The sequence below is a fragment of the Arvicola amphibius genome, chromosome 1 (genome assembly GCF_903992535.2).
Source record: "Arvicola amphibius chromosome 1, mArvAmp1.2, whole genome shotgun sequence".
Lineage (NCBI taxonomy): Eukaryota > Metazoa > Chordata > Mammalia > Rodentia > Cricetidae > Arvicola > Arvicola amphibius.
In genome coordinates this window covers 16,720,392-17,008,749 of record NC_052047.1, presented here as the reverse complement: position 1 = coordinate 17,008,749, position 288,358 = coordinate 16,720,392, and the positions used below count along the sequence as shown (strand labels likewise).

The 288,358-nt window shown below is 40.5% G+C and overlaps 7 protein-coding genes across 20 annotated transcripts; 5 read left to right on the top strand and 2 right to left on the bottom strand.

Annotated features, from left to right (window-relative positions):
- The first annotated feature begins 19,023 nt into the window (after positions 1-19,023).
- On the top strand, positions 19,024-29,914 carry Amtn (amelotin). Its single transcript, XM_038316069.2, has 7 exons — positions 19,024-19,077; positions 20,601-20,684; positions 22,018-22,083; positions 22,861-22,950; positions 25,322-25,357; positions 27,119-27,145; positions 29,603-29,914. Exons 1-7 carry the CDS (start codon positions 19,024-19,026, stop codon positions 29,912-29,914), a joined length of 669 nt encoding a protein of 222 aa, XP_038171997.2.
- Positions 29,915-78,889: 48,975 nt separating this feature from the next.
- Positions 78,890-91,450, top strand: Ambn (ameloblastin). 2 transcript variants are annotated; one of them, XM_038349848.1, is made up of 11 exons: positions 78,890-78,904; positions 79,688-79,756; positions 82,153-82,218; positions 83,559-83,606; positions 84,318-84,428; positions 85,786-85,983; positions 87,009-87,047; positions 87,296-87,355; positions 87,458-87,502; positions 87,894-87,938; positions 90,932-91,450. In XM_038349848.1, exons 1-11 carry the CDS (start codon positions 78,890-78,892, stop codon positions 91,448-91,450), a joined length of 1,215 nt encoding a protein of 404 aa, XP_038205776.1. The 2 variants fall into 2 exon arrangements, with proteins under 2 accessions (XP_038205776.1, XP_038205768.1); XM_038349840.1 differs by having other exon boundaries at positions 85,741-85,983.
- Positions 91,451-109,949: 18,499 nt separating this feature from the next.
- On the top strand, positions 109,950-124,059 carry Enam (enamelin). Of its 2 annotated transcripts, XM_038311726.1 has the most exons (9): positions 109,950-110,003; positions 111,148-111,216; positions 111,328-111,372; positions 112,809-112,850; positions 114,453-114,722; positions 115,774-115,836; positions 117,800-117,850; positions 120,757-121,396; positions 121,859-124,059. In XM_038311726.1, exons 1-9 carry the CDS (start codon positions 109,950-109,952, stop codon positions 124,057-124,059), a joined length of 3,435 nt encoding a protein of 1,144 aa, XP_038167654.1. The 2 variants fall into 2 exon arrangements, with proteins under 2 accessions (XP_038167654.1, XP_038167646.1); XM_038311718.1 differs by having other exon boundaries at positions 111,322-111,372; positions 120,757-124,059.
- Positions 124,060-139,444: 15,385 nt separating this feature from the next.
- On the bottom strand, positions 139,445-170,823 carry Jchain (joining chain of multimeric IgA and IgM). 6 transcript variants are annotated; one of them, XM_038314381.1, is made up of 6 exons: positions 170,625-170,823; positions 166,143-166,301; positions 149,656-149,888; positions 146,166-146,286; positions 142,511-142,591; positions 139,445-141,163 (listed from the first exon to the last, which is right to left on the bottom strand). In XM_038314381.1, the coding sequence occupies exons 3-6, from the start codon at positions 149,720-149,722 to the stop codon at positions 140,950-140,952; spliced, it is 483 nt and encodes a 160-aa protein (XP_038170309.1). In that variant the 5' UTR covers positions 149,723-149,888; positions 166,143-166,301; positions 170,625-170,823; the 3' UTR covers positions 139,445-140,949. The 6 variants fall into 6 exon arrangements, with proteins under 6 accessions (XP_038170309.1, XP_038170293.1, XP_038170300.1 ...); XM_038314365.1 differs by having other exon boundaries at positions 149,656-149,842; XM_038314372.1 differs by having other exon boundaries at positions 149,656-149,842; positions 170,682-170,823.
- Utp3 (UTP3 small subunit processome component) lies at positions 170,613-172,695 on the top strand. Its single transcript, XM_038314364.1, has one exon. It carries the CDS (start codon positions 171,210-171,212, stop codon positions 172,632-172,634), a length of 1,425 nt encoding a protein of 474 aa, XP_038170292.1. The 5' UTR covers positions 170,613-171,209; the 3' UTR covers positions 172,635-172,695.
- A 10,663-nt stretch (positions 172,696-183,358) lies between these two features.
- Positions 183,359-266,575, top strand: Rufy3 (RUN and FYVE domain containing 3). Of its 6 annotated transcripts, none has more exons than XM_038321483.1 (18): positions 183,362-183,784; positions 228,776-228,949; positions 230,307-230,424; positions 231,172-231,273; positions 237,590-237,713; positions 240,305-240,366; positions 241,451-241,516; positions 244,106-244,175; positions 246,009-246,101; positions 248,672-248,755; positions 249,967-250,134; positions 252,637-252,734; positions 256,820-256,939; positions 257,988-258,084; positions 260,596-260,660; positions 262,067-262,094; positions 264,287-264,355; positions 266,180-266,575. In XM_038321483.1, exons 1-18 carry the CDS (start codon positions 183,463-183,465, stop codon positions 266,321-266,323), a joined length of 2,004 nt encoding a protein of 667 aa, XP_038177411.1. In that variant the 5' UTR covers positions 183,362-183,462; the 3' UTR covers positions 266,324-266,575. The 6 variants fall into 6 exon arrangements, 5 of the variants coding, with proteins under 5 accessions (XP_038177441.1, XP_038177411.1, XP_038177419.1 ...); XM_038321491.1 differs by lacking the exon at positions 183,362-183,784 and adding an exon at positions 210,057-210,115; XM_038321499.1 differs by lacking the exon at positions 183,362-183,784 and adding an exon at positions 216,382-216,418.
- Positions 266,576-270,165: 3,590 nt separating this feature from the next.
- On the bottom strand, positions 270,166-285,724 carry Grsf1 (G-rich RNA sequence binding factor 1). Of its 2 annotated transcripts, none has more exons than XM_038345014.1 (10): positions 285,353-285,724; positions 283,290-283,446; positions 282,098-282,253; positions 281,178-281,321; positions 280,314-280,449; positions 275,530-275,717; positions 274,104-274,225; positions 273,403-273,538; positions 272,795-272,871; positions 270,166-271,276 (listed from the first exon to the last, which is right to left on the bottom strand). In XM_038345014.1, exons 1-9 carry the CDS (start codon positions 285,704-285,706, stop codon positions 272,822-272,824), a joined length of 1,443 nt encoding a protein of 480 aa, XP_038200942.1. In that variant the 5' UTR covers positions 285,707-285,724; the 3' UTR covers positions 270,166-271,276; positions 272,795-272,821. The 2 variants fall into 2 exon arrangements, with proteins under 2 accessions (XP_038200942.1, XP_038200951.1); XM_038345023.1 differs by lacking the exon at positions 285,353-285,724 and adding an exon at positions 285,102-285,223.
- Between the last annotated feature and the right edge of the window lie 2,634 nt (positions 285,725-288,358).

Here is a 288,358-nt window from a genome sequence, read left to right as displayed (position 1 = left end):
CAAAACTCACTTCAGAAACAACTCCTGCCTCTTTGCTGCCTGACCAAGTCACAACCAGCCCTCGGCAGAAACCTACCAGCATTCCACTTACCAGTAAAACTGCTGCAGAAGTATCTTCAGTCATCACTAGACCTCAGACATCTTCTGCACCACCAAGAGTTTATACAACGAACAGCAAAGCAGAAACTATGTCTGCATATGACATCCGAACACCGTCCAACTACAGCAACAGCCTGTGAGCAGAACTTAAAGCTACATCAACAAAAGCCACAGTATCTGAGGCCATCCCAGCAATTGCCAAAGGACAAGCATCTCCAGATACGACTGCCCAACCAGGAAATGCCACTGCTGGGCTGGAAGTAACCACTCCCAAATCACAAATCCGAGTACGGTCAAACTGAACCCAACTGCTTCTCTCTGCACATTCCCTTCCGCTCCAAGAGACACAACCCTGCCTCTGCCAGCTTCAGCAGCTCGGCACAAGCACAGAGCATCACACATTAGCTGTGAAACATGAGCTTCTGAAGTGCTTGCTCATGACTTAAAGCCTTATTTTCTTTTCCACACTAAAGTGCTACTACTAAACCTCCTAGACTATAGTGTGCCTTCAGTAGGAATTATCTAAAATAACAGGGGACAAACTACAGTTTCTTCTCCTACTACCTCTAGCAGATCCAATCATAAAGAACAGAATGGACTCCCATTTGCTTGCTATCAGTCCTGTTTTCCAAACAATGTCAGGGCAATCAAAATTGAGTAACTGTCTTCCAGAAAACTACATATAAATCTGATAAAAAGCTGTTGAGCTAAATTTCAGAACTAAAATTATAATGTTATCATTTAGGAATGTGGTTAAGATCCTTGATGTGTGATTCTCCTCTGTGTGCTGTGAATACCATTGGTGAATAAAGAAACTGCCTTGGCCTGTTGATAGGGCAGAACTTAGCTAGGTGGGGAAAACTAAACTGAATGCTGGGAGAAAGGGAACAGAGACAGAGAGAAGCCAAGTAGCCCCTCCAGAGACAGATGGAACTTTATCCAGTAAGCCACAGACACATGACGATACACAAATTACTAGAAATGGGTTAAATTGATATGTAAGAGTTGGCCAATAAGAAGCTAGAGCTAATGGGCCTAGCAGTGATTTAATTAATACAGTTTTGTGTGATTATTTCAGGACTAAGCAGCTAGGAACCAACAAGCCACCTATTACAACAAATTGGTGGCCATGTGGTCAACTAAATCCACTTAAAAACCTGAGAGAGCTTGAAAAGGAATTCTAGATACAAAAATACAGAGTTTAACACAGCTTCTTGCTGTTTGCTGGTGGTGTGCTGCAGCTACTTTAAGAGAGGTTTTCCTGTTTAACTAGTAGCAGAAAAAAAAGCCATGCCATTTTGAAATACCGGCTTTCTGGGCCATGCAGCCAGAGCGCCCTTGGCTCTTTTAGGAGACTGAGTATTAAAATGGAGTTTGTAAGCAGCATGTTACAACATTCTTAATGACTCAACATAGGTCCCACTGCATACTTGGAACTGGGGCAGTGTGCACCACTCAGAAGCACTAAATGGACCTATTCCTCCATGTTGGAGCAAGCAGGCAAGGCTGTACTTGATCTAGCTATGCCGCAGCTTAAGATTTTAAGAACCACTTAGCACTTTAAGAAGTGCTCCTGGATAGTAAAATAATTACAGATACACAATAAAGACAAATTGAGATGGAAAAGACCTCTAAATGGGTCACAATGTTGGATAAATGTATGTAGGTTTGGGAGAGAGAAAAAAGAGTATAGAGAGTTATAAAAAGAAGTAAATGGTTTAAAAAAGGTAAAGTCTTTAAAGAGACAGAGTACAGTCAGTCATAGATTAAAGGAGCAAAGATAATAAAATAAATATTAAAAAGTAATAGAGTAAAAACAAGCCACATAAAGATGGACTATACACAGAAAATCTGGATTGTGTGTATTATTGTGTTTTCTTTGAATTTCTTGACTGTAAAGGAGCTAAGTAATCAACATATATACTTATAGGTATCTTAACTTCAGAATTTGAGTCTAAGGATATATTGCTTTGGAAAAGAGGTTCTTCTTTTGTTTCCACAAAGGATGAGAACCAATGGATTCATTCCAGGCTAATGTGGTTTGATGCACCAAGACCCTCCCCAAAAGGCTGCTGTGAACACCCCCCAAAAATTACTTTGTCCAACAAAAAGCAGGAAGCAGTTTGGAGAGAACTATGCCCATATTCCCAAATGTTGTTTATAAATGTTTCTTTACATTTGAAAAGGATATGCTACAGAGATTTGCATGGGTATTATCTTGGTTTATTGATACAAATAAAAGGTCAATTTTGTTATAATGTGTATATTTACTTCTGAGCTTGCTTAAGGTATTGTGTTTGTCCAGCTCATTTAAAAATGTAATGTATAATTAAGAAATCTAGGTTAATAGGTAATCATCTATAATAGTCAAGCTTGTAGTCATGTTAGTTAGATTTTCTAGATGTGTAGAGATGTATTTCAGATGGATGGACATTCTTCAAACCTTTCAAAGACTTTCAGAATATGGCATTTAAAATGTTTAAGAACTTAGGACTTTTCATGACAATGGAACACATCTTCTCCTACCAGGACCAATTACTTCAAGAGGAAGATGGGCATCAAAGAAGCTCCTTATGAAGTTTGTTAGCCATTTGGGCAAGAAACTGCTCTTGCCTGGACTGCTTGATGAACTGGGCATGCAGGACCTACTGATAAATGACTGCTGAACTTGCCTAAATGTTAGACAATCTTTCAGGGTTCCTGCTACATGAAAGAGTCTGCCAGACATTCTACAGGACACAGAAGAAAATGACTGACAAACTGCCAATATAGGTGGAAATACCTTTGAAATTTCCTGCTTCATGGAAAAGTCTGCTGGATACTATGGGACTATAAGCTGAAGATGGATGCCCTAATGGTACAGAAGAACTTTGGGTGACTGTCCAGGTAACAAGATATCTCTGTCAATTCTAGAGTTTTAGAAGTTGCTTACAATGCAATTCCTGTTTACATAGGTAATATTATATCTTTCTGGAGTCTTTAATAGAGTTGAAGAGTAGATAGTAATAATACAGCTTTCCTTGGTTATGATAAAGGATAAAGTACATATAAATATTGTAACTATAATTCTTGCTTGACACCTGTTTTGTTATATGTAATTTTACTATGTTAAAAATAAAGCCTTCTTTTTTATTTAAACAGAAAAGGGGAGGTGATGCGAGATGCCCCTCTGTATGTTATGAATACCATTGATGAATAAAGAAATTGTCTTGGCCTGCTGATAGGGCAGAACTTAGGTAGGTGGGGAAAACTAAACTGAATTCTGGGAGAAAGGGGACAGAGTCAGAGAGAAGCTATGTAGCCCCATCGGAGACAGACAGAACTTTAGCCAGTAAGCTACAGCCATGTGGTGATACACAGATTAATAGAAATGGGTTAAGTTAAAATTTAAAAAGCTAGAGCTAATGAGCCAAGCAATGATTTAATTAATACAGTTTCTGTGTGATTATTTTGGGGCTAAGTAGCAGGGAACCAACAAGTGGCTTATTACAACAGATCCTGACAAAGGAACCTCTGGGCATGAAGCACCCTGTCCCCTGAATTTCTGGAATGATCTATTTGCCTTGAACTTTAAGTGGAATAAAAAAAAATCTATGTTCTCTTGAGCATATTTTATATTTTTCCTCTTTTATAAACTCATTTCTAAGTACTCAAAACTTCTGGCAAACCACTAATAATGTTGAAGTTTTCTGTTAAAACTATTTAAAAGTTTAATCTTTATATTTTGATTGGAGTGTGTGTGTGTGTGTGTATGCACATGTGGCTTTTTGTTTTGTTCTGTTTTGAGAAATAGATGGGGCATTAAATTAATATCTTGGAGGAGTTTGAGGAAAGGGAAAAGCATGATAAAAAATATATGAAAAAATTAAAATTAAAAAATGAGCTAAAAAAATAAGGGTAGCTGATTCAAAGTCAGTCGTCCATTCACTGGTACTGAAATCTCAGACTGATGCTCATATGATACCATGAGATGTGAGTGACTGGTGTCCTCTTCCTTTTAGAGACTTACATTGTTCCAAGTCAAAAGGAGTGTTTGTCTACTCCCAAGCATCAATGGATATAGTTTGTACTCTACTCAGACAGAGATCGAGTTCATCTTAAATTGTCATATATGTGGATTTTTTAATACAGATTAGAATATTCTTATCCACATTAATCCCTAACCTTAACTTCACAATCATGTTCCTGGTGAGGTATATAATTTAATTTGCTATCTTATTTTATTATTGTATATCTCTATGAACTAAAATAGAAACTCTTTTTCCTTTGGATACAGAGAGGCTCACTGTGTATTGCAGACTGGCCTCCACCCATGATCCTACTGCCGCAGTGCTATGAGTACAAGCGTGTGTTACACATTCAGCTCCAAACAGGAAAGCTTATCATTCCCAGAGTGTTTCATAAGCATACCACAAGCCCTTGAACAGGAGATATTTATTAAATACTTGACAAGTAAATGAACAACCCACTCAAAGGAAAGGTGAACGACAAGAAGTAGAGGCAGATTCAACAAACTTGATACATTATTTGATTTCCTCTTCATTTACTTGACAAACAACTGTCTCACTTTTTAATTACCCATTATATGAATAACATTTTATCACTGTCTTACACAGATTAAATTTTTATTAGCTACTGAAAAATTAAGAAAGATATTGGAGACAGTAAAAGACAGTGACCTTTTTCTAAATGTAACAAACTTATTTCATTTGTCATCACTCTGACATAGTTTTTAATGCACTAGCAAAGGTATATATCAATTCTTAATAAAAAAAATTCCAGTCTTGCTCCTATGTTCATCATATGTTTAACATTTCATTCTCAGCACAATATTTTGGCAACTCATTGTTCTTCTTCACACTCTGTCTCACTGAAAAGAAGAGGCAGAACATATGACCTTAACCAATTCCTTATCACTGAGTTTATATGAGGGTTTGAAAGTTATTAGTGGAGACTTGTGAATGGCTACAGCAAATTAGATGTGAGTTTAAGATGTGAGTGTAAGATCTGGAGATGGCTGAGTGCTTAAGAGCACATACCACTCTCCAACCTGTTGAGATGCCTGCAGGCTGGCCAGTGTGCTCCAGGTCCCCAGCTTCTGTTAACTGTCACTCACGCTGGGGTGGGCTTTGATGATGCAGTTATCTTTGAGTCATCCATTTGCCTGCAGATTTCCTGATTTCATTTTTCTTTCCAGCTGAATAGAATGCTGTTGCGCACATGCACCACATTTTCATTATCCATTCATCAGATGCAGGGCTTTTAAGTAGTTTCCATCCCCTGGGCTATTGTGAAAAAGGAGGCGGAGGATGTAGAGGAGGAGAGAAAAGAAGAGGAGGTGGAGGCAATGCGCATGTCTGAGCAAGTAGCTGTTGACTAGGATGTTTTATCCTTTTGGATTTTTTTGTGATTTGAACTTTTAGGGTGAAGACGACAGAGTCCCACAGAAAAGAAGTTTAAAGGTATTAGTACCATGTTCAGAAGAAAATGAAACCCCGTCTCCCTTCACTACTAACTCACTCAACTGTACCTGACACACAGAAGGAGCTTGATAAATACATAGGTCAATTATTGAATATAAGCGGTTACCCTTCACTGAGATAGACCCTTCATGAGTTAGGAACCCATGGTTCCAACTAGAAAACCTATAACTTTAGCAGAAGCACCCTCTAGTGTTCATGGTTCTAAATTGCAAGATGTATCTGGTTGGTTTGGGTTTGCTTGGCAGGGTTGCTTTAGTTTTTGCTTAGCTGGCCAGTTAGTATTGGTTGGTTTATTGCTTGACTGGTTTAATGGTTAATTTTTAAGACACAGTCTTAAAACTCTAAAACTCTGGAGTTCCAAGGCTACAGTGAAAGTCATGTCACATCACAGTTTAAGTTGAAATTAAGTGCTTTAATTGATTTTCTAATAGTCTATCTTATTAACATATAGGTGCTTTTGGATAGAGTATCAAAAATGCTAAAACATAAAAACACATGCATCAGCAATATAATTAAACAAAATCAAGGAAAACATTATCTGTTGAAACATGACTTCTTAAGAAGTCATGCCTTTCCAAGAGCTTAAGTAGACTCCCTCAGATCTCCATTCTCCCACAGTGAGCAGACCACCTGGGGACACAAAACCTGTAACCTTAGTTGGGACTACAAAAGGGAAGGGACAATGAGAAACGTGATGCATAGCTTCTCTGGACAAATGCTACAACTTCATGAACTAACTTCCAGAATTGTTCTTAGGCAACACTTGGACATTTTACCTATATTCTTTACCTTATACTGGGAACAGTGTTCACTGATGATTGGTTCGTTTCATTTCTCATTGACTCATACTTTTATAAGGGAAGAATGTATTTTATATTTATCACCTAGGAACAGAATTTCTTTGAAAGAAAGTATTGCTCATTTACTTCATCACTTTTGAGCATGCAAAGATGACCTCGGGGGTTAATCTGGGTAGTAGTGTATGCTGTCACTATCTCTGTATATTAATATGTCAGAGACATAACTTATTGCTAAAGGCTTGAAAGGTGAAGAAACAAAGAACCATACTTTGGTTATACTAATTGACCCCAGCCACATCTAAACTGCATACATGGGCAGTGATTTCTTCCCCAAGACCAGAAGAATCTGTAATATACTTGTCTGTTTAAAGTTGGTGATGATGCTGACAGTTTTAATCCACCATGTTTAGAACAAAGGCTCTGGGTATGGCAATGGGAGAAGCTCTTCCAGATACCATGACAAAGCAACATTTTCTTACTTAATATCACAGGCAAAGGGACCCAATGAACATATTTCTCCACAAACCCCAACTGACTACTAACTTAGCTTTAGGTCTCAGACCTCAAAAACAAAATTAACACTGTTAGAAGGCAAGGATCATGCTAGGCCTCCACAGCCATGCACACTTCAACTATATGGTGAGAAGCAAGATGCTTACTTTCTTAAAATTTAAAATGGTAGCAATATCACTGGATTTGACTAAATATCTAGCCACTACGTAGCAAAGCAGGGATTCCACTGCAGACGTTTCTAAGGTCAATGATCATTCTACCACATGAACTACCTCATGCATTCATTCGACAGTATTTACCCAGTGCCCATTATGTGCTGGGCCCCGGACAGCAGTGGAAGAGACAAAGTTCCAGTTTCATGAAACATGCCTACTCGTCAGGAGAACTGCCAGCTGCTCAGTAAGCAACATATGAGTCTCTTATTGGAAGGGACCAGCATGAGGAAATGAGCAGAGTGGCATGATAGAAAGGGACAAAGACCAATCCATGGGCACTGGAGTGTTCTGGAAAGGCCTGCAGGAAGACTGCCTGCTGTAAGGGTGCAAGGCAACCAGCCAGACAAACTAGAAGCCAGGGATTTCAGGCAGAAGGAAAACCAGGGTCAACAGCTCTGTTGTGTTTGAAGGAACAGGGAAAGATGGACACCAGGGACAGTGTAAGCTGTACAGTGAACTATAGGACACGGGTGTGCACTCAGTCAGGCTAAATGCAGTGTTAGCTGTACAGTGAACTATAGGACATGGGTGTGCACTCAGTCAGGCTAAATGCAGTGTTAAGCTGTACAGTGAACTATTGGACACTGGTGTGCACTGAGTCAGGTTAAATGCAGTGTTAGCTGTACAGTGAACTATTGGACACTGGTGTGCACTGAGTCGGGTTAAATGCAGTGTTAGCTGTACAGTGAACTATTGGACACTGGTGTGCACTGAGTCGGGTTAAATTAAGGTGGATTATGTCAAGATTTTATAGACCCTAATGAGTTCAAATTTTGCTCAAAATGAGATCAAAGTCATTTGTCATTCTAAGTAATGTGAGCCATGTAATTGACAGTTGTATACTGGGATCATATTGAGAATGAATTGCAAATGAAATCTGGGTGGAAGCAGGGCATTAGTTTAATAACTATTACAAGAGTCACGGCACAGATAATAGGATGTATAACCAGGACACAGGAGAAATAGTCAGGAGATTAATCTGAATGTCATTATAGCAATCTTTATTGGAATTAGCAGTGTTTGAGATTATTCAATCAGTAGTGAATAATGAGGGACAATGTTGTTACCTTCCTGTAGACACAGATGGCATTGTCTGGAGACATTTTTGATTATCACTCCTTGGAGGCAAGCTACTGGCTTTTAGTGGAAACTGAAGGTTGATGCTAAAGATTCCACAATATACAAGGGTATCCCCTGCAATAAAGAAAAGAAGGAAGGGAAGAGAGAGGAAAGAGGGTAAGATAAGAAATAAAAGGGAGAAACAAAAGGAGAGGTAAATAGAAAAGAAGGGAAGGAAGGAGAAGAAAGAGAGGTAATACAGGGAAAGAGGAGGGGGAGGAGGAGAGGAGAGGTAGAGAAGAAGGGAAAAGAAGAGGGGCTGGAGAGAGTGAGAGGTAGAGGGGGGATTCAAAAACTCAATAACTAAATGAGACTTGGGAGAAAATAATCAAAACAAACTTTGGGGTGAGAGATTTGGGATGTATTTTAGAAGTAGTGCTGACAGGACAGGATGATACCTGTAAGATGAGCTGGTAAAGTAGAACTGAGAAGTCTGACTTTAGACAGCTGAGAGACAGCAAAACCTATCAAGATAGTGAAATTTTGAGGGAAAATAAAGATGAAGGAAAATGGACTGCAATCAAGAATTGGGTTTGAATATCATGTTGAAGATGATTGTTAGATGCTCAAGTAGAGATGTCAAGTAGAGCATTGTGTGTGAACACTTTTAACTGATAGGATCTACCTAGGCAAGACTATATTTGATGTGATGAGAATTTAAATTTTATATACATAGTGGAATTGGTTGAGATCACAGAGGGAGAGATCCTGGAAAAGAGACGATAAGAAATGACAAGGGTTGGGGAATGAAAAAGATAACAATGAAAGAAAAAGCAAAAGATGAAACAGTGCTGAGCTGGAGGCACACAACACGAGAAGAAAAAGGTCAGCTAGAAGAGTAAGTGGAAAGGAGAGAGTAGTAACATGATTGCCAAGAGAGAAGAAGGCTGTACTTAAAGAAACAAACAGTGGTTGGTGTTAAAATTGGCTGTCAAAAGCTGAGGATGGGGAGGAAGAACAAGACATACCCATCAGCTCTGCCAGTGTGGAGGTCATCAGTGGCCACCAGAGCTCGGGCTTTTAAGAGAGCAGTTTCAGAGAAATGATGGGAACTGAAGCCATTGTGAAATGACAGAGAGGTGCCAGTCACAGAGAGAAATGTAGAGTTCCTATTAAAAAAAAATAAGAGAGTCAAGGAGGAAGTCAGCTGCTGGGGACAAAAACAAAGCCAACAGGATTGGTTTTGTTTCAAAATGTAAAGCACATTGGTACCTTCATGAAAACCTCCAATGAAAAGATAAATGAAAGGTGAAGTCCTTCAGAGGCTGGAAAGAACGAAAGCAAAGGTACAAAGTAGCATTCACTAAAAGCAAGGACATCTCTATTGAAACAAGAACAAGTGTCTTTAGAAGACAGGAGAGTCCTTTACTAACAGCTTCTTTCTTGATACTCTATTATCGACATGAGCTGAAGTCTGTGCTCCTCAGTAAGGAGTCATCAATCTCATCTCTAATCAGTTAGCAACTTGAAGCCTAATGTGTCAATCTAGGGGCCAGAGAGATGGCTCAGAAGTCAAGAGCATTTGTTGCTTTTAAAACAGGACCCATGTTCAATTCCTAGCACTCATATGATGATTCACAACTGTCCATTAACTAGAGTTCCATAGTTTCAAAGCCCTCTTTTGACTTCGTCAGGCAGACATGCATATAGTGCATAAACATACACTCAGACAAAACATAAAATATACACATACATAAATAAATCTTAACATTTTTAAATAATTGTCAGACTGGACTTTGTACACAAAAACTCTTACACAAAGTCCTATAGTTAGTTAAGAATACCATCTTTTTTTCTGCTGTGTAGTACTCCATCGTGTAAATGTACCACATTTTCCTTATCCATTCTTTAGTTGAGGGACATTTAGGTTGTTTCCAGGTTCTGGCTATGACAAAACAATGCTGTTATGAACACAGTTGAGCACATGTCCTTGTGGCACGACTGAGCATCCTTTGGATATATACCCAAAAGTGGTATTGCTGGGTCTTGAGGAAGGTTGTTTTCTAATTTTCTGAGAAATCCCCACACTGACATCCAAAGGGGCTGTTGCAGCTTACATTCCCAACAGCAATGCAGGAGTGTTCCCTTTTCCCCACAACCTCTCCAGCATAAGTTGTCATCAGTGTTTTTTATCTTGGCCATTTTTACAGGTGTAAGATGGAATCTCAGATTGTTTTTGATTTGCATTTCTCTGATGACTAAGAATGTTGAACATTTCCTTAAGTATCTTTCAGCCATTTTAGATTCCTCTGTTGAGAGTTCTCTGTTTAGGTCTGTACTCCATTTTTTTATTGGATTATGTGTTTTTTAGACACAGCAGAAAAAAATAATGACATCTTGAATTTTGCAGAAAAAATGGATGGAGCTAGAAAACATTATTTTCAGTGAGGTAACCCAGACACAGAAAGACAATTATCACATGTACTCACTCATAGGTGGGTTTTAAACATAAAGTAAAGAAAACCAGCCTACAAACCACAATCCCAGAGAACTTAGACAACAATGAGGACACTATGAGAGACTTACATAGATGTAATCTACATGGGAAGTAGAAAAAGACAAGATCTCCTGAATAAATTGGGTGCATGGGGACCTTGGGGGAGGGCTGAAGGGAGAAGGGGAGAGTCAGGGAGGGGAGCAGAGAAAAATGTAGAGCTCAATAAAAATCAATAAAAAAGAATATCATCTATCAAAATAAATTCAAAAAAATTTAAGTAATACCCACACCATTTTTAAAATTATTTGATGACCTGAAACATACAGTTCTACAAATCAACAAACACATGAACAAATTCCAGAATGTCTTTCTCTTTATATCTCTTCTTTACGGACCCACATCTGTATTCAATATTTTCATTCCATTTCAAAGTTCTCATTCTGAAATATAAACTTGAGACCTGCAGTGGAGAACTGGGATAAGCTCTCAAAGTCTAGTTGAAGAGTGGGAGGAATGAGAATATGAGCAAAGAGGTCAAGACCATGATAGGGACACCCAGTGAAACAGTCTAGCTGAGCTAATGGGAGCTCACCAACACTAGCCCAGCAGGGAAGGAACCAGCATAGGACTGAACCAGACCCTCTGAATGTGGGTGACAGTTATATGGCTAGGGCAGACTGCAGGGCCACTAGCAGTGGCACCAGGGTTTATCCCTACTGCTAGTACTGGCTTTTGGGGAACTCATTTTCTTTGGATGGATACCTTGCCTAGCCTCGATATAGTAGGGAGGGCCTTGGACCTTCCCCAAAGCAATGTGCCTTGCCCTCTCTGAGGAGTGGATGGGGGGGGGGGGGAGGATGGGAGAGTTGATGGAGGGAATGGGAGGAGTGGAGGGAGTGGGAACTGAGACTGGTATATAAAATGAAAAAAGGTAGTTTGTTTTCTTTTTGAAATAAAATAAAAAGAAATACAAACCACTGTTATGGCTTTCATTGTTCTCCACCACTACTTCAAAACCACTTTCTACACCTCCACACCTGCAACTTCAATATAACTATGAGCTCCACACAATAACAGTCTAGGAACTGATAACTACAACTCTGAAATGAAAGAATCTCCCCAGAGCTAGACAGTTCTGCATCTGTCTTTGAAATCACATAATCTCCTTTATGCCACAAAGAACCTCATCCTGACCTTCCATTTGACTTTAAAACTAGGTCTTTTTCTTATCAATTTTACAAAATTGGAAGTCACATCTGTGACTGTCCACTGTTTCCTCATACTAGTAAAACATCCTTTATCCTTTCCTTCAGTGTCTTTGTTTCCTCCTTGAAAGACATTCCTTTCTATTTTGAAAATCATGGTGATTTTGTTTTTATTTTGTTCACAATGGAATATCTACTATTGAGTTGAAAATTTTATATTAATAGATTTTAACACTACTATATGTTCTATCAAGTTGAAGGCCACTGCATGAGGAAATGTTATAAAAACATATTCAAAATTCTAATAACAACACAATTACCTATAACCAAGGGCTAACTTCCTCTGCCAAGAAATCTGAACATGTTTTCTCAATATACACTCTGAACAAAACACCGAGTAGTTAGAAACATATACACAGTTATCTTCCACTAGGCAGAATTCCAGACAATTCAATTACTAGTCCAGCCTCCACTCAACTACTTCACTAAAGACTAACTCTACTTCACCACATTTCTAAGTAAATCCTCTACTTGACTCTTGGGTACTACAAATTGGTCAAGAATTCTTTTCTGTTTTCATAAATGTAGAAACAGAAACAGATATACATTTATTAAGTTCAATCCATTAATTGAACAATCATATACAAAACTCTGTCTGGAACTAGAGAGACTATACTAGTTGATAAAGACTTGGAGTGATCCCAAAAATTGTACCAAGGAATTTCTACAACTCATAAACACTTTCAGTAATGTAGCAGGATACAAGATTAACTAAAAGAAATCAGTAGCCCTCCTTTACAAAGATGATAAATGGGCCAAGAAATAAATCAGAGAAACATCACCTTTCACAATAGTCACAAATAGCATAAAACATCTCAGAGTAACTCTAACCAAACAAGTGGAACACTTGCATGACAAGAACTTTGAATCTTAGAAGAAAGAAATTGAAGAAGACACCAGAAAATGGAACAATCTCTCATGCTCTTGGGTAGGTAGAATTAACATAGTAAAAATGGCAATCTTGCCAAAAGCAATCTATAGATTCAATGCAATGCCCATCAAAATCCCAGAAAAATTCTTCACAGACTTTGAAAGAACAATACTCAACTTCATATCTAAAAGCAAAAAACTCAGGCTAGCCAAACAATCCTGTACAATAAAAGAACCTCTGGAGGTATCACCATCCCTCACTTCAAATTCTACTACAGAGTTACAGTACTGAAAACAGCCTGGTATTGGCATAAAAACAGACAGGAGGACCAATGGAATTGAATCGAAGACTCAAATATTAATCCACACACCTACAAACACCTGATTTTTAACAAAGAAGCAAAAAATATCAAATGAAAAAAAGCAAGCATATTTAACAAATGGTACTGGCATAACTGGATATCAACATGTAGAAGAATGAAAATAGATCCATATCACCATGTACAAAACTCAAGTCCAAATGGATCAAACACCTCAACATAAAACCAGCAACACTGAACCTCATAGAAGAGAAAGTGGGAAGAACACTTAAAGGCATTGGCACAGGAGACAACTTCTTAAATATAACTCCAGCAGCACAGACACTGAGAGAAACAATTAATAAATGGAACCTCCTAAAACTGAAAAGCTTCTGTAAAGCAAAGGACATAGTCAACAAGACAAAATGACAGCCTACTGAATGGGAAAAGATCTTCACTAACCCCACATCAGACAGAGGTCTGATCTCTAAAATATACAAAGAACTCAAAAAATCGGTCATCAAAAGAACAAATAATCCAATAAAAAATGGAGTACAGACCTAAACAGAGAACTCTCAACAGAGGAATCTAAAATGGCTGAAAGACACTTAATGAAATGCTCAACATTCTTAGTCATCAGAGAAATGCAAATCAAAAACAATCTGAGATTCCATTTTACACCTGTAAGAATGGCCAAGATAAAAAACACTGATGACAACTTATACTGGAGAGTTTGTGGGGTAAAGGGAACACTCCTGCATTGCTGGTGGGAATGCCAGCTGGTACAGCCCCTTTGGATATCTGTATGGTGATTTCTCAGAAAATTAGGAAACAACTTTCTCAAGACCCAGCAATACCACTTTGAGGTATATATCCAAAGGATGCTCAGTTGTGCCACAAGGACTTGTGTTCAACTATGTTCATAGCAGCATTGTTTTGTCATAGCCAGAACCTGGAAACAACCTAAATGTCCCTTAACCAAAGAATGGATAAGGAAAATGTGGTACATTTACACGATGGAGTACTACACAGCAGAAAAAAAAATAATGACATCTTGAAATTTGCAGGCAAATGGATGGAGGTAGAAAACAGCATTTTGAGTCAGGGAACACAGACCCAGAAAGACAATTATCATAGGTACTCAGTCATAAGTGGTTTTAAACATAAAGCAAAGAAAACTAGCCTACAAATCACAATCCCAGAGAACCTAGACAACAATGAGGACCCTAAGAGAGACATAATGGATCTAATCTACATGGGAAGTAGAAAAAGGCAAGATCTCCTGAGTAAATTGGGAGCATGGGGGCCATGGGAGAGAGCTGAAAGGGAGGTGTGAGGCAGGAAAGGAAGCAGAGAAGAATGTAGAGCTCAATAAAAATAATAAAAAAGAATAAACATTCAGAATGGAAAGTGTGAAGCTTCACATTAAAATTTACACTTTTGGTATTAAAAAAGAGTTTTAAGTGTTAATTTATTTTACTGTGTGTGGGCATGCACATGCCATGGCAGATGTGTGGCCATCAGAGGACCACCCTGCAGAGTTGGTTCTCCTTCTACCTGTGTGGATTCCAGGGCTTGAGCTCGTGTCACCAGGCTTGCAGAGCTTCACCCTCTGTGCTATTCCAGGGGATCTCTTTTTGTTCTTTTCTGACACAAGGTCCGTCCTGGTTAATTTACTGCCAACTTGACACAAACTGGAGTCGCCTGGGAAGAAGGAAGCTCAACTGAGGAACTGCCTTCAGATTGGCCAATGGGCAGATCTGTAAGATATCTTCTTTTCTTTTCTTTTCTTTTTTTTGATATTTTCTTGATTCGTGATTGATGTGGGTGATGTACAAACAGAACAAGATAAGCAAGCTTAGGAACTCAATCCAATAGGCAGCATTCCTCCATGGTTTCTGCCTGGCTGCAGGCTGCTGTCCTAAGCTCTGGTTTGGCTTCTCTTAAAGATGGACTGCAACCCATAATATGAAATAAATCCTTTCCTTTCTGAAAAAAATGACTTGAAATCTAATATCGCAAAAGATAAAAAATAGTATCTATGAAAATAGAATAACATAAGAAAGTCATATATTTCAGTAGCACCTAAGAAAAGAAAGACATTGACTTCCAATAAGTGACAACAAAAGAATGCCTCTAATGAAGGTGCGAGAATCAAGGGAGGATATTTGGTAGACAGAGGCAAAAGGAATGGGGAGGAGGACTCCAAGTAGAGGGGGTAATGTAAGCAAATGCATAAATATAAGATTAATGTGAACTCCAGATATTTGCCTGATCTTTTGTGGTAAACACTACACTTTATGGTTCTTAGATACTTGCTGGGTTTCATACAAAAGTGTAAGATGAATTTCCTCCCATAATTTGGTATCATAGTACCTAGGACATGTGCAGTTTGTTTCCTGTTTAATAAATGTCACCCTACTTATAATGTATTAACAAATGCTGGTCATAATTTCCAATTATTAATATACTTAACTTGTTCAATCATCATAATCGATAGCAATCATGAGTCTGGCATACTTGTGATGTTGACGAGAGGATTTCCAATCTAACCTTTCCTCTCATTGCTGAACAGCTCCTTTTGACTGGTCTTCCTCGAGCATATCTTGTAATTCAAGGTTTTCCTGTATGCAGTGAGTAGGGTGGAGTTGAGAGAGAAGATATTTCATGACTGAAAACTGCCATAAAGTTCAGGGATTGCACAAGCCACAACAGAATTCCATCAGTTTTCCTTTAATCAGAGACTTATGTCTTCATTGTTATGCTCTTAGATCTGTGAAACCCTTGTCATTGTCTGATATGCATTATGTTCATTGTCATGTATATGTATTTCTGTAATAAAGTAGTACACAGACTCAATGGGTTTCAAAGAGGGCCCATAACCCAGAAAAAACATAAAACTATAACTAATTTTTAAAAAAGAATCGTGAAATGCCTTTAAAGCTAAACGCTGGCACTTGTAGTTCATAAAACCCTTTAATGAATCCTAATATCTAAGTAATTTCAGACATAAGAGTATCTGTTTTCACTGATGTACCTTGCTTTGGTACAATTTAGAAAGTTTTCCCCCTTTCATAGTATGTACTTCTTGATACCAAAATTCCATAATTACATTGTTGAAAGTTATCGGCTTTCAGACTTAAATTTTCTTGTCTAAGAAATTCCTCAGCCCTCATAATGTTGTCTGTGTGTTTTAGTCTAATCCCATGACTATCCAGTCTTCTGGCTAGAGCATGTCTCGTTTCAACTTAGGGTTGGAGGTATGTCTGAATAAGTAATGCACTCACTGTGAGGTCCTTAAATCACCTGAACCCCAGACAGAGGCAGTGATTCAACTGAATTTGCTGATCACTGGAGCCATACTCTAGACAGGAAATAGAACACAGGTTTCCCCACATAACCCCTGAGACAGTAATGACATGAACTCAATTACTCCAATGAACAAACAAAAACAGTCAAGGAAAGATCTGCAAATTCACCTAAAATAAAACCTGGGAGTAGTAGAAGGCATAGTGCAAGGGGTCTGTCACATATTATGAAGCTGCTTGAAAATCTAGTGTCCTACCAACAAAATGCAAGCTCCAGCAGTTGGGTATTTTTTATACCCAGATACTGAAATAGTATTCATAAATATAGAGTGAATATGTTGCATGATGTGTTAGAAAAGTAAATTAACTACGGCTGAAGAGTTGGCTCAGTGGTTAAGGGCACTGACCTCTCTTCCAGAAAACCCAGGTTCAATTCCCAACCCATACACATGGTGCCGCACAATCATCTATAAATCTAGTTCCAGGGGATCCAATTCCCTCTTCTGTCCTCTGTTGGCACCAGGCATACATATGACACACAAACATATATGCAAAATACCACATACACAATTTTAGAAATTTTATATAAACAAATGTTACTCAAAAACAAAAAGTTGGAAGGAAAGGACGTAAGAACAAGAACTTGTTTCAAGAGCAAGTCGAGTGGCTCATTCAACTGTGCATTGGTAAAAAGTGCACACAGGCATACCACACACACACACACACACACACACACACACACACATAAGAATAATTTGCTTCCCTTCAAATCCTGAAGCATTTATGTTTCATTAGTCCTCTCATTATTAACTTTTTCCATGCTGTGTCTTGCTCATATTTATTCTCCAAATCCACCTATTGTATTCTATCTCTCTCCTTCTGTGGGCATGTGCACATGTGTGCCTCTGTGTGTGTTCATATGGGGTGTGCACACATGGAAGTAGATATGCATGCACATGTGTGCACATTCACATGAAGGTCAGAAGTCACTGTGGGATGTCATTCTCCATCACACTCCACCTTATTTTTCAAGACAGGATTTCTCACTGAACCTGGAGCTGACCCACTCATTAGACTGTAGGTTAACAAGCTCCAGAGATCTGGCCCAACAGCCTCCTGGGGTACAGACAAAAGAAACTGTGCCCAGCTTTTCCATGAAGGCTGGTGATCCAAACTCAAGTCCTCATGCTTTCATGCCAGGCACTTTACCAGCTGAACCATCTCTCCATGCTCTCCTTACTTTTTAATGAATTTCTTTCCATCCTTCAAAACTCTCTCAAGGGTGACCTCCTCCATAAGCCTTCCCTGCCCCCAATCAAAAGCTTTCCTTTACACTTGCACACACTCCTATTGTTATACTTACCACACATGCTGTTATTGTCAGCCACTTATGCATGTTCCTCCATTCCTAACAGATTATCTGACAGTCATCAGTAAATGAGTAAAATTCATTGTTTGATAAAAAAAACTTAGGCAAATGCCTCATCACCTCAGCCAATTTTCCATCGATAGACACTCCGTACTGAAGAAAAATTGACACTGGATGTCATGTGTTCTTCAGTATAAAATTCCATCAAATGAATTTGTTATTGATTTCATTTTAGATATTAGTGAGTAGATCTAGCCTTGTCTGAAAGCCAAGCCCTGAAAGCCTGCGGGTAGGTGTGAACTGTATGTCTTGTGAAAGAAACCTCAGCAGAGTCCTGTCTTTGGCTGGTATCACAACATCTTTTTAATTATCTGAAGTCATGGAAATTACTCAATAATTCTTAGGGGCAGTTTTTCCATATTCATTGAAATTGTAGATGCTTGTACAATATTTATAATATTTATAGCAGCAACACCTACAGAAATGCTGCTATATATGGTATGAGGATATTCATTGTAACATGTTTATAATTTTAAAAATTAAGTGATAATAAATTATCTATACATCAAGAAAAAATGTTTAATACAATTTAACCTTCAATAAATAAAACTGATCTATATGCACTGACTGACACATAATGTTAATCAAGGAAACAAATTAGGTTATAAAGAAATACATGTAATCGACTTTATTTCTGTACAATACAGCGAGAGCTCCATAGTTTGGTGCTTGAGATATTTACTCACTCTTACATGACAAAACCAGTAAACTCGCGAAATGTTTTGCAAAACAGCTGGAAGTGAAGACAATTGTCTTTTATGTTGTTGTTGTTGTCTGCACTTTTGAAAATTATACAGGCATGTCTTCCACAATACCCTCTAGTCAAATCACAGACATTGGGTAACACAATGTCTGCAGCTGATAACCCACCTATGAAGTGTTGGGAAGTGAAACCAAATGATTTCATAGACACTTTAGTCCTGATTGGTCTCTCGAGTTGCCTGTCTCCTGTAGCTGAGCTTAAATTCCTTCTACAAACACAAATCAGCAAAAGATAAATATTGCACCAGAGTAAAGTGGAGAAGTCATCGGGATTTTGAATATCATTTTGCCTGGTAGCATAAAGGTAACATTACTTGACCAGATTGCAAGTAGAATGATCATTTTTTAGCATCATCTTCTCTCAGAGGTTAAAAAAAAGTAAAAGAGTAACACGATTTTGTTCTTATAGGTAGCAAATCGAAACATGAAGACTACGATTCTACTGTTTTGTCTTCTAGGATCAACTCAGTCATTACCAGTAAGTGCAATGTGTTTACTTTATGTACTGACCAGGCTCAGCCATGTCTCATTTACAGACATTTATCTCTTCCTGCTTTTCAACAAGACCACTCTGATCTGTGACCCACTTTTTAAGTTTCCTGATCTTATTATCCAAAGCAAAAGATGGTAAACTAATAATGTGTTCTTGCATATTTCAATGTTTGCATTTTTAAAATGCATCAATTTAATCACAGAAAAATTTCAATTGTTTGGGCAAAGTAATAGAGTTAACATGACGGACAGAGTGAGTGACTATTTTACTTTCCAAAACAAAATGAAGATTTCTTTGGTGACTAGTTATTTGTTCATGACTAAAAGGGTAGACAACTCTTTCTGATTTTTCTATTTGATAAACAAAGCATCTAAATTGGATAAACTCTTAGCTATAAAATTATATGATATACATTATAAAATATTGAACAGCTTTTACTTAGCATGTATCATTACAAAGCATGTTGACATACAATAGATTTTTTAAATGGGGGTGGGGACTGGTGTTTCATTATTACCTCAGTTGTTCTAAGTTATTTTATAGGCATAGAGATAGGTTATTTGATCACTAAGTAGATTTCTCTTTGATCAAGATGCTTAAGATATACAGAGAAAATGCAACAGATTCACTATGAAAGAAGAAGAAAACACTCGAGCTCATTTGGCACTTCTATACTCGTCTGTACGACCAACAGACTACTTGGAAACACTCCAGATGGCATATTGTCCTGGTGGCTAAAATGCAGCAATGAGGACAAAGCTAGGGAACATGATCCCCTAGAATTCACAATGGCTACACATATCAAATCATTGTTTAGCAAAAACTTGGATTGTAAAAATTTCCATGAAAAAAATGAATAGAGAGGATAAAACCAAATATGAAAGACCAACACATTATTAAGAAGTTCTCAGTGCAGACTTCATGTTTGAAACAAGGTCAAAAATACGGTCCAAGTATTGGCATCACTGGAGGACCACCCATCCTTCCCTCTGAGATGCATCCAAAAACAAAAGCATTCTGGGACCAGAACAGAGAGAAGGGTTTATTGTATTCAGGAACTAGATCACTGCAGTGGTCCCAGTACTGACTCTGACACTCACCAGGTGACTTTGCACAGTGCAAAACTGACACATCACATGCAAGGCAAATGTGGAAAGGTTCAAAAGCCTGCACTTTAATTCAAATATTTTAAGAAAAAATAAAAACAGATGTATACAGAACTAAGACTCCGAGTATAACACAAGTCCTAGCAGAGGAGAGAAACAGTAAATAAATAGGAGCCAGAGACAAGCACTGGAATCCCACACGCCCAACTTTTTCACTTGTCTCCCAATCCCTGATTCCAAATCCAGCCAAACAAAAAATGTTTGAGGACTTAAAACTGCTCAAAAGACAAGGAGCTTAAATTTATATAGCTGTTTAAGGGACAACCTGTTAGCTTCCTGACATAAAAGGATTCAAAACCTCAAACACATCCCTCTTGCTTTAACAAATATTTATATTCACAGAAGCAGATTAACCCTGCTTTGGGACTTCCTCCAACAAAAACTCCAGATCAGGTGGCAGTATTAAGTCAACAGCAACCAAATCAGGTAAGCACCCAAAAAGAGCAACAACTTACAAACCAAGAAAGGAAGCATGTTAAGACTGGTAAATTTTTACAAATCAAGATTTGACAGTCTCAGGCCTCAAGAGAATTCTCCCCACTTTGGAAGAAGTAAGAAAAGAAAGCTAGCGTACTTGCTTTGATGTTTAAATGGAGAAAGCAAAGCAGCCTCATATTTTTCCTTTTATTCATGTGAATTACATGAGCAAAATTTGTTTTAATCTAAAAATCTAAACTAAATATAGAAAGCTTTGAAAGTGGGTGGTATCATCTATTTACAAAGCTGTGTCCTTAAGATTCTATGACATTCCGTTTGGTTTGCAGAAAATGACAGAAGAGGTGTACAGAAAAATAACTACAACTTTTCTCAAGGCTCTCTCAATCTCTTTCGCTCCTCCCTCTGCTCCCCTACCCCTGCCGTGTGTGTGTGTGTGTGTGTGTGTGTGTGTGTGTGTGTGTGAGAGAGAGAGAGAGAGAGAGAGAGAGAGAGAGAGAGAGAGAGAGTTGTGCGCACACACATGTGGAGATAAGAGGCTGACATCAGGAGGCCTTCCTCTTTTACTCTCCTCCTCTATTGACTAGACTGGCAGGCCAGCGAAGCCATGGGATCCCTCTTTTCCACCTCCAGCCCTGGAATCACACATGTGGCTCTTTACATGAGCACTAGGAATCTAAATTCAGGTCCTCCTGTTTGCCCAGCAAATGCTTTATTCACTGAGACCTCCCCCATGCCCTCTCATTTTCTTAAGTTTCTTCACTACCAAAGACCTGATTGTTGCTATAAAGCCTGTTTTCTCGAGACATTTAAATAACCTTGAAAACTGCATTCTCTTTTGGCTCCTATGTTCTCTGCCACTCCAACTCTCACTCGTCCTTGCCTTGCCTTCATGTAGACTCTGAAATACGAGTCAAAAGTATTAGAAGTTCAAGCTGTCTCTTTTGTTATTGGACCCTGTAGATCATTCAAGTGGAATCAATCTAACTGCTAAAAGAACCTGTGTCTTATACTATTAGAGACATTCTTTAGGGAAAAGAATCTAAAACTTGATGTGCAAAATTGAGTACTAAGACAAAAATATAACTAAATAATTATCATAAATAAATCACTTGATAAATATCATAAACTTGGCATACTACTAGGCCATGCAGAACCACACAGGGGACAATGAGGCCTCGTGCAGACAACTGGTGAGCAGCGAGAGAGTGGTGGTGCCTGTGCCTTGGAAAGCAGTATAAACTACCTGAGACTGTGTCTACCATTGATGCTGCAGTACAAAGAGATGATCTCTTATCTAATGCCCAGTTTCGATGCCCTGCAGATCTTTCCTTCCATAAGTCTAATACCACTAGCACAGCTGCTCACCTGGGGTTCAGACCTGCAACTGGTAAGTACTCCCTTACATCACCTCACTACCTTTCGTTTAACTAATCTGGCACCTGATACTGAGCAGGGAGGAGAGTCAAGAACATATAGAAACGTCTGTCCACAAGTGCCCATGCTCACACACTCACTGCCCATGGGCTGGAAGAGGAGCAAGAGGATCTTCAGAGAGGCAGATGCCACTCAATAATCTTCGAAAGTTTTCCTCATAAGCCCCTCTGTAGCACTGACCTCATTCTCATTGTTAATCTCCAGATCCTGATACCTCTTCTCTAAGATCCTGCCCCAGCTTCTGCACCAGACCTTCCTTGACAGCCCCTATTATAGCCACGTCTCACATAAGCACTATGATTGCTACTGTGACCCTCTAGGTGACAACAGGACAGTAACATCTTTGCTCACAGAGCATCTTTAAAGAGTCGTCTGTTTGGGGAAGAAAAGCATTTCCCTCATGACTCTTCCAGTGTTCATATTGAAATATAGCATTAACCCATGCTCCAGACTCATGCACCTGCACTCATACACATGCTTACATACAGACAAACATACATACACACACATGTGCTGACACACATGCATACACATAAAAAGAACAAATCTGTGCTAGGAAATTAAACATCTGAATTTCATCTCTGTGATTAATTACACACACAATAAAATAGTATGAACTTATGTAAGAAATCCTTCCTTTAAATCTTTATTTTACCTTTAATAGACATATTTTAGGGTCCCAGATGTTCAAACTGAAAGAAATATAATGAAAATCTCTGATGCCCCACAGCTCAACCCTGCCACTGGACTGACACATGGTGCACAGACACTCCCTTTTACCCTGGGCCCGCTGAACAGACCACAACAGCTGCAACCCCAGGTAAGCGGAGGGAAGGGCTTCCTGAACTGAGGACATTTTCCCTCAGCTGAAGCTATGGGATCAAACAGCCTTCTTCAAGGGTCTTATAAACTGTAAGCACATGGTTTGAAGGTGTTTGTTCTACGGACACAAAATGGCATGAATTGTTTCGACACCTTCAAATGCTCGCTTAGTGTTATTTTTACTAACCACATAGTATGCTGCTACATGCATAATTTCTTACTGCAGAAAATAAGAAAAATATTACTAAGAAAACATGAAGGAATAGAGCATAGAGGCTGGAAGGTTACCATGGGGAGGGGAGAAATGGGAGGAGAACCACAAAAACACATTTGGTCAAATACCGTGCTAGTATGTATCTACTAAATCACAGGATGGTGACTTAAAACTTAAAATATTTGAAAAGAAACAGACTCGGCACAGCATCTTATTCCCCAGAGTCAGAGGCATTAGTGAGCATATTATAAAAGGTTTGTATAGAAGATCAGACTTGCACATTCCCCAACACGCAGCAATGTTAAATCATTGATTCCTCAGTCTTGCTGGGGATTCTCCAATGTCTCTGGGCTAGGCCTAGCTCCAGTCCCTCTAACCTGCCTCTTTCTATGTAGAGTGGATAATTTTTTGAAAGAACTTTAGAAGCATATATTTTACATAATAATGGGTCCCATTATGACATTCTCATACATGCCTATGAAGTATTTCTATCATAATTACCTCCCATTTCTTACCATGTCCCCCTTCTCGTCCTCCTCCCATTGGTTGGCCCTCCTCTTTCCATCTACTCTCCCTTCTTCTTTCACATTCTTTATTGTGTGCATGTGAACCAATAAGCTTGATTAGGTTAACGTACAAAAGCACAGGTGAAGTATCACTTAAAGAAACATGAGCGACTTACCCATGGCTATGTACTGAAGATGTCTCTCTGCTACCCCAGCAAATAGTAACTGACTATGAATCCTCAGAGAGGGCCGGGGCCTCCTGGGTCCCTTCCCTGTCCATGACAGAATGTTCACAGGTCCCATCTTATGCAGGGCTTGCACAGGTAATCACGGCAGCTAAGAGTTCAAGAGTGTGACAGCCCAGTCCTTCCCACAGGACAGCACTGCACAGCACTCTGTCCCCTCCTCCAGCTCTCCCATTCTATTTGCCACACTTCGGTGCTTCCCTCTGAGCCTCTGACACTGTGGTAGAGATGTCCCTCTTAGGGCTAAGTACTCAGTGGTCTTTTTATTCTCAGCATTTAGATCAGTTATGAGTCTTTGCCATACCTGTGGCCCATCACCCAAAAAAAAAAAAAGACATAAAGAGGTTTCTCTGACCAAAGATGATGACAGACAGAAGTACTAAGAAACATAAATGTTTGAAAAGCAATATAAAGTTGGATCACTTTCTATGACACAAACCTTTGTTTGTAGCCTTTAACTACCAAAGGCCAACCTTGGGAAGAAAGGATGCAGAAGCACAAAGCTAGTCAAATCCCAGCTCTCTGTGTAAACAGCCGGCACAGTGTGGGCGAGTTATTTCAGCCTGGTGGGACTCACCTTCCTCAAAATTTAAAAGAGACATTAAAATAGAGGCTTCCTCTGATGGTCGCAAAAATTAAAAAAAAACAAGTGTCTAGAACAGTTTGTGCAACACAGTAAATACACTTAAGTGTGTTCGCTGTCATTACTTCAGGCAACTTCCAATCAATAACTGAGACAACGCATCTCCTTTGTAATTGCAATGATGAACAATTAGGTTAAATTTTATTATCTTGGTCACATATGTACCCACCCAGTTGCTCTTTTTATTTATTTATTTTTGTTCCTTCCACTCCAGTTTTCAATTAAAAAGAGATTTTAACTTGGTTTTCTTCACAACCCTATCCCTTCGTCACCCACCCTGACAGTTGTATGGATTCGTTGTTCCTCTGCTGTCACATTTTGCTGCCGGGAGACAAGGAGCTGACTTACTATTATAGAAAGATGTGTGCCTGTCACTGTTGACCTGACAGGCACTGCTGTGCCAGCGAATGGGAAAATGGCAAGACTCAAATCCTTCAGGGTGGTACATACTAGGTCGAAAGTCAATTTAGATGACTTTTCCTGACACTGGATTTCCTAAGGAAATCAAAATAAAAGCTTCTTAAGACTTGAGTTTCTTTTTTGTAAAGTTTAGGCTAGCTTTTTGTTTGGAGGAGCAGAAAATACACAGCATGCCAACTCCTCACCCATTTCAGCAAGCAAGCAACTCAGACCCAGTTATCGGTACTTCTCATCTACCTTCCAGATCTCGACTGTGGGTATGGGCTGCTGAGCAAGTGTGAACCATAACTCATCCCCTAGTACTTGACTTTAACAGTGATTTTTGTCCCTTTATTTTTTAGATGTTACCCATTATTGTGGCGCAACTTGGAGCTCAGGTAAGACTGTTGTGATTTTCAATTGCCCATGTGCAGAATATGTCTCAATTCACCAATCAGGCACCAGGATTCTAACTCACTTTGCACTGTGTGAGCACTGAAAATAGCAAGATATAACACTTACTTAGCCCTGGCTGGCTGGCAGGTGCAGTTCTATGTCCTTCATGATACCGTTTCAGTTAACAACGACACAATCTCTTGTAAACATCATTACATCCAGTCTGAAAATAAATGAGATACAGTTACCCCTTTAGCCACACCCTCTGTAAACAAAGCAGCCAGTCACCCCTGAACCACACTGTCAAAAAAGAAATAACTTAGTGGGATTAATATGATGACCCATGATTGTAGTGAGGAGCTGCTGGCTGCATTCCCACCTGGCTCCCGGCCACCTGGCTAGCTTATGCCCCTAAATAACAACACACAAATTGTATTCTTTTAAACACTGCTTGGCCCATTAGTTCCAGGCTCTTACTGGCTAACTCTAACATTTTGATTAACCTATTTCTAAAAATCTGTGTAGCACCACAAAGTGGTGTCTTACCGGGAAAGATTCAGCATGTCTGACCTGGCAGTTGGCTCCATCGCTTCTGGCCCAAAAAGGAGAGGCATGGCAATTGCCCGAGGCATCTGCCTCACTCCCAGCATCCTGTTTTGTCTACTCCACCCACCTATGTTCTAACCTATCAGGCCAAGCAGTTTCTTTATTAATTAACCAATGAAATCATCAGATAGATAGAAGACACACCTACATCACATGATGTGTGGGATTTATTTTTAATATCAAATCTATTTTAGCCATATGTGTTTATCGCACAATGTTCAACCTCTTTTTTCTTTCTTGTCAGTCCTCAACACTTTCTTCTCTTCCTATTAGTTTTTACAAAAGTTACTGTTGAGCTTACTGATAAAATTATCAAGGAGCAAAACCAGTATCAGCATTAACATCAGATGGCAGCTCCATTCCTAAAAGGAGAGGTGAATATTAGTACGAAATCCCTATCAACCCTTTGTGTTTAAACAGGCATCTGTATAGCTTATTAGGATGTCCTTGAGTTTGTAATCCTCCTGCCTCAACCTCTCCAGTGCTAGAATTACAGGAGTGTGTCATTCACTACACCCACTCCTATTGCCTCTTTATGCCACATCTTGAGACGACATCTCAAGAAAAGAAATTCTGAAGTGCAGCAAAGATTTAGGCACCACATACTCGTTAAATAATATTTGTGGTGTATAAAAAACAGCTAAAACTTAAATTTAAAACCAAATCAGAAAAGAAAAATTCAGTGAACTACAACATAGTCATAAATAAATATTACATAGCCATTTAAATTGCATTTATCGCGATTTGGCAATAACACAGATAAGGTGTTGTTACAAAATACTAAGAAAAAGGAGAGACAAAATAACTATATAAATGAGTTTCTATTACATGAAGAATACATTTGTAAAACAACACCTGGAAAGACCCATAAGATGCAAATCATAGGATTATTTTTTCTGTTGCTTTCTTGTATTCTCCAGATTCTTTCCAATGTATATCTATAACTTAATTTTATATATATATATATATATATATATATATATGTACATGAGCAGTCCCCAAACACATGCTGACATGAGTTTTATGATATAGATACCAGATCATCTAATTTCTTTATAACACTGAGAAGTATTTGAAGGTTTTGAGTTATATTATATACATTGCATTGAATATATTGAAAGTTCTCTAATTGCTTCTATTTGTCATTTTGCTTTTAGGGTACTCTCCTAAGCTCAGAAGAACTGGTAAGAAGAAAATCTCTTAAGTCACTACCATTTTAAATTCTTCTCATTTCTCCCAGTGTCCTCTGCCCTTCCAGCTCTTTCAATCACATCCCCTCCCCCACCCTCTCCTACCATGAGCTGTGCGTTTTTACAGCTCCTTGGAGTTGATTAATCTTTCCCAGTTAAAGATTTTGTCATCTTTCTCCTACTAGTTTCCATTAATTTAACTTTGCATTAGCTTTCTATATATTGCCATCAGACTCAGTATTAACCCAGAGGGCTACTGCACACGTTTAAACTTTTGATTGACTTAAATTTTATATTGAAGATTATACATTATTCTACAGATATAGACACAAAGTAATATAAATATTGACTCTTCAGAAAGGATTAAACCTGTTGTACTTTCCATTTTATGAGAGTTTTTTCTATATTCTGGTAGTAATGAATTAATTCCTTCTTATAGACACAAATAACTGAATAAGAATTAAAATTTTTATTATCCTCACTCATAATTTCTATGCAATTATGCACAGATCATGTTTATAGACATGTATTTGGACTACTGTGGTATCTAAACATGACAACAGAAATAAGTAATTGAGGTAGCATCATAGTATAATGGATTAAGTAAAATGCTGCAGACCCCCAAGTAGCTGCAGCAGCAGAAACACTGCAGGTCCTCAAGCAGCAGCGGTGGGCAGTAGGTCCCAAGAACAGCCAGTCCCAGGCAAGGATGGTGCAGTTCCCCAAGTGACTGCAGCAGGGCCACGAGTCCCAGGCAGGGAACCATGTGGTGGGTGAGAGACCTCGATGGGGAAGCCAGTCCCACAAGGAGAGACAGACAGATGGCACACCAGGAGACCACACCATAGGGCTGGTCCTGGGTGGGCAGCCACATGGTTGGCAAGACACAGAGACATGGATAGGCACGTCATGCAGAGGAAGGCTGGATATTTATTTAGTGAGTTATGGAGGGGAAAGGGAGAAGGGGAGAGGGAGAAGTGCAGAGAGGCAGAGAGAGAGAAAGAAAGAGAGAGAGAGAAACAGAAGCGGGAGGGGGAGGGGAGGGGAAAGGAAAGAAGTAGGGAGAGATAGAAGCTGCCTCTTCAAGAGGGAGCTGGAAAAGAGAGAAGGGACTCAGGCTGGAAGCTGAAGATCAGCTTGCCTGGCAGACAAGAGAGGGAGTGGGCGTGGCTTGTTTCTTAAAGGGACAGGACAGATCATTACATATAGAATATGGTTTTAAATTTTTTCATATTTTTAATTATTATTTTTATCACTTTTATATTATTAAAAGGCTATATATTATATTTGCTATACCACCCTAAATAATAATCCAGTCTTGAATCACCACCTCCTTTGCCATTCACATCTTCCTGCTGTTGGAATTTTCATACGACAGGCACTTTAAGTCTCTCACTTTTAGCCCTCACTCTACAAAGTACATACCCATGACAGAACTGTAAGGATAAACTGAGGCTCAGCAAGCTTAAGTAAGCTGTCTCAAGGACAAAAAAAAAAAAAAGATCTAGATCCACAGCCATGTGTTCTATCTATTATACTAGTAGTTTCCAAACATTTTTTAGTTCAACCTATAACAATGATATTTTCGGGCTGCCTAAGATACACACATGACCTCACAAAACAATACTTACTCATTTATGAAATGTGTGCTGATAATTTACAATCTTCTCTGTTAATCACTAATTTCCGTATTTCAAAATCACGTGCCATGATTCCTATGGAATGTTCGATGCTGTAATCTGCCTGTCTCACTAGCGGGGATCTAGCTCTGCCTTCAGGATCTCTTAAGTCTGAGACAGTGTTTCCCTACCTAAGACCTGGCAGTCTTCACCTCAGGATGACTTTGGGAACTACCTTAAAGTCAGATTACCAGGCCCACGCAGAGCTGCTCCAGCAGAATCTAACCAGGGAAGCCCCAGAAAAAGAGGTGTTCCTTCAGTAATCTCAGAAAAGCACAGGCGGCTCAAGTGCCAAGAGAACTAGTCCTGGCCAAGCCCAGCAATGCCTTTGAAGAGTATGCTAAAGGAAGCTTCTAAAGGGACTCAAGCCACGAAGGCAACGTCTGGTTAATCAACTTGCAACGATTTTCCTACTAATTTGTTGTCTCAATTTTTTATGGGCAAGAGAAAGGATGTATTTTAGGTAAAGGACAAATAGAGCTTATCAGTGTTTTGTGGATTTCTGCCTTAGCACTGTGTCCAGACAAGTCTCAGAATTTCCAGCTGTCCTTTTGTTTTAAGGAAAAAAGAGGTCAGCAAAAAAAAAATCCCAGCACTGAAACCAGCAACACTTCTGATGAATGCCAGGAATGTGGGGTCTTTGTGACTTCTCTGACTTTAGCCTCTCCCTTCTGCCATCCCTATCCACCCGGCTGTCCTCCCTCTATACAAAAAAAGATTAGTTAACCTGGTTAAAATGAGTTCTTTTCTTCTGTTTCCTTCCCTATAACAGCCGTTAGCCTCACAAATCTTCACAGGCCTCCTTATCCACCCCTTGTTCCCGGGAGGCATTCTGCCCTCCAGTCAGACAGGGGCTAATCCAGATGCACAAAATGGAGTCCCTCCTACGAGACAGGCAGGAACAAGCCCTGCTATACAAGGAACCACCCAGGGCCACGTCACAACTCCTGCGGTCACCGATGATGACGACTATGAAATGAGCACCCCTGCAGGCATGCGCAGGGGCACACATACCACGGAGGGAACCACGACAGACCCACCAAATAGTAAGTTGTCCCAGCTTACACCTTGCTCATCACCATGAGGGGCAACAGCAGAATGGCCGGGAGGGGTTCTTTGCCTTGCACTGACAAACACAGACCTCAGGCAAGGAAAGGAGCCTTCTCGATGCGCGTGGACATCAAGACACACGAAGCAACAGTTTTACTAGGCTACCAATCCTAGTATTAACCCTAGAAGAAAACAATCAGTTGTTGATATAACTTCCACAACACACAAACTCGCACACGCGCACGCACACACACGCATACACATAGGGCCTATAATCAACTTGGAATGAGCCTTAGGATCACCATAATATTGCAAGGAGCCACTGGTAATAGTCCGAAATTCACCAGGGGTACACAACCCATCTGCATTCCCGCCATCGTGTGTAAGCACGGGATGTTTTTACCTGCCTCTAAAATCAATCACTTTGTTTCTTCTAGGAACTTAGTAAGCTGCTTCAGATCTCCTTGGCTAGCCCACACCACATTTGGAGGTTTGTGAATCGTCTTCATTAATCACATGATGGAAAATACTGAGACACCGTGAAAGGTTTTGGGAGGCATGAATTCTTAGTTTAACTGAGATTTTCCTTGAAATTTCAGGAGATAAACTGAATGAAGAGAATGTCAAGTTCAAAAACATCATTAAATAGATCAATTTGCCTTTGAAATTCTTGGTATGCTACATCAAACCTGGAAGATATGTATATTAAAATATATTTTGAAAACTGACTTTTTCTCTTTGGGGGCTGGAAGAAAGTTGGATGCCTTCAGAAATTACTTCAGCATGTCTTTATGACTTTAAGCCTAGAACTTCCTTTGGAAGTGGGAAGTATTTCCGCCAAGAGAGAGGATAGTTTGTGATGTGGGGATAAATTCTGGCCTACTCATAATCACCTCACAACACACTCCAAGAGAAAACAGAAATTTAATTCTCAATAAGCAAGTTATTTGTGATAATTTGTGGCAAACAATACAAACGAACAGGCGCCAGCCCTGGAGTGGCTCTAGAGTCAAAGCTGTGAAACTGAAGCATTTGTTGCTCACAATGCACAGTTCAGAACAAGAAACATCACTGACAAAAGCACTCAATCAGACCAGTGTGATACTCTCTGCCCTGTCCACATAAAAGGCAGAACTTAATCTACTTAAATTTATAACTAAGACAACTGCATTATTCCGGGTTGAAATTGAACCAGCCCCCAGTGTTGTGGGATATACTGATCACACCCTGACACTACTGAGACCACCAATAAAGTTTTCTTTGAATCAGATGGTAGAGCTAGCTAGTAGGAGAGCAGAATTAGCTGTAGATGTTCTCAAGGACCCAGAACATACAGGTACAGGAAGCAGTAGGGAGGGGCTTAGAAAGATTTATTGGCTTTCTGGATTGAGGAAGGAGAGAGAGAGGAAGTCACTGGTTGTTTCTCCACCACTACTCAGATCAATCAGGTTTTTCCCCAGATATCTGACTCCTGAGTTTTATTTAATAATCAAACAATATAAGTAACCACTTCACCCCAACCGCCGCCCATCAAGTTAATAATGTTTCTTGGGATGTGTACCTGGGACCATCAGTATATAATAGACCTAAATATGCATCACAAAATTCATTCCATCCTAAGTCCTTCAGTGGTTAAAGACATATCATCAGTGTATCTACAGATTCTCAAACAGCCACATAAATTGTCATTTTTGTGGTCCAACTTTAAAAAAAAATCTTCAGCAAGAAGATGGTTTTAGTCTTGAAATCTCATGTTTGACATATCAGAAGATACTATGACTCTTTCATCTGCTTCTGCATTGGATGTTGGAAATTTTTGCAGTGTATGACTCAGACAGGTAGAGTTAAAAATTAAAATAACATTTGAATGTTATTACAAAAATAGAGTTACTTTGCCAATACATCCAAAGGATCATAGAGATCTTCCAGTGATCCTCAGATCAAATGGTGAGAACAACTTTGAGCAAAGTCACATTTGTTTATCTTTACCCTCTTCAGGTTACATATATTGATCTTCACACGTAAAAATTCCCACTGCTTGTTTTACTATTACAAATGTATGACCTAACACAGTAATTCTGATGAAATCAACTTGATTCGATCCCCACCCAAAAATTAAAAATTGCAATAAACTTAGTTATAAGTGCCACATAACAAATATATCCCTGAGTGGGATGACTTTCCTGGTAAATGAGGCACCCGTGAAAATGGAAACTGGTGTTACCAATTTACCATCTGATGACTGGTAGCATTTTCTTAGACTAGTCTCTGGCTTCACATGCGTAGACATTTTCCCCTTTCGTTAATGGCATAAATGCCCACTTTTACCATACACATAAAACACAGTCACATAGTGATACCAACTTTGACCTTTCACATGGGAGGGCTCAGTACTTGAATGAAAACACTGAGTGACAAATGAAGCATTCCTCTAAGTCATTTCTGAATGGAACTACCACGTAAATATTCTCCCCTAAGGCTAAACTAATGTATCCCTAATTTAATTTTCCTTAGGCACATTCAAAAAATACCTATGACCATACCAATGCCATCGGACACACATTCTAGTAAGACAAAGGAAACTGCAAGGGGACAGCAGTCATAACTATCTGTGGTCAAACTCTCTTAACTGTACTCTGGTGGCACAACCTGTAACCGCAGCTGCTAAGGAGGATGAGAGGCAGGGGGATCACAAGCTCAAATGCTGTTACTGCTCTAGAGGAAGTTCAAGGCCAGCCTAGCCAACTTAGTTAAACCTTCTCACAATGAAAACATAAAAAAAATCCAGGGGCCTAGGAGAGATGTCACAGAAGTCAAAGTGCTTGACAAGCATCTACAGTACCAGCTTACAGATTCCCAGAATCCAGTATAAAATGGTGGGCATGGTGGCCTCCTGTAATTCCAGTCTCAGAAGGTAGAGACAGGTATGACGGCCACCGAAACAAACCCGGTGGGAAAGCTCTGGGTTTTATTGAGAGGCCCTGCCCAACTAGATAATATGAAAAATCAGTCTACAATGATTTCAACAACTTCAAGGTTTCATAAGCAACACATACACACACAAATGGGGAAACGGACTGGGTACTTAATTCAATGGTGGAATGTGCTTGTCTAGCACATGAGAGGTCCAGGTTCAATCCTCAGAAATGAATAAAACAAAGATGGCTTACTGTTGCAAAAGCTACAAAATACAGGGTCTTGTGAGCCCATTCCTAGCATCGTCTCAAGGCCTTGAGGGGCTGAGCACCAAACAAAGGGAAATGGCGTGCGCTGAGGGTGTGGGAAATAGAAAGCATCTGGAGAACCTGAGTCCTAATTTACTCCTAATCCCAATTTAGCCATCAAAGCTTGAACAAGGTAACAGATACAGAAGACCAAAGGATAGTTAGTAATAAAATACAACTCCAGCCTCCTACAGAATTTTTTTTTGTTGGTTTTTCGAGACAGAGTTTCTCTGTGGCTTTTTGGAGCCTGTCCTGGAACTAGCTCTTGTAGACCAGGCTGGCCTCGAACTCACAGAGATCCGTCTGCCTCTGCCTCCCGAGTGCTGGGATTAAAGGCGTGCGCCACCACCGCCCAGCTTGCCTCCTACAGAATTTAAATTTTCTAGTAGCTACATGGAAAAGGTAAAAACAAGCAGATGAAATTCATGCCACTAAAAATCTTTTTATTCGAGATAACCAAAATACAATTTGATAAAAATTCAACATAAAGTTTTTGATGGTTCATTTACCTTTTTATTTTTTTTTTGGATGCTACTAAGTCTCTGTAATCTAATATATATTCTAATATATGTTCCCATTTAAGCCACACTTCAAGTTCTTAATAGCAACATGCAGATGGGGAGTGCTATATTTAAAAAACTAAAAGATTTCAACATTTGTGAGTTTACGGAAGAGTGGAAGAGAATGTAGACTTTTTCAGTTCCTTTTTTTCCTCTTCTTAGACAGTTAATCCTATCATCAGCCTCTTAATGTGGTTCCTTTGTTGCAATTGATGATCCATTATTGATACATTGCTACCAGCTGGATTAGATATTTTACATTAGGGCTCACATCTAGTGTTGTATGTTATAAATATTGATTTTTTTAGGTTGGTGTAAAGAATATTTTGCCAGGTTCTAGATAAGATGGAATGGAATCTGCAGATCAGATTGGGAAAAACTGACGTCTTGACATGATGAGCTCTACCCACAGACATAAAACATCTAGCATCGTCTCAAGGCCTTGAGGGCTGAGCACCAAACAAAGGGAAACGGCGTGCGCTGAGGGTGTGGGAAATAGAAAGCATTTATTCATTGTTATGTCATTCATGATTTTTTAATTTATCCTATTAAAGTTTAGTGGTTTTCACCAGTGTGCTTATGTTGAACTTTAACCCCTGGTGATTCTTTCCTTAAATTTAGACCTGTGCTCTCCAGGATTTTTATGTTTAAAATACATACAAAAACCAACAATGGTTAGTATTTTAAAAATAGTTGCCTCACATTTGCAAATGCAATGATTTGCTAGGAATCTCCACCCCCTGGTGGTTTCCAGGCAGCAAAACTACAAGTGGTTCATTAAGTAGAGCTAAGAGACCAAGCAATACCCGCAAAGAATTAAGTCTCAAATCCAACAGCCATTCATACAGCAAGTGAAGACTGAAGTAATCACAACGAAAGGTGATTAAGGGTGACATGTGGGAGAAGCCAGTGCCCCAGCAAAGTAAAAGTATATGATGCAGGTGATACATGAAAAACACTTAGAAATAAGGAAAAGAAATGATTTAACTGGTCCACCTGAGGATCCCTTAGCTCTGAAGAACCTCATAATTCAGAGAAGTCCCATCAGAAAATGCATCAACATGCAGGTTTTCTCTCAGAGACACACTGGCAGACTTGGCCAAAGAGATCAACCTAAGGTGTAGGGAGCCACGTTCAGAAGACTGTGCTTATCCATTACTCCTATTTTTCTCATCATTTTATTAGCATTTTTGATTCTAAAGATTTTATGTTGCTCCTGTTGCAATGTGCTATGCCAAATTTATAGCTTACGGTTTTCAACCATATTTTTTAAGATTTGCTTTCAATTTCTTGAATGTATTCTCAGTTGTTTAGAGTAAAATATAATTTACTTATCTTTATTTCATACATATTTTTATATGAATCAGTTTTTATTCTCATTCTTCTTCATGGAATTTTGCCTTCCTATTGATAGAGTGGGTATACGGTGCTCAGTGAGATTGCTGGTCCCAATACTTGATTGTTCTCTGAAACTCAACTCCTACTGTTCTGTCTGAGACTTGGTGATGAATTCTGATAAAGAACCTCCCCCATGTGGTACTTGACTCCAAATAAGAAGTGATTATTTCATAAAAATAAATACTAATCACAGATTGAGTATTAACAGTCCCATCCTAGCCTAAAGGAAACAAATAAGAATTGGAGGGGCTGCTGAGATGGCTCAGCAGGTAGAGGAGCCTGCTGCCAGTCTTGATGGCACACATGGTGGAAGGAAAACAGACTCCAGAAACTGTTCTATGGTTTCCACATACATGCCATGGTATGTGTGGGCTCACACGTGTATGTACACACACAAAAAAATAAAATGTAGCAAAAAAATAATTTCATATGGAAAAACTTTTAAGTGTGATGTACTTGTATGTGCACACACTTGTGTATATAGACTAGATGCCAAAACATTTTGGCCAGTCTTCTTTCTTTATATTATGTTTATGTGTGCACTGCCCCCCACACACACGCACACATGTGAATATTTACTCCCCAGCTAGTGGTGCTGTTTTGGGAGGTTTGTGGAACCTTCTAAACATAAGACCCATAGAGAATGCTGAGTCCTGTGTGTGCTGGTCCAGAGAACACTGGGCCATCTCTGCTGCCAGTCTAATCCTGTTTCCTAAGCTATTCAAGTGGGACCAGCTCCACATTCCTACGTCAGCAGCCATGAGAAACTGCACCGCTTTGAACCTTGGTCAAAACAAGCTTCTCCTGTGAGCTGCTTCTGTAGGTATTCTGCCACGGCAATGAGAAAGTAACTGATACAATCTGCATTTGTGTGAGTTTCCATTTGGAAACTAAAATGTCATAACGCTGCTACATAGCATATACACTAAACTTTTAAATCTTTCTTGATTCTTCTGTTTCTGTATATGCATGTGAGGTGTATGCTTATCATGTATCCACAAGATAGCCAGAGAAGAGCATTGGGTACCCTGCTCTATCCCTCTCCAGGCATTCCCTGAAAGGGGCTTTCTCACTGCACAGGGCTACACTAAAGCTGCCTCTGCCTCCCCAGGGCTACATTAAAGGCAGGTGCGTTTTGTCTGGCTGCTGAAATTTTCTCTTTCTGCTAAATTTTCACAGAAAATGCTGAACCCTAGAGCTACCAATTAACGGTCGTGACTGTTTCTTAAAGCGGGAGTAAATAAAAAATCAGCTCCTAAAAGTACAAGAAATAGAATTGACCCAAACCCCACGGCTCATCTGCTACTGCTCTGTACTCTTGGATGACTTTTTCTCAAGCAACTTTAGTGATTACATTTTAAAAACCTTTAAAACACTTTGCTGATTACTACACTTATTCGTCGATTTCCTGACATAGCTAAAGAAATTTTATATTTGAAATCTTTACCTGTGTGGACATAAAGCATTGGAGTTTCCTATTACTTTGTTTGGGGTTGTTTCAGTTTGGTTTGGTTTGGTTTTTCTCCTTCTCCCAGCCCCGAAACTGGAATTGGTGCAAGGATTTGACTTTTTTCCCTGTGTCCTTCTCCAATGCTCCAACATAAGCACCTATGGTGACAGAAGCAGGGTGCTTGGCAAGAAAAGAAAGTGCTAGTGTTTCAGAATGGCGTTCGCCCATGTGAAATATCTGACCGACTTACAAGCCCTCCCCTCACAGGACAATTCCAGTTCAACCAGTACTCGCCCGTGGGAGATCAGATGGAAGTAATAAAGATGATCTGGGCTTCTAAGGTAAAGGAATTCAGCAAACATGGAAAAGACTTACGTCCAAAGGGAACTTTACTTCCTCCCACCAATATGAAGTAAAACGTATAGACAAGCAGCACTCTTGTCTTGATGAAGGACGGACCAATGCTTGATGCTTATCTGCGAGTGGGAACAATGAGGACGCGTGACTGCAGCAATGCCCTCAGGACTCCCGGCAGGAGTTTTCCGTGAGCACTGCGCATGTGTGACCAGCTGTGCGAGACTGTCTAATAATTCCGTCTCTTCTCGCCCGCTTCCACTTGTGCAGTGTCCACCCCTGTACTACGCTATAATAAGTACCAGACACGCCTGTATCACCACTCAAATCAGACTTTGTGTCAGCAAGCTTCACCCAGTTAATTACCAACCATTTTGCCAAGTCCACGCCCCGTCTGCCCCACACACTATAACTGCCTTATTTGCTTTTCAAAGGAATGTCTCACCAGACCAGCTGAAACTGGTTATTCTGCCTGAAAAAAGAAAGGCTCGCGAACCTTCACTGTACTCAGCAAGCGCTACCATAGAAGCCTGCTGAGCATTGCCAACTCTCACGGGGATCAAATCTCAGTCTTTAAACTTTGTAACATTTAATGTCTTTGCATTTCAACAAATCATGTTTCTTCAGTAAACCAAAGAGAACACCATGGTGCACACATGACACATTCAGAAATGTAATCGCCTCCCTCATACTCCTTCTGTGGTTTCTATTTATGTTCATTTTCTCCCCCAGTTCTGATCTCTTCCCCACACCATCACAAGCAGTCGGGTGTAAACACTATGTCTAGTTCAGCTCCCCAGCAAACTGTAAAGAACATTGGCATTGGCTATTTGTAGGCTACTTGGCAACCTTTCTGACACACATTAGCAATGTAATAACCTTGGCTATTATAATTCATTGCACTGCAAATATACTCTGTTTTCTTGCCTATATGAGCAACAGAATTTGATTTCTTTCCCCCAACCCCATCTTTTTTGAGATAGAGTTTCATTATGTAGACCTGGCTGGCTTCAAACTTGTGGAAATCCCCCTGCCTCTGCCTTGCCAGCGTGAGAGTTATGAGTATGGGTCACCATGCCTTGGTAATTTTCTACTTTTTACTTTCAGCAAATGTAAGGAAATTGCAGGGAGACATGTTACAGGCTGCATATAGAAATATGTACATCGCAGCAAATGGATGGATCTAGAAAACATCATATTGAGTGAGGTAACCCAGACCCAGAAAGACAATTATCACATGTACTCACTCACAAGTGGCTTTTAAACATAAAGCAAAGAAAACCAGCCTATAAATCACAATCCCAGAGAACCTAGACAACAATGAGGACCATAAGAGAGACATCCATGGATCTAAACTACATGGGAAGTAGAAAAAGACAAGATCTCCTGAGTAAATTGGGAGCATTGGGAGCATGGGGACCATGGAAACGGGTTGAAGGGGAGGAAAGAGGAAGAGAGAGAAGCAGAGAAAAATGTGTAGCTCAATAAAATTAATTAAAAACTAAGATGGCAAGGGATAAAAACTAGAGAAGCAACAGAAGCAACAACACAACAAAAGGGTAATAGGCATCGTCATGAGAATGAGGCAGGTTTGGTTAGTTTTGTTCAGTGAAGTGATCAAAGCTTTGTTTTGAGCACTAACAAATATTTTATTAAAAAGACTGTTTTCTCTTTTAAAAAAAAAGAAATATGTACATCGCTGGTGCTAATAGTAATTGCCATATCACATAGAAGATAAAATGAGGTATGAATTTAAAACAATCAGGTAACGACTAGAACAATATACTTACCATCCCCTTTAATAGCTACAAACAAAACAAGCACGTTGGCGTTCTTAATAGGCCTAAGATGTAACAATTAATTGTAAAGGAAAGATTCATAAATGTCCATGTCAAGAAAGAGTCTGGAGAAGATGACATTTTCATTCTCCAGGAACAGTTCTTTGTGGTGACAGTGCAGCTGTGCACACCAGCACTGCGCCTGCTTTCTGTGTCAAAGTGGTCCCCTTACAAAAGAAAATCCCAACTACATTCTAGTCTTTATTTTTCCATGTGGATCCAACTATAGCTACACCATTTTGCTAACAACGGAATCAAGACAAAGAAGCTTAATTAAAGTTCTTATTTCATAGTATGATTTTACATTTTATTTGGAAATAATTTTAGGTTATAGAATCAGAATAGTGAGATGGCTTAGAAAACAAGGGTGTTTGCCACCAAGTCTGATGACCTGAGTTAAATCCTCAAAAATCCACATGGTAGAAAGTACCAATTCCCACAGTTTGTCCAGAGAAAGAGAGAGAGAGAGAATTCAAAATTTAAGGTTTATAGAATCATTGGAAAAATAATAGGTTAGGTTGTTACATATTAACCAATCATTTCCCACAATATTATAAATTTATATAACCATAGTATTAAGAACTGAACATTCAGGCTGGAGACATGACTCCTAGCTTAAGAGCTCTTGCTGCTATTACAGAGGACCAGCGCTCAAATCCCAGCACCCACATCAAGTGGTTCATAACTCCCTGTAACTCTAGGGGCTCAAGAGGGTCTGACACCTCCTTTTGACCTTTACAGGTACCTACATACATGTGTGCATGCATACATAATACAGATAATAAAATAATAAGATCTTTTAAAAGAAAGAATGAAATTAACATTAGTAACACATTATTAGCTAAACTACAGGTTCTATTTTACAATATAATATTTTTATTGATTATTGCTATGGGAACTCCTTCAGCTAATAGCATTTAAGATACCAGCCCACTATGGGCATGGTCTCATGTACTATAAATGCAGATGAAAAGCATGTGTGGGTCTCTTGGCTGCTGAATTCAGTTCCAATTCCCAGCATATGCAGAGGACTGCAGATCTCTATTCTTTCTGTGAGTTTACCCCCAGATAAATAAACCTTTGTTTTACTCCATCTGGGGAGTAAAAAGGTTTCATTATTATGGAACCTTTTGTATACCAACAAATTATTTGGGAATTTCACATTATGCACCCCAATCACACTTACTTCTTAGTCCTCCCAGATACACACACACACACACACACACACTTTTGTGACTTCTCCCCCCCCCAAAAAAAAGAAGTAAAAAGTCCAATTATTGTTGCCCATATACTCACTGGAGCATGGTCAAACTTTCATTGGCCAGCACCTTAAAGAAAACTGAGTCTTTCCCTACACACACTTCCTCCAGAAGCCATCAACTGTGAAGAGCTACACTTCAGCATCCTAATCACAAATTTTAAGAATTCTCTTCGATGGCTTCCCATCTAAGCTGTTAGCTTTACCAGTACTCTACCATTCTTTTATCTTGATTCTGTCTAGATACCATGTTTTATTTGGGTGTCACATTTTTTTAATCCCCTCTGGTTTGAAAACCTTTTTCTTGTCAGTGTGAATCTGTGTCTGTGTGTGTGTGTGTGTTTATGTATGATAGTGTCTGTGTGTTTATATGTATGCATAGTGAGTATGTATATTTATATGTATGATTGTGTCTGTGTGTGTATATATATATGTATATATATATATATACACATATAGTGGCTGGGTGGTTATATGTATGCATAGTGAGTGTGTGTTTATATGTATGAATAGTTTCTGTGTGTTTATATGTATGAATAATGTGTTTATATGTATGCTAGTTTGTGTAGGCCAAATATTAATGTCATGAATCATCATCAACCATGTTCTACTTTATCTTTTTTTTACTAATTAAATTTGCTCCTGGATACTGGAAGTAGACAAGATTGCCGGACAAAAAATGGGAACATAGGGGTGGGGTGGGATGGGGGGAGGGGGGATGGGGCGAGAAAAGTGTGAAGTGGAGGATGGGAAGAGCTTGGGGGAATAGGATGGTTGGGATATAGGAAGGGTGGATATGGGAACAAGGAATTATATATCTTAATTAAGGGAGCCATTCTAGGGTTGGCAGAGGCTTGACTCTAGAGGGGTTCCCAGGTGTCCAGGAAGACGCCCCCAGCTAGGTCCTTGGGCAGCTGAGGAGAGGGTGCCAGAAATGTCCAGATCCTATTGCCATACTCATGAATATCTTGCATATCACCATAGAACCTTCACCTGGCATTGGATGGAGAAAATGACAGAGCCCCACATAGGAGCACCGGACTGGGCTCCCAAAGTTCTGATGAGGAGCAGAAGGAGAGAGATCATGAGAAACAAAGTCAGAACCATGAGGGACGCGTTCACCCACTGAGACGGCAGGACAGAACTAATGGGAGACCACCAAGTCCACTTGGATTGGGACTGATGGAACATGCGACCAAATCGGACTCTCTGAGGGTGGCTGATGGTGGAGGCTGACCAAGGAGCCAAGGACAATGGCGATGGGCTTGGTCTCTACGACATGGACGGGCTCTGTGTGAGCCTTGTCAGTTTGGTTGCTCACCTTCCTGGACCTGGGGGGAGTTGGGAGGACCTTGGACTCAACATAGTGTAGAGAACCCTGATGGCTGTTTGGCCTCAAGAGGGAGGGAGTGGGGGTGTGGGTGGAGGGGAGGGGAAGGAGGGGGGAGGAGGAGGGGAGGAGATGGCAATTTTTAATAAAAAATAAATAAACTGGAAAAAAAATTTGCTCTTTGAGGATCATCTGAAGAGGACTCCATTTGCCCAGTAATCAAGTCCAACAATGAACAAATAGGACTTCATAAAACTTAAAAGCTTTGGTACAGCTAAGGAAATAATCACCTGAGTTAAGAGGTGATCTATAGAGGAGAAGAGAACCTTTGCCAGTTACACATCTGACAGTAGATTAATATTCAGAATATCTGAAATATGCAAAAAAAACAAAACTCAAGGAAATAAATAAAGGACTAGGGAGCACTTGCTCTTCCAGAAGACTCAGACGCAATTCTCAGCACCCATATGGTAGTTCACAGCCACACAATGGGGGGAAATTTTGTCCGGTATTGTAAACCTAGGCAACTACTCATGGCTAGTAAAGCCATGGATCTTAGAGAAGAGCATACTACTGACACTCTCTTAAACCAGAATAATACCTAACTTCATTCTAAACATTTACCTTTGTAGCCACCAATAAGTGTAGCTCTCACACCTCATCAAAGATGTTTCTTTATGAAGCAGATGGAAATCATTATAAAATTATTACTTAAAAATTATTTTAAAAGCTGGTCACAATGCAGAGAAATAACTATGAATGCCCAGCCCCAATTTGATAACAAAATTCCTACCCCTAAAGATCAGGGGACATTATTGAAGTGGTGTAAGAGTAAGAAGACCAGAAAGTTTGCTTCAAGATTGTGTCTTCTAGATATGACAAGGAAGCTACTCCCATGAAATCCCAACAATATAGTTATGTGCCTAAACAAAACTCATACAACAGCATCAATGGCTGGCATCCCAATGTGCATGGAGGAAATGTCATCGGGCCCCATACCTAGATAAAGAACTACAGGGAATTCTCAACAGCTGAAAGGAGGATAATCAGTCTTCCCCAAGAGGGGAGCCCTTTAATTAGTTATCCAATACCATATGGTCATCCCTAAAAGCATATATACACAAGCAACACTAAATTGACTCAGCAAGTTACATTTATGCATTCACATTTATGTATTCATAATTATATATATGTATAGGGATCTATATTTTATAATTAGATAGATAGATACATCATACATAACTAGATGATGATGATGAAGATAGATAGATAGATGATAGATAGATAGATAGATAGATAGATGATAGATAGATAGATGATAGATAAATAGATAGATAGATAGATAGATAGATAGATAGATGATAGATAGATAGATGATAGATAGATAGACAGACAGACAGACAGATGATAGATAGATAGATAGATAGATAGATAGATAGATAGATAGATGATAGATAGATGATAGAGAGATAGATAGATAGATAGATGATAGATAAATAGATAGATAGATAGATAGATAGATAGATAGATAGATAGATAGATAGATAGATAGATAGATCTGTGTGTCTCCACCCCCACTATATGGATAGAAATGCATATAATCATCCCTGCTATTTTTGTTGTGGTTTTGTTTTGTTTTGTTCTTTATGTAGATGCCAGGTCCTCCCTCTTATGTAAGAGGCACTTGATTGACTGAGTCATCATCTCAGCATCAACATTTTTTAATGACCTTTATAACCTGGAAGAGTATTGACTAGGCATTTTGAAGGCTACCCACCCCTCAATTTAGGTTTTGCTGATGATTTCGCATGGCTATCCTGTGGCTCTAGATTTTGAGGGAAACAGACAGCAGTAAAGAGCCTTGGTGTCCATTTAGGAGTAAATAGAGCTCACGTGTCTTATTGCAGGTGCTGCTGAAATGGTGTCTTCTGGATTTCTCTTGCATAGATTTGCTATTTTTCCTTTGGAATAAATATTTGGATAATACAAGAACACTTGCTCAACTACGCTCATAGCAGCATTATTCATAATAGCCAGAACCTGGAAACAACCTAGATGCCCCTCAACCAAAGAATGGATAAAGAAAATGTGATACATTTACACAATGCTGTATTACTCAGCAGTTAAAAAAAAATGACATAATGAAATTTACAGGCATGTGGATGGAACTAGAAAAAGTCATCCTGAGTGAAGCAACCCAAACCCAGAAAGACAAATACGGTATGTACTCACTCATAAGTGGATATTAGGTGTAAAGCAAAGAATAACTAGGCTACATTCCACAGCCCCAGAGAAGCTAGGTAACAAGGAGGACCCTAAGAGGGACACATGGATTTCCCTAGGTAAACTGGGGGCAAGGGATTGGGTTGATCCAGTTGGAGGCAGGAGATAGTAGGAGAGCAATGAAAGAGATATACTGATAGAAGGGGACCATGTGGGAGTTAGGAAGAAACCTGGTACCAGGGAAACTCCCAGGAATCCATAAGGATGACCCCAGCTAAGACTACTAGCAATAGTGGAGAGGGGGTCTGAACTGGCCCTCCCTTGTAATCAGACTGGTAACTACCCTAATTGTCATCATAGAGCCTTCATTCAGTAACTGACAGAAGCAGATGCAGAGAGTCACAGCCAAGCACTGGGCCAAGCTCCAGGAGTCCAGTTGAAGAAAGGGAGGAGGGACTATATGAGCAAGAGGGGCCAAGAGCATGACAGGAGAACCCATAGACAGCTGACCAGAACTAGTGGAAGCTTACAACTCTGGACCGACAGCTAGGGAGCCTGCATGGGACTGACGTAGGCCCTCTGCATGTGAGTGATGGGTGTGTAGCTTGGTCCGTTTGTGGGGCCACTGTCAGTGAGATCAGGACCTGTCTCTGGCACAGGAGCTGGCTTTTTGCAACCTATTCACAGCTAGGACACAGGGAAAGGAGCTTAGTCCTGCCTCAACTTGATATGCCATGCTTTGTTGACTCCCACAGGAGGCCTGCCCCTTTCTGACTGGAGGAGTAGTGGATGTGAGGAGAGAATAAGAAAAGAGGAGGGGAACTGAGGTTGGTATGTAAGATAAATGGAAAAATATAATAAAATATTTCAGTGATAATAATGAGCTATGCAAATATCCTGCTTACCCATGAAATTTTGACAACTAGTTTTGGCATTCAGTCATGGGCCTTGAAAGCTTTAATATTCTAATTATGATTTCCTATAGTTCTCATCAACTCAACATGTATTCATTAAAATTCTTCTATGAGGAAAAGCTGTCCCTTTTCCCACAAAAAAAAAGAACCTTGAATTGTCACTAATAGCAATCATTATTAATTCTTCTCATGGTTTATGACCCAAAAATCCCAACCACCTTACAATAGATCAAACATATCAACACATAAGAGTTCTATTTCTTCTATTTCTTCTATTATGCATTCTCTAATACTGAAAGGCCTTGTCTGAGTCATCGGTTAGCAGTCAACCAATGATAATAAATAAAATTTACATACAAATTGCATGCTTTCAAGATGAGCAAAAATTATTCAGAGCATTAGTGCAGAACAATAAACAGGAAATGCATCAAGTAAAAGGACACCTGGGAGCTAAATGATACTATGAGGATAGACTCTGATATCCAGCACTCTAAATAATGTCAGCCTAAATGTTCTATCTTGATTCCAGAAAGTTCTTCTCTCCAGTGTTGGTATCATTTCTAGAAATAGTTGTATTTCCAGGTGACTGCAACTCTATAGCATAGCTTATTCATATCCCATTCTAAGCCCCTCCTTTCATATCTTTCAGCAGCTAAAATATTGTCTTTATCTTTAAATGAGCAAAAAACAGTAATGGACATTTTTATTGTTTTTATTTTTATATATTTTCCTCCACTCCCCTTCCTTCCTCCCTTCTCCCCTTCTGCCCTCTCCCATGATCCCCATGCTCCCAATTTACTCAGGAGGTCATGTCTTCTTCTGCTTCCCATGTAGATTAGATCCATGTATGATACTCTTAGGGTCCTCCTGTTGTCTAGGTTCTCTGGGATTGTGAACTGTAGACAACTGTAGAGTGATACGTGGTAATAAAAATGGCTGTATTGTGTGTAATAAATTCTGTTCTGAGTCAGGATGACCTTTGTGGGAAATAGTTTGGCTGTGCAACTTGGAGCATTACTTCCTAGTCCTAAATGAGCATTAAAGGATCTTAAGAAACGCTGCAAATTATCAATGTTCCACAGTGCCAAACTACCTTCCACAGATGGATACCTAGCATAGGCAGATGCTGTGGGACATTTAGACACTGTGTGAAGATGTGTTGCTGTGATTGGTGTAATGAAAAGCTGAACAGTCAGTAGCTAGGCAGCAGACTACAGGCAGGACTTCTGGGCAGAGAAGTCCTAAGGAGAGGAAACGTAGAGTTACCAGTCAGTAGGCAGAGGGAAGCAGGATAGGCATGTACAGAGAGGAAACAACGCCAGCATGGCAGAACCGTAGATTAGTAATGAATTGGTTAATTTAAGTTATAAGAGCTAGTTGATATGAACATAGTTGAACAAAATGCTTTTGTAGTATGATTGGGGGCATCTTTGGGTATATTCCCAGAATGGTATTGGTGGGATCCTGGGGTAGGTTGATCCCGAATTTCCTGAGAAACCGCCACACTAATTTCCAAAGTGGTTGCACAAGTTTGCATTCCCACCAGCAATGGATGAGTGTACCCCTTACTCCACAACCTCTCCAGCAAAGGCTATCATTGGTGTTTTTGATTTTAGCCATCTGACAGGTGTAGATGGTATCTCAAAGTTGTTTTGATTTGCATTTCCCTGATCTCTAAGGAGGTTGAGCATGACCTTAAGTGTCTTTTGGCCATTTGAACTTCTTCAGTTGAGAATTCTCTGTTCAGATCAGTATCCTATTGTTAATTGGGTTAATTAGCATTTTAAAGTCTAGTTTCTTGAGTTCTTTATATATTTTGGAGATCAGACCTTTGTCTGTTGCGGGGTTGGTGAAGATCTTTTCCCAATCAGTAGGTTGCCTTTTTGTCTTAATAACAGTTTCCTTTGCTTTACAGAGCTTCTCGGTTTTAGGAGGTCCCATTTATTCAATGTTGCCCTTATGGTCTGTGCAACTGGGGTTATACGTAGGAAGTAGTCTCTTGTGCCCATATGTCGTAGACTATTTCCCACTTTCTCTTCTATCAGGTTCAGTGTGTTCAGATTGATATTGAGGTCTTTAATCCATTTGGACTTGAGTTTTGTGCATGGTGATAGATATGGATCTATTTTTATTCTTCTACAGGTTGACATCCAGTTCTTCCAGCACCATTTGTTGAAGATAGCAGCATTATTTGTAATAGCCAGAACCTGGAAACAACCTAGATGTCTCTCAATGGAAGAATGAATATAGAAAGTGTGGAATATATACGCATTAGAGTATTACTCAGCGGTAAAAAAAACAATGACATCTTGGGATTTTGCAGGCAAATGGATGGGGGAAATAGAGAACACTATCCTGAGTGAGGTAACCCAGACCCAAAAAGATGAATATGGTATGTACTCACTCATTAGTGGATTCTAGCCATAAATAAAGGACATTGGGTCTATAATTCATGATCCTAGAGAAGCTAAATAGGAAGGTGAACCCAAAGAAAAGCATGTAGTTATCCTCCTGGATATTGGAAGTAGACAAAGATTGCCAGGGCAAAAATTGAGAGCTTGGGGGTGGGGTTACGTGTGGGGGTAAGACCGGAGATGGGGAGATGAGAAGGAGAAGTGAGAAGGGGAGGATGGGGAGAGCTTGGGAGAATGGGACAGTTGGGATGGGAGGAAGAGTGGATATATGACCAGGGAAGTATATATCTTAATTAAGGGAGCCATTTAAGGGGTTGGCAAGAGACTTGACTCTAGAGGGGTTCCAAGGTGTCCAAGGAGATGTCCCCAGCTTGTTCCTTGAGCAGCTGAGGAGAGGGAGCCTGAAATGGCCCTATACTATAGCCACACTGATGAATATCTTGCATATCACCATAAGAACCCTTCATCTGGCAATGGATGGAGATAGAGACAGAGACCCACACTGGAGCATTGGACTGAGCTCCCAAGGTCCAAATGAGGAGCAGAAGGAGAGAGAACATGAGCAAGGAGTCAGGGCCGCGAGGGGTGCGCCCACCCACTGTGACAGTAAGGCTGATCTAATGGGAGCTCACCAAAAGGCCAGCTGGACTGGGGCTGAAAAAGCAAGTGAACTAACCGGACTCTCTGAACATGGCTGACAAGGAGGGGCTGACTGAGAAGCCAAGGACAATGGCACTGGGTTTTGATTCTACTGCAGGTACTAGCTTTGTGGGAACCTAGTCTGTTTGGATCCTCACCTTCCTAGACCTGGATGGATGGGGGAGGACCTTGGACTTCCCACAGGGCAGGGAACCCTGACTGATCTTTGGACTGGAAAGGGAGAGGGAGGGGGAGGAGGGAAGGGAAGGGAAAATGGGAGGAGGGGAGGAGGTGAAAATTTGTAGGAGTAGTAGTAGTAATGATGATGATGATGATGATGATGATGACGATGATGATGATGATGATGAGCTAGTTGAGAATAAGCCTAAGCTAAGACCAAGCTTTCATTATTAATATTAAGTCTCCATGTTATTATTTGCAGGCTGGCAGTCCAAGAAAGTTTGATAAGAGTGTACTATTATAGAAAAATGCTACCTTAAACCTTACATAGAAGTTTCTTCTTACAAAGAACAGCCATGAATGCATAGATTCTTGACTGTCCATAGCACTGAAAAGAGATGATTGAGTGACTGACCCTAAACAGGACATATGCCACCTCTTCTGTGGCTCAGGGACTGACATAGAAAGGAAAAAATTCAAAGGCTGAAAGGTAGGAGAAAGGCAGCACAATGCACTGAGCCTACCCAAAAACTGACTGTCAGAAATGGATGGGGGTTGGGGTGTGGGGCTCTGGAAACCATCCCCCTCCCTGTTGAAGGACTGACTAGTGATGGAGACTAGGGCATGGGGAGTCAGTATCTTCAAATGTCTACCTTCTGGTAAGCTCACTGGTCTTCACAGGATAATTTCATACCCATGGTCACACAGATACTTAAACTGTTAAACTCAATGGATCACAAACAAAACAGAAGAACAGGCCTGTGGGAAGGAAGGAGAACTGGTAAGAGTGAGAGGGGATATAAGAAATTGGGGGTAAAAGTAGGAGGATGAGTTACACACTTGCATGAAATTGTCAAAGAGCAAATTTGATTAATAAAAAATAAATGTCTAAATATCATTCCAGAGTAATTAATCAAAAATTTTCAGGGTGGAATCCACTTATAACTACTTGAAACCAAAATATATGATGAATATTTTGTTAAATAAAGCTGACTGGATAACTACTGAACTATGTAGGTATTAAAATATAACAAGAAAATATGATATAATACTAATCTTAAGTAGTCATAAAACTCTTAGATTTAGTATAATTTTTATTATTGCATCATTAATTCAACAACTTATTTATTGCCGGTATGTACTGGGTACTAGACTAACAGATTCATGATATAATTCAGTAAATAATTGTTAATTACATTCTCTGAGAAGCTTACATTCCACATATTATGTATATAAAAGTAAAGATATATATAAATATGTATATATCCAACTTGAGTCTAAGTTGGTTCTGGGTAATTTTTATTTTCTCCTCTAAACATTTCTGGGGTTCTTTATTTCAACAACAAATAAAAAATAGGCATTTTCCTCTCATATATTACTCACATGGGTATAAAATTATCATGATAAAAATCAACATTTTATTTAAAGGCATAAAGCAAGACCTTTTGCCAAGTTCAAATTTTCCTTTGACAGTTGGATTTCTCTAGCAACTGCTTCGATTCAAAGGTGGACCTTGGCCTCCCCCTGCTGGACAGAAATATCTGCAGCTGAGATCTGAATAGTGAAAAGTCAGGGAATCTCAGCACAGCAGCCACTCCCCTAGAAATTAATCTGTTCCTCCACCAATCAAAAGACGCTTGCCCTGGCATGGTATATGACAGACAATAGGTACAGACTGTATAGAAGAAAAAATGTAGTCCTTTTTCTTGAGATGCTCTACATCTCATGAAAAATAAATTTCTGGCACTATACATCAAGAAAAAGAAACAACCTCTACCAAGAAAGGTACGTGGATGATAAACACAAATATATCTCCACGACAGCACGGAACACTTTCCTACAACTCTCTCTTGGAAGTACTAGAAATAGTTGAACTTCAAGTTTGCATAAAACCTGCTGCATCTGTTACAGTAAATAAGACCTGACATTAAAGGAGAAACTGATCAAAAAAGTAAGTCACAGATAAAATGTGATCATTTGTCCCAAGGAAAAAAAACAACAGGTATATTCATACTTTTATCTAGGACATTGGCTACAAGATGTCCCTGGACAGAACATCCTAGCAGAGTCTCTAGTCTTAGCTTGTTCATTCCAGTAATGACCAGCGGTGACCTATTCGATTCAAAATAAGCTTGTGTTCGGGAGAGACCATCCCTAAGCAGAATGCTCACTGCAATGGTGCTAGTAACCCACATCCAGGGAGTACAGTTGAGTCCCAATACAACCTCTCTTGCAGCCAAGGGAAGACTGCCACTGGTTTCAATTCAGGACTCCCAGGAAGCTGCTCTCTGTTGTGAAAGCAATGATAGTGAAAGCATCACCAGGGCACCTGAGCGATAAAAGCACACACTTTCATTCACTACATTTGTGCTCAGGGCATATTATTAGCAAAAATTAGAGACACTATTAGTGGAATTTACATTCACACAAATCGTATTTTATTAATATTCTACTGACTTCAACTTGTGACATAAGAAATTAGTTGTCAAAATTAAAATACGAAGTTACTTGCAATTGCCTTTTTCTCAGTCTCGTGTTTTCTACCTTTTCTATTCTATAATTCCCACATCTAACACTAAATTTCTCTTTATTGCTCTTTCCTTGTCCATGGCTCTCCAACTTCCTGCTGACTGTCAGAGAGTCAGCAGGAAGAGTGGCTCTCAGTGGTCCTCAGGGTGGTTCTAGAAGGTCAAGATGTTGCACCTCAACACGAAGTTCACCGCAAAGTTGTTCTTCTGGAATACCCTGTCTCATCTCTATCCCACGGAACACAGAATTATCTAAACACATACTCACAAAACAAGACCCAGCTCTTTGCAAGAATTCCTTACTTCCGTCATTTTCTCACTCCAAACAATCTATATTTGTCTTAGACATGATACCCTTAACAGTAAGGTCATCCTCCTCTCTCATCTTTCAGAGACTGTTCTAGCCTGCCATTATTTACTCCAGCAGCATTTGTTGGGCGGCTTTTTCCCTGCTTTCTGCTGCACCTCTGATCTTTCAGCACAGCTTGCAATTTTGCTCCCTGATTCCGTCTAACTTGCTTCAGTGCAAACATCTGACTATAACTTGGGCTACACGCTGCTCAAGCATTATAGATTGAGATATGCCTTTTATAATACCTTTCAATTCTCTTCTAAGCTGTATGAGGGACACTGTATCTTCATGAAATATTATTTAGCTTTGCAATATATGTACAGGTACATTATCCCAGAGTTTAGTTTCAGGAAAGAAAAACAAATGTTATGAAAAGAGTGACTTGGGGTCTAAAAGGGACAATTTTTTTTCACTTTTCCCCCACCTTTCTTTAGCACCAAACCTTTTCCATCCCATCCTCTCTGATCTGTGGTCCAATCTTTACCTCAATGTTTATTCAAGATGTTTCGCAAATGGGTTTTACATTAGTCCTATAAAGGTTTGCTCTCTAGAGAGACCCTGAAAGGGTCCTCTAAGAAACATGACTCTACTTGCTGTAGTAATGGACACTTAATTTCATACTGCTTTGAACTACCACCTCTGATTATGGGTGAGCGTGTGTGTGCGTGCATAATTATCTCATCCACTGTGCTGTTATTTCTGGGAAAGCAGAAATTGTGTGCCATGATCTTATGCTACACTTTACATAAAACTAGTTCTCAGTAGATTCCGGTTGAGCAAATTAACTTTGAAACTTTATGTATTAGTTTAGTTCTTGGCACATCTATCTACTATCACCTAACAGCCCAAACCTAAGATTTTATTTTCCATGCACGATTCTCTCAAACACTAGTAGCTTCTTGAGAAAGGGATCATGCTTAATCACATTTATAATGGCAGCATCTGAGCAGATGTCATGTCAACAGAAATCACCCAAGGAGTGTTATAAATGAATAGGTAAATGCTTTAAATCCATGGGAGAGAGTCTCATGTAACTATGATTGTTATGAATCTACTTACTGGTAATGAATGCAATTAAATTCACTGCAATATGGGAAACCATAAGATAGCGGTTCCAAGAATTTTGCCATCAGAATCCACACCATTCCTTTATTCTAACCTCACACTGGCATTTAATCCTCTCTGTAGAAAAGTCTTCCACAGTAGAATTCTTTTAAAGAGGACTAAAAGAAAACAAAGATTTAAAAAAAGATTGAGTCCACTCTGAGAGTAACAGGATTTCATTTTTATTAGATTTAAGTTATTTATTCTGTGTGCATGTAGTAGGAGTATCTGGGTGTCCCCAAGCCACAAAGTGGGAAGAAGGTCAGAGGACAACTTGAGAGAAAGCATCCTCTCCTTCTACCACGTGGGTCCTAGAAATGAAACTCAGGTTGTCGGGCTTGGCCTCAGGCACCTTCACCTGCTGAGCATTCACCAGCCAGATATTTTATTTTTCTTTGAAATAGGAGGAATTATAGATTCAAGGGCTATAAAATGTATAATTGAAAACATTTCTAAATGTCTAAATGGGTTTATTCTAATTCATTTTACCATATAAACATTACCAAACAAATCACATATTATGTTTTAAATTCTATCTAATGGAGTCAACTGTGATGCTAACACAGGTTATGATTTGGTGTTTGATATAGGTCTTTCTACAGGGAGACACTAGAGTGACTATGAGTAGATCAGTAGTCTAATTAGGAAGAAAACTGAACATTACAAATTGACAAAAAATAGTCTGATTTAAATTATTTTTAAGATACAGTTGTGTCAAGAAGCTCACCTGAGACAAATTAAAAAGGATGGCTTACAATCACAACCCTTATCTGGGAGCTTCAAAATGCCTCCAACACCCCATTTCTCTTAGAGAAGGTGTCATTATCATGTCACACTATCTTAGCCTTCTTGACCACAATGATCTGGACTAGGGATGATTGTTCAAGCCAGGATTCTATCTGCTGCTGTAACTCAAAAGCTCTGCTCAAGACTGACTTTTAGAGAGTGTGACTAGTTAAAGGCTGAATTAGTCACATTCCCTCTCAGGAAATTCAAACTGAAATCTCAGGGATAAATTTGTGCTCTATGACAGAAGGCCCAGGGAAGATGCAACATAAATGTCTGCACAGCTGGGGAGCCCAGGACTCACCAAAGACCAACCTGGAGAGCTAGTGAGTTTTCGTGGGGTTATTTATGGGAGTATAGGTGAGGGTTTACTTACAAGAAAAGAAATGCCTTGAACACCGTTACATTACCAAAGCCCACCTCAGCATGGGTGATAGCTCACAAAGGCAAAAACCTGGAGCATGCCGCACAGCCTCTAAATTGTACAACAGTTTGGAGAGTGTCCTTTCCAACTGATTCTGGTGGTCTAAACCTTTTCCAGGCCACTAGGCCTGGTTTCTGCGTCTTCTGGGAAGCTTGGCTGGTCTGAGAATGATTCTTCAGCAGTCTTTGTTGCTTTTTCTGGGAGACGGGGCCTGGTAACTCTGGTCAGTTTCAGGGACTTCCTGAAGGCATTTTGATTGTTTACCTTCTACCTTGAATCCTTTTCCTGCAGAATAGGATGTTTCAACCTTAGAGAAACTGCTACATGACAGTCGGCAGCCGTTGGTAATAACCACGTCTACCATGTCTTCCTAAGTTTATCAGCAAGTCTTGAAACCGATGGCAGACAGCACAGCAACTACAAGGTCTTAGGGGACACCCTGCCTCCATGAGGCCTGAGACTCTATTTGCTCCTATTTTGTTCTCATCAACTAAGAATCTTAGTTTGTGCTTACTTTTTTCAGCAGTGTACCTCATGTAATGCCACATAAGGGGAAACACAATCTAACCACAGCTATCCCGAACACAAAAGTGCACTAATGATTTACAACAAGTAAAAAAGGACAAAATATCCACCCAGATGAGGCAGATAACAAACACTAGTAAAACCAGGCAAGCATAGATAAATATGCAAAACATTTGCCCCCTGAAAAAGAGGAATTGATCCCTAGTTTTGGTCATGGTTATCATTCAGAGGAGCAGACACTATTCAACATTGATATTTAAAATGAGATAATGTTGGTAAAATATGCCTATCGCATTGTAAGAGTTAATTATTTTGGAAATGGGGACATAGCTCAATAAGTGAAGTGTTTGCCTCCCAAGTATAAAGTTCTATCCCCAGCATTTACATAAAAAGTCAGATACATTGACACATGCATGTAATCCCAGAACAGGGCAGATGGAGATAGTTGATCTCTGGGGCTTCCTAGACAGCCTGTCTTGCCAAACCAGTGAGCCCAGGACCCAATAAGAGAGCTTATCTCAAAAATACAAACAAACAAACAAAAACATGATGAACAGCTCCAGGAGAATGGCATCTGAAGTGGATGCCTGTAGGTGGGTACTTAGGTAGATAGATTGGATGGATGGATGGATGGATGGATGGATGAAATGTTGGGTGGGTGAATGGATAGATAATTAAATAAAATTTGAAAATATTTTATTTCAATATTTTTACAATCGTTATTTACAGGAATTATCTGGAGATGAAATTACTCAGCAAATTTATATTTCTAATTTCTTAGCACATTTTCTTACACTATTAAAATATTTCTCTATAACTAATTGGTCTCCTAGCTGACTCATGAAACTCCTAAAATTTAAAGTATGCTGACTCTTATGGTTTGCTGTTAATGAGTCATTGAATTAAAGGAACCCATTTCTTGGTATTTCTGACCTATATTTTCCCAGGATAATTACCTCCCACAGACACCTTCAGACATTGCCTATCAGACAAAAATGCACAGTGGGAAAAATATGATTTTCTCCAACTTGATCCAGGTCTTTAATCAGAGATTGCCAGTTCTGAGCAGCTCTTCGAAGTAAGTTTTCCTATCTCTGAGGCTCAGTACACTGAACTCAGAAATGAACATGGAGACAATCCCCAGCAAACACACATGGAAAGCACCACAACATACTTATAGCAGAAAAGTCTCAAAGTACGTGACACCGTGTTAGTAGAACCTAATTCACCTCTCATTTTCTGCTTCGGGAAAATATGAGTAGGGAAGAGTATATATGAATTTTGAGCCAAACTAAACTGGATTCACGTTCTGATAAGCTTGCTAGCATCTTTAGCATGTCCCTTAGCTTCTCTGAGTTTCTGAGACTGTCTCTAAGGACTGAGACAATAGGGCACTGTAAGGCTAGCATGAAAAGGAAATGACGGGACAACAGAAAAGTGACTTTCTGTTTTAGCAGGTGTCCAATAAGAGAGTATTTTCTTGTTTCCATTCCATCCCCTTCTGGAATGTAAGGATTAACCACTTAATATACTTAATTAATATACAAAGTTAATTAATATACAACATTTGATTATATATGACACTTGTTTCACTTATACGATTTTATATATATATATATATATACATATAATACATCTGAAAATGAAGTGAGATGATGTGACTATCTTAAATAAAATACTAAGGTTAGCACGCTCCCGCCTCACACCTCTGTGCTACCCTACCATCTAAAGTAGAGATGTCCGGAATAACTGGGTAGAAATGTCACACTCTTGTTTTATTTGTCACTTATTTAATAAATATTAATCACTATTATACAGAAAGCACCGAAGATAACAACAGCAAATGACTCCTCAGACTCTGACTGTGGCAGACTTACCTTAAACAGAATTTCCTAATGCATGCTCTACAGAACAGCTGTGCTGCAGTTTTTTAAGTGCTTTAAGAAAACTAAGTTTAAGGAAAAGTTTTCAAAATTTCATTCCTATGAGACTTTTAGAAACAGTCGTGTTCTTGGGGGCACAGAATATAATGCTTGTATTTAATCATGAACCTCTTCTCAGGGGGTCACTTTGGGGTTTGTCTGAACACGCAACAGGCAGAACAGACCCACAGTGTGATGGCAGAAGTGCTCCCTTGATGCACTTCTGAAATACCTTGGGGAAAACAAATGGGAAACAAGTGTTCTTCACCAATGCCCATGCTGGAGTAGGAAAACAGCTATGGTCATCGAGCCCAGCCTGGATTGGAGGTTTGATTCTGCCTCTTTTATCCTCATTCCTCGATAAGTCATACTAATACTAGCCTCTTAGAATAGATAGATAAGAGGGATAAATGTAATAAGAGGGAGGTGCAAGGTGTGGTCTGAAGGAAGAGCCTACTAGACATTCTTCTGGATTTTTATTACATCCTGGAAAGCATAGTACAACCAGTCAGGGATAAATACATCCTGCTGGCCTACAAAGCAAATGAGTGTACTTCTCTGTCTGCATTTCCTCTGTTATTTTGCTTGAAGTTTTGTGCACTCTGCACTTCTATGTTTCAGCCATAAATGCTGAGATGACAGAAGGCAACAGGGTCTACATAAGAATCCTACCTACCTTCTGGGCGTTCTTACCTCTGTACATCATGTGGGTCAGAGTGGGAACTTTTATGACATCTACCATTGCCTTATAGTGTATAAAATTCAGAAATACCTTCCAAACCCATCTGGTATTTTGATGTTCAAGAACTTCAAAGAAAAAGTGGGAAATTCTGATGGTGTTTAAACCAACATTTCATAGACCCTGTGATACAGCATCTGAGAGTCATAATATAGATTCTTTGGTTATTACTGTAATCCATCTCTATCAAGAAATAGCCACAAATATTTTTTTAAAAAGTTCAACTTTGATACTTAAACCCAGATTGCCTCCTACAAGCTATATGATTTTAATTGAACTAGTTAATCTTCCTCAACTCACTTTCTCCACCTACAAAACTTGAACAATAACATTATTTGTCTCAAGAGTCAGTTGTAAGTAGGACTCGATGAAATAAGAACCAAGGCTAGAAACATAAGAAATACAACAAATAAAATTTAATAACATTCATATATATTTGAATATGAATACTAAAATATGTACTATAGCTTTAAAAACTCTAAAATCCAGAATAAAAGCTTGGATTTTTGTTTTATATAAGATTATTTAAAGTTTTTGATTTTCATGGTATTGTCCTTTGACTGTAAGTAGCTTAAATGAAACAAAAGCTTAAATGAAACAAAAGGAGTTAGGAGTAGATGTAACACTAATTTGCCTCATGTTTTCCTTTACAGTTAGTACATCCATCTTCAAAAAAGAAAATCAAAAGTTTATTACAGTTGGCATTATAGTCATACTCTATCCTCCTGGTTAAATATATTTTTCCTAGTAATAGTTTACCTCAATTAATTTACTTTTCTCTTACCATTATGCCATCAGCTTATTTACAGTCACAGATTCTTCCCTCAACAGAAAAGTCAGTCTGTCCTTCCATAGCCATCCCTGGCAAACTAGTACTTAAATTTTACCTTTTGCAAGAACACTTCTGTGATTAAGCCTATGCTGAATCAGCATCCATCTGCATTAATGGTGTGTTTGAAATAGGTCAGGCCCTTCTCTAAGAGTTCACTCTTTGCTCCCATGTGAATCCTTTATTTACACTCCTTTACAGGTAAGGGGAGATATGAAATAATGAAGAGCCTTGTCTGAGACACACAGCAGGAAAACAATGAACCCATCTCCCAACTAAGTCATCATTAGATCCCACACCCTTCACAGCCATTCCTGTCCGGCTTCTTTTACATAGTTTTCCCGTGACAGTTCATGTATCAAGTCTGATATTGTTTATTCAGTTAGACTGTAACATTTGGGAGAAGAGAGGTTTCCCTTCCCTTCCCTTCATTAAACCTAATTTGGTGGTCTATAAAGCATGATATCTTGTTGCAAACGCAGCAGCTATCTGGCCAGCACAGGTCAAGTTGGCTAACTTATTCTCCCATTTCTTATAACAGGAACTCCTGGACAGGGCAAAAACTCAACACCATTTCTACTATAAAATCAATTGTGTCAGCCCACATAGCCAGCATGTGGAAAGCAGAAGTCATTCCACATTGGTTTGTGAGTCAATGCTCATTTTTTTCCAAAAATCCACCTATGTGGCCTTGCTATAAGGCATCAATAGTGCATAATAATCTAAGAGATACAAAATAACACACCAGGCAAGCAGACATTTTACTCAACAAATTGTTCCTGTTATACATAATTCTTTCTCAAATCCCTTTATTTATTTATTTATTTATTTATTTATGTATTTATTTATTTATGAGCAATGCCAAATTTGCTCATTGTTTGGGATTTCTTACTATATCACTTTGAAATCTACCATGCCAAGAAAACAAAGGAGGGAGATGAGATGAACCTGGGTAGTAAATACATTTGAAGCTTCTATTGTGTGAGAAATCCGTGAATGAAAAGCCTTTTCATGGATTTTTTTTTGCTTAAATTTATTCAAATGTTTGTCTAAAAAATATAACAGGGACTAGCAAGACCGATCAGCAGGTAACAGTACTTGCTGCCAAGTCTTACAACCTTAAGCTCAATACCCAAACCCAAAAGGTTGAAGAAGAGAACTGATTCCCAGAAATGTTCTTCTCACTTATGTTTGTGCACTATTAGAGCACATGCACATACACACAAATAAATAAATGTAAAGGTAAAGTCTTAAATAAAGGTGGTGGAGATGATAATGGAGTTGGTAGTTACTTTTAGGAGCACAGCTGAAGGGTAGCTTGCCAGAGCACAGGTCAACCAAAGCAGCTGCATCTTGAGAAGCTCACCTCAGCTCAGCATAGTTAGCTGGGACTCACAAATTTGGACAGACCTAACAGAACCTCATGGCAGATAGTAGCAGCTGCCCAGCTTTTTTATACAGACTTTCAACACAGTCTTTAGTTGGGGTTCATTTTCTCTACAGTGACATCTCATATTTTGATTTTATTTTACTTTCTATTAGTTCTTGTGAATTCTATAGAATGAATTTTGATTGTACTGACTCTTCCCCACAACTCTTCCCAGATTCAGTCTCTGACCAAAAAGTAAGGCCAGCTGGTTGCTTCTCCACCCTCTAAGCTGGCAACTTTTCACCCCAACATCTGATTCCCAAGTCTTTATTGGTAAATATAATGTTTGACATTTAGTTAAAAACTACAATTGGGCTAAACTCTGAGAGTTCTACTGAAGAAAGCAAGGAGGGATTCTACGAGCCAGGGGGATCAAAGTCATGATGGGGAACCCACAGAGACAGCTGACCTGAGCTCCAAGGAGCTCATAGACTCTGGACCAGTAGTTAGGGAGCCTGCATGGGACCAACCTAGGCCCTCTGCAAGTGTGTGACAGGTTGTGTAGCTTAGTCTGTTTGTAAGGCTCCTAGCAGTGAGAACAGGAACTGTCCCTGGCACTTAGCTGGTTTTTATAACCTGTTCCCATGCTGGATTACCTCACCCAGCCTTGATACAGAGGAAGAGAAGCTCTGCCCTGCCTCTACTTGATGTGCCATGCTTTGTTCAAGCTTATGGGAGGCCTGCCCCTTTTTGAATGGAGATGGAGGAGAAGTAGATGGGAGTTAGGTAGATAGACATAGGGGAAGAGACCAGGAGGAGAAGAGCGGGGAGAAACTGTGATCTGTAGTTTCAGTAAAATAAATTTAAAAATGTTAATTAAGAAAAAACTACAAAGCACAGCAGAGCTGCCAGAGGAATCAGAAATCCCACCAGGCCCTGGCTTGAGCAGTAGAGGCACTGACTGCCGGCTGAGGGACCCCAGATAGTAGTTAAAATATCAGTAAATTGAAATGCATCCATTAACTAAAAGAAAAGTAACACATACAACCTGAAAATGATAGCAATTTCTCTGTGGCATATCAGAAAAACATGAAGAAATAACCATTAAAAGATAGAGATGGCTTAGGCTCTTGCAAAAAACCGAGGTTCAATTCTCAGCATTCACATGGAAGCTTATAATTATTTATAACTCTAGTTCCAGGGGATCTGATGCCCTTTTTTGACTTCTACAGGCACATGCATGTATGTGGTAGACACACATATACTCGGGTACACATACAATTTTATATTAAATATTTTTAAAAGAAAAACATTAAGAAAATACATGAGAAAATATTAGCATTGATGATGACCAAAGAAATCTAAATGATAATGAAAATGAAATAATGTGTTGTGTCAATTAAAATATAGAGAGAGAGGGAATTAGCTAGAATAGAATTCTGGCAAGATTATAATATAAAAAAAATGATTTCCCTCCACTACTTGACAGTAAGACCTTACTGCTAAATACATCGCAAACTTACATCATCAAAAATAGACAAATAAAGCTGTTACACAAGAAGCTTCAACCCAGCTGGTTAGCGTTCATTCTGATGAAAGGTACATGCTCTACATGCTTCCAGAGTAGAAGAGCAATAATAATCTCACCTTGCCTCAGAACCTGTGAGATATCATAGTGGCCTGCCTCTAAGATATACTGGTAACAATAGTGGTACGAATGTGTGGTTAAAAGCCTACTCCATAGGAAATAAACCATACCTGAAACTGTTAATGAAGAAAATCTTTAGATAGGTCATAGGCCTAGGGAAAAACCTACTGCAATAAATCTGCTAAATGAACAAAGCAATAAAAAGATTCCTAATGACATTGTTATACCCGTAGATCAGTGCATCACTGAACTCTCGTCAAAGAAGCTTCTTGAAGTAGATGGTAATTAAAACAAAGACCCACAACTGGACAACAGGCAGAAAGTGAGAGACCTTGAAGCACTAAGCCCTAAATGGGATGTCAGTATCACACCCTGTTGGAGGTTTCTGTCCCACTCGGTCCCACAATAAACACACAGAAACTATATTATTTACAATACTGTTTGGCAATATGCTAGCTAGCTAACATATCTTAAATTAATCCATTTCTATTATTTTATATTTTACCATGAGGTTTGTGGCCTACCTGCAAGGTTCCAACTAAAGGCTTGTGTCTTTCTCCTCTGGTGGCTACATGATGTCTCACTGAGTCTGCCTACTCTCTATACAGATCTCGTTCAGCCTGGCTTTACTCTGTTAAGCCTTTGGCTGAATGCAGCTTCTTTATTAACCAATGGCAATAAATCAAATTCACACCATACATCACCTCCCACATTAATACCCCTTTCCTCAAGACTCAGGGATTTAAGCAAAAAAGGAGACAGAACTACTCCTTCAATCAAGTTATCTCTTTCCTTGCTCTCATCTCTATCCTTCCTCCATCTTGACTATCCTGTTCCCTCAAGTTCTCCTTGCCCCTCTCCTTCTTTCCTCCTCTTCCCCTTCTATCCCCCCTTCTCTCCCCACCCCTGTGTTCCCAGTTTTGTCAGGTGATCTTGTCTATTTCGACTTTCCAAGTGGATCTATATATGTTTTTCTTAGGGTTCACCTTATTACTTATCTTCTCTAGGATCATGAACTATAGGCTCAATATCCTCTGTTTATAGCCAGTATCTACTAATGAGTGAGTACATCATGCTTATCCTGCTCATCTTTCTAGGTCTGGGTTACCTTACTCAGGATGGTGCTTTCTAGTTCAATCCATTTGCATGCAAAATTCAAGATGTCATTGTTTTTAACCACTGAGTAGTACTCTAATGTATAAATGTGCCACATTTTCTTTATCCATTCTTTGGGTGAGAGGCATCTAGGTTGTTTCCAGGTTCTGGTTATTACAAATAATGTTGCTATGAACACAGCTGAACATATGTCTTTAAAGTATGGTTTTAGCTGTAGTAGTGCTTCTGTTATAAACTTCAGTGTCCTGTGTTTGTGAATAAATATATAGAACTGCAATATCCTCTATGTGGGCTTTTCCTAGTCCTTCTCTATCTCTTCTAATTAGTTTTGGTTTGGAGTCTATTTTGTCAGATATTAAAATACCTGCACTAGCTTTCTTCTTGAGTCTATTTTCTTAGAATACCCTTTTCTATCCTCTTACCCCAAGGTGATGTCTATCCTTGATGTTACAGCATATATCTTGGACACAGCAGGAAGGATCCTATTTTCAAATACAGTCTGTTAGTCTGCTTCTTTTTATTGGGTAATTGAGACCATTGGCATTGAGAGTTATCAATGAGTAGTTTTTGTTGATTCAGGAGTGTGTGTATATGTGTGTGTAGGTGTGGTCTGGAGTTATATATTCCTGTGTTTTCTTGAGTTTGGTTAACCTCTTCAGATTGAAGTTTTCCTTCAAACACATTCTAAAAGACTGGATTTGTATAATAGATACACAACTGGGGTTTTATCATGGATTTTTTTAATCCATCTATTGTGATTGAAAGCTTTGCTGGGTATGGTAGTCTGGGCTGGCATCTGTAGTCTCTTTGAGTTTGTAGAACATCTGCCCAATCCCTTCTGGTTTTTAGAGTTTTCACTAAGTAGGCAGGTGTAATTCTAATAGGTCTGCATTTATGCGTCGCTTGGATATTTTCCTTTGCAGCTTTCCTTGTTCTTTCCTTGTTCTGTACATTTAGTGTTTTGATTTTTATGTATCATGGTGAATTTCTTTCCTAGTCCAGTTTGGTGTTTTGTATGTTGCTTTTACCTTAATAGACACCACATTCTTTAAGTTAGGGAAACTTGCTTTTATGGTTTTGTTGAAAGTATTTTCCGGGTCTTTGAGCTGGGATTCCTCTCCTTCTCTCTTCCTATTATTTGTATATTAATCTTTTTATACTGCTCCTTCCTAGATATTTTGTTCTCAGATATTTTTAAGATTTGAAATTTTTTGACTGAGGTGTCCATTTCTTCTATCTTAGCTTCAGTGCCTAAGTTTCTCTCTTCAATCTTTTGTATACCATTGGTGAGGCTTATCTCTAAGGTTTTTGTTGATTTCCTAAATTTCTCATTTCCTGTTTTACCTCAGTTGGGTTTTCTTTAGTGATTCTGTTTCTACTTTCATGACTTGAACTGCTTTAATTACTTCATTACACTGTGACTTTAGACTTCATTAAGGAATTTAGTCTATCCTCTTCAAGGTTCTTTAACATATTCACAATAGCTATTTTGAGGTCCTTATCTTGTACTTCAGCTATACTGCATTCTTCAGGACTTGCTGTGATAGGGTTGCTGGGTTCTGGTGGAGTTGTTTTGTCTTCGATGCTAATGATTGTCTTTATACTGCTGTCCAGGAATCTGAGTTTGAGATTCTAGGTGTTGGTATCTGGTCTTGTCTTTGTTCCACTCCTTATTGTTACTGTCTCCTATGTGTTTTGAACCTTCTAGAGAATCTTTTGCTCTTGATTTCAAGCTTTATTATGTTGTGGTCAGATTAAAATACATGGTTTTTTTTCAGTTTTTCTGTATTTGTTGAGATTTGCTTTGTGTCCCAATATGTGGTCTATTTCCGAGAAAATTCTATGGGATGCAGAGTAGGTGTGTGTGTACGTGTGTGTGTGTGTGTGTGTGTGTGTGAGAGAGAGAGAGAGAGAGAGAGAGAGAGAGAGAGAGAGAGAGAGAGAGAGAGAGTGTGTTTGACTGGAATATTCTGTAGATACCTGTTAAGTCAATTTAAAGACTGAGATCACTTAATTATGATTTTTGTTTACTTTTTGTTCAATTGATTGGTATATTAGACAAAGTGAGGCATTTGAATCACCTATTACTTGATTGGGATTCATCTGAGGCTTGTTGTCCAGTAGAATACTTTTTATGAAATTGGGTGCAGTATTAGACTAGCAACACCTATTTATTTTCTAGCCCCATTTGTTCAGAATACTTTTTTAAAATTTTTCACTCTAAGATGGTGCCTAAGTTTAAAGATGAGACTGCTGTAGACAAGAAAAATATGGGTTTTTGCTTCCTCATTCATTCAATTCACTCATGCCTTTTGATTGTGAAGGTGATAGCAATAATATTTAAAGTTATTATTAAAAGGTATGCATTGCATGCTAATATTTTGTAACTTTTTCTATTTGTATAGTGATGAGGCAAGCAGGCCTGCTTTTCATCTCGCCCGGCTCCCACAGAGCTAGCTTAGCCCTGGAAATAACAACACACAAACTGTATTCATTTAAACACTGCCTGGCCCATTAGTTCCAGCCTCTTATTAGCTAATTCTCACATCTCTTGCTTTAACCCATATCTAATAATCTATGTAACACCACAAGTAGTGTCTTACCCAGAAAGATTCAGCATGTCTGACCTGGTGGCTGGCTTCATGGCGACTGGCTCAGAGAGGAGAGGCATGGCAATTGCCCGAGGCATCTGCCTCACTTCCATCTTTCCAGCATTCTGTTCTGTCTACTCCACCCACCTATGCAAGCAGTTTCTTTACTAATTAACCAATGAAATCATCAGATAGATAAAAGACACACCCACATCATGTGTGTGTTCTTAGTCATACTTTGTATTTCATTTACACTTTCACTTGTTTTCTTTGCACAGTCTTTTGAATATGCATATTCCTTTTCGTAGTCCAATGTATTGCTTCTGGTGTTCTTCAAAGGGGTGGTTTGGTGCACATGAATCCATTGTTTCATTTTTATTTTATTTTGTTTTATTTTTTAGTCTCTATATGTAGCCTTGGCTGACCTGGAAATCACTGAGTAGAACAGGTTGGCCTAAAACTCATAGAGCTCTACTGACTCTGCTTCTCAAGTTCTGGAACTGAAGTTATGAACCACTATGCCCAGCTGGTTCACATAAATTCTTTTAGCCTGTTTGTATTATGGAAAGCTTTTCTTTCTTCTTCATCTATGGCAGAATGTTTTACCTTGTAGAGTAGTCTGTATTGGCATCTATGGTCTTTTAGGACTTGGGGGACTTTGCTTAAAACTCTTCTAGCTTTTAAAGTTTTTGTTAAGACATGAACTGTTATTCTGAGGGGTTTACCTTCATATGTAATTTATGACTTTTCTCTTACAACTTTCGACACCCTTTCTTTTTCTATATAATTAGTGTTTTAACTATGATATACCATGGAGAGCTTCTTTCCCGGTCCTGTCTGTTTGATGCATTCATGCCTCTTGTATCTATATGAGTATGTCTTTCCTTAATGGGTATTTAAATTTTTCAATTCCATCTTCACATCAGCTTACATTTTTTTTCAGTATTTCTATATCTTCATTGAATCTAGTTTGCAAATCCTGAATTGCCTTGTTTATTTTATTCAGCCATGAGGGTTTTGTTGAAATTCACTCAGGGGTTTATTTTTATCCTCTTGAACTTTATTTGTTTCTTTGTATCTTCTTTAAGTGCCGTGAATTCTTTGATCATGTTTATAATTTTTCTTTTAAATTCTCTGCCCCGAGGTTACCATTTGAGAAGATTTCTATAGGACTGCTGGTCTTCTGAGGAGACACATTGTCTGGGACTTTCATATTGTTTGTGATTTTTAATAGGAACATGGCATGCAGATTTAGTTAATTGGCTATGTGTTTCATACGAGGTCCTGCTTATATTGGGTGGAAATTTGATTTTGTTTTTGCTGTTGCCCAAACTTAGTTGATCCACAGCAATAAGACAACTCATGATCAAGGGGATACAAATAGGAAGTGAAGAAGTCACAGTATCTTTATTTGCAGGTGATTTTATACATTAAGGGCCCTAAAAATTCCACCAGGAAACTCCTACAGTTGGTAAACTCTTTCAGTAAAGTTGCAGGATACAAAATTAATACACAAAATCAATAGCCTTCTCACATGCAAATGACAGTAAGAAAATATTAGGGGAACAAAATCTTTCACAATAGCATTAAAAAAAAAAAAGCCCTTGGCGTAATTCAAGCCAAGCAAGTAAAAGACTCATAATAAAAACTTGATGATACTAAAGAAAGTAACAAAAGACAGAAAGCTCTCCCTTGCTCATGAATCAGTAGGATTAATATTATAAATATTGCTGTCCTACCAAAAACAATATACAGATTCAAGGCAATCCCCATCAGAATTTCAACACAATTCTTCACAGATCTTGAAAGGACAATTCTCAGCTTCATGTGGGAACACAAAGAAACTTAGGATAACTAAAACAATCCTGAAAAATGAAAGAACTGCTGGAGGTATCACCATCCCCAAATTTAACTTGTACTATAGAGCTATTGGCATAAAAACAGACATGCTCATCAATGAAATAGAATTGAAGACCCAGACATAGTTCACACACCTATAGATATCTGTTTCTTTATAAGGAAGCCAGAAATACATACTGGAAAAAAAGCATCTTCAACAAGTGGTCCAACTGGATGACTATATGTAGAAGAATCCAAATAGAACTACTCTTAACAACCTGAACAAAACTCAACTCAAAATGGATCAAGGACCTCAACATCAGGTCATATACACTGAATCTAATACACAAGAATGTGGAGAAGATCTGTGAACACATGGACAGAGAAAAAATTCTGAATAGAATGTCAATAGCACTGGCACCAAGAATAATTAATAAATATGACCTCATAATACTTCTTTGTGACAAATGACACCCTCATATAGACAAAGCAGCTGAATACATAATGGAAAAAGGTTTTTACCAACTATATATCCAATAGAAGGTTAATATCTAACTATATAAAGATCCCAAAATACTGGACATCAAGAAAACAACTAACCCCATTTAAACAATGGAATACAGATCTAAACAGAGAATTCTCAAAAGAGAAAAACACAAATGGTTGAGAAGCACTTAAAGACATTTGCAACATTTTTAGTCATCATGGAACATCAATTCAAAACTACTTCATCTTACACTGGTCAGAATGACCAAGATCCATAAAACAAATGACAGCCCAGGCTGTCATTTAATCAGGATACTGAATAATGGAACACTCACTCATTGCTGGTGTGAGTGCACACTTGTATAGCCAAAATGGATATCAGATTGGCAGTTCCTCAGGAAGCTAGAAATAGATCTACCTCAAAAATCCAGCTATACAGCTCTTGGGCACACACTCAAAGGACTCAACATCCTACCACAGTGACATTTGTCCAGTCGTGTCCACTGGTGCTCTATTTGTAATAGTCAGAAATTGGAAACAGCTTATATGTCTGCCAACAAATAAATGGATAAAAAAATGTGATACATCTTCAACAAATAGTGCTGGAATAACTGGATGTCAACCTGTAGAAGAATAAAAGTAGATCCATATCTATCACCATGCACAAAACTCAAGACCAAATGGATTAAAGACCTCAATATCAATCTGAACACACTGAACCTGACAGAGGAGAAAGTGGGAAGTACTCTACAACATATGGGCACAGCAGAACACTTCCTACATATAACCCCAGCAGCACAGACATTAAGGGCAACATTGAACAAAAGGGACCTCCTGAAGCTGAGCAGCTTCTGTAAAGCAAAGGGCACTGTCACACTGTCACTAAGACACAAAGGCAGCCTACTGACTGGGAAAAGATCTTCACCAACCCCGCAACAGACAAAGGTCTGATCTCCAAAATATATAAGGAACTGAAGAGACTAGACTTTAAAATGCTAATTAACCCGATTAAAAATGGGGCACTGATCTGAACAGAGAATTCTCAACTGAAGAAGTTCAAATGGCCAAAAGACACTTAAGGTCATGCTCAACCTCCTTAGAGATCAGGGAAATGCAAATCAAAACAACTTTGAGATACCATCTTACACCTGTCAGATTGGCTAAAATCAAAAACACCAATGATAGCCTTTGCTGGAGAGGTTGTGGAGTAAGGGGTACACTCATCCATTGCTAGTGGGAATGCAAACTTGTGCAACCACTTTGGAAAGCAGTGTGGCGGTTTCTCAGGAAATTCAGGATCAACCTACCACAGGACCCAGCAATTCCACTCTTGGGAATATACCCAAGAGATACCTTATCATATTACAAAAGCATTTGTTCAACTATGTTCATAGCAGCATTATTTGTAATAGCCAGAAGCTGGAAACAACCTAGATGCCTCTCAATGGAAGAATGGATGAAGAAAGTGTAGAATATATAAGCATTAGAGTACTACTCAGTGGTAAAAAAAATGATATCTTGAATTTTGCAGACAAATGGATGGAAATAGAAAACACTATCCTGAGTGAGGTAACCCAGATCCAAAAAGATGAACATGGTATGTACTCACTCATAATTGGTTTCGAGCCATAAATAAAGGACATTGAGTCTATAATTCATGATCCTAGAGAAGCTAAATAAGAAGGTGAACCCAAAGAAAAACATATAGTTATCCTCAAGGATATTGGAAGTAGACAAGATTGCCAGGCAAAAATTGGGAACTTGAGGGTGGTGTGGGATGGGTGTAAGGGGAGATGGGGAGAGAAAAGTGTAAAGAACAGGAGGGAGAGAGCTCGGGGGAATGGGATGGTTGGGATAAAGGAAGGGTGGATATGGGAGCAGGGAAGTATATATCTTAATTAAGGGAGCCATTTGAGGGTTGGCAAGAGACTTGACTCTAGAGGGGTTCCAAGGTGTCCAGGGAGATGTCCCCAGCTAGTTCCTTGGGTAGCTGAGGAGAGGGAGCCTGAAATGGCCCTATACTATAGCCACACTGATGAATATCTTGCATATCACCATAGAACCTTCATCTGGCGATGGATGGAGATAGAGACAGAGACCCACATTGGGGCACCAGACTGAGCTCCCAAGGTCCAAATGAGGAGCAGAAGGAGAGAGAACATAAGCAAGGAAGGCAGGACCATGAGGGGTGCACCCACTGAGATGGTGGGGCTGATCTAATGGGAGCTCACCAAGGCCAGCTGGACTGGGACTGAAAAAGCATGGGATAAAACCAGACTCCCTGAACATGGCAGACAATGAGGACTGCTGAGAAGCCAAGGACAATGGCACTGGGTTTTGATCCTATTGCATGTACTGGCTTTGGCGGGGGGCTAGCATGTTTGGATGCTCATTTTCCTAGACCTGGATGGAGGGAGGAGGACCTTGGACTTCCCACAGGGCAGGGAACCCTTACTGCTCTTCAATCTGGAGAGGGAGGGGGAGGGGATTGGGGAGAGGGGAAGGGAAATGGGAGGCAGAGAGGAGGCGAAAATTTTTAATAAAATAATAATAATAATAATAAAAAGAAAAAAATACATCAAACTGGAAAACCTACAATAACTGAATAAATTTCTAGAAACATCTGCATGACCAAAATTAAACCAAGAAGAGACCAACAACTTAAACAAACACATAACAAATACAAAGATTTTAAAAGTAATAAAAAGTCACCTAACCAAAAAAAAAATTCCAAGGATGTTCAATCATACAACAAAAACATTTGTTCAACTATGTCCATAGCAGCATTATTTGTAATAGTCTGAATCTGGAAACAACCTAGATGCCCCTCAATGGAAGAATGGATAAAGAAAGTATGGAACGTATACACATTAGAGCACTACTCAACGGTAAAAAACAATGACATCTTGAATTTTGCATGCAAATGGATGGAAATAGAAAAAAATTCTTAGGTGAGGTAACCCAGACCCAGAAAGATGACCATGATATGTACTCACTCATAAGTGGATAAAGCAAAGGACAACGAGCCTATAGCCCATGACCCCAGAGAAGCTAAGTAACAAGGAGAACCCTAAGAAAAACATATATAGATCCCCCTGGAGGGGAAATATACAAGATCTCCTAAGAAAATTGGGAACATAGGGGTAGGGGAAGAAGGGAGGGCAGAAAGGAAGTAGGAGGGGAAAAGGGAGAGGGGGAAAAAGAACTTGAGGAAACAGGATAATTGAGATGGGGGAAAGACAGAGAGAGTAAGAAAAGAGATATCTTGATTGAGGGAGCCATTATGGGACTAGCAAGAAACCTAGCTCTAGAGAAATCCCCAGGAATCTACAAAGATGAACTCAGCTAAGACCCTACACAATAGTGGAGAGGGTGCCTGAACTGGCCTTGCCCTGTAGTCAGATTGATGACTATCTTAAATGCCACCAATAGAACCTTCATCCAGCAACTGATGGAAGCAGTGGCAGAGATCCATAATGGAGCACTGAGCTGAGCTCCCAAAGTCCAAAGAATGGGAGGAGTGAGATTATGAGCAAAGGTGTCAAGACCATGATGAGGATACCCACTGAAACAGTCTACCTGAGCTAATGGGAACTCACCAACTCCAGACTGACAGGGAAGAAACAAGCATAAGACCAAACTAGGCCCTCTGAATATAGGTGACACTTGTATGGCTAAGGCAGACTGTGGGACCACTGGCAGTGAGACCAGAATTTATCCTTACTGCTTGTATTGGATTTTTGGAACCCGTTGTCTTTGGAGGGATACCTTGCTCAGCCTAGATATAGTAGGGAGGGCCTTGGTTCTGCCTCAAAGCAATGTGCTCGACTTGGGTGACTGCCCATGGGAAGCCTTACCCTCTCTGAGGAGCGGATGGGGTGGGGTGGGGAGATAGGTGGAGGGAACAGGAGGAAGGGAGGGAGTGGGAACTGGTATTGGTATGTAAAATGAGAAAAGATAGCTTTTTTTAAAAAAGGTAACAAAAAAATCCAAGTCCAGATGGAGTCACAGGAAAATTTATCCAGACTTTCAAAGAAAAACTAGAACCACTGCTTCTCAAGTTATTCCAATAGAGGGTGGATAGAGAGATGATAGATAGATAGATAGATAGATAGATAGATAGATAGATAGATAGATAGATGATAGATAGATAGATGATAGATAGATAGATAGATAGATAGATAGATAGATAGATGATAGATAGAGATAGATAGATGATAGATAGATAGATATATAGATTGATGATAGATAGATGATAGATAGATAGATAGATAGATAGATAGATAGATAGATAGATAGATAGATAAATAGATAGAGATAGATGATGGATAGATAGATAGATAGATAGATAGATAGATAGATAGATAGATAGATAGATGGATGGATGATAGATAGATAGATGATAGATAGATAGATGATAGATAGATAGATAGATAGATAGATAGATAGATAGATAGATAGATGATAGATAGATAGATGATAGATAGATAGATAGATAGATAGATAGATAGATAGATAGATAGATGATAGATAGATAGATAGATGATAGATAGATAGATAGATAGATAGATAGATAGATAGATGATAGATAGATAGATGATAGATAGATAGATAGATAGATAGGTAGATAGATGATAGATAGATAGATGATAGATAGATAGATAGATAGATAGATAGATAGATAGATAGATAGATAGATGATAGATAGATAGATAGATAGATAGATGATAGATAGATTAGATAGATAGATAGATAGATAGATAGATGATAGATAGATAGATAGATAGATGATAGATAGATAGATAGATGATAGAAAAGACAGAAAGAAATAAAAGGACCAGTTCCAAATGCTCATGAAACAAGTATTACTCTTATTCCAAAACCAGGGAAAGACAAAGCCAAAGTAAAGAGCAAAGGGCCACTGTCCCTGAAGACCATAAGTTCAGAACCTTTTGTTAAACACTTACAAACTAAATTCAGGCATATACCAATATATCATTCAACAGAAACAAATAGACCTTACCCCAGAGATGCAGAGATGGTTAAGTTAGTAAATGTAACAAGCAATAGAAATTGACCTGATCACATGATCATCCCAGTAAATTCAGAAAAGCCCCTTATAAAATCCAGCATACTTAATGACAAGACTCCTAAAGAGAACAAGACTGGAGTGAGTAGTCCTAAACATAATAAATGTTATGTGTGACAAACCCAAAACCAACACCATCCTAAGAGAAAAAAGTTGAAGCAATCCTATTATAATCAGAAACGAGACAGGAATGTACATAATCCCCACTCCTTTCCAGTATAATGTTTGAAGCCTTTAGAGCAAAGAAAAGAGAGAATGAAATTAAAGAGATACAAATAGGAAAAGAATTATGAATTTATCTCTATTTGCAGACAATAGGATATTATACATAAAAGAACACTGCTAGAAATGATCAATATTATTACCAAAGGGGTAGGGTACAAAATCAACACATAAAATCAATAGCCTTTCTATATATCAATACAAACATGCTGAAAATGAGCATAGAAATGCATTCATTTATAATAGACTAAAAATACCTCAGAATAAACCTAACCAAGGAGATTCATGACCTTTATAATAAAAACGTAAACCCCTGAATAAAAAAATTGAAGAAGACACTAGAAGATAGAAAACCTCCTGTGCTAATGGATTGGTAGAATATTGTGAAAATGACCATATTACCAAAAGCAATTTACAGATCTAATGCAATCTCAATCTAAATCCCCACAAAATTCTTCACAGAAACAGAAAAATAATCCTAAATTCCATATGGAACCACAATATACACTAAATAGCCACAGTAAACCTGAGCAAAAGTATAATGCTTAGGGGATTATAACTCCAATTTAAGTTATTTTACAGAACCATAGCAATGAAAAAAGCATGAGAATAGCACAAAAATAAACATGTAGATCAACTGAAGAGAAGACTCAGTCATAAATAAGCATATGTAATTACAACCACCTGAAAGTAAACAAAGATGCCAAAAGCACTGGGGAAACTAGAATCTTACATATAGAAGAATGACATTAAGTCCATATTACCACCCTGCTCAAATGAACCAACCTCAATATGAAATCTTAGACTCTGAAACCACTAGAAACAAACAAAATACCCTACAAGATACTGACACAAGAAAGGACTTTGTGAATGGGACTTTATATGCTCAATTTAATGCCAACAATTTACAAAGGGGTCCTCATAAAACTAAAAAGTTTCTGTACATCAAGGTAAACAATCAAGTGAGAAGAAACCCAAAAATGAGAAAGAATCTTTGGTAATTATATATTCAAAAGAGAATTACTATCTAGAACCTACAAAGAAGTTTTTAAAAAGAATCAAGAAAACAAACAATCCAGCCCCTGTTCCCAAAAATGAGTTGTAGATGTGAACAAACTATTATAAAAGAAGAAAGAAGAGGAGGAAGGAAAGAGGGAGGGAAGGAGGAAGGAAGGAAGGAAGGAAGGAAGGAAGGAAGGAAGGAAGGAAGGAAGGAAGGAAGGAAAAAGTGTGTAAGAAATATCTTTTTAAGTGTTCAAAGGTCATGCCTTTAATTCTGCCTCACAGAGGCAGGTGGATCTCTATGAGTTCCTGACCAGCCCTGTCTACATAGCAAGATCCCTGTCTCAAAAGAAAAAAGTGTTCAGCATCCCTAAAATTCAGGAAAATGAAGGTTAAAAGTACTTTGAGATTCATTTACCTCAGTAGTAATGGCTAAATTGAAAGCAATAGCTGACAGCAACACTGGCAGGATGCGGGGAAAGAGGAACCCTTAGTCATTGTTGGTGGTATTGAAAACTGGTGCACCCATTATAGAAATCAACCTGGAAACAACCTAAATTCCCCTATACTGAAGAATGGATAAGAAAAATGTGGTACATTTACACAATGGAGTACTACACAACAGAAAAATAATGATATCTTGAATTCTGCAGGAAAATGGATGGATCTAGAAAACATCATATTGAGTGATGTAACCAGACCCAGGAAGATAAATATCATATGTACTCACTCATAAGTGGCTTTTAGACATAAAGCAAAGAAAACCAGCCTACAATTCACAATTCCAGAGAACCTAGACAACAATGAGGACCCTAAGAGAGACATACATGGATCTAATCTACATGGGAAGTAGAAAAAGACAAGATCTCCTGAGTAAATTGGGAGCATAGGGACCATGGGAGAGGGTTGGAGGGGAGGGGAAAGGAAGAGAGAAGAGCAGAGAAAAGTGTGTAGCTCAATAAAATCAATAAAAAAGAAAGAAATCAGAGCAGAGAATCCTCAAAAATCTCAAAATAGGACCAGCTATGCCACACTTCGAAGTATGCTCAATGATTCAGTACCCTACGACAGAGATGCTTGCCATATTCTTTGATACGCTATTCATAATAGCTAGGAAATGGAAGTAGCCTAGATCATATGCTGCTGAATGAATAATAAGAAGTGACACATTTGCATAATGGGACACTTCAGTTATGGAAAGAGCTAGACTGTAAGATCCCCAGGTAAATGGATGTAAACTACTATACCAGTGAAATAACTAGACCCAGAAAAACAAATACGCATGTTCTCTCTACACTGGAGAGCCTTGATCCAAATCTTTAAGTGTATAGTTTGGAATTACCATAGAAGCTGGGAAAATAGAAATGGACCATTGGGGACAGCGAGGAGAGGAAGTTCTAGAGTAGAGGAGAGCAGGACACAGGTGTTATGAAGGGAGCGAGGGTAAACATCTAGAGGAGGGAACTAGCAGGGAAGGAATGATGGAGGACAATACAAAACAGGGAGGGACAGAGAGGGACAAATAACACTAAGCATGCTTGGAAAAGCCACACAGAAACCTGCTATTTCGTAAACTTATGAGGGAGAGAATGAGTTAATAGAGTTAACCCATATAATGTGATAATGCTCCCCTCAGAAGCAAAAAAAAAAGCAGTGCCAGGCATGGGATCGCACCCTTGTCCCTTGTGTTGTTGGTTGGGGAAAACGGGAGCTCACCAAAACAATATAGGCTATTGCCAATGGTCCTGACTGCCTGACTGCCTTCCAGAACTTGACCGCATGACATGATTACTGAATACTACATTCCAGTTGACCAAAGGATTTGGAGAAATCAAGCTGGTACTGACTTGGCCTCTTCTCTAAGGCCTAGTGGTCATCCTGTTGAAAGGTGCTGCTACTACACAAGCCACCAAGAGAGAAGAGTTATCAACAGTCCTACCCAGCTGGAAATCCCAAGGCAGCATGAAGAGACCAAGAGACAGAGGCACAATATTTTGGGGGGAAAAAAGAAGAAAATGAGAAAACAATTATTTTTACTTAATTTTTCATTTACAAAATACATTGGTATTATTTACATATTTGTGTCATAAAGATACTTGTTTTCAAGGCAAAGTTTTTCAAGGACAGCTTTTTCTCATTTATTCTTTGAAAATTTCATACATGTGTATCATGCATTATGTTTGTAATTGCCCCTTATTTCTCCCTCCAACTCCCTCAACACATCTTACCACATCCTTCTCCCAACTCTCCTAGAACTTCTATTTCTTTTTGTTTTTGTTTGTTTGTTTGTTTGTTTGTCTGTCTGTTTTTTGAGACATGGTTTCTCTGTAGCTTTGGAGCCTGTCCTGGAACTCACTCTGTAGATCAGGCTGGCCTCGATCTCACAGAGATCTGCCTGTCTCTGACTCCCAAGTCTGAGATTAAATGTATGTACCTCTTCCAACTCTCATATATATATATATGTGTGTGTGTGTGTGTGTGTGTGTGTGTGTGTGTGTGTGTGTGTGTATGTATGTCCATATATTGGTGCAAGGCAATCCACTGAATCATGGGTAACCTACCTGTGGTTACAACCCCAAAGAAAAATGACTATCCCTCCCCACAGCTACCAGCACTCTCAATAGCTCCTGAGATAGGGGTAAAGTCCTAATGAGCCATTTCCCATCAATGTGGAAAATCTGACCACTTGATCTTGTGCAACAAACCAAAGCTGCTGTGAGTTCATGAATATAAGAAAACGACATTTCACACTACTCCTCCACATCTTTTATATTTTTAGTTGTGAGCCTAGCCTTTAATGGCTGAGCCATCTCTCCAGCTCTCCTCTACATCTTTATATTCTTTCTACCCCTTCTTCCATGATATTCCCTGGGTCTTGGCAGAACAGAGATGTTGATATAAATGTCTCATGTACAGAGCACTCTCAGTGCTATAGAGATTTGCGTTGGTATGTGTAACATAAGGGCCTGCTTGTTGGGGTTTCTGTCCTGCCCAGTTCCCACAGCCGTTTGTTCCAAAGAAATCACATAGAGAATCTACATTAGTTATAAGCTGATTAGCCCATTAGCTAAGGCTTCTTATTAACTCTTATAACTTACATTAACCCATTATTCTTATCTATGTTAGCCACATGGCTCGGTACCTTTTTCGGCTGGATAGGTCACATCTTCCTTCTGGGCAGGACTGCAGAGGGATGGGCTTCCTTTTTCCCGGCTGATGGAGAAGTGTCTATGTGTTACTTTCATTATTAATAAAGAAACTGCCTTGGCCCTTTAAGAGACAGAAAATTAGGTAGGTGGAGTAGACAGAACAGAATTGTGGGAGAAAGGAAGCAGAGTTGGGGAGACGCTTCAGGCAGTCACCATAGTGAGTCACCAGGCCTCTCCTCTCCGAGATGGACGCAGGTTAGGATCTCTCCTGGTAAGCGATCCACCTCGTGGTGCTATATAAATTACTAAATATAGGTTAAAGCAAGATATGAGAATCAACCAATAAGAAGCTACAGATAATGGGCCAGGGCCAGGCAGTATTTAAAAGAATACAGTTTCCGTGTAATTATTTTGGGTAAAGCTAGCCAGGTGGCGGGACACAGCCCACCATTCTTTTTACACCCAGCATTCTCCTGTTCTTATTGCCCCACCTCTACTTCCTGCCTGGTTGTCCCACCTATACTTCCTGCCTGGCTACTAACCAATCAGAGTTTATTTAAAACATAATTCACAGAATACAGAATTGTCCCACACCAGGTATGGATCTTGGTTTATTGATATAAATTTAAGGGGCTGGAGAGATGGCTCGGCAGTTAAGAGCATTGCCTGCTCTTCCAAAGGTCCTGAGTTCAATTCCCAGCAACCACGTGGTGGCTCACAACCATCTGTAATAAGATCTGGTACCCTCTTCTGGCCTTCAGGCATACACGCAGAAAGAATATTGTATACATAATTAATAAATAAATAAATAAATAAATATTTTTAAAATAAATAAATAAATTTAAGGACAATTTTGTTATATGTGTATATGTATATTTCTGTTCTTGACTAAGGTATTGTATTTGTGCAGCTCATTTAAAAATGTAGTGTATAATTAAGAAATATAGGTTAATAGAAAATCATCTATAACAGTCAAGCCTCTAGTCATGTTAGTTAGATTTTATAGATATATAGAAATATATCTCAGTTAGATAGGTATTCTTCAGATTTTTCAGAGACCTTCAGAATATGACATTTAAATGTTTTAATAACTTTGTGTGACTGTCCAGGCAGTGAGATGTCTCTGTCAATTCTAGAGTTTTGGAAGTTGCTTACAATGCACTTCCTGTTGACTTAGGCACTATTATATCTCTCTGGAGTCTTTGATGGAGTTGAAGAATTGATAGTTATAGTTTTCCTTAGTTGTAATAAAGAAATTAAGTAGATATAAATATTGTAACTATAATTCTTGCTTGATACCTGTATTGTTATATGTAATTTTACTATGTTAAAGTTAAAGCCTTCCTGTTTATTTAAACAGAAAGGGGGAAATGATGTGGGAGGTCCTTCTGTCTATGTGTTGCTTTTAATGGTTAATGAATAAAGAAACTGGCCTGGCTGATAGCAAGGTAGAACTTAGTTAGGTCAGGAAAAACTAAACTGAATGCTGTGAGAAGGAAGGCAGAGTTTAAAGAAGCCATGGAGCCACCACCAGAGACAGAAATGTGAAACTATGCTGGCAGGCCATGACATCATGGTGATGCACAGATTAATGGCAATGTGTTAAATTAAGATGTAATAGTTAGCAAATAATAAGCTAAAGCTAATGGCCCAAGCAGTGTTTTAAATAATAGTTTTTGTATGATTATTTCGGGGCTGAGCACTAAGGAACAAACAAGTGACTCTTTCCTACAGCATCCCAGTTACTTATTCTTAGCACTTTTACCAGTGCAACTCTGCATTAATTAAATAAACATTCCTGTCAAAGGTTAAAACATCCCATATCTATAAGTATTCACATTAATATTTCAAAGGCCATCTGACAGCAGAAATTTAGACAATTTAGAAAAATGACTCCTAGTTTTACAGACCTATGTAAGAATTACCTACTATTAACAAGGCTTTAAATCCAGTCTTAAAGTAGTTGGTGGTCCCACTGCAGTCAGGCCACTGTTGCAGCAGGGAGCACATCTTGCCTGGCAGTCGGTATTGTAGCATGTGGGGTCCAGTTTTGGTAAGATCATTAGTGTCTTCTTTTCCATTTGGAAGTCTGAATACCACTTTTTAGCTCCAAGAAAACTAGACAACAGAGAGGAAGATTCCTTGTCAGCTTGAGACTGACCTATGTCCTACAACCAAAACACCTGGTGGTCTTCAGCAATGTAATCTTACTATCTATAGACAAATAAGAGTAATGACAATAGTCTAGGATGTTTGCAGCTTTCTGAGGCCTCCCTTAATAGTAACTCATGAGGAGGTACCCCATGTCAAGCACTGAGGGTTTCACTTAACAACCCATGTCTTCAGGAAGCAGTATTGAGTTTCTCATATAACATTATTTGAAGCTATTAGGTCTGCAGTTGGATATGAAGGTGTCGTTCTCCCAAAATACCAGCTTCCTCAATGTTCCCTATAATTGGCACAATCTCTACTTTCCTAAAGTGTATACTGAGTCATCCCTTCTTCAGAAACTAGTCTCAGATGGTTATCCCATATTATAAAATCATACCTTTGGGAAGACTAAGAGGGCAAAAAAAAATTGAAACAGGTGGTGCTCTACCTATATCCATATCATTCTTATCCATGTTGGTGCTTACCTTTTAAGTGACCCACAAACAACTTGCTAATCTTGTTTGATATTGATGTATCAAGTAACCAGCTGAATAAAGATTAAGGCAGAGTTGACTTTAGATCTGCTTGGTTCCAGGAGAATATTCTAAATTTTCTTCCTCTCCCAGAAAAGAATATGCACCAAAGATTTTCTGTAATTCTTGCAGAGGAATCAATTTAAATTTCTTTTTTTAAAATGGTTATCTCTAGCCAATTATCCTCAGATGAAAATATCTAGGAAATTCCGAGAGGGGGAAAATTCATAAATTTTTCAGCATCTAGTTAACATTTTCATCTTTCCTTTTAAGCTCTAGAAGGTATTTTAGTGTTTCACTCCAGGGTATATGTGTTGGTGGGGTGGGGGTGGGAAACTACTTTTACCATAAGAAACATGAGGGTCAAATTCTTGAGAATGCTGGCATTAGGTCACTAGCTTTATCTATAGATAAACACTTGCACAAAACAGATAATGGCTTGTTTTCTACCTATTTTACATATATTTCCCCAAGCTCACCAAAATGATTGTCTTCAAAGCCGATGTCCATTATCCCCTCACTGTCTCCCCTGCAATCGAGTTCTCTGAATAAATACAGGGGCTGAGTTACAATTTAAAATAACGAGACCCTACAGGCCCAGTGTTCTCACATGCAATAAAAGGGTGTGGGCTAATTGCAGGAGCACAATTTTTTTTCCTGCATTTGCTTCACTTTGATTGGTGGATTGGTGCTTTAAATAAAGGTTTCTGATCTTTCCGGAATGAGAGACACAGAGAGAGCCCCAGGCACAGTCCAGAAAAAAAATTAATTTACTTTCTTAGAACTATTTTGATTGGCATCATCAGGCCTGAGAGCACAGTGAATGTCAGCATCTAAGGTAAAATGCGATTTTCTCATTTCCATATATCTGCTGTAAATTCTCTTTTCCTCTCTCCAGATAACCTTTACAAAGAAAATTTGTCTTCATTTATTAAAAGATGCTGCATAACAGTCTATTTCAACTGCTAGAATGTTCAATAATACCATTCAGCTAAGAAAATAAACTTATTTGTACAACTTTTTAAAAATGTTTGTGACTATTAGTGAAGTTGTCTAATGTATAAAAGTCTGGAGGATGACCACATGTGCTAATCAGATGTGCCCAAGTAAAGGGCCTTTTGAACTTACAAAATATTATTTTTGTAATAAGATTATTCATCTTAGGAAGAAAAATCACTAATATCAAAGGGGATAAATACACTCAACTTTAACTTGAAAGCTGTAAGTGTTGAAATGGTTCTGTATTATTAGATTGTATTTTAAATGGATTTCAAATTTTATCTGAGTTTAAACAAAGAATAAAATTCTGTGAACGGTGGTTGTTAGACCCATTTTATGAATAGCACTTAAAGAATATTCCTGGAGGTTGCTCCAAAATGCTCATTTAGATTGTAGCTTCATAAAGATAAGCACTCAGCTACGTATTTTAACTGTTCATCATTTCACCCCAGGAACCACTTGCTTAGCAACACTTTGCTTTGTAGTTTGTTGTTGTTTATTGTTTATTTGCTTTTTTACCTGATTGTCTTTAGAAGAACAGACACTCACTCTTAGAAATATATATCGACCATTATGAATGCAATTCTACCTGATGTAATTTTCTAACCCAACTGTGTTTTAGATTCCACTTTTCAAAATGAAGGGCCTGATTCTGTTCCTGTCCCTAGTGAAAATGAGCCTGGCGGTGCCGGTAAGTCTGTCCCAGGGGATCTCTCAGGCTCCCGAGTCTGACTGACTAAAGAAATCTTGGGGAGACAGTCTGAGGGTCCAGGCACCAACCCACTTGATATAATACACTGTGTAGCTCCTGGTGAATCCCAAATTTCAGTGGCCAGACATCAGCCTTATCCTCTAAAAGAAATAAGGCAAATACAATTTTTCTACTCCAAACAATATTTTAGAATATTTCAAAGACAATTTCTATGTCTCCTTTCACTCTTTGAAAAGTTAGCAGACTAAATTATCATAGTTCTCATTATGCTATTTTATTATCAAGTTCCTTGCTATCAAATGAAATTGAAATAAAACAGAAAAAATCCCTTAGGGGGAAAAGTATATATGTCTCTTTATATTAGCCAAATTACAAGGTTATAAAATTAAAGCACGTAGTTTCATTTAAAGCTAGTAATTAGTTGGCAGATTTAGTAATTCTACCATGCAACAGGAATTTCTAAATGAAAGGAAAATCGAGGGGACTACCGAACCTGGTGTTGTATGATAACTGACACTGGGGTCGGCTTCAGCCATCCAGTAACAACCTAAAACATTGGCACTCTTTCCATATAGAGTGATTCACATGTGAGTAGCTCAGAGTCACACCGAGGAGTGGGGGAAATTACTTGTTTGCCAAGTGTCTACCCATCAGAGCAGATGTTTCTGCTTTTAATTCCCCACCGGAAATGTATCTCTGTCTATTTATCTCCATGTAAATAATGTTCCTCTTCAATTCATGACTTGGAGCAGGTATAAGCAAACTACTTTGTCCTGTAGTTAGAGCTCTCCAAAATGTAGAATTAGGACACTTAAAAATAAGGGTGAAGGTGGCTCTGCTCTCAGAATATCCCCAAATTCTGAACATCTTCTGGTACCCACGCTGCACACAGGCAGGCAGAATCTCTTTCCTTGTCTTCACAAATTCATTTGTTTCTCTATCAAAAGTGTTTACTGCCTATTTTAGAGGCTTTCCTTTAACATACAGCCAAAATGAAGTATTTGGAAAAATTTGCACCGTAACTCAGAAAGTAGGGTTGTACTTGTATGTAAAAGTTAAAAACTGAAATGGTGCAGAATGGAAGCCTCTTATTAATGAAGGAAAAGGATCCCAATGTTCCATATATGTGATATTAATGGGCAGTCAGACAAAAAGGTACTTGTGGTATAAATGAAAAAAGGAAAAAATTACAGTCTCACTACTAGGTAAATGAGAATATCCATGAAATCAAAATTCTCAAAATCCTATTTCCTGGCAGGTAAGGTAGCGCAGAATTGATCAAGAAAATAGGAAGCTGGGAATATTGTGAATTAGAAGCCAGCCTTAGCTACATAACAAGTTCAAGGCCATCCTGAGCTAAATCCCATAAAATAAATAAGTAAATAATTTTTTAAAAAACTTTAAACTTAAAAATCTAGTTTCTCTAATTCTACTCTTCCCATCTCTACCCACCCTTGGACATTGGTATTGGTGCATATTAATATATGAAAAAATTAAAAATGCTTAGAGAAATATTTTATATTTTTAGAAAGCTACTTTTAAATATACTTATGCTTTACAATAGCAGAGTACTTGGTACTGGAATATTTTCTATTTGTAGAAAAATACCCATTGTATAATCCAAAAGAGTAAAGATATAATTTTATTATTTCTGTTTATGTCAGTGTGTGTGTGTGTGTGTGTGTGTGTGTGTGTGAGTGCGCGCGCGCGCACATGAGTGTAGGTGCCTGAAGAGATCAGAGGCATCAAATCTCCTAGAGCTAGCATTACAGATGGTTGTGAGCCATCTGACATGGATGCTGGAAACCAAACCCAGGTCTTCTGGAAAAACAACAGGTGCTCTTAACTACTGAGCCATATATCCAGACCATGACCTAAAAGTTTAAACACAGATCCATGAATAATCAATAAATAATAGCACAGAGGCCTTTTGAATGGGAGGCAAGAAAAGGTCACATAACTTTTCTCAATGCATAACCTCATACCATATCCCATAGTCAAAAGCACAGACATTCAGCACAAGAAAATTCAGCTTATGTATCTCTTTTGCTTTTACATGTAATCATATTTAAGACTAAAAGGACTGTTATGTTTTGTCTTTTTATGTATTTCTCATTGTAAATCAGTTTCCTTTAAGAGCAACACAGTATTATGATAAACACAAAAAAATTGTGGGAGCAAAATTACTAACTATAACAATTTGTCCAGATGACTTGAATTTTTCATTCTGTTTGAAAAACCAAATCATCTGAGTAATAAACCAATACGGTAGCTTCTCTGTTAGAAGTTCCATTCATCAGTGACCTCCTACTACAAACATGCATTTGGAGAAGTTTCTTAGCAAAGATCTCAAGATCATTCTTATTTCTATTTAGGCATTTCCTCAACAACCTGGGGCTCCAAACATGGCACCTCCTGGCATGGCTAGTTTGAGCCTTGAGGTATGTTATTTTATATATTATATTTTATATATTAATCTTATATATAAAATGTCTATACTAGCATGTCTCTGATTATATGTAGATATGATATATTGTTTATCACTCTTCCTAGTCCAGAAATCTTTGGCTGTCATTCTGAGAATTTCTAAATAATTAATGGTATTCATTACAATTTTATCTTATGAATACCACTTCGGTTTTAAACTCTGAGATATTTTAAGTTTTAGGTCATGTATATGGGAATCAAAGCAACACTAGTAATTAATCCTTAATGTATGTACATTAACTATTATTGCGGTTGAAACACATTATTCTGTAGTTGGAAAGAGCTTTCCTTTAGCTCTGCTGCATATATCTTAGACAATAAAGCTCTCATGACACAAGCATACTTGCACAAAGTTTAGCTGTTAAGAACGTTCCTATCAGTAGCATTAACATTAGTTTAGAAAAACACAGTAAACCAGGAAGGCTTTATAATGAGGAAGCTAACAGAAAGTACCTGTGAGATAGAAGGTATCACAATCTTTCAGAGTTAACTGTGTCATCTGAGAGCAATCAGTACATATACGGGCCAGATAGTTATTTTTCAAGGAAAGCTAACTTCATTGAGGTTCTCCCTCATGTTTAAGCTCAAATTCAATGCAAGCAACATTATTCTTTTCTCTTTTAAAAGGTGACTCTAGGCCAGGGATGTAGAGTTCACCTGTAATCCCAATAAACAGGAAGACTGGGGCAAGGAGGGGGATCATGAGTCGGAGACCAACCTGGGCTCTACATGGAGACCCAGTCTCAAAAACAAATGGAATTTACTTTCTATAGAAACAATTGCATTCTTGGCAGTCTACCTAGATACCACCTCTTACAACGTTTAATATCTGTTATATTGAGGTTCTTTTTGGCTGGGGGGAAGAAGTGAGAGTCTATTTGTATTGCCTGTTTTTCCAAATTCTTTTTCAGGCTGATTTTGTAAAATAAATAAATTAAAATAATTTAAATGAGAAAAAAAGTTGATAAATCAACATTCTCATAAATGTTCTTGTATTGAATGTGCTATTGAATGAGCTATTTTCCTATATCTCAGTTTGACACCCAATTAACTAGTATTTTCTCATGTAATGAATGGCAAAAGCAAGCACAATATTTTCACAGACTGACCATGTCAACAGCAAAGCTATAGTCTACATTTCTTTCTTTCCGTGATAATTTATGTCTACTTTAGGTTTATGAAGTTGACCTACCCCAAGATTTGTTTTGATAATGTTAAACATCATAAGAAATCAATTGTGTTATATGGACATCTAATATATGTTAGAACACTAACCCACCTTTTTTTTTTATAGACAATGAGACAGTTGGGGAGCTTGCAGGGACTCAATGCGCTTTCTCAGGTAACTATTCGAGATGAATGAAATCTTCATGAAACTTTATTTTCAAATATTTATTATGAATATTCATGACTGGAGGCTGTGACAGCAACGGCACAGTAATTGATAACATTTGTTTATTAATTGACAATACCTAAATATTAAGAGAATAAAATGAATGATTTAAAAAGACAAAAACAAAACAAAGTGTGATAGCCACGCATGGGCCTCACTCCTGCAACCCCAATGGCAGGAGACTACAGCAGGAAGAATGCTGTGTGTTCTGAGCCAGCCTGGGCTACACAGTCAGTGTGAAAAGATGAACTAGAGTACCCGTGATATGTGAAGGCAAAGGAAAGTAAAAACACTGTGTCCAGCACTCAGAAGACTGAAGCAGAAAGACTGCAAGTTCAAGACCAATCTAGTAACTGGTGTACTATAATCCTGTCTCAAAACACCAAAAAAATCAACCATCAGAATGCATGCAGTGAATTTCCTTGAGGAAGACAAAACCATTTCTTACACTAATAATTTTGTTAAATGGCCCCAAACACAAATCCCCAATTGCTAAATCTGAACCAAGAATATGGTACATTGTGACTTGACCCAGAACATAATTTAACTTTGTTGGAAGGGAAAATTGATTTATCCATTTTATATCAAGCAGTATCACTTTTCTTCTTGTTCCTGTCTCCTAATACTGAAGCATATGTATGCTTTCCTCCTTCCTGTCAGTATTCCAGACTCGGCTTCGGGAAAGCACTTAACACTTTATGGCTGCATGGTCTTCTCCCACCGCATAGCTCTTTTCCATGGATAAGACCAACAGAACATGAAACCCAACAGGTAAGCTAATTGTATTCATGCGTTCAAACTCCAAGCTTCAAGATCTTTTCCTACTTCTCTTCCTGAAATTGATACCTACTAGCAACAGATACAAATTAGTAATAAATAAAAAACTGTCCCCTAGTACCAAATAAATAAACTTCTATAATTGCTGTTACTCAGGAAATTTTTCAATTTTAAAACAAATTTGCATTTTTATTTCAAATAGCCTCTGAAGTAAGAGATCTACAGTAAAGACATCAGTAACAATAAAAAACCTCAGAAATAAAAACATATTATACACTGGACAATATACATTTTAATCAAAATTTCCTAAATAATTACCTAAAGACTAATTCCAAATGACAATAACCATCCTGAATGACAACACCATAAGAGAAATCGATAAATATATCAATCTGTCAACTGTTATTTACTAGGTTCCTAATAAGAATATCGTCCAAACTGTGGCTTGGGAATAAAAAATAAGGGCATTTTAGAATGGCTCACAGGCTCGTGATGGGACAGATTTAAGGTGTTAATTGAGATAGTAGTAATGAATGCTATGGGAGCTGATGCATGGGCAATGGTTGAAGACAGAAGCAGAGCCAAGATAGTATGAGACTTCCAAACCAGTTCTAGTAATTAACTTATAATTAATATGTATCCAATCACAAATAATTTCCAAAAAACATGCAAAAAATCACATGGCAGTTCAACAGTTAGTTTTAAAATTACGTGGACTTCCATATCAGCATTATCTACAAGGCCACACTGACCACAGAAATTACGTTATCAGTGGTCGTCTCTTACTTGGTTGTTTCCAAAGTACATTTATGATAAAAAAAAAAGTTTGAGTATTTTAAAATAATTTATCCTTTTATTAAGCCACAAAATATATTAAGCACATACCCATATACACTGAGCACTTATTAGTAGCCATATTAATACAGGGGGAATAAAGATAAGATATTGTTCTCTGTCAGTTGACTTAGGGAGAAGTTTGTGACAAATTCTATAATCTAGTAAGAAAATGGTGAAATAAAGATATACAGATAGTGGTGGTTACCCAGAGGAGAAAAATGAGTCATTCTACCAGAAAGTTCAGACACATAGATTTCTGCACCCCAAGAAACAATGGTCCCATCAAAGCAAGAGGGGTAAGTACACTTAAAACTTTCCCAAGTGCGCTGCCTCCACCTCCTGCATAAACTCTGCTTCGAGACTACTCCCTTCCAAACAGCAAACATCCAAGCACTTTGCTGTAGAAATTCTAGGCACCATGGTTCAATGAACCATCTCTTTCTGACATTCTTTTCAAATTTCTCTACAGTATGAATATTCTTTGCCTGTGCATCCCCCACCTCTCCCATCACAGCCATCCCTGCAGCCTCACCAGCCAGGACTGAAACCCTTCCTCCAGCCCACCGCAGCAACTGGTGTCCAGGTCACACCTCAGAAGCCAGGGCCTCAGCCTCCAATGCACCCTGGACAGCTGCCCTTGCAGGAAGGAGAACTGACAGCAGCAGACGAGCAGCCGCAGGACGTGCCAGCAGAGAACACACCAACACCTGAGGTAACTCTCAGACAGCAGATCAGGATCACCCATGAACACAACCAAAAGAAAATTAACTGAAAGGACAGAATTAAATACTCATATCTCTTGGGCCTAAAACACTAAAAGATGAATACTTTGTTAATATTCTTTCATTAGACATATATATCCATTTCTAATTCTTGCTATCAGCAATGGCACAGATTCCAAAAGATCTGCATCTCTAAACATCCTGATAGAACCTTCTCTTCGGAATAAGACAGTCCAGAGACGTCCAGGCTCACTACCTTGGGTTTTTCAGTGTTGATAATACTTAGCACAGTAATTGTTTCCTCTCCATAACAAAAAGAATATTGGATTATTATATCTCTGCAGATAAAATACAGGTGTGCAAGATTCCCTTGTAATGATGTAAAGAAAAGAACAATGGACAGAAAAAGAAAGGTGCCATGCAGCTATGTAGCAGGCATTTAATTCCCTCCTATCACCCTGACTACAACCCTAAAAAGATAAATATTATGAACCTTTTTAAACCTCAGATGATGCCGGGCTTGAAGCACAACTTTAATCCCAACACTCCAGAGGCAGAGGTAAAAGGATCTCTGAGTTTAAGACTAACCTGGTCTATAGAGCAAGTTCCAGGATAGCCAGGGCTCCACAGAGAAACAAACCCTGCCTCAGAAAAACAATAAACAAACAAACAAACATACTTAAGAAAACAAATTTTTAGAAGCTACAAAATTCTCCAAGGATTACACTAAAACTAAGTGGCAGTACCAGACTTCAAACCACTCAAGTATGTGCTAATTCCAACACTCATTACTATTTACTCTTCAACGTGCAGCAAATCCGTGATAGACATGTTCCTTACAGGTTCACTTGAGACATGTCAAAAAGCCAGTTGTGAAGGCATAGGTCATCCCAAGACTTAAACAGGGTAAAACAGAGAAACATTTTAGACTCCTTTACTGTAATTACAAACAAGGTAAGTGAGTAATCCATTTGTCTGTTTTGACTGATAGTTTCACTACTTCTTCATGATACAGGTCCCACTAATGGACTTTGCTGATCCACAGTTTCCCACAGTAAGTACAGATCTCAATGAGATACTGTCATAGAGAAAAAGTATCTCTATATCTTAAAAAGCTTAGATGAATTTTTTATTTTCTTATTTACCTATGTATGTGGAATATTTCTGAGTTTCTTTTTATTAACCATTAAGTACTAATTTTCACACTGATCAATCAAAAAATATATTCCTGGAGCTCTTAAAAGTGGTTGCAGTGGATATTTGCCTGTGTTGATCAACTACTGTGATTTCTACCTGTTAAAGGTGTTCCAGATAGCCCGTTCCATATCTCGGGGACCAATGGCACACAATAAACCATCAGCTGTAAGTCTCTGTCTCCTACTTCTACTTCTGTGTTTGAAACTTACTTAAAAGATCTATCTTGGGAAGATTCACTTTTTTATATAACTATTTTGTTCTGCTTAGTTTTACCCAGGAATGTTTTACATGTCTTATGGAGCGAACCAATTGGTAAGTTCATCTTCTGTAAAAGAGCATCAATTAGATATCATCTTAAGAGCTAAAAATCATAGAATTCGTACCTAACACAAACTATTCCAAATAAATATCCCTAAATATCTACATTTATGATTTAAATGGTAAGATGGCACACTTCTCTATTTGCATAATTCTAGACAGACACACATAATGGCATTAAAGAAAAAGTTCATTTTAAATCTGTCAGATTGGCTCTATTTACTTAATAACAACTCAGCTCTCTGCCTGTGGACACAGCACTACTAAGTCTTAGGGGAATACTAGTTTGTTTGTTTGTTTGTTTGTTTTTACTTTGTCTTGGGTAGATAGGAAAGTCATAAGGACTTGTAGTTCATAAAGTGGTGCATTGTTTCTTTTTCAACAGAATGCTCCTGCTAGAATTGGCTTCATGAGTTCAGAAGAAATGCCTGTGAGTACTACCTTCTAACTCTTCTTAAAGCAATGGTCCAGAAAGACAGCTACAGACCTCTGCCTACAAGAGGCAATGACACAAAAGTACCTGTAAAATCACTAGACTCGGGTTGTTCTACTCCAGAACTGAAAGCTTGACTACGAAGCAGTATCAAAAGATTTAAAATGGAGCTGGAGAGATGGCTCAGAGGTTAAGAGTTCTGGCTGCTCTTCCAGAGGTCCTGAGTTCAATTCCCAGCAGCCATATGGTGGCTCACAAACATCTGTAATTTGATCGGTCTCCCTCTTCTTGCCTGCAGAGAGAATACTATATACATAATAAATAAATACATTTTTAAAAAACATATTTAAAACATTACAGAGCTGAGAATGGTGATGATGCATAGAAAGAATCCCAGTACTTGGGACGTGGAGGCAGGAGGATCAAGAGATCAAGGTCAGACTTGACTGCACAGACTCTGTCTCAAAAATACTTGTTTTTCATCACATTTTCTAACCATTTGTACTGACTGTTGGCCATTTCTGGGCCTAGGGTTTTGTCCCACTCCTTGTATGTCACCTCTACTCAAAAAGAGGTCAATACAATTAGCTGCAGATACTTCAGAGTCAAAAAACAAAAACAAAAACGTGTGCTTCATACAAACATCCCATGCCTTTAGGGCTAGTGTCTCCAAAATAAGTTCAAAAGTATTTCAGCCCTTAAAATTAAGAAAACAAAAAGGGAAAATTTTGAATTTAAGTTTTGATAATTACAAAGCATATTAAGCCAGTAAGAATATATTATTTTAAGTCAATGAGAGCCTACCATTTTGTTGCTAGTGCATGTTAAAATTTTCAGATTTGAGATCAATAACCTCACATAATTTGACCTTTTCTCTCAGAACTGTCTACTAGTTGCATGTATTAGGATGCAAATGAAACTAAAACCATATCAAGTTAACAAGTCATTGTCAATGAGATGTCCCACCAATTAGCACATGTACACATGCTATCACTAAAGAAGACTGCCATCTGACCATTTCTTAGTGCCTTCTGTGTGCCGGATACATACAACATGCTATGGAGCTTAGCGGTCTAATGACAGGTACCATGTGGACGATGTCAGATACAAGGGATAAGGGCAAATGACCATGTTATTAAAGGGAAAGATGAAGGAAAGTCAGATGGCCCAGGCCAGGGCGTGACAGAGCCAGCTTTAGATGAGATGATATGAAAGCCACGGAGAGTGGATGGAAGGGGATTTTATTTATATACTACCAACACAACCAGTTAAAATTAAATCTCCAAGATAAATACTAATTACCATCTTATTAGTGAATCTAATTATATTTTGTCTCATTCTCAAAAGATTTTTTAATTGTTTATAAAAAACACAGTAAGACAGTGGGAAAACTAAAGGTGAGATTTCAAATGAGTCAAAACAGTGAAGAAATCGCACAGCTCTGCTCAAATATGAATAGTCCTAGATTTTGATTCCCATGGTCATGGTAGCAAAAGAAACATGTTAAGTTTAAAATTCTAGAATACATCCACAGAAGAAATGTTTCCTCCAGAGAAATAAATATTTTCTTATAGTTTGTTTTTTTTTTTAATTTAAGGAAAAGAGAAGGAAGGAACAGAACAGGAGGGGAAAGAAGGGAAGGGAGAGAGTAGGAAAAAAGGAAAGAGGGGAGAAAGAGGTGGGAGAGGGGAAGAAAAGGGAAGGAGAGGAAGAGAGAGGGAAGGGGAAAGAGAGAGAAGATGAAGAGAGGAGGGAAGGGAGAGGAGGAGGGAATAGAGGGGGAAGGAAAGGAAAGGGTCTGAGAGGGAGAAGAGAACTGGAGGGAAAGGGCAAAGGAGAAGAGGATGGAGGGAGAATGGTAGGGAGGGAGGGAGGGAGGGAGGGAGGGAGGGAGGGAGGGAGGAAGGGAGGGAGGGAGGGAGAGATCCATGGTGAAGCAGAAGAGTCAAACTCATACAAAGAATCCTACTCCTCATACTGGGTCATCTTGCCCAGCCTTGATACATGAGAAGGTGCTTAGTCTTACTGAAATTTGATATGCCATGCTTTGTTGACATTCATGGGAGACCTGGCCTTTTCTAAATGAAATGGAGGAGAAGTGGATTGGGGAGGAGGGTGGAGACAGAGTGGGGTATAAGAGGGACTGGGAGGAGAAAAGGGAAAAGAAACTGTGGCCAGGATATAAAATACATAAATAAATGTTATAAAAAAACACACATAGAGCTGTATTTGAGGGATACTGAAAACTACCATGGGCAAGATCCTCCAGAACACTCCTCCTCAACCAAGGCAGTTACAGATCAGCCCTTTTCAGCTGCTTACTGGTTTTTTTATTAGTATTCTCTCATATATTATATCCCACCCAGTTTCCACTCCTCCCAGTCTTCACCTTACCACCACTCCTCTCCCCCAGATCCACTGCTCCTCCATTTTCCTTAAAAGGAAGGAAGGAAAAAAGGAAGGGAGGGAAGGAAGGAAGGAAGGAAGGAAGGAAGGAAGGAAGGAAGGAAGGAAGGAAGGGAAAGAAAGAGAGAGAAGAGAACAGAACAGAAGAGAAGAGAACAGAACAGAAGAGAACATAACAGATGAGAACAGAACAGAAGAGAACAGAACAGAAGAGAACAGAACAGAAGAGAAGAACCTCCCAGGGATATCCATGGAACAGTCATAACAAGTTACAGGAAGACTGGGCACAAACCCTCTCAACAATAGAAGGAAAAGGCAGACTTTTACTTAGTGTTTTCTTAATGTTAAGATGGCAGAGTCTCTACCAGCCATTCCTGGAAGCAGCTTCCCCCAACCCAGATAAGAACAGAATCCTCTCCACTATATTTCAAAGAGGGTTTCTGTAAGAAGTGTGCTTTCACTAGGCAGTCAGCCACCCCCCTGCTCCACTAGGTTCTGTAGCTTCTCAGGGAACATATCATGTATAATTACATGGAATTCGTAACACACAATAATTGTATCATCAATGGATATTTATTTTTCAGGGAGGAAGAGGAAGTCCCATGGCCTATGGAACTCTGTTCCCAGGATTTGGAGGCTTCAGGCAAACCCTTAGGGGACTGAATCCCAATTCACCCAAAGGCGGAGACTTCACTGTGGAAGTAGATTCTCCGGTATCCGTAACCAAAGGCCCTGAGAAGGGAGAGGGTCCAGAAGGCTCTCCGCTGCAAGAGGCCAACCCAGGCAACCGGGAAAACCCAGCTCTCCTTTCACAAATGGCACCTGGTGCCCATGCAGGACTCCTTGCTTTCCCCAATGACATTCCCAGCATGGCAAGGGGTCCTGGAGGCCAAAGGCAGGAACTCTTTGGGGTCACCCCTGCAGCTGCTGACCCACTGATCACCCCCGAATTAGCAGAAGTTTATGAAACCTATGGAGCTGATGCTACCACACCCCTGGGTGATGGAGAAGCAACCGTGGATATTACCATGTCCCCAGACACTCAGCAGCCACTGATGCCTGGAAACAAAGTGCACAACGCCTGGCGTTTCCAAGAGCCCTGACGACCTTGAGATAGCTGCTACTTTGTGTCTGCACAAGCTTTCCAGCTTTGTCCCCATAGCTACCTTGATGCTAAAACACTTACTACCCTTCCACAGTGAAGGTACCAGGAGCACTAAGCATGTATTAATAAATACAAGTGGCTAGAAATAGTGTAGGTCCCTTCTTGCTTCCATTCTTACTGAAATAAAATGTATCAACTGTCTCCGTGACTTAGAAATACTATTAATGATATCACAGCAAGTCTGACTCTCAGCGCTTGGTGGTCCAGCACTTAGCTGTCTTAGGCATTATGGAATTTCTCTTACTAGCCTGACATCATTATGCCCAGGAAATGTGACACTGCTTCTTTCTCTAAGCAAAAGCACTTAGTTTCAGAATTCTAAAGTATTTCATTTAAACCTTATTAAATGGTGATTGGTGGAGAACCCTGACTGCTATTATTGGGTTTCATATATTGGATTTTAAATTCTTATTTGTAGACTATTTGATTTAATCTAGGAAAAGAAAAGGCAATTGGCCTGTTTTAAATAAAGGATTTTTCTCACTGAAAATGTCAGGAATTGTATGCTTATTATTTATATGTACTTAAATAGTTAAGAAAAGCATACTCATCCATTGTTTGCTATTCATTAACTTATTTTAGCTAATTTATTTTATCCAAAGTTCTCTGAAGATCTACATAAGCCCTAGGCACTGTGCAAGGCATCAGGTTTATGGTCCCATCCTTCAGAAATGAGGATTGTCACAACTGACCAATAATCACAGTAATAATGAAACAGTTAGTCTACGGCAAGCTCAATTACTCTACATACATCATCTCACAATGCTGAAAAAAATAAAAAACGTGCTCAGACCTACTATACATTGCCAAAGTTCCATGAAAAGACCAAACCCTGGTACCATGGAGAAAATGCTTGTGAGGGTGAGCCAGGCAGCTCAGCAGGTAAAGACACTCACCACCAGGCATGACGACCTGAGGCTGATCCAGGGACTCACATGGTGGAAAAGAAGTGACTCCCAAAAGTTGTCCTCCAACATCTACAAGCGTACCATGGCACATGTGTGTACACACACACACACACACACAAATCCATATTATTTTTTAATTAGAGAGCATGAGGCTTCTAGTTCAACCTAAGTGACATTAGAAGAGCAAAACAGAACCAAACATGATTCCTTAGTAACATAAAGGTTTGAAGAATGAAGCCTCCAAAAGGAAGAAATCCAGAGTCATGCAGACAAGAAATAACATGGGAAAGTAGGATGTAGAAAATATCCCATGCTTGTTACCAGGGACAGGCATGTATTCATCAAAGGAGTCTAGCCAAATGAAGAAATTGTGAACCCAGTTTTGATCATAACTGGAAATGAGCTTCCTGATCCCCTCCTCCTACTACTCCTAAGTTTCCCAGCTCTATAAACCTGAACTCTGCTCCATCTCCTGATGACGGGTTCAGGCTATAATCAAAGAAGAGAGTGCCTGAAATGTTTCCAAACCTAGAACACTTTGGGAAGGTCAAGGAGCATGTTGCATCCACTTACTGCCACTCCCTCTTCAGGCAGGGCTTTCTTCTCCTAACCTCCCTAGAGTAGAGGTGGGGAAGATGCACTAGATAAAAATTAAGTCTACCTTCTTGGTGACTGCTAAAAGTAAAATAGATGGAGAGAGACTTCTACGATGGCTGAGACATATCGTACCACTGGAGACAGTGGTTCCAAAAGCAGTCTGCAAAGACATGTAGTTACATCTGAATTCTATCCTCGACATCATCCCTGAAAATTTGTGAAACATTAGATATGAACTGTAATCTCTATGTCTGTGCTTGATTCCTGCAATGGTGATGCTACTACCTACATCAAAGGGGTAATGTCAGAATGAGCTAAACACACGGGTGAACTGCTGAATCACACCTTTTTCCTTTATCCCAGCTGGCCCCTTTGACAGAAATAACTCAGCAAAACAGCAGCAGTAACAGCAGAAGGATGGAATTGTTCCCATTATCTCATGGATTTGTGCTTTTCCATCCACACGGAACACACAGCCCTTCTGCTCCTTCTTTGTAATTCACAGCACTTGGAAGACCATCTACACTGTGAACTCAGGTCATGGATTCAAAGTTGGCCTCTGAGCCTGGCAGTGGTGGCTCATACCTTTAATCCCAGCACTCAGGAGGCAGAGGCAGGCAGATCTCTGTGAGTTCGAGGCCAACCTGGTCTACAAGAGCTGGTTCCAGGACAGGCTCCAAGGTACAGAGAAACCTTGCCTCAAAAAAAAAAGTTGGTCTCTGCAGGGTGGTTAATGCTAGTAATATCCAAACCAGTTTTGGTGAGGAAAAGTATGTTGTTGAGCCCTTGAATTTACTTTATCCCTTCCACGACATAGTCTTTCCAAACACTGACATGACACAAACAACAAAATATGCACGGAAAGAGGCTAAATGTCACCTGAAGGACAGGCCTCTTAATTATCCTGTTTCCCCATTGTGTTTTCTTTCAGCCAGGAATTCACAAGAGAAACAAATGTCTCCAAACTATATCCCAACCTGACAGGTCTACCCAGAGACCTTTCTTCTAGACTCACCTCAATTCTAATTTTTCTGAGGAAAAAAATGCTCTGTACATTGTAAAGATTTGTTACTCATATTGGTTTAATAAAGCACTGATTGGGCAGTAGCCAGGCAGGAAGTATGAGGGAGGGGGGCAACCAGACTTGAAGAATTCTGGAAAGAAGAAAGGCAGAGAGTCAGTCACCAGCCAGACACAGAGAAAGCAAGATGAAAATGCCTTACAGAGAAAAGGTACCAAGCCACATGGCTAGACATACATAAGAATTGCAGGTTAATTTAAATTGTAAGAATTAGTTAATAATAAGTCTAAGCTAATAGGCCAAACAGTTTATAATTAATATAAGCCTCTGTGTGTTTCTTTGGGTTTGAATAGCTACAGGACCAGGCAGGACAGAAACCTCTGTCTACATTTTTGAATTTTATTCTTTCCAAATTCCTGACTGGGAGACAAATCTAAAATTTCCTGGGTCAGTACAATACTGAATCTTAGATCATCTATCTCTCTTTCCACACAAAGTAGACAATCAGACACATCGTTTATATGCGTAAGTTCCCTGGCACCAAGTCCATCAACACACTCTCCTCTCTATAAACTGCTCATAGGTAGAGCAGCTATGCACTCAGGCACGTAACTGGTTCTGCAGAACTAGGATACATTCACACTAGAAGGGAGTGTCACTGACGACTGCATTAGACAAGTGTAAATAAGTACCGCCTAAAGCAAACCTGAACATCTGGCTCTTCTGACATGGAGCTCCTTGTGTTGACAGGCCTGTGGATGGAGGGAAAGCTCTCGAAGCTTAAAAAAAAAAAAAAAGCAGGAATGTGCAAATCTGAGCCTGTCAATTCTGCAGTTTACCTATGTGCTTCAGACTTGTTGCCCTCTTTCCCACTTTTACTGTTGTTTGTGTCCTGCTTTCTAGTTCAATGAATACATATATATACATATACCACATAGCCCAAAATGGGGAACTCAAATGACAAGATCACTTAACTGCTCACAGAAAAACACCTTGTCTCTGTCAGTACCCAGCAACAAAGTAGGCATTACTTTTCACAAAGAAACACCTAAGGTTATATGCTGTTATTTTCCTACTAGGGATCCACAGATCCCATATTGCTCTAGATACTTCTAATATATTGAAGTCTTCTGTGTCCTAACATTCATGTGAAAAGAGAACTTCTTTTATAGAGACCTTTTTATTCTCTATATTCTATTCCAAATGTTTAGCCTTCAAGAAACATATGTGGATATGCTGTCTTAACACTTCCTGTAGGTAAGGAACAACAGCTTACTGACACCCTCCACTATCCCAACTTGCCTCGGAGCACTAGATCCTTATAGTGATTGTCCTAGGAACTTCTGCGGGGTTAAGTTCTACTGAAGTTCACTACTGCATGTTAGTCAAACCCTGTAGCACTGGCTTCAATGTCCTGAGCAGTCACTATGTCTTATAAGATATAAATAACCAAAGACTTTCAGAATTGGTTTTTGTGGGGTTTTTTTGGGGGGGAGGGGGTTGTTGTTGTTGTGGGGGAATGGGGTTTTTGGGGGGTTTTTTGGGTTTTGGGGTTTTTTGAGACAGGGTTTCTCTGTGTAAGAGCCCTAGCTGTCCTGGGACTAGCTCTTCTATCCAGGATGGCCTTGAACTCACTGAGGTCCGCCTGCCTCTACCTCCTGAGTCCTAGGATTAAAGGTGTGTGCCACCAACGATTGGCTCAGGACTGTATTATAACAGATTGCAAGGTAATTTATCTAGTCCTAGGGTAAATCACAAGCTAGTATTGCTCTTGTTTTTTTAGCAGATTAATTTTATTACTTTATAAATAATACCAATCAAAATTTCCACTTCCTCCCCTCCTCCCACTTCCCTCCCACTCCTCCTCCCACCTCCCCCTCCAGTTCTAAGAGAGAGCAGAGTACCCTGCCCTGTGGGAAGTTCAAGGCCCTCCCCCTCTTGCTTTTTAAAAACAAATTGATTCTAACTTTTTAACTGAACAGAAGAGAGAGTGTCTATCATATCAAGTTCCACAACGGAAAGAAATATGAAACTAGCAACCCTGCTTGAAGGAGCGCACAATAATCCACTTTAAAAACCCAATGACATGGTGTGCTCTTGTACAGCCCAAGCAAGGAATTCAGTACGATAGGCCACCCAGTCTGTCAGTAACTCTTTAAAATCTCTTTGGTAGCCTCTGCAAGACATGAGTTTTGTTGGGACTGATGGAGCAATGGTCCCAGAGGCTTCCTGCCAGCTGATAGTTCATACCATTAGGTTTCACAGGGTTGATGTAAGAAGCACAAACGGACCCTGCTCCTGAGTCAATACAACTATTAATACTATATACTCTGAGGCTGAGGAAGTCATCATGAGAGATCCATTGAACCTGCTGCTAGACAGATGTGGAACAAGATCCTGCCCCACTCATCAGACTTCTACAAGCACTGATTAGTGAACTAAAGTGATTTTCAGATTCTAAACAGCTATATCGTAGTCCCCCAGAAGTCTGAAATTTAGATCTCTCTCTTCATTCACAACACACAACATGGTGTCGCTAGCAAAATACCTCAAGTCCTTTCCTTGACATCTTTTTTAAAAAATATTTTTATGGTTTATTTAACTTTATTTTATGTGCATTGGTGTGAGGTGTCAGATCCCCTGCCATGTGGGTGCAGGGAATTGTACCCAGGACCTATGGAAGAGCAGTCAGTGCTCTTAACCACTGAGCCATCTCTCCAGCCCCTTTCATTGCCATCTTAAGGAAACTTTAGTGACACACATGACCACACTACCAGAGCCCGCCCCACAGGGTTCTGGTATTACCCTACCTGGGGCTCTCGGTCTAGGAGCCAAGTGAGAAATCATGAATCACACCATGATAACTTGAGTTAGGCTCAAGGATTCTAGAATTATTTAATATTTTTTCTATTTCTGAGATCATAATATAATTACATCATTTCCTCCATTCCTTTTCACTGGCATAAAAGCATTTTTATGTGACATATAAATAGCATTGTTTAACTTATATCAGGTGGCATGGCTTTTCCATTTACACATGCAAAGAAGAGGTATCTTTTAAGTTTTTTTAAGTGCTTAGATAAAAGAAAGTAGGACTGGTTATCGAAAACATGGATAATTTTGGGCAAAGATTTAATTCTATCTTCCCTTTTATGGGCGAGAAAATTAATACCTGAAAGATTATTTTTAAGATTTTTTTTTAAAGTTCTCTTTTTTAAGTTGCTTTGGAAGGCAGAATTCTAGTCAGTGCTAATCCACACAGGTTCCATACAGCATTCAAGCACATATTTTCTTGTGATACTAATGGAAGTCTCAGAAACTAAATGGAAAGAAGACACAAATTCTGTCTACAATTTCACTGGTTGTTCTAGTGACTTAAAGTTCTTCCATGGATGTAAGGTTAAGAACTCCTAAGATGATTGTTTAAACACCCGCTAGTGTGTGATACACTAGTGACTTAAAGTTCTTCCATGGGTGTGAGGTTAAGAACTCCTAAGATGATTGTTTAAACACCCGCTAGTGTGTGATACAGATGAGATAAGGCATTCAAACTGACACAGATTGAGTGCCTAAATTTTCTTAGAAGTCAGAATATTCTCTTTATAAAAGTCTGAAAAACACAAGGCTATGAACCTCAAACGTGCTCCTCTTTGGTTCATAACTGCTCGGCACTAAGCCCACATAGTTGTTCACACATGTAATCGCACGACTCAGAAGGATGAGGAGAAAAGACTGTTTTGCACTAAAAGGTTGCAACCTATAGACAGTGAGGCAGCCAATCAGATGATATCAGCAGACAGCCAGACGACGGTTCCTTTTGGTAACAAGGGGAACCAAACCAGAAGTTTAGATGGTTACTTTCTTCCATAAACATCAGAGAGTGGGAAGACAGCAGAAGCAGCAGCAGCCACAGTCCACAGAAACCAGACATTAGAAGCAAAAGTTTCTAGTCTGAGAAATGATCATTATAGAGCTGTTTGCCATAACGCCCTTGCTGAGGCCTTCATCTGCTCTCAACCTCAGCTTTCATCTTTCCCAGGCTCAGCAGCTTTCTACCCAGAGGCTCATCTAACCACCAGTTTGATAATGGCATAAAGATACACTGTAGTGAGCACAGTGGAGGAAGAACTGTGCACTTTCCATGGTGGATGGGCATTTACATTCTAATTTATTCAAAAGCCAGAAATGTATGGTTGTTAAAGATATGCTTTGGGAAAACTAACATTAAAAATGTCAACCCTGGTGTTACATGTCTAGCATATGTTGAACAGCATTTCTAGTGGCTTTCTCCAGACATGTAACCTCCAAGAAACAAGGATAAATTCCTCCCCTCATCAAAAAAAAAAAAATCATTAGTTCTGTCCCACTGTCTCCATGAGTGAATGCACCCCTCATGTTCCTGACTTTCTTTCTCATGTTCTCTCTCCTTCTGCTCCTCATCAGGACCTTGGGAGCTCAGTCCGGTGCTCCAGTGTGGGGCTCTGTCATTTTCTTCATCTATCGCCAGGTGGAGGTTCTATGGTGATATGCAAGAAATTCATCAGTATGGCTATAGGAACTGGCCTTTTCAGGCTCCCTCTCCTCAGCTGCCCAAGGAACTAACTGGGGGCGTCTCCCTGGAAACCTGGGAACCCCTCTAGGGTCAAGTCTCTTGACAACCCTCAGGTGGCTCCCTAAATTAGGATATATGCTTCCCTGCTCCCATATCCACCCTTCCTGTATCCCAAGCATCCCATTCCTCTGAGCTCCCCCCATTCTCCCCTTCACGCTTTTCTCTCTGCATCTTCCCTTGGCCCAGTCTCGCCCAACCCTCAAGTTCCCAATTATTTTTTTTTCATGGTTTTTTTTATATTTAAAAATTTCCATCTCCTCCCCTCCTTCTCCCCCTCCCCTCCCCTCCCCTCCACCCATACCTCCTCTCCCTCCCTCTCCAGGCCAAGGAGCCATCAGGGTTCCCTACTCTATGCTAAGACCAAGGTCCTCCCAACTCCCCCCAGGTCCAGGAAGGTGATCGACCAAGCTGAGAAGGCTCCCACAGAGCCCGTCCATGCAGAAGAATCAGAGCCCAGCGCCATTGTCCTTTGCTTCTCAGTCAGCCCCCACTGTCGGCCACATTCAGAGAGACGGGTTTGGTCGCATGATCCATCAGTCCCATTCCAACTGGAGTTAGTGATCTCCCTTTAGTTCTGTCGAAAAAAAAAAATCAGAAACAGGACAATGTCTATGGATGATGAGATACTGTTACTGCTTCTCACATGGGGAAAATAGAAGAGAAAGGGGTTGAGGAAGAAGAGTGGAGAGGACAAAAGGAGAGGAAGAAGAGGGGAGAGAAGTGGAGGAAGGAACTGGAAGGGAAGTAAGGAGAGGATAGGTTAAGAAGAGGAGAGTATGGGATAAGGAGAGGAGAGGAGAGGAGAGAAGGGGAGGGGAGGGGAAGGGGGGGGGGCGGAGGGGGGGGGGGGGGGGGGGGGGGGGGGGGGGGGGGGGGGGGGGGGGAGAGGAGGGGAGGGGAGGGAGGGGGGGGGGGAGGGGGGGGGAAAAGAGGGGAGAAGAAGGGAGAGGAGGGGAGGGGAGAGGAGAGGAGAGGAGAGGAGAGGAGAGGAGAGGAGAGGAGAGGAGAGGAGAGGAGAGGAGAGACATAGAATGAATGACTATCTTGGCTCTCTAAGGCTTGCCTACCTAATGCTTAAAGAATGCCATTTATTACTTTCAAGCCAAGTTAATGAAATACAGTTCTCCCTTTAAAAGCAGACTTGGAAAGTTTTTCCGCCTTTTCTTCTGTTTTGTATTATCCATGTCAAGCATGGTTTGTGTGGAGATGCCATGCTATTCTAAGAACTGTTGCCTATCTTGCTGTTCTGGGAAATGTATTTCTTTAATAAAGATTCAAGTGAGCATTGTGTGCCATGTACCACCATTCTAGTCACTATGAAGCAGTAATAAACAGAATATGATATCTGTAGTATAATATCAGGTTATGAGAAGTTTTATGGAAAAACTAATATAGAAGAAAAGAAGAAGAGGAGGATGTTAGGATGATTGGAGAAAATGCTCTGAGGAAATGATATTTGAATATAATGATTTCAAAACAGAAATTCCTAAAATCAGTAGCACACATGCTTGAACGTACACATTTTTAGAGAATAATAAATAAACTAAATAAAAATTTCCTCACAATTATAGCCAGAAGAACAATTAAATGCCAGAGTGGTATCTCTCCAACGTAAACATTTCCAGCCTGGAATCTGTCCCAACTCCCTCCTGTCACATTCTGAAGGACCTTCTTGGTCAGAGTGTAGTAAGTACCAATGGGGAGAAAAAAATTCAAGCAACTTAAACCTGACTCCAACCTTATTTCAACATAACTTGAAAATATTCCTTTGGATGCAAACACTAAGCAGGAATATATCATATTAGTTTAAATCCTAATTTTGTCCTTCTTGGCTGGTGCCAAACTTTCTGTGCCACAGCTTCAATATTTAAAGACAAAATAATACTAATATAACCCAGTAGGTATTCAGCTCAGTGGTGGAGTACTTGCCAAGCACACATAAGACCCTAGGTGGAAAAAAACAAAAACCTTAAACTAAATTTTCTGTTTAATATCATTCTGGTATGGTAGCGAATGCCTCTAAATCCCAAAATTGGGGAGCTGGAGGCAGTTTAATTAAGAATGCAAGGTCAGTCTTGGATATATGCCAATAGAGTCCAGCTACATAGGACTTTGTCTCCAAAAAAAAAAACAATAGTAAAAGTAATAATAAGTAATAATAGACTCCTGCATCCAGAATTGAATAATAAAAGTCAGCATTTAAAGGGTTTATAACAGTGGCTTCTACATAAGACAAACTCATCAGATAACAGGTGTTTGTTGTTTTATTTGAGACAGAGCCTTGTTCTGTAGCCCTGGCTGGCCTGCAACTTGCTACACAGACCAGGCTGGCCTTGAACTCATAGATATCCACCAGCCTCTACCTCCTAAGTGCTGGGATTAAAGGTGTGTACCACCACACCTCAGTATGACTGTGCTTTTTTTTAAAGCTACTTATAATGTCTGGTTACTGTGTACAAATATTAATTCTTTATGCAATGCCTGGGTTTAAAATTCTTTCTCATAGGACACAAGCTCTTTGATGTCAAAATCAGCATTTGTGACATTCACCTCAGTCTCCCCAGTTCTAGAACAGCTCAGCAAATTAATTCATTACACACACATTTTCCATAGTCATTGTAAGAAAAAAAGGTAGTAAAACCTGCCAATGAACACTGACTTAATTAAGACTGTAATGTAGAACTCACAATTCATTCTCACAGAGAGAAGATTACATCACCACTAGCCTAATAATGTTTTGTAGGACTGTTTAAGTGCATATAATCCCCTACTTCATGCTGCCATTATCATCTAGCATAGGAAGAAAATCCAGTTACGCTGACTCAGTTAGCTTTGCCCAGCTAAGACATCTTTGACACCTACCAAGCCTAGGCTCTCTGTAGCCTCTAGAGAAAATGAACACTATGACCAATGTTACCACCAAGATTAGGACATAAGGACCATGGATACACAGAGGACAGAAAGGCTGGCTCTTCCAGGAAAGATGGGGAAGGTTTCACAGTGAAGAGAATTTGTAGGCTGGTCCTTAAAGGATAGGAAGAATTTTTCTAAGTAGGAGAATTAAGAAGGAAGTTATAAGTCCATAAACCACATAGACAGACAGACAGATATTTAGGAAGATCTGGAGAACCCTGAAGAGGGGAGAAGAACACCATGACATACATATCAGGATATCAGGAGAAACTGCATGGCATTGTGTTGATAAACTAGGAGGTGACAGAAAACCTGTATAGCTACCAAAGATGCATGCAGTGTGTTCTGCACCTCCCAGAGGAACACCAGGGAGATTTTAGGATCATACCTGGACTGGAAGAAAGTAATCAGACACATAGCACATGGGATGGGAAGAGCAGAAACATGAATCCAATTAGGTCGACCTCCCATGTCTGTATCTTTTTCTTGCCTTTTCTAGAAATATTTTTGTGAATTTCACATAAGTATTGTATTTACATGATTTTCACCCTTCCCTCTCCCGCTCTAACTCCTCCCATCTCTCCACTCTGCTCCCTCTAAAATTTATGACCTCTTCTTCTATAAATATTATTATTATTACATATACACATATACCCATACCAAGTGCATTTAGAGTTGCTCCTATGTGTTTAAGGCTGACCACTTGGGAGTATAATTAGATAAACTATCAGGGGACTTGTTGCTGGAGAAAATGGATTCTTGCTCAGTAGCCATTGCTTCATCTATTTTGCAAGGTAGGACCATGGAAAATGTCACCCTCCATGTTAGCATGTCAGCTAGTGTGGTTATTGTGAAAGTCTTGTTTAGGCCGCCATATTAATGAGATTTCATGGATCCATTTTCCCTATCATGTCTAGAAAGTATAACCTACAATAGGCATGCTGATCCTCTTTCTATCCCTCTTCCATGATGCTCCCCGGGCCTTACGTGTGGGGGTTGTGTTGTAAATGTACCAGTTGAGACTGGTACCCTACAGTCACTGATTCTCTGCATTTAGACTGGTTGTGGATCTTCCTCCATCTGCTCCAACCAAAAGAAGGTTCTTTGATGAGAGATAAGAACTACACTTACCTGTGAGTATAAGGATAAGTATTTAGAATGTAGTTGGGTATTTCACTAGTTTAGGGAAGAGACATCAGCTGGTGCTCCCCTACAGTCTATGACTCTCCAACCATGGGTGGACTGACTTCAAGCCAGGCTGTAAGGAGCCACTGGAAGAGAACTAGGGCCCACCTTATATTGTTAAAGTATTGTTAGCTTCTGGTTTGAGAAGATGCTGAAGAAAGAGAGGTGACAATAATGCAATTCTATAAGGATGCCAGAGATGGGGATGTGTAAAGTGTTCTTGGTCTGTGTCCATCTTCATGACAGAGCTGAGAGAATTACCTGAAAATGGAAAGAGAAACTAAGGACTACCCCAAGACTTCAGACATACAGAACTAGACGGACCAGGACATGACTCTCTATGACTCAAAGTTTCTATGTCTTGTCAACTTTTGTCATTCTCAAAGGTAGAGTCTTCTACTTATTTACAAACAAGCTCCATAAAAACTAAAAGTATTCACTATCTTTTGAATTATTTTCTGTCTTCAGAAAGCCACACTGTAAAGATTAAGGGAAGATGCTTTCTTTAAAAATCTTACTAAAAGATGCAGCTGAAGAGATGACTCAGCAGTTAAGAGAGCTGGATGCTTTCAGAGGACCCCAATTTGTCTCCAGCACTCACTCCAGGCCTACAGGATCCAACACCCTTTCCTGGCTTACTCCAGTACCCACTCACTCGTGGCATAGGCTCACACATATGCATGCGCATAAGCAAAAACAAAAACAAATGAAAAAGCACACCAAAAGGAAAATGCTCACTTTTCCAAAGTATCGTCTTTCTCCAGGTAGTGGTCCTCTGGTCTTTCAATTGTATTTTGTTCCTATGTGTCTTGTAGCAGTTCAGATGTTGCATTGCTGGTGCACTCAGAACAGTCTTGAGCAAGGAATAACCAAGATATGCCCAGAAATGGAAAACCCTTCTCACACTTGAAGTTCCCAACTCTAGTGCTGTCCCTTGTGTATGTGTTTGCATAGGCCTGTGATGAAGGTTTCAGAGCAAGAAAGAAGTGGAGGCTAAAAGTTCCCAGAGAAAATCCATTCCCTGTCTATCCTGACCTCTGCATATCTGAAACATACAGAACCCAGCTTCTACTTATTGCTCATCTGTGAGCAAAGTACAATAAGTATGGTCTACAACACCTTGAAGTCAAACATACTTAGTGAAGGTGGATTTGTGATAGCCATTCTCTGTGAATGGATGGATAAATTTTGATGGTCACTGGTATAATACAAAAATCCATAAACAGGTTTGTAAGTAAATTGTCCTTATATATGGAAGGGAGTTTGTAATGTATATGTCCTTTGAATGTAGACAGACTATAGAAATGCTAGCATTTCTGGGGGAAAAAAGTGATTAGGTGTTGTCTAGGAAGAGATGACGTAAAAGACTAAATGAGTTTCGACCTCCTCAATCATCTAGTCTTCTCTAACTGTTCATTTAGAAGTTGATTCATCTTGCCTGGCACACAACATACCCCAATTCTGAGGGTGCAGTCTTCTGCTGTCAAAAAAGGCAAAGTTTTCACTATTTCACTCGCCATGACATTGGATTTTTTAAACACTCTTAATTCATATCAGTATTTGGAACTGAGATTTACAAACCCATTCCAAGTAAGTTCACAGACCACTGCACTTCTATCTAGAAAATCTTTACATAACACTGGAGCTTGTATCCTGACGCCACTCATAAAAACATACACACTATGTATATTTGAAACACACACATACACACACATACACACACACACACACATTGAAATGGTTAAGAGCAAACAGATCTGCTTCAAATCCCTATTCCAGTATGTAGCCTTGGGCAAGCTGTTTAACTTCATTGTGATTGCATTTTCAAGAGTAACATGTTGGTGGTAGATCACAGCATAAATTTGGCAATGTTTTTATGAGTACTAAATAAGTCATGTAAGGCACTAAGCAGTGCCTATCACACAGTACAGAAAGTTCACATTTTTATATATCCAAAGCTACTTTCACTGTGAAAGAACAGCATTCAGGGACATTTATTCTCACTACTTTCTTTTTTTAATTAAAAGTTTTATATTTCTACTCTCAAAAGAGTTTATTAGACAGTTCACAGCTAGCAATGGGAGGGAGCCTAACAGAATTAGAAGACAAGTATAAGAATCTCATACTATTTGCCCACAATTAGTTAAGATGGTTATTTTTTCTACTTCCATGTTCCCTCAAGATTCTTCTAGAGTCAAATAGTGCTGCAATGGTCGTGGGCATTCTGAGGTAGCTGAGCTGGGGGACATAGAGCTTGGGTTTACTAAAACATACTTTTTTAGTCACCTTCAGTACACACAGTTCTGACACTGCTGCCCATCCTTACACAGGAAAGCTCCAGCATAAATGCTACTTCTGCTCAACTCTCAATGCCTATTCACTTGACCTATAACCCAAAGATGCATCAAGCTGAGGCTGGAAACATGAGAGTAAAGAGGAAATGAGGCCGCAGTGGCCGGATCACACGCCATTACAGAGCTGCCTCCCGACGTCAGAAAAGGTTTTTCTGCATTTTATAGTATCTGTACTACTTGTCATCTCCGTAAAATTTGCTATCATTTTTTACATTCAAAATAAAAGCATATTACTAAAAACATATAGTTTCTTACATACTTTTCTGTTCTTTTCCTTAAGATATATCTTAAAATTTTACTAATTTAGAACTCACATGCCCTATATCAACTGTTCATTTAAGCATCAGATACAGCTCTAATTTCCTAATAATTTGGGGTGAATGGGAAACACACAATGGTACAGATTTTTATGGAAAATGAATAGACGAACTACAACAAAAGTATTGAAAGGTGATCAAGTATATTATTCCCATGAGATGGCATTATAACCACTCATATGAACTGTAAGAAGGAAAGAAATACCCGGTCCATGGGGGATGCTCGCTGACTCAGTACATCCAATCCCAAGTCCTGTGACCTTACTTAGGGTTACACTGTCTCCTCAGAGAGAGAATATGGCAAACCCACTGATCTTCTTAAATCTGGTCGTGAATATATATACATAAGAGAGCTGATTGCTCAGAGCTCCACAAAGTAACTACTACCTTTGAGGGCGGTCCAAAGAAATAACCAGTTTCTAGCAGTTGGTCCTGACTTCCCTGGGCCACATTCCTCCTTGTAAACCAAATGCTGAATCTAACTAGCACAAGATCTAAAACACTGTACAGATCCTGGACTGTTCTTTAAGAGGTTTCTTTTCGCAATGGTGATAGTGGTGGTTTATTCTATTTGTTTATTTGTTTGTTTGCTTTGTTTTGCCTGCTTATTTGTTTGTTGAAATAGAATCTGTCTAGCCAAGTATGGCTTCAAACTCATGATATTCCTCCAACATCCTCCCCCTTAGTGATGATATAAGAGATATGCACTATCATGCCCAGAAGTTGTTTTTGTTTTGATAAATAAGTAATCACAGTAGGGAGAAATATTACTCAAAAAATATTTAGAAATATGTCAATGGTTGGTAATAAAGCAATTACTGAAAAACCAATAATAATAATTAATAATAAAGTAACATTTATTTACATAAGGTTTTTATTTAAACTAAATGTTAAAAATTTATCTCAAACTATCAGGAAAACTATTAAAATATACTATTCTTGTTTTTCAGATGAGAAAACTGAGGTTTAAAAAGATTACATCACTTGATCAAGGCCTTAAAACATGTAAATTATAGAAGCCAGAATTTGAACCTAATACCAAGTAAATTTCCCATCCTAATAACCTGTGAATAATTGTGGGCACCTAAGCCAGAACTTTGCATGAAGATGTTCTGAATGACTTGTGGCATAGAGCACTACCCACCACGCGATCTGTGAGAGATCTAGAAAGAAATACCCTTCTTCTACCTCTTCTTCTTTCTCTTCCACCCCTTCCTCCTCTTCTTCCTCTTCTTCTTCTCCATATTATGAGAATATTTTCATACTTAGGGAGAACTAGATTGTTTCAGAGAAAAATAAACATGGTGGAAGCATAAACACTATTTGGCATGATGGAATACAACATGCTTCGTTTAGTGATCGATCATACATACTCTACCTTTTAAAAACAGGCCACAGACAACTTGTTAGCTATACTGAAGAAAGGATTTACTTAAAAACTAGACTTTATTACTCTTAAGTCATCAGTAAATCATTCACAAAAGTGCCTTGATATATTAACAAGTCAATCACTAAGTACTTATTGTAATATATAAGTTAGTCTTTAAAAGAAACTCAGGAACCATTTAGTATTAACCCCATTTTACTCAACAGAAAAGCAGACAGTTGGATAAGTTGTAATAGTAAGTTTAAACTTCAATCTAATAACTTAAAACCTAGTGTGTTTCACCATTCTAAAAGTAAGAAACCAAAAGACTTCTGCTCACAGTAACTTAAAACCTAAATCAATAGGGTATGGTGACATGCAACTTTAATGCCAGCACTTAGGAGGCAGAGACAGGTAGATCTTGATGAGTTTGAGGCCAGCCTGGTCTGCATACTGAGTTCCAGGGATACAGTGTGAGACCATGTCCCAAACAAACAAACAAACCTAGAGAATGTGAACAAAGACAAAGAAAAGAATATGTGTTCTCTTTGATGTAGGGACAGGGCTTGCATTTAAACACAAATGCGCAAATTCTGGTCCCAGATTTAGAAGCCTCATTTTTGAATGACAATAGAATTCTGAATAAAAAAAGAAAGAAATGCACATAAAAAATTTAAGTCATGTTATAAAACATGTTCACAGATGGTTATGATTGTTAAGAGAAAGAGAATTATAAAATAAGAAGAAATGAATGGAGTAAATGTAGAAAAGTCATGGCCTGGGTCCAACATGTTTTATGAAGTTAAGTCTATCCTTGGGTTTTCTTTGGTAGAGGGAGGTTGTTGAAGAAAAAAAAGAGTTTGAGTTATTTTTCATAATGTAATCCAATCCTATTAAAAGGTCATTCTCCCAATAGAAGTATGGATTTCCACGATCAACACCCAACATTGTAGCACGGAGAACTAATATAAGGAAAGCAAACAGTGACAATTCAATGGCAACACCTACTAACCAATGTGCCTATAAGACTTCTCTCCCTGGGTTCAGAATCCATGCATTATGCATAAAATTCCTTTCCACTCCTGAAATATCTTCAAGGACTAGAAGGTAGTAAGTTAAATTGATGAAGCAATCAAAACGGAGTTTGGTACAAACTCCCAATGGCCTATGTGCTAAGGCCAAAATAAAGTATCCAGACTCCGGATGGCACAGGCACATCTCAGGGCTGTCAAGACCATGCATCACACCCCACCCCGCTGTCCCTAAGTGACCTACTTCTTGTGAATTCATATCCATGTAAACACACTGTTATATTTGCTACTCAACTGCTACAAAATCAAACACAGCCTGACACTTGAAACTGATATACGTTTGCAAATCTTGCAAATATGTAGATTAAAAAGTTTCTGATTTACTTAACGACTGTTATTCTAACACCGTCTTACTCTTTCCAGCACTAAGTTTCGTAAATAGGGTCTCTGAAAACTGCAGTGCTGTGTGGCCCTAGAAGACACACCATATTTCCCATGCCTTAGAAGAACAGCACATGTACAGCCACGGGGCGGACACAAGAGGAAGAAGTAGGAGACAGCTTCTGGCAGCAAATTCAGTCCTTCTCAGTTCTTAAATGCCAGCATTAAACTAAGCAAGCACACCATGACAAACATGTTCTCTCAAGAAGACATAAAATGACTGGAGCACCTCAGACCAACAAAGAATACAAAGCTCACTCTTGTTGGTAAGACACAAAATTGGATTTATTTAGAAGTAAAGTCTTTATTATGAAAAGTCAAGTTGCATAAAAATAAACAAGCAAAGAAACTTTCTATGTGAATCTAAGTGAATATAAGAACATCTCTAAGTGAATTTCTCAACTACAGTTTTTCCAAAGTTATATCATCATAAACATCTGAGAGCTACTTGCTATTCAGGCCAGCTCCTCTAAAATCTGAAATCCACAACAACAAAGCTATATCTGGGCTTTAAAAGAATTATACTCTGGGCTTTTATATAATATGCACTGAGTTGGTCACAGATATAACATTCCAGTTTAATTGCATATTAAACATATATCAGCTAGATGTATATTATTCAACCTTTTGATGGTGGCCAGTGGTTTATGTCAGTAGCATATAGTTAATAGTCACTTTTGTTTCCAAAATATATTTGTATAAATGAAGTTTCTACACTTCAAAGCCAAATTCACAGAGAAAGCGCCTTCTAAATCTTACTGCTGTAAGCTTGTTTTCCTGAGCTGTTATTATAGGTAATAAGAGATTTCATTCCACAGCTCCTATAATAACACAGTATAAGTTTTGCACTCATTTTTTTTACTTTAAATTCTTGTGATGGCAAAACCATTTTTCTCAAATCTGATTGGTTGTGCCTGTCTACAAGAGTGCTTAAATGTGATCCTGCTATCAAGCTTCCTGGCAAGGAGGGATCTTTTTATGTCAAGTCTTTTGGGTACTGCACATGACACCTTCTTGAAGAATTTTTGTTTTATTATTAAGAAATAAATGTGTCTTGCTCCTTGGCTTTCTCTGGCTTCAGCAGTTTGTAGTCATTTCCACCATAGACTAGTAAGAACATATTTCAAAGACAGGTTAACAAAGTTCAAGTTTACTTTTTATATAATACAGCTTCTCAGTGGCATTGGGTGAGTATCAAACATTATCAACATACTATATAGTGCCAAATAATGACCTGACTTATGGATGCTTGTCACCTTTCCTACTGTATTCCATGATGTTTCTAAATTACTTTTGTAGACTAAGCTTTTGATAAAAGTTTCAACTCCTTAGTTTATTTGGTGTTTGTTTCTCTTATAGGTTTTCTTCCTTTATACTGTACCTTTGTGCATTTTCCCACAAAGAAGTTTTGCCAACAATGCACTAAAAGTATCTCAAAATACGATGCCTATCTCATTTTCTCTCTGATTTAGCTCTCATCCTAATGTAAAAGCACCGAAGATTAAGCTCGATTTTGAGGATCCTCTAATAAGGGTATGGTTGGATAAAATTATTAACAAGCCTTGGGTTGCCCTGGAGGTGACGCTTTGCTATTCATTTAATTTATTTGCTCTGTTTCCAAACTTGAGTTTCTTCTCATGAAAAAAATCCTTATTTTTTTCCCAAAAGGCTTATGAAAATTTTGGTGAGAACATGTTGCTGCTTCAGTGCAGAAATCCAGCCTCTCTTCCAAAGCCATGTCACTTGGTGAGTACCCCACTTCCTTTTCTATTATCTAGTATTTCAAACTATAAGGCTATTAAGTGCTCTTGTAAAGCCTACTTAAATATGTAAGATGATGTGGAAGACATAGAGATTTGCAGTACTTCAAAGTAACCACTGAGAATTTTTTCAAGTCAAAAATAAGGGTCAACTATTACTTAGTTATGTCCTTTTAGAGGTAGAAGGGACATTAAAAGTACCAACCTAATTTGATAGGTTAGAAAAAAAGAAAATAAATGACATTTTATGCACACAAAAGAAAATGAGGCATCTCTCTGAATGTACAAAATCTAGAGTCACTGTGACTCTCCAATAAAGATGAAATGGGTAACTAAATGAGATGAACACCCAAAGCTTCCCAAAAGCCACGATCCACAACCTCAGAGACATTTAGAAAGGAGCTCCTCTACTTCCTTGAGACTGCAACCTACACTGAACACACTTGCTTCAGCAGTTGCTTTCTAAGGAAGAGACAAAATGCATGTTTCTGTCTCTCAATGCTTATTTTTTCCTGACAAACCCTTGAACAAATGTGCATTCATAAAGGTCAAGTCATAACAATAATAGAAATACAGAGGAAAAATAACACTGTGAAATTCTACAATTTATTTAATCAGAATGATAATATTTATATATACATATGTTATATATATATGTGTGTATATATATGAGTATGTATGTATGTGTGTATATAAATACTGAGGATACAGTATCTTAGAAAACTTCCAAGTCCTAATTTTTGAAGTACACATCCGTTGAAACCAAGAGTATGTACAATGGATGTGGTTGGGTCTCACCCCACCCTTCTAAACCAACTTGGAAGGGAGACACTCAGAATCATAAATACTATGGTTTTTCAGGTTATAAATTCTGTTAAGTCTCCCCTCATTCCTCTCCCTGTCCCCTTCTCCCCTTCTCCCCCTGCTTTCCCCCACACATTCATCTTTTTTTCTTAATCTGACTTTGGTAATTAATATATACTAATTAACATAAAACTATGGTAGAATCCCTTTATACTTCTTAACTCTCCTTGATAGACAAGTAAGGAAGCTAGTCCCTAACTGACTATAGAGAACCCAAAGCATAATCATTTTGCTGTCCCAAAATAATATTCCGTTTCATCTTCTAGGTACCAAATGTAAAAATGGCGATTCTCCTGTTTCTGCTGGGTCTGCTTGGTAACTCTGCTGCCATGCCTGTGAGTGTTTCCTTTTATGCTGGACATTTTCTTTGTGATCTGTTGTTGCACCACTCTGGGCAGCTGGCAGCTTATTTCAGCTAAGGCTCTGCATTTCTCCCTCAGTTCCAGATGCCAATGCCCCGAATGCCTGGATTTAGCAGTAAAAGTGAAGAGGTATGTATTACACTCTGTGCTGGAGGAGACGTGTGCCAGAGCCTTACCTAGAAATTCATGGGAAGGAGATTATTGGTACTTGGTTTAGAATATAACATTTCTTATGAAGAGGTAAAGGGAGGGAAAACTCAAAGTCTGGCATTCAAATCAAAGCAGAATTATTCTCCCCTATAAGTCTACTCATGAGCTTCAGTGCCCATTTAGGTTAAAATTTAGCTGTTAGCTTTGGGTTTTTTTGTTGTTGTTCACTAATAAAGAACCATTTGTACCTGGGAGTGTTTAAAAAGTAAGTACTTTTTGAAAACACAATTCAAACTAGCTATCATTAGTCAAACTCCATGCACAGTAGGAACAGGAGGAATCTTTGCATGTTTGCTTTCTTGGGTTTTTTATTTTATTTTGTTTTTGAGACAGAGTCTTTCTATTATGGAGCCCTGGCTGCCAGAGAACACACTATGTAGACCAGGAGGGCCTCTAATTCACATAGATCCACCCGCCTCTGAAAGGGCTGGCATTAGAGGTGTATGCCACCACACCCAGCCCAACAGGTATCTTACCACCAGTTATCTTGTTCTCAAATCCTGAATTCCAAATAAACAGAATGCTCAAAATCTTCAAAGTAAATTATGTTTATTTTCTGCTATTATATGTGATCTTCAAAGTAAATTTTGGGGTTTTTATCTGTTATACTATATTGATTCAACATGAAGTTTGACTTCAAATTCAGAAACTCAGGGGCTGGGGATGGCTCTGCTGGTAAAGAGCTTGTGGAACAAGCATGAAAACCTGAGTTTGATCCCTAGGAACCCATAAAAAGCTGAGTTTGGTGACACACACTTGCGATCCCAGCACTGGGGAAGGGAAACAGGAGGATTCCTGGAGCTCACTGGCTGGCCAGGCTACCCAAATCAGAAAGCCCCAGATAGCAATGAAGCTCTGTCTCAAAATAAAACACTGATAGCTCCTAAGGAACATTAGATGAGATGCTGGCTTCCATATGCACACAGATGAACACATATACAAAATTGTACATATGGCAAAGGAGAGATGGCTCAGTGGTTAAGAGCACTGATGTCAGTCCAGAAAATAGGGATTTGATTCCCAGCACCTGCATTAATTGTAACCTATAACCCCAGGGTCAGGGAATCACACCCTCTTCTGGCTTCTGTGGGCATCAGACTCCTATGATGCACAGACATATATGCAGGCAAACAGCCTTATATATTAAATATTAAAATTTTTGAAAAAGCTATGCACAAGCAAAAAATTATATACTCTAGAATTTTTAATAAATATAAGTTTTAAACTCATAGAATTCACAAAAGAGATTGATTATTGCACCTTCAGATTCTAAACTCCTATCTTAGGCTTTGTGAACTAATTGAATAAAAGTTTTTTTCATTTTGTGCTATATTAATGGATTCCTTTAATTTCAGATGATGCGATACAATCAATTCAACTTTATGAATGCCCCACATGTAAGTTTTCTTGATATTATGTCTGAGACTTTCATGTTTATATCCAGAATCTGTGCTGCTTATCTTAGCTTGCAGTGCTAATTACCATCTATGTGTCTTAGTTACAAGATAACCATTACAATAAATCATTTCACTTGTTCCCTAGTGACAAATATTTTCCTATTCATTTATTGTGTTTTTTTATAAATGAGCATCATCTTTGTGTTTCTTAGAACACTTGGTTCTGACTCATGTTTACAGGAACTATTTTCACAAGTCCTGACAACAAAAGCAGTATAGTAAATACTGTTAGAAGAACGAATTCTATTTGTGTTCTCTAAAACAATACTAAAACTGTGAATGTTTTTATTTTGTTGGAGTAAACATGGGTTATTCTTGTGGTGGTGGTGGTGGTGTATACTAATTTGTTTGTTTGTTTTAACAGTTTTTTGAGATAGGGTTTCTCTGTGTAGCCCCAACTGTCCTGGAACTCAGAGATCTGCCTGCCTCTGCCTCCTGAATGCTAGGATTAAAGGCATGTACCACCATCACCTGACTTGTATGCTGAATTTCAGAACAAACTAAACCATGAGGTCAGCTGATCTTCTGACAAAACTGTGTGACTGCCCAAAAACACGAGTCACTTTGTACTTTTGTGGCATTATTACAGACTTCATCAATTTTGTCTTAATCCTTTCCATTCAGTAGTCATCTTGTAAAGTCTTTACCTAAAGTAATCATAATCAAAGTTCTCCTAAACCTCTGGTTCTTGCTGTTTCAATGTCTATGAGTTGACATTTTCACCAATGTAAAAATCTGATCTGTTTCAAGGGTTTTGTGTGTTTGGTGTTTTTGGTTGGTTTGGGAGTGTTACTTGAGTTTTGTTTTTATTTTCCTTTCTCTCTCTACCTGGCTTTATATATAGCAAGTCACATGGGTTTTGAATTTGACATAATTTTCCATAAAAATCTGTATACTAAGAAAAACAAAAATTCTCAAGCTTGGAGTAGTGTTACATCCAAAAAAAATCTCTACACTCTGGATTTCAGAAACATGAAGATTGCCCTTTCTGTATGTATGAGTGTACACAGTGTGTGTGCACGTGTATGAAGGTCAGAGAACAATTTAGGGCATCAGTTTCTGCCCTCCACCTTTCTGGAGACAGTGTCTCTCTTTGTTGTTTGTACTGCATATATCAGACTAGAAGCCCATGAGTTTCCAGGGATTCTATGTTCTCCATTTCCCATCTTACCCTAAGAACACTAGGGTTACAGATCATACTATTGCATCCAACTTTGCATGCATGGTTTCGTGTGATCCAAACTCAGATTCCCACGTTCGTGTGGTAAGCACTTTGCCCACGAAACCATCCTCCAGCTCATCGAGCTCTTAAACTGAAATTTCTTAAGTCTCTTTTTTATTAGTTTGACAGGCTTTCTAGAAAACTGAAGTGTCCTTCAGTAAGACAAAAATATAATGAAGTTTTTACTAAAGCCCTTAGAATCAAATTCCATTGGATGGGTTTAAGCTTCTTGACTTGGTTTTGGAAGCTTACATTAAGAAGGTGAGAAGACTCTGGACCTCAGCCCTCGTTTGATGGTACTGCTTTTGCTTCTCTTTCAGATGATGCCTATGGGCCCATATGGGAACGGTATGCCAATGCCTCCACACATGCCCCCGCCGTACCCTCCATACCAGATGCCCATGTGGCCTCAGCCACCCAATGGATGGAATCAACCCCCAATGCCCAATTTCCCAAGCAAGACTGATCAAACCCAGGAGACTGCCAAGCCCAATCAGACCAATCCACAAGAGCCACAACCACAAAAGCAGCCTCCAAAGGAGCCACCAAATGAAGCAGCACGAGCCAAAGAGGAAGCCCAGTCACCTCAGGTGAGACTCGACTAGGAAACTTCCACATCAGAGGCTTAAAATGCCTTTAAAAAGATTTAGAGGGCCATACCTTTCCAGCATTCATGCTTTCTCCAAAATTCACTACAACTATTATTGTGTAATTTTGACATTTATCAGAAGTTTCCTGGCAGGTCAATTCCAATCTTATTTAATTCAAAATAACATAAATATTGTTGCCCTAAATATCCTTTTAAAACACATAATCAAGCTCTGAGTTGTGGAACATGCCTATGATTCTAGAAATATGAAGGCTGAGGTGGGATCATGACTAGAAAGCCTCCTTGGCTATGTGGTGAAAAAAATCTTTAAAAATAAAAAAACAAATAAAATGTAATACAGAGTCAGAAAAGAAAGACCAAGCTCTACCCCAGCCTCCATTAGTCATACAACGTTAAGGAAGTCTCCTAACCTTTCTAGACATGTTTCCCCATGAATAAACCAAATGGCTTCTAAAGCACTTCCAGACCTATGCTTTGATGATATGTAATATTCTTCTGTGCTTTCTGTACTGCCAGAGGAGTCAAGTGTAGCCATAATATAAGGCAAGAAGATATACACATGGTTTCTCAAACTTCAGAAATCATGGCTTTGGTTATTTATTATCACAAACAGTTTTATATATAGAAGGAATGCAGAAGTGAAAAACGGACACTCCTCAATATGACTCCTAGGTTCAGTCACACCTCTGCCATTCAGGGCCACTAACTTCCCTGAAGCTCAGTGAAGCTTCTCAAAGACAGTAACAACAGTGCATGGTCACGTGAGGCCTAAAGGAGTTCCATAATCTACTACTGCTTGAATGTGGTGATCAGTGGTCATACTGATCGCTACCATCATCTACACCCAAAATACGCAGGGGGAGGAGGGATTGAGTCAGGTAGGAGAGAAAGAAACAGTAGGAAAGACAGAGATAATTAATGCAAACAAAAATATAAGAGGTCTCTCGTTTTCATATAATTATTATCAATTTTTTTTCATTTCTCATTTTCAATCTCACTACCAAGTAACTCTAACTTGTCTTTCTTTCTAGCCATTCCCACCATTCGGCAATGGGCTTTACCCCTATCAACAACCACCATGGCCAATTCCACAGGTAAGAATTTTCTATGTATTGCAAATTAAATATAATGTTAGCATGTGACACATAAGACTAATACAAGTTCATATACTATAATATACCAGTAATAAAATCATGTTAGTAATTATTCAGAAAAATTATTTTAAAAATTAAGTGAAATTTTTTTTATCAGACCAGTTGGCAACATGAGCAGGACCTAATCACTACTACTAATAACATAAGTTTTTTAAAATAATTTTTATTTATTTATTTCACACCCTGGCCACAGTTTCCCCTCCTCCTCTCCTCCAAGTGTGTCCCCCCACCTTCCCCTGTGTCCTCCCTTCTACTCCTCCATTTCTATTCAGAAAAGGGCAGTCCTCCCATGGATCTAATAACATAAGTTAACAAATTAATTTTAAATAGTTGTGCTATAATCCTCTCACATAAGAGATCATAATATCTTCAATGAAATTATAATTTAATACCATAGCAAATCTGACACAAAACAGAGTTTAAAACCAAAAAGCAAGCCATGACTACATTATAATCTCTCCATCACATCTTTTCCCTAACAACAGATATGTAATTATAAAGAATTTTACAAAGTAATTCTCAAAGAGTTCTTAAAGTTTAAAATTAATAACATTAAATATAAGACTTAGCTCATTTGAACTAAAATAATAGCAAAAACAGTGAGTGGTTCTCAACCTTCCTAACACTGTGACCCTTTAACACAGCTCCTGTGGTGTGGTGACAAAATCCACTTTGTTGCTACTTTATAACTGTAATTTTGTTACTGTTATGAGTTGTAATGCAAATATCTGTGTTTTCTGATGGTCTTAGGTGACCCCTGCGAAAGGGTCATTTGACACCCACCTGGGGTCATGACCCATAGGTTGAGAACTGCTGTTAGAAATAGCTCCGCATCAAGAAGCACTCAATGATTGTTCATTTGACTAGGAAACAGGTTTTTCTTGCTTATAATTCTCTGACCAAGAAGTTTTGGAATGAAGGACAATTCATTCCTTACTTTGTTTTTTCCTTAAAGGGTGTCTTTTTTTTAATTGGCCACTTAAATAAGGAAACATAGGCAATTCCAGGTAAATATTAAAATGACTATTAATCTCACCTACATCAACCTCTTGAAGAGAAACAAAACATATTTTCTTTTTTATCTTCTTTTTTTAAGTTTTTCAAAAATAACTTTCATTATTTGGCATCTCTGGATAATCCCCTTAGAATGCAGTACTTCAAATATCTTCAAAACGTTACTTTGTAGCTATCCCTGAGCTTTCTTTTTCTAATTTAATGTACTCTTTTTAACTTTGGGTATTAGTACACACAACAACAGTCTCACTTTAGTACTTTCTGTTTGTGTCATGTGGGGGGGTGTATATGTCTGCGTATGTATGTGGAGGGCAGAGCCAAATCTTACTGTCTTCCTCAACCACTCTCTACCTTATTTTAGAGGTAGAGAGTCTTACAGAATTTGGAGTTCATGTCTTTGGTTAGACTGGCTGGCAAGCAACCAGTTCCAGGGATCTGCCCCTTTCTGCCTCCCCACCCCTAGAATTACAGATGCACACCACCACCCAGGGCTTGCTGACTCAGCTACTCCAGCCAACCAGCAAGCTCCCAGTTCAATGAGAAATCCTATCTCAAAAATAAGGTGAAGGAGGAAAGATAAAGATATCTAACATTAACCTCTGGCCTCCACATACATGTACACATGCACACGTGCAAACAAACACATGTACATACACACATACATATCTCTAGCCAAGCTTAGTAGAGCACATCTGTAATCCCAGTACTCAGAAGGCTAAGGCAGGAAGACTGCCATGAACTCAAGGTCAATCCAGCTACATAGTGCATGTATATAAAGCAATATATGTGCTATAAAGCAAGACCATGTCTTAAAACAATTTTTAAAGGAAAAGAAGAAAGGAAAGCAAAGTGATTTCTTCCTATGTTCATTGTGCTTTTCATCTTTCAGAGGGGACCACCACCAGCGTTTGGACGTCCAAAATTCAGCAATGAAGAAGGAGTAAGTAGAAATAATGCTATTATCCCAGTTAGGATTTACAATCTATCAGCTGCTATCATTTAATCCGATGTTATAAGAACTAAAAAATCTATCATAAAAAAATTGTCTAACTCAAATTCCTAAAAAAAATTAAGTGGAATAAAAATCAAGCCAATAATCTAAATAAGCTTGATACATCATTGGGCATAGCAGTGCATGCCTATTGTCTCAGCACAGGAGACAGATACACAGCCTTGCTTTTAAACCCAACACAATGTACATGGGGCATTACTTCCTCTACATGTATTGAAAGTTTGCTCATATATTGGCTGTGAAAACTATTGGCCTCTTTGCAAAGTTGATAGCAAACTCTAGACAGTAGCATACACAGAAAGAAATTAAGATCATCTTAGAATATTCCCTTCACAGGAAACTGCATTATCACCTAAATATCGCATTGTACAAATACTGAAATCCAGAGAAGATAAATTACTATTCAATTTTTCCTCTTCAGTTACAGGATAAACTGGACTAAACCTAAGTCTTATATCTTTTTTAGTATACTCCAGGAAAGTAATCAAATATACCCAGCCAGTTCTTAGAATGTCATTGAGACTGTGTCATCAAATACACCACTTTAGAGGTTGTTAGTCCACCCCGGACCTCCCTTTCTCTTCTCCCCTAAATATGTGATATGCATTCAGTAAAAGCAGAAATCAGTATCTTTTTTGGAGAAGAACAGAACAAGGTGTTATTAAAATAATGACAATGAAATTATTATTTCAATGATAGCACAGAATGCTTTTTTAACTCACTATAAAATACCCAGATGGGAGTGATGCAGATCATTGTATACATCTTCACCTAGAAACTAGAACTTCAGAGTTTCATATACAACATTAGCAAATGAAACAGAGTAATACAAGCATTAACACAGGCACTAAATCTGTATTCTACCTTTTGGGTACACTGTTCAACTTCCTGTTATTTTCACCTATTTTCTCACCTATCTATTTTCATCATCTCTATCCAAAATGAGAATAAAACTATTTTCCTCTCTATCCTATTTGTTTTTCAAAGAAAAACTGGGGCTGGGAATATAGTTCAGTAGTAGAATACTTAATTAGCATGCCTAAGGTCTTTGATTTAATCACCAGTACAGAAGGAAAACTAAAAAACCTAAATGGTACACAAATGACTTTAAAAAATTATCAGGTTATTCGCTTAATTGAAAATTATTAAGCATTCCCCACTGTTACAGAAACTAGAATATCAAAAACAGTATTTTTACTCAAAAACTTTACATAGCAAAATCAAGTGGGAGGACCCCAGAAAAATAAACAACTAAAATTCACTGTAAAGATGATTACAGCAGAAGGCTGTATTGCTGCAAACATCCAGCAGCAAATCCTAAACCTGGTTCTGCTAAGGGAAGTCAGGGCACAACTGTGGCACTCCAGCTGAGTCTTAAAGAATAAGTCAAGTATGTTGGGGAGGATAAGTGCGTAGGAGAGAAGAGGTTAGATAGGAAGAAGCCATGGGCAAGGACTCAGAGAAATAACAGTAGATATAATTTGCAACCACATCAACTTTAAGAAAGAAAAAATAAGGTTAAATGTCATGGTCATAGCTCATATGACTGTAAAAATTTTAACATTTTTATCATAATATGCAGCACTTACTAGATGTAAAATTCCAGATATGAAGACATATATAAAATATACATGTATTATCATTTGACTTTCATAACAAATTGTGTAGTTTCTACTACTCTATTATTATCTCCATATTACAAATGGACAAAGAGAACTTAGTCAATAGTCACAGCACAGAAAGTGGTAAAAAAGAGACTATGATCCACATCTGTCTGCCAATAAGACATACTGCTTTCCTTGTTATGCTAAAGGATTTAGAGTTTATCCTTTAAGGTAAAGGCAACTTTAAGCACATATATAAAAAGGAAAATGTTGTAATTCTCCGAAACCCATCCCTAGTTTCTCCTACTCTAGAGGGGTGAGTAAGATGATGCACACAGTAGCCAGTAAGAAAGCTACAAAATTTGAGGAGTAATGGGCACAAAGGGAGATAGGACAAGGATGAAAGTTTAGATACAATGTTTGGACTTGGTAATTTTTGTCTGGGGAAACAAAAGAGAAAGAAGAATCTGGGAGAACTGGGTTGGGCATAGAAAACATTCCTTAGATATGCAATATTGGAGAATGACCTCAGTGGGGAGATGAACTAGTTATAAGTGCATTCATTTGGAAGAGTCTGGAGCATTAAAAAACCTCTGGGAAGGCTTTTCCTTTGTGAGGTAAAAGCATGTATCCATATTCAAAATTCTGGCATGTAACCGATTCCTCAACAACATAGATGTGTAAAACGAGAACATGGGCATAAGGATGAGAAGGATGGAATCAAAAAGGAAAACTTCCAATTATGATGTCCCACCTGGAATCCTAGCACTCTGAAGGCCAAAGCAGGGAGATGACGGCAAGTTTAGGGCTAGATTGATCTATATAGCAAGTTACAGGCCAGCCAGGGTTATATGATAAACCTCTGCCTCAAAAACAAATAACTAAATACAATTTTAAAAATTATAAATGTTAACCTGGACATGGTGGCTCATGTCTGTAACAGCACTCAGGAGGATCAATTTCTAAAACTCAAGGCCTGAGTGAAGAGTAAGACAGTGAGATCCTAGGTCAAAAATGGGTTTTAATCCTAAGGTTCAGAATCTGGGCCTAAGGGCTAGAAAGAATATTCAGCATCCAGAGAATAGAATGGAGGTTTCAAACTTCTAGAAAGAAAGTGTAGGTTGTAGTGTTACGAGAAGCCAGCATGGGAGGCTTCCCTGTTGCACTAACTAATTCCAAGCAATACCACAGGAAGAAACAAAGAATAATTCTCCTGCTTCTTTCTTACAGAACCCTTACTATGCATATTATGGGTATCACGGCTTTGGGGGTCGTCCTTATTATTCAGAAGAGATGTTTGAAGATTATGAAAAACCCAAAGAAAAAGATCCTCCTAAACCAGAGGACCCACCCCCAGACGATCCACCCCCAGAGGCCTCCACTAACTCAACTACGCAAGAGGCTAACTCCACTCAGTCAATTCCTGGAGGGACTCAAGGTGGAAATGACACTAGCCCAACAGGGAACAGGGGACCTGGCCCGAATGCTGGGAACAACCCTACAGTTCAAAATGGTGTCTTCCCTCTCCCTAAAGTAAATGTTTCAGGCCAAGGAGCATCGAGAAACCAGATTCCGTGGAGACCAAGTCAGCCAAACATTTATGAGAATTATCCTTATCCGAATGTGCGAAATTATCCTTCAGGAAGACAATGGCAAACCACTGGTCCCATGGAGCCCAGAAAGAACGGACCTGGGTATCAAAACCCACCAGTACAAAGGGGTCCTCAGTGGAATTCCTTTGCTTGGGAAGGTAAACAAACTACTCCTCCAGGAAATCCACCTTACCGCAAACCTTCCCCTCCTTCTTCAAGAGTCAATTATCCCAACTCTGCAGGAAATCCAGTAAATTTTGGAAGAAAATCGCCTAGGCCAAATAAACCCTTCGTGGGAACCAATCCGGCCCCAAATAAACCCTTTATGGGAACCAATCCGGCCTTAAATAAACCCTTCGTTGGAACCAATCCAGCCTCAAATAAACCCTTCCTGGGAACCAATCCTGCCCCAAATAAATCCTTCATGGGAACCAATCAGGCCTTAAATAAACCCTTCATGGGAACTAATGCAGCTTCAAATAAGCCCTTCATGGGAACCAATCCACCCTTAAATAAACCCTTTATGGGAAACAATCCAGCCCCAAATAAACCCTTTCTGGGAACCAATCAGGCCTCAAATAAACCCTTTGTGGGACCCAATCAGGCCCCAAATAAACCCTTCATGGAAACCAATCCGGCCCTAAATAAACCATCTATAGGAACCAATGCTGCCTCAAATAAACCTTTTGTGAGAACAAACATGGCCTCAAATAAACCATTTGTGAGAAACAATGCTGCCTCAAATAAACACCCTGTGGGAACCAATATGGCCTCAGTGGGTCCTAAACAGGTTACTGATAGTCACAATGTGAAAACCCAAAATCCAAAGGAAAAGTCACTAGGTCAAAAAGAAAGAACAGTCAGCCCTACAAAAGATACAGCAAACCCCTGGAGAAACTCTCAACAATATGGAATTAACAAGCCAAATTATAATTTGCCTCGCGCTGAGGTTAGCAGGGTAGGCCCAAATTTTAATTCTTTTGATCAACAAGAAAACTCCTACTTCCCAAGAGAAGATTCCAGAAGAGCGCCAAGTCCCAAAAGACAAATCCAAAACCAGAATCTGCCCAAAGGAATAGCTTTAGAGCCAAGAAGAACCCCATTTGAATCAGAAACTAAAAAACCGGAATTAAAACAGAGTACACACCAACAACCTGCATATCCTAAGGAAACCCCTTCTACAAGAGAACGTTTTCCTGTTGAGAGAAAAATCTGGAATCGGCAAGAAATCATTCCACCCTTAAAGGAAGATCGTGGGAGGCAGGAAGAAATTTTACCTTATCCTTCCTATGGCTCTAGAGGAAATATATTTTACCATGACTATAACAATCCTTATTATCCTAATGAAAACTCACCATACATTAGAAGTAATACATGGAATGAGAGGATTACCTCTCCCAGTACCATGGGGCAACCAGAAAATCCACAGTACCCCATGAATTCTCTAGACCAGAAGGAGACAGAGCAGTATAATGAAGAGGATCCAATTGACCCAAATGAAGATGAACTTTTTCCAGGACAAAGTAAATGGGGTGATGATGAGCTCTTCAAGGGAAGACCAACAGTTGGGCAGTACGAAGGCGATAAATATGCCTCAACCCTACCAAAGGAATACCTTCCCTACTCCCTAGGGAATCCAACCAAGGAACTTTTTCCTTACAGTGAATTCTATCCTTGGAGCCCACAAGAAAATTTCCCTATATATAATCCAGGTCCTACTATAGCACCACCTGTGGACCCCAGAAATTATTATATTGATAATGCCATAGGACAAGAAGAAAGCACGCTCTTTCCATCATGGACCTCCTGGGACCGCGGGAATCAAGCACAGAAACAGAAAGAAAATGAGCCGTATTTCAACGGAAATGGCTGGGGTCAGTCAACAAATCTACACAAATCTAATATACCAAACCAGAAGAGGAACCATCCTTACTCCACAAACTCCCCAGCTGGACATCCAAAGGATCCTGCATGGCTTGAAGGTGAGAATTTGAACTATGATTTACAAATTAGTAGCTTAAGTCCACCAGAGAGAGAACAGTTAGCTTTCCCAGATTTCGTTCCTCAAAGTTACCCATCAGGTCAAAATAAAGCACACTTATTTCATCAAAGTGAGAGAGGTTCCTGCTGTATTGGTGGCTCCATGGGACACAAAGACAATGTGCTGGCTCTACAAGATTACACTTCATCCTATGGTCTTGCACCAAGGGAGAACAAAGAAACCAATCCCATGTATACAGAAAGTAGTTATACCAAGTATGCAAGATCTTATGTCTCCCCAACAAGCATCCTACCTAGTCAAAGAAACATCTCAGAGAATAAACTAACTGCAGAGAGTCCAAACCCAAGTCCTTTTGGAGATGGTGCGCCTGCTCTGAGGGGAAACACACCACATGCTGGAAAGAACCAACTGGAGACAGGAAGTAAGGCCTTTCCTGAAGCCAGCTCTCCTCAGCCAAAAGACACACCCTGTCTTAAAAGTGACCTTGGAGGAGATCGGAGAGATGTTCTGAAACAATTTTTTGAAGGCAGCCAGCTCAGTGAAAGAACTGCTGAACTTACCCCTGAACAGCTCGTTATCGGTATCCCTGACAAAGGTTCTGGCCCAGAGAGCAAACAAAGTGAAGTCCAAGGGAATGAGGGCGAGATGCAGCAGCAAAGACCACCTACCATCCTTAAGGTACCGTGCTTTAGCTCCAAATTAGCAAAGCTTCACTCTTCAAGCACTGAACCTCCAACCAACAATGGAAAACAAAGCCTAAGTGGTGCTCTCTCAATACCTACTGAAAATCCTAACACATCAGTCGGGTTAGCTACGAGGGAACAATTTAAAAGTATACATGTAGATCAAGTGAATGCAGATGAACACACTACATTTGAAGCTTTTCAAGGAACCAGTCAAGAGGACCAAGGACAAGGCTGCTTACTGCTTCAGGCTTAGCGATCACTTCCACCGAGCATTCTTGGGGCATGAAAACAACTAGCAATCCTATGTCAATGATTCTGTAACTTTGTTCCCTAAGACTTGATTATCTGGCCTTCTTGATGATCCCTGATCTTTTACCCTCCCCACAGTAGAAATAGGGCCCAGGTAGAATTAGTGAGAGCGGGCCTTTGGGGCTGGCTGGATCCAGCACTGCAACAAATTAGTGCACACTTAAGAAAAAGCATGAAGGCCATGACCATTCCTTCCTTGGAACTTGGAAGCTATTTGTCTGATTGTCTGAGTTAATTTCCTCTTTCTAGATAATGTATCATCCCTCTTCTCTCAAATTCCTTACAATGTTGTCTGGTTCTGCACATCTAGCAGACTGTAGTCTTCCATTTCATATAGAGGCCTGCACACCAGTGTAGCCCTGATGCACTGTATCCTTTCCCCTTCGTCCACTCTCTCTCCTAGTTAGTATTACCTTTGGCATTTTTCCTACTGTTCTTTAACTCATCTGCCTCCTCCTCTCTCCTTCAGCCTTCTCTTCCTCCTTCCTTCTCTACAGAGCTTTCACTGTCTCCTCGCCATTCTGCCCTCATCACATCTCACATCTGAGGTAGCTGTCCTTGACCACCATCAGTCTGTCTGTCCTGTCTCCTTGACCACCATCAGTCTGTCTGTCCTGTCTCCTAGTGAGTAACTTTGATCCTTTACCAATTAATCTTTCCTCTCTGACTCTTTTTCTCCTTAAGTTCCTCATTTTTCCTGCTGTGTCTGCCATCTGCATGCTTTCAGACTGTGCATCACCTTCACTCTCTTTGGACCTACTCTATAAGTTCTCCTCTCTAGTTTCTTTCTCAGTCAAACCATCACTGTAGATAACATGCCTGAAGGAGCTACCTTCATTGTTAATTTTCTCCTGGTCTCTCAATGTAGACAGCCTGGTTAAAAGAGCCTATTCTAGGAGAACAGAAGACAGGCTAGCTAGCAGATCATAGGGCTTAGGAAAGTGGAAAATGAAGAGGAGAAGAAATTGTCACGTGGGGACTGAGTATCCAGGAAAAGAGACTAAGGCTCGCTATACCCTGTCACCAATTCACAGCCTCCGGGAACTGAAGAGGCCATCTGGGGAAAAACCAGCTTATGCAGATAAAATATGCAATGTTTAGCTTTCTTTACTAGTTCAGTATAAATTATTGCACCACTACATATTATGACTATCATGCTTATGCTTCATGTCCCTATAGATTATTCACAGACACAACTTCCAGGTATCATAACTAAATAGTGTAAATTATTTTGTAAAGTAGATGTTTCTATATTGTCTTGCTTAGAATATATTTGAGTTTTATTGATATTATTTTTACTGTTATTAAAGGCATTTTGGCCTGTTATCTGGATATTGCCTGTTTTGACTCTGGGGGTAAAAAAATCTCTAAATTACCTACAAAGTTATTTTTTATTCCTAAGGTGTTTCTTAAAGAACTTTTCTTGTGACAGATTTTATATGTCCTCAGAAATTTGTTGAAATTCTCCTGAAAAAAGGGAATTAGCCCTTGAATTTAGTAAAATGTCTTACCAATAGGAGATTCCCAATAAATGTTTACTGGTTGGCTGGCTTCGGAATGCCTTTAAACATTCCCACTGCCACCAGCTCTTCCTGCGGGAGATGCGTGAGGACTCTTAATAAAGCACCGTGTCTTCTAGCCTTGTGCTCAGCAGTACTCGCATTGGACAGCTGCAGACTGTGCTGACCTCTGACGGCTTAAGTTCCTCCCTAACCCACCAGCCTTATACTTTAACCATAGATTAAAAACCAAAAGCTTATTATTTTCCTCCAAACTTCAATGTGAATACTTTCACTACCAAATGTATTTCAACATAATGAATGGGTGGCACAGTTGTTTTGGCAAATATTGTTATGCCAAGAGTAATGAGCCCAGGGGACAGAGGTAGAAGTATTTACCAAACCAGAACTGATAGAAAAGTTTTAATAAAGAACGGACACTGTGGACAGAAACACAGTGGGCAAGGTCTCATAGGCAGAGTCCCACCTGTGAAAGGGAGTGTTGAGAGTTGAGAGAAGTCACCTGAGCTGCCCCCTGAGCCATGTCTGTCAGGTCACCTCTGAACAGAGTGGAGATGCAGTTCAATGTGATCTTGGGGTAGTCAATTTAATATAATATCATTTGCCCCCTTGGGGTGAGGTGCCAGGAATCAATAGGAATGGGGCTGATATAAGGTGCTATAAGTCACTGGGCCTCATTCTAAGCAATGATAACCTGAGTGCTATAGAGTGAGTAAGTTTGCTCTTTGGGGGCTTTACTTTTGGCCTTTTTGTAGGTTTTTTATTAAATTTTTTATTGATTTGTGGTAGTGATAGTGACTTTCATTTATTTTCCCTTTGGTTTTGGTCTTCTTGTCTCTATAAATATGTCGACACATCTATTATCTGTGAGATATTGCTACTGTCATCTGTAATGTAAGTGTAAAGAATGTAGTGTGACCAAAAGCAAATCTGTTCAGCTTGAGAATAAAATAAAAAGGATGAAGATATCCTTGTAGATGATAGATAGCACTTCTTCCTGTGAGCACAGAGAGGCTTCTACAAGCCTGCCTAGTAGGCATGTGTTCCTTGCATTAAATGTATTGCTCATTCTGTGTCCTGCTTAAATTGTCCATAAAACTTCTGAGGTCTTTTCTAGCACATACTAAAGGTTCTGATAACACACCCCTTACCTCTAGCATCTCCACCTGCTACTGTTGCCCACTTCTATACTGGGTGCCATATCTAACAGTCATCTCCACTGATTCTAGCATAGTTAGGTATTACCTAGGATGCCTTTAGAAGATAAATAACACAGAAGAAAACCACATCTGAAGGTTACAGAAAGAAGAGATAGCCCAGAGGCTCCTACACACCTTCTGTCACAGAAGCTCTAGAGGCACAGTCTAGCTCCCTGGAGAAATCTGGGCTTTTTAAAGAAAATGAAGCAGAATGATGAGGTACAGGGTCCAGCTGACCTGAGAATTCAGCCTGGCAGGCATTATCATGGAGACTCTTTCTCCAGGTTTCTGGAGCATCTAAGGATGGAGACAACATATTTCAATTTGGACATTCAAACCAGAGTCACAAATTTAATACATCTTTTTTGGTTTGGTTTGGTTTGGTTTGGTTTGGTTTGGCTTTTCAAGACAGGATTTCTCTGTGTAACCACCCTAGCTGTCCTGGAACTCACTCTGTAGATTAGGACATTGGGCTGGACTTGGATTTATAGATTATCAGCATGCCTCTGCCTATCAGGTGCCACCACACCCAGCCATTTAATACATCTTTAAGGAGAATTTTGAGTTACTTTTATTGCTTATTTAGACATTTCTATTTGTTCCTCCTGTCTCGTTTAAGCCAGTATCAGTTACCACCTTCAAAATATTAGTAATTTTTTACTCATGAAGCCAAAAGTCATTTCTATCAGCCAAAAAAAATGGAACCAAAAAATGTTGGACTTAAAAATGAAGATGTGTTTCTACTTTGTAAAACCTTAAAGGTTTCTCTGTGACTCAGGTCAACAACTAACTGCACACCCCCCCAAAGGAATTTGTACTTGATAGAAAATAATCACCATTTCACCAGAGGGTATAGTATTTGGTTTTAGCCACCTGTATCTCCTTGCCTCTCTGCCTCACCCTATTCAGTAACAACCTTTTGCTCTCTCTCTCTTTGAATGTAGAGTTCATTCAATTTAGAAACCCAAACCAGCTGGTATCAAGCAAAATATATGCTAGCAGAAAAGAAGCCCTCAAAATAAGTAAGGCACAAGCTGAGCTATAATCTGACACAGAGAGAAATGTTAAATAAATAATGTTGTGCCCAATAATGCCCACTCCCACACCTCCCTGATCAAGACCTTCTGTCTGTGCCCACCCCCCAGCATCTGGTAGCATGTACAAGGAGAGATGGGCAGGATTCTTACATTTCCCTAATGTTCCTTGCTCTTTCTCTGGCTTACATAATTCTAGAATATTCTAACTCTAGAATCCTATTTGGTTAAAGTACTATCCCAACCCATGCCTCCATCTTCCCTTACAGCTGACAGTACATCCCATCTCTTACCTTTATCGACACTGTAATAGATGTATGCAAACTTTTTTCCTGTTGGTTTTGCCCATTGGAAAATCCCTAGAAAGTAAAATTAATTGTTATACTTTTATGTATCCCACAGAGCAACTGGCAATTGTATTGGGCAAAGTAAGTGCTCCACACACATCATTTTCTCTTTAAATACTTGTGTGAGTAAATAGAAATGCATAATTTCCAAAACAAAATAATTAAGCTTTCAGCTAATAATAATCAGCATTTTCTAAAACATAATGGTGGATAATAAATATATATTAGTTATGAGATACTGGAAAAAAGATGCAAAGTGAAAGGAAACAAGAAAATCACATTTTGGCTTATTTCCATCAAAACTTTTGTCATGTATGGATATATAAGGGGTGTTCTAAAAGTCATTATTTGATAAAATATCCTCTATTTTTCTCTTCATATTGTATAATCAATTTCTACAAAATTAAAATATTAAAAATCTCATTCTTTTGTCTATGAAGTATTCTGAAGTTTATTATTTAGTTCTTTCATTGCCATGAATAAACATCTGACAAACACAACTTATGGGGGCCAACAAGATTACTCAGTGGATAAAAGTTACTTGCAGCTAAGCCTGAAGACTTCAGAATGAATCCCAGGGACCACATGTTGGAAGGAGACTCTTGCAAGTTGTCCTCTGACCTCCACACATGTACCATGGCATAGATATCTACACAGGTATGCATACACACAAGCACACACATACCAATAAGTAAAACTATAATTTAACTTATAAGTAGAATGAGTCAAACAGAAGATAGAATATACTTGAAGATAAAGTAAACAATGTATAGAAAATATAAAAAGAATGTGAAAATTTGTGAAGCAAAGGGAAGGAATATGCAGGAAATGTAGGATGTCATCTTAAGAGCAAGTCTTGAATTGCAGGAATAGATCACAGAGAAAAAATTACAAGTCATTGACATACATAAGATTTCTAACAAGAACATAGAAGAAAATTTCCCCAAACTAAAAAAATGGCACATTCATACAGATATAAGAAGAATGCAAACCCCAACTAGACAAGACCAGAAAAGAAATACCCTATGGCATAGCACAGTTAAAACATTAAATATACTGTACAAAGAAAAAATACTGAAAGTTATAAGAGGGGGAAAAACACAAATAACATATAAAGAAAAACCCATCAGAATTACAGGATGTTGCTAGATCCTAACAGCTCCCTCAAGGGGAGGGGGTAAAAAGGCGCTGAAGTCAACTGCATCGACTCTGGGAGTCAGGCAAGTAGCAATGGGGTAGCAGACTCATTATTCAGCAATGGAGAAAGCCTTACATACCCTCCTCCCAGCACCCGGACTGCATTCCGGTCTGTTGACATTGCCTGGTTGACCCTCATTGGCTGGCGATCAGCACCTCTGACAGCTCCTGTTGCTAAGCACTCAGGCAGCATTGCATGAAAAATTCATCAGGGGGCTGGAGAGATGGCTCAGAGGTTAAGAGCACTGTCTGCTCTTCCAAAGGTCCTGAGTTCAATTCCCAGCAACCACATGGTGGCTCACAACCATCTGTAATGGGGTCCGGTGCCCTCTTCTGGCCTGCAGATGTACACACAGACAGAATATTGTATACATAATAAATAAATAAATAAATATTAAAATAAATAAATATTAAAAAAAATTCATCAGAATAACAGCTGAGTTCTCAATGAAAACTCTGGAAGTCAGTGGAGCCTGGAGCAATGCATCCCAAGTGCTAAAAGACCATGACTACTGTACCCAGCAAAGCTATCTGCTGATGTAGGAGTGTTTCTATCTATCTGCTGTTTCATTGGTTAATTAATAAAGAAACTGCTTGGCCTGATAGATTAGAACATAGGTGGGTGGAGTAGACAGAACAGGATGCTGGCAGTGAGGCATATGCCTCGGGCAATTGCCCTGCCTCTCCTCTCTGAGACAGTCGCCATGAAGCCAGCCACCAGGTCAGACATGCTGAATCTTTCCCGGTAAGACACCACTTTGTGGTGCTACACAGATTATTAGAAATGGGTTAATCAAGATGTGAGAATTAGACAATAAGAGGCTGGAACTAAATGGGCCAGGCAGTGTTTAAAAGAATACAGTTTGTGTGTTGTTATTTTGGGGCATAAGCTAGCCAGGCAGCAGGGAGCTGGTTGGCAGGAACACAGCCCGCAGCTCATCACTACAGAATGGCGCCCAGGTGGATAATTGAATCCACAGAAAGCCTGAAAAAGCTTAGGAAAGTCTAGAGTAAAGCATGTTTTCTTGGTAGCAGCAATTTCTCGGGTCTACTCTGCTTGCTAGAGGCAAGCAAGTGCTCTCATCTAAGAGAGGCTTCCTGACTCAGCTTTAGCTGCAAAACCCTGCAGCTCTTAAGAGGTCCTGCCATGAAACATTTAAATGGTGTTGATAAAAGCTGACTGCATGCTTGTTTGTTTTCAGCCGTAGCAGGAAAAAAAGTTGTGCTATTTTAAAATACTGTCTTTCTGGGCCGTCCTGCCAGGGCAAACTCTGACTCTTTCAGGCAGGCGGTCCAACTACGTACAGAGCATTTGAATGTGGTCTTTGAGAAGAATGCTGCAGCTTGCTTGCTGGCAGGGACGTTGAAACGCCATAGAGTTGTGGCAATAAATGTGGCTATGGGCTGTACCTCGGCCACAGGCTGGAATCGCAGAAAGCTAAGGAATGGGCTGGATATAGCTGTCAAAGCCACGGGTTTAGTCCTACCGATATTGCTTGGTAAATTAAAGACTCACGTGGCCACAAAAAGAGAGAGATATAGTAAAAGAAAGATTCAAAGTCGAAGAAAACCTCTGAATGGTTTACAATGTGTTAAAAATATATGCAGGCTAAATGTTAAAGTTCTTAAAAGTAAAAAAGAAAAAAAGGAAGTAGTTGGGTGTGGTAGCACACACCTTTAATACCAATGCCTGGGAGGCAGAGACAGGAGGATCTCTGAGTTCAAGGACAGCCTGGTCTACAGAGTTATTCCAGGACAAAGAAATACAGAGAACCTGTCTCAAAAAGTAAAAGTAAAAATAAACGAAATAGAGGTTAAAACAAAGCTGCACAAAGATGGAAAATACACAGAAAATCTTGATACTGTATGCTGTTATGCTCTCTTTGAATTGTTTGAATGCTGAGGAAGGAGCAACAGCTGCTAAGAGATATTTGTTTATAAATGCTGCTGAACTAATACAACACAGATATTTTGAAAATACCTTGGCTTCAGAATTTGGATCTAAGGACATGACACTTTGGAAAAGAGATTTTTTTGTTTTTACAGAAAATGAGACACTATGGATTTCTTCTATCCCAATATGGTATGACAGACCACACCCTCCTGAAAGGTTGCTGTGAACAACCTCAAAAAATTACTTCACTCAACTGATGACTGAGATGAACCTGGCACACAGGTTACACCATAAAAGATCTGATTAACAGCGCCCCCATTCAGCAGGAAGCAGTTTGGAGAGAAATAACTGCACCCATATTCCCAAATATTGTTTATAAATGTTCTTTTACATTTAAAGGGGGATATAATATAGATATGAATAATTTGCATTGATATGAATTTTGCTTTAGTGATTTAAATTTAAGGTCAATTTTATTATATGTATATGTATTTCTGATACTGATTAAGGTATTGTGATTGTGTAGTTCATTTAAAAATGTAATGTATATCGGTTGTTAATGGATAGTCATCAATAATAGTCAAGCTTGTAGTCATGTTAGTTAGATTTTCTAGATATATAGAGATATATTTCAGTTAGATAGGCATTCTTCATATCTTCCAAAGACTACAGAATATGGCATTCTAAATGTTTTAATAACTTAGGGTTTTTCATGACAATGAGACACATCTGCTCCTGGCAGCACCAGCTACTTCAAAAGGAAGATGGGCATCGAAGAGGTTCCTTATAGAGTTTGATAGCCATTTGGGCAAGAAACTGCTCTTGCCTGGACTATTGCACAAACTGGACACAGAGAACCCGCAGAGAGAGGACTGCTGAACTTGCCTAAAGGTGAGATGATCTTTCAGGGTTCCTGATTCATGAAAGAGTCTGCGAGACATTCTGCAGGACACAGCAGATACTGACTGAACTGCCTTTGAAATTTCCTGCTTAGTGGAAATGTCTGATGGAAACTATGGGCCTGTAGGCCAAAGATGGATGCCCCAACAGTACAGAGAAACTTTGGGTGACTGTCCAGGCAGCAAGTTGTCTCTGTGAGTTCTAGAATTTTGTAAGTTGCTTACTCCTCATTTACTTAGGTAATATTATATCCTTCTGGAGTCTTTGGTTGAATGAAGAATAAATAGATAGTTTTCCTTTGTTATGATAAAAGATAAAATAGATATAAATATTGTCAGTGTAATTCTTGCTTGATAACTGCTTTGTTATATGTAATATTGCTATGTTAAAGTTAAAGCCTTCTTTTTTTGTTTAAACAGAAAGGGGGAAATGATGTAGGAGTGTTTCTATCTATCTGCTGTTTCATTGGTTAATTAATAAAGAAACTGCTTGGCCTGATAGGTTAGAACATAGGTGGATGGAGTAGACAGAACAGGATGCTGGCAGTGAGGCAGATGCCTCAGGCAATTGCCCTGCCTCTCCTCTCTGAGACAGTCGCCATGAAGCCAGCCACCAGGTCAGACATGCTGAATCTTTCCCGGTAAGACACCACTTTGTGGTGCTACACAGATTATTAGAAATGGGTTAATCAAGATGTGAGAATTAGACAATAAGAGGCTGGAACTAAATGGGCCAGGCAGTGTTTAAAAGAATACAGTTTGTGTGTTGTTATTTTGGGGCATAAGCTAGCCAGGCGGCAAGGAGCTGGGCAGCAGGAACACAGCCCACAGCTCCCTTCACTACAATCTGCTATAGCTGAAGAAGAAAGAAAACCTTTTCATGTTATAAACATCCTAAAAAAATGCATGCCTAAACAGAATACTAAATAATAACCTGAGCTGAAGCGAAGGATAAGGAGAGCCAAGACTCTAGGGAGGAAAGAAATGAAGTTATTATTTAATAAAATACAAAGTTCAATTAAGAACACAAACCAACAAGAACAAAAGACTGTGATTGTCTTAGTTAGGATTACCATTGTTATGCTAAAACCCTATGGCCAAAGCAACTTGGGGAGGAAATGGTTTATTTGACTTATACTTCCACAACACAGTTCATCATCAAAGGACGCCAAAACAGGAATTCAAACAAGGAAGAAACCTGAAGGCAGAAGCTAATACAGATGTCATAGAGGAGTGCTGTTTACAGGCTTACTCAGCCTGCTTTGTTATAGAACCCAGGACCACCAGCCAAGGGAAAGCACTATCCACAACAGGCTGGGCCCTCCCTCACCAATCACTAATTAAGAAAATGTCCTACAGGCTTGCCTACAGTCCAATCTTATAGAGGTATTTTCTCAATTAAGAGAACTTCTCCAGTGGCTCTAGTCTGTGTCAATTTGACATAAAACTAACCAGCACAGTAATCTGCACACCCCTTTCAATAATAACCCTAAACATTAATAAACTCAGCTCTCCAGTTAAAAATACCACGTAGCTTAATAAAACAAAGTCGACCTCTCTATTGTCAACAAGAAATTCATCTCAGCTTGAATAATTACTACCACCTTAAAGTGAAAGAATGGAAAAAGAATTCCAAGAAGATGGGATCAGGAAGCAAGCTGGCATTGCCATCCTAATATATGACAAAACAGACTTAAAATTAAAATTTATGAGAGAAATAAAGAAAGGTAATTCATTCTAATCCAGTGATCAATTAATCAAGAATATATAACAAAACTAAACATATATGCACCAAATTTTTACTCGTCCAACTCATTGAAAGCATACTAATAGAATTAAAGGTACCATTTAACACAAATTCAATACTGGTAAGTGACTTCAACACCTCATTTTCTTCACTAGATAGGTCATCTGAACAAAAAGTAAACAGGACAACTTCAAAATTAAATGACATCCTACATCAAATAGACCCAACAGATGCCTACAAAATATTCTACCCAAATACCAAAGAAAAATCAGCAGAACACAGAGGTTTTTCTAAAATAGATCACAGGCTGGGACATAAAACATACCTTAACAAATACAAAAGAAATTAGTGTAAAAATTCTTATATATCCTAGCCGGGCGGTGGTGGCGCACACCTTTAATCCCAGCACTCAGGAGGCAGAGGCAGGTGGATCTCTGTGAGTCCGAGGCCAGCCTGGTCTACAAGACCTAATTCCAGGACAGTCACCAAAGCTACAGAGAAACCTTGTCTCGAAAAAAAAAAACAAAAAAAAATCTTATATATTTTATCTGACCATTATGCCACAAAACTTAAAATTGAAAGCAAAGTGTAAAATCCCATGAAAATTATGTAAGTCATTATAAATGATGACTTATGAATTATGAATGATGAACAGGTCAAAGACTAAATCAAGAAAGAAATCAAAATATTTCTGGAACTATGATTGTAGTGCCACATGCCTTTAATCTGAGCACTCAGGGGCAGAGGCAAGCAGATCTCTGTGAGTTTGAGGGCAGCCTGGTCTAGAGTTTCAGGACAGCCAGGGCTACCGAGTGAAATCCTGTCTCACAAAAAATATTTTTTCCCTGGAACTAAATAAAAATAAAATCACAATACAGCAGTTCTAAGAGGGAAGTTTAACCCAAAATGCCTGCATTAAAGAAATCAGAAAAAGCAGTTATGATTCAATTAGAATTTGTAAAAACAAGAAAAACAAATCCAACCCCAGTATGGCAAAAAAAAAAAAATAGGTGAAAGTGGAAATTAATGAAAAAGAAACAAAAAAACATTATCCTAAATGAAGAAAATTTGAAATTTTCCCATTAAAATTAAGAATGAGACAGAATTCTCAATTATTCCCACTTATTTTCAATAGTGTTAGAAGCACGAGCTGGAGCAATAAAGCAAGTGAAGGATACAAACAGGAAACTAAGAAGTCCAATTATCTCTATTTGCAGATGACATATTATGCACAGAAAAATCCCCAAATCCCACCTGAAAACATCTTAGAATCACTGAACGAATTCAGCAAAATCCACTTACAAAAAAAATCAGTCATCTCTCTATACCAACAAATATGTTGAGAAAGAGATTATAAAAAAATTCTCGTATTCACAATAGAATCAAAGATGACAAAATATCTTGGAATAAACCAAGGAGATTGAAAGACCCCTACAAGGAAGAGATTTAGAAAGCGGATCAGTATAATTAATAATGTGAAAATGATCATCATACAAAAAGCAATTTACAGATTCAATGCAATTCCAATCAAATACCTACAACATTCTTCACAGAAATAGAAAAAGATCTTAAAATTCATATAAAACCAGGAAAGACCATGATATGGGTCTAATTTCATTCTTCTGCATGTGAACATTCAGTCTCCCCTACCATTTGTTAAAGATTCTGTCCTTTTTCTAATGTATGCTTTTGTCCTCTGTTATATTAGATGGCTGAAGCAATGAGCACTCATGTTTATGTCTGTTTTATTCCATTGGTCTACATGCCAGTTTTTGTGCCAGTACCATAATGCTTTTATTACTACTGTAGTTCTATGATATATATATATATATATATATATATATTATATATTGAGTTCTGGAATGGCAATCCCTTTAGTATTATTACTTTTTCTCAGGATTCCTTTGTATATCCATGGGAGCTCACCAACTCCAGACTGACAGTAGGGGAACCAGCATAGGACCAAACTAGGCCCTCTGAATGTAGGTGACAGTTATATGGCTGGGGCAGACTGCGGTTCCACTGGCAGTAAGGCCAGGATTTATCCCTACTGCTTGTATTGGCTTTTTGGAACCCATTCTCTTTGGAGGGATACCTTTCTCAGCCTAGATATAGTGGGGAGGGCCTTGGTCCTGCCTCAAAACAATGTGCAAGACTTTTCTGACTACCCATGGTAAACCTTACCCTCTCTGGGAAGGAAGGTGAAAAGCAGGAGGAGAGGAGGACGTGAGAACTGGGATTGGTATGTAAAGTGAAAAAAAGATAGCTTTAAATTAATTAATTAATTAAAAAGAAATAAAGGAAGAGAGAGAGAGAGAGAGAGAGAGAGAGAGAGAGAGAGAGAGAGAGAGAGAGAGAGAAACTGCCCTAAAGCTGAATCTTATAGAGGCATACTCTCAATTGAGGTTTCTTCCTTTCAGATAACTAGTTTCTGTTGAGTTGACATAGAACTAACCAGCACAATTGACCCCTTTTCAACTTGATATACACATTACTGTGAAGACATAACCTTTCCTTTCTTGTTCTTCCTCAAGATCACATATTAATTATCAACATTACAATATAAAAATATAAACATTCCAAATTTTAAAAGTCCCAGTTTTTAAAATTCAAACACTTAAAAATTTAGTATCTTTAAAATCGCCAGTCTCTTTTAAAATCCAACATCTTTTAAAATTCAAAGTCTCTCAACTATGGACTCCTGCAAAATCAAAAATAAACTAAATGCCTTCTCACTTCAAGAGGGAAGAACTAGTACACAATTATACTCTAAACAAAGCAAAACCAAACTCCAACAGTATAAATAACTCAATGTCCAATGTCTAGGAGTCATTCATGATTTTCTGGGCTCCTCTAAGGAGCTTGGGTCACTTCTTTGGCTCTGCCCTATGCAGCACACACAGTTTGTCTTGCTTAGGCCAGTTCCACTCCACTACTGTTCTTGGTGGTCATCCCATGGTACTGCCATCTTCAAAATACTTGGGTTTCTTATTGCAACCAACTGTATTTTCACCAATAGCATCTCTTGGGCTCTCTTAGGGACTCCAACCCTGCCACACAGTGCCCAATTTCAGCTGTTCTCCATAGTGATCCCTTAACATTTTCAAAATAACACCAATTGGGTGACTCTTAACACAATACCAAGTTCAGCTGCCAGCAAAAAGTACTACCTTGGCCACCTCTGGAACACAACTTCTGGGTGCTGACTCTCAGGAAACACTTTCTAGAAGTAAAAGATTTTAAAAGTAGAAGATTTTACCTCAATGATGCTGGTCTCTACTTAATCACATCTGACTCTTCAGCCCCAGCTGACTACTATCTAATGTGAGGAATGGAGGCATGGCAAGGAAAGACTGAACTAAAGCAAGAACAAATCCAAGAACGACAAACTCCAAATCCTACAGCTACATGTCTAACATTTGGGACTTTGGGGGACATCATCCAGGCTTCAACGGTGTTCAGCAATCCACTCACTCCTAACCCCCACAGTACATATAGTATCTCTCAAGCTGACTCCACTCCATGCATTCAACTTCCCTTAGTGGACACCCCAAGATTCTGGCTTCTTCAGCATCCTGAGGTCGCCATTCCTACTGAGTGGCACATTCACAGCTTCTAAGTAAGACTCAAGGAAAAGGCTTCCAAGGCTCTTCTTGCAGGGAATCCCATCATGTCACATATCAGCTTTTCAAAAACATGGTGCAAGCCTCCATGACTCTGCAGTTCTTACATTTTGTTTTTCCTGCAGATCCAGAACCATATGGACAATGCTGCCATGTTCTGAGGCCACCTCAAGATGTAGTTTGGCCTTCTCTTATAGTTGTAGTGGCCTCTGTGTACCTTGGAAGCTGAACCTAGAGAGCTGTTTTCAAGAAGAGAGTCCTTCATCTATATTCTTGGTTTAAGCTGTCTCCTTTCAAATTAGTTTACATTTCACAACGTGGAGCCTTTGCTGTGTTCAGCCATGCTATCAAGATACCTTTTCTATTGTCCCCGCACATTGTCGACAACTTTATAACCTTTCTCACATTCCTTTCCTTGTCAAAATGCATGTTTCATATCTTTCCGCTCTATTAGATATTCTTGCTCACTGTGAATCTGGATAAGAACACTAATCAGTAAGTAACCCACAGTCTGAATGCTATGCTGACTTGAAATTTTCTCTACCAACTAACATAGTCTATGATTTTTTAATTCAGCCTCACTCAAATTTCCAGGGCACTGGCAAAATTCAGTCACATTCCACTCTAGAAAGTAGCATGAAGAGCCTCTCTGGCCAGTTCTTCAGGAATTTCACGAGAGGCATGCACTGTTCACATTTCTCTTGGCAGTCTGATCTTCTCAACTGCCCCCAGAATAATCTATTAAGTTCAGTTGACAGCAGACAAGACTTCTCTAGCCTATAGATTAGAATTCTCCCACACTCCTCCTGCATATCAGTTCCAAAGGCCTCTGACCCATATGGTCAGGCTCAGTACCAATTTCTCTGTTTTTGTTGCTTTTTGATGCTCTGAAAGAGCAGGTTTTTTGGTTCACAGTTTGAAGGCACAGTCCTTCATGTCAGGGAAGACATGGTGTCAAGAGCATAAGTCACACTGCATCTGTATTCAGAAAGCAGAGAGCCATGAATGCTGGGGCTCAGCTTGTTTTCTTCTCTTTATTCAGTCTAGGATGGACTCAGCCATGGGATGTGGCTGCCCACACAAGAAACCTACCTAGAGATTTGTCTTCTAGGTGATTCTAGGTTCTGTCAAGATGACAGTATTAAGAGTCACAGCAACTTAAGGAAGGAAACTGGTTCATGGTTTTGGGGGCACAGTCCATAATGGGATGGTGGAACAGTCATTGTGTTACTATGTGAGCTACATGACATGTATGCTGGGAATCAAATCCAGATCCTCTATAAGAGTAATAATATTCTCCTAACAACTTAGTCATCTCTCTAACCCCACAAAATGGTCTCTTAACCAATCCAAAAGACAAGCAATGGCGAGGAATGTCAGCTATCCTAGGTGACACAAAAGCACACACACATATATGGATATATCCTTGTTTCCATTGACACATACTAAATAAATAAATGTAACTGTCAAAACTTTAGGTGAGCTACTTGTAAAATGAAACTAGTCTTCACAATCCTATGAAGACTAAAGGAGACATGTGTATTTAAAAACTCATAGTCACTGTACTTTGTAATCCAACCACTAGGTGGAGGTAGAGGCTCATAATCATAATGCTATGGCTGAGCTGTCCCCCACAACAGCAGAAGTTGGAAATTTTTAAGAGCTGCAGTTCCCCCAGCTTCCACACCCCAAAACTACTAAATCAGCATCTTTTGGGGAAAAAAGTAATCTACTTTCCTGAGTCTCATCTTATTCTTGTGTACTCTGAAGTTAAGAACCACAGTGCATAGCTGTGTTATTCACTTGTTTGTTGCCTTGGTAGACAAAAAGAAAATTTTGAGCAAAAAGAAAACATGAACAAAAAGAAAATTTACACATAGTAACAACTGTAATTTACCAATTATGCCAAATACTATGACAGCTATACGAAATGACATCTAGGCACACATACATATACCGGATATAAAAATCTATAGGATAGTTATTTGTAATTCCATTTTTAAAACAAACGATGTTAAATTGAGTTACCTTGCCTGATGTTAATTCAGCCACTTAAGAGTTTGTGTTTCAACTTGAGCCATTAAAGTTACGTACTAGACGAATATACACAGCTGCTATACAGCCAAAACCTGGAAAGTCCACCACTATTCCCAGGTCAGAAGTATCTATACGCTGGCCTCTGAATCAGCAGTTACTTTCCATGGTGCCCTGCCCTTAGATAAATACATCAATTGGATATAGCTTTCTGACATATGATTTCTTTGTATGTGACCAGTTATTACTTTGAAATAGCCCAACCATTTATGTGAGAGCTTTCTACTTAGACAAAACTGCATAAATTTTTTGGTTTTTTGTTTTGCTTTTTTTTTTTTGGAAGGGGCATATTTTGTTCTCTTCTTTTTGCAGTACTAGACATCAAACTCAAGGCCTTAAGCATGATAAGCAAGCTCTCTAGCACTGAGTACACCTCCTGCTTCCATAGGATGCTACATGCTGTGGAATTTACTTCATTTTAAGTGTGAATTGGCAAAGATTTCTCAGATATTTACTCACATAAACTTAGTGATGAACGCACCATTACATCATAGTTACAATATTTGCCAATAATAAATTATGTTTAATTTACATAAAAGGTTAAACGCAGCAAAATTTTTTAATAAATTATTTCACACAGGGATATGCTTATTAATCTATTTAATTGTTCAAACTGTGCTAGAGAATACATATTTAGGAATACAAATTTCATTAGATTCAGCTGCAATACAGAGGATTCCTCTAAGAATTTCAGACAATAATTTGTCAAAAAAATTATCAAAAAAATTTAGTGCCAAGTCTATTGTTATATCAAAATTTCTCATTTGTGCATCAAATTATATCACTTTCAGCAAACTGGTTTCGCAAATATTAGTAAATAGTTTAAAATGTGCCCTTTCGCCTTCTAGTGAAGACATGCAACTGCCCTCTCTTTATGTGTGTGTCTTCTCTACACAGTGAGACATTAAAAGAAAGAAGAGTTAGAATGTGCAGAAGCTCCAGCTCTCCACAGCAAAGTAAGAAAGAAAAATAATTCAATTTAACTATGCCTATTAATTTTTATTCTTGGAATTTTACTTTCTCCCCTTGTTTATGTTTTTGAAAACTAAAAAATGAACTCGTAAAAATACCTCCTCAGGCAGGCATGAGGATTTAATACATAGAATTGAGAAAAAATTACAAAATAATGATGCAGTATTGATATTTAATTATTTAAAGGGAATGTTAGTTTTTCAAAAGGAAAAAAAATCCTGGTTTCAAATCATTAGCAGTGAGTATTCCTTCCAGGTCTAAATGGAGAGCCCCTAAAGATAGAGTTGCATAATGAGAAATGACTCAAACTAGTCAGAGTAGCAAGAATCAGGGGTCAAGGCTGATGTCACCATTTTGGTCTCACCACGATACATAAGTGGGACCATGTTTACGTAACACTTGTTTCTGTTATACATGTAGCAGGTCTCTGGAACAGCACTGTCTTCATTGCAGATAGTGCTCTGGCTGGCAGTAACGACCTGATTGTCCAGCTCCACTTCCACAGGATCACATTTCTTACAGCTGAAAAACAGTTTGTATTAGAAATCCTCCAGCAACTGTCATCTCAATATACAAGTCACTATAAATGTTTATCTAATGTCAGTTCTAACCCACAATAAACAGTGAGTCTTTCCAGACCTAACCATCTGCGTAACAAAGAATACTTTATAAAATTCTGTAATCTTTCATGTACAAAAAGTACTTGAAAGCCGGGCGGTGGTGGCGCACGCCTTTAATCCCAGCACCTGGGAGGCAGAGTCAGGCGGATCTCTGTGAGTTCGAGACCAGCCTGGTCTACAAGAGCTAGTTCCAGGACAGGCTCCAAAAGCCACAGAGAAACCCTGTCTCGAAAAACCAAAAAAAAAAAAAAAAAAAAGTACTTGAAAATAAGCGATATAATTAATGATATGATGATACGATCATCTTACCTATAGTATCCAGCAGTTTCCACTGGGTTAGCTATACCTAGCTATATGCTTCTTTCAGTAAACTCAGTTCTAGTGACAAGAGGAATCGTATACACACAGATGTGTTTAGGGGACTGTGTCTCACTATACACTCATAGCTCATGATGGTCAGGAACCGCCAGTATTCCTATTCCTGCACCATCCTCTTGAGGGGAATTTTGGGGGTTTTTGGCTTTATTTTTAAAACAGGGTTTCTCTATGTAGTCCTGGATGTCCTGGAACTGACTCCGTAGACCAGGCTGCCCTTGAACTCAGAGATCTGCCTGTCTCTGCCTCCCGAGTGCTAGGATTAAAGGCGTGTGCCACCATACCTAGTGAGGGACTTTTTTTTCTATCATCTGCAAAAAAAAAAAAAAAAAAAAACCACACATACATGCTAAAGCCTAAAACTACTTATTTAAATGTGGAGACAAAAATGGTCCCTTCTATATAAATGACAATAATTTCTTCTTTGAAATAAAGTTATCATTACTATTTTTCTATGACCAAGTTTTTATGAAGTTTTGGTACTTAAATTGACACAGGATCAGTACATTCAAAAGATCAGACATTTGTCAGTGTTTATATCCTGCTGTAGGAATTCCTACCACCAGCAGTCTTTAAGTTACCTGCCCACTTGGGCGTGGCCCGTTATACTATTTATGCCGATGTAAAGCACAAGTCCGTCCTCTTTTTCCAGCTGTGGGATTCAGTTGTTGTTCTCTGATCCAGCAGAGGATTGTGATTTATGAATCTACTCCTAAATATATAACCCTTTATTATTCTCAATTCTGAGTTAGTGTGGGATTTCTTTTAAGCATCCTTCTTCAATATCCCAATGTATTTTCAGAAATATCATTATTAATAAGGTTAATTAAGAGTAATTAACTTCAAAATACGTAAGTATGAAGGAAAATCTTACAGGTCTGACAAATGGTACACAAATTTCGTTCTCAGTGGAGAGGTGGGATCCGAGATATTCTCCCTGCTGTTCAGAGGGACACTAAAAAGGAGAGAGAAAACAATAAAACAGTAAATATGAATACTGTTGCTTCTGGTACTGAAGTCCTGAAAGATCAATATTTACTATCTAACGAGGACAGTGCTCACCATGACTTCACTCGATTACAACTGTTACTCAGACTTCACAATCACCTGTTATCTGTATCAGTTTCTTCTCTATAGTCTAGTTCTTTCCTAGGCTATATATGGCTACATGTATATGGCCTACAGAACATGTTCGCTGCTTGCAGAATGAACAGAAAAAAAAGCTATAAAATTATAAATTATTTGTATTCATTTATTCTATGTGTACAGGTATTTTGTTTGCACATATGTCTGTGTGCACCATGTTCACGTAATACCTCTAGGAGCCTGTTATATTTTATGATTTGTTGGGGGGGAGAGTTTTTGTCTGTTTTTGTTTGAGGATGGGTTTTATTGTGTTTTCATTTCTTTCTTTAGTTTTGGCGGGGTTGTTTGGTGTAGTTTTTATTGTTTGGGTACTGAGATGGTGCTTTATATAGCTCAGGTTTGCTTCAAACTCACTTTGTAGCAAAGGATGACACTGAACTCCTAATTCTGTTGTCTCTATCTCCCAAATGCTGAGACTACTCAGTGTGTCACCACTTGCAGTTCAGCATAGACTACTTTATAAAATTTATATTGCATTCCCAGTACTAACCCTTGAAATTGGATATTCCCTAAATAAAGATTTTTTGAATGAATAAATTTATCTATGATTTGATTTGATAAGGGCTTTTATGATATTAGAAAGGTTTTTTAACACTTGTTTATATACTATATATATATATATATATATATATATGCTGATGGCCAGTGTGCTCATGCCACAACATATGTGTGGAAGTAATTTATAGGAGTTAGTGCTTTCCTTCCACCATGCACGGTCCTGAAGATCAAATCCAAATTGTCAGCCTTGGCAGCAAACATCTTTATGCAGTGAGTCATCTCATTAACTCAAGAAAAGATTTTAAATGAAGGGCAATAAACATTTATAAGGGTTTACTGTGAGCTAAACACTATTCTTGCATAAATTTATGTTATATAGTCTAAGCCCTAAATACAAATATATCTATACATGTTATTTTTTCACAGCTTAGAAAATAAGGTTCAAATTAGGTATATAACTTCCATAAAGCCACACCATTACACTAAGCAATAGACCTGGTAATGGTGACGTAATGACACAGCAAGGCAATATCCTTTCCAGACTGGGGGGGGGGGGGGGACGTCAATACACATTAAGCAAAGTGTCATGAAGTAAGTAAATTATTTAATTTCAGTAAACTATACAAGTAAAAGATGAATTAGAAAACCATAGATGCCTACCTAAACAATTGTCCCCTTGGGATTCAAACATAAGTGGTTCTTCAATATGGTTTATGTGCAGTGTCATGGACTGATGGAGGAGGGTCATCTGTCTATGTGTTACTTTCATTGGTTAATGAAGAAACTGCCTTGGCCCTTTAATAGGACAGAAAATTAGGTAGGCAGAGAAGACAGAACAGAATTGTGGGAGAAAGAAAGCAGAGTCAGGCAGATGCCTCAGGCAGTCACCATGACTCTCCTCTCCGAGAAAGACACAGGTTAGAATCTTCCTAGTAAGCTACCACCTCGTGGTGCTACACACATTAATAGAAATGGGTTAAACAAGATGAGAGAATTAGCCAATAAGAGGCTGAAACTAATGGGCGAGGCAGTGTTTAAATGAATATAGTTTCCATATAATTATTCTGGGGCTATACTAGCCATGCGGGAGCGGTGAGCGCAGCCCATAGCTCCTTCAACAATGGACAGTCCTTTAATTGTATGTCTCTATATCTATATCTATATCTATATATCTATATCTATCTATATCTATATTGGATTTCTCCAGTGATTTCTGTGGGCAAGATCTGAGCAAAAACTTCTGCCCTCAACTTCTATAAAATTTCTTCAGTTTGTTAACAAAATTCAACTTCATTTAAATTTTGACTCAATATCATTAAAGGTTATACACATCAAAAGCAGGTTTAAGACACTACATTTAAACAAGGTAATCCCTTTTAAGAGCACTCCCTGTTAAAGGGAGCTGTTTCTGAAAATTTCCCATGAGAATCAAGGGTGAAATTCTGACACACAGATTGAGGAAGGGTTAACCAAGTTGAAAGGGGTAACAGAAATTAACTCTTGAACAGAGGACTCAGTAGATTTAAAAACAGAATATAAAAAAATTAAAAACAGGTAAAAAACACTGTAAACGTAGGAAATAAAGACATACCACAGAATTTCTGAGTGGGGTTTTGTTTGGTTTGTTTGTTTGTTTGTTTGTTTGTTTGTTTTAACACAAGGGAAATAGAGTGAACAATCTTGAGAATTATGCTAAGCTCTGCAGGCAATTAAGGCACATTTGTAACAATACCAGAGAAAGCACCAAATGCATTTTCTCAGGGCAGTGACACAATGTTAATTCACATAGTGAAGTAAATAATAGTATTGTTTAAATATGTGACAGAAACTATACGATCTTTAAAAATAATAGATATTCTCAAATTTTAAACAATAATCTATCAGGCTCATCTTTTCTTCTATTTTTTGGAGTAGACAAATAATTTGATTATTTTTGAGAATACACAGTTACAAATTGATGCAGTCAGACTTTTGAAACAATTTTTTAAATATACTTTCCCCATTGATAGCTAAGATTGATTGCTATGTTCTTTTCCTACAAGAGGTATTTGATTAGACAAAATTATTAAGGTGGTAGTATTTAGCAAGTAAAATTTGTCACTGATTGGATCAAGTAGAAATCTTATTTCTCAAGTATTATCAATATTCTTGCTATTGATTAAGAGCTACTGGGCTGGAGAGATGGCTCAGTGGTTAAGAGCATTGCCTGCTCTTCTAAAGGTCCTGAGTTCAATTCCCGGCAACCACATGGTGGCTCACAACCATCTGTAATTAGGTCTGGTGCCCTCTTCTGGCCTGAATATTGTATACATAATAAATAAATAAATATTTTAAAAAAGAGCTACTAAGTATATAAGTCTGGGCTAAACGTGAAATGAAATGAATAGCTCTGAGTCCAATTTATGGGTGAAATGTCAATTCACCAGTTTTAATTTGCCTGTCTTTATGAAGACAATGTAAAATACTCAAAAATCAATAGTTATGGAAATTAATGTTTCCCATTATCTGAAGTTGCAGTTCAAGCTGACTAAGAGTAACTGAAAGTTCTGATTCAAACTGAAATCACTGCATATAACTGGCATATTGGTGACTAACTAGAAGCCTCTGGTTTCCTTTGCTTCCACCCTCAACTTCTGTAAAATTTCCTCAAGCTTGTTAACAAAATTCAGCTTCACTTAAGACATGATTTGATCTCATCAAAGGTGCCACACAACAAAAGTGGATTAAAGACACTTCATTTAAACAAGGCAACCCCCTTTCAGGTTCCCTCCCTGTTACAGAAAGCTGTTTCAGAAAACCATGATTGCTTTTTAAAAGAAAAGGAAGTGTAATAACACACAGTACCCAACTATAAGAGAAAGAAAAGATATGTGAATGTCACCTACACAATTCGAATATTTCTCTCCACGATGTCCTCATTAGGATCCTCGCTGGACTGGATGATCCTGGAAGTGACTCGGGCACACATGCATTTGTTGTCAGCAAGAATGACCTTTTCCTTGTCACCTTGTGTTTGAAAGGTAAAATATATCATGAAAAAGGAAAATAAAAGTTTATATTGTCCTGGGTGTTGTGGTATAGGCCCACAATCCCAGTGCTTAAAAATTCAGGAAGAAAGATGGGAAATTCAAAGTCTGCCTGGGCTACCTAGTAAATTTAAAGTCAGTCTGCATTACATAAAGAGATATTGTCTCTCAAAAAATGTTCATGTGTTTTAAGATGAATTAATTTGCTTTTCTTGCCTGAATGTATAAGACAGTCTCATGTAGCCCACGCTGGACAGAAACTCACTTACGATATACCAGCTGTGGCTGGTTTTGAACTCTCCATCCCCTGCTTTCCACCTCCTGAGTGGTGAGGTTACAGGTGTTCGACCACATCTGGATCAAAAACTTTAATTTGTATTGTTCATCAGTCCTGGTCTTTCTATTTGTTTTCTTTTCTAATCTAAAAGAGCAAAAAAAACTATAATCTAAAAGAAATTTTCTTTTTCTTCACTGTAAATATTAATGAGAAACTAGGCTGAAAAAATCTGATTTCTATTTATTGCTTCTAATTTTTAATGATGTCACCTAGTAAAAATCAGTGATAAACACAAAGATGAAACATAAAAAAGAAATCTACACTATTTCTCAACTAAAGCAAATACTTGAAAGTAAACAATATGAAGCATTTATAAATCCAACTGGAAACACTGATTCATTCTAGAACTCTCATTTCTTCTTGTAAAAAAATTTCCCCTTAAATTGTACTAAACAAGCATCTATCCTCTCGAGTCTGTTATTTCGTAAGATTTAATATTCCTCACCAAAAAATTCCTAAACTATCTATATTGTTTTTCATAATAGTTACAGTACAGAAATTCAACCAAAAAGAGTAACAAGAGATATATTAATATTTCTTAGAACTCTTTTAAAGAAGAGCATGTATATCAATGTAAAACACTGTCTGCAAAGTTTTGCTGCAAAAGCAATTTAGAAAATATTGTTAGGTATGAGTTCAATTAATATACAATATTATTATACAAAAAATTAACAAACATAGGTATGTATTAAAGCTTTAACTTTGAGAGTGAATATTTGTTCTCAGATCTGTGGTTCAAAGAGATCTGGTAAATGCTGCAAAGAAAAAATTCTAATTAGCTGATGTTGAATCAATAACAGATCATTTAAGAGCCAATAATAGTATTATTTTAATAGTTCTAGTTAAATAATAATGACTCTCGGTATTCTTTATCTTATAACTTCAGGTAAGCAATATTTAAAATTCCCCCCAATGAGTTTCTGCTAACAAAACTCATGAAGGAGCTGGGGAGATGTCTCAGTGGTTGAGAACACTGACTGCTCTTCCAGAGGACGAGGGTTCAATTTCCTACACACATTGCAGCTCACAATTGTTTGTAATTCCTGTTTCAGGGGATCTGACAACTTCGTACAGACATACATGCAAGCAAAACACTAATGCACATGAAATAAAAATAAATTTTAAAAACTCATGAGAATTTAGTATAGTCAAACTATAAAGGTTAAAGGGTCAGGACAGATATCATTTTACTTGGAGACCTAAAGCTCCTAAAGCAGAGAGAACTTAATTGAGATTCAATATTAATGATAATAACTGTTTCAAACATTTTAAGATCATTGTTATTGCATTTGTAATTATTTGAAAAACAATGCATTAGTATGCTACTATTAATAAATTCTTAATAAATCACCAAAAACAAGTAAGCATGGTGCTGGAGAAGAAATGTCAGGGGGCAATTTCAGATAATGATACAGCACTTATTAATTCTCTAAAAGGGCAAAATAATTCAAATGGTATTCTCTTCCTTATGTCTGTGTCCATTACTCTTAAATTCTTCTCTTAATGAAATATACATGAGCATGTAATGTCTGATCAAAGATATACATTAATAAGAGTCAAGAAAATTGCTTCATTAGTAAGTATTAAATAGAAAATAGCCACACTCTATAAGGCATATTTATTTCCTTTCCAGAACCATAAGAGACCATCTCTGCTTCATATTTTTTAAATCAGGAAGCTTAATACACTTACCAGAAAATATGTAAGATCTTTTTATTTATCAAGACCTAGACTATAACATTTTCTCCCTAACATTAAGTATTTTTCCTAACAAATTATTTTATTTAAAAGCATCTGAGACATGATAGATGTGCACTAAAGTATTTGCTAAATTTTATTGAGTTCAGACAGACAGAATTACATAACACTGTGCTGTGGCTATGACTTCAATGAGCTCACTAAAAGGTGGCTTCACTGTGCAGACAAAAGATCCCAGTTAGGAAGGGGGGTTAAAAGGTCAAATTGCCCTATCCTACCTATCAGTTGCTCCTGAGAGCTCAGGTCAGTTATTTCACCTCAGTGACAAGTGTTTCAGCTTGTTGGAAATAATAGAAGTAGACAGAAAAGGGTATTGTGAGAATGAAGTGGAACACTCTAGGTAATGCTGTCAGCATAATTCCAAAATACCATAATAGACAGTTCAATAAGGCGTAACTGGCCAGGTATAATGGCACAAACCTGCAATCCCAGCACTGGGGGGGGGGGGGGGAGAGGCAGAGGAATTTGAACTTTGAGATCATCCTGGTCTACATAGTGAGATCCTATCTCAAAAAAAACAGAAGATAGAGAACGGCTACTTTCTATATAGCTACATCTATTTTATGCAGACATGCTTACAGATATATAAACATGTTTGAAAACACAAGTGTTTATATATACATGTTTTGTTGGTAGTATTTTATATTTTAAATATTATTTTTGAAATGTATTATGTTATTAAAAATATAAAGTGATTATGGTTAACTAGATTTCTGTATTGAAATAAGGATATACTTCTCTATTCAGAATATGTCCCTTTATTCAGTTTTCTGGAAGACAAAAAACCAAAGTATCAGCAGTTCATACATCATGAATAACACTAAACATTTTTAAATGGTTACAGTGTAAGGAGGTTGTTGAAAATGATTCCATTTCTCTGAAGAGATAAAGTCAAAATACATTTCTATATCATAATCACCACAGTTATTATTTCACTTCTCTAGAATGGTAATCACAGAGACTCAAGGAGAGGACTATTGATTTTTTAAGTTAAACATGGAAATTTACATGTATCTACCTATATGTACCCCAAAATATTTATTTTCTCATGGTATAGGCTGAAGTAGCCAAACAGAAGGAAAAAAGAACAAAGAATACAACGAGCACTGTCTGTGTATGTATCACTGCTCAGTTAGATGAGAAGGCAACTGTCCAACAAACCAGTCGAAGCATAAACTTAAATCTTTAGACCTAAGACCCAGTCTACTCTCTATTTTCCCTTTTACCTGGCTTTATTACATAGGTGTTACCTACCGGTTACAAGGACGGCCTTGACAAAAATGGCCAGGACTCCCCAGAACAGCAAGTGGGTCGTCTTCATCTTGTCTTCACTTTTGAAACACTGAGGTCAGAAAGTCAGGGCCAAGGTGTATGTCTATAAGGAGCGTGCAAATGATGCTGCTTCTGCTTTCTTAAAATAACACCCCAGGCATCAGGCAAGCTGCAAACAATCACAGTTGTGGTTCAGGTTTGAGCTGTATTCTACCCTGGAAAGAAACATGTGGTTCAGATTTAGGTATTTGGTTCTAATCTAAAGCTTTGCTGCAAAGCCAGGGTTTGATGAATCATTTGTGTTTTGCATTTATGCTACAGCAATGTATAAACCCCAAGCTTAATAAGAAGTGGAGACAGAACTCTATTAAGAATGTTTAACTATGAGTTCTCAACTTTATCATCTGCATATACTTATTAGCCTTCAAATCAAATATTTGGCATTTTTCATGACTGTAACAAGAAGTGCAGGGAAAGAGAAGAAAATGAATGAAGGAACAGAAGTACAAAAGCCTTCCAGGTTTCTAATTGCATATTGTTTCAGTTTCTCTGATAGTCTTGAATTAACCAAATTATCATACTTAAACATCCATGCGTTTACTTGTGCCACTTTCCGTTTATTTTATAAGTTCAGACACAGAAGTAGAATTTGAAACTGATAGGTCCTGAACCAATGTTACATTTTACTCTGCTAGGACTGAGACAGACTTTCTGCTTTCCCCCTAGTAATTCCTTCTTGATCCCTGCACTACGACATTACCATGTTGCATCATCAAAAAACTGAATCACTGGAATATTTGTCTCAAATTTTTTTCATTTAATTAATGTCAAATTTAAAAACAAAAAAAGAAACCTGAGTTTCTACTCCTACCTCCAATATCCTAGAATTTCTTGTCTTGGAAACAGGATGGCTACATTTGTATTCAATATCAACATATGTGTATTATTTGGGCTCTTATTTATAATCCTCTAAAAGTATCCTAAAACTTTGAGTGGTAATAAACAACACTTCAGGTTCATAAGCAGGCAGCCCAAATGAAGGAAGTGACAGAGGTTTGAAACTCTAGCACATAATTACATCCTTCAGAGAATCTGCGGTGAGGGGCTGGGGAGACAGTTTAACAGGTAAGAGCACTGGCTGCTCTTCCAGAGGGCCTGGGTTCAATTCCCAGCACCCAGAAGGCAGCTTTCAACTGTCTGTAACTCCAGTTCCAGAGGGTCCAGCACCATCTTGTGGCCTCCACAGGTAACAGATATGTATGCAATACACAGACATACATACAGGCAAAATCCTGAACATACAAAATAAAATAAATTTTAAATTTTAAAAAGAATCTTTAGTAAAAGTCTAGCAAAAGCAAAGTATCAGGCACTATTTTACAAATGATGCCACGGTACCATCAGTGTGTATTCTCTCCAGGCAGTGGTGAGGCACGCCTTTAATCCCAGCACTTGGGAGACAGAGGCAGGCAGATCTCTGTGAGTTCAAGATCAGCTTGGTCTACTGAGTGAGTTCCAGGACAGACAGAGATACACAGAGAAACCCTGTTTGAAAAAAAAATGTATGTTCATTTTAATAATACTCTGAATGGGACTTAAAAATTACTTAAGAGTAAGAAAAATTGGTTCTCCTAGTTCTGAGTGTGGTGGTGCACGCCTGCAAACAAGAGTTTCAGGCCTATGCAGTGAAACTCTGACTCCAGAAAAAGGGAAAAGGCGAGAAGAGAGGGGCACAGGGAGAGGGGGCACGACTGGAACCACAGCAACAGTTTTATCTATCAGAAAGCAAACAGATCTAAATGGATAGTTGGGGTAGTTACGGAAATCAAATAACTATTTTAAGTTCATTACCCCAACTCTAGTTTCTAGACGACTGACTCATTCTATAACACAGAGAGAATGTGAACAATGACTGAATGGTGGATGGAGCTGAGCAATCAGCCACCTATAACCCCAGCACTTGAGAAGTAGAAGCAAAAAGAGACTAGCAAATCTAAGGTCAGTCTGAGCTACATGAGACCCTGACTCCCTTTTACCCCCAAATGTTAAGTGAATATTTTAAGTCACTATTTCCGTGAAAATATACTCATTCAACTGCCTCCTTCAAGCCATGTGCAGACATCCCTGGGGACAGCAATGTTTTCTCAAAATCTTCATTTGTATAAAAGCAAAGAATATATTTGTGATTACTAACATAAAGGAAAGCTCTGGGCTTGGTGTTTCTGTCTCTAAATCTTATCTTTTTTTGTCAGCTTTTTTCCCGAGACAGGGTTTCTCTGTAGCTTTGGAGCCTGTCCTGGAACTCAATCTATAGACCAGACTGGCCTCGAACTCAGAGATCTCTGCCTCCCAAGTGCTGGGATTAAAGGCGTGCACCACCACCACCCGGCTTTTGTCATTTGAATGGTGTAGTTCAGTGTCTACATGTAAACTACACATCTAACTGTGAATAGGGCACTGTGCTGTACGTTTGTCACAGGCAGGGGTAGCCTAAGCTGGCGATATAGGGTCTGAAACCAGTGTTTGCCTGTGCATTCTAGGGATCATCCCTAAAATCACTTGAAATATTAGTTAAAATAGGATTTCCTGTTTACACTGAGACAATTTCTGGAGATATGGCCCAAGAATATGTGTTTTCAAAGGGCACCCCATTTGACTCTGACATACTTTAAAGTTTGAAAATTGGTGGATAAGAAGCCTATGGGCAGAGTGGGCACCAGCATTAAGTATTTATGAAGAAGCGCGAGTTAAAAAAGATTAAAATTTTAAAGCAAATAGTATCAAACTGAAAACAAGTTAGCTGAGATGCTGTTTGGTTTGGGAGGAGGGGTTATCATATCTTCCTATGTTATCCTAGCTGGCCTGGTACCCACTATGGAGCCAGGTTGGCCACAAACTCTGAGTAATCCTCCTATCAAAGCTTCCTGAGTGTTGGAGTTATAGGCCTATGACGTCACAGCTGGCTTCTCATGCTTAATACTTTAAAGTGGGAATTTAGATGTGAGATTTGGCCATGGCCCTAAGTATCAGACCAACATCACAACCTTTTTGAGTCAACCTTTTGCAGATGAGCCTGTTTTTTCTCTCAATTTCACAATATATGAAAACATGACACATGTGCCATCAGATTTAAATTATTAAGAAACAAGTTCAATGGGGTAATGCAGGAGAATTTTCCATGATATACTCCTAAAGTCTTATCTACAACCAACAACAACCCATTAGTAAGTACATTTGTGTGTAGCAATTCATCTCAAGTTATGTTATATATACATATGACCACAAAGACTGAAACTTTGTGTTTTCTTGTTGTTGTTGTTGTTGTTGTTGTTGTTGTTGTTGTTGTTTCAGACAGGGTCTCACAATGCACCCCAGACTGAACTGATACTTAACTGTATGGTTCCATCTGAGCTTGAACTCCAGCCTCAGCCTCAGAAGTGCTGGGATAACAGGCATGAGCCACCAAGTCCAGCTTCAGACGAAAATGTCCCTTTTCATCCACAAAGGAACAGTGAGTTCTCAGCAATATATCCAATCCCTCCTTTAACCTCTATCATCAGTACCATTGCCCTGTGAAAGCCTCTTCATATAAAGGGATCTCTGATGGCACCCTGGCATTCTGCCTCTTAAACACTTTAAGAAGTGATACTTTAATAGCCTTCCTGGCGGTAAGTCTAAGTTGGAACAGAAATCTCTTGATTTTCTTTTTAATGGATTATGTTCTACATTTAATGTAATGCTGCATATTTCCCATTTGTCCTAGAACTACAAGTGGAAAAAAACAAGTTTTAATAATAAGTAAGATTTCCCAATCAGTCACAACAAACAGTAAAGGCAAAGCACACATTAAATCTTGAACTAAATGTCAGTCTGTAAATTTCAAGTAACCTAATAATCTTTTAGATTTTAAAATTAAGTGCTTGTGTTAGAGAAATGGCTCAATAGTTAAGAGTACTGGTTGTTCTTGCAGAGGACCTAAATTTAGTTCTTTGCATCCACATGACAGCAAACAACCATCTGCAACTTTAGTTCCAGGGAATTTGACCCGTTTCCTGGCTTCCTTGGGTACCAAGCACACATGGTACATAAACATGCAAGCAGACAAATACCTAGATACATAAAAAATAAATACCTTTTAAAAACTAACTTCTTAGTATTTCCAAAATGCTACAAAAGGTATAATATAATGTGAACCTTTAATATGTTTGATAGTACCTTTGGTTATTTTCATAAAGGATACATGAAGTAAAAGAGAATAATAACCCTTCAAATTCTCTTATTACCTTCTTTCACTTTCTTAGCATTCTTAGAAACAAACTCTAAAACACGCTGATTTTAAAAAGGGAAAAGTAACAATTTTAAAAGAAGACTTGCAGGCATACTTGAGACACTGTATAACACATGCGGTCAGTTGCAGAGGAACTTCATGGCTATGTTTATAACCAAGAACCCTAACACCAGAAGTCCACCCTAACTGACACTCTCATGAGGACACTACATGAGGAGAAAACTGACATGTGAGATTTCTCTCCCCTCAAACACAGCTCATTGTGTGGTTATGATAGTGAGCCATCAGAAACATAGCATTTACCATGTCTCCACGTAAACTCTTTCTCTAAGCTTTTATAACATTGACACAAAAGACAAAGCAGAAATAATTGTTGGATCAACTCAGAGAAGTAAACTAAGGGAAGATTCTATTAGCACTGGAGGGAAAATCTTCAAAGTAGAGAGAGATGCAGAAAGTAAGACAAAGCATTCGTAAGTGAAAACTCTGATATCCCTATAAAACACATGTGACAGAGCCGGGCGGTGGTGGCGCACGCCTTTAATCCCAGCACTCGGGAGGCAGAGGCAGGCGGATCTCTGTGAGTTCGAGGCCAGCCTGGTCTACAAGAGCTAGTTCCAGGACAGGCTCTAAAAACTACAGGAAACCCTGTCTCGAAAAACCAAAAAAAAAAAAAAAAACCCACATGTGACAAGTATTCATTATCAGTACAACATTAAACAAACTAAAATTTCCCAAGTGTCCCTGGTATCATGCACCTAGTTACTAGAGGAGGATAAAGGAGATTTCAGCTGGTCATGGTATCTCACTCCTGCAATCATGTGGCTGATACAGAACTGCCATGAGTTCAAAGCCAGCCTAGGCTACAAAGTGAGATGCTGTCTGCAAAGGGAAGGTGGTTTATCCTATTTCAAAACTAAGCTAAAACCTTTGTTCTTACTAACAATCTAACTTCCTGACTAAGATCCTTGGTATTTTTATCAATATTCTCCAAGGGCCTGTCTTCCCAGACATTATACTTCAATGGGTAAGACAGACAAGAAAAAAAAGTTAAATAAAAACACATTGTGATAAATGTTCCAAAAGAAATCTGCACAGGAATAAAATGAGAGCGTGTAGGGCAGAGTTGGGGTCTGATGTAGATCATCAGACACTGTACTTTGGAAAGGCTCTGAGGAATCACATCTAGACATAAGCATGAACTAATAAGATGAAGTTTATGCTAGCATCACAAATAATCACACAGAATGATTTAAAACACCATCATTGATTATTTCCAGAATTATGTTACATCCCTAGATAGGCTAGGCTAATGAGTCCACTCCAGGTTTGCACTGTAGACTAAAGTGTCCATCAACCTAAGCTGGGGATTTTGTCATGACGGATACTGAACTGGAGGGCTATGCACTGGACAGCAGTCAATAACCAAGCAACATTCCTTTCCCCCAGACTCTCATCTCAACACACTGAGAGATAATCCACTTCCAAGCTTATTCAAATTGTTGGCAGAATTCATGACTTGCCATTGTTAAGACCTACTCCGCATTTCCTTGCTGGCTAAAAGTTCTTCTGAGCTTCTAGAAGTTAGTGCCTGCCCTGACTTTCAGTCCCTTATTATCAAAATCAGCAAATGAGGTCAGAAGAGGGCATCAGATCCCCTGGAACTGGAGTTATGGATGGCTGTGGGTCACCATGTGGATGCTTAGAATAGAGCCTGGGTCCCCTGAAGAACAACATATGCCCTTAACCATTAAGTTATCTCTCCTACACAAGGCATGGACAGTTTGAAGGACCATTATTCTGCCTACTACAGAAACAAAAGGCACTGCTACAAGAAAAAAAAAAAAACGGCAAGTAAATGGCATTTGATGGGGGAAGGCATGGCCTGTATAGGTCAAGGAACAAAAAAGAAAAGCCCCTAGATGCAGCAGAGGAAGAAAATGTAAACAACACTGTATGCATCATTATAAGAATAATTGTTGTGGGATATTTGATCGCACTTTGAAACTTCGAGACTGTATTAATAAAATTAACTTTAAATCAGAAAAACAGTAACAGACAATACTTTTCCTGTTGTCAAAAAAATATTTTACCTTAAAAAAAATATAACCTGCCAGAAAAGGAACTTCCCAGCATTAAGGCTGGGGTAAGGTTTTGTTTTTCTTTCCAGCAGAATAAAAGCATCCAGCTACAGAATCTAAAGACCACTGGATAAACGAAACATCTGAAGAAAAAGAACAAATCATCAAGAGAAAATGTCCCAAGAAAAAGAGAAAATTAGCCTAATGCTATAAGACACTTCCAACAGGTCAGAATTTCATAGATTTTCCCAAATGTTTGTTTTTGTTGCTCTGTACAAACATAAAAAGCAAATGGTCTTTTTGTGTTTCCCAACTCAATTAAAAATCAAAGGTGGCTTTTGAGTTGGAACATGGCTCTCTCCTTCTCTACCAAGCATGTTTGTTAAGGAAAAATTCAAAATCTGTCTCATGTCAGAATAGCCACCTGGCAAAATTAAGGGACTATTCTACTGTAACTAATATCATAATCTTTTGGTTTTATTTTGATTCTTTAAAACTTTCCTAAAGGTATAAATATTATCTCAAAATCTATAAGATTACACACACACACACACACACATATTTACACACACAGGATATTAGTAGTCATACAGAGTACTAACTAATTTTAGAAGTAAACTTCATCTAGTTTCCTGTACATATTTTCAGGTTTGAGTTTGAAGCAGGTAACTAGAAATTAAGTTTGTGTACTCCGAATGTACTTAATAGATTGTGGTCCTCTACTCTTTAGGAGATCTGCTGTATATGACATTTAAAACGTTTAAGTTTTCTACAGTGAACCATGAGCATTACTAGCAGTGACTTTTGAGGTCTCCAAGAAGATGATGGGGCTCTGCAATGATGATTCTGCCTGGATTGTGGTGACAAACACCAAAGATCAGCTTCGGGCTAGAAACTACTCAGGACAACTTTGAAGCTGTTAGCTAAGATAGTCCAGCCTCATAGACTCCTTTAGGCCAAGACTTCAGAGAAGCCCTGCACTTTTCCATCACACCGAGACTGAACAACAAATGATACAGCTAGCTCTTCTAGTATTTGACCATTATCCCATTTTTTTCAGGGTACCCCCAATGATTCTATTAGCCCCAGACAGACGTAACAAATTTTAAGAACATGATGCCTACATTCCAAGAGGTAGGGTATGGGAAGTTTTTATCATTCAGTATGTTATGGATGTTTATCATTGTTTAAGGGGTTAGTTGCAAGATGTTACTGATCATGGTCAAGGAGGAAATTAAACAAAGGAGGTTAGATTCAGGGATCTCTTTCTGTAAAGAAGAAAGGGGAAACAGGAATAATAAGGTTAAAGGGTAGATATTGAATCTACTTTTAGACTAAAAGCAATTACTAGTCTCAAATATTTTATATTCATATGGACTTTTGTATACTGATACAAAATTAAGGTTATTTTTGCTGTAAGGTATTATACCTATGCAACTCATTTAAAATTGTACTGTAAAGTTCAAGTTCTTGGACACTACTATTACAAACTATTTAGGATAATTAAGATAACAATCAAACTTGTAGTAACAGTTTAGATGTAGACAGAAATAAACTTTATGTAGCCTCATGTATTTTAGATAGTCTTCAAACACTTCAGAGATCTACGGAATATGGCATTTAAGATGTTTTAATAATATAAGGCTTTTCATGACAGTGAGACACATCTGCTTCTGGCAATACTAATATACATCGAAAAGGATGATGAGCATTGAAGAACCTCCATATGGAGTTTGTTTCAAATGTGTGTCAAGTTAGCCATTGGACAAGAAACTGCCCTTGCCTCAACTTCTGACAATGTTCTGTCCAAATTGGACAAGCAAGACACAAATGAGTATGACTACTGAACTTTGCCAAGACAAGATAGGCCAGTCCTTCAAAGTTCCTGCTACACAGAAAAGCCTGTAAGATATTCTAGGTCTGTAGGCCAAAAAAGGATGCCCCAACATTGCAGAGGAATGTTGGGTGACTGTCCAGGCAACCATATGTTTTTGTCATTTCTATAGTTTTGGGAGTTGCTTTCTCTGTATTTCCTGTTTATTCAGGTAATATTTCATCCTTCTCAGTTCTCTGATGGTGGTTAAAGATTAGATAGTTATACCATTGATTTGGAATGTGTAGTCAGAGGCTGCTCATTTGTTCCCGGCCACCCAGACCCAAAACAATCACATAGAAACTATATTATTTGCAATACTGTTTGGCCAATAGCTTAAGCACATTTCTAGGTAGCTTTTACATCTTAAGTTAAGCCATTTCTATTCATCTGTGTATTGCCACATAGTTGTGGCCTACTGGTAAGGTCCTGCCCAACGTCCAGCGTCTATCTCCTGTGGCAGCTACATGGCTTCTCTTTGACTTTGCCTACTCTTTCCTCCTCTATCTGCTTGGAATTCTGGCCTTGCCCTATTCTGTGTGTATAGGTCCAAAGCAGCTTCTTTATTAACCAATGGTATTCACGGCATACAGAGGGGAATCCCACATATCCTGCCCTTTTCTGTTTAAATAAAAAGGAAGGTTTTAACTTTAACATAGCAAGATTACATACAACAAAAGTTATCAAGCAAGAATTATAGTTATGATATTTATTTTTACTTTATCTTTTATCATAACTAAGAAAAACTATATCTATTCTTCAACTCCATCAAAGACTCCAGAAAGATATATTACCTAAGTTAAAAGGAGTACATTGTAAGCAACTTCCAAAACTCTAGAATTGACAGAGACATCTTGCTGCCTAAACAGTCACCCAAAGTTCTTCTGTATTATTGGGGTACCCATCTTCAGTCTACAGGCCCATAGTTTCTGGCAGACTTTTCCATAAAACAGGAAATTTCAAAGAAAGTTCCGCCTATAAAAATGGTATGGAGAAAAGCTCTCTTACTAGGTCTCTGGCAAAAAAAAAAAAGTCAACTGGTTGCTTCTCAGCTTCTCTGATCTAGCAGGTTTTAACTCCAATATCTAATTCCTGAGTCTTTATTGGTAAATAGAACAATTTAGATTAAAACAAGTAACTCTACCAATCATTTTATTATTATTATTATTATTATTATTATTATTATTATGTATATAAAATGTGTGCACTAGTGAGGCCTTCTGTGCCACAGTGCATATGTGGAGGTTGGAGGACAACATTTGGGAGTCAGTTCTGTCCTTCCACTGTGGGTTCTGGCATCAACTCAGAGGTCAGGCTTGGGTCATAAGCTCTTCCACACACTAAACCGGATCACTAGTCCAAGAGAAACATTTTTTTCCTATTTTAAATTGTGCAGTTTTTCTAGGCACAGTGGCACATGCCCAGAGTTCCAGCACTCTGGCAGATGGAAGCAGGATGATCCAGAGTTTGAGGTCATTTTTTAGCTACATAGTAACTTAGGTCACATGGCATCATACCTCAAAATGAAAAGAAAAAAAAAGAAAGAAAAATATGATCTATTTAAAATTTTTTTGTTGCATCTTTGTTGAGACAGTGTCTCATGTAGCCCAGGCTGGCCTCATGCATGGTATGCAGATGAGGCTTGCTCTGAACTGGTTTTCTTACCTCCAGCTCTGGTATCCTGGGATCACATATATAGGCCACACACTCAGTTCTAATTTGGATTTTAGAATCATCATCACCACCTTAAAAATAAAAGTGGACTGGACCTAACTTCCAGCTTAGCTGACCTTTCAAAGTACCAAAATCCTTGACACTCATTTTTCCACATCTGTATGGAGAAATCTCATAAAAAGTGGTATTTTTAACCCTAAGTATTTCAGCTTTTGCATGCAGAGATTGCAATGCTGGTGTTTAGTTAATCACCATATTTGTCAAATTTGTATATAGATACCAGAAAGCAAAATCTTAAATCTAAAAAGAACTCAAAACAAGAGGTATAAATTTTATTATAAAATGCTTCTAAAAATTAAAAATTAAGGCACCAACAACTGAACCTGTTTTCTCCAAAAGCTTTCCCCACAGACCCTTAGGGCAGGTTTGTGGTTAAATGTTTATGAGGAGACTCGCACCTGGGCCGTGGTGTTTTTAAATAACCTGCACCTGCAGTGGCTTTTCACAGAACTGCCATCAGGATCTGCCTGTCAGCTGGCTGCCATCATCCTGATCGACAAGTGGCCTACTTCCAAACTTCATCTGAGGAAGAAAGTGTGGGCTCACGGCCATGTATCTGGAGACACATAATAAAGAGGGCCCAAGAGAATCCCTCAGACAACAATGCATGGCTTTAGGCCATCAGCCCCAGAAGTCTGGTCTAGCTGTGCTTTAAGGAAACAAACATATCATCTATTTGAGGAGGAGACTGCTGCTAGGCAAATATGGCTTATTTCCTTTCCTATAATATACAATTTTTTATTTCTTGTTTTAGAACCCTCTTTTACCCTGTCATTTCCTTACCAGAAATTTAACTGTTTCCCACACAATCCTTCTCAAAAATTCTAATTTATTTTAATTCTAGCAAGTCACTACTTAATATCAGGCCACCCTTTACTCTTAAAATAAATTGCAATGTACTCCACTTGTGTCCCCACATTACCTTTTATAAAGGTTAGCACATTATTTTACCTTCTTAAGTAATTTTCTTCATATGTATATAATTTCTCCCATATACTAAATGGATGTTCCCTTGAAGCACAGTGGGGTTCATAAAAATTAGTATCAAATGGCACATATTAAAAGAATATGGCCGGGTGGTGGTGGCGCGCATCTTTAAACCCAGCACTTGGGAGGCAGAGGTAGGCAGATCTTTGAGTTCGAGGCCAGCCTAATCTACACAGTTCTACACAGAGAAATCCTGTCTTGAAAAAAAAAAGGAATATGAAGAAAAACCAAACAGGAACCATAGGACTAGGGTATGGCTCAGTGAGTTCTACCACTACAAACACACACCAACATACACATGAACACATACATCACACACATGCAGACATATTCACACACACAATACACAAATACACACACATATACCACACACATACACAAATGCACATACACACATGCACACATACACCACACACATGCATATGCACGTGCATGCATACACACATACCACACACATACACAGATGTCATATATACACATACATAAGGAAACAAACATGTCATATATTTGGGGAGGAGGCTGCTGCTATAGGCACCATACACATATGTACACCATACACACACATACACATACTCACATAAACACAGACATGCACACATACACCATATATACATACACCACACACACATACATACATAAACCACGCACACATACACACATGCACATACACACACATGCACACATACACCATATATACATACACCACACACACATACATACACCACGCACACATACACACACGCACATACACACACATGCACACATACACCACACACATTTACCTACACACCACACACACACATACACACATGAGCCCACAGAAGCACACACATACACATACAGCAGGATTTTTTTTTTTTTTTGATAAAAGAGCCAGACTCAATTCTGGAGACTGAAGCAGGAGGACTATTAAGAGTCTGAAGATTGGGGCTGGAGAGATGGCATACATGCAGAAAGAATATTGTATACATAATAAATAAATAAATAAATATTTAAGCCGGGCCTTGGTGGCGCACGCCTTTAATCCCAGCACTCGGGAGGCAGAGGCAGGCGGATCTCTGTGAGTTCGAGACCAGCCTGGTCTACAAGAGCTAGCTCCAGGACAGGCTCTAAAGCTGCAGAGAAACCCTGTCTCGAAAAACCAAAAAAAAAAAAAAAAAAAAAAAAGAGTCTGAAGATTGTCAGGCTACACATTAAACCCCAAGCCAGTTTCAACTACAGTGTGAGCAGTGGTTCTCAACCTGTGGGCTGCAACCCCCACAAGAGGTTGCTATCAGATATTTACATTACAATTCATAACATTACCATAATATTTTATGGTTGGGGTTCACCACAACATAAGGACTGTATTAGTGGATCTCAGCATTAGGAAGGGTGGGAACCAGTGTACCAGAGAAAGGAGAAAAGAGAATAATAGAAAAGCAAATACATGTCTTCCATGTTCTAATTCTTTGTCAGGTGTTTGCATTTGTGTCAATATCATACTAGATACATTTTTCTTAAGAACAAGAAGAAAGAATAATATATATGAAGAATAACAAATTGATTATTTAAAAATATCAGGCAGATGCAGGCCTGTGGTTGACTCAGTCAGTAAAAGCATTTGCCCCATAAGCATGAGGACCTGAATTTGATGTACAGAACCCAAACTTCAGGTGTGCTGGCCAGTGCTTCCCATCTCAATGCTGAGAACATGGGACCAGCAGGATCTGTGGGTCTCACTGGCCAGTCTGGCCTAGCTGGTACACTCTGGACCAATGAGACCCTGTCTCATAGGAAGTGGACCACTCCCCTGAGGATGACACACAAGGTTGTCCCTCTAACCTTCGCAAACACACACACATGCTAATGCACCACACACACTCACAGATCCCCCCCATGAACATACATACGCACATAACACATACAGATGCAACATATAAAGATATGCTGAGGAAAATCTCAATTCTCCTACGAATCCAAAGCAACAGATCCATAGTCAAATATTGTCTAGGCTCAATAAGATTTTGAAAAGCTATTTAAAATTTCTTTTCCTGGGCTATGGATGAAGTGAAATAGTAGAGCACTAACCTAACATGCATAAGGCCCTGGGTTTGACCTATAAGCACTGAAAAACAATGAAAACAATCTCTTCTTAGGTTTCATTTGTATGGCTGTGGCATGCATGTCATCAGAGCTAATGATAATTAATAAGCACAAAGACCTAGAGCGTGGCTGAGTGTGACAGCACACTCTTTTAGCATTTCTGTTTACTGTCAACATTACTGGAGAGCAGCCTTTCTTCTTCAGATCAACATGAACGCTAAATATGTTGTGTCCTTAAGAGCGTGTGAATAAGCTGTATTACACAGCAGAGAGGCATTTAGGTTGCAGTTGGAGTTAGGGTTGCTAATCAATTGGCTTTCGGACGTCCTGAATTGTCCTACTGGATCCAAGGTAACCAACCACAGAATTCTTATTGCTGAGAGGCCACAGGAGAGCGAGGGAGAGATGCTAGGATCCTGAATCACTGACTTTGAGATTAAAGGAAGGAGCCATGGCAAGACAATGTGGCAGCAATATCTAGAGCTAAGAAAGGCATGGAAACAGACTCTCCCCTAGGGACTCCAGTAAGAACACAGCCCTCCCAACACCTTGACTCTGATCCTGAGACCACATCTGGCCTCTAACCCACTGAAAGAAACAATAATTAATGTTTGGTCTTAACCTTTGGGAGTCCAGATGGTCTGCAGTTCCTTCCTCAAGCACAAACTGTGACCGAGATGTGGCCACATGACTTTGGAATGCAGGCTTTAAAGCCTAGGTGGAAAGTCTTCTGAGGCAGGGCAGGGAAGTACCAAGCAGAAACTCAGGTAATGGGGTCGAAGAGACTGTTCAACCTCTGCTTGCAATGTTATCTCTAATAGCTAGCTAAACAACATACAAACAGCACTGGGGAAAAATCAAAGGTATTTGTTTCTGAAATGAACCCAGAGTCTTGTGTTTCTGTCTACAATTGTGTTCCTTTCCAGGTCCTTGTGTTGTCCACAACCCTTCTGGCTGTATCACTGAGCCACTAAGTTTGTGGTTATTTATTATAGCACCAGTAAGAGATCAACACTTCCATCTTTGAGGTCCATAACTTCCTTATATAATTGGAGCAACCACATATTTTCATTTAAAATTTCTCTTTAAGGCAAACTGAAACAGGGTTGCTAGCAGAAAGGCCGAAGCTGCTTTCTCGGTCTTTAAAGTAAATGGTTTTTGGTCATTCTTTCAATTGTTAAATATACATTGGTATTTACTCCAAATGGCTGGGCTACATGGAAATGAAGTATGACCTGCAATCAGAGGCAAATACAGCCTCACAGGTAATTAAGATATTTTCTGATGGTGAAGCTGCACAGCTTTATAAGGTGGAGGGGAAGCCTGGATTATAGAAGGCCTCCCGGAAGAAGTAATATTCAGGCTAAGATTGAAAAGTAAGTAGCAATCAGGCATGAGTGGGATGATGAATGCAGTCTAGGTAAAGACTGTAATGTCACTGACAAACTGGGAGCTCAAAGAAACCATGCGCATTCAAGGAAATAAACTACAGTGTGTCAATAGGGGTTCAAAGACTCTATGCCTCACTTTTTCCAATATAAATATCCTTGAATATCTAAGACAGTTCATAGAAGACTACAAGATTCTTTTTGGGTGTAAATTTGGATTTCATATAGATGATTGAAAATATATTTGGTTACCTAGTTCAAGTCATTATCAACATGAAGTACATTTGCAGAAACAGTATCAGAATATTATCAGGGACTTCCTCATACCTGAAAATAAACACTTAGGTAACGCACTCATTGTTATTTTAAATGTGTACTGGGACACTAAATACACAAGTTAGCAGTCATAGTAATAAATGCTTTAATATAAAAATTAGGATAGATAAAAGTATTGAAAGAAAATCAGCAAATAGACCATCTTTTATTTTGAAAAATAAATTGTTTCTTTCTTTATTCTGTGTGTGTGTGTAAGAGGAAAATCTCCAGGAGGTTTCTGTTCTCTTCTTCCACCATGTGAACACCGAGACTTGAAACCAGGGTGACAACAGGTATCTGCCTGCCTCAATGGCCTCAAATAGACAATCTGTCAGGGTGGGGACATAGCACACACCCTGGGTTTCACCTGTACTGCAAACATAGCAAGGTCCCGAAACAAAGAACAAGAAAATAGCAACACAATGATGCTCACGTTTATTCATGTTTGTCTTTATATTGGGCATAGCAGAGATGTCTGTGAGTACTGTCAGTCTCTAATCCTGAGGTTTTCCTAGTACAAACTACCCTGGGAGCTTAAAATGTTAACTAGGAAATAATGCAATAAATCAGAAAGTCACAGGAAAATAAGAGGCAGATGAAGGAAGGTCATGTATTTTAAGCTAAGGATCAAGGGGTTTAAGGGGGCTGTTTGTTGTAAAAAATGGGAAGAGGGGTGTAGAGATAGAGCACAAGGTGATGGAGTGCTTGCCTGGCACGGACACAATCCTGAGTTCAGTCCCCATGAGACAAAGAATGGTGGCCAAACCTGTAGTTTTTCCTAGTTGTCCTCAGCTATCTCAAGAGTGTGAGGCCATCTTAGCCTACATATCACCCTAGCTAAAAAAAATAAAAAAATAAAAAAAGTCATTCAGGTAACCAAACCAAGCACTTTTTAAGATATAAGCTTATAAACTTTCAGTGCTTAGCACACATTGCCAGGGAAGTTTCACATATCTCACTTCCAACTCACTTCTAGGTCTTTTGTGACTTAAAATAGATATGGACCTTATTTGCAAAAGGTTTCTATCACTATTAGTCTCGAAATAAGTGGTTTCTAACGAAAACCAGTGGAAACTGTACTTCATCTCTTCCATTTTCTTTCTTACACCTAAAAATAATCCTTCTTTCTTTTTGTACCAAAAATAGTGAACTGTGTAGTACTGATTTGTCTCAATAAGTTAGCAGCTATTAACACCACCATATATTTCCTACTATTCTCATATCAAATTATTAATATTACTATTACTACCTCTTTGACAGTGAAAAAAGGAACAAGCTACTTTGGACAATTTCAATCATCTGAAACTAGCCAATAGTTCTGGGATATAAATAAATATTCATTTAACTATTATCCTAAGTTCATAAAAACTATTTAATATTTCATCATTCAAATACAAATTACTTCAAAAATTAAAACACTATATTGCTGGGCATAACAGTAAATATTTTTAATCCCTACACCCAGGAGGTAGAGGCAGAAGGATCACAAATTCAAGGTCAGTCTAGGCTACATAATGAGATAACCTCAAAAAAACAAGGGTGCGTTGTCAGGCACGGGCAGTCTCAGCACTCAGGAGGTAGAGTCACAAGAGTCAGCAGTACAAAGCCAGTCCAGGATACACAGCAAGTTCAAGACCAGCCAGGGCTGCTCAAAACTCTGTCTCCAAACACAACAGCGAATATGCAAAGAAAAAAGAGGTGATGGAGATATGACTCACTGTTTTAGAGCGACTGTTGCTCTAACAAAGGACCCGGGTTCGATTTCGAGCACAGGCATGGTAGCTCACAAACATCCATAATTCCAGTTCCATAGTATCCAACACCAACTTCTGGCCTTTACAGGGTACCAGGCAAACATATAAAGCAACTTAGTACACCTAAAAGAAGAAGAAAAAAAGAAAAACAAAGGGCTGGAGAGATGGCTCAGAGGTTAAGAGCACTGGCTGTTCTTCCGGAGGTCCTGAGTTCAATTCCCAGCAACCACATGGCGGCTCACAACCATCTGTACTGAGATCTGGCGCCCTCCTCTGGTGTGCGGGCATACATTGAGGCAGAATGTTGTATACATAATAAATAAATCTTAAAAAAATTAAAAAAGAAAAGAAAAACAAAATGTGACAGAACCTGAAACATACAATTACTAATAGCGTGGAACAGGATGTCTTTAAGACTCAAACTCCTCCTGCCTCAGCCTCCTGTGTACTAGGATCATAGCACACCCAGTAGAAATAAAATTTTCTTAGAAAAGAAAATCCCTCAAGTGGTAAGTAATTCTAACATCAGACTTGGAAAATTAATACTGGAACTACTGGAATAGAAGAAATAACTTATAAGCTATTGTTTATTTAAATGATCTCAGATAATTAGACTAGAACATTAATATTGAAACTATTCTAGACAGGTGGTGGTAGCAAACACCTTTAGACCCAGCACTCAGAGGCAGAGGCAGGCTGATGTTTGAGTTCCAGGACAGCCTGGTCTACAGAGTGAAAAAGACAGAAAAAGAAAAATATTGAAACTATTTTAAATAGATAGGAAATGTAGTGTTTAGAATAAATGATATTAATCTAGTCATTCTCATTTAAGATATTTGAAAGTTTTAAACTTATCTATAATATGTTCATTTTGATCAAAGTACGACTAAGTTTAAGTTTTCACATACTTTGAAAGAAAAACGAACAGAACACAAAACAATTTCACAATAAATGGAAATTTTAATACAGTATAATTATAGCCCCAGTTTAAATGTAACAGTCTTCAAAAACAAGAATTCTTGCCGGGCAGTGGTGGCGCACACCTTTAATCCCAGCACTCGGGAGGCAGAGGCAGGCTGATCTCTGAGTTCGAGGCCAGCCTGGTCTACAAGAGCTAGTTCCAGGACAGGCTCTAGAAACTACAGGGAAACCCTGTCTCAAAAAACCAAAAAAAAAAAAAAAAAAAAAAAGAATTCTTTTTTTGGTATGCAAATATTTTAATGCAGATGTAAATATAAATTATGCAGCCAAGACATCCATTCCAGGAAACTTAGGTTACAAAATTTGATATGGCTCAGCAGCAAATGATAAGAATGAATCTGCCTATGTTGGGTCCTTAAGGACCCTTACCTCTGTTTCTGATAAAACATGTCTACATCAGGCATCTTGACTATTAATTTTATTCCCTTGGACCGTCAATTCCTAAACAGATGCATTTTTTAAATTTACACTGATTTGTTCAACTTATCATTTTCATCACATTTTTAGCAAATTTACTAAAGTAGGAATGGTCCCCATAGACTCATGTGTTCAAATGATTGACCCAAACATAGTGCTAGATAAGGAACTGAGAGTTCTACATTTTGATCCTCAGGCCACAGAAGAAGACTGCCACACTAGGCCAAATGAGCATATATAAGGCCTCAAGGCCTGCATTCACAGTGACACACTTCCTCGAACAAGGCCACACCTACTCCAACAAGGCCACACTTCCTAGCAGTGCCACTCGCCACGGGTCAATCAACACCACAATGATAAAGGACTTAACCTCTTAAACTATAAGTCAGCCCAATTAAATGTTTCCTAAAAACAAGAATTCTTGAAATGATCTCAGGCCTTTTAAATCTGTCATGGTGTTGAATATATTTTAGTGGCCTGCCTGAGTGCCTTGCCATCTTTTCTAGCTGATGACATCTTCCTTGACTGTTCAGTTTGCCTTTGGATCCGCAGCAGTTTAAACTGTGTGCCACAGACCATTAGCCACTAACACAGCATAAACCACAAGCAGTTAATATTGCTATCTACTAAAGCTTACATTCAAGGGCACCACTCTGTTTTCCCCCACTTTTTCTTAATAATTTATTTTCACTTTGCCTTAAAAAAAAAGAAGCAGAAGGAAGAAGAGAGGAGGAGGAGGAGGAGGAGGAGGGGAGAGAGAGAGAGAGAGAGAGAGAGAGAGAGAGAGAGAGAGAGAGAGAGAGAGAAGAAGAAGAAGAAGAAGAAGAAGAAGAAGAAGAAGAAGAAGAAGAAGAAGAAGAAGAAGAAGAAGAAGAAGACGACGACGACAAAAACAAGCAGCTCTAAGTTCAAGGTCAGCCAGGTCTACAAATCAAGTTCCAGTACAGCCAGTGCTAAGCAGGAAAACCCTTTCTGGGTGGGTGGGAGAGGAGGAAGGAGGGGAGGAAAGGAAACCTTAAGATTCAAATATGAGGTTTATGTTTATTGTCAGAACATGGGTTTCCAGACATATCCTATTGGTTAAATTGTATTATCTAAAGTTGTGTAAATTTTTTTAAAAATTTCAGAAATCTTGGACACGTGTACTTTAAGATACCACTTGTCTGAAAAATGTATTAATGTTCTCTTTTTATAAGGTAACATTTTTGTTACGGAATTTAAAACCATCATTTTATGATACTGTACGACCCGTATGATGCTCAAATTGATGACACGCATTATGGACATCAACTAGCTCTCAAGAAATCAACTGCAATGCACACATGCATTTTCTTAACATAAAAGGGGGCAGATAACATCTAAGCATTAAGTCCTGATGTAGGTAGGTAGGTAGAGGTTTATGGGCCTGATTTTTTTTTAATTTAATTTTTTTAAAAAAGAAAATAAACTATCTTTTTCTCATTATACATACCCAATTCAAGTTCCTACTTCCTCCCCTCCTCCCACGCCTTCCACTTCCTCCCCGACCCTGCCCCCTCCCTATCCACTCCTCAGAGAAGGTAAGGCACATTGCTTGGGGAAGGTCCAAGGCCCTACTTACTATACCTAGGCTGAGCAAGGTATCCATCCAAAGAGTAGGGATAAATCCTGGTGCCAATTCCAGTCATGCAACTGTCACCCACATTCAGAGGGACCAGTTTGGTCCTATGCTTGTTCCTTCCCAGTCCGGCTAGAGTTGGTGAGCTCCCATTAGCTCAGATAGAGTGTTTCAGTGGGTAGCCCCATCATGGTCTTGACCTCTTTGCTCATATTCCCACTCCTCCAACTCTTCAACTGGACTTATGGAGCTCAGTCCAGTGCTCCGATGCAGGTCTCTGTATGGCCCTGATTTCTATAGCAGACTCCCTAGTAGAATTACTGCAAGTCTCTGTTTCCACATGTGTAAGACTGAAGTTGAATCTGATGGTTGCTGAATCCACTCTAGTACAGTTTAGAGATGGTGCATTTGTATACATTGTTCATTAAGCTTTATATAGCCCCTAAGATACGTAGTGAAATAAACTATATATATATATATATATATATATATATATATATATATATATATATATTCATTGAGCAAATACTGAACATTCTTCTATCAAATTTAGGGAAAACTAGAGGACTTTTTTGTAAGTAACTTAAGCTATGATTTTATTCACAACACAAGTTCCTTAAATTTGGGCTGAAATACTAAACCCTTTTTAAGAGGTTTTGTTGTTGTTGTTGTTGCTGTTGTTGTTGGCAAGGAAGCTGGAGTGTAAAAAGAGAGAGACCTGAAGATGACTTAGTCGGTAAAGGCGCTCTCTGCTAAGGCTGACTCGAGTTCAATCCTCAAGACCCACATGGTGGAAGCGGACTACTACAGGGCCACACTCTTGTTTTAAAAACAGGTAAACCCCACGCCGGTTTCCAGCATCGAACGTGTTCTGCTTGGTGCATAACTGCTCTCCAAGGTCGGGGAAATCATTTATTGTGGCCACTACCATTCTCTCGGAGCCTAACTAACACGCTGCCCGGCATGTTTGACGCTAAGTCAACGCTGAAGAACACACACTGAAGGGCTGTTCAACACTGTAATTAGATTCTAGACCTAAGGGGTCACTTCCTCCGACTCCGCGATACACACCACGCCGAAAAAGAAGAACAGCACAATCCTTTACCAAATCCGCCCCTGAGAGCTTCAATGTGTCTTTTGCAGAACGTCTAGAAAAACGAAGCTTTCCAGCACAAGGAAAACCGCGGCGTCTTTTCCCCTTCCCGGGAGCATCGCCCCCGTGAAACCCTCCCGCACTCCTCCCCGGAGCTCTGCCTCTCGCCGCAGCCCTCGGTCCCCTGGGTACACTGACTCCCGTCGGGTGGTTCGGGCAAGCAAGGGGGGGGGGGGGGGGGGAAGGGACGGAGAGGGAGAGAGGGATAGGGAGGGAGGGAGGAAGTGAGGGAGAGAGGGATAAGGAGGGAGGGAAAGAGGAGGGGAAGGAGAGAGGGAGAGAGAGAAAAACCAAGCACCTGGATAACCCGGCAAGGCCCTGCTTCAAAAGTCCAGACTGAAGGAAAACAAACAACCTGCCTAACTTCCATTCTGAGGAGCGGAGAGGGCCGACCGTGAGCAGAACTCCCTAGCGCAGCCCACTGGGCGCCGGGCCGACCTGGGCTGACGGAGACACTCGGCGCCCTCTGCAGGCCGAGAGCTGCCTCGCGGCGCGGACCAGAGTCCGGCTCCACGCCCGGGCTCGCGAGAGACGGCCCGGAAGTCGCCGTCTGAGGCTCAGCAGAACGGAATGCCCTCGCCCTATAGCGTTTCCACCCGGAGCTATTTTAATTCGCCGGAACTGACTGGGTTTAAGAAGGCACCGTGAGACGAGACTTCCGGGAGGAACGAGCGGAAATTCGGCCGCTGGCGCTGTGCGGAGAGCATCCTGGGAGCGGAAGGGAGAGGACCTGTCCGCTGGGGATCCCGTGTTCCGCGACAACACGTGTGGCGGAGCGTGTGGGTGTTGGAAGCGTCTGCTCGCTGGAATCGTTGTTTCCGCGCGGAGTCAGAAGTGGCGGAAACCGCGGCGTCTCCGGGGAGCACGAGACGGCGTGAGGGCCATGGTGAGGAAATCCCGGCAGCGTGGAGCGGTCCAGTGGGCAGCTGTGCGGGCCAAGGCAGGTCGCAGCGCCGCGGACGAGAATGAGGACGATTTGGGGTCGCCGCCCTCGCCGGGGGACTCCAGCTACTACCAAGATCAGGTAGATGAGTTCCATGAAGCCCGATCTCGGGCGGCCTTGGCTAAGGGCTGGAACGAAGTCGACAGCGGGGAGGAGGATGTCGATGAGGAGGAAGAGGTGCTAGCCCTAGATGTGGAGGATGAGGACGATGAAGATGAAGAGAGTTCGGAGGACGAGGAGGATGGCGAGGACATTGATGATGACGAGGATGGTGGGAGCTCTGTGCAGAGTGAGGCTGAGGCCTCTGTGGATCCTAGCTTGTCCTGGGGTCAGAGGAAAAAGCTTTATTATGATACAGACTATGGCTCCAAATCCCGAGGACGTCAGAGTCAGCAAGAAGTAGAAGAGGAGGAAAGAGAGGAAGAGGAAGAGGCGCAGGTAATTCAGCGGCGCCTGGCCCAGACCCTGCAAGAGGATGATTTTGGAGTCGCTTGGGTGGAGGCCTTTGCAAAACCGGTGCCCCAGGTGGATGAAGCTGAGACTCGGGTCGTGAAGGATTTGGCTAAAGTCTCCGTAAAAGAGAAGCTGAAAATGTTGAGAAAAGAATCACCAGAGCTCTTAGAGCTGATAGAAGACCTCAAAGTCAAGTTGACGGAAGTGAAAGATGAGCTGGAGCCACTGTTAAAGTTGGCGGAGAAGGGAGTCATTCCCCCTGGGAAAGGAAGCCAGTATCTGAGGACCAAGTATAACCTCTACTTGAACTACTGCGCCAACATCAGTTTTTATTTAATATTGAAAGCCAGGAGAACCCCTGCACATGGACATCCTGTTATAGATAGGCTTGTCACCTACAGAAATCTGATCAACCAGCTGGCAGTGGTGGATCAGAAACTGTCTTCCGAAATCCGTCACCTACTCACGGCCAAGGATGGTGCTATAAAGAAAGAACTGAACCCAAAAGCAAAATTATCCAAAACGAAGCCAAAACCTGTCTCACAGACTCCTGCTGCTGTTGCTGATCTGTCTGATGATGCTGATTTTGATGAAGCTGCACTAAGACACTATAAGGAAATGGAAGACAGGCAAAAGTTGAAAAGAAAGAAAGAAGAAATTAGTGAAGAACAGGTTCTCGAAGATCAGAATGCGAAGAGAGCTATCACCTACCAGATTGCTAAAAATAGGGGACTTACGCCTAGAAGAAAGAAGATTGATAGAAACCCGAGAGTCAAGCATAGGGAGAAGTTCAGAAGAGCCAAGATTCGAAGGCGAGGCCAGGTTCGTGAGGTTCGTAGAGAAGAGCAGCGGTATACTGGTGAACTGTCTGGCATTCGTGCTGGAGTTAAAAAGAGCATTAAGCTTAAGTAAAGTTATCTCTGGCCTAGTTTTTAGCAGCAATTTTAGATCAATAAAAGTATTTTGAACTAAAGTAATTGTGTTAATATGTAATGCCTAGTTTTTATTATGTTTAAAATTGGTCAGCAGGGAAATGGGGGGGTATTGTTTTGGGCTTGTTGGTTGATCTTTGTACTGGGTGCCGCGGATTTGAACCTGGAGCCAGGCACTCTTACCAGAGAGCGGTCTTAAGCCTGGGCTACTACTTTATTTGCCCATGAAAGTTCTACAAAGAATTGTGAAAATTATAATTGGAAAGAAAAAAATACAGCATTGAAAAGTGTTCCAATATTTTAGCAAATATTAGCCAAGAAGAATTCCCGAGCTAGTTGTGAAGTGTTAATGGCGTTTAAAGCACTTTTATGTAGGTCCTCGTATGGAAAGAATGAATCTTTGATAGTCAAGAGTTTTTGTGAAAAGGACCAGGCAGATTTCAATTACAATTCATGGGGCAGGATATTTACATTTGTGGGTTTGATGTTAAAATGGGTTCCATACATCTGCGGTAGAAACTACTTTGGTTAAATGTGACCAAAAGAAGTGGGGAAAAAATGCCTTAATTACACCAATTGAATTTTTTTAATAATCCTTTTTGTGGTCAATAAGGTAAGAATTCCATATCCCCTCTGCTGGCGATTCACTGCAGTTACTCTTTGGGCCTATTCTCAGTTTGCTGACATTTCTTAAGATTATGGTATAAAACTGTTGATCATCGGGGCTAGAGAGATGGCTTTGTGGTTAAGAGCACTGACTGTTCTTCCAGAGGACCCAGGTTCAATTCCCAGCACCCACATGGCAGCTCACAACTGTCTGAAGATCCAGTTGCAGGAAATCTGACACCTTCTCGCCAATGCACATAAAATAAAGTTAAATAAACCATAAAAATATTAAAAAAAAAACTGTTGATCATCCTTAAAGTAACAAAGGTAGGTACATTTTACTATCACAGATAGCTGCAGTTTTGTTGAAGAGGTTATTTAGTGTTCTAGAGCCCTTGTTCTTCAAGTATTCAGAGTTGAGTTTGAATCCCCAACAACAAAAACAAATATGGCTGTTTGGTCTTATAACCCCAGTTTTGGGAAGTAGAGACATCCCTATAACTTACTCGCCAGTAGCCAGACCAAAAACAAGCTTCCAGCCCAGGCAATAAGGCAGGAAGGGAAAGAGGAAGACACCAAGGTAGCTTCTCTGACCTACACACAGCTGCAGTTATGTGAGATTAACTTGCTATAACGTGCTAAGGACACCTGCTTGGAATCTGAACAAACCAACATTAATATTGTCTTAATCTGACAGCTATTTCCCCAGTGGAGTAAACATGCCAAATTATTTTTTTCCTTAGAAATAAAAGATGGCTTGGAAAATAACATACTAAAATAATTTTCTGAGCACTTTATTAGTACTTATTCTAAAACAGCTAGGTAGCAAATGTTATCTGTATAAGTGCATGCTGCTTTAGGTCTCTAGAATGTAGGGGACACGAGAGTTGGTTCTCTTCCTTCAGAGTTGCACGAAGTGAACCATGGCACGGGGACAAGTGCCTTTACCCAGTGATCTAGTCACTGGCCCTCTAGTCACATTTTGAAGATGAGGAAATTTGAGGCAAAGGGAATTAACTTTGAAAATCACAAAGCTCTTAGGCATCACAGGCAGGCTTTTAACCCATTTTGCTGGCTTCGGAGCTAAACTCCATTCTTCCTTTTCAGATAAGTAGAAAAAAATTTGAAGTTTCCTGGGTAACTTGAGTTCCATTTTCTCCACCTGTTAGGAAAACGGTGTTTAAGAGCAGACTGATTAGGCCTCTTGAATTCCAAACCACACTTTTACTTAGTAGCTGTGACTTTAGACAAAGTACTTCATGTTTCTGTCTCAGGTTTGTTTTGTTATTTGTGTAGAACCCAGGTAGTGGGGCCTGAGGATGTGTTCATTTAGTATAATGCTCATCTAGATTGCAGGGAGGCCTTGGGTTAAGTCCTGCACGCTTCCTAAAGTGGACATGGCAGGGCACACCCATAATCCCAGCTCTTGGGAGGGAAGTGTCAAAGTCAGAATTTTTTAAAGGAATTTTCAGGTTTACAGCCAGCCTTTCTCACAAAAAAAAAAAAAAAAAAAAAAAAAAAAAACACCTTTGGCTAAGAGTATTACCTACTTTCGAGAGCTATTACGAGGATTAAGTGAAGTAATACGTGAAATATTTAGAACATCTGTTACCTAGCGTCACCTAATAAGTGTTATCAGTAGCGAGTTAGTATCAAAATAGTTCAAGGATAGCTAAACTGTGTGTTTCAAGATTATACTTAACATATAGTCGAACACAATTATGAGTTTGGCCTCGGGTTAGATGAGTTAATAAGTCTCCATTCTAACACTGAGCATGTGGCTGGTCTATTTCACCTTTTCCTCACATTGAACAGTAGATTATTAAAGCCATTTAAGTAGCCATGTGACAGGTCATGCTTAGGTACTGTTTTAAGGGTTTTTAGTCCAAGGGTTGGGGCTTAAGACAGTCTCATGCAGCCCAGGCTGAGGTTGACCTGGTTATGTAGGTGGCAGTGTACCAACATCCCTGGCCAATAAACTTTCTCTTTTTTTTTTTTTTTTTTTTTTTTTTTTTTTTTTTTTTTTTTGGTTTTTTCGAGACAGGGTTTCCCTGTAGTTTCTAGAGCCTGTCCTGAAACTGGAACTAGCTCTTGTAGACCAGGCTGGCCTCGAACTCAGAGATCAGCCTGCCTTAAGCTAAAATGTGAGAAGTCCCATTGGTAAATTCATAGTGTGTACTCAGCCAGCTCCTGTGAGCCCCAGGCAGCTCTGGTTTTAACAGGCACTCACTCCAGAGATTCTGGTTCAGATGGGCTATGGGACACTGCCAAATGCTAGGCTGAGCCTACTGCAGTAAGTTTCTCCCAGCTGTAACAGGTATATGGATTAACCAAAAGAATGAGGCAAGAATCTGCAAAACTGGTTAGTCCTAGAGAATGTGTTCCAAACAGTGGAGTTTCTTTTCCTCTAAAACCATAGGATAGAAGTGATCACAATTTATAAGTGAATTACGTGGACCCAGAAGCCCCATAGTTCGGTAAGAAAAACGTTAATGGGGGGGATGGGGAGGGGGCACTGAGATGTAGCTCAGTAGTGGAGTGCTTACTTAGAAATGCAGTCAATCCAAGAACTACAAGACAGCCACCATAAAACCTGTGGGGCCAGGTGTGGTACTTGGGAGACTGGGGCAGGAGATTGCCATGAGTTCAAGTTGTTCAAGACCAGAACTGGCCATGAAACCAGACCCTCTGTTAAAAAGAAACATTCAAGCTGGGCGTAGTGATACAAACCTTTAGTCCCAGCACTCTGGACGCAGAGGCAGGCAGATCTCTGAGTTCAAGTCCAGCTTGGTCTACAGAGAGAATTTCAGGATAGCCAGGGCTACATGTAGAAACCCAGACTTCAAAAAGAAAAATTAGAAATACCATGGAGCTGGGCAATAATGGTGCACACCTCTAATCCCAGCACTTCAAAGACAGAGTCAGGCAGATCTCTGTGAGTTCAAGGCCAGCCTGACCTAAAAGTCCAAGGGCAACCAAGGCTACACAGAGAAACTCTGTCTCAAAAAAACAAAAATAAATAAAATAAATACTATGGAATTTTGCTTCATTTGCCCTGGGTTAATAAGGAACTAAGATAATTTTACACTTTGGTAGCTGAGGCGATGAATAATAAATATTAATATTAGTACCTAGAATTTTTATATTAAGTGATCACTAGTAGACAGTTTTATTTCTATTGTATTTAGTATACCTTAAAATGGGATTAAAAGCCAAATTATTATTTAAACCCCAAGACTTGATATACTTTTAGGAGTCTGAGAACTACTTAAATCTTTTTGTGCATTATAAAATAGAAAAATTAATAAATATGCCAACTTTGGGAGCAAACATAAATAAAAGTAATTAACCACTTGGGCCTCGAAAAAGGAGGATAAATCTTTCTAGGTTGAGATATGAGAAAAGGTGTGTATCCATTGGTGCAAAATGCTGGTAGAAAATTGGGAGTAGCAACCTGAGGAATGCCAAGTATGTTGGGCCAAAAGCAAGAATGTGAAGCAAGGTAGGAGGTGAAACTGGAAAGGTAAGGAGCATTACATCTCTCTCACACACACCTTTACAAGCTGCTTCAGGAGCTTAGGTTATATTCCTGATAGAGAGAAGGCAACCATGGTCTCCCGAAAAGTAAGCTGGCTCTATGGAACAGAGGAACTGGAAGAGATTAAAGCCAGAGACAGGGAAACCAGCCATTTAAGAACTTCACATCATTGCTGGCATGTAACGATTTAAACTAAAACACAGAACAAATGAAACCAGAGAGAAATTCAGAGAAGGCAGTTGAAAGCATCAGAATTAAAGCAAGATGAAGTTACCAACCAACCATACAGCCTCAGCAACCTTAAGGGATTGACCGAGAGGGCTGCCAGGAATTCCAGCCTGGCCTGGGTACATAGGGTAAAATCTACCACCCCCACCCCTAAAATATACTAAACACTATGCACAAAATATGGGAAGCTTATATAGGGCAGAGCTCTGAATTCTACAGAATTCTGTTCTCCACAGAATAAGCAAGGAAGACAGTTTTACTGCTAATATGATCTTCATAAAAGAAAGATACAAGCCAGGTGGTCGTGATAGTGCACACCTTCAATCCCAAAACTTGGAGGGAGAGGCATGAGGATTTCTGAGTTTGAGCCTGCTGGCCTGCAGAGTAAGTTCCAGGACAGCCAGAGCTACATAGAGAAACCCTGTCTTTAGGGGCTGGAGAAATGGCTCAGAGGTTAAGAGCACTAACTGCTCTTCCAGAGGTCCTGAGTTCAATTCCCAGCAACCACATGGTGGCTCACAGCCATCTATAATGAGATCTGGTGTCCTCTTCTGGCATGCAAACATATATGGAAGGAATGTTGTATACATAATAAATAAATAAATATTAAAAAAAAGAAACCCTGTCTTTAAAAAAAGAAAAAAAAACAAAACAAAAAAACGAAGGAATATCAAACATAATCAAACTTAACAATTCAACATGTTTTATTTTTAGTATAAAATTAATATTGACTGGTCATGGGCACATCTCTAATTCCAGCATTTGGATATAGTCGGAAACTGCTTTCATTCCCTGCCAACCAGGCCTGAATAATCACACAGAAATTATATTAATTACAACACTGCTTGGCATATTTAGGCATATTCCTAACTAGCTTTTTTTTTTTTTTTTTTTTGAGACAGGGTTTCTCTGTAGCTTTTGGAGCCTGTCCTGGAACTAGCTCTTGTAGACCAGAAAGGCCTCGAACTCACAGAAGTCCACCAGCCTCTACCTCCTGAGAGCTGGGATTAAAGGCATGTGCCACCACTGCCCGGCTTCTATCTAGCTCTTATATCTTAAATTAACCCATGTCTATTAATCTGTGTATCACCATAAGGCTGTGGTTTACCAGGGAAGGTTCTGTTCTGGTGTCTACATGGCGTCTCCCTGACTCCACCCACTCTCAGTATCTCTGATAGGATTTCACGCCTGGCTTTCTGCCCTGCCATAGACCAAAACGGCTTCTTTATTAATCAGTTGTAACAAAATATACTCACAGCAGAATCATACAAAGGGGAAATCCCACATATTTGGAGTCTGAGAAAGGAAGGTTACCAGAACTTTGAGGCCAGTTTGGGCTAAATAGTGGGTTTCAGGCCAGCCAGGGTTACATAGTGAGGGCACTTCTCAGAAATTTTTTTCGTGTTGCTTTTTGTTTTGTTTTTTCAAGACAGAGTTTCTCTGTAGTTTTGGAGCCTGTCCTGGAACTCACTCTGTAGACCAGGCTGGCCTCAAACTGACAGAGATCTGCCTATCTCTGCCTCCCGACTGCTGGGATTAAAGACATGTGCCACCATCACCTGGCTCAAAAAGTTTTTAAAAACATTAAAAGGTAACATATCTTTTAAAAACTTTTAGACTGGCAAATACAAAAACAGAAATATACACCCATGTTTCTACCACCCAAAGGACACTACCATTAACACTTAAGAAAATGTACAACAAATGACAGAAAACACAATTATCTAATATTTTTAGCTAATGTTTTAGAAGAATAAAGTTAGTGGGAGCCATCAAAATCTAGTAGTTCAGAAGTAAAGAAACTAGATGTAGTTGGTATTTTCAGATAGGGCCCCACGTAGCCCTGACCAGTTTCAAACCCTCTAAGCAGCCCAGCCGGTCTTGAGCTAAACTTCCTGTGTCTCCCTCCCTAATGCTGGGATTCCAGGCATCTGCTACCACACTCCAGAAAGAACTGAGTTCTCCAGCGCTCTCAGATTTGAGACATACTAACTGACACAAATTTCCGCATTAAAATAAGTTTAACACGAAGTAGTATACTGACTATATTGTTTTCAAATAAGACGTTTTCTTTTTTTTTTTTTTTTTGGTTTTTCAAGACATGGTTTCCTGTAGTTTCTAGAGCCTGTCCTGGAACTAGCTCTTGTAGACCAGGCTGGCCTCGAACTCAGAGATCCGCCTGCCTCTGCCTCCCGAGTGCTGGGATTAAAGGTGTGCGCCACCACCACCCGGCAAAATAAGATGTTTTCAAATTAACACATTACGTCAAACCAATGAGTCAAGAAAATGTTTGTTTTAGAATCACAAGTGCACACCTTTAATTCCTCAGAAGCAGAGGCAGGTGGAGCTCTGAGAGTTCAGGGCCAACTTGGTCTACATTGAAAGTTCCAGGACATCCAGGACTACATAATAGAGGGATCTTGTCTCAAAAAAACAAATAAATAAAATAAGAATAAGAATATGCAATATGCCGGGCGGTGGTGGTGCACGCCTTTAATCCAGCACTCGGGAGGCAGAGGCAGGCAGATTTCTGTGAGTTCGAGACCAGCCTAGTCTACACGAGCTAGCTCCAGGACAGGCTCTAAAGCTGCAGAGAAAGCAAATACTATGCAATACAGGGAGATGTTAAATCATAATTTATAGTTAACTCGAAAATGTTACTAACTTGAAGACTTGAATTTGCTCTTAAATAAAATATCTCCTCTTTGATTTTTAACATAAAAATAGAATAATTTATGTATTATACTAAAAAGGATAATCAGCTCTTCTCAAGTGCTGACGTTTCTCACAGCGGAAAGAAGATTATATTAAAAATACATGATCATCCATGGCATTAATCTCTACAAGGCTTTATACCCTGTATTATAAATATCTATCCTTGAAATCACCAGAGCTTTCAAAACTTAACATGGATGACTAAAACTTCAAATCAAATCAAAAGGCACCTTCTGCTTTGTTTCACAAGAAAACAGAGTGGGAGTCTTGATTACAGTGATGAACCTTGTCGTTTTTTCTTAAAAGTCCAGGGAGATGTTCTGTTCACTTTCCAGAAGGAACATGTTCAAGCTTGTTTTTATAATCTTGGCCTCTGTAATTGTGTCAAGCCGCTGAATCAGCCCATTACGTAGCTCACTAACGCTAATGCATAGCTGTGATTCTATTATTGAACAAAGACCTAAAAGCATATGAAAATTGGGAACTTGGAGTACCATCGACCTTTTTATTTTTCAGACAAAAAGTTCATAAGTAGCCCTATACATTCTAGCAGACTCATATTTCAGCTGATTTCGTGTATTCATTTTGCTGTCATTTAATTAGCAGTAGCAAAACATAAATAGAGTAGCTATTAAAAGCAGGAAACACAAACACCAATTCACTGAAGGCCTCCACGGCATGTACTGTTTCTGTAGCTATGACATCTTGGCTCACCAAGGAGAAAGCCGGAGTTTAGACTAGACAGAATTTCTTTTCTTGCTTTATGGAGGGGATAACAAACACACGAGACTGTCACCTGCCATTCCCTCACCCAGGAGATATAGTTCATCCCTGGTTGATTACTCAACAACGATTTGTGAAAAGTCTGCTCTTCCTCTACCTCATGCTTAAATCCCAGGTATATGCTATCATAGCTAGACTCACACTCGACTGAAACATTGTCGGGCACCTTTAGGACTGAATCTGGTAAGAATTTGATTCGTAGGAGTTTCTACATGAAAAATCAAGAAGACCAGTTAAAGTACAGACCTTGGGTTTTCCTCTTTAACAGAATTTTGAAATTCCTAAGAGACAAAATGTCTTTTTTATCAAGATTCCCATGCTCATCGAAAGATTCAAATGAGCTGGGTTATACTATTACATGCTTGTAATCCCAACATTCAAAAGGGCCAGGATCAGGAAAATTATGAATTTGTGACCAACCCTGTGCTCACTCCCAACCCCACCCAAGCCTTATTTTAAATTAAAAAAAAAAAAAAACACTCAACAAGGGGCTGAAGGGATATAATCATCAGATGCTTGCTGTGCCAGGCAATGATGGTGCAGGCCTTTAATCCCTCGGGAGGCAGAGACAAGCAAATCTCTGTGAGTTCTAGACCAGCCTGGTCTACAGAGCAAGTTCTGGCACAACCAGGGTTACACAGAGAAACCTTATCTTGAAAAAAAAAAAACAAGCAAGCAAAAAAGTGCTTGCTGCTATTGCCTAGGACAGACAGATGCCGGTACTCATGTTGGGAAGATCACAGCCACCAGTAGCTCCAGCTCCAGGGACTCTGGCTCTTGGGCACACTGAGTCTACACAAACACAGATACAGTATGAAAATAAGTAAATAAATAATGCACCTTGAAAAAGAACACTCCCAGGATGACCAAAGATGGGAACTCTCCTCCCAACTCAACTTGCTTTGAATTTTTTAAATTATTTCTTTATTTATTATGTACACAGTGTTCTGTCTGCTTGCAGGCCTGTATGACAGGAAAGGGCACCAGATCTCATTATAGATGGTTGTGAGACAGCATGTGGTTGCCAGGAATTGAACCCAGGACCTCTGGAAGAGCAGCCAGTGCTCTTAACCTCTGAGCCACCTCTCCAGCCCATGCTTTCTTTTCAGTTTTTTAAAGTTACATTTTGTTGCTGGTGTGATGGCGCAGGCCTTTAATCCCAGCACTCAGGAGTCAGAAGCAGACAGATCTCTGTGAGTTAGAGGTCAGCCTGCCTAGGAAGTTAGTTTCAGGATAGCCAAGGTTACTAAGAGACACCCTGTCTAGAAAAACCAAAAAGTTACCTGGTGTTAGCTAGGCTAGACCTACATCTGTAAACTGAGCTGAGCACTCCGGTGGTAAGCAGATCTCTCTGTGAGTTCAAGGTCAGCCTGCTCTACCTACTGACTGCCAGGTCAGCAGCCAGGCAGGGCTGCAGTCTTCTCAAAACAAAAAACAGGAACAAAACAAAACAAAACAAAAAAGGAGGGGGAGTAAAAGTAACACACTGTTTTGTCAAAATAAGGACACACAGCTAGCAATTATTCAATCTTTTGTTCAACCATGTTGTAAAGGATTTATTTACTCTTCTTATTTAACCTTTGTAACATCTCTATAAATAATTTTATAGAACAGGTCAAATAACTTAGGCAGAAACTCAAAGCTTCTAGTTAATTTTCTAAGGGTGTTTGGAGTTAGCTTTCTGTAATGTAAACACTTCCTTTTTTTAATGTTTATTAAAAAAAAAAAAAACTTGAAGCCTGGCATTAGAAGTCCCGTGAGAGTTTCTAGTGGTAACTCAAGAGCCATTTGGAAAATAACAAAGATTTTCTCTCTGAAAATTTAACTTCCTTTGGGGGGGGCGGGGAGGGCAGATAAAATGTACAGAACATCAAGACAGTGATTTTTAATTGAGCCCATACAAATTCTGTGCCGGCATTTTGCGAGTCAAAGCTAATCAGCAAGCAACCCACCATAAATAGGAGTGACAGTTCGTCACGCCTGTAAATGCCACCCTTTGGAGTTGAGGCAGGCATTTCAAAGGGAACCTAGCCTGCGCTTCCAGTGAGCCCTCCCATCCCCTCAAACAAAAAACTAGGAATTTTCTTTTGGGGGGTAAAGTTTACTTTGGGCACTTACTGATGCAAATATCTGAAATAAAATAACAGTACCCAATTTACTAACAAAACACAAACACTACGAAAGGGAAAACTGTAATAGACGAGCATGCTATAAATTTTGAATTAGCTGGTTTAACCCACCCATGCGCTCCTGGAGTTCTGGGAAACCGGGGAACAAAATAGAAGCAAATCCACGGTTTCTAAATCGCCCTCAGGAAAAAGAAAACCGGTGGGAAGAATATCGTCTCCTAATTTATCGTATATAAAGTTCCTTGAATCAAAATCATGAGTCAACGGTTGAAGTTCTAGTGTTTGAACAGCAAACTATAGTTCAACACCGGGAGTGGGGGTTGTCACTAATAATGAGCGCTGGCCTTTCAGCCCAGATCTCTGTGCCTCTCACTATTCATCAAGTTGGCGGTCGCACACAGAAAACGCCGCCCGGTTCGAGCGCCGCACCTGACCTGCCGAGTCGATCCGGGCGGCGGAAGACCAGGCCCCGCACACCGTCGGCTCCGGGAACCGGGAGGGATCTGTGCGCCGGAACGGAGCCGGAGGTGCGGGGCGGGGCGGCTGCGGAGGACGCTGCCCCCTAGGGGCGCCGAGCCGCGGCGGGGGGCGGCGAGAGGGGCGGAGGCCGGAGGCGGTGCTGGGCAGGCCGCGCCGTCGGGCGGGGCGGTCCTCGGCTGGCCGGGCCCCGGCGGGGCGGGCAGAACACCGAGCCCGAGCGGCGGCGGCGAACGGCGGCGGCGGCGCGGGCACGACGGAGCGCGGGATCCTCGTCGTGAGCCTCGGGCTCGGGCCTGGCTAGGCGGCGACACCGCGAAGCCACCGGCGAGATGGCTGAGTCCCCGCCGCCCGGCGCGGCCGCTCAAAGTTGCGGCGAGGACCCGGAGAGGGGCGGGGAGCGGCTATCGGAGGAGCCCGAGGAACCGCGCGGTGCTGCCGCCCGCGGCACTGACCGGGAGGACGAGGCGGGGCCCTCAGAGCCGGACTCGCCGGTGGCCGCCCCCTTCTTCCTGCTGTACCCGGGCGATGGAGGCGCGGGCTTCGCAGCGCGGCCCCCGCCACAGCGCGCCTGGAGGACCCCGCCGTCGCCCGGCTCCCCGCTGCCCTTCCTGCTTCTGAGCTACCCGAGCGGCGGCAGCGGCGGCAAGCACCGTGAGTGTTGGGGACGGGGACGCGGCGGCGACCGGCTCAGCAGAGCCCCGCCTCTCGCCGGGCTCCGAAGCCGCGCGGGCTGGGGCTGGTGGGGTCCGCGCGCGGGGACGGGGGCGGTGGCTGTGCCCCTCGGTGGCGGTGTCCCCTCGGTGGGATCCACCTCTCGTCTCGCCCAGGCCGCGGCCCCGGCGGCAGCTCGCTCCCCCTCGGCCTCCACGTGCTGGGACCGAGGCGTCCCCTGGCGCCGGCCGGCGGCACCGCGCACTGGCGCCCTTCCCGGAGGAACCGCGGAGCTGGCGTCCGGGTCCGGCTGCTGCGCCCCCGCCGGTTCCCACCCGCCGTGGCCAAGTAGGTGTGGCTGCCGCGCCGCCGCCCTGCGGCCTCAGCCCGGCGGGCGAGGGAATTTCTAGGAGCGGTCCCCAAACCCATAAGTGAGAGTCGTAACCACCCCCTACCCCACCGCTCAAGTGAGAAGCAAAATGGTTTCGGGGTGCGCGAGAGGAAGGGAAGAAAAAGTGTGGCTTGGGAAGGGCACCTCCCAGTGTTGTGTCTTTTGTCAGGAAGATGCTTCCACGCCTTAAAGCCATGGCCACACTCTGGCCCCCCAAAAGCCGCGACTAACACCCCCCCACCCCCCGCCGCCACCGATGCTCTTTCCGGCAACAACTGTTTGTTGCTGCTGGCCATGAGCCGGCCTATAAGAATAGGTAATGTGAGGACTGAAGTGTCGGGATAGTTTAAAGAGACAAGACCTTTTTCCTATAAGAAAATATCGCTGATAACTCAAAGGATGCTACTGTAAATTCCAAACACCTTGCTATATATATATATATAGGTAGGAGTTCTGAAAAGGGAAGGAAAGTTGCCTGGGGTAAGTGAGGCTGCCCCTCCCTCCGTATTTTTAAAGCTCTTCTGTGCGTTTCTTGATTTGACAGCTCTCTGCAACCAAGAAACTGACTTGGCCTTTTCTGTCTCCCCGTCCAACCCTGTGGAAAAGATAAACATTTGTTGAATGTCTCCTATGCACATGTACCGTGATTATCATGGCTTTCAAGTCTCTGTGAGTGTACAGTGCCCCCTTTTCAAATGAGGAAGCTGAAGATCAGACTAAATTACATTATTTGTCCTCAGTAAACCTAAGAGAAACAAACGACCCAGATTCCTTCTCTTCCATGACGGTGCTCTTTAATCAAACATCAGATATCCAAAACTGAGATTGTAGTGTACGTCAGGAAGTTAGCAGGATGGAGCTACTGGATTCAGCTAGTGCAAGTCTCGTGTTGCCTCTCTGCTTGCCTAAAAAGTGGTCCTAGATTGACCTGAGTCTTACAAATACCGCGTTTTGTTTGAGGTGTGTGCTCTAATCTCCAGATAGGAAGAATTCAGGTAGGAGTTGAGTCCTTTTGTGTGGTGGAGGAGGTAAATTAAGAATTTTCTCCATGCTGAATACTTTTCATTTTCAAGGAATAGGCTTGCTTTGTGCAGCTGCTCTGTTCCTTTTCTGTGTGTTCTGCTTGTTACAACTGCATCACTGTAGAATGAAGGAGGCACTCTGAGGAGTTCTCCATGCAGCAACTCTACATGATTTGACATAGATTTTGTTTTTCACCTGTTGGCTAGTACCAATTGTAGGGATTATTTTAATTCCTCTTGATTTTGTTTGACTTTCTGCTCAGTAAAGATTGACTTTATTTTCAAGTATTTACTTTTAAGTATTATTATAACTGAGAAGCTAAGTGTGACTATGATAGGAATCTAAGTTTCTGGGATTGAATCTTGCACGTGCCAAGCAAGCACTTTGCCACCAAGGTCATGCGTGTGATGTTACACTGTGGTCATGGTACTAGCATGTGGACTGATGTCTTAGCACATAAACATCTTAGAATTAACTTTTTTTTCTGAAACAATTCAGGTATAAAAGCTCAGAAGAATACTGAGAAAGCATGACTCTCCCTGCTCTGCTTGACTAGTTATTGACTGTCCATTCTCGAAAAGCATCCTGGACTGTGTCTTACTATGTAGCCCTGGCTGTTCTGAAACTCTTTTTGTAGACCAGGCTGGCCTCAAGCTCACAGCGATCTACCTGCTTCTGCTCCCCAAGTGCTGGGATTAAAAGTGTGCATCACTATGCCATGCTACATACTCCTGAAAAGATTTGTTTTTAATTACATGTATGCATGCATGTGTAAGGAAATGCCAGTGCCCACAGGCATTGGATGCCCATTGGCGTTACAGACAGCTGTGAGCTGCCTGGTGTGGGTGCTGGGAACCGAACTCGGGTCCTCTGGGACTTCAGTACACTCTTAACCACTCGGCTGTCTCTCTAAACTGTTGAAGAATACTTTGTCCAAATTTCAAATTCAAGTACTTCTTTTGAGTTTTTTATTGGTACTTTAGAAACTGTGCAAGTGTCTCAGAAGGGTAAAGGCCTCTGTCTTACCACCAGGACAGCACATGGACTCAAACTCAGCCCCATGTACAGTAAGTACATGTACATGACTGTACTGTAGCCATGTCTTGCTTAGAATCCTTTCTTTCCCCCACCCTTTTTTTCTTTGAGAGAGATGGTTTTGATAGACAGCCCAGACTAGCCTTGAACTTGAAGTTGTCTTCTGTCCTTAGCCTCTAAGATGCTGGGATTTGTGAGTGTGTGCCACCACACCCTTAGAACCCAATTTTCACTTCCTTATTTGTGTACCAAACGTATATAAAATGCACTAGCCTTAACACTGTGTTAAGATACTGTTGTTATTTTAGAAACTGTGGCTGTTCTTAACATGCCTGTTTTCTTGAGGTAGACTCATTTAGCCAGGGATAGCCTCAGCTTTGTTGCGTGATCAAGAGCAGTGTTGATCTCCTGATCCACTTGCCTCTAACTCCCCAGTGGGGTCACATCACCTTTGTCCTGTGCTGATTTGTTATATTAACCTGAATTCAGAAAGCTGTGTTGTCAAATGACAGTGTGAGCACAAAGAAGTATCCAAACAGAAGAGATAACCCACCCTAAGGTTTTTAGGGTTTATACATTTGGCATAAAATTGTATTGGCTATAGCGTTCATAAAATCAACATGGAAGAGTCAAAAGAAGGCTTCTGATAGGCTACGGTGGATTTTTGTTCCTTTCTGAATAATTTCTTGCTTGTTTGGTTTTTTGATACTCAATTCTTCCCCCCGCCCCCTTAAGAGAAAAATCTCACTGTGGAGCACTGGCTAGCCTGGAACTTAGACCAAACTGGCCATGAACTCACAGAGATCTACCTGCCTCTGCCTCCTGAGTGCCGGGATTCAAGGTGTGTGCTGCCACACCTAGTTATGCGCTCATTCCAAATTTTATGTTCTCTACCATACTTTTGAAAATTAACTGTATAATAACTACAAATAGCACATAGATTGCTTCCATTGCTTAGATGTTTTATGGGAAAAGTGTTGGACATGCAAAGTGCCTTTCTGTTTTGTGGGCCCAAGGACCACTACCCCATCAAGTTCAATGTCAGATGACACCACACTTTTGAACTGAATGAACTTCCAGGACTTTTTCATAATTCGAGTGCATCTACGTTCATATTGTATGGTCTCTTTTCCCTCTTGGTATGTGTGACCTGTGACTTCTGATCAGTTGTCTTGCAGTTGACTTTTAATGCCTTCCTTTTTCTGTTACACCATGCAGGTCTTGTGAGTAGACAGCACAGAGTTGTAAACTCACTTAAAACATGAGACGGAGACGGAGGGAGCACGAGGAGCTTTAATTATCAGCTTCACACAGTCTAGAATCACCTGGGAAAAGCCGCTCAGTGGCGGATTATGTAGATGAGGTTGTCACGTGGGCATGGATGTGAGGCGTTGTCTTTGTTATATTATAGAAGCAAAAAAGACCTTCTCGTTGTGGGGAACACCATTATTGGGCAGGGGATCTTGGACTGTGTAAGTGTAGAGGGTACTAAGTATAAGTAGCTCTTTTCTGTGGATGTGACTAATTGCTTCAAATTCCTGCTTTGACTTTCCCACAATGATAGACTTGCCACCTCGAATTGTCAGCCAAATGAGCCCTTTCTTCCTGGAAGTTGCTTTTGTTGCGGTGTTTCTCCTGAAGCAACAGGAAACAGACATGGTCCAATGTGTGTAGTTGTGAGTGGGCACGCACGGAGAGGTCAGAAGACAGCTTTGGGGCATTGGTTCTTTTCTTCTGTTGTGGGTTGCAAGAATCGAACTCAGGGCGTCAGGCTTGCACAGCAAGGGTTTTCACCTGCTGGGCCGTCTCGCTGGCCCAGTTGTTTTAAACTTGGTTACACAGTTCTTCAGCAAGAGCTTTGTAGATGGCAAGATTGTGCATCAGAAGACTGACCTCCCTGCCCCCAAACACACAGCCTCTATCTGTAGTAATTCTCTTCTTTTCTGTAGACCAAGGTGCCTCAAACTCCGCTCTGCCCTCCTCTGCCTCCCAAGGTCTGGGATTAAAGGCGTGCACCGCCACAGCACCCAGTAGTGTTTCTCTTTGTCCAACACCCAGAGCTACAGCAGATATTTATGTTAAAGGTTATGCAAGAAAAAGAGCCCACACCTCTTGTCATGTTTTTCCCATTACAGCAGGATACAAACTACATCTCATTCATAAAGAAGACACTGTCATCCTGTCTTTGTGGGTACCTGTTTGAGACTGAGAAGAGCTAGAAGAGGATTAAGGGGGGGAGGGGCTAAGAATCTCAAAAAAGCCAGTGTCACTGTAACTACCCATTTCAAAGACTATCCGACAGTGAGGATCACGGGTGACTCCTGGTAGTTCTGATGATGAGACATGGAGATGAACTTGATTCTCAGGTGTGCACTTGCAAATCCATTATGTGTGCAAGGAACTTCTAGATTTACAGATATGTGTATGGGTCTCCTGCCTGCACGAATGTCTGTACCATGTGCACGTGTAGAAAAGAACATCAGCTCTCTGGAACTGGAGTTACAGATGGTTGTGAGCTGCCATGTCAGTACTGAGAATTGAGCCTGGATCAAAATTGTGAGCAGCATGCAACAGTCCTGAGTTTAATCACCAATCCAGAAAGAAAGAAGCAAAACAAATTATATGGAAGGAAGTATTTTCAGAATTACAAAGCAGGGGCACTTAGAGGGCACTAATAGGATTGTGACCTGTACATGTCCTTTTCTCTGTGTCTATAGGATGTGCCACAACTGGCTTCAAACTTACGATCATACCTCATCCTTCTCAGTGCTGGGGTTACAGGTGTGCACCGCTGTACCCTGTGTACTGCAGCTGTTTTCTGGATAGTCGTGGAAAGATCCATAGTCCTAAAACTTCCCAGGGCTCCTGGCCAGAATGGCATTCCTCTTGGTAAAGCCTATTTAGCAACCCTCTGGCTCTAATCTTTTTCTTTTCTTTTCCTCTGTCTCTGTCTCTGTCTCTCTGTCTCTCTCTGTCTCTCTGTCTCTCTCTCTGTCTCTCACTCTCTGTCTCTCCCCTCTCTCTCTCTCTCTGGTTTTTTTTCGAGACAGGTTTCTCCGTAGCTTTGGAGCCTGTCCTGGAACTAGCTCTGTAGACCAGGCTGGCCTCGAAATCAGAGAGATCTGCCTGCCTTTGCCTCCCAAGTGCTGGGATTAAAGGTGTGCGCCACCACCGCATGGCATGGCTCTAATCTTTTTTGGTGTCAAATGGACTGGATGCTTAGCTTATGTTGGAAGGACTGGGAATGGGGCAGAGGTGAGAGAGTTTGAAAGAATAGTATAAGGTCTGTTCAAGTGCATAAGAAGAGATCGGCAGGACGATGGGCACGGGAAAGCAGAAGTCATCTAGAATGTGAATCTTCTAACTTTAGAATCTGTTAGGGACTCTCCGCGTATGTTTCTCTACTTCTGCTGTCCCTTATACAATGTTAATACTTGGTGGAATTCTGACCCATCACTCCTCCTTCCTCACAACGTGAAGATTATCACAGTGTGCCCTTTGCTCACATCTGCTTTTTTCCTGAGTTGCTCTCATAAACATCTTTACAGATTTGTCGTGAAGAGAATCATGTTTTGTTTCGAGCATTCTCAGAAGCAGAAACACTTACTGTAATGATGGTGGCTGGCGCTGCTTACCACTTGCTCCGTGCCAAGTGCCGTGCCAGCACTTTATTTAGTTCTAAAGTAGCTAACACTGTTTCCTGTGTGGCAGTGAGAAACGGACAGAGGCAGAGGCAGGTGGATCTCTGAATTCAAGGCCAACCTGGTCTATACATAAGGAGTTCCAGGCCAGCCAGGGCTGCACAGTGAGACCCTGTCTCAAGAGAGAGGGGGAACCGGGAGGGACAAACAGATGAGTTAGTTGGGAAAGGTTCTTTGGTTTCTCTGTCCCTGAGGACTTTCTGCTTCTAGAGGCGACATGGCTCTACCAAGAACCTCTCCTTTCCTTTTTCATTTGGAATCACGGCCTAGATTGGGTTTGTTTGTTCTGGAGTTTGTTCTTTACTAAAACCATCTCTGCTATCAGTGACTGAATGGACTAATGAAATCCATAAGTCATGAATTTGATAGAATAGTTTATGTGCATATGGACTGGCCCACGTGTGTGGCAGGCACTTTGGAACTTCTTGGACATCTGTGGCACTGCTGGTGTAGTCCTTGTTTTTTCTTCAGTCTTTCCAAGTTAACGCGCTGTTCTTGCCCTGTGCGTGTTAAGTGCCTGACTCTTGTATACACTGGAAAAGGTACTTTGGGAAGCTGGGGTGGGAGGATTTTAAGAGGTGGCCAGCCTGGGCTACATAGCAAGACCTTGTCAAAAAGGAAGGGAAGAAGGGGAAAACATCCTGGAATCTTGTTTCTTAAGACATATGTTTAGCTTAATTGTGTAGAACTAAAAATTTTTCAAGGTTGAAGTGTTTTGTTTTGTTTTGTTTTAAAGTGGGAAAATACCACTGTGTAGAGAGAGTGCTTTGATATTACATCTCTCCAGCGGTAAGCCACTGGCACTGATGTTTGGTAGGTACTGTATTGAGTAACATCTATACATTTCTTCTCATGGGGATGTACTCTCTGCAACGCTGGTCATTTGGTTTATTTTATGGCTGAGCAAATGGAGGGGAGGGGAGGAGAGATTTCCCAGAGACATTTAATAGTAAGCTGTTGAAGTCTGCATGTGTAAGCCATTGCTTCCTGCCCCTGAGCCATGAAGTCAGCTCTACATCCCAAGGTGGAAGTTATTTCTGGTCTTATGCCGGTTAATTTTATTAAGTGAAGATGAGACGTTGCAGTCCTCTGCTGGTATTTGCTTCTGGCAAAATAATAACTCAGCTTCCTGGGTATAATCATTTTATAATCGCTTATTGTCATCTTTGGTTAATATCTACAAACTAATAATGAGCCTACCGAGTATAGAAACTTCAGATTGAAGAATTCTGACAACTCCAGGTAAACATGGTGGATTTAGGTCATGGGAAAAAAGATATTGGAGGAAGGAGTGGACCGTGTGAAATACCCATGCTCTTGGCCCTTCTACCAATTTTAACAGGGTGGAAACTAGTTTGAGTTTTCCTGGTTCTGGATGTGGTCTGCTACTTGTAATAATCATGTCAAGACAACAATCAGTAGTGAAATGGGAAGATATTTTTCTTGAGTCGTGAAACCATAAACCCAGAAAGAAGCATTAGGAAATGTAATTTTATGAACATCTGCAAATTGATTTAGACAATCTTTTTTGTGGGGAGAGTGTTTCGAGACAGGGTTTCTCTGTGTAGCTTTGGAGCCTTTCCTGGAACTCACTGTGTAGACCAGGCTGACCTTGAACTCAGAGAGATACCCCTGCCTCTGCTTTCCGTGTGCTGGGATTAAAGGCGTGCGCCACTACCGCCCAACCAAATTGACAATTTTTAAGGAGCCATTATATGCAGATTAGGAACTGTAGTAAGGAGACCATTAGTTAGTTCCCAGCCACTTAGCCCCAAAATAATCATACAGAAACTGTATTGTGTGTGTGTGTGTGTGTGTGTGTGTGTATGTGGTTATCTTTTTTAAATTTTATTGATTTTTATTGAGCTCTACATTTTTCTCTGATCCCCTCCCTGCCTCTCCCCTCCCATTAAACCCTCTCCCAAGGTCCCATGCTCCCAATTTACTCAGGAGATCGTCTTTTTCTACTTCCCATGTAGATTAGATCTATGTATGTCTCTCTTAGGGTCCTCATTGTTGTCTAGATTCTCTGGGATTGTGATTTGTAGGCTGGTTCTTTGCTTTATATTTAAAAACCACTTATAAGTGAGCATATGTGATTCTTTCTGGGTCTGGGTTACCTCACTCAAAATGATGTTTTCTAGCTCCATCCATTTGCCTACAAAAATCAAGATGTCATTTTTTTCTGCTGTGTAGTACCCCATTGTGCAAATGTACCACAATTTCCTTATCCATTCTTCTGTCGAGGGGCATTTAGGTTGTTTCCAGGTTCTGGCTATGACAAACAATGCTGCTATGACATAGTTGAGCACATGTCCTTGTGGCACGATTGAGCATCTTTTCGATATATATACCCAAAAATGGTATTACTGGGTCTTGAGGAAGGTTGTTTCCTAATTTTCTAAGAAATCACCACACTGACATCCAAAGGGGCTGTACTAGCTTGCACTCCCACCAGCAATGCAGGAGAGTACCCTTTACCCCACAGCCTCTCGAGCATAAGTTGTCATCAGTGTTTTTTATCTTGGCCATTCTTACAGGTATAAGATGGAATCTCAGAGTTGAGAAACTGTATTCTTTAAATCACTGCTTGCCCCATTAGCCCTATTTTCTTATTGGCTAACTCTTACATCTTAATTTAACCCATCTCCATTAATCTGTGCATCACCACGAGGTCATGGCCTACCAGCAAAGTTTCAGCATGTCTGTCTCTGGTGACAGCTCCATGGCTTCTCCCTAACTCCACCTCCCTTTTTCCAGCATTCAGTTTAGTTTTCCCCACCTAGCTCTGCTATAAGCCAAAAGCAGTTCCTTTATTAACCGATATTCACAGCATACAGAGGGGAATCCCACATCACTTCCCTTTTCTGTTAAATGAAAAGGAAGGTTTTAACTTTAACATAGTAAAATTACATATAACAAAGCATATATCAAGCAAGAATTAGTTACAATATTTATATCTACTTTATCTTTTATCATAACTAAGGAAAACTATAACTACTTATTCTTCAACTCCATCAAAGACTCCAGAAGGATACAATATTACCTAAGTAAACAGGAAATGCATTGTAAGCAACTCGCAAAACTCTAGAATTGACAGAGACATCTCACTGCCTGGACAGTTACCCAGAGTTCTTTGTACCATTTGGGGCATCCATATTCATCCTGCAGGCCCATAGTATCCAGCAAACTTTGTCCATGAAGCAGGAAATTTCAAAGACAATTCTACGTATATTGGTCATTTGTCAGTCATTTTCTTCTGTGTCCTGCAGAATGTCTAGCAGACTCTTTCATGAAGCAGGAACCCCGAAGGATCATCTCACCTTTAGGCAAATTCAGCAGTGATTTCCCTGTGGGTCCTGCATGTCCAGTTCATCAAGCAGTCCAGGCAAGAGCAGTTTCTTGCTCAAATGGCTAACCAATTCCATAAGGAGCCTCTTCAATGCCTATCTTCCTCTTGAAGTAGACTGGTATTGCCAGGAGCAGATGTGTCTCATTGTCAGAAAATGTCCTAAGTTCTTAAAACATTTTAAATGCCATATTCTGAAGGTCTTTGAAAGATTTGAAGTATACCTATCTGAAATATATCTCTGTATATCTAGAAAACCTAACTAACATGACTACAAGCTTGATTATTAAAGATGACTCTCTATTAACCTATTTTTCTTAATTATACATTACATTTTTAAATGAGCTGCACAAACACAATACCTTAATCGAGTTCAGGGCCATTCTCAGCTACATAGTGAGTTCAAGGCCACCTTGAAATACCTGAGACCCTGTCTCTAGAACATGGAGAGGGGGGAGCCTGGGCATGTAGTTCACGTGGTGAAGTGTTTGTCACTCAAGCATGAGAACCCAGTTTTAATCCCCAGATTTCAGGTAAAAAAAAAAAAAAAGCTGGATGTTGTAGCACCTGCTGTGAGCACTGCTGAGAGAGACAGGTGGATTCCTGGGTCTTCTGTCTAACCAGTCTAGCATGTTTGCTGAGCTTCAGGACAAATGGGAGACCCTGTTTCAAACAAGATTAATGGCACCTTTAGAACAGCACCCAAGGTTGACCTTGGGCCTCCACGCACTTCTGTTGTTGGTGTGTGGAGCTGAAGCAGTGAAGTGCTTACAAGGACAAGGACCTCTCCGTCCTTGGGCCTATGAAAAATAGCCAGACCTGCAGGGAGACTGAGACAGGTGAATCCTGGGATTTGCTGACCACAGACAGCCTAGCTTAACTGCTAAGCTCTGGGCCAGTGAGAGACCCTGTTCAGATGAGTGTGCATACCACACACACAGAGTGTGTGCACACAAATGTACACACACTCAGTATATGCAATACTGAGTGAAAGACTTAGAAGTTATTTATTATCATGAAACTTTATTAGAACCAAACTAAGCATATTGTTTAGTCATTCATATATTTGTGATCTTTTTTGTTTGTTTTGTTTTGTTTTGTTTTGTTTTGTTTTGTTTTGTTTTGAGACAGGGTTTCTCTGTATAACAGTCCTAGCTCTCCTGGAACTAGCTCTGTAGACCGGGCTGGCTTTGAACTCACAGAGATCTGCCTGCGTCTGCCTCCCAAGTGCTGGGATTAAAGGTGTGCATCACTACTGCCCAGCATTGTGATCCTGTTTTTAAAGTAAAGAAATTTTTTCTTTAAAAATAAATAAATAAGGTGTCATATAGCTCAGACTGGTCTCTAATTCACTATGTAAATTTTGGTCTTCTTACTGGGGATTGTATGTATGTGCTATCACACATAAGACACTGTTACATAAAATCCAGAATATGGTGTCTATATGGAAGGAAAACAAGGACTGGATATAGGCTCAGCTGATAAGAGCTCTGTTCTTACAAAGGACCTGGGTTTGGTTCCCAGCACCTACATGGTAGCTTACAGCCATCTCTAACTTCAGTTCCTAACATCTTGATGCTCTCTCTGGCCTCCTTGGAAACCAGAAACTAATGTGGTGCACATAACATGAATGCATGCAAATAAAACACTTGCCCATTGCTGAGTGGTGGTGGTGCACATCTTTAATCCCAGCACTTGGGAGGCAGAGGCAGGTGGATCTCTGTGAATTTGAGGCCAGCCTAGACTATAAAAGCTAGTTCCAGGACAGGCTCCAAAGCCACAGAGAAACCCTGTCTTGAAAAACCAAAAACAAAAAAAAGACACTTGTCCACCTAGAGCGAAAATAAACGTTTGAAAAGCAGAGGTTGATGAGTGCTCCTGTTGTAGTTGGTTTTGAAAAAGCAAAGGCAGTTCGGAGAGAGCGTGCATGCATCCGTCCTTGTAAACTGTTGGTCCATTTCTCCAGCTGAGCCATGCTTTCATAGATGATGGCTAATGCGTTGCAGAATTAAAATTGTACGGTGAAGCAGCTCTTTAAAAGCCTGCAGGGCTCATTTTAGAAGACGATTTTCCCTTCTCCCATTCATCTTCTCCCTGGATCTGGATGTATCATATGTTCTTTTTGTTTGTTTGGTTTTTTGCAACAGGGTTTTCTCTGTGTAGCCCTGGCTGTCTCGGAAGTCACTTTGTAGACCAGGCTGACCTTGAACCCACAGAGATCGACTTGTCTCTGCCTCCCGAGTGCTGGGATTGAAGGCATGCGCCACCACGCCTGGCAGCATCCCGTGTTAACCTAGAGGTCTACCCTAGTAAAGAGTACACAGTGAGGTGGTTTCCAGCTGTCACAGTGTCTCCCCAGGGTGACAGCAGAGGGAACCAAGTAAGGCATCCATCATGGTGTCTGGGGGCGGGGTTAGCCCTCGCCACCACAGAACAGGAAAAATGTGAGAGGGTTGGTTCTTTGTCTCTCAGAAGCATTCCATTTATGAAGTGTTTCTGAGCTAAGTGTGGAAGCCTAGGGGAGAGGGAGGCCAGAGCTGGTTTGTGAGACTTTAAGAGTATGAACTGAAAAGGCTGATTTTTAAAAGGTTCTCTTCAGATCAGGGACTGGACACTCACGTTTAGAATCTTTGGAAGGACCATGCCTGAGTGCTGAAGTTGCAGAGTGTTAAAGAAAACAACTTGGGGGCTTCACCTAGGTGACCCGAGCAGCGTGGAGGAGCACACAGCATATCGGCCACCTGGCCATTGCGTGATCCTGGGCCAGTTCCTTGTGTGTGTGAGGATACACCAGTGTCTGCTCTGCAGCGTGCTTAGGACAACCCCGTGTGGCATTTTGTAAGCACCTAGCAGAAAACAGAAATTCCGTGAATGAAGTCATTAACTTGATGAGAGTTTTTCCATTCTACACAACAGGGGCCTTGGACCTAACAAGTCAGTCTTTGTCTCGTAGCCACATCTGAGCGCGAGCCACAGTCTACGAGGAATGTAACTTCCACCCAAGATGTGTGTCTTGTTTGCTTTGAGTCACTCAGTGTAGAAAATCCAAGCTGTATAAACAGGTAGAGCACAATCCATAGTGGTTTGGGTTCCACGCCTTCGCCCTTCTCACAGCCACCTCGCAAATACGTGCAGTTATTGACAAATAGGTTCAAATGAGGAAAGCAGTACAATGTAGCTCATAGTTAGTGTATACAGGAGAAAAGAGTAATGTTTTTCGTGATGCTGGGGTCAGAACTTAGTGCATACTAGGGCAGTAACTCTACCAATACTAAACTGTTCAGAAGTCCAGACTGCATGTCTTACCAATGGCTTAATGTTTTCTTTTTATGTGACACTATGTATTTATGTATTAATAAAGACCATGTATAAAACGGCACTTTGAAATACTTCGAAGTGTTTTGTTAACTTATTTAAGTTGTGCTGTTTTAGAATAATTTCATTGCTCACGAACAATAGGTGGTTGTGATGATGACTCAGTGGCCTTTATCTGATGGGCAGGTGTAACTCTCGCTGAAGGTAAGGGTGCTCTTACCAGATGCTGTTGTTTAAATCACTCCAATCCTGCCACAGACTGACAGATAAGGCAAACTAATAGTACTGGGTTTTTCTCTCCTAGCCAAGGCTGTAGTCGCATTGGGTTCTCTCTGTGTGTCCTCTGGCTGAATAGAATGGAATTGGGAGGGGTCAGAGGGATCTTAGCCAAGCTTTTTGCTCAATAACCAAACATTCCTGCTGTGCTGTCTTCATCAGCCTGGATCCCTTCCATAGTTAGTAAGGTTACCTGGTTGGTGAAAAGACAGCATGTCATAGTTTGTGATCAGTCTGAGCTAGTTCAGTATTTGTTTAGCATGATTCCTGTTTGGGGGTTCACTTTCTGCAGCTCACTGTAGTCTGAAAACACTAAGATGAAAGTTCCAGAACCCTTTGAGACAGGGTTTCTCTGTAGCTTTGGAACCTGACCTGGAACTAGCTCTTGTAGACCAGGCTGGCCTCGAACTCACAGAGATCCGCCTGCCTCTGCCTCTGGAGTGCTGGGATTAAAGGCGTGCGCCACCACCACCCGACTTAATTTCATTACTTTTAAATTGCACTCCATTCTAAAGAATGCTAAGAGATCTTACCTCTTCCTGCTCCTAGCTCAAAGCGTGGATCTCTTTGTCTGGTGTATTCACCCTGGAGGTGCTCCTCTCCTGTTATCAGGTCAGCTGCCCCGTGTTAAGTTCTCATTGTGCTGTCATCTGACACTAGGTCATAATGCCTCCATAATCCACCACAGCGAGCCAGGCTACTATCTCCTCTCATTGCAAGAAGAGACGGGAGTTCAGGAACTAAGGTGTGTGTATGTTTGTATGCACACACACTTGAGCATGTGGAGGCCCCAGGAAATGTTGTTCCACGGGACAGCTCCACCTTGGTTTGTGAGACAATCTCTCATTGGCCTGGAGTTTACCCGTTAGGCTAGGCTGACTGCCCAGCAAGCCCCAGGAACGCACCTGTCTCTGCCTCCCTCCAGCCGCCCCCAGGCCCAACTGCTTTACTTGGTCCCTGGGGACTGAGTTCCGGTCCTCATCCTCCCTTGACAAGCCCCTTCCTGATTGAATATCTCTACAGCACAGCAAGATGTTTTAGGGGCTGGAAACGTAGTTCAGTTGGTCGAATGCTTTCCTAGCATTGCACAGTGTTCTGGAATTGATCTTCAGAACAGTATAAACCACATGTAGTGCAAAACCTGTAATTTTTGTACTTGGGAGGTGTGAGCAAGGAGATCCACTGTTTAAGGTCATCCTCCACTATATAGGGAGTTCAAGGCCAGCCTGTACCACACAATTCCTGTATCGAGGAAAAGTTATTTTCAACAGGCCACATTCATTTAGCCTTTACTGTGATATTTTAATAATTTTATTTTATAATTAGATATTGATTTCTTTGGGTTTGTTTGTTTGTTTGTTTGTTTGTTTTCAAGACTGGGTTTCTCTGTATAGCCCTGGCTTTCCTGGAATTCCCTCTGTAGATGATGCTGGCCTTGAATTTGGGCATCCACCTGTCAATGCCTCCTGAGTACTACGATTAAAGACATGTATGCCCAGCAGTTATTAATCTCTTCTTACTCTACCTAGTTTATAAATTGAGCAGTCATGTATGTACAGTATAAGAAAACAACTATCATTGGTTTCAGACATCTGGAAAACATGGAATGTATCCCTGCAGATAGTAGGAGAGTCTATATTGGACCCTAGACAAACACAGAGCATCCAAAGTTATTATGTATTTGTTGTCCTATGTTTTCAACTATGCCATTGACCTGGAGCCTTTTCTTCGCCTACACTCCTCCTCACCCATCACTTTTTTGAGACAGAATCTCATGTGGCCTAGGCTGGGCTGGTGTCAAACTTGCTATATGGCTAAATATAAATTTGTTATATGAGCGCTAGAATTACAAGTTTGTGCCATTCCCCATGCCTGACTGGATTAGATTTCTTTTTGAGACAAGGTCTCTCTCTACATAGCCCTGGCTGTCTGGGTTAGACTTCTTTTTTTTAAATAATTTATCTTTATTTTATGTGCATTGGCATTTTGTCTGCGTGTATGAGGGTATCAGTTCTTGGAGTTACAGACACTTGTGAGCTGCCATGTGGGCACTAGGAATCGAACCTGGGTCCTCAGGAAGAGCACTCAGTGCTCTCAACCACTGAGCCACCTCTCCAGCCCTGGGTTAGATTTCTCGAAGAGATATTTTTCTCCTTTAAACTGAAACCCTTAAATTGTAGAGGGAGGTGTCTTTGGTCACTAAAATATTTTAAAAGTGTTGCTCTTGCCTCATAGGTAGCTCAGAAAGCTACTTCCTGACTTTGTGTTGTCAGGGCATGAATAGTAACACAAATTGAATTGCACACATATTGACTGATTTAAGAATTTAAATATGTGTTCAGTACATTCCAGGAAAGGAAGATTTTTAGAAATATAACATGGTTTTAATTTCTCTTTAGAAATGCACTTCATATTTATAGCAGACACTTAGTTAATATATCAAAAGGAAAAGGAGTTGGCATTGATCAGGATTTTATGTTTTTACCTTTAAGATTTGTGTGTGTGTGTGTTTCCTGTACTGTCTTTAAAAGTAAGTTCTTTGTATTTTATAAAACCAAATTATAAATGCCTAAGAATAAGATACCTTAGAAAACCTGTTTTAACTATTCATAAAATGTCATCTTTTGCCGGGTGGTGGAGGCTCATGTCTTTAACCCCAGCATTCAGAAGGCTGAGGCAGGCAGATCTATGTAAGTTCAGGTCCAGCCTGGTCTACAGAGTGAGTTCCAGGACAGCCAGGGCTGCACAGAGAAACCCTGTCTTGGGGGAGGGGGAGAAAAGTCACCTTTTATGTAGTAAAGAATTTCAATAGCAGAATGTACAGGGGGAGAAGTGAATCAAGTGCTTAGTAAATTATTCTGATTGCTTCTTATCACAGAGCATTATCTAATATTGCCCTGCTTTCCTGCCCTTCTGCTCAAGAGAGTAGAGAATTGATGAGGATCTGTGCATTGTGTTAGGTCTGATCATAGTTTGACTAGCACAGTCTGGAAGTGGGCTGTGCAGGATGAGAGAAGCAGCCTAATTGCTCTTCCTGCATCAGCAGCATCTATAAAGCATCCTGGGAATTGCTCGCCCAGCGCTCTCTCGGAGCAGCTGGTCACATGAGCCTGAATTTTCAGTTCAGTTCATTAGTCAGCCATTTTGGTCAACACCCTGCTCACTGCGCACAGCCAATCCTGTTAGAACTCTGCATCCCGGCTCGTCTGAGCAGGTCCTGTAGTGATTTCTGCTGGTCAAATTTTTTTCAGATAAATTTAAAATATAGGTTGATTTTTTTTTGTATTTTTTCTTTCGTATTTTTTTCTGCACAAAGAAGGAGGATTTTTTTTTTATTTATCCATGCTAAGACCAATTTTTGAAAACCAGCTTTAAAAGACAGCATTGGGTGTGTAGGATTTTAGCCTATAGATAGCCTGGCTGGAATAAAGGGAAAGGAAGATAAAGGAGAGGTCGCTGGAGAGGACGGACACCATCTAATTTTGCTGTTAGGAATTGCCAGTAAGAAAAGATAGTATAGAATTGATTGTTTATTTTGAGCAGTTTGCTCTACAAGATATTTTTCTTTTCTCTTTATTTTTTTTTCTTCCAACGTCTCCTATTCCATTTCCTAAAAGCTTTGTTTAAGAGCTTGGGATTTGGGAATTTTTTTTTTCTTGGTTCCGAGGTCTTATTTATTTGTGTGTGTGTGTGTGTGTGTGTGTGTGTGTGTGTGTGTGTGTGTGTGTGTGTGTTGTGGTCCCAGCTGAGTCATCATGTCGGCCCTGACGCCTCCGACTGACATGCCAACCCCCACCACTGACAAGATCACACAGGCTGCCATGGAGACCATCTACCTTTGCAAATTCCGAGTGTCAATGGATGGAGAATGGCTCTGCCTGCGAGAGCTGGATGACATCTCCCTTACACCTGACCCAGAGCCTACCCATGAAGGTACGGTCAGATCCCAGCTGTTAGCACCGCTCAGCAGCGTCCTCATTGTCTCAGGGGCCGGGAGGGTCAGAGGAGGAGAGAAGCCCCTCTTGGCTTTTCTTATTATCTAGGGCTCAGCTTCCCTGCACCCCCACCCCGCCCCGTCTCTGCTTACTGGGGAAAGGATTTTTCCCTACCCCCTGAGGTCTCCTTTCTGCACATGCTTGTGTTCTGTTATAGTTCTTTGTCTGAAAGCCCTTCAAAGGGAACAGTTGAGGTCATTTAAACATCGGTTGCTAACAGATAGGGAAAGAGCTATCAATTGTGTTCCTTCTTTAAAATATTGAGATTAGTGATTCCTAACATTAAATTAAGAAAGCACAATTGTAGTTACAGGCTATAACAAATTCAGCGGAGAAGCCAGAGGAGTGTTCTGTCAGCTGTATATTGTGAAGCAGGCGGTAGCACCCAGAAAGCATGCGAGAAAGTTACTCCTTTTACATAGTATTAAGTGGGAAAGCAATTTTCAATTCAGTGCTTAAGGATGTGGACTCTTAACAAAAGCGTGTCTTGAAGAGGCTAAGCATTATTAGTAAGGTCAGTATATGTGCACATGTGTATATACATATGTTTGTATATATGTATACACACACAGACTTATTTACCTACGTTTACAGTTGCAACTAATCTTGTAGGGTGTTTTTTAGCTTATACTCCTTAATTTCCCAGATTCCAAGCTGCTGCAAATATAGCGGCTTCTTGGCTATGTTATTCTTCAAAAAACACAAATGAGAACATTAGCATGCAACAAGAAATCCTTTATGAACGCCGGCCTGGTACTTAGGCATATCTGCAGGGACAGGTGCACTGCACAGAGCAGGTTGGAGTTAGGAAAAGTGATTCCACGCCTTTGACCTTGGGTTGCAATTGTATCCTGATTCAGGTTGACTCTACTGTGTGTGGTGAGGATTTCTTCTTTCCAGTCAGACTGAGCCTTGAGAAAGTTAAGAGTTTTAGAGTTAAGGTCACAAAACAAAAGCTGTCACTTTGTATGTTTATTCCTAACAATGTTTTAGTGGTTTTAAAGATGTTTGGCATCTGTTAAGTTGATTCTGTCAGTTGAACAGCTTCCTTTAGTTATGTTTCAGAATGTGCGCAAGGGTTGGAGGCCATCAGCTAAAATTCTGTACAGTGCCGGTACGGTTTACACACCCTCCAACGCTTTAGCAGTCTTTAAGAAAGAAAATCACAGTACCAAGAAGTCTTTTAGCTAGTGCGCTTGATGTATTTGGTTTGTGAATCCCCATTCATTTTGAAAGTCATGCTATGAAATATTACCCTAATTATAAAACCTAGTTTCTCCATTTCTTAAAGATACTTTTGAGTATATATTTGCCTCTGTGGTGAACACAACTCTGCTGTTCAGTTTGTTTAAACCTTTGTAATAATACTGTTTGAGTTCTTCATTGAGAAATGTGTCGCTGCTGACAGGAGCTTTAGTGGTAAGGACAAAGAGAGTGAGAGGTGCAGACTATCAGGGCGCACCCTTTGATCTAGGAAGCCAGGCCCCTAGTCACTTAGAAAGGACGTGAAACTTAATAAGATTCTAACAGTATATTGGGGGCATTTTGCCTTAAATTAGGTGAAAGAAACAATTATTTCACATGAATTTTTTTTAAGTATAAAGCCAAGGAAACATTTGAATTGTAATGTTCTAGAAAGCCAGGTTTGTTTCCTTGCTCTACTGACTGTGTCTAAACAGCGATTTAGACCCAAGAAATGTCTGCTTTCCTTCTAAAACCCTTGACAACTATTCAATTCAACTGTGTGGTCAGTGGCTGAGTAACTGAGAAACTGGAACTCCTAATGCCTAGACTGTCTCCTGGTTGATTTATACAGAAAAGATCTGATCACTCAAAACCCCAGAGACCCCTTGATTTCACAAAAGAAAACAGACAAAATCGTTCTCTCTGGAGATGGCGTGGACTCCAGGTCTTGTTTTCTGAAACAGTTCCTGTCCCTCACTATGAGGGCACCGTGTAGGAAGGCCCTTCTGCCCACTGCAGTGCCTAGAGAACCAGCGCTTTGATTCCTTCGCTCCATGCTTGTTGGCATTCGAAATGACCCCTCATTCTTGTGTGTCCTCTCCCCAAAACTAAAAGCTAATCTGGTCAGCATGAAGTATTGAGTCTGCTGGAGGGGCCAGGGAAGCTTCCTGGCACAGGCCTGAGCTAAACCTTGAGACATAACTAGATGATCAGCACACGGATGTGGGGCAGGGCTCCTCCGTCTGTCCTGAGCTATCCCTGTGAAGGAAGAGCAGGTGGTCAGAAACCTGCAGAACTGTGTGTGGCATCGCAGGGCGTGAGGTTGGAAAGATAACTCTGGCATGGGGCACCTGGGCTTGACTCTAAGCTGTGGGGCTTTATACCTGGGGATACTATGAATGAAGTTTCTTAATACAGAGTGAGCACGCTTGCAGCAACATTGTGGGTAGATCAGGACGATAAATGCTCTCGAGGGACCCTAGCCATGACTATTAAAATCATCCAAGTGAGATAACAAACGAGAGATAACAAATCCAGTCTAAAGTAGTGAAAAGTGAACCAGAGGGAAGGAACAGCCACCTGAGAAGTGGAAGTTTCTTGATGAAAAGTAGCCGGCCCATGGGCTGGAGATGAGAATGTCACAAGGCCTCGGGTGGCTGCCAAGCTTTTATCTTCAGGTCCCGAGTCCCTTTTCACCAATAAAGAATGCAAAAGCAAGACAAGGCTTGCTCTCTGTGCTAATAGACCATGGCTAACAAAGGAGGCATTATCATGTCATCTTTTAACCTTCCAGCCAACCCCACAGAACCACGGCTCAAGTTGACTCTTTACTAATTATTATCCTGTCATATAAACAATATACAGCTCCCTTAAAGAGCTGAATTTAATGATTTAGGATGTGACTTGGTTTTCTTTTGTCTTGTCAACACCAGAGGAACAGTATCACCTTTGTGAAATTGAGTTTCTTTGGCTGTTGTGTTGTTTTGCTTTTGAGATGGGGTCTTCTATAGCCCAGACTGGCCTTGAACCTGCTATGAAGGCTTGGCTGGCCTTAAACCCTTGATCCTCCTGCCTCCACTTCTCAAGTGCTTTGATTGCAGATTTAGAAACACAGCTGCCGCTGAACTGAACTACCAGAAATAGTCTTTGATTTTTTTTTTTTTAAGTTTCTGGAAGCATAGTGGAAGTTCGAAGTAAAGGACTTGTAATACTAGCATACCCTACATGGCATGGGTCTGGGAGCTGGCTGGGGCAGTGAGGGGGAGAAAGGACAGACACACGTGCAGAAGAGCTGGGCTCACTTCGAGTGGCACCAACTACTGCAGCAATCGGGAACCTCAGTGTGTGTGTTGTGTATAGTGTTGAGGGAGGAGCCAGCTAGTCTCTATGGGTGTCCGTGGATGAGCAGTCTCAGGCAGTAAACATCCCAGGAGGAGGGAGCTGCACTCACTAGTTCCTGCACACACTGGTCAATCATTTGTCAACACTCATACTTGGACCAGAACAAGGCCTTCCCAATCCTGAGCTGGGCCTGTGTCAAACAACACACATGGACTGAGGGCTTCCTCAGCCCGCTCCATGAAGCATTGTGGGTACTCAGAGGCTGTGCCCTTGGTTTTCCCAAGAATGGAAGCAAAATGCTTTACACGTGTTTCTGTTCCTTTAGAAATGCTGCCGTTTCTGAGGTGAAGTGATGTGCTTTGTGGGGTTTTGTGTTCCTTTGCATCTGGATTTCTTAGAGCCGCATTCTTGAAACAAGTTTGTACTTCCTCCAGAATCAGGAGAATAAGAAACAAGTCTGTTTTCAGAGACTCTCGTAAACGTCAGGTATGGGGATAGGGTAGGTATCGCTGTCATAGTTCCAAGTATTAGCAGCAACTTGTCTATGGTTGTGGCCCCATTTAAAGTCAGGTTACCCCATTGGTTACCTAGCTGGTAGTGTGTTTATAAATCTCCTGGTATCTTAAAGAGAATCTTTAAAGAGTGAAGTCCTGAGCCTTTGTGTTTTATCTGTTGTGGGATTAAATTGATTTTAAGTTAAAAGTCTCAAATAGTATTCTATATCAAGAGAGAAAATAATACGTTTAGTTTTATTATCTTTACTTCGTAAATTGATGATTTTTGGATAGATTTCTGTAAATGAAATCTCTAAATCATTCTTAAACTAAATCTCCAGCTTTCTAAGCTCATGTCCCCTTTCCCCTTTTCTTCCATATTCCTACACTTCCTTATTTGTTGGGGATATTTGTAGGGTTTGTTGGCTAACAAGTTTTTTGTTTTTTTTTTTAATCAGTGTAGAGCTGGAGAGGGCTCAGAGGGCGAGGTGCTTGCCGTGCAAGCTTAAGGACCTGGGTTCCTATGCCCAGACGTGTGGCTGCACAGACATGAAATCTCGGCCCTGGAGACAAACAGGAAAGGAGGTTCCATGGGGGTCTCTGGCCAGCCGGGCTCGCCTGACCAATGAGCTCCAGGTTCAGTGTGAGGTCGAAAGCTACTGAGAAGACACTAGATGTCAATATCTGGCCCATGGTCATCACCTGCATTTACGTGAATATATATACACACACACGCATATGTATACACACACACACGCATATACCACATGCATAATGACTTACGCTTACACAGAGGTTTAGGGCCAGGTGGGGTAGTACACATCAGAAATGGTAGCTACTTGGGAGTCTGAGGAAAGATGATAAAACCTAGATTAATCCTTGCTGCATTCCAGTTTCCTGGCTCAAAAATAGAAAACGGTAGGAAAGCAAACCCGTTACCAGGAACTGTCCAGTTCTCCATTAACCCAATCCAGCATTAGAAGAGATGCATGGATGGTCTGTTGGCTGTATTAAACAAACAGAAAGGAACTCTAAGTTTGCATAACTCTATGTTTGAAGTTTATCTTTTTGTTTGTTTTGTTTTTTTGAGATATGGTTTTTCTCTGTAGTCCTAGTCCTGGCTGTCCTCGAACTCACTCTGTAGACAGACTGACCTTGAATTCACACAGATCCACCTGCCTCTGCCTTCCTGGGATTAAAAGATGTGCACCACCACTGCCCAGCTTTTTTTTTTTTCTTAAGGCAGGATCTTACCTAATACTCACTGTTTAGCCTAGGTTAGCCCTGACCTCTTGACCTCCTGAGCACTGGGTTTGCATGGTTATTGACTTAAAATACTCTTCTCAAATACAGATCACAAAAAATGCTATGAGGGGATTTATTATTTATTCATTTATTATTTAGTTATTTATTTTGGTCAGGGTCTCACTCTGTAGCCCTGGCTGGCTTGGGAGGAATTACATGAGAAATGAGGCTCTGCTCCTTTAACTTAGGGTTGCTGCGGTGCGTGATAACAGAATATGCCGAGGCTGACAGTGCAGAACCCGGGCTCCCTCCAGCAGCTGCCTTGGCCTTGCTGGCGAGATGTGCAGCATCTGTACTAGCAAGAAGAGAGAGGTTTGTAGGAAATACCAGCAAGCAGCAGGTGTAGGACTTCAGACCAGGAGTGTGTTTTTGTCTGTTAGTTGATTAGTATTGTGCATCCCTCGAGGCAGAGTTTTGTCCTTGGGGATGAACGTCGCCTGCTTGCCAAGACCTCGTAATCAGAGTGAAGGTTACAGAGAGCTGAAGATTCAAAGGTTCCTGTGAAGCAAGTGTGAGCTGCTGGTTTGTCAAAGGGCAGTCCTGGTTTCTTAGAAACTGCAGCGTGGATTCAAACCCAGACAGCATTTACCTCTGGTGAGATTTCCCAAAGGATAATACAGGGGTAGGTTTGGAATTAGGTGTTTGTATATTCCCACTGGGTTGATCGTCTCAAGGTGAGAGAGTAGGGTTTGCCATCTAGATACTGGTAGATGCTGATGCCAAGAACTCCCTGTTGACATGAAGTATTTCTACCCATTCATTTGTACAAGCATAGCCAGGGATTCACATATGTTTTAATTTAAAAAAGAGTAAAAAAAGAGTATCCCAGTGTGTATTTTACAGGAGAAGCACAAGGAGGTCAGAAGAAGGCACCATACCCTCCAGAGCTGAAGTTATGGGTGGTTGTGAGTGTACAGGTGCTGGAAACCAAAGCTTGGTCCTCTGCAAGAACAGTCAGTGCTTAGAACCCCTAAGCCATCCCTTCAACCCCATTAATCTTATGAGAAAATATTACTAAAATATCTTTCCTCTGCTTGTTTCTGATGTTTAAAAACTATTTAGCTCATGTCCACTTTACCTACTATGTTAGAATATGGTTTCATATAAAGTTGTTACTGCTTGTGGATAATGGCATTCAGTAACTGATGGAAGTGTGGGAAGAAGACACGGGCTCTGCCAGGAGCTTGGGTTGCAAAGCCATGTTTGTTTGTTTGTTTGTTTTTGTTTTTTCGAGATAGGGTTTCTCTATGTAGCTTTAGAACCTGCCCTGGAACTCACTCTGTAGACCAGGCTGGCCTCAAACTCACAGAGATCTACCTGCCTCTGCCTCCCAAGTGCTAGAATTGAAGGCATGCACTACCACCGCCCAGCGTAAAAGCCTTTTTAATGAATTATTTGTTAATATTTTTGTGTGTATGCATGAGCACACGCATTCATGATGCAGGGTGTGGTGTGCATGACACAGCTCACATGTGGAGGTCAGAGGACAACTGTGGAGTCACTTTTCTCCTGCCTTTCATGGGTTCTGTTATTCACCTTGACAGATCTCCAGGCTTGCTAAGCAAGTGCCTTTACCCACTGAGCAGTCTTGCCAGCCCAGTGACAGCCCTTTTGGAAATTACTTTATCAATTTAAATTAAAGGTCTTGAGAAAATAGTTCCAGCAACCATATCAGACATCTACCTTAAGAAAATAACAATACAGGCAAAGAATATTTTTTTAGAGTTTATTTATGTGGCCAGGCAGTGGTGGCGCACACCTTTAATCTCAGCACTCGGGAGACAGAAGCAAGCAAATCTCTGTGAGTTCGAGGCCAGTCTACAAGAGCTAGTTCCAAGACAGGCTCCAAAACCACAGCAAACCCTGTCTCAAAAAATCAAAAAAAAATATTTATGTATTTATGTGTATGTATGTGAGCCTGAGTGACATCCTGCACTATGTGTGTGCAGGAACCTATGAAGGGCAAAAGAGAGTGTCAGATCTCTGGGAACTTGAGTGTCAGACAGCTGTAAGAGGCCATGCTATGGCTGGTAACCAGACATGGGCCCTCTGCACGAGCAGTAAGTACTCATAACTGATTAGCCATCTTTCCAGTCTACAGGTAAAGAATTTTCATCATATGTATGTTAAAATATTCTGGCTTGTGGTAGCAGAACCTCAAAAAGCACTTAATAGCCTAAGAGAAAAACAATGCAAATGTGTAAAACATCTGCATAACAAGCACTAAATACTGTTGTGGAAGAATATTTAGTAGGCCAATGCTCAGAATATAATTTCCACCACACTTTTTCATAATTCATCACAATTATCCTATTATAATATAGTATATAGCCTAGTATATTACTGTAGTTCTCCTTTTGCTATGCTTGGTTTATAAATTAAACTTTATTGTAGTTGTGTTTGTATACAAACACAAAAATGCAGAGTATTTAGAGGGGAAAACATAATATTCAGAGTGTGTTGGTTGCAGATTTGAGCATGGAAAAGAGGGACTGCTGTACGTAAAGCATTCTCCCTCCCAAAGGTCAGAATGCAAACTCTTTGTAAGGCTTTAAGGAACATTCTAGGCCTTAAAAGAAGTTAGATTCATTTCCAGAGGTGGCACCCTAAAGCAACAGAGCTTTATTCTGTCACAGTTATGGATACCAGATGTCAGAAACCTTTGTTTTAAGCCAAGATTAAAACATAGATTAAAGACAGCTGGGTGGTGGTGGTGCACGCCTTTAATCCCAGCACTCGGGAGGCAGAGGCAGGCGGATCTCTGAGTTCGAGGCCAGCCTGGTCTACAAGAGCTAGCTCCAGGACAGGCTCTAGAAACTACAGGGAAACCCTGTCTTGAAAAACCACACACACACACACACAACATTAAAGGGAGAGTCTGTCCTTGCTGCTTCCTGTACTTGGTGGCCGACTTTCATCACTTGAATCTGCCTCCACGTTCACTTTGCTTCTGTTTCCTTGTCGTGCCTTCTGTTACGAGGACATATATGATTGCATTTCCAAGGTAGTCACAGAGTCTGTCATTCAATTACATCTGTAGAAACTACTTCCAAATCAAATAGCATTTATAAGTTCCAGGAACTGGGACATGAATATCTTTTGGGGCCTTTTGTTTTAGCTCATCACAAAGTATCCGTGAACATTAAATCTTAAAATAATACAAAGTATGGTTTTTCTGATAAAATGCTTAAATTTATACTGGATAAATAAGAAAAATTACACCTTTGGAAACTAAAATACAGACTTCTAAGTATTCATAAATCAAGTCACACTAAAAAATACCTCAAGCTGAATGAACATGGAGGCTCAACATTTCAGAACTTATAGGAAGCAGTAAATAACACTTAAGGAGAAATTTATGGATTTAAACTCTTGTATTTGCAAAGAATAAAGTTCTAATTTTTTACTTATTATTATTATTATTATTGCTATTCTCAAAACATAGCAAGAAAATTGGGTGTAGTGGCATACCTGTGACTCCAGGAGTATGATTTTACAGGAGCGTATGTACATGCTGTAGCCATGCATGTGCCATAGCCAGTGTGTGTCATAGACACCTATGTGTCATCACCACAACTTTCAATACAAAATACACATAAACATGCAAAAGAATATAAAAATTATCTATAGTGAAATTGCAATATTTCTATATTATTCCTACTTTTTTACACCTTCAATGTAGTCAGCAAAGGGTGTCATCATCTGGTCCAGAAATCACTTTTTAAAAGGCCTTTATATTTTTTATATATACATATATAGGGGATCATGTGTATGTTAGTGTAGTTGCCCATGAAACTCAAAAGAGGATGCCCTGTCTATGGTTGCATCCTACACACACACACAGACACACGCACACATACACACACACTCATGCTCGCATGTAAGCCCACTCACATGTGCACACACATGTACGCGGACACACACACCTCTTTTGTAATCAGCCCTTGGGGAGACTTAGCACATTTCTTGCCAGTGGCCGTTAGTGATAGATTTATACTGTCAGGTTCTCAGAGTCGTGATTGTGTGTGCACAAGGCAGCCTTTGTGGGCGCAGTGCAAGGCCAGGGGCAAAGTACTCTGGACAAGGTTCATGTTTTCCAGTTGCTCTGCTGGGAGAGCCGTGTCTCAGGCCACCCTCCTGGGTAAGTTTTCCCCTCCTGGCCTCTGGGTTCTGTAAATTCCTAGACTAGTAAGAAATACTAGTAGATTTTAATAGTGTTCCAGTCCTCCAGTCGCCGGCTAGGGTTGCTGTAGCAGCGCTGTAACAAACAGCGCAGCTGGGGGATGACCCCTACTGGCCCTCTAGGAACAAACGCCTTCCTAGTCGTACCCAGGTACTCCCGCGCTGCTGTCTGCGGCTGTGGTTCTCTGCAGAGCCTTCCAATTGTACTCTCCAGTAGACAAAGCTGCTATGTTTATCTTTAATTGTTTAGTCTTTAACCCTTAAAAAAATTAGACTGCTTGGGTTGTTTGTTTGGTTTAGCTGATTGTTTTGTTTTGCGCCAGTATCTGGCCATGTGTCCCCAGGCTGGTCTTGTCCTCTGCCTCCACCTACCGAGTGCCAGAGATTATAGGTGTGTTTGTGTACTATGATGCCTGCTTCCCTTCTGCCTTTAAAGTATATATGTATTTATTTGTGTGCATGTGTGTGTGTGTCCGTGTGAGCATATGTAATGTGTCTGGGCATGCACAGAAGACAGAGGACATCAGCTTCCTTGAAGAAGGAATTAGAGACATTTGGGGGAGGGGGGTGTCAGGCTTGTTACATTGATGTTGGGATCTGAACTCTGGTCTTCAATGCTTTTAACCACGGGGGGGGGGGGGGAATCTCACTCACCCCACCCCCACTACCCACCCTTCGTGCCTTTGTAATGAATGAAGAGCTCACACAAACTCTTCTTGGGTTGTCAGCTTCCGCATCACAGATAAAGGAAGTCATTCACTCTAATCTCTGAAATATAAATCATTTTCACATTTTTTTTTTCTAGCCATGATAGCGCTTACATGAAATTCAGTTTTATCCAAATTGCCAGAGTCCCAAGCCTGGGGATCAAGTTCTGGCTGGGGAAGGGGCAGATGCTGTGTGTGCCCACCGTGCCCTCTGCTTTTCAGTTGCGTTTCTTTCTTCCTCTCTTTCCTTTTCATAGGGTGGGGCTGTTTGTGGTACTGAGAAATCAAACCAAGGCCCCCATGCGCGCATCAGCTGGCCCTCAGCCACTGAACTGCGTCTCTAGCAGAGAGCTTTTCTACTGTGGCTTTTTTTGCCCCTGCCAGTTGCTATGGCTATCAGAGAGTGTTGGGGAATCTCTGTGTTGCCCAGGGTTAACTTTGAGTTTGGTGTCCTCCTGTGTCAGCATTGTGAGTAGCTTTCAGGGGAGTAATGCTTTATATTTTTTGTTGTTTTGTTTGTGTTTGTGTGGAATGTGTGTGTATGTGTGTGAAGTGTGTGTATTACACAATATGTGCAGGTGTGTCTTGTCTGTGTAGAGCACATATGTACACAGTATGTGTAAGTGTGTCTTGTTCGTGTAGAGCATGTATGTACACAGTATGTGTAGTGTGTCTTGTCCGTGTAGAGCAGGTATGTACACAGTATGTGTAGTGTGTCTTGTCTGTGTAGAGCACGTATGTACACAGTATGTGTAGGTGTGTCTTGTCCGTGTAGAGCACGTATGTACACAGTATGTGTAGTGTGTCTTGTCTGTGTAGAGCACGTATGTACACAGTATGTGTAGTGTGTCTTGTCTGTGTAGAGCACGTATGTCCACAGTATGTGTAGGCCTGTGCATACACATACAGAGGCAGAGGTTGGCCTCAGGTGTCGTCCACTGTCATCTCTCCATTTTACCGTTGAGAGACAAGAGAACCTGGCACTCACTGATGCGCTGGGCTGGCTGGCCAGCAGGCATGGCCCAGAACTGGAGTTACAGACATGGATGACTGTGGGTTTGGGGGTTTACACTGAGATCCTCACACTTGCACCCTAGGTATTTTGCCCAATAACCATCTCAACCCCCAGTTTTTGTTGGTTACTGTTCTAGAGAAGAAATAGGATTTTTTTGAGCTAGATCCATTCATGTAGATAAATGAAACTGTCCCTAAGCAATTGTTTGCTTTTCACTATACTTAAATATCCCAGAAATACAAGTTTCTGTGTCAGTATGTTCAAAAGAATGGAATTTTTAAAAATGAAATGTTTAGTGTTGTTATACATGTATATTTTCATTAAAACAGCATTATTTTTTCTAGTTAAAGTCACAATACACAAAAAACATATAAAATAAAAAGTAATACATTTTACTTAAAGTTCTATCTCGATGCTCTTTCTGAACATGCTTTCTCAGTGTTCTACATCTTGGCTATAGCCTGTGTTACCCCTGTGCTTCCCTGCAGTGTCTTAGCCCTGGGATTCCAGCTGCTCAGAAGGCTGAAGCAGGAGGACAAAGGGTCAGGGCCTGTGTAGGGTACGGAGTGACTCTGAAGCCGACTGTGGCAATGTAATGAGCTCCTGTCTCAGAATGTAAAAGTACAGGATTTTAAGTGGGTGCAGCCGACAGCCCGACCCTCCTTTACTATCTCTAGCCAGAGTTCTTTTGGCCACTGCTGTGCGGCAGACAATGGAGTTCTCAGTTTTCTAATGGAGTTTGGGTGTCTGTTGCTACACCTTGGATATTTTGCCAGTTTTCATTTTAGAAGTAAAATATCTGATGCTTGAGTCTTTAAAAATACATTGTCAGGGTGCTCTAAACATTTAAACCTTTATTTTGAACTGGGCAGGTTGAGGCAGGAGGGTCACAAGTTACAGGCCCTGCAGCTGGAGAGATAGATAAACAGACAGACAGTCTTAAATAGCCCATACTAACCTCAAACTCACTGCAAAGTGGGACATATCTTTACATCATACTCACATTGATAAATAATAACTGATTTTTAAGTATTTTAAGTAAGCTAAGTGTTTGGAAGAGTAGTGGCCACGTGTTTGCTCTCAGTCACATGACACCACACAGGCCATGAGAACACTAGGTTTCCTTCTGGGTCAGATGGGAATTGAAACTCTTTAGACAAAGCTGTTTCAGAAGCTTCCTGGCCAAGCTTTAACACTTTGATAAGATCTGGTGTAGTTCTTAATCTGTAGCAAATTCTTGTTTTGTTTTCTTTTTTTGAGACCTATGTAGTTGGGAACTTGATCTGTAGAGCGAGCTGGTCTCGAACTCAGAGATCTGCCAGCCTTTGCCTCCAGTGCCAGGATTAGAGTGTATCACCACACTTGGTCTAGAGCAGATTCTTAAAGCACATCTATCTATGGTGTTAGGTAGAGGTCATTTCAGATTGCTTTCTGTTGCTGCAAAAATACAACTTCAGCTGGGAGGTAGTGGTGGTGGTGTACAGCTTTAATCCTACTGCCTGGGAGGCAGAGGCAACTGGATCTCTGTGAGTTCAAGGCCGGGGCTACACAGAGAAACCCTGTCTTAAGAAAGAGAGAAAGAGAAAGAACGAAAGCTGGGTGGTGGTGGCGCACGCCTTTAATCCCAGCACTCAGGAGGCAGAGGCAGGCGGATCTCCATGAGTTCGAGACCAGCCTGGTCTACAAGAGCTAGTTCCAGAACAGGTACCAAAACCTACAGAGAAACTCTGTCTCAAAAATCAAAAAGAAAGAGAGAGAGAGAGAGAGAGAGAGAGAGAGAGAGAGAGAGAGAGAGAGAGAGAGAGAGAGAGGAAAGAAAGAAAAAGGAAAAAGAGGAAAACGCATTCAGAACGAACTTTGGGTAAGAAAATGTCTATTACATCATACATAAAGGGAGGATGTCAAGGAAGTGTGTATGGCTCAAGCAAGAACCTACAGAAATTGCCGGAGGTTCCCTCTTTCCAGGTTACTCCAGCTCAGTGGCTCTCACTCTGTAGGTCGTGACACCTTTGTGGGTCAAATGACGCTTTCATGAAGGTCACATGTCAGATATCCTGCATATCAGATATTTACATTACGATTCATAACATTAGCAAAATTACAGTTACTAGGTAGCAACAAAATAACTTTGTGGTTGGGGTCACCACAGCATGAGGAGCTGTATTAAAGGACCACGGCGTTAAGAAGGTTGAGAACCGCTGCTCTAGTTTGTGTCAGCTGATGAAAATGTAACCAGCCGGCAGGCATTGAGATTGCTAGTCTCTCTCCCAAGTTTATAAATGCATTTTCTTGTACATGTTGTTAATATAGTTGTCTGCAGCAGGTAATGTGTTAGGAAAGAAGCAGGTGTTGTCTGCCCACTTCTTAATGTATTAAATACTGTTGTAACTGGAGCGGCAGAAGCTGGTGGATCTCTGTGAGTTCGAGACCAGCCTGGTCTACATAGTGAAACCCTGTCCCCAAAACAAAGCAAAACAAAAACATTTTATAAGACTTAGAGTTTGAATTATAAAAGAATAGCATGTCTGTTCTTGGGGAGGGGTGCGTGCTAGTCACGCCCCAACTCACTATCTGTTCTGCAGTAAATTCCCAAGATGCCGAGGATAGGGAAGTGAAAGTAAAGGAGCTCTTGATCTCTGAGAGAGAGGACGCATCTTGGTGGGTTGTGTTACTCATACACTTTTGAAAAAGAAAACAAGCCGGGCGGTGGTGGCGCACGCCTTTAATCCCAGCACTCGGGAGGCAGAGGCAGGCGGATCTCTGTGAGTTCGAGAACAGCCTGGTCTACAAGAGCTAGTTCCAGGACAGGCTCCAAAGCCACAGAGAAACCCTGTCTCGAAAAAACCAAAAAAAAAAAAAAAAAAAAAAAAAAAAAAAAAAAAGAAAAAGAAAACAGACTTGAGCATGATACTGTATTTCTGAAATCCCACCCCATAATCCCAGCACTCGGAAAAATGAGGCAGAAAGATTGCTCTGAGCTCTTCCAGGCCAGCCTGGGGTGGACCCTAGAGGGGGAGGCGTCAGAAACTGCCCTACACAGGACACACAGGAGACGTCACAGAGACCCCTGGTGGACACTACACTTTGCAGACCCTCTGCAGAAGTCTTGGAGAGCTTTGTTTTGTCTTACTAAGGAGAGATTTTGTTTTATTAGGTGACCGGTAAAATTTTAGTGAATAAAAGGTAAGAGGGGATGTCCATCCTGTTCGCGGCAAGATACCATGGTGAATCTGTAGACCAGTAATGTGAATGGGTGGCTGAAAGCACATTTGCATGAGCTGTGACCTCCCCTGACCTTCCGTGGTATACAGTGGTAGCACATAATGTAGTCGAGGGCTTAGAACGAGAACAGCACACTCAGCCACGTCTCCACAGAAGATGTTTAGATACCAGTGTACCATGAAGTCATAGGAGCGGCTTTGGAAGTCTACTTTTCCTGTGGGAGACACTTTCTGAGGGATATTTGCATACATGAAGCCACAGTTTTGAAAAGTCTCTGGGGATTGTAAAGGTGGCTCAGGGATGAAGAGCACTTGCTGCTCTTCCAGAGAACCTGACTTTGGTTCCCAGCACCCATATCTGGCCGCTTGAGCTACAGCTACCTGAAACTCCAGCTCAGGGACTCTGGCGCCCTCTTCAGGCTTCTGTGGGTATCAGCACATGTGCAGCAGACACACACACACACACACACACACACACACACATAAAAAAATCTTTAGAAAAGAGAAAGAAAACAAACTCCTGGAAACATGAAACATGTTTCATGACTGTTCCTTAACTCATTTGGTGAAAGCGCAGGCTTTGCATTTGCTTGAGGTTGTTTAAGATTTCACTGCTTAATCTGAACATCCATTCATGTCATGTAGAAACATTAATATTTGTGGTTGCGGGGTGCTGCCCACACCTTCCCAGTTCTGCACAATGAAGGCCACCTGACTTTAGTGACATTTAGGTGATTTGTTTTATGTGTGCACAGAATGACAACTTTTGTCTTTGTTCTGTGGGCAAGAGTTAGAAATCATGCTTAGATTTTTTTATTATTTTAAGAAAAGCCGATCATTTTCATCATGATATGTATTTGTCCTGAGTCTGAAGAAAAAATGTTGACATGCTTTCAGCTTTGCTGAAGTGTTCCACGTAAGTGCCGAATGGTGTGGCTGTGGCACACGTTCAGATTTCAGAGTCTAATTGAGCTCTCAACAGAAGCACATCTATGTTGCTTGTGCAAAGTAAGCGTACTTGTTTCTGTCCACTGGGAACCTTGAGGTAACTGACCTTAGCTTGGAGCATTCAGTGGTGCAATAATACCTCCGCCTTCTTGGTCGCAGTCCCAGCCCCTTTCCCTGCTAATCTCTGTTAAATGACAGAATCCCAGGCCGCCTCCCTCTCAGTTACCCCTTGGGGAACCTTATTTTTAAAAGCACTTTCCTTTCTTGCCTGCATGACATTTTATCTTTCTTTTCCTTTCTTTTTGCCGTTTGCAAAGACTCTTGGGAGGATTTGACTGATTTGGTGGAACAAGTGCGTGATGATACAGAAGGTGCGTGCCTCACCAGCATCCTCAGCTTTTCTTGCTGTTGCCTTTCCCTTTGCTCCTTTTCTTTTTGTTTATCTTCTAACCTCCTTTTAATTGTCTTCCATAAGAAGGAGTGTCCAATTTGGGTTTTATGTACCATGGCAATAACTGAGAAGTCCCCGTGCTTCTTGCAAGTAGTACAGCGCTCTGTGCATTTACAGTTTTCCTTAGGATTTTTGTGAAAACATTTAGCAGGGGCATTATTTTTCTTAAGATAAAAAGGGTAATACTGTAAAATCACATCAAACTTTCCTGTGACTTGTTTTTAAATTTGCTTTTATATTTGTGAATTTCACAGCAGTCAAAAGTAACAGCAATTTCTGAAAAGTATTAAAAGTCCAGCCCACTTTTCAGAGTATTGGATCTCTGGTGTCTTTGTTTCGGTGGTCTGCATCGAGATGATACAAATCGTACATCACTGCCTCTTGAATCGCTCAGTTTTTTTCCCCAGTGTCAGCTTTATTGAGATGTAATTCTCACACCGGGTAAAGACCATTTTACAGTGTACAGAGTGATCATTAATGCATTCACAAAGCTGCGTGTTTCCATCACCACCATCCTGCTCTATAATGTTGTCATCTCCCGAAACAGGAGTTATCAACCGTTCTCTATTTCTCCCACCTGCCTGTCCATGCCAACCCTAGTCTCCTTCATCGCCTATTGTGGACATCCCATAGAAACACTGTCATGAAATCCGTGTCTTTTTGTTTGTGACTTCTCTCAGCATATTTTCAGGCCTTGTCCCTGTTATGTGCAGAAACATGCAGCTGTACGGACACACCATCGTTTGTCCAGCCATTATGTTGGTAGATACTAGACGGGTTTATAGTTAAATGTAAGGAATGTTTATGTGAAAACACACAATGGGTTCATAATGTTTCATATTGAGAAAATATCTTGAAGTGGAATTCTAGATACAATGGTATTTCAATAATTTATTTTATTTTATATGTATTGGTGTTTTACCTAGATATGTCTCTGCACCACAGGTGCACTTGGTACACACGGGGTCCAGAAGAGGGCATCATGAGACAGCTGTAAGCCACCATGTGGGTACTAGGGCTCTAACCCAGGGCCTCTGGAAGAACAGTCAGGGCTCTTAACCCACGAGCATGTCTTCAGCCTAGACGCTAACATTTTTAAGAAATGTCAGACTTGTCTAAAGCACCTGCACCATTTTACATATTCTTAACTAGTACTTTCTAGTTTCCTTTTTAAAAAAAAAAAACTTACTATTATGTGTGTGTGTTTCTATGTGGGAGTGGTTTGTCTGCATGTATATATGTGTACCATGTATGCACCGTGTGTGTGTGTGTGTGTGTGTGTGTGTGTGTGTGTCTGTCTGTCTGTCTGTCTGTCTGTCTGTGTCTGTGTCTGTGTCAGATGTGTGTGATGCCCTGGAACTGGAGTTACAGATGGTTGTGAGCTGCTGTGCAGTGCTAACGTCTGAGTCTCTCCAGCCCTCTTTCTTCCTTCCTTCTTTTTTGTTTTGTTTTTATTTATTTTTAAAGATTTATTTATTTATTATATATACAGTGTTCAGTTTGCATGTTTGCCTTCTCACCAGAAGAGGGCTTCAGACATCTTTATTATTGGTTGTGAGCCACCATGTGGATGCTGGGAATTGAACTCAGGATCATTGGAAGAGCAGTCAGTGCTCTTACTTTGAGCCATCTCTCCAGTCTCTTGTTTTCAGTATTTTACTGTATATTTTTGGCTGGCCTGGAGCTCTCAGTATAAACCAGGCTGGCCTTGAATTTAAAAGAGATCTGAGCACCTCTGCCTCCTGAGTGCTGGAATAAAGGAGTGTATCCTTTTGCTTTCTTGATTGTAGTCTTTGAAGCACAAATTTGGTGGGTTTTTGTTTGTACTGGGATTAAAGGCTAAAGGCATGCGCCACCACCGCCCAGAAGCACAAATGTTTTTTAATTATGTTGAAATATAGCTATTCTATTTTTTTCCATTTGTTGCATGGTCTTTGGATCTGATTTTTTTTAAAAAAAGATTTATTTATTATGTATACAGTGTTCTGCCAGCTTGTATGCCTGCAGGCCAGAAGAGGACACCAGACCCTATTACAGATGGTTGTGAGCCACCATGTGGTTGCTGGGAATTGAACTTGGGACCTCTGGAAAAGCGGCCAGTGCTCTTAACCTCTGAGCCATCATCTAACCCGGATCTGATCTTATGTATCTAAGAAAACACTTTGCCAAGCTTACAGAAATTTGGATCCCCGTTTTCTATGATGAGTTATATAGTTTTAACTCTTGAATTTTGGTCTCTGGTCCTGGTTATTTTGTGTGTGTGTCTGTGTGTCTGGATACACACATAAGTGCAGAGGTGTCAGATTCCCTGGAGCTGGAGCTGCAGGTGGTTGTGGGTACTTGTGTGTGTGCTGGGAATCGAACTTGGGCCCTCTGCACATTTAACCACTAAGACATCTCTCCAGCTCCTTTCTTTTTCAGAATTTATTTAGACTCATCTGGGTCTTTTGCATTCCTGTAGGTATTTTAGATAAGCTTGCCAATTCCTGTAAATAAGACAGCTGGGATTTTAATGGGGATTGCTTTGAATCTGTATTAACTCAAAGAGTATTGCCATCTTAGCATAATTAAGTCTTGAAATCCATTGACATTAGATTTCTGTTTATTTTGATGCTTTAAATTTTCATTTCCAGCTAGGCAGTGATGGCACATGCCTTTAATCCCAGCACTCGGAAGACACAGATAGGCGGATCTCTGTCAGTTTGAGGCCAGCCTGGTCTGCTGAGCAAGTTTCAGGACTGGCTCCAAGGGTGCAGAGAGAAACCCTGCCTCGACAAAAAAAAAAAAAAAAAAAAAAAAGTCCTTTCTCATCTACAAGTTGATTTTGAAACTGTAGTAATACTGAAAGCTGTATGCTTTTTCTATGTATACTTTTCAAGGAAAGCATTCAGTTTGTTATTAGGCAGGATTTGAGATTAACATTAGCTAATAAGCGATAACAATTATAATAACATTGTGTAGTAGGTTGATCGGACATGACCTCAGATACTCTATGGTGCAGAAGCATAGCCACAGCGTGTCTTTTCCCTGGTCAAGCTGAGAATGCCCATTTTCTCACTGGACAGAAACACTGTCCAGCAGACTGTCTCTTTGGCGTATCTAAGTTTCCAGCATCACTACTCTTGCATTTTCAAGCCATTATTAAATAGTGGCCATTAATGAGTAATAGACACGCTGTGATATTGTAACTAAGGCAGCTTCTGAGTGACTGACAGGCATATAGACAGCTTATATAGCATAGAGATGACCGGACAGAGAGGTGATTCATTTTCCACTCTGGGCAAGAAAGGAATACATTTCCATTACACTGCATAGAAAAGCATGCAATTTAAAACTTATTAGTTATGTCTGGAATTTTCCATTTAATATTTTTAGATCATGGTGACTTGCAGAAAGCAACATGCCAGAGAAGAGTCTGCTATCCAATTAAGTCTTGTATTGATCTTGTATCCTGTAGTCTTGCCAAATGCACTGATTAGCTAATACTTTCTGTTTGCTTATGGAATCTTTAAGTCTATAATAATATAATCTCCAAAACTATGATTTTACCCCTTCCTTCTCATCTAGATGCCTTTTGTTTTTCCTAATTGCCCTGACTAAACTCTCCTCTAGGGTGTTTTTAGAACTGGTGAGAATGACCGTGTGTATCCTGTTGCTGACCTCTAGCGAAGTCTTTTACCCTTAGATATTATTGTAGTAGATAGTTTTTCCTAGTTGTATTTTACCAGGTTAAAGAAATTGCCTTCTTAGCTAGTCAGTGGTGGCCCACGCCTTTAATCTCAGCACTGGGGAGGCAGAGGCAGGTGGATCTCAATAAGTCTACAGAGCAAGTTCCAGGACAGTCAGAGCTGTTACATAGAGAAACCACGTCTCAAAAAACCAAAAAGATACAGAAAGGAAATTTTTTCTTTTCCTAGTTTGTGATATATAAGTGTTTTTAGATATGTCAGCCTACATTTTGTCTACATCTATGTCTATTGAAATCACAACCTCTATTAACTTGTCGTATTGCATTGCTTGTCTTACTTACGCTGAATCCATGCAAACCTTCCATTCTGGCCTCCTCCTGCTTGGTTGTGTTATGATCTTCTGTGTATGTCCAGTATTTTGTTGAGGCTTTTTACATCTGCATTTGTAAAGAATATTACAGTGCAGGTCTCTCTTTTCTTTTTCTGTCGTAAGGAAATATTATTTTCTGGAATAGTTTGCAAAAGATTGATATTAATTCTAAATAACTAACTTCAACAGTGAGGTCATTTGTTTCTGGTTCTCTATCTGGGATTTAGGTTTTGCTTTGTTACCAATTCGTTATCTTTTCTTGTTACTTATTTGCTCATGTTTTCTGTTTCTTGTCAGTTTTAATTGATTTGTGTATTTCTAGAAAATCACCCACATGTTTTTCCTTTACAATTTCACTCATTGTTAGGCAGTGGTGGTGCACACCTTTAATCCCAGTACTTGGAAGGCAGAAGCAGGTGAATTTGTGTGAGTTCAAGGCCAGCCTGGTTTACAGAGCAAATTCTAGGAAGCCAAGGACACAGAGAAACCCTGTCTCAAAAAACAATTTTTTAAAAAATCTTCTTTTCACTTATTTCTGTAAGGCAAGTGAGCCCAGTGTCTCATCTTTCCTTTCTTTGGTTTTAGTCATTTGACTTTTGTGTTGGTCAGTGGGTAAATGTTTGCTAATGTTTTCTTCCTATTGTTGCTGTAGGGAAAGAAGGGATTGTTTGGGATTTTGCAGTGTAAGAAGGAGTGAAGCTCGTCAGGGCAGGGAAGGACGACAGCTAGGGTGGGAGGCGGTGGTCACATTACACGTGGAGTCATGAAGCCTATTGTTGTTGAGTCAGAACATTGCCAGGTAGCCCGGGCTGACCCCAGATCATGATCCTCTTGCTTCAGTCTCCTGGCTACTAGGATTACAGACATGGGTCAGTATTTCTGACTTCAATATTGCTGATCTTTATCAAAGATTCAGCTTTGAGTTTTGTTGATGTTTCTTAAGTTTTGGGTTTTGTTAGTTTGTTCTCCCCCACCACCACTACACACACACACTATTTAGTTATTTCTTTTCCTTTTAATTTCATTCATTGTGCCTCCTGGTGAGGTATTATTATTATATTATTATATATTATATTATTAAATTATATTATTAATATTATAATATTAAATTATATTATAATACCATATATTATTAAATTATATGTTATATTATTATATGTTATTTGCCTTTGTGGAGTCGTGAAGTTTTGACATACTGGAGACAAGAATCTTCTAAGTAAGTGTCTCACAAATATATAAGCAGATTGCTTGGAGTTTCAGACAAGATTCACTAGCCCCACTGCACCTGAGCTCTAACCCCCATGCCTTCCTGTGATCTGATGCTGATGCTCTGGGACCGTGGAGTTCATGGTACTTGGTGTAAGAGGAATTTGGTTGGGGGATTCTACATTCCGTGGAGAACCTGTGTCCCAGTGTGTCGTGAGAATGGTTGATATGAATGCATATTGTTTTCACAGCAAAACTAGACCCTCCCTCTCTCTCTCTCTCTCTCTCTCTCTCTCTCTCTCTCTCTCTCTCTCTCACCTCACTTCAGGGGAATTTGAGCCTCAATGTCACAAAATTCCATGTATAAAGTCAAATGTTAGTTTGCACAAGTAAATAGTTGATGCCAAAGATTTTAGAGTGGATATAAACTTTCTAAAAGAAACAAATTTCAGCAAAGCCCGTTTTGGATTATACCATTAACAAGAAAAGGCAGCAATAAAGATGAATTTATGTATAGTGAGACAATCTTGACCGGCTGCTTTAACAGTGTTCCTCAGAAAAGTGGTGCAGAAGTCAGCTTCCTCCACACTTCTGCCGAGTAGAAATGTGTGTGATGTCTGACATGGCTTATGGAGAGTGTGCAGATAGGACTGTGCACAATCAGGCTAGTGATGAAGACTACCGAATTCTCAGAAATAAGTTTTTCGCGTTAGTTAGGTGCTGTTTTATGATAAAGACCTTTTTAAGAGTTTTCAGGCCGGGCGGTGGTGGCGCACGCCTTTAATCCCAGCACTCGGGAGGCAGAGGCAGGCGGATCTCTGAGTTCGAGGCCAGCCTGGTCTACATAGCTAGTTCCAGGACAGCCAGGATTACATAGTGAGACTCTGTATGGGGGGGGGGGAGGATAATGCTTTTATTTTTTTCTCAGTACTAGAAATTAAACCTAGGTTCCGACAGATGCTAAGCAAGCTGTCTAGTCCTGAACTACATCCCAGGTCCATTTTTATTTTTTAAATTATTTGTTTTTATTTTGATATAAGGTCTTGATGACAAGTTACCCAGGCTGGCCTTGAATCCATTCTGTATCCCAGGCGGACCTTAAATTTAGCCTCCTGAGAATCTGGCATTACAGGCCACATGCCAGTTCACCAAGAGAAAACTTTGGTCTTCCAAATAATAAGGAAACCTTGAGGAATAACTGCTGCAAAAATACAAATTAGTTCAGCTTTAGTAGAAATTAGGTTTACCTTAACATACTACATAGTAATACAACATTAAGTATCTCTTGTATTTCCTATAGGCATCCATAATCAAGCTTTTATTGTATAGACATGTTATGTTACTACTCTCTAAGGGTCTTGTGAATTCTTGTCAGGTGTTTTGTCCTGCTGCGTTGAACTCACAAATCTGTTCTTTTGAGAGTTCATAGATATACAGATGCCCTTGAGTCCAATGGAGTAGGAGGACCAGCTCCCAAACTGGTGGTTCACAGGACTGAAGCATAGCAATGCTACTGACGGCAGGACTGCAGAGATCTGGTCTGTCTCCTGCCGTCTGTTGAGAGGGGTGAAGTCGGGCATCCAGTAGCTCTCTAAAATACTATCCCCATACCACCAGTGACTACAAGATGTTAGGAACACTGGATGATACATCCTGCTGCTAAGAAAATTAATATTTTTGGTATATTTTTCTGCTTTGAGAGGAAAAAGTTTTTTTTTTTTTTTTTTAGATTCTTTTTAATATTTATTTATTTATTTATTTATTATGTATACAATATTCTGAGGGCATCAGATCTCAGTTCAGATGGTTGTGAGCCACCATGTGGTTGCTGGGAATTGAACTCAGGACCTTTGGAAGAGCAGGCAATGCTCTTAACCGCTGAGCCATCTCTCCAGCCCGAGGAAAAAGTTTTTGTGACAGGGTTTCTCTGTAGCTTTGGAACCTGTTCTAGATCTCAGTCTGTAAGCCAGGCTGGCCTTGAACTCACAGAGATCCACCTGTCTCTGTCTCCCAAGTCCTGGCATTAAAGGTGCGCACCACTATCTCCCAGCGAGATGATAATTTTTTGTATATTTCACTGTTCCTGTTTAACTCTTTCCCTTGCCCCCCTCCCCAGTGCTGAGGGACACTAACCCAGGACCTCATATATCTAAGCAAGTATTCTGTTTTTTAAATTAGTATTAAACATGAATTATACATAAAGGCTTCATTGTGACATTTTCATGAATATACACAATATATTTTGATCATCTATACACACACCTAGTGCCAACATTCTTTCCCTTCTCTGAGTTTACCTGAGCCTTGGAGGGGGTAATATAGATATCTCATTGCTGAATCTAAAACCACTCACACACAGCACTGTGACCAGTCATGAGTTTCTGCAGTTAACTGCTGGCCTCTGCAAGAAGAAACTTCGGAGTCTGATCAAAGCCGGGCCCACGAATCTGTGGACATAAATACATGTGTAAGGCAGTTGGATGAACACACCATGTCTGCTCAGCAGAACAGCAGCAACAACCTCCCAGTAGACCTGTGACCAGGTTTGCAATTCCAGATGTGAATTCCTGCTTATGGAATAGGCTACAAATCCAATTAGCAAGTGACTGGTTACTCTTGTAACAGATCACACTATTGAGCAAATCAGCACTTCTTGCCTGGTGGTTGGTATTGTTGTGTTTCTCTACATCCAACACCCATGACATGTAGCATCTTTGTTAAGAAGGATCTCATTATCTCGATCTGGTAGGCATCCAAGGACAGTGGCATTTGTTGGTATTACTAGGGGGGAGGCTTGAAATTTTTGAACATGTTTACAATGAAATATGATTATTCCCCACTCCAGTTTTCTCTATATCCCCTCCAAAACATTTCACCCTCAACTTTTTAGGTTTTTAAATCATGATTTTTCTATGTAGCCCTGGCTGTCCTGGAACTCTGTAGACTAGGCTGGCCTTGAACTCAGAAATCTGCCTGCCTGAGTGCTGGGATTAAAAGCAAGTACCACTATGCCCAGTTTAACTTTTTTTTTTTCAGACAAGGTCTCACTAGTCTAAAATTTACTATGTAGACAAGAGTGGCCTTAGAGTCACCGAGATTTGCCTGCCTGTACCTCCTGAGTACTAAGATTAAAGGTATGTGCCACACAACACCTAGCCTGCTTCTGTCATTCTGTTACTATTTGTATAACCCTCTGAGAACAGTTAATGCTGCCCATATATGTGGGGTGTGGGACTATGCATTGGAATATGGGAATCCTACCAGTGGCCACATCTTCAGAAAGAATGTTTTCCATCCATCCCCAAAGCAATTATCAACTGCCAATAGTACCTCAGTAAGGGGTGGGAAGCTCACCTAGCCCATCTATATCATAATTTCATCTAGCTTTATGTGGTTCCGGTCTTGTGCAGGTACCGGCTGCTGTGAACTTGTGAGTCTAATAGCCATGTCATGTTCAGAAGACAGCACCCACACCACTCCTCTCTGTCCCCCATGCTCCATTGTTTCCACTTCCTCCTCCCAGACGTTCCGAGCCTTGGTGGTGATGCGTGGTGATATCCATTTATTTATTTTTATTAGTTTATCAAGTATCAGATTTCCTTATGACTTAAAAAATACATTGTTGGTTTTGGTTTAACGTCTCCCTCTCCTCCCTGTCCCTCAGCTCCCTGTACTCTTCCCCGCTTCAGCTTTTCTACCTCCACTACTCCCCCCCATATCACAGTGTTCTACTGCCCTCCCCAACTTAAATCATTTCCCCTTTGACTTAACAATCCCCTTTCTAGTTTCCTGATGCCTTCTCTCTCCCACATAAATGCATATGCATAGAAATTAATAGCTAAGATCTACATTTAAAAGAGAATATGTGTTTGTCTAATGAGCCTGACTTCTTCCCTTAATATTGTATTTTCTAGTTCCATTCCTTTTCCTGCGCATTTAATAACCTCATTTTCTCCATGTCTGAATAGAGTTACATTGTGTATATTGCTACATTTTCATTATCCTTCCTGAGTTGGTGGACATCTAGACTGGTTCCACTTCCTTGCCCTTGTGAACAGAGCAGCAGTGAACATAAACATGCAGGTGCCTGCCCTTGACAAGTTAGTGTAGAATGGACAAAGGGAGCTACATCTGAGGCTGGAGAGAAGATGGCTGAACTGCACAGAGCACTGACTTCTCCTCCAGCGGACCCAGGTTCAATTCCCAGAACCCACATGGCAACTCAGCCTTCTGTAACTCCAGTTCTAGGGGATTCCATGCCCTCTTCTGGTGTCTGTGGGCACCAGACATACATGTATATGTAGACATATATGCATGCAAAAACATCCCTGTACATAAAAAGGAGATGTCTGATGGTAGCCTTAAATGTGTTAGTGTGCAAGAAATAAGTAGTGGTAACATAGACCGGTTTGACTTTGATGTAAAGTGTTTCTCTAAAATGTTGCCTAAACTACATGAAAAGGTGTTCATCCTTTATTGTGACTGCTCAGGATGCTGAAGCATAAAGACTGTTAATTCAAGACTGGCCTGGGCTATGTAATGAGACATTACCTCTGAAAGGTAGTTAGCTGGGAAATTACAACAGTACCTATGAGAACACTACAACAAATAAGAATTTTTATAGTTGGGCTGTAAGTCTATTCGTCTGTAAAGTTCATGCAAATTAGTTTAGGATCTGGTCATTTTTGCTTTATTGACTTAGGTATGAAGGCAGAGATAAAGGAAAGCGTTGTGTGACAAAATAGCCTGTTTCTGTCTCGTTGTTTATCTGAATTATGAAAGTGTAGTTTTTTTAGCAGGACTTTGGACTTTCTGTGCAGAAGTAAAATGTTTCATAGAGGGGCTGGAGAGATGGCTCAGAGGTTAAGAGCATTGCCTGCTCTTCCAAAGGTCCTGAGTTCAATTCCCAGCAGCCACATGGTGGCTCACAACCATCTGTAATCGGGTCTGGTGCCCTCTTCTGGCCTGTAGGCATACACACAGAGAGAATGTTATATACATAATAAATAAATAAATATTTTTTTTAAAAAAATGTTTCATAGAGCACTGGGCAGCTTTTAGTTTATTTACACAAATTTGTTATTTGCTGATCCATGGAAGGGTTTGCACATACACAGTGTATTCCTATGTGATTTCTGTGTATATGCATGCATATAGCTTTCATGGTAAATCCAAGTCCAAATTCTTCCTCTGTGGATTGTGGAGCCTCAGCCCCAGCACTGTTCTGTCCCTGCTCTTTGGTGCCTTTCACAGCACTCGCTGCTCTCTTAGATTCTAGTCCCAGGATATGCATGGTGGCTCACAAGAACTACAGTTCCAGGTGATCTGGCTGTTCTCCTGGCCCCCACAGGCACTGCGTGGACACGGTGTACTAATATGCAGGCAAAGCACTCAGTCACGTAAGAATAAATAGATCTTTAAAGGAAGGAAAATACTTCAGCAGTAATAATGAGATACTGGGTACATAAGATAATTGTGCTAGGACTGGAGGATCAAAAGCATCTGTTCCCATCAGTTTGTAAGTAGATTGTGGTGGGGGAGGAGCACAGGCATTTGTTGGATTCGAGCAAAGGCATTCTGGACTCTGGTTCTGTCACTGGTCACTGTGCTATGGACCAGCTGCATAACTCATTACAAGAAACAGTTAAGACCACAATTGGGCTGGGCAGTGGTGGCGCACACTTTTAATTCAAACACTTGGGAGACAGAGGCAGGAGGATCTCTGTGTGTTCAAGGCCAGCCTGGTCTACAAGAGCTAGTTCCAGGACAGGCACCAAAAACTACAGAGAAACCCTGTCTCGAAAATCAAAAAAAGGCCACAATTGGATATATTTGGCGATACATGGATATGATCCCAGCGCTCTGGACTCTTGGGCTGAGGTTAAGGATTTTTATTAGTTCTAGTGAAACCTTGTCTCGGGGGGAAAAAAAAGGATCATAATTCTAAGAAGCACACAGTAGTACCTGGACCTTCTGTGTTCTGTAAATACAATAAGGTCCTGGTGCTGCTTTCCTCAAATAGGTTATTTCTGGTACTTAGGGACAGACACTGTGTACTGAGTATTGAAAACTTCTTGTACCATATTGTACCAATAGTTCATTAATACTATGAAGGAATTTAATAAGTAATGTCTTAGAGTTAATATCACTGTGATGAAACACCATTGGCCAAACCAGCTTGGGAAGGAAAGGGTTTATTTGCTTACAAAACCTGAATCACAGTTCACTGAGGGAAGCCAAACCTGAAGGCAGGAGCTCATGCAGAGGCTATGGAGGCGTGTTGGTTACTAGCTTGGTCCTCAGGGGTTTCTCAGCCTGCTTTCTTACAGCTAGTCCAGGAGTGACACAACTTCCAATGGGCTGGGCACTTCCCAATCAGTCACTAAGAAAATGCCCTACTGGACTGCCTACAGCCTGATCTTTTAGGGGCATTTTCTCAATAGAGGTTTCCCGAGTTGACTCCAGCTTGTGTTAAGTAGACATAAATCTAGCAAGTGAGCTGGGCATTGTGGCTCATGCCTTTAATCCCAGTAGCGATTGTTATTGATACGAATAAAGTATATGGTACACTTGTAGTAGCTTGTACAGCACTTTTCCCCCACCTTGGATCTCTTTAAGTGCGCCATGTCATGCGCTATCAGAGGGGTAGTGAGAATGGCAGCCCAGCCAGGTGTCAGGGTAGCAAAGTAGTATGCTGTGGAGGTGCCCAGATAGGTAGGTACCAGAGGTACCTTAAGTATTTAAGACTTAAGTTAAGCATTGATAAAGTTGTTCAGTTTTGCTTTTAAAAATGATTAAACAAGAAAACTAACATCTTTTTCTACAGCAAGTACATGGCCAGGTAGAATACAATGGGAAATAACTATTTGGTGCCACTTCCTTGGTTCAGGACAAATCGCCAGCAGTCTTGCTTACCGTTGCTTTTATGCCGTCAATGTAGACATCACTGTGATGAAATGGTACTGTTTCATGGTGTGCTTTCCCACTAAGTAAGCTCATTCCCTTTCCACAGATCCTAATTATCTCATGGCTAACGAACGCATGAACCTGATGAACATGGCAAAGCTGAGTATCAAGGGCCTGATTGAATCCGCTCTGAACCTGGGGCGAACCCTGGACTCGGACTATGCCCCCCTCCAGCAGTTCTTCGTGGTGATGGAGCACTGCTTGAAGCACGGCTTGAAAGGTGGGCTGCGGCCTCGGAATGCAGATGCGCAGCCGTCCTTAGCAGTGCCTACCCGGAAAGAAAGCCTTTCCATGGAGACAGAAACAGAAATCTTGGGTGAACAGTATTAATGGCCTTGGCATGGTGGCTCACGCCTTTACTTCCCAGCACTTAGGAGACAGAGGCAGGGAGATTTCTGTGTGTTCAGGACTAGCCCATCTATAGAGAAAGTTTCTTGCCAGCTAGGGCTACATAGTAAGAGACCCTGTCTTAAAAAAAAAATAGTAGAATGCAACCATTGTAGGAGCAGAATTTTAGTTGACTTAAAGAACTTACAGTACATAAAAGTACAATTCTCTTTGGATGTTAAAGTTGAGAGGGCTTTTGTAACTAAGCAAATAAAGATGGCTGCTCCATCAACTGACAGGAGAAGAGACCTGCGTAGCACTGATGAGTTACCAGCCCAGATCAAAAGTTGGGGCGGGGGCTGGAGAGATGGCTTAGCCGTTAAGAGCATTGCCTGCTCTTCCAGAGATCCTGAGTTCTCGGTAACCACATGGTGGCTCACAACCATCTGTATTGAGGTCTGGTGCCCTCTTCTGGCCTGCAGGCATACACGCAGACAGAATATTGTATACGTAATAAATAAATATTTTTTAAAAAAGTTGGGGTGGAACGGGTGCTGTAGTCAAGTTTCCTGCTCTTCTCACTTAAGCAGTTTTGGGGTTGGCCCTAGTCTAAGTCACCTAAGTTTCCTTCCTTCCTCCCTGTTTCCTGTTCAGTTTTTTCTCTCCAGCCCCATCACAAATTCAAAAAAAAAAAGAAGAAGAAGAAGAAGAAGAACTAAGTCTTAGAAGTACATAAATATTTTTATTTTTGTAAATTTTTATCTATTATGAAACCATAATTTTTACATGTGTTTCTGTGTGTGGTATACATATATCTGGGGCACACATCTATGGGAGAGAATCTTTCCTATTCTCAATTTTTATTTACCAGCAAAGGGTCTTAGGCAGTCTGGAGCTCACAAACTTTAGTGTAACTAGTCAGCTTGCCCTAGGATTCTCCGTCTCAGTCCTTCTTGTGCTGGGATTACAGGTCAGCCACCACGCCCACCTGGCTTTTACATGGGCCTTAGGGATCCAACCTCTGGCCAACTTGTGTGGCAAACACTTGCTTCACTGAGCCATCTCTCAACTTTAATGAAACATTTGAAACTAATAGTCTAGGATTGGATACCCAGAACGAATGCTGGAGAGAATGAGAGAATGTGAACGAGAATGCCAGCACAGATACGCAAGCACCTTTATATGTCTGTAGTAGAGGGGTATTTATTTTGTAAAGAATATTAAAATACTGTTTTGCTTTGTTTCCTTAGCCAAGAAAACTTTTCTTGGACAAAACAAATCCTTCTGGGGGCCTCTAGAGCTAGTAGAAAAGCTCGTTCCAGAAGCTGCAGAGATAACAGCAAGTGTTAAAGATCTCCCAGGACTTAAGTAAGTCTCTGGCTAAGTTTTCTTTCTCTCTATGAAGAATGGGGCTAATAATAATGTGTGCATTTTTATAACAACCCAAGTTTGTAATGTTGTTACCACTAGACACTGTTAGTGTCTCTTGAAGGGTACTTCCTGAAGAGAGGTTGTCTACATATAATAATACCAGACATCTCTGTTTGATTACAAAAATGCACATGAGAATTAGCAGGTCTTAAGAAATTTGACCTAGGAAGATGTTATGCCTGGCTGGATTTCGGGAAAACAACTGTGATCCATGGATTGTAGAGCCAAGATTAAGTGAGCCTCAGGAACATGAGACCTGCCTTCAAACTTGGGGGGAAAAAAGTAGAGATTAGCTTCCCACGGGAAACTGGTTTAATGTTAACCGAATGCAAGCACACTTTGCCTGTGTCCATCTGAGTATCCGGTTTCTTACATAACCCGCTCTAAACTTAGGGCTCATTACACACTAAACTGATGGGACATTTTCAGCTGTGCCAAACAGTGTTCTGGTCTTCAGACTACAGCACATTTACTTACTAATGCAAGTGCAAGATTATTTGTCCCAAACACCCAAACTCCCAATCCCACCCACAATTACATGTGCAAGAACAGGTGGGGGCCTCAAGCAGGGCCTTAGTTTACTACTGTAAGGCCATTGGAAGGAGCACGAGTCCTGTCCCACACTGGACCCGCCCTGGTGCCTTTCCTGTTCTTCTCAGTCACTTGGTTTCTGTGCTCTTGTAGGACACCAGTTGGCAGAGGAAGAGCCTGGCTTCGTTTGGCGTTAATGCAGAAGAAGCTGTCTGAGTACATGAAGGCCTTGATCAATAAGAAGGAACTTCTCAGGTATGAACACAAGTCACACTTTCTCCTTGACATGTTCTGCCAATATCATTCACAGTCAAGTCTTAGAAACTTGCTGATTGCGTAGGTCAGAAACATGTATACGTAACAGTTTGATCAGTTCTCTGTACCGCACCTCACATACTCACCCCTAGTCACTGTTTTATGCTGTGTATGTCCTCTGTAGCTGTGGCTCTCTATATGTGGTCCTTTGTAGGGCAGTTCAGAACTTTACAGCACCAGAAAACAAGGAAAGCTTATGGCCCACATCCTGTGCATAGACCCAATAGGACAACGGGTTGATAATCATTTCATATGTACCATTCACATAGATCATGTGTTGCCTAGGTTACATAGCAAATTTTTGTCACAAAAACAAATAGATACAACCATAATGTTAAAAATAAAAGGCAACCTTTAGAGTGAAGGAGATTTTTGTAATAATTATTATATAAATATATGCATATTCAACAAAGAATATATATAAAGAATTTGGCTGGCAGGCATAGTGGCACACGCCTTTAACTCCAACACTTGGGAGGCAGACACAGGGGGATCTTTGTGAGTTCAGGATCATCCTGGTGTAGAACGTAAACTCCAGGACACTCTGTCTCGATAATAATAATAATAATTCTACTAAAGTAAAGACAATACAAACATATGAACATGGACAGAAAATTTAAGCTTCAAAAAGGAAAAATTAACTGGGCTGTGGTGATGGATGCTTTTAATTCCAGCATTTGGGAGGCAGAGGTAAATGGATCGCTGTGAGCTCAAGGACAGCTAGGGCTATACAGAGAAATCCTGTCTCCAAAACAAATGAGTAGTAAACATAGAAAAAGATGTGTGACTTCACCGGCCATCATAAAAGTATATATTAAAACAAGATACAAGGGTCAGCAAAATGGCTTAGTGGGTAAAATCACTTCCCATAAGCCTGGTACCAAGAGTTTAAGCCCCAGACCCACATGGCAGAAGGAGAGGACCAATTCCTGCAAATTGTTTTCTGACTTTCATACACATACTATGGCACACACACACCCATACACAAACAAGTAAATAAATGCAATAAAACAAGGTGATACTGGCATTTACCCAAAATAACCAGAATGAAAGGGCAGTTGGTACCAACTATGGGTCAGGTATGATGGCACACACCTGTAATCCAACACCAGGACATAGGAAGAGTTGCTCCAAGTTCTAGGCCAAGTTCAGACTCCAAGTTCAGCCTTGCATCGTGAGACTTTGTCTCAATATATATACATTATATATATCATACACATGTATATATGTGTGTAATATTAGAAGGGATATGAAGTAACTTTCTGCTAATGCTGAATGGGGTCTGAAATATTAACACTTGTCCAGTAGAGCACAGAATAACTCTATTAACTCTTGTGAACTGGACGAAGAGGGTTTTGCTATAAATAACTTCATTTCATTCAACTCAACAGTTAAACTCCTATCTAACAAAACCGCATCTGTGGTGCTCGGTAGAGTGGCACATGGCTTTCATTCCACACTAGGGTGCAGAAGCAGGTGGATTTCCATGAGTGTGAGGGCAGCATCATCCACACAGTAAGTCCTAGGCCAATCATCAAGGCCACATAATGGGACTCTGTCTTAAAACAGAAAACAAAAGGCCATCTATGTGTACACCAAAAAAAAAAAAAAAATACACACAATAGTGTTCTGAGGAGCACCGTAACTTCCATGCACTGGACAGCCCAGGTGTCCACCACTGATAATAAACCAGGTGTGTGAGCAAACACCTGTGAGTCTAGCCAGTACTCAAGGCTCACGCAGAGCTCAAGGTCAGCCTGGACTACATAGTAAAGTCCAGTCCATCCTGTCCTAGATGCCAAAAATTCCTGTCATACAATGTAGTCCAACAATGAAAACAAACTACAACCTGTAAAATATTGCACAAAAATTCCAGATACAAAAAGAAAGTCAGGTTTGTATAACTCACTACAAAAGTTCACAAGTGGTTATATCAGTCTCTGATGGTAGAAAGCAGGGTACCTCGGGGATGGGAGGACAATGATGGAGAAAGAAGGGCTCTAAGATCCTCTCTCTGATTCAGTCAAAAATTGCACACATGGCTCCTCGGAAAATTCATACACTCATACATGTATGATTTACAAAAGGGTAGCCTTCTGTACCCATATTAAACTTCAAGTCAGAAAGTCATCTTGCTGGTAGTTTTGAAATGTGTGATGTTAGCATGCAGCCATGCTCAGCTCCCAAGCTCGTGAGTGGAAGATGTTGAAATTGAGGCTCTGAGACTCGGCTATTATAGAGCACTGATGGCCCCAGTTCTGCTGAGTCTCCTTCACGGGCTCTCAGGGAGCAGAACTGCACATGATTAATTGCTGAGAGAATCAGCAGACTTGCCAAAATTGTGCTGCAATGGTTTTGGTTTTGGTTTTGGGTTTTTGGGGGGTTTTTTTTTGGATAAAAAAATTTGCTAAAAATAATCAACATTTTTTATCATTTGCTAATATACCTTGTAGATCAAAGGAAAAACAAGAATCTAAATTCGGTGTCCTGCATTGATGGTTGCTAGAGATCGAGGGTGACCTTGGGTGAGGAGTCCCCAGTGGCTTATCGGATGCCAGTGGAGTGCAGTGTTTTTGAAAAGCTTGATGTCGAGGTGGTGAAAGTCGTATGGCATGTCTCTGGGTCTTTTTGTTGTTTGGCTTTAGCTTTGGGAGTTGGAGGTTAAGGACAAAAACTCAAACATGCTACACACCACACACATGGTTTGTCTTTTAGTTGCACGTCCAACCCCTTGGCACAAGGTTGCATTTGGCGTTTTTAGAGGGTTGCCTATGTAACCCAGACAGGACTTGGATTCAGAATCCTCCCAAATGCTGGTGTTATAGCCATGCATCACCAAGGATGGCTTCAAAAAGCTGTGCGTGTGTGCGTGCATCTGTTGAGACAAGGTCTCACGGCTACCTCAGTCTGACCTAGAATTTACCATGTAGTCTGGCCTTGCAAGTGTATTCTTCATGCTTGTGTCTCCCAAGTCCTAAGATTATAATTGTGAGATGCCATGCCTAAACCTGAAAACCTAGACAGGGTTTTACTGTGTCACCCTGTTGGCCTGGAGCTTGCTGTATAGACCAGGCCAACCTCTAAGACCGTTTCAGTAGACTCATTTTGGAGCAGTTATAGATTGATAGCTATAGAGTACAAGGTACAGAGAAAGAATTCCTATATCCTCTGCCCTACGAGTGCACATGCAGGTGCGCACATGCGCACACGGGTGTATCTTGGTCTTTTGGGGGGGGGTTCCCACTATCTTAGTTAGGTTTTTTTTCTCATTTTTTTTTATTAAAGATTTCCATCTCCTCCCCCTTCCCTCCCCTCCCTTCCACCCATACCCCCACTCCACCCCTCTCCAAGACAAAGAGCCATCAGGGTTCCCTTCACTATGTTAAGTCCAAGGTCCTCCCAGCTCCCCCTAAGTCACCTGAGCAACCAAACTGACAAGGTTCACAGTGAGCCCGTCCATGCTGTAGAGTTCATATTCATTGCCGTTGTCCTTGGTTTCTCAGTCCTCCTCCACCGTCAGCCACATTCAGAGAGTCCGGTTTGGTCCCCTGTTCCATCAGTCCCATTCCAACTGGACTTGGTGGTCTCCCGTTAGAATGAATGAAGAAAGTGTGGAATATATACATATTAGAGTACTACTCGGCGGTATCTTGGTCTTTTGAAGTTTGTAGTTTGTATTAGGGCTCACGCTTGTGCTATACATTCTGTGAATTCTGAAAGTGTCATTGCTGTAATCTTCTTGGGTTCTACCTGTTTATGCCTCTCTCATTCAACTTTAATTACTAATCATTTTCTGCCTCATTGGTATTGCCTTTTCCAAAATATCAGCTAGTTAGAATCATAAATATATAGTCTTTTCACTTAGTAATATACTCTGAGGGTGCTCCATGACTTTTCATGGCTCAGGAACTCATTTTTAGTGCTAAACAATAATACATTCCTTATATGTTTGTTTATCCATCTTAGTTGTTGCTGCTCACAGCACCCCTTGCAGCTCTCTGTGTGCACGTACGCTTCCAGCTTCTTTGAATGCTAAGAAACATAGTTGTTAGATCACACATCACTGTTTGGGTAGTGCAGGTATATTTAACTTTCTGTGGGTTTTGAAGACTCTCTACCCATTTATAATTTTCTAGAAACTTGGGTTTTTTTTTTTCCTTTTGCTTTTTTGTTTCTGGGCTCTGTGGTGGTAAAAGCTCATGCAGCCTGTTCCAGAGAGGAGCTGGCTAAAGAAAGGGAGTTTTCTAAATAATTAGGTAATACAGTGAGATACTGTAAAATCAATGTAAGGCCAGGTCGCAGTGGTGCACGCCTTTAATCCCAGCACTTGGGAAGCAGAGGCAAGTGGATCTCAGTGAGTTCAAGGCCAGCCTGGTCTACAAAGCAATTTTCAGTACAGCCAGGACTTAAGTTATATAGAGAAACCCTGTCTCAAAAAAAAAAAAAAAAGAAAGAAAGAAAGAAAGAAAAAGAAAAGAAAGCAATGTAAACAAAATTATAGGAAATTATTTTCTGAAATCATTTTTAAGCCAGAAATATTTTTAAGGAAAATTTTAAGCCAGAAACTATTTTCAAATTAATTATAATGGTATAATTGCTCTTTTGTTAATTATGACATACTTTCATATATGATATGGTATATAATAAATGCAAATGTATTTCATAAGTTATCAAGCATCTTAAATAATTGGTAGATGTAATTAAAAGGTTTTGTTTGGCTGGAATCTCCAGCTCACTCCTGCTTGATCTGGAAAGTCCCATTCTCTCTCTCTCTCTCTCTCTCTCTCTCTCTCTCTCTCTCTCTCTCTCTCCCTCCTCTCTCCTCTCCTCCCTCTCTCTCTCTCTCCTCTCTCTCTCTCTCTCTCTCTCTCTCTCTCTCTCTCTCTCTCTCTCTCTCTCTCTGTCTCTCTGTCTCTCCCCCCCCCTCCCCAAACCCCACCCACTTCAACAAAGAAAAGGTGCCAGAAAGTCTAGTTCCGCACTCCTGGCTGCTGCAGCAGCTCCTCCCCTGAAGTTGCCAGTGGCCCAAGACCCCTCCTAAAGCGGTCAGCTTTTGACCGTACTTGGGCACAAACCAAGCTTGTGGAGGACACGTCCTCACCCCATCGCTTGCAGGGTATAAAAGCTCCCTGCTTTAGTTCGGGTGTGTGACTTCTCTGGCCTTGATTTCTGGGGCTGGGGGACTCACCTAGGAATTGCTTTGCTCAAGTAAACCTGTTCTTTTACTTTTTCCGGCTTGATCTGACTTACTGCAGCAGCAGAGAAACCTGTTATCAGGAAACCTATTAGGTTTCACATGTGTTTCTTTTACTTTCATTTTTTAGTAATAAGAACTAATTTTACCTAAGTTATAAAGGAAATGATTCTTTAAAACTCTGAGATCATCTTCAGGGTATTTACAGTACATGTTATTGGGTAGGCAACTGTGGTGCTGGAGTGGGGCTTGGTGGTAGAAGACCTGCATAGTATTCAGAAAGATGGGGATTCAGTCTCTACCAGAGCCTCGTTTTCTAGCCATATACTTGTGAATATATAACCTTTTTTTGGTTTTTCGAGACAGGGTTTCTCTGTGTAACAGTCCTGGCTGTCCAGAAACTCACTTTGTAGACCAGGCTGGCCTCGAACTCACTGTGATCCACCTGACTCTGCCTTCCAAGTGCTGGGGTTAAAGGCATGTGCCGCCACTCTCCGGCAACAATTTGTGTTTTAAGATGTTTATTAAAGAAATGTGCTTTAAATATAATTATAAGAAAACATTTTTTAAAGATTTTATTTATTATGTATACAGTATTTTGCCTGCATGTCTGCCTGCAGGCCAGAAGAGGGCACCAGATCTCATTACAGATGGTTGTGGGCCACCATGTGGTTGCTGGGAATTGAACTCAGGATCTCTGGGAGAGCAGCCAATGCTCTCAACCGCTGAGCCACCTGTCCAGCCCAAGAAAACATTTTCTTTTTTAAAGAAAAGAGTGTTTTAAAGAGGTGCAAGGGAGCCTGCAGCATTGTCCCACAGTGCATCACGAGCGCAGAGCAGTCAGTCGAGGCATATATGAGTCAGCCACAGTAGCTCCCAGTGACTTTCTCAGCCCAGGTATCGAGTCCCTACAGGGTTTACTCATGTGCCTGTTAGCAGACATGTCTGCTCATGAAAGTGCTCTCAGAGATACCCATGCTCATGGATGAGATGGAGGTTTCACCTTGCCTGTTTCTCACTGGAGTGCCGAGGTCCTACTGTGCTCCCTGGTTTCTGTTGCAGTGAGTTCTATGAAGCCAATGCCCTCATGATGGAAGAGGAAGGAGCTATTATTGCTGGTCTCCTGGTGGGTCTGAATGTCATTGATGCCAATTTCTGCATGAAAGGAGAGGACCTGGACTCTCAGGTATGGGAAATTCTCCTGTAACCAATGGTGTCACTGTGTGTCCTGTCCTCTCATTGGTTAGATCACACCAACCAAGTTAGAAGGCATTGTGAGCATCAGAAACAGGATTTCCTTTCATTTTGTTGTTCCTATAGAGTTAATGTGCCTTTGAAGTAAGAAACCAATCTGCACACTTAGAGGACAGTAAAGGAAAAAGCTCTATTAGTTTGTGACTGGTTCTGGCTAGGCACAAAAGGGAGCCATCCTCAGATAGAAAATTTTACTAATTTACATATATAGGCCCCAGGCTCATGCAATTTACACATATTGTTTCGGCCCCAGGTTACACTTTGAACAATTTTAACAAGCTAGCTTGGACAGATGGGACATTTGCACAGCACGGACAGTGCCTGACTGCTTAAGTGCACCAGTGTTAATCTTTTCCTGCAGTTGTTACCCAGGGTTCTCCTGCCCACCTGTCAGAATTATGCTTTACCTAGTGAGAGCACTGGGGACTTAATGGAAGACCAGGGTTTAATGATGGCTGTGACCCCCTGATATTCCTGGAGGCAGTTCTTTGTTCTGGGTTGGGCCTCAGGGACTTTAAGTCAGGATTGTCTCCTTTTGTTGTGGAAATAGAGCCTCACTGGAGGTCAATCTTGGCAAACACACATTAGCAGAAACTTTCTCGGCAACTGCAAACTTCGGTTATGGAACAAAGAGTTCTTTCTCTCAGTTTCTAACAAGCCTGCTCAGTACATTTCTGTCTTTCAGTCATGCTGGAGGCAGCGTCAGCTAGAGAAATTCACATTCTATAGCTCAGTGTTTCCCAAGCAGGTTTATCGGTAAATCCTTCATAGCATCAGTCGCTCTGCTTCAAATTCCCCCTGTCTCAGTGTGAATAGGAAAAATTAGGTTTTTGTCTTTTTCAAATTCTGACCTTGGCTGTACTTCCTGAATATATATTAAAAACCAGGGCAGCAAGGGAGTGCAGTGAAGGCTCTAGGGTTCAACTGCTTAGTTTCAAAGTCTTATTTTCTAGCTGGATATATCTTCTAGTTGTTTTTGGCACTTTCCATTTCTTGATATGTACAGATAAAAAGAGTAGTTAATGGGGTTTTTATGAGCACAGTTCACCTTTGTAAATACAGTTCACCTTGATCAGGGTCATGCTTGAGTTAATTACCCAATAAAAAAGATGTTTCACTGAGACTATTTCTCACCCCTCACAATGTGGTGAGTTTGTTCCATTTTACTAGGGGGAATAGGAAAGATTGTGTTGTGAGATTTGGATTTTTAAAAAGGAAATAAGATGGTAATATAAAGTGGTAGATTTGAGAAGATGTTCCTCAGTGAAAGTTGAAACAGACACCAAAATGTTACCAGTGGTCGTTAGGGGCAGTGCGAAGGCTGTGGGTATTTTAAATCACTTTTCTTTTTCTGATCCTGTGAAACATAAACAAGGGGAATAGGTGTTGTTTCTGCATTATGACTATAGTGGTTTTATTTTTTTTTTACATTATAATGTATTTATATCATTTCTCTCTTCTCTTTCCTCCCTCTGGATCCTCTAATAACTTCCTCTTTAATCTCTTCCAGATTCATAGGCCCCCTTTTTAATTGTTGTTACCTGCATATGTTTATGTGTATACATATATATCCCTAGATATACCCTGCTCAATCTGTATACTGTTACTTGTGTGGGTGTTTTCAGGGCTGACCCTTTGGTATTGGATAAGCAGTTGTATGCTCTTCCCTGGAGGAGTCCTCCTTCCTACTGTCAGCATTCCTTGGTGGCCTATAGTTCTCTTTGTGTGCATGGTGCCTGACCGTCTCCTGTCCACTTTGGTGTGTCTTTTGTTGCTGTCCTTGTTCACCTCGGGTTTAGGTTATCATGCTGGTGACACTTTATGGGTGGAGCTTCTGACTATACAATTTCGAACTTTAAAACTAAATAGGAGACCACAAAGGGGGATGTGACCCTCTGACAAATATGGGAAGGTCAAAAGGTCACATGTGATATGAAAATGCAGAGTAAGCTACAGGGGTGAGGGGACAAGGAAGAAGGAACAGGCACTGAAGAGTATGTAATGAAACCCAATTCTTTGCAACATTGTAGAAATTAAGTTTAAAAAAAAACTTTTAAAGTAACTTTTATAAATAACTTTTTAAAAGCTTTTTCTAGAAGAAAATAAAGCCAGTAACAGAATGCCTGAAAAAGAGAAAGAAAATTTAAACCTTATTCTTTGTGCTAAGTATTCGTTGACTGTCATGAATTGTCTTCTCTTCCTTTCTCTTTTGTTATTTTTGGTGGGGGGGGGGGGTGTGTGCGTGCGCACCCGTGTGTGGGTGGGTGTGTGTGTTGCTGGGCATGGAAGTGAGTTTGTGCACAGTCGGCTGTACTGAGCCACACCCTCGCCCCTGTGACTCACTTTGGCTCTTCTAATTTCTCACTTTACATTACATTCATAGTAAAATGTTAAACGCTCTTCGTGGACTTCTGGTGGTGGTCGCGGTTATGCTATTTCTGAATGCCTAGAAAGCAACACATTGTTTTATGTGTCGGGAATAGTATCAAATTTTCTATTAACCTCTGAAAATTCTCTCTGTAGGTTGGAGTTATTGATTTTTCGATGTATCTCAAAGATGGAAACAGCAGTAAAGGTAGCGAGGGGTATGTATGATGAAGTTGCTTTTTTTCCCCTCAGATGTAGGGTTTTGTTTTTATTTTTTTTATTTATTTATTTATTTATTTTTTTTGAGACAGAATTTCTCTGAGTAGCTTTGGAGCCTATCCTGAAATTCAATCTGTGGACCAGCCTAGCCTCAAACTCACAAAGATCCACCTGCCTCTGCCGACCAAGTGCTGGGATTAAAGGCGTGCGCCACCACCTCCCAACTAGATGTAGCATATTTTTCCTTCTCTAGTTTATAACAATATTGTGTTAGCAGATTTAGTAGAAGAATTTTTGGTTATATAGCTTTAATAAAATCTTGACAAGCCGGGCGGTGGTGGCACACGCCTTTAATCCCAGCACTCGGGAGGCAGAGGCAGGCAGATCTCTGTGAGTTCGAGGCCAGCCTGGTCTACAAGAGCTAGTTCCAGGACAGGCTCTAAAAAAACTGCAGAGAAACCCTGTCTCGAAAAACCAAAAAAAGAAAAAAAATCTTGACAAAAATTATTGGGCCTATGATTAAAAGGATTTTTAGGTGAATGACTTTCCCGCTAGGTATTTCGGGGCAGACGTAATAAAAAGTCAATCCGATTCTCCATGGTGTTTGCTTTGTTTTTTTGATAGCCTCATGCTATAGCCCAGAATGGCCTAACGTTCCCCATGTGATCAAGCTGGCCTTGAACTCGGGCTTCCCTGCTGCCTCTGCTTCTCAGCATAGGATCTGGGCCCCATTCCCAGCACTCACAGAGTGGCTCACAACCATCGGTAACTCCAGTTCCAGGGGACCTGGGGGTACTGCACACATATTGTGCAGTCAAACACAAAGGCAAAACATGCAATCACAGAAAATAATTCTTAAAATATCTTGACCCTTATGAAAGCCGTATTAATGTAGATTGTTTTCCCACTTTTGAACCGCTGACTCTTCCTTGTTGACATGTCCACATAGTGGCATGTCAAGTATGAACTCTGGTTCAGTGTGTCTGTGGCCAGCAGTCTCGGGCTTTAGCAAAGCTGGGTGAAAGCTGTATCAGGTATTTCTGCCGCTTCTCTTACTTCTGTTTCCATTGTTTTTCCCTCCAGGGATGGTCAGATTACTGCAATTCTAGACCAGAAGAACTACGTGGAAGAACTCAACAGACATCTGAAGTAAAGACTGAATAGAATTCTTTCCTTGGGGGCTTGTAGAGAGAAAGGAATCATAAAATAGTGAGCAGTGAGGACCCGTTCGGTCACTGTGCAACAAATACACAGAAAACTCCATTTGCCAGTCACAGGACTAAGTACTGGATAAGTTAGGGGACTTTTAGCAGACGGCAATAAGAGGTTACCATGAGATTGTAACTTAGAGGTTAAGTAAGTTATTCAATAAGTATCATAAAACATGACACATATATCTTGGCCTTGGATAAAGCCACCTACTGCAGTACTAATCTTGGGTAAACCATCTCTCTTGTTCCCTGGCACGTCTCTCATACACACTAAATTGATATATTAACTTTCCCTCTCCTTGCTCACTACCACAAATTTATCACATACTCACCAGATATTTCACACTCTCCAGAATTACTCCGCCCTCTCTCCCTGGAGACAGGGTTTTACCTTGTAGCAAGGCTGGCCTGGAAATTGCTATATAGACCAAGCTGGTACCTGGCTTTGAACTAATGGAGATCACCTGCCCCGACTTCAAGGGCTGGGATTAAAGGTGTGTGCCACCATGCCGAGCATAAAAGGCATTATAACTGACTTATAATGTAGATATAAGTTTCTATAGTCACAGAGGCCGAGTACCCTTTGCAGGTCTCTGGTCTCATTATAGAATAAGTTTAAAATAGACGGGGGAGGGGCTGGAGAGATGGCTCAGTGGTTAAGAGCACTGACTACTCTTCCAGAGGTCCTGAGTTCAATTCCCAGCAACCACATCGTGGCTCACAGCCATCTATAATGAGACCTGGCGCCCCCTTCTGGCTTGCGGGCACACATGGAAGGAATGCTGTACACATAACAAATAAATAAATAAATAAATAAATAAATAAATAAATAAATAAATAAATAAATGGGCTGGGGACTTAAGAGATGGCTCAGCAGTTATGACCTCTGACTGTCCTTTAGGAGGATCCAGGTTCACTTCCCAGCACCCACATGAGGACTCACAACTGTCTGTAACTTCTGTGGGCACAGGCACACACATGGTACACAACATACATACAGCAAAACATCCATACACATGAAATAAAAATTAAAAAAGAACTCAGAAAGGATCTCAGAGGCAATTTATTGGAATTGAAGAGAAAGTCCCAAGCAGGCAAGTCACAGATCTTGACAGCTGCTAAGCTGAAGAAGGGGGGAAGTTAGTTACATCTTAACAGTAGACAAGTAAAAAGATACATCCTGAAGATTAAGTTTCTAAGAAGAAAAAGAGCTAGGTCCTAAGACACCTCCTTATCATTTTGTGGAAGGGTGCAGTATTGCACTTCTTCCAGAGTACCTGAGCGTGGTTGCAGAAGCAGGATTCTGTCCTGTAGGGCCAACCAAGGAAGAAATGTTCACTTCAGTTGCTTTATTTAGCCTCGGGGTCTCCTAAGAGTCGCTCTGGACAGCCCTACTGTGAGGATGTGTCTAAGGTGGAAGGGTAATAGCTAGCGACATTTCTGTCAGTTACGTTCTTCAGTCCTTAGCTCAGGGCTGGTGGGAACAGCCAACAGCAGCTGTTTCTGCCAGTTTATCCTTTGACTTCTGACTTTGGGCTAGTTAAAGCCAAAGCCCATGCCATTGGCGTATCTTTAACCTTGCAGTTTGTTTCAACTTTTAGATCTGTATGAACAGCATGGAAGGCCAGTGACGGTGGTTTATTCTTAATCTAGCTGGAAAGGCTAGCATTGAGAATGAGTTATGAGCGGCTTGGGATTTTCCACAGTAGTGCTTGATATTGGCCTCCTTTATATATTTATTTTTGGTTCTCTACCAAGATATTATGCCTGTAAATTTGTCTCAGAGGAAGCTGGCATATTGATATTCATATTTCAAATGGCACCTAAGGAAATGATAGTGACAAAGGATCCTTTATTTCCTTCTTTAATGCCTAGAATCTTCTATCAGTATCAATATAAATTTTGAATAGTCTTGGTTCAAGCTAGGAAATCCAGAAACAACTTAAGTATATTTTCTGTAAGGATTAAGAAGTAAGCATGACCATAATGATCTTTGACCATGCCAGCCACGCAAAGATGTGTTTGTATTTGATACCCAAACATATAGCCTTGATTCTTCCTTATCCTTGCTGTACCTCAGTTCTCTGTCTGAAGTCAGAGATACCCAACAAAAGCTGTTGAAGGAAGGAAGCAGTCGAGTGCGGTGAAACCATCACAAGAGTAGTTGGTGTGCATGTGGGCTGCTTTGTCTCCTGTAGCGAGTGCTCAGAATGTACCAGGTACTCGCTCTTTGATTTCACTCACTGAGCACTGCCTCCGTGCCAAGGACTGGCGCTCATGTATGCTGTCTCCGAGTATACCAGTCTGGCAGAAATTGTGTGCATTAAAGAAGGTATTGGGATATAGATATGATCAGAACATGTTGTATGCATGTATGAAAAATCACAAACTCATTCTGTGCAGTTACTGATCAGTTAAGCTTGTACAGAGTTGTTATAAACTGATAAATATGATGGGGTTAGGAAGGCAAGTGCAAGCTACTGTCCTGCTTTTCAAGAGACTGTTATGTTTTTTCTTGTCTTAATAGTGCTACTGTAAACAACCTTCAGGCAAAAGTAGATGCTTTAGAAAAATCCAACACTAAATTGACAGAGGAGGTAAGTGTTTGGGAGTCAATCATTTGACCTATAAATTTAATAATATAAATTAGTGAAACCGATCATTCCTATTGCCTTGGACATGATTTGACTTTTCAGGTAAGAACCACTGTAGGAAACAACTTCCTGCCCTGGCTGCGTCATCATTCATTTTCCCAGGGGGATTAGATAGAAGATAGAATACAGCCTGATACTCGGGATTCAGTAAGCATTTTGGCCAGTGTTGATGTGGTACAACTAGACAACCCCCTCCCTCATCTCTTTTAGACAGATTTCTGTGCAACACTGATGTGTGTTCCAAGCTGGCAAGCTCCTGAGCCCCACATCCTGTCTGTTCTTGAGTATGCCTGACCAAGCAGCTTTGGCCGGTGATCCCTGCCTCTTGTTATGCTTCTTATTGTCATGTGCTCCTGACTAAGATGATCACTTGACCTCTAAAGAAGTCCAGATTCCCCACTGGCAAATGGGGGTGCTTTTATTTCCTCTTTCAACTCCACAATGACTCTGGAGATTAGGCAAGAATATAAATGAGAATGCTCTTAGAAAAGCCCTTACAATAGGAAGGGGAAATTAACCTCAAGGCTGGCATCTGATTAGTAGGCTAAATCTGTAGCTTAGACTTTGTCTAATAGAAGTAGACGTTTTCATCAAGATCTTATGTGAACTAGCCAGAATGCAAGCTCATTTGCTCTTTCTAGTTGTCCTGTAGGCACAGTGAGATAAACTTGGTTTAAAGAAATTCAGTGCATTAAACAGGAGTATGCTGATTAGTTTTTCTTTAGAACATAGATGACAGATAGATGATAGACAAAGAGACAGATAGGCAGACAGACAGACAGACAGACAGACAGACAGATAGAAAGAAAGAATATGGTTTCTGTCTTTTTTGAAACACAGTCTTATTTAGCTCCCTCTGACTTTAAATCCTCCTGCCTTAGCCTCCTAAGTGCTGAATTACCTATAACAGGTCTTCTGGAGAGTTCCCAATGTAATTCCCATGACAGGAAGTGAATACTTGATTAAACCTTTGTTTAGACAGCGTTTCAAGATCTGTTCATTTGTTTTTGAGACAGGACCTCATCCTATGAACATTTTAGAAGCATTCTCACTAAATGTGTTTAGAATGTAGCCATGGAGATGCTCTTGAATTAAACAGCCTCATAGTAAAAAGGCAGCAGAACAAGGAAGGTGACCGAGTGGCTAATGTGCTCACTGTGCAAGCAGGAGGACCCGAGTTTGGATGCTTAGCACCCTATAAGAACTGGGTGTGTCTGCACATGTTTGCAGTCCAGCCCTAGGGGATGGTTGCAGGCAGATCCTGGGCCTCACTGGCCAGCCATTGTAGGTCAAAACTTGAGTGTCAGGGTCAGTGAGAGGCCTTGTCCAGACAGTAAGGGAAAGAATGCTAAAGGAAGACTCCCCATGCAAACCTGGGACCTCACATGTACACACTCATACCTGCACCCATGCCCACACATCCAAAATAAAAGTATTCACAATAGAGAAGCAATATCAGGTCATTTTCATTTTTATTTTACATACTTGAAAGATACTTCCCCTATGTTCCTCATTAGAATTTTTCTTTTCTGAGACTGGATCTCATTTGTAGTTGAAGCTAAGAGAATCTACTAGCCCCAGCCTCCAAAATGCTGGGATTACAGCATGTACCACATATCTGACTGATAAGAACAATTTTAGAGGGTGATAGACAACTTCCTTTAGCTATAGATTTCCTAAGAATGTTCAAGTCTGAAATCTATGCCTTAGCAGATAATAAAATATTCTAATAAAATAATGAAAATTTTTTTTTGTTTTTTTAATTTTGGTCAAAAGCTTGCCGTTGCCAACAACAGAATTATTACCTTACAAGAAGAAATGGAACGAGTTAAAGAAGAAAGCTCCTATCTACTGGAATCCAGTCGGAAGGTAAGTCCTAAGTGGGCTCTAAGACCTTCGTGAGGAGACACTGTGCATTGTGCCATCCCGTCCACAGGGAGGTGGCCAGTTCTGGGCACTGACGGATATCATGCATCCTCTTTACCTGGACTCTGTAACCGAGAACAGGGTACAGCTCTCCGAGGCTCGCGTCCTCTGCTCTGCCATGGCTCCAACAGGGTACAGTTCTCAAAGCTCGCATCATTGTTTACATTTGTTTAGAGACTTGGAAAGTCTAATTCAGGCTCTTGTTTGTATGAGCTAGTAACTTGTTCTGTGTTTAGTGGTTACAGTGTTTATAATGGAGCTAGAGAAATGGCTCCATTAAGAAAGTTATTGCTGGGCTGGAGAGGTGGCTTCCAAAGGTCCCGAGTTCAATTCCCAGCAACCACATGGTGGCTCACAACCATCTTTAATGAGGTCTGGTGCCCTCTTCTGGCCTGCAGGCATACATGTAGGCAGAACACTGTTTACATAAAAAATAAATATCTTTAAAAAAAAGAAAAAAGAAGAAAAAAAAAAAAGAAAAAAGAAAGAAAGTCATTGCTGTTCCTGGAGGACCTGGGCTCAGTTCTCAGCTCCTACACGGCGGCTCACAGCTATCTGCAGCTCCTGTTCTAGATGATCCAATTTCCTCTTCTGCCCTCTGGAATCACCAGGCACACAGGTGTGCACAGACATACATATAGGCAAAATATTCATATCTTAAAATAATTTATCTGATAATAATATACCATTATTTTTACACTGTGCTACTTCTTTAAAAGTGAGTAACCTAGTTATGTGTTGCCACTGGGTAAATTGGCATGAAAATGAATTTTCTACATATCAATATTTTCAAGGACCAAGCTTTTGTTTTGTTTTGTTTGGGGGGGGTTGTTTGTTGGTTTGAGACAGGGTTTCTCTTTATAGCCCTGACAGCCCTGGAACTCATTCTGTGAACCAGGCTGGCCTCGAACTCAGAGAGCCACCTGCTTCTGCCTTCCAAGTGCTGGGATTAAAGGTGTGCACCACCAGCTGCCCAACCAAGCACCAAGCTTTTTAGGTAGTGTAGTGTTGCAAGATATTTGATTACAATGTGGAAAATACATCACTCTGATTGGTTTAATAAAGAGCTGACTGGCCAAGTGCTAGGCAGAACTTACAGACAGAGAAGATGCTGGGAAGAAGCACAGAGTTGCCAGCCAGGCACAGAGGAAGCAGGAAGACTGCATGGGCAATACAGAGTAAAGGTAATAAAGCCATGAGACAGAAAATAAATTAATAGGAATGGGTTAATTTAAATGTAAGAGCTAGTTAGAAGCAAGCCCAAGTAAGCTAAGGTTGAGCATTCATAATTAATAAGAAGTCTCCATGTGGTTATTTGGGAGCTGTCTGGTGGGACAGAAAACTGCCTACAGTATAGATTTGCAAACCTATTTTATATTTTTCAGTTCTGTCTTTTTAATTTTCTTGTTGTTATCCTTTGAGACAGAGTTTTACTGTGTGACCCAGCTTGACCTCAGACTTTTGCCTCTGCCTACCAAGTGCTGGGCTTAGAAGTGAGCATACCTGTGTCCAGCCTTAGGGAACATAACATGATGCTTTCAGCCCTGATAATGGCTTGGTGCCGTTACTGTTATAATTTATGACAGAATTACATTAGGGGAACATTCTAATTGATAGATCTATCAACTGTGTGCAGAGTTGCTTGTTTGTTTATGACTTCATGGCATCCTTCCTGGCTACTGCTAGTGTTTCTAGAGGTATAATGGGATTAAAAACAGTTTCCTATGTAGAGTATTAGTATTTGACTTTGAGGCATGGATATCATTAAAACAACTGTAAATGCTCAGAAGAATTTCATTAGTGGCTTCCTTCCTTTTAGCCAAAATATTTGGACAGTGACGTGAATTCTCTGGGAAAATAATGTAGTACCACCCACACCTCTGAACCAATTCATATTTTGCAGTGAATCAGGATATTGGGGTTTTGTGTTTTGTTTTTGTTTTTGAGCCATGGTCCAGTGGGACCCAAGCTGGCCTAGAATTTGGTATATAACTAAGGATGACTTTGAACTCCTGATCCTCCTGCTTCCACCTCCCAAGTGCCAGGGTTAAAGATCTGAGCTGTTCCCAGTTTTAGGAGGTGCCAGGGGTTGAATGCAAGGCTCGTGCAGGCTGAGCAGCCACTCTGCCATCTGCACTATATCAGCCCCTTTGTTTGTTTGCTTGGATAGGTGGGTGGGTGGTTTTGTTGTGTGTGTGGTCTTTGTTTTTAGACAGTGTTTTAGTCTGTACTACAGGCTGGCCTCAGACTCCGAGCAGTCTTCTTGCCAGGCTCCACGTGCTCAGACTACGGGTGTTGGCAACCATACACAGCTATATCAGTGTTTTCCAGGACTGAGGGGGCAAATCTTTACCACCAGTTTTGGTAACTCACTTTTAGGGTTTTTAATAAAGAGACAACAGATTTCCAATCCAACATAACCTTATACTCAATGTGCATTTCTTTATTGTGTTTGCAAATTTGGTGTCAAGTCTTTTAGTCCTTAAATATGTACTCTTCTTTACCTTTTCAAGGGTCCTAAACAAGACAGAACTGCAGAAGGGCAAGCACTGAGTGAAGCAAGAAAGCATTTAAAGGAGGAGACACAGTTACGATTGGTAAACTTCCTTAACTTCTAGTAGCGAGAAGCTGCAGATGTCCCATCAAAGTTCCAACACTCAATAATGTGCCCGTTTTTACAAACCCTCTGAAACTGTTTCTTGCTCTGCCCACTCTGCAGTATCTCTAAAAATGTGGAAAGTTGGAAAATGAGAGATGCTTTAATGTGTGCTTAATAAGTTACTTCAAGTTAAGAGCACATGGCAGAGGGGGTTGGAAAGATGGCTCAGCGGTTAAGTGCTCTGGCTGCTCTTCCAGGTTCTGAGTTCAATTCCCAGCAACCACGTGGTGGCTCACAAGCATCTACAGTGGGATCTGATGCCCTCATCTGGCAAAAAATTGTTTGTGCAAACAGAGGACTCATGCATAAAATGAATAAATCTTTAAAAGAAAGAGTACATGGCAGAAATTCAGGTTTTCTGCAAATAAAATCTTCTTAATGCGCTTCAAATGACTAACATTTATTGTCTGTATGTTTGTAAATTAGGGATTAAAATGTTTTCCATTAAAAGTATCCTAGAAATAACATCAGCATGTGGCAGCATGATTCATTTTTACCGTAACTATTTAAAGAGGGAACACATGATACAGAACTTGAAAGTTGTCATATGCTCGTATCACATTAAGAGATATGAAACTAGGTAAGACGGTCCAAGGTGTGCCCTGGGCACAGCCTGAATGTGGAAGAAAACTTCAGTCTGTATCTTTGTTCTGCTAAAGAATGCTGCCATGACTATAGAAGAAACCAGAGTCTCATAGTAGTGATGAAATTTCACTCGGTCTTACTGGCCATTCCCTGAAACTGAACTGTTACCCCAGGTGTCTCAGCTGTATCAAGAACATCCCAGCAAATGTTCTTCTTCTTAACCCTAGTCGTTGTTATTATTATTTTGTTTTATTCTGAGACTGGGTTTCTCTGTGTAGCCTTGGCTGTCCTGGAACTCACTTTATAGACCAGACTGGCCGCTAGCCCGTATATCCACCTGCCTCTGCCTCCCAATTGCTGGATTAAACGTGTGTGGATTAAACTGCCACCCAGCTCCTAATAGTTACTGTTAGTGTCTTATTAATTATTAGTCATTAATGTTTCTTAAATACCTTCTGCCAAAATGCTCAGCACTAAAGGTGGCCATCCACCTTTCCTTGTGAAACCTTACGGCATTTATATAATGGAGTCAAGAGTGTAAGCAGTTCATCTGCTTTGCGGCAGGACGTGGAGAAGGAACTGGAGCTGCAGATCAGCATGAGACAGGAGATGGAACTGGCGATGAAGATGCTGGAGAAGGATGTCTGTGAGAAGCAGGATGCCCTGGTGTCCCTGCGGCAGCAACTGGATGATCTCCGGGCTCTCAAGCATGAGCTTGCCTTCAAGCTGCAGGTAAGGGAAGATGAGGAGTAGACTCCCTGGCGCTCTCTCCCTCTCTTGCATTCTCTCTCCCTCTCTCCCTCTCTCGCGTTTTCTCTCCCTCTCTCCCTCTCTCTCGCACCCGTGCTGGCTAGTTTTAGGTCAGTTTGACACAAGCTAGTGTAGTGTGTCCCGCCACCCAGCCGCCGGCTAGCTTTACACCCGAAATAATTACACGGAAACTGTATTCTTTTAAAACACTGCCTGGCCCATAGTTTCAGCCTCTTATTGGTTAATTCTCACATCTTCCTTTAACCCATATTTAGTAATCTGGGTAGCACCACGAGGTGTGGCTTACCAGGAGAGATCTTAACCTGCGTCCATCTCGGAGAGGAGCATCATGGAGACTCCCTATGGAGACTGCCTGAAGCGTCTCCCCCACTCTACTTCCTTGTTCCCACAATTCTGTTCTGTCTACTCCACCTGCCTAATTCTCTGTCTCTTAAAGGGCCAAGGCAGTTTTCTTTATTAATTAACCAATGAAAGAAACATAGACAGATAACTCTCCTCCATCAAGCTAGTGTCTTTCTGGAAGAGGGAACCTCAGTTGAGAAAATGCCCTCACCAGATTGGCCCATGGACAAACCTGTGGTACATTTTCTTGATTGATGATTGATATGGGAGGGCCCAGATCACTGTGGGTGGTGCCACCCTGGGCTAGGCTGTAAGAAAGCAGGCTAAGGAAGCCAGGAGGAACAAGCTGATAAGCAACCTTCCTTCATGGCCTCTGCTTCAGTTCCTGCCTCCAGGTTCCTGCCCTGACTTCTCTTGATGATGGACTGAGATCTGCAAGATGAAATAAACCCTTTCCTCCCCAACTTGCTCTTGACCATGGTATTTATCACAGTATTAGAAATAGACAGCATCAAAATATGGGTTTCTGCTGGACAGTAGTGGCACACATCTTTAATCCCAGCACTTGGGAGGCAGAGGCAAGTGGATCTCTGTGAGTTTGAGGCCAACCTGGGCTACAGAGCTAGTTTCAGGACAGGCTAAACAGAGAAACCCTGTCTCAAAAAACCAAAAAAAAGAAAAGCAACAACAACAAAAAGAAAAAACCTGTGGTTTTCTCTTTCTTTGAGATTTATTTTTCTTTTATGTCTATGTGGTCTGTGTACTCATGTTCTCAGCGTATCAGAGGTGTTAGATCCCCTAGAACAGGAACTAGGAACTGTCAAGGTTTATGAGCTGCTAAACTGGGTGCTGGGACCCAAATTCAGGTCCTCTGCAGGCACAGTATGTGCTCTTGTTCACTGAGTCATATCTGTAGCTCAGAAGAGGGGTTTCTTTTCTTTTTCTTTAAATACTCATTTTTATTTTCTGTATATGGTTGTTCTACCTGCATATCTGTCTGCATGCACCATATGGACGCCTGCCTGCTGCTCACAGAGATCAGAAGGTGTCAGATCCCACTGGAACTGGAGTTACAGGTGGTTGTGAGCCACCGTGTGGGTGCTGGGAGTTGAACCCTTGTCCTCTACAAGACCAGCAAATACTCTTAACTCTCAAGACAACTCTCCAGCCTGAAATTTTTTTGAAGATTTATTATGTACACAGTATCTGTCTGCATGTATTTTTACAGGCCAGAAGAAGGCACCAGATCTCATTACAGATGGTTGTGAGCCACAATGTGGTTGATGGGAATTGAACTCAGGACCTCTGACAGAACAGTCAGTGTTCTTAACCTCTGAGCCATCTCTCCAGCCCAAATAAGGGTTTCTTAATGAGATTTTTGTGCACATATTTATCATTGAACACCGTTCATATTCATCCTCAAGTCCCTTCCTTGTCTCACTCCCTCTTTTTACTGTTCCTTTCCTTTATATATTAAGCAAATAATGTGTATTTAAATCTAGGTTCCACACGAGAGGACATGTGATATCTGTCTTTTTCTTCTTTCCCATTACCCTCTGTCCTGTTGTCCCCCGTTCCGCCATGGGCTCTCCTTCTCCCCTTCTAGTTCTCCTTCTACCGTTATATTGTATTTTCCCTTCAGATCATATTATCAATATTAGTGAGTATATGGGCAACACAAATTAGATTTGGGGTATTTTTTCTTTTGGGGGGGAGGCAGAAGAGTGGAAAAGTGGAACCTGGAAAGAAAGGGAAGTGACTGATTGGGGTGCACTGTGTGAAATTCTCAATAATCAATGAAAATATTATGTTGGAAAAAAGTTACAAAGATTAGAATAATAATATAAATATTTGTATCCTATAATTTCTGCTCCACAGCTTAGCATGTCAGCTGAATTGTAAATTGCATTAGATCTTTAATGGACAGATAAATCAATGGGCCTTCTGATACTGTAATAAACTTCATTTAATAATATTTATTTTAGCAAAAATGCTCCTTGGCTTTCTTTTTCTACTTAGAAATTAACGATACACAAATGTAGAGCAGTTCCATTTACTTCCTGTTCGCCATTATGATTAAACAGATGTGTGCTGTAAATCTTTATAATTCTCTCTTACCAGAGTTCAGACCTAGGAGTGAAACAGAAGAGTGAGCTAAACAGCCGCTTGGAGGAGAAGACCAATCAGATGGCCGCCACCATTAAACAACTGGAGCAAAGGTAAAAGTGCTGTTTCTGCATCGGAAGTGCTGAGAGTGTTCAGAGAACAGAAAATAGAAGAGTTTATGCAACATAAATAAGATATGTTGGTTAAATTTTATCTGTGTGTGTTCCATGACGTTCCGAAATATTGTTAAGAGTGGTCTGTCTAATGAGCAGGCTAACATGGATTGAGTCTCATATCCCCGCAGCTCTAGGTAGAGAACTACAGGTGCCCAGAGCTGGGCATCCTGTACCAAGTGGTCAGTTGTAAAGTCATGCTCATGCAAGCAACACAAAATGGACTCAGCAGGTTGTATTCGTGTGTGTGTGTGTGTGTGTGTGTGTGTAAAGTAAGAAAAAAAGGCCATGTGTTGGAAGTAAGAGGGACACAGGAAAGGCTGGAAGGAGGAAGGCAACAAATTATGTACTTATATTTTAAGTTTTAAGGTTTTTTTCTAGTGGTCTGCAGATAGCGAGTTCCAGGTCAGATTGGGTTGAAGTGTGCGACCCCATCTAAGTGGACAGTGTTTGTAGTTGTGGGGTTTGTTTTTCACTGAGGTCTTTAGACATCTTCACGTTAGGTGAGGTGGGGATTCTGAAAGGCAGGTGTCCTCCAAGTATTGACTGTGACTTTCTCTCCCATCTTCAACTCCTTTCTCTAGTCTCTCATCTCCTCCTCTTTCTCCTGAGTACTTGTGTGGCTTTCGCTGACGCCTCCGCTGTCTCTCTCACCTCCACCTGTCGGTTGGGAGTTTCCCTCTTCCACTCAGTCCTTCCCACAAGTACTTGTCTTCCTGTGACATCACATCCTCTTTCTCCTTTTGTCTGAAGTCACCCCCTCCCCCGTACCTCTGTAGCAACAGAGAAATGTCTGACTTCACAGTTCAATGCATTGTAGCACCCACGATCATCAGCCATTTCTTCCGCTAACCCCTGCTCATCACCTTGTTATGCCTGAGCAAACCTGAGCCCTGTAGGCCGTGCTTTCTGCTTTCTCATCCCTCTTGTTCTGATAGTTCCACCAGTTCTGCGTGGTCCCTCCCCACTCCCTTCTTCAGGTCCATTTTTCACATGAAGGTTCAAACACCACCTCCTGATATTGGCTTCCTCTGGTACCTCTTTCCAGCTAGGACTGGGGCTTTGTATCCACCAATCCCATCCTGCCTGGCATCTCTCGCTGTGCACCTCACCTTGTAGTCTCAGGTCTTCTCAGAGTGTGAGCTCTTTGCAGTTAGTTAACTAATCGTTCCAGTCCTGTCGCAGATCTGTCACAGTTCTTGAATGTATATGGCATAAGCTGATGTATGAATGAATGGATGGGTGAATGGGATGGGTGACTTCCTTCAGCTGAGTCTTCGCCAGGGAGGCGAGGCCTGAAGAGCAGAGCATGTTAGTGTTAACACTGAAGCTAATTGCACACTTACAAATGAGGCCGAAACTTTGGCATGGTTGGTCCTGCTATCACTGATAGATGAAAATAAATCCATTTCTATGGCAGATTATCCAAGTGCTTGCTCATAAGCACTGATATTTTATGATTTAATAAATTGATGTCCATAAGTTGTACTTTTGTAATGTTTGAAACTATTTCTCAGTGATTTTGACTTGGCAGTTAAGGCCAACAGATTGATGACTCATCTGACTGATTTTCTTGCTGTCTTTGTTTCCTGTTTATCCATTTTCTCATTACCCTTCCAACTCATTTTTTATTTTTATTTTATTAAGTGAAAAAGATTTGGTGAAACAGGCAAAGACCTTAAATAGTGCCGCAAATAAACTGATCCCAAAACATCACTAGACACTTCATAGATGGTCGCCTCTCAAGTCTGATGTTACAAAATAACTAACTATAAGAGGAAGAAGTCGGAAATTCCTACATTTAAGTTCTGATTCTATATAAAAAAAAAAGTCACCAAAAGTTGACCTTGAATTTGTTGGACTTAAAAAAAATTAGTTCGATACATAAGTTGGGTTTTATTGTTGTTGTTGCTGCTATTATTTTCTCCCCCAGAGTTAGAAATTTTGGTATGGGTTCCTCATTAAATACCAAATAAACTTTGAGAAATATTTCTGAGTTGAACAATAAATCAAAAGACCCATTTTCAGGAAGCCTGGGGAACAGAAGCATTGTACATGTTTCCTTGATAGTGATCAGACTCTGTAGGTGGCCCATGTCCACATCAGTGAGCCTGTTCTCTGCCGTGTAATGCGGGCAGGTGTCACCTGGGGACCTTGGGCCTAAAGTAGCTCTGTCTCTTAGACTGTAACTCCTCTTCTCTTGCCTTGTGTAGGTTTAATCCCCAGCCCAAGAAAAGTACTTAGGATTTCATTACACTTCTATTCTCAGTAACCAAGACTGCTTGCAGTTTCTTCTTCCCTTAGTGATTTTGGACAAAAAACAGCATCCTTGCATTTCTTTAAAGTACTTAGAAGCAAAGTAGTAATTAGGTAGCTCTAAACGTCATAGTGCGGAAGCTGGGAAACCCCTCTTGACACGCGTCACCTCTACCTCTGCCCTTCTCTGTCATCCTCCGTACTACTTAGGTAGCTCAGAGAGAACACTTTAATACAAATACGATTTTCAAATCTACCCTGCTTTTTTTCTCCTGGGATAGAGAGGCCACAGTGCGGTCACGACTTCCGACCTGCTGTCCTTGCCTGGAACACTGGCCCAAGAGCTTCTATCACCTTTTTTGTGATAGATATTTGCTAAAGGTTCTAGTTACTAAAAACAAATAACTTTAGATGAGAAATAAATAATGCACTGGCATTGGTTAGTATCAAAGCAAAGATCCTCAGTAGATAGCCACAGCAATACTAGCAGGGCTTTTTTTTTTTTTTTTTAAGTGACTGCAGAGCTAACCCTTTCTAGGCTCTACATTGTAAATAATTCTATAAATACTTTGATTTAGAAAAAAACTATTTTTGATTTGGGGAGGCAGGCTTTTATATACATGAGCCTTTACTCCATCCAGTGGGTTTGGCACAGTGCCTGGGGTTTTGTTCCATGTTTTCTGTCCCTCCTTTTGGCATGCTATGTAGCATTGCCCCTGCTAAGAGAGAAGCAAAGATAATTCCTTTGCTTCAATTTTTTTTTTACCTTCTTGGCAAACCATAATTAAGAGTGTAACCGAGTGTGTGTGCTTTTATAGGTCCTCAAAGGGCCGGTGTTAGAGCCAACTTAATGGAGGATCCTTAAACTCATTTTAATTCTTCTAATTTTGCACCTATATAAAAAGCCTCCTATTGCGATCTGCTGCTCATCAGCCTTTTATGGTGATGAGTTGCTTTTTACATACACATTGAAAGAGAATAATCAAACCAATAAAAGACTACATATAGCATGCCTATAAATTCTATTACAGAAAGCCTCAAATATTCCACCGTATAAAAATGATCCTTTATAGGTGCAAAGTTATAAGACATTTAGAAGAAAGCATCCATAAGAAGCTTCCAGAGAGTATGGTCAGGAGTCTTAGGAACCCCAATGCTGAGTGTTTTACTGCATGGTCACAAACCCTGTGATAGAAGTGGAAAGGGCAGACACAGCCAGACTTTCAGAGAGGCTTGTCCTTGTGGAATCGTGAGAAGCTTGGGTAAGGGTTGCTAGAGATTGCCCTCCAGCTTCGTGTGGTCAGGGAAGGGTCAGGAAATTGTGATAACCCCACATGAGAAGGCAGCTACGCCTGCACCTTCAGCTGTATGTGGAAGGCAGAAGGATAACGTCCCAGCCTGTTAGGAAAGAAAGACAGTGGCTTCGACATAATTGACTGTGTACTTGAGGGTGGCTCTGGATATGGATTTCCAAAAAGCGATGTCTTCTTGTTGATCACCTAATGGCTGTAAACTGTAGTACTAGAATAAAAAAAAATAGAAAATCAGCTTTCCCTCTGCCTGGTTCACCTTCATCTTGCTTTTCTTTAGAATTTGTTTCTTCTCCATCTTTTTCCCCATCATAATTTCTTCCTGTGTCCTACATTTTTTTCTCCCTCTGTCTCCCCATACTTTATCCCTTGGGTTGTTTTATTTTGTGTTTGTGAACTTGGTCTTCCTCCCCACCGTGGCTTTTGTTTTTATCACAAGTTCATATGGCTCACATTCAGATTGCGCCAGGCTGAGCGAGGCCGCCAGTCTGCCGAGTTGGACAACCGGCTCTTCAAACAGGACTTCGGAGAAAAGATCAACAGTCTGCAGCTGGAAGTGGAGGCACTCACCAGGCAGCGGTGAACAGGGGCAGCTTGACCAGCAGGGTGGTGGTGGGTACTGCACAGGAGGGTGGTGGTGGGTACTGCACAGGAGGGAGGCTCAGCAGCAAAGAGAAAGTCAGGTTTTGAGCCACCTAGGCTTGATCTCTCCAGTGTCCTTCACAAACAGTGGGAACTCAGAAAGCGTCACATGGCTGAACAGTTCCAAAATCCACTCAACATTATTTTATCAAAGTTTCGAACTGACTGCTAGACATGGTGGCACAGGCCTGAAATCTCAGCCGAGACAAGAGCCCAAAGCCAAGTTGGGCTGCACATAGTGACACTCTTGTCTTCAAAAACTAAAATAAAAAGAGAATTTGAGACCAAGTTCCCAAATATATAGTAATTGATATCTAATCTGATTTTAGTGATAATGGTTAACATCTTCTGAATTTCTACAGTGTCTTGTATATGTTTCATAACACTTCTTATTGCCCCTGAGATGGAGTGACAGCTTAGAGGGGTGTAGTGTGCCCAGTTGACACTAGTAAGCTAGTAAGTGACTACAGTATCCCTTTAAAAACCTGTTTCTCTGACTAAACCCTAAGTATTCTCTCATGCCACCTGTCACGTTGGATGCACTTTGGTGCTGAAGCCACTGACTGCAAACGAGGGAGTCTGGTGGCTGAAAAATAGAAAGCGACCAGGGGTGCTCTGGGGACGGGGTGTGTGGAACTGAGTAGAGAACTATAGAGACCAGCAAACAGCTCTCGCTCAGTTGTGGTATTAGTACATTGTCATCCAGATAGCTGCAGCTCTTCATTAAGCATTAGTGTGAAATGACTGACCGCTAAAACTGGCCACTCCTAACTTGCATTCTGAATTGCCAGAAAAAGAGTAGACGTGTAAGCATTACTAGCTTCACTGTGTTCTGCTGTTTTACCGCTTGGTTGTCCATATATTTCTGGTAACTTTATCAGACATTAAAACTTAATTGCTGAACTTTAAGGGAAAGTCTGGTATTCTTTAGAATATATGAATATAGAAATCAGAATTTTCATCCTTTGTTCTCTCACCTGACTAGGACTCAGCTGGAATTAGAACTGAAGCAAGAAAAGGAGAAGAGGTCACAAAACAGGGGCACCCCAGGAAAGGGGGCCCAGAAGCCGGAGCCCCACCCAGTGAGTGCGTTTTTTATTCAGGTGCTCATTCCACCTACATCTTACGGCCTAGCCTCATGGGTCCAGCGGGTCTTTCACTGCCCACACGCTTAGTTCCTCAGGTGCACAGCAGGCAGACATGCTTAGTTCCTGTGGGAAATAGTATGTGGATATACTTTGTTCCTGTGGGCCACAGTGTGCAGACATGCTTAGTTCCTGTGGGCCACAGTGTGCAGACATGCTTAGTTCCTGTGGGACACAGTGTGCAGACATGCTTAGTTCCTGTGGGCCACAGTGTGCAGACATGCTTAGTTCCTGTGGGCCACAGTGTGCAGACATGCTTAGTTCCTGTGGGACACAGTGTGCAGACATGCTTAGTTCCTGTGGGCCACAGTGTGCAGACATGCTTAGTTCCTGTGGGCCACAGAATGTAGACGTGCTTAGTTCGTGTGGGCCACAGTGTGCAGGCAGCAAAGTGAGCTTTTCAGATCAGAGGAAACTGTGATCCTGAGCTGACCTCTAAGATGATCTTGGACTTGCTCTGCTCGAAAAGAAAATGACTCTTTTCCTTTGAATTGTTTAGTAAAACTATTCTGGTATCATCGTAAATGTGTTGACAGAGGTTTCTGTCCCGCCTGGTCCTGCAACCATTCATCCCAAAGAAACACACAAAGACCCACATTAAGTATAAACTGGTTGGCCTATTAGTTCAGGCTTCTTATTAATTAACTCTCACATCTTACATTAACCCATAATTCTTGTCTGTGTTAGCCACGTGGCTTGGTACCTTTTATTAGTGAGGTATTCTCATCTTATGTTCTCTGCATCTGGGTGACAATTGCAGACTGAGCCTTTTCTCTTCCCAGAATTCTTCTGTTCTGGTCACACCGCCTATACTTCCTGCCTGGCTACTGGCCAATCAGCATTTTATCAAACTAATACAAGTGACAGGTCTTTACAGGGTACAAGACCATTGTCCCACAGCATAAATGTGTTTCTTGGAGTCCTAATTAATACTGTTTAATATGGTATAATAGCCCCTCCTAACCCCAAGTTTCCCTTCAACAGAATTTCCTCAGCTCTAGGTTTGTTTCTTGGGACCCTCAGTGTCATATGGATTTCAGTGGGAATATACACAAGGAGCTTCTTTTAGAAGGAGAAGAAAGTAGAATTACAGAATAACATGTAGAATGGTTAAAGAACAGAATGGAGCTTTCTGTGTAACAGTCTTGAAAGTCGCTAGCACCTACAGGAGTGAGGAGCCACACAATCATCTCTGGGACCAGGAACAGGGCCAGCCTCTGGAAATGATGCAACTTAAAAAGCATGAGACATTCCTGTTCTATTCAGGAGCAAGCACCTTTGTGTGTATTAGCACATACAGCATAGGGCATGCAGTATAATTTCTAGAGAACTAACTGCTAATTTGCTGCAGAGCCCAAAGGAATGGTAAATAGAACTGTGTTATCTAGTGCACACTGCTATTTGAAATGTGCAGAAGCACCACTCAGTGTGTTCTTCACTACTTTGAGTGCAGGTAAATCTGAAGGCCTAAGGAGGTCTGCCGATCTTGCTTTACTTTCCCAAGAAGACTGTAAGTTTTTGCCTTGAATTAATTGCTGTGAAGAAAGCTTCTTGGAAGGTAAAGGCTGCACTGACCTCTCTTGCCTGATGCTTTGGTGGTCTAAGAACTTAATCTGCTTTTGGAAGCAGATGGACTGCAGTTCAGAGCACATACACATATTTATAGATATAGATATATACCACTGCCTGCTCTGATAGATAGATAGATAGATAGATAGATAGATAGATAGATAGATAGATAGATAGATAGATAGATACCTCACAGAAGTTGATCTAGAAACTACCCAGGCAGCCTTGCCAGCCTGGGTTCATTGCCCTTCAGAGCAGAAAACTCACCTGTGTGCAGGTTGGAGTCATTGGCAGTGGAGCACCTACGTGAGTGTCCAGGGCTAGACTTGTGCTGGGTTTGCCCTGTTTTTCAAAGAAAAGTCAGGAAAGAGCCGGGCGGTGGTGGCGCACGCCTTTAATCCCAGCACTCGGGAGGCAGAGGCAGGCGGATCTCTGTGAGTTCGAGGCCAGCCTGGTCTACAAGAGCTAGTTCCAGGACAGGCTCTAAAAATGCTTCAGAGAAACCCTGTCTCGAAAAACCAAAAAAAAAAAAAAAGTTGTATAAAAGAAAAGTCAGGAAAGAAGATACATTTCACAAGTACCAGCTTACCTTGAACCCATTAAAGAGGCCATTTCTTTTAGATTGTATTTGAATTCCAGGAAACAAAATACTCCAAAAGTAACTACTTCTAAATTCTATCAGAATGTTTTAATAACTTTTGGAGTAGAGTATGAGGAAGCTGGTTTGAAAGTTAAGTCCTTTCTCTAAGTACAGAAGGAAGAAAGGGGAGAGACGGGGGTGGGGGGGGTTCTCTTTGTACCCAAGCTGAGACGGTACAGAAGAAGCCTCGGGTACCATCACCATTTAGGGTCCTGAATAATGCTGTTTTCTTTTGGCAGGATGGGAAGCGCAGATTTCAAGAGGAAAATGTTAAACAGAAAAAGCCGCTGGAAGAAAGCCACAGGTGTTTATAATGCATATTAAGCTATAATAAAGTCATTTTGTGTTGGTGGGAAGGGGGCTCCTGAGAGAAGGGTACGGACACGGCGCTGTGAGCAGAAAGACAGTTAAAGGGAAAGCTAGTAGATAATAAACCAGATAACTTGTTAACCAAGTCCCCTAACCAGCCTGTCCCTGACTGTTCCTTAACTTCTGTTATCATTTTAAAAGATTATTTCTCAACTGAGTATAGTTCCTCATACCAGTAGTCCCAGCCCTTGGGAGGGTAAATCAGGATGTGAATTCAGTGCCAACATGGTTTATACTGCTGTGCTACCCTGTTCAAAAAGAAAAAAAAAAATATATATATATATATATATATATATATATATATATATTTCCCTGATTATTACTGAATCAAAATCTCAGGAGAATGAAGCACCAGTAGTTATTAGATTTCTAAGTGAGCGTTAGTATTTTTTTCCACTCACCTGCCAAGCTTGAGATAAACATTCTCATTCTCTTATGTCAGTGCTTTGTTTGTTTGTTTGTTTGTTTGTTTGTTTGTTTTATTTGTTTGTGTGAGACAGGGTTTCCCTTTGTAGCGTGGCTGTTTGGGAACTCAGTCTGTAGACCAGGCTGGCCTCAACTCAATCCACCTGCCTCTGCCTCCTGAGTGCTGGGATTAGTGTGTGCCACCACTCCCAGCTCCTGTCTGCTATTTTTAATTGCTTTATCTCTGGGACACTGTGGCAAATTCTAGGACCTATTTCAGCCAGAATGGCAACCACAGAACACAGGACAGTTAACAGGACATTCGGAGGCTCATTCACCATAGGTGTTTGTCTCTCCTCTGCTTCTCAACTGAGGAGCACAGGAACCGTTGTAGCTGTGCTGCATTTTACCCAGTAGGAGTGGGCTCTTCCTACGCTGCTGGACGAGTGTTCAGCCTGTGTGATACGGGTTTTTATCCGCAGTCTCAGGACAGTCTGATTCACGTGATGAGTTTCCTAAAGCTTCCAATGTAAGAGTATTTGAGGAAGGAAGATGAATATATGGCATATGATAATGGGTAGATTATAAATGTCAGATATAATAAAACTTTAAAATATATGGTTAATGAGCCATTGGAATTTTACATGATATACCAAATGCTATTTTCTAGGTAGTAAAAAGGAAAGATAAAATAAACTCAATATATGTTTGTAAATCAGATCTGTGATGTCTATCAGGGGTCAGTCTCATAAAAGATTTAACCAAATTGTCCAGAATTCTGGATGTCAAAATTAATGACATTTTCCCCAGCAGTATAAAGGGAGGGCAGCATCGCTTGTTCAATGAGTATTGTCCTGTGCATTTCTTCAGGTTCCATAATGGAAATACAGTAAGTCATATTTGACATTTGTTACCTTCTTTATTTCCCCACTATAGGCTGCTGACTCACTCTGCAGACGAATGGGTAAGACTCCTGTTTTAAAATGTCTTGCACACGATTACAACATCTGTGTGCCATGGCTAGCCAGGAAACAAGATAACATGGGAGGAGGACAGGTGGACACAGTCCTCGGTGTAGCATTTTCTTAACAATCTTTTTTTTAAAATATTTATTTATTATGTATACAATATTCTGTCTGCATGTATGCCTGCAGGCCAGAAGAGGGCACCAGATCTCATTACAGATGGTTGTGAGCCACCATGTGCTTGCTGGGAATTGAAATCAGGATCTTTGGAAAAGCAGGCAGTGCTCTTAACCACTGAGCCACCTCTCCAGCCCCCTTAACAATCTTTTTTTTTTAATTTATTTATTTACAGTTTATTTTTCGAGACAAGGTTTCTCTGTGTATCCTTGGCTGTCCTGGAACTAGCTCTGTAGACCAGGGTGGCCTCAAACTCAACAGAGATCTGCCTGCCTCTGCCTCTGCCTCCCGAGTGCTGGGATTAAAGGCGTGAGCCACCACTGCCTGGCTAGCTCCTTGATACTCTAATGTGTTGGAAACAGAACTGCAAAGTGTAACGTTTGTCAGTGGGAATCATGTGACTGGGAGTCAGTGGTGTAGCTCGGAGCGTTGGACATTTGGCCAACAGCAATTCTTATTTCCTACATGATGTGACGTCTGAGGAACAGCACCTAAGAACTGCTTCTCTCAGTTTTCCTTACTTAAAATGGAGAGGAAAAGTTTTTTGTTTTTTTTTGTTTTTTTTGTTTGTTTGTTTGTTTTTGTTTTTTTTTTTTGGTTACTAGTAAAAGGTTTTTGTTGTTATTTTACTTTAGAATGTATTGATAATCTGCCTAAATGTATGGACGTGGTACCCACGGAGGCTAGAAGAGGGTGTGGATCCCCTAGAACTGAAGTTAGAGACAGTTGTGAGCTACCGTGTGAGTGCTGGGACTCGAACTGAGTTTCTCCAGAAGAGCAGCCAGTGCTCTTAACTGCTGAGCATTCTCTCCAGCCCCTTTTTGATCACTTTTGAACATTTTAAAAATTTCTTTCTTTTAATCGATTCTCTCATATGTTACATCCCAACAACACCTTCCCCTCCCATCTCCCCTCCTCTGTTTCCCTTCAGCAGAACAGGGCAGGCCTCCGCCTCCCAGGGATATCTCAACCAAACTTAGAATATCAAGTTGCAATAATACTGGGTACCTCCCTTACATTAAGGCTGGACAAGGCAGCCCAATAGGAGGAAAGGAGACCCAAAAGCAGGCAAAAGAGTCAGAGACAACCCCCACCCCCACCCTACTCCCACTGTTAGGAGTCCCACAAGACCAAACTACACAACTGTAACATATATGCAGAGGTCATAGGTCAGACCTGTATATGTTCTCTGATTATTGGTCCAGTCTCTGAGCCCCTATGAGCCCTGATTTTGTGAGCTTTCGTGTTGTGTTCTTGACCCCTCTCACTCCTACAATCCTCTTCCCCCCTTTCAGCTGGATTCCCCAAGCTCTGCCTGATGTTTGGCTGTGGGTCTCTGCACCTGCCCCAGTAGTTGCTGGATGAAGCCTCTCTGATGACTATAATGCTAGGCTCCTGTCTACAAGCATAGCAGCGTCTCATTAGGAGTTGTTTCATTGGCTTTGTTTGGTTCTATCCTAGGTCCCTGGGCTGTCCGTCCTCTGGGTCCTGGGCATTCCAGGCAGTGTCAGGGGTGAGCTCCCGCTCGTGGCGTGGTCTCAGACAGACCAGTCATTGGTGATCACTCCCACAGTTTCTGTGGCACCTCTACTCCAGCATATCTTGCAGGCAGGACTAATTGTAGGATGAAGGTTTTGTGGCTGGATTGGAATCCCAACCCCTCCACTGGAAGTCTTGCCTGGTTACAGGAGATGGTGGTTTAGGCAATTATAAAACTGCTTGAAAATACAGTACGGCAACCCCATGAGACAGACATGTGCTGCTGCTGTGCCTGAGGCACCTACTCACCTTACCAGATTTAAAAGGAAGCCAGTGTTCTCATGCTCAGTACAGTAATGAGGCCGTGAATGCTTGAGTTTTCCTGTTAGAAACAGAATTACGAGCTAAGATGATAGAACACTTGAAAATATGTAATTTGTGTCTTTCCCCATCAGTGTCTGGCTTTAGGAGCCAAGAACGTTACGACAGTCTCATGTTCTTGTGCTCAGGAGTTAACTGGTTTACTGTGTCTTAGGGTCAGCCCGAGCTCTCTGAAAAGCCACAGGTGTGCCAGCTGTGCCAGCACGACGTCAACCTGAGGAAGGTGAGCGCTTCTCACAGACACACGCGCTGTGCCAGCTCCTTGCCAAGAGCAATCTGCACTTCGCTGTGCATAACACAGCATGCCTCTCGTGCCAGGGGGGAACCAGAAAGCCAAGGCGAGGAACTTACTCTTAAACAGAAATACAAACAAGAACATACTTAATTTGAAACAAATAAGGAAGTACTAATTTATAAAGTACACTATTTGGTGAGCACCCAGTTTTGTTGTTACTTTTTATTTATTATAACTGAGTGAGAGAGGGGTGGGGAGGGAGGGACGTTACTCGTGGTGCCCATGCAGAGGTCAGAGGACAACTTTGAAGGGTCTGTTCCCTTCTCCAACATGGGTTCTAAGTTCTCAGTCTTTCACAGTAAGCCTTTTACCTGCAGAGCCATCTCACTGGTCTGCTGTGTAGTCCACATGGCCTGCAGCTGGCTGTAGTAACCTCAAGAGCTGAAGTTGCGGTGTATGCCTGCAACTAAGTCTGTGTTTCATTTTCTGTTGATGGAATCCAGCCCCCCCTGGTGTACCCTAGGCAAGTGCTCTACACTGAGCCACACCCAGCTCCATACTACACAGCACATTATCCCAGCTCGATGGCTGGAGACTGCTAACGCAGGACATTCTGAACTCCCACACCCTAGTCTTTGGTTCATGTTTCTCTCAGGCTGTTGCGTGCTCAGAAGAACAGAGGCACACTCCCCACCAGGCCCCTTTCCATGTGCTTTTACCAGTTTGCCATCAGAGAGTAGTTAAAGTCTAGATCAGAAAGATCCAACAACATCCTCAGTTGGCTTGGGACTGGCTAAATCCCTCAGCATCAATATGGTACCCAGAGAAGCTCAAGAGGTGTTATGTTCAAAGGGATATAACATGTAGGTGCTTGAAGAATTATAAGAAATGTGCCCAAATTCTGGATTACATCATGCTGAATCTTAACAAAATTACAGTGTGGTATAGCCATAGATTAGCAGAACCATTGCTATATGGTTGGAAATTCTTAAGTATTACAAAACAGAAGAAACTGCTAACTTAATTCAATTTTTCACCTCCTATGTCCCACTAACAAACTTGCAATAAAAATGACAAGCTTATGCCAACAAGATTGAGGCCGAAGGGTTCCAAGTTCAAGCTTAAATCCTTGTCTTAAAAAAAAAAAACAGCCAGGTATGATAGTGTACACCTTTCATCCCAGCACTCCTAGAGGCAGGCCGGTTTCTGCTAATTCAAGGCCAGCTAAGGCTACACAGGGAGACCCTGCCTCAAAAACAAAAGGAACCCCCACCTTATTCCATGCACTCTTCAGATGGTGTCTCTGGAGCCTTCTATGAAGTGCTGTCTGTGTGACCCTGTTGCGGCTGCCCTGGTGGCACTGCTGTGGCAACACATTGTTTGGCTACCAAAGGTTCAGAATGTGTATGGAGACTAGCATCCCTACAGACAAGATGCAGGTAGCAGGATAGGGGCATCAGAGAGTAGCATTAAGCTTACCAGTGCTCTGGTAACTTTGAGGTGATGTTGAGCACACTTTAGCTTCTCCAAACCATTTCAGGGTGCTTAGATACTGGCTAGAACTTAGAATTAGCCTACCCAACAGTGACTGGGGAGATCAAAAGTGTGAAGTGTGCTCCAGAGACTGAATATACTCTTGTCTCTCTTGATTCTGTGGTATCCATGCTAAATAACGAGGTCTAATAGCTGACTTCATGTTCCTTAGGAACATGTCTGGTCAGGGTCGTTTGGCACACAGCGGCCACACTGTACTTTATTATGCACTGAGCAATGACGCATTTGACCCTGTCTATCCCACCCCCAATCTTGCAGAGCATATGTACGAACTGCAGAGGAACCTTCTGTAACGCCTGCATGGCAGAGGAACTGCCTCTTCCTTCAAGCATCAAGCCAGAACGAGTGTGTAATCCCTGTCACAAGCAGCTGATGAAGCAGTATTCCACCAGCCCATCCTAAGACCGAGACCAAGACCCAGGCCAGAGTGTTAACGCTGGGCCTCTCCCTCCACGTGTTAGATGCAGGATGTCCTGGAAGCAGTCCTTAGAACCAACCGTAGTTGGTAGCAAAGATAGAAGTAAACCAGGTCTATTGGGCAAGGCAGCAATTGGAGGTGCTCGAACCTTTGCTCATCTTCTCTAATGAGTGTATAAATAAAAGTTGCTGAGCCTTTCTCAACACCTAAACAAGCCCACGTTGGAGGGTCTAGAGGCACAGTCTTTGGGCTGTTTTTCTATCTATGAGGTGATAAGACTGGGCTGTAGCTGAGTGGAAAAGCACTGCCTAGCAAGTGAGACCCTAACCGCAGCATCACTGCCAAAAGAAGATGGAAGGAAACATTACATTTCCATTCTCAGGGGGTAACATGATGTTGCCAGGCAGTGGTGATGCACATCTTTAATCCCAGCACTCGGGAAGCAGAGGCAGGCAAATCTCAGTGTTCTAGGCCAGCCTGGTTATCAGTGAGTTTCAGGACAGCCAGGACTGTTACACAGAGAAACCCTGTCTTGAGAGAAATAAAAACAAAAAACAATTGTTGCCCAGGTGCTGCTGGACAGTTTCCTCTCACCTCCCACTATCTACCTCTTTAATCTACCAAACTGTGAACCCAATCTCAGGGAAAGAAATTAAGAGTAATATAAATTTTGAATGTAATACTGTAATGCATTATAATTTCAGGACCAGATTTTCTTTCTGGGGTGGGGGAGACACCCATGAGGATTTTGTGTGAACAAGAACATCTGGTTTTTTTCCACGTAATGGCCCCAGAAGAATCTGCTGTTAGGATCCCTCCCACAGCAAGTCATCTCTTACCCCAGCCCCTCCCTCTTGCGAGTAGATTAAAGTAAAGCTAAGCCAGGTACTCATGATTTGTCAATGGCTGAGGACAGGAACTCAAACATTTAACTGTTCACTTGATACGAAGTCCTTAACTACAGATAAGAACCCGTAGGCAGGGTTCTTGGAAAGATAATATTCAAACATCTCTTCATAATAAACCCTCTGTAGAAGAGTGGGCACGGGGCACACTGAAAAAAGACTGAAAGAAATGGTTTCATTGCTGATTATGTTGTATGTTTGGATTGTTTGACTCCAGTTATGACTCAGAAGACATGATTCTATGCATGCATGGAATTCCGGGCTAAATGATGAATACTGACAAATCTGTCTCCTAGAAAGGGGGAAAGCCCGGAAAGTCGTTATTTCAGAAGTTCGCCTGCAGGTGAAACTGAAGTTTAAGAATATTAGGAGGAAATAAAATTAGCAATTCTAATTTATTGTGTTGGTTGCCTCTTTTTAAATGTCTTTATGTGAATGAGTGTTCTGCCTCTATGTGTGTTTGTCCAGGAGGCCAGTTTCCCTAGAACCATAGAGACAGCTGGGAAATTCCTGTGAATGTTGAAAACTGAACCCCAGTCCTCTGAAAGAGCAGCCAGTGCTCTTAACCACTGAGCCATGTCTCTAGCCCCTGCCTTTTTTTTTGTTTTACAAAATACTTTTTTGGGGGGTAGGTGTCTTGAGACAGGGTTTCTCTGTGTAGCCCTATCTAGGAACTAGCTTTGTAAACCAGGCTGGCCTCGAACTCTGCCTCCTGAGTGCTAGAATTAAAGGCATGTGCTACCACTGCCTGGCATGTAATTTTTTCTTTTGGATTTTTTTGTTCATATTGTTTTTGGTGACAGAAGTCAGCAGTTTTCGGGACTATATATGAGGGGCAGGTCTAATTAGCTTTGAATTAAGGAGCCAGCTGCTTAGCATGGAATATAAGAAAGAATATACACAAAGATTTGAGGCTGTTATTTTGTGCGACCATCCCAAAAGCAAAAACAAGGAGCCAAGTCATGAATACTCAAATATAATTATCCCTAGGGAATCTTCCTTAAAAATTGTTTCCTAACACTGAGCAACAGCATCAACCAAGTAAAAGTGAAATTAGCTAGAACTCACACAGTAAAAACTACAGAATGTTCCACATGAAATTAACTGACACTATGTTCATAGACTAGAAAACATTACCATACAAACACTGCAGGAGCCTAGGCAAAGGGATCACAAATTTAGGGCCTGACCTACATGGGAAGATCCTTTGGTGGGGGAAGGGTATCCCCATACCATCCAAATTTTCTGCAAAAATGGGGGGGGGGGGATCTTTCCTAAGATTTTATTCATACAATTTCAAGGAACTTCCTAGTCAACTCCATAAAGTATGAATTCAGAGGCCATATAATTAATGTCAACACTTACAACTACAGTAACTACGTCAAAATGATGCTGGCATCAAGCACAGGCAGCCTAGAAATAAACCTGTTAAGTATAAATCTCTGACAAGGGTGCCAAGACCAAGAAAACTGGACACCCATGTGCACAGAAATGAAGTTGGACTTCTGTAGCATACAAAAGACAAAGTTGACCAGAACTTAAGTGTAAGAGCTAAACTTCTGAAAAAGCTTCATGACATTGAATTTAGTGATGACGTTCTAGATACAACATAAAAGCACAGGCAACAAAGGAAAACCCTGCAGAAATAAAAGTCTGTCTAGTTGAGCTTGTGCAGGACTATAGTCCCACCAACTCAGCAGGTAAAGGTACTACAGACTCAAAAGCTGAAAATTTCTGCAACTTATCCAGTTTACTGGCGTTTTCTGTCAGTTTGACACATCTGCTCCCAGCAGCACCAATTACTTCAAAGACTTTGGACTTCCAAAGAAACTCCATATGGAGTTTGCTTTATGTCAAAAGCTAGCTACGCAGGCAAAGAAAATGCCCTTGCCTCAATTGCTACCAGTCACAGTTCAAACTGGACCAGCAGGATACAAGAAAGGCAACTGCCAAACTTTGCTCAGACAGGTAAAATGGTTCTTCAGAATTCCCTGCTTCACAGGAACGTTGGTCAGGTATGCTAAGCCTGTAGACCAAAGATAGATGCCACAACGTTACAGAGGAACTTTGGGTGACTGTCCAGACAGCTTGAGATTAGGTCATTCTGTAACATTTCATCCCTTCTGGGTCCTTGATGGAGTTGAAGACTAGATAGTTATAGCTTTTTTCCATTATAATAAAAGATAAGTTAGGTACAAGACTTTGGACTTCCGTAGTAAGTTTTTTCTCTAACTTTGTCAAATACAAATAGACTAAATATTGTAACTGTAATCCTTACTTGACAACTTTTTGCTATTTATGATCTTACTATGTAAGAGTTAAAACCTTTTTAATTATGATAAAAAGGAGAAAATGCTGTGGAATAATCATCTTGTACACTGTAAAGATTTGTCACTTGTATTGGTTTAATAAAATGCTAATTGACCAGTAGCCAGGCAGAAAGTACAGGTGGGGCAACCAAACTAAGGATGTTGGAAGGAGAAGGGTGGGGTCAGGAGTCACCAGCCAGATACAGAAGGAGCAGGAGATGAATGTGCCATGCTAATAAAGGTACCATGTGACAGAGCATAAATATGGAATATGGGTTAACTTAAAATGTAAGAGCTATTTAGTAATAAGCCTGAACTATCAGCCAAACATTTACAAGCAATAATAAGTCTCTGAGTGGTTATTTGTAAACTGACAGGCAGGAGAAATGTCCGACTACAGTGGGAACAGTAGATTCAAGTGCAGCTGCGCACCAGTGATAAAACTTCAGGATTTGGATTTGGAAACCTCAAACTAGGGATTACCAGATTCCTCAAACAAGAACATCACACTCACACACACACACACAGAGAGAGGAGAGAGAGAATGAGAATTATCTGTTGGTGGCAGCTGTCACCCCAAAAACAAGGTAAAGAAAATATACAGGACTTTGATTGTTTTACACAGGTATACATAAAGTTAAGTTTATTAATGACTATTTTTGAAGCCAGCCATTTTGTCCAATATTTAAATAACAAGCTATTTAGTATTAAAGCAGAAGGTACTGCCACAATGTGACAGAAATACAGCTTTATTCATAAACCCTCACACAATTATATATTAAATGCTAGTTTTATTTAAGCAAGGCACCCCTACTTGTTCTAAAATATGGGGTGGCTACCCCACTGGAAAAGCAAATGAGGAGAGTCGGATTGTTTTATTTCCAACTAGACCTGGTTTAATTCAAGTGAAGCTATGAATGTCCTTACAGTCTGGACTGCTTTGATGTCACTTTATGATTTCAAACCTAACAAACAGCCTTATGATTTGTCCAAAACCAAACCAAAACAAAAAAGATAAAGAAGGAAAGAAAGAAAAAAGGTAAAGGAAAGGGAGACTCAGGGAAATTTTAAATTAGCCTAAACTTCTCGATACAGACAGGTGCCAAAGTTAAAAGCCTTTATAGGTCAAGGCCTAGGGAGGCAGAGTGAGTCTAGTGTTTCTACAGACAAATTGCCAAGTGACCACTTATGCTCAATAACCTGTGGTTTGTATTTTTTTTTAAAATTTCTACTCCTAGGCAATCAAATACAGACAAATTTAAACACTACTTGACCAAATCACACTGCCTTATTAAAGTTCTGAAACCTTCCCTTGCTTTGGTGAGTGTCTAGTATAAATACACCACTATTTTATTTCATGAGAAATTTTACATCAGAGCTCTCAGTCATAGGCAAAAACAAGCAGGAATAAGGTTCTAAAGAGCAGCACTGAATGGAAACATCATCTTACAGCTGCAGTATATCCTCTATGACAGAAACTAAGTTACAGAAACCAGACTTTCCCAATCAGACCCAGGACTGTTTAAATGGAATTTTAAATTTGTAGCTTATTTCATAATCCTAAACTGAATCTTTCTCAATCTAAACACTCCACTGTGAATTTTCCTTCGGAGCACTGTCATCAGACGCCCAGATCCTTTCTCTAGCGGTCACAGTCTATCAACTGGATCTTTGTATCCCATGTTCAAGAGAGATGTGCAAAGGATATGCTTCCTGCTTCATCCTGAAGATAAAAATAAATAAAAAATAATTATGTATTCATAATAAAAGATGTTTACATGTTTTCCTACATTACTTAAAGTGACAAATTCAGGTTCACCCCACTAAAATAGTGCAAATTATCCAACAAATCAATTAATATAGATAAGGAAAATTAGACATTAGTATATATACAGAGCCTAGAATCCAGAAGTGAACATAAAATATATTTTGTGGAGAACCGAGCTAATACATGTGTTTAACAGTTACAATGTTGATGCTTTATGTCCAAAAATATATTACCTGTGTTTTCAAAAGACGGTTAAGTTCCTTAAAGAATCCATCACCACATTCAGAAAACAACTAAAGTGCAATATATTGAATACATGTAAACATTTAAGGAAAAAGGGCACTTCATACTCATTACTCAAACCCTTTCTAAAAAGCCAAAACAAAACAGAAAGATCAAACAGAGCCAAATTCACTGATAGGAATGTCAAGTAGAGCACTCACCCTTCATCAGAGAAAAACTATTACAGGGACCCAAAACAGGCAACATGCAAAGAATGACTTTGCCAGCCCCACCAACACATGTACTACACAAGCCCACCCCTAGGGCTCAGGGAAAATCTCATGGGGCAGGGTGGAAAGGATGAGAGCTAGACACTCAGCACGCCTGCAGGAGCAGCATCTTCTAGACTTGAGAGAAGGCTGCACAGTGAAATCTCAAGAGTATGGCTGCCTGTAAGACCTACATAATGACACCATCAGTTGACATGTCAACATGGATGGAGGAAATTTCACAAGGCTGCACCTTAGATCAAGAACTATAGGCAATCAGCTGAGCGGTGATGGTGCATGCCTTTAATCCCATCATTCAGGAGGTAGACACAGGCAGATCTCTGAGGTCGAGGCCAGCCTGGTCTACAGAGGGTAATATACAGAAACCTTGTCTGATATCCCCCCCCAAAAAGCTATAGGCAATTCCGTAGGCAAAACCTGAAATAGGGTATCCAATCCTAAGTGCTCAGCTCAAAATAAACACACAGACAACACTAAATGGACCCAGTAGGGGAAGTGTATGTGTGCATATAAAATAATCAATGCAGTGGTCATTAATTTGAGAGGATGGAGGGAGGCATGGGAGGAACTGGACGGGAGAAGGGTAGAAAAGATGTAAATACAGCATTCAAGTATGAAATTCTAAAAAGAAATTTGTGTGTGCTGTGTGTGTGTGAGACAAATGAGGAAATGTACTTAAGTTTTAAAGGGATAAGAAGATAATATAAAATACATTTTCTGTGTTATGATTACAGCTATTAAAACTGTAGAATTAGTTTAAGCATACAGCATTATGTGAGGAATTATGCAAAAAGAATCTATACAAAGATGATGCTTAAAGCCACCACACAAATTTAAAAAATTTTTATACTGATGCTTCACAATTAATTAGATCCTTAGTAAAAATTGTTTCTGCCATATTATCAATTAGTGAGTCTATTATTAATTAGTGTAAGTTTTTTCACAGTTGTAGCTTAATTACCTTATCATCTGGGGTTCTGTTCAACTCTTATTTTCCTTTAGGACATGAATTTAGGAACAGCTCGATATACCTATGTTCTGAATATATGAAAAAAAAGTTAGTTTTGCAAGACTAAAAGACTTAACACCCTTTTTATCCTACTTCAGAGAGCAACACAAATCCTTTACCCTTTCCCTAATTAGACACAAACAAAGCTAAGTGTGGTGACATACACCTCTATCCCCAACTACTTGGAAGCTGGAGTGGAAGATCACTGGAGTCCCTTGAGTTTGAGATCATAGGTTCAGTAGGTTAGTCTGGATAACAGTGAGCTTCCCATCTCAAAATGATAATAATAACTGGGTATGCTAGCCTGTATCTTTAACCCTGGGACATAGGAACCTGAGGAAAGACAACCGTGAGTCTGACACTGGTCTAGTCTACAAAGAAAGACGCTGTCTCAAACTAAATATACACAAGCACAAAATTAAAAAAACAAAAACAGACATCAAGGAAAACTAAATCTAAACAGAAATAAGTAAAATAATCAGTTTGGTAGTACTAAAGGAATACAATTTGAAAAGGAAAACTTCTAGGCACTTGACAGGAAAACAATGGGTCATACTCACGAACATGGGACCGGTCCTTGAGCATAGCTGCTACAGCGTCCTCATGGGTCTTAAAGTGCACGTCAGCTTCTCCAGTGGCCTTCCCACTAGAGCTGTACTCCATGGTGATCCTCACAGGCTTCAATGGAGCAAAGAACTGAGCAAGGCCAACAACAACAACAAAAATTATGAATTCTACTCTTCCAGCAAGATGGCTCAGCAAGTAAAGGCCCTTAGCTACCAAGCCCTATACCTGAGGTTCAATTCCAGGACCCACATGGCGGAAAGAGAAGTCTGACTCTGAGGAAAATGCAATAGGTGCAGCCAAGTCTAAGCACCTAAACTAAAAGTAAATGAACTGAATCAACTTCCTCAAAAAAACCACCTCTCCTATTCCGATGATTAACCCTACACCTTATTTGTCTCTATAAAATCCTGATTTTTCCTCCTTAAATTATAATTGCTTTTTTGAAGTGATAGGGTCAAGGATGGCCAAGCTGGCCCCAAACTCCTGGGACCACGTCCTATGTCAGTCCCACACTTCAGCTACAGAGGATGGGACAGCCTCTGCTGGGGTGGGATGGAGGCTAACAAAGGCCTTGCCAGAAACACTGCTTTCCCCCAGCCTGCTCCAAATTAACACAAGTCCAACCTTGGATGCGCAACCCTGAGACTTGCTGGCACACACATTTATAATGTCTCCGAGGCTTACTGGCACACACATTTATAATGTCTTGGGCATTCGCTTGGAAAGGCAAGCCCCGCATGTGGACAAAATGGAGTGAAGGTGCAGATCCAAAGTCGACGGCCTCTGGAGGTTTCTCTGACGTCTCCTTAGGCAGTTCTGAGGAAGAAAAAAATACAAGGACACAAAGCTTCCAGAGCTGTTAGCAGATAGTTAGATATGACCTTTAAGTCAAAATCCTCAATTCATCTTGACCCAGAGTGCATGGACTTTAAAGCCAAAAACCTGAAATTTCTGCTACTTTAGATCACTTAGGAACTCAAACCACTCCCAAATGAAGAATTTATCACATGTGATAAGATAAAGGGGCATTAATTAAACTGTAAAGTGGGCACTAAGAACAGAAAGACAGCAAATACAGTGACAGGACGATCCCAGAGCACTGGATCTGTATGCACTTCCAAATTTCAAAAGACCCCAACCCAGAGGCCAAAAGAGTCCTTAGTCAACATCCCACTCTATCCACATCATTCCCCCCATGCCGGGCGGTGGAGACGCACACCTTTAGTCCCAGCACTCGGGAGGCAGAGGCAGGCGGATCTCTGTGAGTTCAAGGCCAGCCTGGTCTACAAGAGCTAGCTCCAGGACAGGCTCCAAAGTTACAGAGAGACCCTGTCTTGAAAAATCCAATCAATCAATCAATCAATAAAAGAAACAAATCATTTCCCACTTTAGCTTAAATGCTGGCATTTTGCCTTGGTCTGTTACTCCATTTGCACTGCACCCAGCTTTGAGCACCTACGAAATGACAGTGTAGACAAACAGGTGGCACCTGCGCGAAAGCCTGATGGTCCAGAGCCACAGCACCACAGCGGCACACAGCCATGCAATACACAAACAGCCACACACAAAAAATAAATATAATAATAAAAACTAATAAAGGACTGAAGCTTCTCTAGCAGAGGACCTGAGTTCAGTGCCCAGACCGTATCAGGCAACTCTCAACTGCTTTTAACTCCAGCTCTAGAAATGCCCTTTGGCTTCCCTGGTACTATCACATGGACATGGACACACATACGCTAATTAAAAATAATAATGTTTAAAACTAACAGTAGCTGCCAGCCAAGTTCAGGCAGTAATGGCGCCCACCACCAACCCTGACAACCTAAGTTCTATTCCTGGGCCCCCTAGCGGAGAGACCCAACTCTGGAAGTTGTCCTCTGACCCCCACACATGTGCATGCCCACCTGGATTCATATAGGTATACATGCAAAATACATGCAAATTTTTATTTAAAAACATAATTTGTGCATCTAGACTAAGTACATTCTACACTCATATTCAATCTTTAACTCAACACCCCTATTCTGAATCTCATAATTTCATATAAGCTGACCATAAAAACAGCTCAAGAAAATCTAAACATACATACAAGACAATCCTCAGAAAAGGCAGGACCTTACCTATCTCTTTATCACTTTCAAAAGCTGTCACAGGCTGAATATCTTCATTTACTTCATGTTCCTCAAATACTACCTCTGGCTCAGTTATATATTTAGCAGAAGGAGACGACGATACCACTTTCTTTCCCTTATGAGCTCCAACATGTGTTCGAACTTCATTTCTTCTGCTTGGGAATATTTCTATGTATCTATATACAACAAAGCAAAATGAAAAGGCACAAATTAACTTTAAAAAATAATAATTAGAAAAAAAAATAATAATAATAATAATTAGGTATGTGTGGCTGGAGAGAAGGCTCAGCAGCTAAGAGCACTTGCTGCTCTTCCAGAAGATCCTTGTTCAGTTCCCAGCACCCACATGGAGCAGCTCACAACCATCTGCAACCCCAGCACAAGGGACTCTGACATCCTCTTCTGGCATCTTGGGGCACTTGCATACACAATATACCAATTTTTAAAAAAATTAAAATAACCAAGTTATATATATTCCAACAGCTTATAAAACATGGATATCCAAAGACAACAGCAGGAATAAAAAGCCCACCTACATATTAATTCATGACAAGTGCTTTTGACAGAGTAGGTCAACATGATAATTTTGGTAATATTGTTGCCAAAATATCAGGCTCATTACTGTATGTTTATGCATATGGTACTTTTTAATTAGGTAGTTTTAAATGTATGTTTTTTGAAAGAGATTACTATTATTATTACTTGGCTTCTCAAAAATAGGTTTTCTATGTATAACAGCCCTGGTTGTCCTAGAACTCAACTCTGTAGAACAGGCTGGCCTCGAACTCAAGAGGTTCACTTACCTCTGCCTCCCAAGTGCTGGGATTAAAGGCATATGCCACCACTGTCCAGCACTTGGGAGGTAGAGGCAGGTGGATCTCTGTGAGTTCAAGGCCAGCCTGGTCTACAGAGAAAGTTCTAGGACACAGAGAAACCCTGTCTCAAAAAACCGAGAGAGAGAGAGAGAACTGGGAGATACTGTTCAGCGTTTAAGAGATAAGACACAGGGGGAGATGTTTTCTGCACTGACTGGAAAGTTCTCAGGCCACTAGAAAACTATTACATAAATCTGACCATACATAACCTCAGTCATCTTAAAGCTTCCTTCTCCAGCCGGGCGGTGGTGGCGCACGCCTTTAATCCCAGCACTCGGGAGGCAGAGGCAGGCGGATCTCTGTGAGTTCGAGACCAGCCTGGTCTACAAGAGCTAGTTCCAGGACAGGCTCTAAAGCTGCAGAGAAACCCTGTCTCGAAAAAACAAACAAACAAAAAAAAACAAAACAAAGCTTCCTTCTCCAAAATGTATTTTTAATTTTATTATTATTGTGCAAATTACTGCAGAATATTTGATCATACTGAACCCCAAAATTACATTATTTATTAGAAAAACCAGTTTCTAGTTGTGATATGGCCTAGGACACACCTTTAATCCAAGAGCTTTCTGCTTGAATATTGTAAACAGGATTAAATAAAGTCAAATATAGATCAAGAGGCAGAGAAAGTAACTAGTCAACAGGAAGTGAACACAAGATTATTAAGAAAAAAAACAGAGTAAGGGGGAGTCAGGAGGACAGATGGAGGCACACATAGGAAGTAGAAGGGAGGGACATTCAGTTTGGGCCAGCTGGGTGCTTGCTTCCTCTGTTTTCACCCCAGCATGCAGTTCCCAAATCTTTATTGGTAAAAATCGAAAGATTTTTTTTGTTAAAAACAGTACATGTGCAAGTATTGAGTGTTTGTGTGGAAGACAAAGAACAGCGTTGTGGAGTCTGTTTCTCCTTCAGCCCTGACGTGGGTCTGGGGTTCAGCTCAGGTCATTGGGCTAGGGAGTAGGCACTTTAACCTGCTAAGCCACCCTCCCAGCCCACGATCTATTATTTGTTTATTCACACACTAACCACTCTTGGCTATTCAGAATAAAGGTTTTGAGGGGCTGGACTCCAAAACCCCACCACGCTGGACTTTTAAGCATCTAAAACTTGAAACAAAATAAGCACATTCTTTTGTAAAGTCAGCATACCCTAAAAATTTCTTATAATAATGAAAACAGACAATTTTTTTTTGTTGGAGCCAGGTGGTAGTGGCACACACCCAGCACTTGGGAGGCAGAGGCAGGTGGATCTCTACAAAAGCTACTTCCAGGACAGGCTCCAAAGCTACAGAGAAACCCTGTCTCAATAAATAAATTTTTTTGTTCTTTTTCTTTCCACAGCTAACAATCTCAAGGGCTTACAGGTCGATTTTGCATAGTTAATTCTATATAAAACACTAAAAGCTATAAAGAAATTCTCCAGAACTTCACTAAGCACCTAACGAGAAATTCAAGAATTATCCTAATACCATCAGGCGCAGTGGCACACACCTTTAATCCCAGCATTAGGGGTGGAAACAGGAAGCTCAAAGTTTTAGGCCAGCATACGATACAAATCAAGCTGGGGAGCCAGCGAGATAGCTCAGTGGGCAATGGCGCTGCTACCAAGCCTAACGATGTAATTTTGATCTCCAGAACACATGCGATGGAATGATGTCCAAGTTGTCCTCTGACTCCAAAGACAAGCTTTGGCACAAGTGTGCACTCATATGTACACATGCGCATAAATAGAAAAGTTTTAAGTGAATGCAAATTTAAGATCAGCCTGGGTTCCAGGATAGATAAATGAGCACTGTTCACTGATAAAGCACCTCACTTAGCATACACAAAGCCCTAGGTTCCGTCCTTAAGCCCCAGGAAGGACAACTAAGAAGACCAAATGAACACCATTTCTTTGAATAACAGCAGCGGTGACACACACATTAATATTCAGGAGGGAGAGGCTGGAGTATGGCAAGTCTGAGCCAGTCTGGTCCATTTTGTAAATTTCAGGCTAGTCTAGGCTACAAGAAAGACCGTGTGCCAGTAGATAAGAGCACTTGCTCTTTTCGAGGAGCCAGGTTCAATTCCTATCATCCATATGGTGGCGCACACCATCACTAACACCAGTTCCACCAGATCCAACAAGAGGCATGCATGTGGTACACATATATGCATGAACGCAAACCAGTCACATATAAACAAAAATAAATCAATCTCTTTAAAAAAAAAAGTCCTTGTACCCTCCAGAAGAACTCAAGAACTCTGATCAGTTCAAGAGGATCCTGAAATACACAAGCTTTGAAAAGCTTCTTCTCCTTTTAATTTTAAAAGGAGCTAAGTAAAAGGCAACAAAACAGCCCGGAGTTGGCTCAGCAGTTAAGAGCACTTATTCTTACAGATAACTCTGGCTCAATTACCAGCACCGAAATGGTCGAAATGGTGGCTCACAATCATCCTAACTCCAGTTCCAGGGGATCTAACACCCTCTTCTGACATTCCTGGGTATTAGGCATGCATGTAGTGCCCAGATAATCCATGTGAACAAAATATAAGTAAATCTAAAAAAATTTCTAAAGAACATTGCAAAACAGTGATTTTAAAAGTACGCAATTTTATTAATCTCCAAAAATGAAGATTAGCATATATCTCTCCTACCTCATTTTTATTATATTCTAATATGATCAGAACATGAAACACTAAACAAGACAACTGACTTCAAGAAGCCGATCACTGTATTTTTAAAAGAGGAGGGATGGATGGGCTAAGGAGAAGGCTCAGATGCTTGCTACATGTGCATGAGGCTGAGTTCAGATCCCCAGTATCAACGTAAAAGCTGAGTGTGGTAACCTATCTTTGACCTCAGAGCTGGAGGGGAGGAGGGCAGAGCCAGATGATCCCAGGGACTTGCTGGCCAACAGTCTGGCTAATCAAGCCCCAGGTTCAGTGGAGCTGAATAAGTAAGGTGGAAAGAAATTGAAGAAGATACAATATTAACTTCTGGCCTCCAGCATCATCATGTGCATGCACACCCACCACATGCACACACAGTAATACACCACAAACACATAAAATGGAGAGGGACTGCTGGCAGTGGTGGCTCACGCCTTTAATCCTTTAATGCCAGCACTCAGAAGGCAGAGGCAGTCCACTCTATGAGTTTGAGGCTAGCCTGATCTTCAGAGTGAGTTCTAGGATAATCAGGGCTACACAGAGAAACTGTCTTGAAAAAAAAAATAAACAAGAAAACAAAGGATAAAACAAAATAAAGCAGAGGGACTGGAAAAAAATGTGGATGTGCTCTAGTTTCCTAAAATTGGTGGTATTTGTGCTACAACACATGGACGATCTGAAGGGCTTAGATCCTGGCTCACAAGTCAACTATAAAAATATTCTTGTTACAAATGGGAAAATGTGATTGACTGTGGGCAGCTATGAGCAATATTTTAATAGGTGCTAATGTTGTTAAATGTTACAATATTGTGATTATGAAAGAAAACCTCATTAAAAGCACCTATTAAAAACAACAAAGAAAGTTTTTGCTTGGCAGTGGTGGCACAAGTCTTTATCCCAGCAGCTGGGAGACAGAAGCAGGTGGATCTCTGAATTTGAGGCCAGCCTGTTCTACAAAGCTAGTTCTAGAACAGCCAACACTATACAAAGAAATCCTGGATTGAAATACAAAAACAAACGGAGCATAGAACACAGCTGCACTCGGATTTTAGGACTACCTGTCACTTAGATTCAAAGAAATTTCAAAATTTCAATTAAATTGAATTGAATTAAATTCAAATTCATTTCAAAGAAATGAATCTGATGAACATTTAGTGGTTCACTGTGGCATACCCTAGTTTTCTATGTCTGGATAACTTGACATCAACACACTCATCAAAATGACCTGGCTAACAGCTGCTCCACTCACCTGTTCCCAATCTCCTCCCTGTGCTTTAGAAGCGCTTGGCTGGCCATTTCTGGTTCTTCAAACTGTACATAGGCTTCCCCTGTTTTTCTTCTTCCTCTATAGTCCATCACAAAAGTAATGTCTACTATGTTTAGTCCTAGAATACAAAAAAATTTACAAATCAGTGCTGCCAACAGCACTTTCTTCATTAGAGTTAACAATTTTATTCATGCACTAATAAAATTTAGGTACTATTTGCCAACTTCAAAGCTGCACACCCACAAGGACAAACAGTTATTATGTAACCCAAACCTAAGAACTTATCAGGCAAAGGCAGGAAGATACAAAAGCAAGGTCAGACTTGAAGCCTGAAGAATGTTACAAATAAACACTCCTCTCCCTCCCTCTCTCCTCCCCCCTCTCAAAGTTTTTCCTCAGCCCTCCACCACCGCCCCCTTGGGTTTTACCTTAGGACACAAGCAAAGTTACTGACATGCACATTTTGCAGTTAGAAGTTAGATGATGCTTTTCTTCCTCCTCCTCCTACGGTGTTGGGATTATAGGTGTGCACTGCCATACCCAGTTTAGGTGGCACTGGGATCTGACTCAGGGCTTTGCGAATGCTAGGCAAGCAGTCTACTAACTGAGCTACATCTTCCAGCCCAGATGCTTTTAAGTCATATAAATTATTATTGTCTCAGACAAAAATGACCACTATTTTAAGAAAATAGTTTCTTCATAGTTAAACAAATGTCATGGAACAACTCTGTAAGTTGACATGACCCAAAGATCTGCCTGAAAGGCCAAAACATCTCAGAGGTACAAAAGGAAGAACAGCACTGGGAAAGAGAACATCAGTCCAAACACGCTATAACTGCCAAGCACCTGCAAAGAAGTCGACAATGTCTTTCTCATTGCAGCTATAAGGAAGTCCTCTCAAGCGAACCACACCATCATTTACCACAGGAGAAGACTTGACCTGCAGGTTCTTCATTAAGGCATCTACATCTTCATTGTTTATCTCATACACTACAGAAAAAAGCACAAAAATGGATTCGAAACTTATATAACAAAGGAAACTCAACTTTAAAAAAACATCAATTACACTGCTACTTAAATTCAAACATTAATAGTTTTAATCCTTATGAATTTCTGTCAAGAATGTATTAAGTAACATTTATTGGATATTTACTGTGTTCCAGTAATACCTTATCTAATGCTCACAGTTTTAAGCTAAACTTACGCAATACTTTACATCAACAACCGAGACTGGGGCAAGGAGACTGCTCAGTGTCCCAAGGACACGAGAAACCATAAAATGGAAGGAGAGAATCATCGTCTTAGAATTGTTCTGTGGTATTACTTTGTGGACCCTACCACACAAATAATCAGAAAAACTATCTTTAAAAATCAAAACAAAGCAGAGCTGAAGAGACAGCTCAGCAGCTAAGGGCATGTAATTTTTTTCAGAGAAGACCCAGTCTGGTTCCCAGCAACGATATCAGGTAGTAGTTCAAAACAGTCTGCTAACTCCAGCTGCAAGGGATCTGACACCTGTCACCCTCAGGGCACCAGCATTCACTTGAACATTCCACAGACACACACACACACACAGACAGACAGACACACGCTTCACTTTCACAAGCTGTAGAATTAACATTTTATTTGAAAAATGCTATTGAAACCTAATTCTTAGTAAGCTAATAAAATCTGTTTGATGTGTAGCATTTAAGTATGCACCATTAACAATGGATCACATGACAACTGCCTTGAAAAGTTTAAAGTCTGAACTAGAGCCTACACACCTTCCACATAGCGCTGCCCCATGTACATCCGGTGCTTTTCTAAGGCCTTCTGCACGTCCTGCTCGGACTCCATCTCAATTAAGGCATCACCCCTCCGTTTCCCATCTCTATTTAAGAGGAAATGGATTCCATTTTCACTGTTGCGGATTCTGCAGTCTAAAAATATGATTAAAGTCACTTAAAAATAGAAATCAAAGTTTTGTCTCAGCTTTACACATCACTACAATGCAACTTTCTAACAATGCAGGAACCAAAACTGCCCATCAAATCTTTTCATCTTTTTCATGGACAATATATTTTTATCATATTTCCCCTCCTCCAACCACTCTCCCAGATTCTTTACTTAAACCATTCAAATACTAATGAAGGTGGTGGTAGAGTCTAAAAATGTTCCAAGTAAAAAAGATATGTGGTGCATGCCTTTAATCCCAGCACTTGGGAGGCAGAGGCAGGCAGATCTCTTGAGTTTGAAGCCAGCCTGGTCTACACAGGGAGACCCTGGGAGGGGCAGTGGCATTAAAAAAAGCAAACCAAGCACAGAAAGCACAGAAGCTCATCACTCACTGTCCAACCATTAAATGACTTGTTTAATCCTAATTGGCTTCCTTTAAAAACATATCCATAAAGTACTTGCTACAAAAATAATCACTACAATAATCTAACCTTGCCCCCTTTCCTGACACCAAAAGACAACTTTATACTGCCCATTTCTTATCATGGAAACCCAAGACATAAGCAGTCAGGGGCTTACAGAACATCAGACCCACACACCATCGAGTTTACAGTGGCTGATACATTCAGTTTAAGAGGAAAATATAAAATCACAGTCAGAGGAGTAATAAAAACTAACCACACACTAGGAAATCTCCCAAACGTAATAACAGGAGGACTCAGTGCAACTTATCTAAGTGTATGACAAGAGCAGCTTCTACAGATTCCCATGGCCATAGTCAAACACATAGGAAAACAAGTGTCAACTGATCTCACACTCTGTCATGTTAACATGACTTATTTGTGCTAAATCCAGTCTTTAAGGATGTACTACATATAGCACCCACAGTGCTATGGTATGAAGAACTAACCCGTCCTCACCCTGAGAGAGAGCTGCCTTCAGAGCATCTAGACTTGGATTTTTGTAGGACTACCTTCCACTCACACAAAGCTACTTCCTTAAAACACATGTAAGACATACCTGAGAAAAAGTTAAGAACATCCTCCACAGTGCAGGACCAAGGCAGTCCCTGAGCTCGAATGAGATAGACATCATCCACCTCCTGAGCTAACTTGGATGGGCTCAGTTCGTACTCAGGTAGCGGTGGGAGGTCTTCCAGGTAGGTAGTTTTGGACTCCTTTCAAGAAAAAAGAATTGTAAAAACATTTCTTGGACAACTTCTTTAGAAAATGCTTACATCTACAAACAGATGCACACGAGATTATTTCAGGTAGAAAGCACACTTCTCCAACCTCTGGTTCTGTTTCGGTTTGAAAGTGTGTCTCTCCATGTGGCCCAGGCTGCCCCAACCTCACCATAATCCTCCTGCCTCAGCCTCCAGAGTGCTGGCTATATACAGTCTTACTACGTACCAGCGTGGCTTTGTTTGGGGTTTATATTTGATATCCTAAGACAACATACAAGTTTGTTCAGGTGGTAGTACATGCACTGAAGGCACTGCTGCCTTTCCATCGCTGGCAGTTAGAGTGCCTCCATTAAAATCGGTGCAACAGCTCCTTCAATTGACTATACTTAAGGGCCCCATACACACAAATCACACCAGGCCATCTTAAATAAAGCACTGACTGTCTAGAACAAGGTTAGATACAGAACAAGATGCCTTAAGTGTTATAATTAAAATACAAAGTACCGTAAATTTCAAAAAATACAGAAAAAAAGAACAAACACACAAGATGGCCTTACAAGAGTTATAAAAGATACCACTTTCCGATTTGAGAGGCATGGGGGGAAGTAGTAACATTTGAAAAAATGGCTATCTCATTTGTCTAAACCGGACAGTAGAAGAAAGAGTCAGACTCTGGCTAGCAAAGAGAACCCAGGGCCACACAATAGCCGTCGATGGCCTTGAGTGTTGGACTCCATGAAGGATACTGAACTCTGTAGGCAAAGGAAGTTAATAAAAAGACACTGAGATATGGATGAAAGATTAACGTGAGAACAAGAGGATGCTGGAAAGAACATCGAAGGCCACCAAGCAATAGCCTGAGACACTGCTACTTTCCCGAGTTTTCCCAGAATTCCATAAACATCAGGCTTTTGCAGAAAAGGGCAGCAGAAAGTATTGGGCCAGGATTCAAATCAATTAGCTCAGCTACTGGCACACATGAGCCATGCAGATTAACCTCCCAAATATCATAAATTCAAGCAGACGCAAAACTGAATTAAGATAAACATGGCCCGTGGCATCAGGGGGTAGGAAGACCAAAAGCGTGCGGGCACTTCCCCAATGCCACCTAAGACGCGAAAGCGAAACGCTTCACATACAGAGGACAAAATAGTTGCAATATGAATTTTTTAAACGTCTTTCTTAAGAGACGGGAAACGATAAAGAATGAGAGCGCAGGTTCACAGATGTGGCCCCTAAACCCTCACCCACGGTCGCCCCCGCCCAACACTCGTTGCTCCCCCAACTTCCCACGGTCTCCCCTGAGCTCCCCGCGTCCGCGGACACCCGCGGCCCGAAAGGCCCTTCTGTCAAGACAAGTGGACTTGCAGAGGTGACCTTCAGTCAGGTGGACGGCCGCCGGCTGCCCGCGGACGCGGGAGAGCGGCGCGCGGGGTCCGTTCCCAGGTTAGCCCACGCTCCCGTGCGCGCGGGACTGCGCGTCGGTGGCCGGCCGAGGAGGCCCGAGCCGCCCGGCCTACCGCTCCCACCGCACGGCCGGCCCCGACCCTCCGCGGGCTCCGGCCTCTCAGCTTTCCCTCCGGCGGGCAGAAGGCTAAGGGGGGGACGCGGGATGGGGGGCGTCGGGCGGCCCCCCCAAAACCTACCATGGGCCCGGCGGGAAACAAGGCCTCAACATTCACCCCAGCCACACTTACACTGCCCAACCGCCCAACCGTCGGAGGGAACAAAACAAGGAGAAAAGCCGGGGCCGGGAGAGCGTCCCTTGTTCCCGTGCCCAATAGGAGGACGGAGCGGGAGGGAGGCGGGGGTGCGGCGCGTGCCGCGGATCCCCGGGCGCGCACGCGAGGCGCACGCGGACGGCGCGGATGGGCACGGGCGCGCGGCCGCCACCTACCTGGCTGTAACCCCGCGCCGGGCCCGCGGCGGCCGCCAGCGACGGCGGGAGCAGCGGGGCGCGCAGGGCCGAGTAGGAGGCTGCGGCGGCCGCGGCGGCGGAGGGTCGGGCGGGCACGGGACCCGCCAGTCTCCCGGCGGCCGCGGGCCCGAGCTGCAGGCCGCGCGTCTGCGAGGCGGCGGCCGCGGCGGCCCCGAGCAGCAGCAGCAGGCGGCGGCGGCCTGAGACGCCCGACGGGAAGGTGCCGGCGGCCGAGTAGAAGGGCAGGCAGTCGGCGCCGGTGCGCCGGCAGCTGCTGCAGTTGCAGCCGCAGCCCCGGAGCAACGCCCCTAGCACCCAGCGCGTCCCGGCCATGGGATCCGGAGGCGGTGCGGGGCCCGGTGGTGGCCGCTGTGGCGCGAGCCGAGGGAAAGCGGAATCCAGGGCGGGGGAGGGGGGGCTCCGCGCACATGCGCCGCGCGCACCGGAGGCTGAGACCGAGGCTGGGAGGTGAGCGAGCGGCTCCGCCTGGGCTCCGCCCTGGGGGCGGAGCTGCCTGGCCGGTAGGGGTGCGGACGGGGTGACTTGAGAGCTTCGGTCCAGGTCACGGTAGAGCTGAGAGGTTTCTGGAAGGAATGTGATATCTAAAACGTGTTGGGACGATGCTGAGGGGCCGTTGGTACCCTCAACCTTGAGATAGGTACAGAAGGCCAACTCTGGTGGGAACTGAAGAACTGGTTTTAAATTGTGTGTGGATAATTTATGTTATATGTAGTATCTATGTATAATATATAGAGTATGAAGCCTTCCTTAAGACAGCAAAATCACAAGTGTATTATGAAGTCTTTCTTAGTAAGACAGCATAATCGCAAGTGGACATGCAGAGAGTTCACATAAATAAATGATGAGTGGTTGTGCAGTTTTCCTCCTGTGGCCAGGACTTGTCAAAGGCAAAAAAGATAAAGACAATGAGAGTTCTTAGATTTTAAAAAATGGAGAGGCTGGTAGTGTGGGAGAAATCTCTGTGTGGGGGGTGTAGCTTGGTGGCAGGGTAATAACCTAGATTGCCCCTACCTTATCGTAGGGGTGTGGATACAAACAAATAAACAAACAAACAAAAAACCTTCACTCTGTAGACCTGGCTGGCCTCGAACTCAGAGAGCTCCACCTGCCTCTACCTCTTGAGTGCTGGGATTAAAGGAGTGCACCACCACTGCCTACCCAGGAAAAAAAAAAGAAAGAAAAAGCTTTCTATCATGAAAATTTTCAGCACATTTTCAAAATTCAACTTTTTTAATTTCTAGAAATAAAGAAATCGTCTGGATTTTTTATTTTGCCCCACTGCTAGCTAGCTCTAAAACATTTTCTCCTAAGGTAAAATGTGTAATGGTCAACGTAGGGTATTCATCTTAAACCAATACAGACTTTTTAAGTGTTTTTATCTAAATGTGTGTGTGCCTATGGACCCCAGACAAGGACATTGGATCCCCTGGCACTGGAGTGAGAAAAGCTTGGTTGTAATCCATCTTGTGGGTGTTGGGGATTGAACCTGGATCCTAGGAAAGAGCAAACAACGACCTTGAACACTAAGTGTCTCCAGTCCCATAAAGTAACATTATGACCTTTAGACTCTTAGATATTCAAGATTATTTTATTTAAACTTTAGCTTGTTTGCCCTGGGCTACTTGAAATAAGGAAAGCTAAGTGTTTCCTAGATAAAAAACCTTTCTCTGCCCAAGAAGAAAGAATAGGAAACCTGACTGGTTTGTGCTTTTTGTACCTGAACTGTCAAAGAGAAGAGGCTTTTTCTCATTTCATCTGTGAGACAGAAATCCTAGCTCAGTGGTTCTTAACATTCCTAAGACTGCAACCCTTTAATACAGGTCCTCATGTTGTGGTGACTCCCAACCCTAAAATTATGTTTTTTTCCACCACTATACTAACGAGGACCTAAAATTATTTTTATTGATATTTATAACTGTAATTTTGCCACTGTTATGAATTGTAATGTATAAATATCTGTGTTTTCCGATGTTCTTAGGTCACCCCTGGGAAAGGGTCATTTGACAGTCTCGGGGCCATGACCCACAGGAGGTTTGTCTGCCTTCTCTCTCTCCTTTCCAGTTCTCAGGGTGGGGCCTAGAGATGCCTCCCAAACCCTAGGTAAGAAATTGTCCTCTGAGTTATATATTCCCAGCCAGATCCTATTAAATGTTTCCTTTTTATTGCGTCCATCTGTTGATTGTGTATGGGGAGGGTTGCAGGTGCCATGGCATCTGTGTGGTGGTCAGAAGATAGCTAGGGAGTCAGTCCCCTCCTTCCATGTGGGTCATCGGGATGGAACTCTGGTAGTCGGGCTTGGCAGCAAGGGCTTTATCCACTGAGCCATCTCTCCAGCCCCCTAAATTTTTCTTTCAAGAAAGAAGATGGATTATCCCTTCATTGCAGATTATCATCCTAAAGTGAGATCTACTTCTAGTCCTCTTCCCTTTTTGTATATATGTGTGTGCTCGTGGAGGCCAGCGGGCGACCTCAGCTGTCATTCTGTCACTCTCGACCTAACTTTTTAGCCATGGTCTCTCACTGGCCCTGGAGCTCCCGGCTTCCACTGACATGACGGTGTCTCTCTATCTCCGTGCCCTGGGGTCATGGATGTAGACTGCTGTGCCTGGCTGTGCTCTGGGGTCATGGATGTACACTGCTGTGCCTGGCTGTGCTCTGGGGTCATGGATGTACACTGCTGTGCCTGGCTGTGCCCTGGGGTCATGGATGTACACTGCTGTGCCTGGCTGTGCCCTGGGGTCATGGATGTACACTGCTGTGCCTGGCTGTGCTCTGGGATCATGGATGTACACTGCTGTGCCTGGCTGTGCTCTGGGGTCATGGATGTACACTGCTGTGCCTGGCTGTGCTCTGGGGTCATGGATGTACACTGCTGTGCCTGGCTGTGCCCTGGGGTCATGGATGTACACTGCTGTGCCTGGCTGTGCCCTGGGGTCATGGATGTACACTGCTGTGCCTGGCTGT

What these genes read in the sequence shown, in the direction of transcription:
- Amtn (XM_038316069.2), top strand. Translation starts at nt 19,024, where the DNA reads ATGAAGACTACGATTCTACTGTTTTGTCTTCTAGGATCAACTCAGTCA. An exon ending in CACAACAGCTGCAACCCCAG is followed by an intron (nt 22,951 to 25,321) that starts GTAAGCGGAGGG and finishes TTTATTTTTTAG; the next exon opens with ATGTTACCCATTATTGTGGC. An exon ending in TCCTAAGCTCAGAAGAACTG is followed by an intron (nt 27,146 to 29,602) that starts GTAAGAAGAAAA and finishes TCCCTATAACAG; the next exon opens with CCGTTAGCCTCACAAATCTT.
- Utp3 (XM_038314364.1), top strand. Translation starts at nt 171,210, where the DNA reads ATGGTGAGGAAATCCCGGCAGCGTGGAGCGGTCCAGTGGGCAGCTGTG.
- Rufy3 (XM_038321483.1), top strand. Translation starts at nt 183,463, where the DNA reads ATGGCTGAGTCCCCGCCGCCCGGCGCGGCCGCTCAAAGTTGCGGCGAG. An exon ending in AGGAGACACAGTTACGATTG is followed by an intron (nt 248,756 to 249,966) that starts GTAAACTTCCTT and finishes GCTTTGCGGCAG; the next exon opens with GACGTGGAGAAGGAACTGGA. An exon ending in AGAAGCCGGAGCCCCACCCA is followed by an intron (nt 258,085 to 260,595) that starts GTGAGTGCGTTT and finishes TTCTTTTGGCAG; the next exon opens with GATGGGAAGCGCAGATTTCA.
- Jchain (XM_038314381.1), bottom strand. Translation starts at nt 149,722, where the DNA reads ATGAAGACGACCCACTTGCTGTTCTGGGGAGTCCTGGCCATTTTTGTC. An exon ending in CAAGGCCGTCCTTGTAACCG is followed by an intron (nt 146,287 to 149,655) that starts GTAGGTAACACC and finishes TTCAAACACAAG; the next exon opens with GTGACAAGGAAAAGGTCATT. An exon ending in GTGTACCATTTGTCAGACCT is followed by an intron (nt 141,164 to 142,510) that starts GTAAGATTTTCC and finishes ACTGTTTTTCAG; the next exon opens with CTGTAAGAAATGTGATCCTG.
- Ambn (XM_038349840.1), top strand. An exon ending in AAATGAGCCTGGCGGTGCCG is followed by an intron (nt 79,757 to 82,152) that starts GTAAGTCTGTCC and finishes ATTTCTATTTAG; the next exon opens with GCATTTCCTCAACAACCTGG. An exon ending in TGAGTTCAGAAGAAATGCCT is followed by an intron (nt 87,939 to 90,931) that starts GTGAGTACTACC and finishes TTTATTTTTCAG; the next exon opens with GGAGGAAGAGGAAGTCCCAT.
- Enam (XM_038311718.1), top strand. Translation starts at nt 109,950, where the DNA reads ATGTTGCTGCTTCAGTGCAGAAATCCAGCCTCTCTTCCAAAGCCATGT. An exon ending in TTCCAAAGCCATGTCACTTG is followed by an intron (nt 110,004 to 111,147) that starts GTGAGTACCCCA and finishes TTCATCTTCTAG; the next exon opens with GTACCAAATGTAAAAATGGC. An exon ending in CACCATGGCCAATTCCACAG is followed by an intron (nt 115,837 to 117,799) that starts GTAAGAATTTTC and finishes TTCATCTTTCAG; the next exon opens with AGGGGACCACCACCAGCGTT.
- Grsf1 (XM_038345014.1), bottom strand. Translation starts at nt 285,706, where the DNA reads ATGGCCGGGACGCGCTGGGTGCTAGGGGCGTTGCTCCGGGGCTGCGGC. An exon ending in AGGGAGGAGATTGGGAACAG is followed by an intron (nt 275,718 to 280,313) that starts GTGAGTGGAGCA and finishes TGTTGTATATAG; the next exon opens with ATACATAGAAATATTCCCAA. An exon ending in CAAGGACCGGTCCCATGTTC is followed by an intron (nt 272,872 to 273,402) that starts GTGAGTATGACC and finishes TCATATATTCAG; the next exon opens with AACATAGGTATATCGAGCTG.